This window comes from Anser brachyrhynchus (genome assembly GCF_964034855.1).
Source record: "Anser brachyrhynchus genome assembly, chromosome: 3".
NCBI classification, from domain to species: domain Eukaryota; kingdom Metazoa; phylum Chordata; class Aves; order Anseriformes; family Anatidae; genus Anser; species Anser brachyrhynchus.
In genome coordinates this window covers 125,853,227-126,067,377 of record NC_137696.1, presented here as the reverse complement: position 1 = coordinate 126,067,377, position 214,151 = coordinate 125,853,227, and the positions used below count along the sequence as shown (strand labels likewise).

The following is a 214,151-nucleotide window of genomic DNA, read 5'->3' as shown; positions in this document are numbered from 1 at the left end:
TCTGGGGGTTTCTCTGTCCGTGTGCACGCCGCGGTGGCATCCGGCGCTGCCGGGCGCTGCCTGCCAGCGTCCCCACGGGGGAGCCGTGCGCCCTGCGGGGCAGGTGCCACCCGCTGCCACCCCGTGCACGTCCCCACGGGACACAAGTGCACCCGCTGGGCTGCCAAACGCAGCAGCTTGCAGAGCACGTGCTCGGGATGGCCATTCCCCCTGGAACCGGAGTAATCCCCGAGGAAAAAGAGGGCAATGCAGAGAAGGAAGTGGTTTCAAAACCACAGGTTTTGTACGCTGCTAGGGTGAAAACAGGCATTGTGGTCAGTATTAGTGAGGAAATTAAAGCACAGGAAGGGGCAGAAATCACCTGAGAGCAAGCAGCAAATATCAGCACACCATCCCCAGGGTTCGGCTGCAGCAGGCCCCTGGCTCCCGCAGGGCTCCCTGGCCGCGCTGCATCCAGCCCTGGCTTCGCTCATGACCCTCACTACTGCGTCCAGTCAAAAAAAAATGACCATCCAGCTGTAAAAACAACCCCCAAATTTGAAAGGAAAGGATCTGGGCTGGCCGTGCAGGGCCAGCACAGGACGGAGGCAGCACGTTCAGAGGCAGCACAGCTCACCAGGCGCAGCGCTGGCACCGCCGGTGCATCGCTGGGTGCGCGGCCGCAGCTCCGCGGGGCTGTGCTGCTGCAGGTCGCAGCTCCCTTGGCTGCTCCCAAAACACCACGTCCTGAGTGCCCCGCCAGGGCCACCTCGAGCAGCCAGAGAGCAAACTTTTCCTCTGGCAAGACGAAAATGGCCTCAGCAGGGGAACGGGCACACACGGGAACTGTAACACCAGGGGATACGGCCTGGGGGAATACATTAAAGCCTGGCCTGAAATGTTCCTCCCGGGGGGTTTAAGGCGATTATTCCAAAGGCAAGCAATAGTTCACACACAGTTTTCAGAGTTAACCACAAGCAAGCCAGGGTGGTTTGGTTTCCATACACAAAACCCCAGAATGACACCAGGGGAAGCGCCTGGCGGTGGAGTGCCAAACTGCCCCAGGCGTCCTGCTGCCTCGCACGGGACCTCCCTCGCCTGGTCGTGGCCCCGCTCACAGCCACCAGCGGCGTGTCCTGGTGCTCTACGGGCTCGGACGGACCCCCCTGTGGCACTCCCCATCCCAGTGCAAGACCGGTGCCCGCTGCCAGGCTTCTCAGACAGGGTCCAAGCGGGTGCCACCGGCGGTGGCCTCCCGCAGCGTCACGCTGGTGACAGGCACCGAGCCCGCGGCACTCGTCCTCCTCAGGGTCACTGCTGGTGCTTGGCTGCACGCACCGCGGGGTGGGATGCCCGCGGCATCGTTTCCATCGCCCGCGAGCAGGCAGCGCAGCAAAGCTGTCAGCTGCAGGCTGGTGAGGACGAGTGCAATTAAGCCTCTGTGCTGTGACGCACGCAGGCAGCACTGCAATCGCTCCCGACAGCCCCGGTGCCCGTTTGCTGCTGCTGGCTGTGCTGCGACAGCGGTGTGCCTGCAGCCCGGCAGCACACGGGTCCCTTCTGCCCCGGTGGTGGCCTCCTAAAGCAGCGACGTCCTCCCTGTAACGGCAGGCATGGCCGGCGCAGGGGCTGACGGCAACTTGCACGCCCCGGCGTTGTGATTACATCGAGCATCTGCTAAAACGCTTTACTGGCTAAAATAAATGGCACTGCGGGTGAGGTAATCCAGGGCTGTGGCACACGGGGTCACGTTTAACACACACACACACACAAGCGCGCGCCCTATCCCGGCTGTGCCTGCTAACACCCGCTGGAGCTGTCAGGTTTTCCAAACAAAGACCAGGCACCGCAGTGCGCGCAGCGCTCAGCGCGCGGGCGGAAACAGCCCCGTCCTCCGGTGTCCGGCCCCTCGCTCCTGCAGGACAGCACCTCGCGGGGTGCGGGTCCCGGAGGAGATCACGCAGCCGCTGGGGCTGGGGGAGGCTGGCTGCCTGCTGCCGCTCTGATGGAGGAATTGTTCCTTTAGGAGGCAGCAAGCAACAAACCCAGCGCCAAGCGGCGTTGCGTGGGCAGAGCCGTGGGAGGGGTATCTCAGGAGGTTCCTTGGTGCTTCACGGAGGTGGAGACCTACAGGGAAGACACCGAAGCCCCTGTGCAAGTGCTGGATGTTCAAAACCCTCCTAGAAAGCCCTGGGTAGCCGGACGGGGTCTGGAGCAGACCCACAGCTGCCTCCCACCCGTGTCCCCCGTGCACCTATGACACTGTGGTGGGACTGCAGGGTGTGGGCAGGCCACCTATGGGTGCCCCAGCCAGCAGGGGTGGGTGCATTGGTGGCCAGCGTGTCCCAGGGCAGCCAGACCTCAGGCTCGGAGACGTGCCTTGATGTGGCCGTGCCCCAAAATCAGCTCGTAGCGGGGTAGCGTTAGGTGACATTAGGCGAGAGCTGCAGTAAGAGTTTGGCCTCACATTGGGTGAGTTGTGGTGACAAAAGCGAGAAGGGAAAGTCACAGGGTGAGTAATAATAGGAAAAAAAAAGCAGCAAATACGATGGTCCCCTGTGAATCTAGGTTTCACGTTTACTGTGTGTCCTTGATGGCTGCAGAAGGCGTGTGTCCAGCCCTTCCTTCCAGCTCTGAGCTGCGTGCCGGGCACCTCTAAAGGTCCGCCTGCCCTTCCCTTTGGAAGCGCAGAGGAGGCCGAGCCTCCCCTTTGCCACTGCCCTTGCTGCCTCTGGCACCAGCTCAGCCTCCAGCTCCCGGCCTCGGGGCTCAGGGGTGCTTGGCCTCGCTGGCAGAAGCGTGGCCCTGCAGGATGTAAAACCCCTGGTGGCTCCCACCAGTGGGTTGGTGGTGGCGGGACAGGGGACAGGGGACAGGGGACAGGGGACAGGGGACAGGGGACAGGGAAGGGGTCCCGCAGTGGCAGCGCGAGGAGGAGCCCGGTGCGTGCAGGTGTGATGGTGACTGCTGGAGGCATCACCACACCGTCGGGTCCCTGAGCACGGCCACGAGCAAAACCCTCGTACTTCGGGCACTCCGAAACACGCATCCCCGTGAGTCTGCCCAGCTGCAACCAAGGCGACTTGTGGCATAACGCAGCTCATTCAGCTGAGAGCACACAAAGGCGACCACGAAACCTTCCAAGTCCCCACAAGTGTACTGTGTTTGGCAGGCTAGAGCTAACACGCTGAACCAGGTTATCATCACTTTTCTTTCCTTTCTGACAGCTCGTTCACAATATTTATACTCAACTAAATCTGTGGCCACCATGTATGTTTATTTTTTCTCTCCCAAAGGGCTGTAGGTACCTAACGAGCACTTTCCGCCAAGAACCGATGCAGCGTATCGGTTCAGACAGGAAGAAAAGCTGAGGGTTGGCTTCAGGGTTTATCACTCCTTTCCATTCATCACCCTTGATAAATATTTATAGATGCATTAGGGCACTCAGCTCCTTCCACTAAAAATAACATTCCTAAGCACCAAGAAAAAAAAATAAAATCACTAGTGATTGGAACTGATTACGATGTTTTCTAAGCAGCTATAAAAGAAAAACCTAGCGAGGATCCAGACAGTGGTGAGCCTGCAGCCTCAGACTACACAACTCTGTTATTTCTCTTAATTTTAAACAAACCTGAACTCGGCTCTCAAAAATTAATGCACAGATGCTAATGTCAACCTAGCAATGCTCGTCCCTGAATTCCCTGCTTGTAAAGGGAAATTTTGTAACAGTCTAAAGAAAAGTATGGAGTCAGGAATCCCCGCGAGGCACTCATCCAGGGTTTATGGCCCATAATTACAGTTGCTCCTCCTCTTGTTACGCATTCCTCTCCCCTTGACATGCCCTGTCATTTACTCTGAGAACGACATGCAACATCAAACACTATGGCAACCAAACAGTGATAGACGGGGTGGTATTTTTAGAAGGCGGGTTTTTTTAGAGGGTCTGCACTCAGAATCCCCTTTGTATTACACGCGAGGAAACTCAAAAGGCGCAACACCCGTTTTTTCATGCATACCGAGGGTCAGAAGTCAAGAGGAAACAACCAGCGTGTGATGCGATTATGACACCGTTTGGTAGGAAATCAAAAAAGATCAGTACACTTAGCAGAGCAGGGAGTATTACCTTTCCCCCCTTTTTTTAACCTCCCATAAATTGCTGGGTTCGATGGGGCACTGTCTGATTATCGCTAGTAAAGACATTTAGGAAAATAGTACATGCAGTAACCTAAGAGGCAAATGCCCGCAGGGAAAGCCCTCCAGTTGGTTAAGGGAAAGCCGCTGCCGTCAGCAGGTGGTTGAGATCGTTCACAGTTGCACGATGGTGGATGCATCAGCTGAAACGTGCCTCTTCCGAAGGATGTGGAGACGCCTTCCGAAGAGGAGCTCACCGTGTTACCCGCTGTGCCTGTGCCATCGGAAACACAACGCCGGGTGAGAATCGCCGTCCCCGCGGGGAGCAGAGCTCCGCCAAACACGGACTTTGCAAGCCAAGGTGAGGCTGGTGCCAGGCACTTTTCCCCCCCAAAGAGCAGCCAAGATCTGCGGAAACGGAGCCCCTGGAGGTGCTGGGACATCCCAGGCCCCTCCGTCGCTGGAGGCAGCTGGAGCCAAAGGGCAGCCACAGCCACCGCAGCTCGGCCCGGCCCCGCCGCCAGCGAGGCTCGGGAGGACCCACCACAGAGCCTGGCACCACGAAGGGGAAGCCAAAGAACCTGGAGAACCAGCACGGTTTAATGGTGGCTGGAGGGGATTTTGTTCTTTCACAGACATGTTCTTTCCTGGTTCCTTCTGGAGGATAAAGAAACCCTGGAAGGAGTTTCTTATTTTTTCAGTTATCTCCGATTCAGCTCTCATCAGCCCTGGGTGGACTTGTGAGAGCAGCGAGCTTCTCGTCCCCAGGCCGGTGGCTCAGGGGTGGGCAGCGTCCAGGCCGCCCCTTTCTCCAGAGTGCTACTCAGCTGTTAGGAGTCAAAGGGACGTTACGAGAAAGCCACACACAGCCGGTATAAACAGCTCCCCATTGCTAACTTCCTCCCTGATGGCATAGTTTTGCTCCTTCTTGAGTTACCAGATTGTTTTCCAGCTGAGGCAGGACTTGAATTTCTAATGTAAAAACTAACAGAAACTCTGAGCCACGTTCAGGTTATCTCTATACGTTACTAAAATGGCAGGGAGGCAAAAAGGGCAAAAGCCCTGTTTTTCTCCTTTGCAAATTACCTTCGGTGGAGCACTGTGCTGGTTTTGTCATGTAAAATTGTGTTTCACATTGGTCACGTCTAATTCATCTGGCCCACCACCAACAGGGGCTGAATCTGAGATGGCAATTTAAAGATAAAAGTCTCTTTCTCCTGCCCAGGTTCTACAACTAACCAACCTACAGACTTGCAGTGCAATATAAAAGGACCTAGACAGAAGGGCTGCCTCTTCTCCCATTCCCAAGCCCTGGCTAATTATGTGTGTATCCACGCTACATTATTCTGGCCATAGGAACCTCCTCCTTCCCATTGGAAATGGTGAAAGATCAGCATTGTGGCTAAGGCAAATATCATGCGAGTGCAGAAACCCAACCCGGTGCCCTCCTACGAGCTTTTCACACGGGGAAAGATAGGGATCTCATTCAGGTACTTCAGAGGCATTGTCAGCGCAGGACTCAATCTTTCTCCGCTAACACTGTCTCATGCTCTCCAGCACCTGTTTGTCTATCCATCTGTTGTGCCTTATTATAACGTAAAGTGCAGGCTCTTTGAGGGTAGAGATTGTATTTTTAGTACATCTGGATAGTGTCCATCACAATAGGGTCCTATTTCCTGGCTGAGGCCTCTAAGTATAGAAGTAATACTAATAAAATAAGAGATAATACTGGTAATTTTGTTCTCACTGAAGTTAATGATGTCCTCCCACTGTCTGCAGCAGGAGCAAAATTGGGTCATAACAAGAAAAACTCAGCATCCTTTTGAAGGGTTGTGGAGCAACAGGCAGGGAACGCTCCTCATCTTACACAGAAATAGAAAATAAAGGACAATGGCAGCAGGTTACCAGGGACTCGGTCGTGTGCATTGCAACAGCGCGCGCAGAGCACTGCTACTGGAAATGGAAAAGAAAAACGATAGCCACGCTTACCTGAATTACTGTACAGTCTGTGGTCATCTATCTAACCTGCAACAGAGGGGAAAAGACACATTTATAAAGCAGGTAATTTTATTTCCTTTAAAATGAAAAATATAACCTCCCCACCTCTTATTGTTCAAATGAGTAACTCTTCTCTGGACTGCAAAGAGCTTTACAGGCATCTGGATAAATCTCCAGTCCTCTGAAACACAAGGAAGGAAGAAAAGTGCTCCTTGTCTCACAGAACTGCAGAAATCCAGAATCGTGGTGGGAAGGGGCTGCGGAAGGTCGCCACCAACCCCCCCTCAGGGCAGGCTCAGCCAGAGCAGGCTGCTCAGGGCCCGGTCCCATCAGGGTCTGTGCACGTCTAGGGAAGGGACCCCACAGCCACTCTGGGCAACCTCTTCCAGTTTGACCAGCCTCACACTTATTACGTTTAAACAAAATTTTCTGTATTTCATTGCGTGCCCATTGCCTCTTGTCCTGTTACTGGGCACCACTGAAAAGACTCCAGCTCAATTTTCTTTGCTCTTTTCCATCATTTTTTTTATACACATCAGTTTGACCCCCCCAAGCCTTCTCCAGGCTGACCAGGCCCAGCTCTCTCAGCCTCTCCTCGTGGGACGGATGCTTCAATGCCTTCATCACTGCCAAGGCCCTTCCCTGCACTCACTCCAGTCTTGTCCTGGGGCGTCCAGACCTGGTCCCAGCACTGCAGATGTGGCCTCACCGGTGCTGAGGGAGGATCCCGTCCCTTGACCTGCTGGCAACGCTTTGCCTAACGCATCCCAGCAGAGCAGCAGCCCTCTTCGTGGTGAGAGCCCTTTGCTGGCCCCTGTTCCGCTCTGCAGGAGGAACTGCAGGAGGCTCTTGCTGACCCACTTCTCTGCCTGGCCGGGTCCCTCTGGATGGCAGCATGAGCCTTGTCCTGCAGGCCTGGGGCTGGAGGCACACTCTGCCCCGACATCCAGGATCTCATTAGAGGACTTGTTCTTCGCGACAGAAGACCGCATGGACTCCGGTTTTGCTCAGTGTGGGGAGGTGTATTTTCAGCTGGATATTTTTGGCTAACAAATTTTATGAAGTTGCAAACCATGCCCTTCCTTACAGCAGTTTGACAGAGCAGATCATATCTCCTTACTCCCTTTTCTAGCATTTTGAGGCTTACACAATCCAAAAGGCCGATACATGAAGAGACCATCTCATGGTGGGTCTTATTTCAGGTGATGCTGTCACGGATTCAGCTCTTGGTCACCAACAAGTCTTGGAGTGAGGCGGTGGAGCCATGACAAACAACGACTGTGGGACAGCACCAGCCGAGTGGGTAACCGACCCGGAAACCCTCTCTGAGGAGTAATGTCTGCCGTACGTGTAAGGCACGGCAAGTGTGGCACCAGGCTTCAGGAGGGGCCAACCCAAGCAGGCAGTTGTGGCTGGCTGAGCTGCAGCAGGGCGACGCTAACGTGACCAGACAGATGGGGCTTTGCCAGCTCCCGCGGCGCTCTTCTGTGCCTGAAAAACCATGTGGACGTCTCCTCTCGAGAGGCTGCCTAATCTGTAACCATAACCATAGAAGAAGCAGCCAACTTGGAGTCTTCTCAAATGACTTCACTCTGCTAAGGCAGCACAGCGCCATCGCTGTATCAAACGGGTGAACGTACGCCTCTCCAGCGGGGAAGCGAGTTCAGGGGAAAAACCCCTGAGGTTGGCTAATTGGGACACAGAGAACTCCAAAATAACTTGGTGAAGAAACTCGTGAGGAAGCCCAAGGGCAATGCTGTCCCTAAGAAACACATCACGCCAGAGTCCTGCAAGGACTCCGCGGCTCCCTTGTTTACGCTCACACAGAGGTTTAGAAATACACAAGCTACGAGAAGCGGTGGTATGAAACCAGGCTGGGCTGTCATCCGAGCTGTAATGCCAGTCCTCAGCACAGCTCCAAGAAAACCCAGGGACGGAGTTCCCATCACCACGTGCACTTTGCTTTCTGGAGGTGCTCTCAGCATTTCCACAGCCCTCTCAAGAGTACACACTACAGGAGGATTGTAATTTATATATTGATCATTCCTTGATTTCTCTGCCAGATTTCTATCTCACTAACTCTGTGACATTAAAAAATCACTTAATCTCTGGCAGAGATAATATTTACATTCCACACGAATGCTTTGGGCCAAGTTCTGCTTTTGGTATGTCTCCGTTCCCCTGATTCCAATGCTGCTGCAATGAGTATCAGAGAGAATTTGTCTTACTACATCTCTGCTACCATACATCACATTTCAACTCCTCAAAATCCCCCTTTCCCTATTTCCCATGCAAGATACAATGCACATTTGGAAAAAAGCAGAAGGGTCATCTGCTAAGCATCTCAAATATTTAACTTAGGAGGAATGTTCTAGGGCAAAGAGAGTCCTGTGATTTAGAGCCAACACAGTTCTGCTTTGAAAACTGTCGTTTTAGCTAAAATTAAACTTCTCTTCATGCAAACTTATAATGCCTAATACTGATGGACAAGCCATCAGGAAGCAGAGCATTCCCAAACACCTGAACGCTTTGCTCACTGGACAGGAAAACCCAGGAAAACAAGCTCTTTGAGAGTGAAATATGAGCCCCTTCGCTTCATCTTAGCCAGAAGGAAAATATGCATAGAACAAAAAAGGATAAAAAGTTCAAGTTTGTCTATGCTGAAATCAGGCTTGGCTCAAGTGAGACACAAATGCCTAGGCCGATGTGTCCCTCTCCAAGGCCCTTTCTCAGAGAAGCAAGTCCTAGCAACGCGCTGCTGCTGGCTTTGGGGTCCGGAAAGCATTTTCTCCCAGATTCTTTTGGCAGAGGCTGCTGAGGGTTTTGTTCTTTTCTCTAGTTTGGTCAAGGCCTCTTCCCAAGGAGGGCTCTGGGAAGTGCTTTTGTGTTTGCTTGTGGAGTGTGACATGAGGAACAGATCTCCTCCAGACCCTTCCAACTCAAGCATACACTGCACGGTTGTTTGCAACTCACAGGGCTGTGTTCCACGCCTGCGATGATCACTTCCAGTCCTGTGAATAACTCTGCTAGCACATGGTATGTATTCATTCACACCAAAGAAAGCGTGGTCTGGGGAGGATTAGTTTCTAGACCTGAAATCCAGGGATAGCAGAGATGAAAGAGACCTCCTGTGAAACCCCATTTAGCCAGTTGCACTGCCTACACAGGATTATCATCAACAGAGTAATTCTGAATATTTGTCCAGCCAAGGTCACACGAGGCAGTGGTTCAGCAGATGACAGTCCCACAGCTTAGTAACTCCACTGGTAACCAGCCCACACGTTGTTTTATTTTTCCCTAATATATTCATCTGAACTGGATTTCTTTGCAGCACTCGAAGCAACTCCTCCTCCTCCTCTTACACGTTTCAAATATCTGTGCATGACCTTTGCTAAAGAAAAACATTCTCTAAAGCTGAATACACACTGCAGAAACGCTGGCGGTGACGTCACCTCGAGCCATGGCAGATGTGGAGGGAGCAATGGTGCAGAACGGCAGGGACGGCGCAGGAAGGCAAACCTGCTGCGTGTCTGCAGGTGGCGTAACAGCAGCGGCAGCAACGCGGCGTCATCTGCACCAAAAGTCCTCTCTTGGGACTCTACGTGGAGACAGCAAACTGGTCTCCTAGAGATGAACAAATCAGAAAGCACAGTACGGCTTGGAAACCGTAATCCATCCTCTTACCTCGATCCTTTCCATTCTGCATTTTTTCCATTTCTTCTTCATCTTCTTCCTCTGCTTCAAAAAGAATAAAAAAGCACACGTGAGACAAGTAGGCGAGAGAACTGACACTTGGGGAACCTCTCCATGGCAAGGAGGATCTGGCCCTTCCGACAGCTGGCACTGGCGGGGATAGAGGATGGGGTCTGGGCTCCCCAGGAGATCCTGGAGGGAAGCAGCAGCATCCTTTCTGCGGCACAGTGCCTGCGCACTCCTGGTGGCCAGCGAGGCCCCGCTTACCCTGATCTGATGACCAGAGGTTGTAGAGCGCTGGCTGGAGGCAGTGCCTGCATTGCCCAGAGGAGATCTACCTGACCCAGGCACTACAGGACCGAAGTCCCTTGTGCACTTTTATTTTAGCACTGTAAGAAACAAAGGACTGCACCATAAGGACACAGGGAAGGAAGTCACAATTTATAGGTTAAAGTCAAATCTAAAGAAAAAAGGAAGTCTTATGGTGATCGGAGGCGAAAACCCTGGAGGTTTCCCCCTGGAATCAGAGTTTGCCCACGCAAGGTGTTCAGCGACACCCGCGCTCACAGGAGCCCCTGGGGCAAAGCCACGTAGCCCCTCACAGGCTGTGCCCCGAGAAAGGGGCTTTCGTTTCATGTCTGAGAGCTGGCGGTTCGTTATATCGAATTCCAGTTAAGTTGAAGAGAATTTATGGCGAGGCTCATATTTATATAGCAGAGTGTGGGAGCGGAAGGTCACATTCTTCTGTAGATGGTGGCTCATATCTCTGTGTGCAACATTTCGCCGAGACCTGGGTAAACAGGTAACAGTTGTTATGAGCAGCGCTATCACTTCTGCCTGCTTCACATGCTGCTGAGAGCAAAGAAAGGGAGAAAACCCTGCAATAAAAGGCGCAATTTGAAAACATGAAGTATTTTGAATTGCTCTGATCAAAGTGGATCTTGACTAGGGAGGCATATAAACATTTGCTCTCTTTGCTGCTTTGATAACAGGACCAATGATCCCCGTGGAGTCGCACCACCTCTGCCTACTCAGGGACGGCTACCGATGAGTCCTCACTGCGAGTGCAGGAGAGATCACTGACAAAACCAAACTCATTTTTCATAACAGGAGACGTGACCTAGAGGAGCTTAGCAATCGCTTCAGTTTGGGTCCTGAACTTGCCTCCTGCTCAGCAGCTCTGCAGGGCAGGGGGGGCTGCGCCTCCTCCAGAAGCATTGCGCTCAGCCTCCGGGGATCAGAAGCGTGTGTTTTTGAGCTCACTCTGAGTAAAAATGGCATCATTGTTTCCTAGTCAGCACCTAGTCAGCAGCAGCAGTACTAGGACTATCAGCGCAGGAGAGAAAAGCTGGGGATAATCAAAGCACCTCCGAAGCCCACACAGAAACACGCACCCTGAAGCAGTGTTTCCTTTCCGAAGCACCGGTTTCAGAGTTCACACAGAGGTATGGAGAGGCAAACTGAGGTGTGGGCAGGGCCGGCGCCAGCGTCTCACAAAACGTTCGTGCACAATGCCTGCAGCGGTAGCGGCGAGCGCTGGGCTGGAGGAGGTGTCTCTTCTCACAGCTTCGCTCCTGGACAATATGTGTTAAATCCCACTGACTCCCATCAGCTGAGTATAACTCATGCTTTTCCTAATTTACACAAACGAAGTGATTCCAGCTACTTTCAGGGGAGCCTTCCTTATTATCTGCCTATCATCAAGTAAGAGACTGTAATTAATTTTATTTTCACTCCCTTGTGACCTGTAACTGCATCGCACGACAACTGACGAGACCAAAACAGTTTTTGATAGCGTAAAGCCGGTCTGCTGGCGTTTGCCCAGCTCTCGTGGATTTCAGAGGAGGGCAGGAAGGTCTAGCTGACGTTCCACCTCCGCCACAAGCACCACGGACCAGACACTGATCTCAGCCATACCCCTGTAAATGTGCGCTTCTATTAAAAGCAAAAAATAAATTACTGCAGACATCTGTTTTGGGCAGAGAGTTTGTTCACCGCATTTCAGCCTGGAGGGAACAGAGCTGTGCGTCTCGGAGCATGGTGATTTATTGAAGAAACACAAGGCCCTTTCACTGCAGTGGCACTGGTGATTCCTGCTGTAATACATGAAAGACTTTATTAACTCGCAGCTGCCTTTGCAGCCAAGACACAGGATTTAGGCTGGGTGAATTTACTGCTCAGCAGTAAAATATCAACCCGGTTTATAACTATGACTTCTCCATTAAGTGTAGTGGGAACAAAAGCTCTAACTAGCTTTAATATGGAGCTTGATAAGTTTATGGAGGGGATTATGTGATGCAACTACCGGATACGGAAAGGGGCCGGGGAGGCACCTTCCAGGTGTGTGTGGAACAGAAACCCTGACTTCGGTCTGAACGCAGATGCTTTATGTCTTTCTCACAGCACATGAACAGGCTGCTGGAATACCAAATAATCTTATACTCCATCACTGACAAAGCTCAAGAGTCACGGGATGTGTCCTTGGACCATAGCAAAAGCTACTACAGTCCAATCAGCATGTTTACTTGCACTGGCATACTGAAAAGGCACGAAGGGAATAATTATCTTTTCTCCACATTGCTATTTAATCCTTTGTTGAAATTGGACTCACATACATTTACTGTATATTTGTGATTAGAGCATCTAGTGGGGATTCATTTGAGAGCAGTCTCACCTGCTGACAGAGTAGCGCAGCCATCAAGCAATAGTTTGTGTGGACTCACGCAAATATCAGCCCTGACTGCTAGCTTGTGACAGTTTGCTGTTAAGGAGCTCTGACTTTCAGAAGTATGACTGCAGAAGTGACACTTCTGACCAGTGAGTGGTCCAAGGCATGCCTGCACGGCACTGCGGAAAGCTCCCACTGTTATACATGCACAGATCAATGTGAGCAGGAGTGCATGAGCTAAATTTTAGTCTGCTTCATGAATCATCAACAGTGCTATCAGCCAGGCTTCTATGTGCAGAATATTGCCTTAACTATCAGTGATAAAATCAATGGAAATCCTATTCGGATGGTATTTGGAGTTCTCAGTAATGTTAGCTATAAAAATGATTTTTCATTTTATCGTTGAAAAAATGAACACATAATCTTGCATTATGCCTTAAATAGAGTTTTTATAAGAAATAAATCTAAAGACAAATCTGCAACTTGTGGCGCCAAGCTCTCCTCTCCCTGCTGCAGATACACGTCGTGAGGTTAGCGCTTACCCGAGTGAAGTTCCTTCACCAGCGATGACATCGTGTTCGTAATGGAGTCGGCGGCCACCAGCAGGTCGTTGCGGAGGTTCCTCCTCGTACCTGGGAGGAGAGCGGACACGAACAGCAGGTACAGCAGCCGCCAACACACCCGCACCGTGGTGCCGGCCCCACCACCCTGCCCAGCCCCACCAGCGACCGCCTGCCTGGGGACGCGACGGCAGCAGAGCCCAGCTCCAGCACCCAGCTGTAAGGCAGGCGCCCGTAGGAGCAGCCTGGTGTAGTGAGAGGTTTGGAGCTGCTCTGGAAAGATCCCGTTCTGCTCGGCTGCCTGACTGCCTGTTTGGCTAATTAGTGCTGCTCTTCTCCTCAACAAGGACAGCGCTCCCACGTCGCTCAAGGACAGACGTTCCTCTTTTCAAGCCGGGAGCTGCTGGGCTGGGGCGCAGCTGATCCATGCTCGTCCGTTCGTTCGACATCATTATCATCGCTGGCTTCTCTGCTGCAGCGATGTCACATCGCTGAGGTTTGAGAGGAACAGCAAGTAACGGGAGTCTCCTGTGCAGAGCTCTCCTCTTGCACTGCTGGAGGAAGTACTCCTCTTCCTCGATGTGCCACTAGCCCAGCTCCAGCAGCGCTGTCCAGGCACTTGTGCTGCTGGAGGGACCTGCTCACGTACCAGCAACGTGAACATCTGGGCAAGCACGACTGGGAACCGTGAGTGGCCCAGATCTGCAAAGGAAATGTGAAACCGCCCAGAAAAGATCTAAGCAAGAGCAGCAGGCCCGGCCACATGATGGGGCCTTCTTGCCTCTTGCCAAGAAGATCTTTTACTCACCGCTTACTCCTGGCAGACCACTGCTGCGCTGGTCTCCATGTTCCAGAGGTGCTTTCTCCTGCCGGCTGCCGCCCAGTTTCCCGCACCCAGAGGCTGCAGCTGCTGCAGCCATTGACTGCCCATCCTGGCTGAGCCCCCTTCCCTCTGGCACCTTTTCACACTGTTAAGATTTTATTTGCAGGCTTTGATGGCACGGGTTCCTATTTTCTGCCCTGGCAGGTGGTCTTCAGCATCCGTTTCTCAGACTGAGGCGCTGGTGGCCCCGAGCTGGAGCTTTGCCACAAGCACATCCGTGCACTGTTTCACTGGGCTACCTCTCAGCCATTCCCATACTTTAAGTCCTTGTAGAAAATGGCTTTAGGCAGTCTGTTACCCAGCACACGCACCAGATGTCCAAGTCGGCGTAGCCTCCAGGACGGCTTTGATGCTGATATCTGACAGTGCTCTAAGATCTCAGTGGCCAGTATCCTGTCCTGTCATTTACTCCGGCAAGGGCATGGAGACAACACATGTGGAATCAGCGGAGCCATTTGATGTGACATTCTGCAGCTGTACTGAACTGCAGTAACGACAACTGTACATTACACGTTTACTTCTGTTTGAAGTTTGGTGCCTCTCTCATTCCAGACACGCTGCTTTCATCTCCCAAATGCTGTGCTGGCTTTGGCTCTCCTCAGCACAGTTTTGTTGTTAGCTGCGGTGCTCTGAGCTGCTGCGCTTTGCCTGTGGATTTTAGCACTGCCAGCGCACGCTCCAGAGCGGACGTGCTTTCCATGGGGCCACCCCTGCCCTCCAGGTTGGGGTGCCAAGGGGCCAGCATCATGCCCGAGGCAGCGAGGTACTGGGTGCGCTTGTACGTGCACAAACAGCGCTTTTTCCTGAGAAAAAGTGCAGATTTTGGGCCAGCAGTTTGGGAGCTTTGGCTTAGGGGACTGAGTCGTTACCTGACCAGAAGGAGGCTCCTTCATCCCAGTCTCCAGCTGTCCTGAGGACTGTCACTGCATGCTAAAGTGAAGCACGGCCACCGCCCTGCTTCATGTTACTCTTGGAGGGCAAGGTTGTAAAACTCCAGCCAGTGCCTCCCGTGAAACAAATGAATAAAGTTAACGAGCTTGTCTGGACATCTACATGCAGAAGCCACTGGAATCCCTCCTGGCTCATGGCATTAAATTATTTTATTATGTGAAAATATAGAAATTTTATCCTGTTTCCTGTGTTCTCTACTTGCCTTGAATTTGCTTGATTTTTCATGATTAATATGAAATAGCACTAATTGTGCAGATTGCCTTTCCGGAAGGATCATTCCTGGAAACTTATTACAAAGTCTGTTGACCATTTTTTCTTGAAAGAGTTTTTTCTAGTTGTTGAGAGGAATAAGCCATCACTGTGGTTATCACAAGAGGAATTTTCACCTCTCTGTTTGCAGGGGTGGATTGTATTTGCATCTGAGCAATTTGGAGGGACTGTTTTCTTTTCTTTCAGGATGACAAACAGCCGCATTAGTTTCCTAATTAGGTGGTGGCTTCTACTTGAATATTTCAATGGGAATACCATCAGGGCATTTTAACGTAATACCGCATTACTCTGTTTTCCCTGTGGCCAAGGGGAAGATCAAGAGATCACCTATGGAGGAAACATGTTGCATCTTAAGACCATATGATCAGGATTGCTTAGAATCAATTCTGTAAAGGTTTCCTTCTCTAGACCTGCTGATTTCCCCTCCAGCACTGACAGGGAGGCTCACAGAAGACTCATGGTCTGGAGTGAAGACAAACATAGTCTTGCAAAAGCGTGGCAGTCCAGCCCGTTTGTAGGTCACAGCCACGAGAGGTGAATAGAACTGAGATCTTCACTCCCTTTTCCTCATCTCTCCCATTTGATAAGAATCTGATAGATAGGCAAGAGTTATCAAAGGTAATTTAAATGTTTTTGTTAAAAAACATAAAATAAATGTCACTCTTCTGCAAGAATTTTGTATTGCAGGCATTGCCTGTGGGTTTTTGCTCCTGGGGAGCCATCACCACTACTGACAACAAGCTGCTGAGCCCTTAGCCCTGTCGTAAACTGTTCTACACAATACCTGTAACACACTGCAACATATATTTGAGATTCTGTCAGGTGTTAAAAACCTAGAAAAAACAAGTTTTCACTTCGGGCAATATCAACAGGTCCTGACGAAGATTATTCCCCTACGAACCAGTCACTCAGGTAAAAGGCATGAATGGTCCCTTGATTCATTACGTGAGCTTGTACTGGAGCCAGAAGTTTGAGGAAGACAGCTCTGACTGTAAACCATGCAGAGGGAAGTTTGCTTTGTCATGGCTTTTGCCTGTATCTCCCAAGAAAAAAGCAGATGGATAGAAAGCACATTTGGATGCCAAAGCAATACTGTAAAATAAAAAGAATCAAGTAGGGCAGTTAGTGTACTACTATAATCATGTGTTCATTACTCCTAGCTGCAGAAAGGAGATCATTTCATCTCTTTGTGCTTTCCTCATTAAAAAACCAAAGGGGAAAATGATGAACCAGATAGAGCAGATTTTCCCAGTTACTGGTAGGACTCATTGCACTGCTGTTCCACTTCACGCAGCCTGGAAAAAGAAAGCCAATCTGCAAAGGGGGAAGGAAAGGCAGCTGCCAAAGAAATCAGTTGAGAGCTCTCGGCTGTACCATCAAACTTGTTGTAGAGATGAAGAGGAGGCGACTGGACCACCCACAGCAACAGATGGAGTGTTGTGCCTCTGGTATTTGGCATCATGCCTCCCTGGAAATGCCTGCTTCTGCTGTCGTTTCTGGAAGTATTTAGAGAGATGAGGAGCTTGTTCCTACTGATGGGATCGGAAAAAGACACATCCTTCTCATAGATGAGTTGTAGATACTCAGTGCTTTCATACTGGACTTCCTCCACCATCTGACCTGCTCACTGGCTGAAATTTTGGAGAACAATTAACAAAGACTTTCATTTTACCAAGTATGCTGGGGGCTGCAGGCTTGCAGTCCTTGCTGCAGCACTCCAGGCATTAAGCACCAATTAAAAGTATTTGCTGCTACTTCCTGCTCCTCCTTACCTTCTTCCGGCAGCAGCTCATTTAGGCAAGGAAGAAGACTGTTATAGAAGGTTATTTCCAATAAGCAACCATAAATGCAAATTGTTCTTTACAATCTGTTTGGTTCTGAGGTATACCATCAGTTCTGGGAAGTTTATTTTCATGGGCTCTTTGTTTCAAAAAGGAGAACATCCAACAAAAGTATTTGACATTAATATTCACCACCTTCCCTATCCAGCAAGAAATATTCTCATGAATGAGAAAACACCACCTCCAGTTTGTGATAGCATATGATCCAAGTTGTCATCTTTTATGGAAATAAGCAGCTCGGCCTCTGGAAGATGTAGAGCACTCTTGATTAATGCAGAGAACCAAGACATTAGAAAGTCTACAGCACCCTGGCACTATTGGCTCTAAGATGTGAAATATCTCATGGGGTTTCTCATGGAGTACCAAGGGGTCCATGGGAAGACTTGCTGCCCTTTGGGTGTCTCTGCCCACAAACGGATGAAGTCCTTGCCAGCACATTAGAGAGATGTGCATTTTCTGTCCTTTCTTTTGTTGTCAACAAGTGAATTATAAAATAGATATGTGGGTGTCAGTCTCCAGAAACGTGGTTGGGGAAGGTCTACTTGAAAATAACTCTCGTTAGGAGTTCAGTCAATAGAGAGGCCAGGCTACAGTATGAGAAGTCCATAGAGCTAAGTGCAGAAGTTGCTAGTCATAAAGGTAAAATAAAACATATCTTCTGCATGCATCCATCTGGATATTCTTTCCCAAGACAAAACTGTACCAGAGTTTCTCAGAGCCCAGTGATTCAGAAGCAAACTCCGTGTTTGTCAAAGGTACCCGGGGAGATCAGGTCCTGGACCTCCTTCTCAGAGCTCTACGTTCCAGACTGTTTCTGGAGTATTACAGATGAAGAGTCCTGGACCAAAATGGGCAAAAGAAAGGAAGAGAGCACACGAAACCTAAGTGACACCACTCCTGAGAAATACAGAATATGGGCACCCATTCCTACTGGGAATGGCTTCTTTTGCTATGAGCAGAGTTGAAGAAGGTAGGACTGAAAAACAACTAATTTACTCCTTTGCAGAGATGGCTCCCTGAAGGTAAAAATCTCTTATTTGCCAAATTTCTTGACATCAGACTGACAGTCATGTCTTTGCTTGCCTTCTTCCAACATTCCCCGAGGATGGAGCTTCCATTCTTCCTCCTCTCCAGTAGGTGAGGAAGAGGCAGAGATCTGGATTGAGTGGAACGTTTCTGTTTCATCTAGTCGTCTTCAAATTCTGAAGCACTTCTTGAGCCGACAATGGCTTTGACATGTAAAAGTTTAACTTTTGAAATGCGTGACTGCAGAAGATTATTTTTTTTTTGTAAAAAGCAACAGCAGCTAAGTATAAACTCGCACTACCTACAGAAGTTGGGGAATAAAAATATGTATGTTAACTGCTGCCCTGGTTTTCTTCAAATCACTATAAGCTGTATTATTTGCAAATGGACATTTGATCCAACCACATTGATTTTACCGAAGAAGTGTAAGTTGTATAAGACCTTACAAGGAGGGGAATAGAGCTGAAACAGCCTGATAATCCAGCATTTCTTATATCTATTTACAGAGCAGTTGGCAACAATGAGTTTAGGCCAAAAAGTGGCAAGTTTTTTCAAATGTGTGGGGCATAACATCTAGAGAAGATGCGAAGGAACAAGGAACTCTGATCCTTGGCAAGAATTGGGGAAAGGGAGCAAGAAAAAGCACAGTCACAGAATCACAGAATCTACTAGGTTGGAAAAGACCTTCAGGATCATCAAGTCCAACCAGTATTTATACAACGTACCTGTGTCCTTCTGCTTCTTCATTATGGTCCCCCACACTTCCCTTCTCTGTTCCGTTTCCCCATACTCAGCAGTTTTTCCCTTCTTCTCCCCCCAAGGGCCGCGGCACTCCTGTGCCCATGGCAGGCAGCGTGCCGGATGGCAGATGTGCACAGCAGCCGACTGCTCTGTCAGGAACAGTCCTCACCGACTGGTGCTGCAGAACGTCAGCTTCCTTTGTGCTTCACAACGAGCAAGCAGGTGAGAAACTGAGCTGAACCCTCCGGGGAGAAGGGCTGCTTGCTTTCTCTGCTTTTAGTCATTAAACTGCCTTTTCCCTCCAACTTCTCTCTCACAAATCCTAGAACAGTTCAACCAGCGGATGCGCAAATCTGATCAGTTTTTAATGTCTAACCATTAAATTACTTGTGGGCATAACTTTCTGGGATGGAAGAGCCCTTCCCTGGAGGGCAGCTCATGCTCACAGAAATAACTTCATTAAATCGTAAAGATTAGAAACATGCCCCCGGTATATTTGGTCTGAAGCAGAGGAAAGGGGCTCGTAACTACTGTCTCAGGACCGGCAAGTTAGGTTTGCATTGCATGTGGTGACAACAGGACTGCCCCCGGTGTGGCTCTGCTCTGTGTGATGCTCACCTTGCGTGAAAGCTTCCTGCACGTCCCCCCCGACACCTGCGAGTGAGTCCTGGGGGACGTGCGTTGGGGTAGAGCCGGCGGAGGTGGATCTGACGGGCATGGGCATGGGGCGGCTCGCTCCGTGGGTGGGTGACGAGTGTGCCGAGCCTGCTGCTTGTGCCTGCATGGGAAACACCAGACACAGTTTCCAAATTTTAAACTTTTTTGGGTCAATGTCTAAAAATAATCATGTTAAAAAAAAAAAAAAAGAAAAAAAAAAGGAAAAGCATGCATCAGGGAAGACGCTTCACCAAAACACCTTCGGTTTGAGTGATGTGAGGCATGACTGTCAGGTGCTGGATTCCTCCTCATGCAGCTGGGGGACCCAAGGCAGTGGCACGATGTACCAGGCTGCCTACCCTGGGTTGTTCTGCACCTGCGCTCCTGCAGGCAACAGTGAGAACTCTCCGTGGTGGCAGCGAGGTGCTGCTGAAGGACCATCCCTGTCCTGCTGCATCCATCCCTGTCCTGCTGCAGGGCCCCGTGGCGCTGCCTGTCCTCTCTCCACCTGGCCTGCTTTACACACACCCTGATGAGAGTTGCAGAACCCATAGGCCTGCTGATTGGGTCAGGAACCAACATTTGCTATGGACAAGCCCCCAGATGTCCACTGTTAGACGAAACAAAGACAAGAAGTTGGGCAACCTATTGAAAGAATGGTGAGAGCACGGCTTTGCAAGGTGCAGATAACATTCAGAAAGCAAACAGCAAATGCGTGACGAGTGGCTGACCAAACCCACAAGTGCCATGCAAGTGATTTATTAATATTTGCACAGGAAGTTCACATATGTGCCTAAAGTCATTAAAAAAAAAATATGTCTTTTTCTGGTCAGACTTTAACAGCCAGACTGGCCAAAGCTACCTCGGGCTCTGCAGTGCTGCTGGGAGCCTTGCGAGTGGCTCTGCAACACAGAAGGCGAGTGACGGTCCCTAGGGGCTTTCCCAGCCCCGTGGGATGGCTGGGGCTGGGGGCACCCCTGGGTGCTCCGGCACCCGCCCGGCCCAGCAGTGCTGCCTGAGGGGCAGGGGGAGCCGCCGGGGCTCCAGGCTGGGCCCGGGGCCTCTGGGCCCGGCCCTGGGCACCGCCGAGCAGAGCCCGGCTCCGGCCTCTCCGCACCTCCCTGCGGGTCCTGACGGCCATGGGGGAGCTCCCCCGGAGCCTCCTCTGCTCCAGGCCGAGCAGCCCCAGCTCTCGCAGCCTCTCCTCACAGCACGGGGGCTCCGCGCCCGGCAGCACCCTGGGGGCCCCGGCCTGGGCTCTCCCCGCTGGGCCCAGCTCTCTCAGTGCTGGGGGACCCAGGACTTAATGTGCACTCACAGTACATAGAATTTCATAGCAAATGTCAAACAAATATAGTTTTTTCCCTGTGAAAAAGGTTTGAAGGCTCACTGAAAGCTGCTGTAATATTCACTTGGGCAAAACTCCCTGGCTTCAGGGATAATGCTGCCCCAGCAAAGCCTCCAGAGCAGAGCCTGGAGTCAGACACTGCGGTGACGAGCAAGGACAGGAGGGGGCTGAAGGACTCGTGAGGAGAAGGTAAATACAAGGGCACACACTTGTCGGCTCCGTGCTTACAAAACAATAACCTCCCTGATGCACTTGTCGTGCCATGACAGCGACCCAGAGGCACTCGTCAAGCGGAGCAGCAACTTGGGTGCTCCACGGCACCTCCAGAGAGCTCCTCAGTGCCACCCCTGCCGCCGGCCCAGCCAGGCCCCTCGGCCCCTGCGTCACCACCGCCCAGCAGGGCAGGACATTGCCCTTCCACAGAGCATCAGCCAGATGTGAGTGTACCAGTTAACGACCTGTTATATGCTGTACGTAACCTGTTACATGTTGTTGATAACTGAAAGAGGGCAGGTTTAGGTTAAACGTTAGGAAATCCTTCCCTCTGAGGGCGGCGAGGCCCTGAGCAGGCTGCCCCGAGGAGCTGTGGGTGCCCCATCCCTGGCAGTGCCCAAGGCCAGGCTGGATGGGGCTGGGGGCAGCCTGGGCTGGGGGCAGGGGTCGTGCCCATGGCAGGGGTGGCACTGGAGGGGCTCTGAGGGCCCTGCCAGCCCAAACCATGCTATGGTTCTATAACCTGGTCATTCTCTGCAGCGATTTCTGTCTTTCAGCAGTCCCTACTCCCTCCTGCTCTATTGCGACACTATTAGCGATCAGGTCTGCCATGCTTTGCTAGCCATGATTTACAGTCTGTGACTGTATTTATATTTAAGCTGTGCTGCCTTTGATTAGGGGAAAGCTGCCCGTAAAATACCACACGTTAAGGACACTAAAACCGTACAGCCCCCGATTAAATCCCCATTTTGTTTGTGCCGTTCTGTTTGTCTCCTTTTTCTCTGTCCCGTGCATCGTTTGCTCCCGTTGACGTGCACCAGTTACCGGGGCAACCCGGCAGCCGGTTGTGCGTGCCGGTGGCACCGCCGCACCCGTGCAGCCGCCCCGGCGCCCGGCTTCCCGCAGCAGCACCAGGACGGACGTGGCTGGGGCCTGAAGCTGGCATTCTCGTAAAACACAACACGGAAATCCACCCGTGCACGAAGCTGTAGCTTTGAAACTGCATTAATAACACGGGGAGTTAAAGAAGTGAGCAAAATATTCTTGTGATGCTGGCATCTGCAGGGGAGATGGCTGCAGGGGGGAGATTGTCTTTCTAAGATGAAATTGTTAGCAGATAAAGGAAATGCATGCGCAACACCATCAGCTTCACTCCCCTGCACCAAAAACTGAAATACAATCCTTAAAAAAAGACCTGCATGTGTACAGAAACACTGAGTTTGCACAGAATGGTGGTAGCTGCGTGCATGGCTCTGCCGGTGGCAGTGGCTGCCTGGCCCCATGGCTCCTGCCCTCGTGGCCACGCGGCACCCACCTGGGCAGCCGCTCAGATGAGGCACAAAGACCACGCACCCACTGAGAGCAACGAGCAGGATGCAGCCCAGCATCGACACAGCAGCCAATGAGCTGGAACTCACCTTTCCCTGGCAAAAGGCTGGTGGAGGAGGTAGGAGGAATTTCACTGTTTGGAAATTTGGTCCCCAGGTCCCACCTCGCCACAACGGAACCTCAGCACACATCCCTATTAATCCCCAGAGGCCAACTTAATGTTGGCAGGTGAGAGGGATTAAAAATGAAAAGCCTGCTAGAGACGTTGTTATTTGGAAAAACAAGAGTGCGATTAATAGAGTAAGGCTTTGCCACTGACCAAGCTGCCAGTGGACAAATTCCAGCCTGCATGGCCAGCTTCACACTTCTCCACACCCGGCCCAGGGCATCTGCACAGATGTGCTCTCGCCTTGGACCAAAAGGAGCCCTTGGGCCCCAGGCGCTCCCACGCTGATGGGCTGGCAGCAAAGGCCAAGGCGCAGCACCCAGGCACCTCCACGTACATCAAGCCTCTGGGGGAGTCAGGGAAATCTTTTTTCCACTGCTGCTCATCTTTGAGACACGTCACCTATATTTGTATTCTTAGAATAAGTACCCAAGCACTTGAATTTTTTTTTTCAACTGCTGGGCATGCAGATGGACCGTGCCTATTTGCATATTGCAACCACTAGAGCAGAGAGGCTGGGAACGTCCCTCATCCTTGCAATGACACAGTTCCTGGAAATCTTAGTGATTTCAAGAAAAGCTTGTGACTGCATGCACAGAAAATACAGCTGAAGGGACAGCAGCTTCGGGGCAGTGCTGTGCCTCCCTGCTGTCACTGCTTCACGCATGGCCACGCCACCATGTCCAGCAACCCCAGGCAACACACCCTACAGCACCCATTAGTTGAAAGAGGATCTGAAAGTTTTCGGTTGTGAAGACTGCAGAATCACCTTCACGAGAAGCAAAACACATGTGGGCTGTCCAGGCCTGCCCACTGGGAGTGCGACTGCAGGGCTGCAGCCCACAGATGCCAAAGCTGCCCTGGTTCTGGGAGCAGCGCAGCCTCTCTGCTGGCCCACCACCAGTTGGGAGAAACAGCAGCCCCAGTTTGAGGCTTATGGCAGAAAATTGTCAAGTCTCAAGAGTGAACTTATTAGGAAAAAAATGCAGGAATTCTTCTGGAAGACATTTCTTCACTTCTTTTGACTATCAGTATAAAAGACCTGTTTTCACTGAAAGATGGAGAGGAGAACACAGGTCTCCATCAAGGCCGGGAGCAGTCACATCCCAAGCAGACAAGTCTTGATCAACGTGAAAGAGCTGGGAGGAGAAAAACAAACTGAAAAACACATCTGCTGCGGTTGCACCTCATTAAAATAACAAATGACAGGACCCTCGTGTGTCTGGAAGATAATCCTGAGTCACAGGTAGCAAGGACTGAAACTGGACACCGTCCCCAGCAGCGCAGGCTGAAGAGCAGCTTAGCTGGCCCCCTGACGCTTGCCAAAGCGCACGAAGCACTACACCTTTTTCATTAACACAGCATCTACCAAAACACAGGTGGAAGATCAAGAGGCCTAAGCTGTACTTGCATGCACGCTGCACGTGTAGTCTTGCAGGGGCTGGCACAAAACCCTCAAAGTCTATGTCCCAATGAGGAAAGAAAGAATCAGACTTCCTTTTGGATGATTTCTTGGGAGATTGCTGAGGCCACGATGCCCATAAGGTGGCCATTTTTTTCATGAATGGAAATGAAGCCTTCACGGGTCTCAGACAGGACCTGGAGACCTGCACAAGTCTCTGGCTGCCTGGACTGAATGAAGAGCCGAGTACTTTGGGGGACGATGATTCCTTTCTGCTCAGGGCTTGACTCTTGATACAGACCGAGCATGGATGGAGCTATTCCCAGGCCAATCCAGAAACCAGGCATCAAACACATGAAGAAAAGTGGCAACTATCACTGCAGAATTTAAAACACAGAAGTAGCACTGACATTATGGACAAAATGAACAGAAGCTTTGGGAAAGAAAGGAAGGAAGTCCACTGGACGATGGACAATGCTCTCAGACACATGGTCTGATTTTTTGGGTGGTCCTATGGGGACCCAGGAGTTGGACTCGATGATCCTTGTGGGTCCCTTCCAACTTGGGATATTCTGTGATTCTGTGATTCAAGACTGAGTCCAAAGGAAATCTGTAATGATGCACTCACAGAAAGACAGGACAAGAAATATCGATTCAACCTCAGCAACAACCTCATGGTGCGCACATGGGGTGTTCACTGCTGCACGCATTTGAGAAGGCTTTACAAACATACTCTTTGGGTACTGCTGAAGCAAAAAATCCTGTTGTCTCCAGTGGCTGTACGTACTCCCACAAGAGCGTGCACACACACGAATACCTGAAGGAGAGGGACCGGGTGCTTTCCTGGCTCAGGGCTGCATGTGGTTCTCTAGCAACTGGTAATATCTAACTGCAGATTAAATAAATCTATTTTACATGTTGACCTCATTTTTCTTGTATTTTATATAGTGAATGTAGTCTCAGACATGCTTGATTGTTTTCACTCTGCACTGAATGATGAGTGCTGTGGAAAAACGATGCATGTGGAAAAATGGTATATGACCTTTTAAACAACATTTGTGACGCATATACATACAGCGATCAGAAATAAGAATGTGTGAGCTATCTGTAAGCTGCCGTTTCCTAACCATTAACATTATTTGGGTCAGCCTGGGCAATAACCCTCAGCCCACGGCTCTCAGGGAGCGTTGCCTGTGGAACCCCCAGAACAGCCACAAGAAACCCAGCAATGGAACCAGAGGATGCTGGGGACACAAGCAGAACCCAAGGATGCTCATGGTGACAACGAGCCTCGTGCACAGCCTGAGCTCTCACTGTACTGCACGAAAACAGCCCTGTCCTAGAAAGCGCATTATCTACTGAGAAAGCAAGAAAGACATCTGGTACACGCAGACAAACGCGGAAGCAGAAAGGAAGAGCAGAGGAGTCCTAGCCAAAAAGGCGGTCATAACGCGAACCACAGGTGCTACGGCGCAGCGCTGGGGCTTGGCCCCGAGAAGAGGAAGCCGTGGGAGGACACGGCAGGTTTAACTGTGCCCCTGCACACGTGGGAAGGGAATGAGGACAGCCTGGAGGGAGCACGTGACAGTTAATGGATATGCTCAGGAATTGTTCCCAAGGCTGAATGGGAAGGCATCATTGAGGGCAATTCAATAAATCACTCTCACAGCCTTCCCTCTCCAGAGGCTGAAGGCAAAGAGAGGGAAGGAAGGAATGGGGCAAGGTCATAAATACTGGAGCTGAGGCTATTCCTGTGTTTTCTAAAGCTGTTGAAGTGAGCCTGACATGGGGCTTTTGTTTCGGCGCCTCTGCTCCCCAGCACATCCAACTGCTTCTGCAGCTTTGCCTGATGGAGAGTGGTCTGCCGAGGAGCGTGCGCAGCACGGCCCCTCTGAGGACCCGGCGCAGAGCTCACAGGAAGCTCTGGCGTTTGTAAACAGAGCAGAGGCAGATTCGTGAACAGGTTCTGACTTCAGCGGGCTATGAAGAGTAGACCGTGCTCTGCAGAACGGCAGCCTTAAAAATCCTGGGAATGGGCTTCTTGCATCTTCTTCCTGGCAACTGCACCAAGGAGGATATAGAAGATGGATTTCAATTTAGAAAAACAACTAAGGAAACCTCTGACCCAGCTCCTGAAATGTTTGGGAGCTGACTTAAGATTTATTGGCTCCAGTTTATCAAGTCTTATATACAATAGCTCTGAGGTTTAACCTAAAAACCCCTCAATATTTCCTGAAAAAACATGAAGAGACAGAGCACTGGGCTGTGCATCAAAAACAGCTCAACAGAGGTACAGGAAGAAGTGACAGTAACAGCTTCTAGCATGCATACAAAATAATAGTCGCACCACCGCCTGCCTTGTTCCAGCAGTTTAACTGGAGCACCCCGCTACTCTGGTCGCCTGCCATCGGATTTTCCACAACCATTACGCCAGAGGAGAGTTTTAAAAGAGAATGGGATCACAGAATAACTGAAAAACACATGTTGGAAGGGACCTCAGGCGTCCAGCCCAACAGCCTCTACCAAGCAGGGTCAACCTCAAGGCACTGCTCGGGAGGTGCTGATCAGCCCACTTTTGGAATTCTCCCGGAAGGAAGATGCCACCTCCCTGGACAGCCTGCCCCAGATTTTAACCACTCTCATGGGAATTTCCTTCCCACATCCAGCCAGAATCCACCCAGGCAATGTGTTCGCATCGCCTCTTGCCCTGAACCTCTGAGAGATTCTGGCCCTGCTTTCTCCTCAGTCACCCATCAGAGATGGATGATCACTGCTGGATTTCCCTCGCTTCTCCCTTTCTCTAGGCTGAGCACAACCAGACCCTGAGCAGAGGTTTTGCAGAAGCTGGACGTTAGGACATTAGGAAAAACTTCATCATGGGAAGGGTGCTGGAGCACTGGGAGAGGTCACCAGAGAGGTAGGGGACCTCTGTCCTTGGGGGTTTTCAAAATTTGCCTACCTGAAGCCAGAACTGACTTGATCTTGTTCTGGCAGCAGTCCTGCTTCGAGTGGAAGCTTGGGCTAAATGCCCACAAAAGGCCTCACATTCGTACAATGTTGAGATTCTACAGATGCTTATTGAGAAATTAAGACAATTTGCTTTGCAAGAAATATACATTGATTTTAATGTACTTTATTATCTAGCCAAGTCCTACGAATAGATTAAAATAAATGGGATTGTGTATGCATATAAAAAAAGAGCTAACAGTTTTTAGATAAATGATTTAGACAAGTAAACATCTCATCATGCCCCAAATAACTAACTCCAGACAATACTGCAGAAATGGAACACAAATGAGAATATGAACACATGGCCTACAAGTCTCATTTTTTGTTCTGCGTATTTGCTGTAGGAAATTAAGGAAATCAGACAATGTCAAACAGCATCCAAGAAAAAGCGGGGATCTGCATTAGAGAGTGAAACGGGAATGGGCTTTTCATCTGCATATCGTGCACACTCAGTTCCTAATTCACATTTACCGCGCTCTCCTTTGTCTTTATTTAAGAATCACACAGTGGCTCTTGAGTCTGGCTTCCTCACGTCGAGTACCACGAGGCTCATGCTGAAGAGCTTTTATCACATCCACTGTCAGTAAACGGGGCGCCTCGGCCTGTACTGCACTTCCTTGCCACTCTCCCCATCGCCTGCTCCTGTCCCCGAGGCCCTGTCCCCCCTTTTCAAGTACCGCTGACACCACCGTGCTCAAACGCGCAGGGTGACCCCCGCGAACATCATCGCGTGTACTGTGACCACAGAACATCTTGCAGCAGGGAAGAAAAATCTTGCTTTCTGCATGTTTCACCAAAAAGCTGGCAAGTAGGAAATCAAGTTATTCTTTCCATGGATGTATAGGTCATCCGTCTAGCCTACATCATCTGTGTTTAAAATTTCACACATATACAATCCAAAAGCCGCAGCGCCCTTGCATTCCTTTGCTCATTTTGGGGCTGAGCCAACTCAATAAATAGCATCGAGGAGCCTGAAAACAACTAGCTGAGATGCTCCTTGTGCTGAGGTTAATTTTGTTTAGAAACGCCTTGAAATATTGGGGAAATTTATGAGCACTGAAGAGTACAAATATTTTACTAAGCGGAATATTATGGACTACCACAGGCAGGTTAGCCAGACAGCAGTACAGACAGCAATCCAACAAACTAGTAAAACCAAGAAGTTTTTAGCCTATGAGGAATAAACAACAGAGGTGTAGTGGGCGTCAGACAACACGGTCTTCCTGCAAAGAGACCTTGTCATGTGAGACTTTTACAGAATCACAGAATATCCCGAGTTGGAAGGGACCCACGAGGATCATTGAGTCCAACTCCTGGCTCCACACAAGTTTACCCAAAAATTCAGACCATATGATTGAGAGCACAGTCCAAACGCTGCTTAAACTCTGACAGGCTCGGTGCTGTGACTACGTCCCTGGGGAGCCTGTTCCAGTGCACGACAACCCTCTCGGTGAAGAACATCTTCCTGATATCCAGCCTGAACCTCCCCTTCCGCAGTTTGACACCACACAGACTCTGCATAAAAAAAGGGGAAAGACAACTGAGAGGCTGGCAGAAATGCACCACTGGCAGGCACTTCTCATCCTCGAGAGGCCCACCAGCACCGGGGGCTCTGAGGAGCCAAGCTGAGGTCTTCACCACCGCTGTAAACTCAGTAACGAATTTTCTGCTGGCCCAGAGGTGCCTTCAGTTTGTCCTTCACAGCGGTGCGCTGCCCGAGGCCTGCCTGATGCCCTGCAGCTGTGTGCCGGCTCCTCCACCCGACCTCTTGCTCGCACCATCTCCCCCATCTTTGTTTTGTGTTTTTTTGTTTTTTTTTTTGGTGTGCACTGCGGTGTCCTGCCTGTCCATCCCCACCGCTGGGGCAGGAGCAGCCCCTTTGTGGACATTCCTGGTCTGCGCACGCAGACACATCCAGAGTGGGCTGGAGCATCTCCTCCTGACAAAGCCCGTTGTAGCATCGGCATGCTGAAAAGCTACAGAAAACTTTGCAGCTATTACCACTGAAGAAACAAAAACAGCTTGTGTTTAGTGTAATTTCAGGTGCTTTTTCTGCAGTCAAGAATTACAAAAGCTGCTGTTTACAAAGGTGAAGGGCTGAGATAGGACGCTACTCGCTGACACAGCCTGCTCTGATTGGCCTGAAATGAACAGAAACACAGAAAAACAGAGCTGTAGGAAAACATCCAGTCCACCCCTTCCACCACAGCTGGACCCACTCTTCATAATCCCTTCCTGACAAATGTTTATCCAAAATGCTCTTACAAACCTCTTCATTCAGATTTTCCTAAAGTATAAATGAAATTCCTAAATGAAATTTTCAGCAACTGAAGCCTGCTGCACGGCCCGGCCCCGCTGGATGAGGACATCAGCACTTCCCCTCTCCTTGCAGTTGTCTTCTACATATTTGAAGACTTCTAAAACTTGCTCTCAGTCTTTCTCTTCTCTGGAGTAAACAGCATGGATCCTTTAGCCTTTGATGAATCAGAGAAGGCAAGCTTCCTCTTGATCTTCTCTGGACTTGCTGCATCTGTTTGGAAAGCTGGTGCCCAGAACTAGACCTCCTGTTTCAGGTCAGACCACAGCGAAGGTCCACGGAAGGAGAGGCTGTTCTGTGTGCCTGGAGAGCCCCAAAGGATTTTTTTTTTTTTAAAATATCATGACATTGACTTATATTCATGCTGTGACCCCCAGGTGCAGAATGGTTCTCATTCTAGTTGCTCTGTTTTTTGTACTTACTTAGCTGACTTCACTGCCCAAATAGTTTGTACACACTGAAATCCAATTTCTTTTTTTCTTTTCCCTCCAAATATTCCTGCAATTTTTCAGGATAATTTTGAATTCTTACCCCGTTCCCTAAAGCCCCTGCAATCTTCTCCTGCTAGATGCTATGAGCACACCCAAGTCCCTTGCAGGAAGACTGAATAGTAATTAATTCAGGACAGAAATAATGAACTACAGAGGAATTTCAATTTACACTTCTTTCTATTCTAACAGGAAAACCTTGACAACTGACCTTGGAGATAACTTCTCCAACCAAATTTGAAGCTGCTTTGCATTAAGCTCATCAAGCCCATGCTGCTTCAGCACTACAGAACAGAAAGAAAGCAAGAGTTTGTTTGTTCCAGAGCCACCTGTGGCATCACAGAGGAGAACTACGGCAGCTATGCTTACAGTTAGCTGCTTTTTTCTAGTACAGACACATTTGAATTGCTTTAACCTGTGATGCAAATTTGGACCCCATTAGGCCAGTTTGGCACAAGGTCTTGTCCTCACAGCTTTCACAGAGAAACCAGGCAGAGGTGAGGAGCACGGCCACAAAAGCAGGCACTGCCGCAGCTTGCTGGTACTGAATCTTGTTTCACCGAAGCAGCGCTGGCGCCATCCTGCCCTGTCCTGTTCTGCAGCCTCTGGACGCGGCAGACAGCACACCTGCAACCAAAGCGCACAGTCCTGCTCTTTGATGGCAGCGTCGGGGTTGTGCGGGCTGAAACTCCGTGCAGGACCTGCAGGGGCACTGCTCTGCTCAGCGTCATGGCCGCATTCAGGCTATGATTTCCCTTTAAGGTATTTCACCAGAATTTAGGTCTGTATTGCCATTTGTGGTTTTCCTTTTTACTAGTGCTTTAAAAATTGTTTATGTTAACCCGAAGTGGAGAAAAAAAATTCCTTTGAGTGCTACAGGTGAAGCTGCTGCTGCCTCTGCTTGAATAACTCCAACCAGGTTGAAGCATGTGCCAAAAATAATTCAACCCCCTCTCTGCAAATATACTTTCGGGAAAATATTTAAAACAGAAAATAAAGTCACTGAACTCAGATCCCCTACCAATCAGTCCTGTTAACCTTATTCGTGTAGGAAAATTAAATTTTATCTTCCTCTGTGGCACATTAGCCAGGGCTATCTGCTCACACAGGCCTTACGCTTCCTGCCTCCCTTTTACGCATTACAGTAAAATCAACGAGAACAATCACGTAAAGGCACACATAAAAAGCTTATTAGTGCGGCCGGCTAATAACCTTTCTGAAGCGTTGCTAAAATCCCCCATCTAAACCCCAGTGCAGGGCTGTTATCATGGCAACGAGCAAGCGCCGCGCCGGTGCCCGGCGCATGGCTGGCGGCCAGGGAGCAGATGGCTCGCGCGGACGATTCCTGTCCAGCTGCAGCGCCTCCAAATGCAACACGCCCCGGCCCCGCCGCTGCTGATTTTTGGAAACGCTGCTGATGTGCTGCGCCGAGAAACAGTGAGAGAGAAGTGCTGTGCGCGGAGAGGAGAGGGTACTGCACAACGGGGCTCTGGCACCCTGCAGCATCAGCGTGTGTGTGGACCTACCCGTATAAGACGCATAGACAGAGATACACACATGCAGGGAGGGCTCGCATGCAGGAATGCATTGCAAATCCTCACAGCCAGCACTGCTCTGTTTTGGATCTCCATCAGGGCCGGGCGTTTCGGCAATGCACAGCTGCCTGATCGAACGGCACGGCAGAAAGGCCAGGCAGTGCAGGGATGACTGCAGCACACCATTTGCATTTAATTGTTCGAAACCCACGTAATTAGATTAAATACACAAAACCACACAGCAATACCGTGTGGGCTGTGGGACAGGCAATCCGGCAACGAGGTCATGCAGGGAAGAGGGGCCACAACTGCACAGCGCAGCAGCCTTTGCTGCTAAATCCTAGTGTTAATTAACAACGGCTAAATTGCTCTTGAAGAAGGTAGCTCTCCCCTCCTCACTGCAGTGCCAGCCCTCGCAGAGGCTGCAGCACAGCTACAATCTCTGGTGCCAAATCCAAATGGGATTGTGGGAGCCCCCATCTCCCATCCCAGGGGCAAGGCCCCCCTCCTTGAAATGCCCCAGAGCTGGTGGGGCCGCCGTGCAGGGAGCCGCTAATCCTGCAGCAGCAAGGCACGACTCATTGCATCCTGCTGCCAAATTGGTAGATATCTAGCCTCAGCGTTATTTCCACTGCTGTTCTGGCAACGTTATTATATTACTCAGCTCTTTTTCCAATTTGCTTTTTCAGCTTTAATTCTAATGCACAGATAACCCATTGCTTCAGGACAACTGTTTTATGCATCTTCACCGCCACTGCTCCAGGACACGAATCCTTCAAGCCGACCTCTGTCTGGGGCAGGAGCGCCGTGCGCCTCCGTGCAGCCAGCCCGCACCCCTGCCTCCTCCTGGCACGCGGGCAGGGTGCACTGCTCAGCAGAGCCACGCGTGCTTCTTGCAGCGTTAGCACTGTGCCTCAGGAAGTTGAAGGGCAGCGAGGGTGATTCTCACTGAATTACGGCAGTGGAAGGCGGGGAGGAAGAAGAGGAAGCTCCACTGGACTCTTCCATTGGTCAGAGCTAGAAAAATAAACAAGCACGTCCTCCAGCAGTTACCACTAAACAACAGATGCTTATATACCAGTAAAACACAGCAGAAGGTGTGATGGCTGTCAGTGACTCCTGCCCTCCTGGTGGCAGCTTGGTGCCAAGGCTGCCTCCCTCTGCCGCTGGCCTCCCTGCTCGCCTCCAGCTGCCGCCCGGGCTCCCCGGAGCAGGTCCGCTCCCAGCCCCAGCGCGAGATAGCCGTTTGAACTCCTTCATTCATGAAACGTTGTTTGTTTTCATTCCTCTCGATCCCCCCAGCTGTGGGATATAGAGCAGGGATCAGGAAACAATAAAATCTTGGTTACCACACAGAATGCCTTCTTTTTCCTAGCTTCTTTCAAAGCCTGACATTTTTGCTTTCATCCACCATTTCCACAGTTATGGGGCATGTGCTGTCTCCCCTTCCAGCAGGGCCTCATGCAGGGATTCAGTCACTGCACTCAATATGTACCAGATTGTTCCCTTCACCAGCATCGAGTATTTCCTCCAGTCCCGCCCGGCTTGCTCTCTCACTTGCAGTGGTTCCCAGGACTCTTACAGTTTCAATTCCCATATGATTTCCCTGGTGGACTTGTATTACGAAGACTAAAAGCAAGTGTTATCTTTCAAAATTATCTGAGTTTTGTTTTCAGGCGTCTCAGCTGGCACTTTTATCCCTTTAACTCGTTGGCAATCTAACGTGGCTGGAAAGCTTTCCACCTTGGCTCCGGAGGCGATCAAAGCAGCTCTGCCCCTGCACTCTCCCGCAGGAGCCTCCTAGGGCGTCAGCCCACAGCACCGGCCGTGGCGAGGGTCTGCTGGGGGCGAGACTGTCGTGTTTTGGTTCTGGATGCACACAGAGAGCTCTGAGCAACTGATCGCTGTCTTCCGTGGCGGATCAGGAATTTCTCTGTTCTTGCCAAAACAGGAGACAGCCATTACTAGGGTACACACTGAGAGCCGCAGGTCCAGGTTCCCAACTGTTGCACAAAATGGCTAGAAACATTCACCCAAGCTGAGCAGGCAGCTCTGCACGACCAGAAGGACAAAGGCACTTTCAGTGCAACTGTGACTTTCAGCACAGTTATTCCATGGCAGCAGCACAACGAGAGCTGTACTGATTACTGCAGGTCACACACAGGCAGAAGCCGCCTAGAAAATCTCCACAAAGTATTTGGACCCAGCCCTTAGCAGGGCAGGCTGCTGTGAGTGTACCCCGTGGGGAAGGCGTCCTGGCTGCGTGGTGTCTCCAGGACCAAGGGCTTGCCTCCAAGGGTCTCCGTGATTTGAGGCCACCAACGGGCCCAGCCCAGCCTGTGGCACCACCGAGCAGCAGGAAGGAAACAAATCTAGAGACTACAGTAACCGGCACATCACAGCCCACCTAAGCACGCAATTCATCCCTGACATTTTGCTCACGGAGATCCATTTCTTTCTCCCTGAGCACGAGCAGGGTGGCTCTGCCTAAAGCTTAAGAAAAGAGAAGTGTTATTTTTGGTAGTTCTTGGACAGGATATACGGACTACGATGATGGATGCCACCCAATTAAAGAGCTTATGGGATAACTACCAGAACTAATGGGTCCCTGAGCAGATCCAGCTTTTAAAGCCATCGATTAAATTCTTGGTAATAAGAGTATAAAGTTAAGAAGACGGTATATAAAACAAGTTTGCACATGAATTTCTAAGCAGGCAAGGGCATGTGACTTGCAAAAAAGTTGGACACAAACCATAGTTCCGCCTAAATATATGACAGATATTGACAACAAAGAAGTACCTTTGTAATCCTGCATGAGCTATGTTCTCTTTTTTCAGACCAGGAAAAAAAGCTTCCAAAGCCTGCAACTTCCAGGGCCGTGTCAGACAGAAGGATACACATATTGAAGCACAAACTTCAACAACGCACCCAAAGAATAAAGTCATTTTGGTCGGCCTGATGTGATAATCATTGCATGCAGGCAAACAAGGCAAACAAGCATGCGAGAAGTTGAAAAGACGGACTGTTCATTTGTGACCATGAGACAGATGTGCCAAATCTTCAAGGCAGAGCACAGAGTCGTTACACGATGCTCAAAAAATGAACCAGCAAGGAATCTGCCTGAGGCATCATGCAATAACAGGTTACAGGAGATAAACCTGGTATTTGGTTTTGCTCTCTGAAACAGTTTGTCAACACAGGTCAACCAGCGAGGCAGAGTTGTGATGATTTGTGGTTATCTATCGCCATAAAAGAGAGAAGAAAATGGGTTCTGCTGAAAGACAACCTGCAGGCTGGAGGATACAAGTGGAATTCCTCAAGGATTCATCTATTTAATATTCTAATTATGTGCACAAAAATAACTGCACTCTAATGAAACTTCCTGATGACATAAAGGTTAGGATGAATCATTAATACAGGGGAAGATCAGAATATTACAGATGAAGAACGGGACGAACTTCAGGCTCAGAACAATAGCAACAGCACGGCGTACAGCGCATGGTGTTTGGCCATGCCCGATGGCAGCAAGCGAGGCCGGCAGACAGGAGAGCCCTGGAACACAGATGGTCCCAGGACAGGAACCAGTGACTGGCTCCCATCACACGTTACTAATTACCGGGTAAGTGCTAGTTACCAGGGCACTGTAGCCAGGCAGGCCACGCTAGGATACACTCCCAAGGTATTACCAGTAATAAGCCCTCGCCTCTATTTTAATGTACAAAATATGGGTGAGACACCCTGCAGAACACCGTGTACAGCTCTGGTTCTTCCCGTGTCACAAAGAGGAACTCAAAACGGAAAAGGAGAAAACTGGGGGAGATATGAATTTTTTCCAGCTTAGAAAGAGTAAAAAATACAATTGCTGCCTAAGAACAATGGTGTTGTGAAGACCTGGATATAAAAATATCAAAAGTTATTTGGGTATCCAAAAGTAGGAGTCCAAAGAAGAAGCAAAAGAAATAGAAACTGTGGTTAACAAGAGAGTAGAACCTGGCAGCACTGGCACTCTGACTGCGAAACATTTGTGTGCTTGGAATCTTAAAATCCAACATTTTCCCATTTAGGAAAGGTGAAGAATGTAAAGACAAAAAGATGTGCGTGGGTGGTAGCACATCTTCTTAAATGTTTTTCATTCAGTTACAGAACTCTGGGATCCTGAATGCAATGGATCAGCGAGATAACTGATACAGATGAAGAGTGCTAATGCAAAAACCAAGTATCACAGCAAATGGGAGCGGGATGAGCTCTTCTTTAGGCAACTACTTGCAAAGCACATACGTGAAGTTGCATGGTTTTGGAGGATTTAAATTTGAGATGGGTCTACAAGTGTTCCTTTAGAAACACTGGTAGTGTTTAGGAAGGTTAGAAATCACAATTTTCTTCTACAAAGTACACCATACTTCATGGTGGTGAACCAAGACAAAATGACTGATGCTGGGGAAATTGGTAGTTGTTCTGGGACCAGATTTTATGACTTGATTACTGTACAGTGTTTCAGTATTCAGCGCACTGTTCTCTGGAGATACTTATCTTTAAAGGCAGCAGGATGAATAACTTGAAACTAAGAGTCCCTGAAGAGTTGCTTGAAGAGGTTTTTGGCCTACTGATACCCATTTTAATAAATCTTGAAGTAACAGGGAAATTCCAAATGGTATATTAGCATTTACCTTGGTAATATTAAAAAGGAAAATCAGAATGATTGGGTAGCTAAGACCAGATAGCCTAACATTAAAAACAGGAAAAATAATAGAAAAGCTGACAAGAGAAAATAACAACAAAAATTAAAGGATTATAACTAATGGTCATTAGCAAGACCTTTCAGTGGGCTGCTGTGGCAAAAGAGAAGTGTAGTCAGTAAGTAATTAAGGTGCTAATGGCGATGATATTGAAGAATCTGAGGAAAATACTTCTGGATACTACATTGTAAAACAAAGAGTGAGAAGGAGAAGGTGCTGAGAAGAAAAAAAGCCAAGCAGAGGCATTATTTAAAGATTTGTAAAGATGACTGATAGTGGCGGGTTAGGATACCTCTACCTTCTTAACTTATCCAGAAAGTAATTAAGAGCTGATTTTATCTAAATAGGTAGGTATATTCACCAGATGAAAATACAGAATACCAGAGGTGTTTAATCTAGCCAGGAAAGGTAAAATCAAACCCAGCTGGAAGCTGAAGCCACATTCTGGAATGGAGACAACATGTTTTTCAACGATGCGTGATGTACCATGGGGATAACCTGCAATGCACACCAATGGATCTTTTGTATCACCGTATTTTCACACTAACATTAGAGACATTTCTGGCTAAACAAACTACTACAGAAGAGGGTTTTACTGGATTCAAAACCTGGAGTAACCAGGTGAAACGCCATATGACAAAAAGGACACCAGACTAGCTGCTCTAATGGCCTTCAGAGCCTGGGAGCCCATGGCCTGCTCAGATCGGTGTCTGAGGTGGATGTCTGGCCCTCCACGCACGAGGCCGAACAGAAACACGGGTGCCTGCGAGCCCCACGCTGGAGCTGGGTCGTGCCCATGTTACCCGGTTAGTGCCACCAGCCCTGCTCGGCCCGTCTCGCCCCAGTCCTCTGGAAGTGCACCCTCCTCCTGGCCCCGAGCTGGTGCCCTTGCACGCCTGCTGCTCCCTGGCGTGGATTCAGAAGGCGTGGAGAAAGGAGACCCTCTCCAGGTGCCAGTGCGGGTCACCCCCCTCGGTGAGCATATGCTCGGAAATGGGCGAGCTCAACGTGCTGGCCAACTCCGATCTCACACATTTTGTACGTCCCACTTCTGTCTAGGAAACAGCCTATCACCTAATCCTTAGAAACAGGTGTAGTACGTTAACGTACGAGCACCGTGAAATTTGTACGTGCAACGTTTCTTAATATTTGAGAACCTTTTGCTATGCAAATGTGAATGTCTTCTGAACATAAAAGTATCCACTGAAAAGTGAATTTCCAAGTCTTGGGGATTTTTTTAAACAAAAATAATTTTCTACATTTAGGCAACACAAACTTGGAGTGTATAAATAACAGTTGTAGGGGAACAGTAGCCTTCCCAAGGAACTAAAATGTCTCAGTCATTTAAAATGGGTTGCTTTGAGGAAAAAAACACCTGCTTCAAGGAAAAGATAAATGTCTGAAACACATTAACAGAATATTGTTACTTTCAGACGAGAAAACTGCTTCTTGCAGTACCATGCAATTACTGAAAAATCTGATTTCTCTTTGCTTGCAACACTTGTGTTATTCAATAAAGTTTGTGGGAAGCCATCCAGAGAGAAGAACTCTCAAGTCAAAAACCTTCTTTCAGACCCAACAAAAACCTAAATTTGCTTCTTGGCTTGGACCAGACTTTATCTGAGCAGTTCTGACAACAGCACGAGATACCCGACACCCAAGAGCAGTGCCCCTCTCAAGGAAGACATGCTGCTCTTGATGGCCAGGACGCTGTCCCGGCCGCATTGCACGCATTTTCAGCGATATCCGCACGGCCTTGTCTGCTCAGGGCCTTTTTTCGAAGAGTTGCAGCCCCTGGTGATGGATCTCCCCTGTGGAAGGTGTAACTGGAAATGAGCTTATGTGCCATGATGAGGAGCAAACTGGCTTTACGACATTTCTTAAAATGTTCCAGTGCTTAGAGGTAACACTTTTTATGAGAGGAAATCTGGGTTCGCAGAATGATACTTTTCTCTGTGCCTAATCCGAAACGGTGTCTGTCCGAGGCACTCAGTACTACCCAGTAATGCCACTGAGTGGATTTGATTTTCAGTACATGGAAGTTTTTCCACAGTGCCACAGCAGAAGAAGTCCAAAGCTGGGTTCCCAGCCTCCCCGGCCTGTTGCTCCTGCCCATCCTCACTGCAGCAGTTGCAAGCCGAGCCCTGCAGAAGAGAAGCCAGCAGCGTGTCTTCGCAGCAAAGGCCAACCACATCCTGGGGTGTGACAGCGAAGGGGCAGCCCGTGGCACCAGGGATGGGACATGGGACCCTTCCTCCCAGCTGGGCCCATGAGGAGCAGGAGCTTGGGCTGGGACCCCCGAGAGCCCCCCCGCCTACGGGGCCATGAGCCAGCGGCTGCGCTCAGCGCACGAATCATCCCGAGCAGATCCTTGGAGCCAATTCACGAGGAGGACGCACTGTGAGCTGTTCGCAACAGGGATCGCCGCTTGCCAGGAGGACCATGTAGCTGCTGCGAGTCATGGCGCGTAAACGCTCGTAAAGGGACCCACAGTGGCAATCGGGTGAAGGAGGAGAGCAGTAATTCTGGTTCCAAATTGAGCCCTTGGGATTTTACTGACGTATGTGGAGAAAAAAAGGTGTAGAGTAGTCCCAAGGGGAGACTGATGTCAGGGTGGTGATGGAAACAATTACTAACTGGATGTGAGAGTTAATCATTAATTAATGATACAGCTTCAGACCCTGAAAAGGGAGAAAACACCGGATGGATTTACAAGGGCGCTCATCTGTTGTTTAAATCCATGACTGTTGTGTCAGAAAGGAAGCGTAAAAAGTACTCGAGGTTTTTGCAGGACCTTAAAAATGTGACTCGAGGTTTGAATTTGTTGGCAAAAAGAGGAGGAAGCCAATGAAGACAGAATGTGGGCGAGGACAGAAAACTTGGGAAAATATTTAAATTCTTCATGGCTTCCATCATTTCCTGGAACACTCCCCCAATATTTTATACAGTCCTCAAGGACATTAGAGATTATACTTGGGAAGTTCTGTGTTGGTGATGAACATTGTCAACACAGGTGTTGCTGTAGCCTGCCCTGCTGCCAAAATAGGCCAGTCCCGTGTTGTGCCATGTAAGTGGCTGAAATAGACACAGTTAATTCAGAAAGGCATACCGCAGCCTCACATAGATGTTCCAGCGCTGGCCCTGGGACAGAGGCACTCAGGCCAGCACAGGCACGGCGCACATGAAAGCTAGCGCAATGTGCTGCTTGCAGTGCAGAAACTAGGAGCTGCCTGGAATGTGAAAAAATAATGCATTATTCACGAGAGAGATCAGCATTCAGCCTGGAACCAGCGGTGCTGACAAACTGCAGAGACTTTCCAGGAGCTGAATTAAGAAGGTTACTGCCTACTTGTGCTCCAAAAAGTCAAGACACGGAATAGCTAAATGTGAACCCTCTTTGGCTCGCTGTCAGATCTTACCTTTTCGGGCTTTGCAGGAAGCTTTTGGCAATCATAGCAGCGAGAAGTTCAGACTGGTGGAGTAGCCACAGAGCCTGCGTGCTGCTCTGCATAACTGCAGCACAGCCGTCAACGTCAGGGGCCAGGGGGACTTCCACAGAGTCCACGAATGGTGACTAAGAGAAACCGCGCGCTCCTTCATTGTTCCCGAGAACTGTGTGCAAAGGTTTGGCTTTTTCACCCACTCTGCCTTTGAAAGACTGTCATGTGCCAGAAATCAAGAGAGAGATGAAAACTACTCGTCAATGGACTAAGAATAGAAACGCTGCCGAGAGCCAGGGGAGGCAGGGCTTTTTGTCAAGTCTGGTTTCGCTGAGTGGGGCCAACCTCCTGAGGTCATGCCGAAGTCAACAGTGGGAGGGACAGCGTCCTCCAGAAAGTGATTCAGAGCAGGAGGCTAATTCAGCTGCTCCGACTTGCTCTTCGGAGGACCACTGCCTGCAGTCATGAACACCAGCTTCACCAGCTAAACTTAGCTGCTGTGGATACAGATCGTGCTCTTTGAGACGTGCTGGCATCACTACTGTGAGAAATGTGGAGATTCCCAAATCCCACAGCCTGTGACGGCTTCAGCGTTTGTGCTGGAGCTGCATGCTGAACTTCCTCGGCACCCTTTCACCTCAGCTTCTCTCAGTCCAAAGCCCAAAGTCACACTCTGGGTCCATTTTTCAGCTTGGAAAACTGGTATAGAAGGCAAAATATTATTCCCCTCTTCCAGTTAAAATTAATTAGGCACGCTCACAGGTGCTCATCCCTGGCTGATGTGAATATGGTGAGGACCAACCTGCATTTCTCCACGACGTGGACAGGAAACGGGCCGTGCTGAGACCCAACTACAAATTTTACATGAAAGAGTGAGAGGTCTAGAAATGGCCATACGCCAAGTGTCCGCCCTGAGCACAACCAGCTGGGAAGACCCGCAGCCCGTGAGGCGATGCCCCCACGGCCCAAGGAGGAAGACTGGCCCTTCTCTGTCCTGCACAGGACACTGCTAGTTCCTAACAGAGCAGCAGTTGCTGCCTCCTGAAAGCCAAGCGTCAAATGTGGACCTTAAATGTCACAGAAATATAGGGAAACCTCTCTGGCCATGAACTCTCTCAGAAAATATTACCTTTATGAAGAGAGTGACTATAAGAAAAATTGAATTTCATGTTATCCGTAGCTTCCTAGCCTGAAAAGCCTCCCTTTCTTTTCCTGGTATGAGAAACTGTCTCTTGAGAGGACAATTTGCTCTTATGCTGCTCTGCAATTTCCTCCTTACCAGAAAGCTAAAGCCCGTCAGTCTCTCAAATCCACACAAATCAAACGCAGAGCAATTGTCAGGGATGTTTGTGGAAGGGAGCACCACAACCAGCACAGCCATGCAGGTGTTGTGATGGGAGCGGCAGCGGGCCAGGACCCCGAGTGTCCGCCTTGAGCAGAGCCACGGCCGCCACCGATGGCCTTGCTCGACGAGCTTGAGTCCTTGTCCTCCTTCTTCAAAACCTTGCTAAATGGTGGTGATGTACGCATACAATTGGCACACAAAGCCAAAGCCTTAAAAAGAAAGGTGATGCATCTTTCACTGATCACAGGCCAGCATAGCAAATACTTTCTTAACAGGGGTACAAAAATGGGTATTTTATTCTCAACTTGACAAACAAATCTAACTGCTGAATAAAAGAGAATACACAGGTTGATCTCTGTATCTAAATATTTTCTCTGGATAACTGTAAAGTGACTAAAACTAGATAAAAACGGAAATGAAATGTTTAATGGGAACAATACAACACCATGAGGAATACAGCTTAAGGAAAGCATACCTCACTGGTAACACTATGAATATAAATTTCTGCAGAAGCTCATCAATATATACTTTCTAAACCCATTTCAGGAAGATTGTGAACATGAACGAATATTTATATTGGGTCTGAGAAACACTGCTGTACTATGGTGAAAGTTGGATTTCTTCGGATAAATACATCTATGCTTTATTCAGAATACGGAAGACTTACAGTGCCCTTCACTAGTCATTTCCACATTCTTTGAAGCCATGCTTTTATAAATTTTCATAGGTAAGTAGCAACTGGTTACTTAGCAACTTTCACTACGTCTCTGAAGTGTGCTACCTATAAAGTACTCAAGGATTTGTCATCCTTTTTTAACATACTTGGCTCTTAAAAAAGCAATAACAAATGCAGATGAGTTGTCTGCAAGGCTGGTAGTCCAAGGATTCTGCAAACACTTTGCAAATGAATAACCCCATCCATCTGAGTAATGACACTATCTGTGTGCGAGGTTACTCCTCGGTGCATGCCTCACGGGCGACGGCCTACACGCAGACCGGAAAGGTGCACGGAGGCGACATAAGAAAGAGCACGACAGAAAGCAGCCCCATCGCCCCGAGCCTGCGGGGTGAATCCAGCGTCCCCTCCTCCCCTCTGCCCAGCCGCGTCAGTGATGCTCCCGGGCTTGGTGAGTGCAGAGATGCTGGCTGTGTCCCAAAAGAAAGAAGAGGCGGCAGTTACTTACCTGCAGCAAGAGGCACTTTTGGCAGCTGGACCTCAGAGCAGGTGTGGGGCCCCTCTCGTGCACTGCTGGGGATCTTCTCACTGCTGCCCGGGAGCCTCGGCCACCCCGTGCTCCTCAGCACGGGCACTGCGGCACGGCCAAGCCACTGCTGCCAGCACGGGTAGGTGCCTGCGTTAGCTGTGGGCTTGGAAAATGAGCAATGGAAAGCACGTTCATGGGGTTCTCGCTGGCTCAGTAAGCCCTACTACAGCCAGGTAAGCTTTGGATCCTTTCTTTGGAGCAGGTGGCAATGTGAATCGCCTGCACTGGACTGGCAAAAAGTAAACTGGATGCACACCTTTAGTAAAAGGTGAAAGATTACTAGAGGAAGCAGGATCCACTCTAGACAGACAGGAGAAGCATCAGCTGCTACATGGATTTGAGATTGAAGGACTGCTCTCCCCACATTTGCCCGAGACCTAAGCCAAGGATCGCACGTTTAGCAAAAGGCAGTAGGTTGCCTCATCGTGCAGCCACTGCCGCGCAGCTGCTGCAGGCATGTTTTTAAAAGCAAGCTCCTTGTGTCCTGCTGAAGCGCCTTTGATCTTTGGAAGGAGTGGCTCGTGAGCTAATTAAGAACACACGGACACAGGGTATGACGCATTACGAGAGCCTCTCTGATGTGATGCTGTGGTCTTTCAATGAGCTGCGAATAGCCACAAAGAGGAAGGGAGATAATCTGAAAGACTTAGTCCTGTCACTGTCAGATCACAGAGACCGAGAAATAGCCACTGTAGCTTCTTTCCTCCCACCACAGGCCATGCCTTCTGATGCAAAACTCACAGGCTGATTATTCAGCTGACCATGGTAAGCACTATGTGCGTGCTGATGTATGACTTTGCATCCCAGGCACACAATATATACTGACCATTGGGGTCAAACTAAAGTGTGCTTCTGATGGGAAACAAAATCTGCAGGGACTTGTCTGTTCTCAGTCAGCAAGATGTTCCCTATGATGTTAATACGATCTGTTCCTTCCATTTTCCAAGAGCTTATGTAGGAAAGTAAGAATAGGGCGTTCTCTGGGGGTATCACTTCTGAGCTGGAGGACAAGAAGAAAAGCAAACCTTACCTCCCAGATCTAAGACATGCACTTTTTTTTTTTTTTTTTATCTTCTTGGGTCTAGCATTGGAAAAAAACAAACAACTTTTTTTAACGAAAAAACAACAACACTGGCAATAAAAAATGTTATCTCCTACCTACAGCAACAAGCATATGCTGTTCTGTAACAAGTTCATGCAAGAAGCGTCACTTGAGAGGAGTAAGGACCATGAGAAGCACAGGCTGGCTCACAGGTGGGTGCAGGAGGCACAGGCAATGTGCCCCTCGTATCTGATGCCACTGGCAGAGCAGTGAGGCTTCTTGAATTTCACGTTCCTTCATCCTCAGAAGGTTCACAACAGCAGTGCCAAATTTACAGACCTGTCAGCTGAGCAGCATGCACTGTTGTGGGTGACACAGCGACGCTCTCTGCTGTACGTTGTGGCTCTCCCTGTGGGCAGAACGAGCAGTGGCAGCACTGCAGCCCTGGCTGAGCTGGTGGCCAGCACAGTGGCCAGCAGGGAGCTGAGACGTCAGGCACACAACACACGACATGCAGCAGCACACGCTGCATGGGATCTGTTCAGAAGCGCAGAGAATGCAACCAGTTAACCTGATAAACACCAGCTCCGTAAAGATCTAGGCTTTTCCCTTATCCCCTTTTCTAGGGAATCCCAGCGCTTGCAGCCTTGATCTTCTCACCCTTCATTTCAGAAATGTCTCTTGCTGTCTGACCCAGCTGCCTTGACAGTTCCCACGTTCCCCATTACCACCTCAGAGCATCCACAGGAAGAAAACTGCCCTGCTCCAGACGAAATTAAAGCTGCGCTTGGCTGCGGAGGTCTGGCAGCTTGCAGACGGGGATGCAGAAGAGCCTGGGCCTCTGTATCCAGCAGCCTTCAGAGGAATCCATCAGTAAGCGGGCTTCCCTGCGGCACTGCCCCGAGCAGGTGGAAAAGAGATGGGAGTAAGCAGAACAAATCCTGGCCAAAGGGCTTCTCTCTGTTCTCCAGCCATGTGAGCGTGGGTGGCTTGAAGGCCACTGCTAGAGCAGTGTGGCTGGACTGACCGGTCTCTGATTCGGAGTCCGGTGCTGGCATTTATCAACTTATCAAATCTCCTATGAGGATTCGCTGGTGATGACCAAGGTCACTACCAACAGTCTCTAAACAGCGATCACCAGCTGGTTTTAGGTATGAAGTAGTACAGAGCTGGGAAAGACGTTCTGGACAGTCAAAACTGATCTCTTATCACAGATACCCACAGCGTGTAACTGCTATAAACCCAGTGAGCACTTTGGCAATGGCTTCCCTGGTTAGGGAGGCTGGACATGACAGTGCTCAGAGATCTTCTTGGTTTCTTCCTCGCAGCCTTTGCCGAAGGCCACTCCTCTAGTTGAAGGAGAGGAAAATACCACGAGGAACCTCCTAATGTCACAGGTGATGTGTTGTCTGCTACCATTACTGAGAACAGAAGTAAGACTTTGGATCTGAAATTGATGCCAAAGAGTTTTCCATCAGGCTGTAGGTTTGTCCTTGGTATCAGCAGCGGAAGATTTGGAGATCGGAAGTTTCAGTTCCTCTGCACCGAGGAGAAGGAATGTGTAGAGGGATGTCTAAAGATACAGGCCGGACTTGGGCGAGCCTGACTGTCAGCATCCAGCTCACAGAGGTCAAAGACAACGAGTGAGGCTGTTCATCGGTGGGTGAAAGAGACCATAAGAGTCTTTGAGAGCAATAATTGGAGCTAAGAAATTGATAACTTGATCTCACCAAGAGAGGCAGTAAGGCCCACGGCTGCCATGCCCCCCGTGACTGCGATGAGGCAGAGCGCACCTGACATCTGGATGCGCGGCACTGCTCTGCAGAGCCCTGCTTGTACAGGCACCAGTGCCAAGAGCATTCATAATGGCATAACCCAACTAACACGATTTAGATCTCCTGGAATTCTGTAGTTTATTTAATCCGATGAACTCATTAATGTTGTCAGAAACACAGAATTAAATCGTCAATGATCTGGAGAACTGCAGCCCCTAGAAGCAAACACGTAGTGTTTTCAAATAAGTACAGATGAACAGGGTTTGACTGCACCAAGGCTGCACATCTGCTTTTTTTTTCAGCCCCAGGAGGCTACTGGAATTCAGATCTTTCTTAAAACATGCACCCCCCCACTCTCACTGGTGAATTTATTTCAACAGAGAAAGGTTCAGGGAAAAGAAAATTAATTTTCACATTAGCAGACTTTTTCTTAAACTACATTAGTCAAAATACTGAGATTTTCTCTTTCTCTGCTATTTTAATTCTTTGTGGATTTAGGCACATCTGCTTTGGGCTTTCAAAATTATAGGGATATTTACAGTAGTCAAACTAAATCACAAATACAATACAAGCATTTCTCTCTAAACCGAATTTGGATTACCTGATGATTTTAATAGTTAGAACAACTTTCACTTCACTTTGATAAATAAAACCCCCAAGAGGTTTCAGTTTGAAAGCATCATGAAAGACACAATGTACAGCTGGAACAGATATTTCATACAGACTCTTAGGTAAGACTATTTTGATCTAGCACTAAGGATAAATTGATTCCAGGTATGTTTTTTTTTTTTTTATTTCTGCAGTATGGTGTAATATTTACACCGATGTTTGACTATGTAGAAGTATTTTGATTTTTTTGATAGTTACGTTGTAAATACATGTTGTTGCAGTGCAGAAGCCATCACTGTACAAGAGGAAGCTATCACTATAATGGCTAACATAACATCTGAGTAAGCAAATATTGAACCTCATCATTTCCAAGGTCTTGAATTCATAATATTTCTTTAATACTAAACAGCACTACATCTGTATTTTTGAGGTTTCTTTATCTTACTACTAGCATGCTTCGAATCAGCTATAACTACCAAAAAAAAAAAAAGAAAGGTAGAACAGAACACTCGGATCAAAGATTTTACCCTCTTGGGATGCTGCTGAGCATCACGGATAGTTCTGCCTGCCAGCTAGCTCCACGGCCAGCAGGGAAGGCTTCCAACCACCGCCCAGCCAAGCTGCAAATAAGCTCGAGCAAGCTCTGCAAAGATCTCCTCACAGCTGCTCGACCAGGGATGCTCTTCGAGGATAATTGAGTCCACACCAATGTGACAACAGTGAGGTAGACGCTGAAGGGAAATCCTTTCTCTAGATGCCTCACACTCTTCAAAACCAGGCTCACTGGCACGCAACTCGTTGGGGTACATTATTAAATTAGACTTCAGTGACAAACTTCTGGTTTGAGATAGCATTTTGTGTTGACAATTATGGGGTTGTGTCTTCTCATATCTCTTTAATTTGCTCAAAGTCAGAGTGCAAAAGTGTATTTGTGGGCTGGGGAAATAGAGAACAAATTGGAGAGAGGCCAATAACCCAGAAGAAACTACCAACTTCAAAAAGATAGAAGTTTACTACACAGTTAGTAAAGAGTGATTTATGCTCAAAGGGATTATTTTGTTGTATCAGACCATACCTAAACTCTTGTGCTGCATATAACATGCTTTAACAAGATGTTTCAGGACTCCCTTTGAAAAAGACAGCCCTTATAAAGAGAGGAGATGGAAAAAGGGATAGCTCCTTACAAAGGAAAGGGCCAAAATGAAGCAATAAAGTCTGTGTAACAGATGATGAAATGAGCCCCAAATTGCTGCCATCTGTTAGCAACCTTTGCCCAGTGAAATGAATTTCATGTGAGGTCAAGAAATCCCAAACTGCTATTTCCTCATTACTATTAATAAGGGCCAGGTGCCATATAAACCAATGCTGGATCCAGATGTCCTTCATGTGGCTTTGATTACCCTTCTGTGCTTCCATAATGATAAGAGGGAAAGTATTACAAATGCTCACACAGAAACACATTTAATATTAATTCCTCTGCAATTGAATTACTGGGGATTAACAGTGTTATACACCTTCCATTCTAACAAATGTTTAGAGTTCAGCTATGTGGATGTAAGTCCTGCAAGGTGTAGAGCAGGCTGCCCTTAAGAACCAAGTTGCAGTATGTGCTGTTGCAACGGGGGCCTCTTCCATATTTTTCATGATTGTGTATGAGAACCAGTTCTTTCTACAAGTGACAGCCAAGATACAAGCAACAGTTCTCATTTGAATTTCATCAACAGCTTGTTGGATAGTCCTGAATGTCTAAAAAAGTATCAGTTTTCCCCGTCTCTGAAATGGACACACTCAATTTGATCCAGAGAGATGTGAAGATGTACAGTTTTGTAGTTCGGTTAAGATTAAAATGCTACAGATACGCATATACACTATTTATGGCATCAGTCAGTTGTATTTGGGTGCCAATCCAGTGCTACAGCACAGCAGAAGGAATTAGTGATTGCAGAGAATTAAGCATACACTGAGGCATATCCTGAAGGAGTATGCACGCACTGTCTGCACTTAAGCTTATTTACATACTAGATCAGGTCCTTGATTATAAAGTCAAGAAAAATTTGCTTTAGAACAGTCAGCATGGGTACGAAATTCAGCTGGGAAGCATACAAGCATTTCACATTCTGGACTCTCCATGGATAATCATATAACCAGTTGCAATCTACACTCAAAGAAACTATGGCAAAATAAATTATTCCTGAATTCTGTCTTCTAACTTTCAGTCTTGCCAAACTCATCATCGGCATCACATTTCCTACGGACTAAACAAACATCAAGTGAAATTCAACCCTGCCAAACACATGCAAATCCTTGCAGTATATCTCTCCAGTCATCTTAATGATATCTCCACAACAAAAACACAAAATCTGTATGCTCATGAATATCTACCCCAAAATGTGGCAACAAATGTTTTGGTGGAAACATGCATGTGAAATGAAAAATACCACTAACACACCACAATGGATTCTCATGAAGAAGCAAAAAAGGACAGAAACACCCACTTAGCGGGAGAATATATGCCACAAAAAACCACCAGCCACATTCTGACCTTGCATATGAGATCTTCAATGGCAACCTATGAAATATTCCTACAGAATAAGCCTAAGCACTGGATTCACAATTCTAAACAATCATTGATTCTGGCGGGACACTGCTTATTGTCCTTTATAACCTCTCTGATCTGCTCTTACATGAACCATCCCCGTCTGCACTGCTGCAAAGGGGCACGCAGCTGACTGCTGGTGTGCCCTCTCTGATCCAGAGGTGCTAGCTGGCTGCTTTCTGCCACGCAGTTTAAGTAGCTGCCCTAAAAGAATCACTCTAAGGAACTGCGCCTAGCCTCTTCCAGGCTGGATTTGTACTTCTTGAAGATCTGATGCAAGGTCAATGAAGGTGTAGTTACAAGAATTTCTGGCTTCATCTTTTTCTAGGAACGCTGTCTTTAATTAGGGCAGTTCAGTGCTCTGATTTGGAGCATGGCCCCTCAGAAACTGTAAGAACATAATTGCTGGAGCACTGAATATTGGCACAGGAAAAGGAATGTTTCAAGCTGGCTTTGCTGTTGAAGTCAGCTTATTGTAAAGCTGACTTAACCCTCAGTCTGACTTAACCCTGGACTGACTTAACCCTTGGTCCAGAACTCTGCTTTATCCATCTACATCAGATAGTCCCGTAAAGCAGAACCATCTCTCCTTTTGGTTCCTCATCAAAATATAAACCTTAAAATTAAAATGTTGGTTTTATTGCAAGAAAATCTGTGTATTTGAAAAATATTTCTAAACTGCTAAAAGCAAAATTTCTCATACAGTGACTTGTAGAAAAAAAGCTGTTGTTAATACACCCCAGACTGACAGTCCATGCTCACACACCTCCCAGACACTGTTCTGACTCTGCAGCCTCTCGGGCATCGTCTGCCCTACACGTTACTCACATCAGAACCGCAGAGACGGCTCGGATCTGCTGGTGGTGATTAGCTCCAGCCCTGCTCCCGTGCACCCCTGCACCCAAGGTATGCGTAGGCCCGGGGACACGATGTTATGCATGCAGACTGCTGCTTTGGCAGGACGTGGTGGCCCCGTTACAGACGCTGCTGGGGTTGTGGGTGCCCCGACGCCGGGTGCCCCAAGGGGTGGGAGCGGTGTGCGATGGCACTGGCGGTCCTGCAGAGCAGCTGAGGTCTGAGGGGATGACTGGCCCCAGCAGGCCAGCCCCCAGCTGACCTCCAGGTCCCTTCCAGCCTCAACCACTCCGGGAGTCTGTGCTAACTCCAGGCAACGCCGTGGTTTCTGCAGCAGCTCCCCCAGTCTCCAGGTACTTCCTAGGGCATGCCGCGACGCCTGAGCAGGCTCCGTACTCCTGTGTTGGTGCCGAAGGACCCTCTGAGACCCTGGGCCTCCTGGGGAGTGCAGGAGCATCCCCTAGGCCTGCTGAAGGTCTTCTGGGCCTGCAGGGCAGGTGCTTAACCTCAGTTAGGGGGGCTGGCAAAGTGCTAAGGCATGGGACTGTCTGCACTGCCTCCCCCTTGTACCACCCGGGTTCTTCAGTGCCTGGGGCATCCCGGGGTCTGCTGCAGAAATGGTGGAGACGTGGCTGTATGTAACTGCCCGAAGGAATGTACCAGACAGGTGCCACCTCACCATCAGCTCTCACACGCTTTTGTACACACAACCTCCCTACAGAGCCCTGTCCTCACACCCCAGGGCACGGGGCTGGCCTTGGGACCGTCCGTATGGGATGACCCGCTAGCGAAGCGTTGCGCAGACCAGCCCTCAGTCAGTCCACCTGGACGAAACCCACCTCAACACCCTTCGTTCCACCGCAGCCTGCAGCCGACAAGCCAACGGCGGTGCCACGACTTCCAGCAGCGCACAGCACGCTTTCTTGAAGCAAGAAGGCTGCTCCCGCTGCCACGCTTCCAAGTTATCAACATCAAAATGGGCCAGAAGGAGGGGAAATGCCCTGAATACAGAAATAACCTCTTGGGGCTCCTGGAGCCTCTCTGACCACACGTGATGTGACCAAGCCTTGACTTTCCTTATGACCGCCCACGATACACCTATAGTACCTGCTTTGCACGAGTACTGTGCACTCCAGTGCAGACACTGTAGGACTGTTTCCTTTCTAATTCTGTTTTTGCAAATAATGTGTATTAAAACAAACAAGCAAGCAAACAATCAGAAACCTCCAGAAGATCAAAAACTGAAAATGTTCATGCTGGGCAGCCTCTTGACAGAGGATCTGTTTAGAAAATAAAAAACCCTTCAGCATTTTCTGAAGTGCATAAGAATGAATAAGCATATTTTTCCCCCAAGTCAAAAGCAAGTGTAGCCACAATGCTTTTGTACAGAGCTTTGTTAAAAATGGTAGCAGCTTAAAAGTTCAAACTTGGCATACGTGTCTTTCTCAGCGAAGGCAAGACTTGGAAAACATAAAACTGAACAAACTCCTGCCTGTTTCTGGCTGTGCAATCCAAAATGTGATTAAGTACAGTGGAATGCGATTCAGGGAAGACATGAATGGAGGGGGTACTCCGCATAAATGGTTCTACGTTATGGCTGTTACCTCCTAATGGGACAGCAGGAACATATGAAAAATCACTTTTCCGTGACAAGTTTCTCAACTGCTATTTTTGAAAATATCTCTGGTTACTACACATCAGAAATAAAAACATCTAAGTGCTCTCTACTGTTTTAGTTTGCCTTGCGTGCTTGGCAGCACTTAATCACTCATGCTGCTTGTGCACCCTCCGAACTGGGGCAGCGTGGCTGGACCCCTCCTGGGCTGTTCCCAGACAAGCGTCAGGAGAGGACCTCGCGCCCCTTCACTGCCCGCTTCAAGCAGGGCACTGCTCTCGGAAGGCTCTGGCAGACCCGTGCGTTGTCTGGCCTCCACCATCCACTACACACAGCACTAGAAAGAAAAGCAGCAACCCACTTTCATCCGCTGCCGCCTGAGCCGTGCTCAATCCTCTTAGCTCTGCCCTCCAAGCTCGACACAGATGGAGAGCGCAGCAGGGGAGGGCTGAGTGGGCCCAGGGAAACTTGTTAAAGCCTTGCTGCTCGGGGTGGGGAGCAGCATTTTCTTTCTCTTCAGACAGAAACCAGGTCTTCTGTAGACATCGGCTGCACACCTCGGTCTACATTTCAGCGCACTCACACAATTGCCATAGGAAGCGCCTTCGTGTCACTCAGAGACGTTTCTCTTACCTGACGTTCAACCACCACAGGGCAGTGTGATCCGTCTGAGCAAACAGACTTCCAGGAACGAAATCCTGATGCACAGCCATGGCTACTCACTCCTTGTAGCCAAGAACGTCATCTGCCATGGGCAGTGCTAGCAGTTAACGAGCAGGGGAAAGTCTTCTCCTCTTCAGTACCAGATGTCAGCACAGACCTAGCCCACCTTTCTAGATGTGTACTGATACATGAACCCCACGGGGACAGACACCCCACTCCTGATATGACTTCAAACACTTAACATCTAAATGACTCTTTCAGGAGCTTTTCTTAGTTCGGTATCTTTCAGGAGACCCATAAACATGGCTCCTCGTGTGGAGGCACAAACTCAAAGCTTACTCCAAAGCTGTCTGTCTATATTAGTGAACTGAACCATGCCCAGGAGTGTTTCTGGCACTGGAACAAAGTAATTTACAGTATTAAAGTGTCAGAACGCTCCCTGGCACGGTTTTAACACATCTCAGCTACCACATTCCCCAGCAATTCCCAGGCACACTGCAGGAATCATTCCCAATACTGCATGCAGCCACCAGGTCTTGGAGACTAAGAAAATCTGCTAGCAGAGGCAGGCATTTTCATGCCAGTTGGCCTCGGTGTCAGAGAACTTTTCCGTGCGTGTTCACTAGTACAGACCTAGCCTGCAAGTCTCAGGAACTGCTACCATTTTTTTCAGCTTAACCAGAGAAGGCATTTAAGGCTGCCAGCGTGGTAGGCAACTAGATTTTGTCTTTTTCCTAAGTTTATCCTGAACAGCATCATGTTACATAGAACAGGATTATTCTATGTTAAGCTACTTGAGCTATTCACTCCTAGAAGGTGATCTTCCACTTATTTCAGAGAGGCTCTTTAGTTATGAGTATGAATGATTATCTTTCAAGCAAGTTGGGTCACGTTAGCCATATAGCTGGCAGACACGATCCATCAATGCTGAGAGCTTGGAATCATCCACAGAGACCAAAGGCACACCCTGGAAACCAAGGGGGGCCACGCAGTACAAGAAGGCAGAGGACTTGCAGTGTTTAGGCATCAGGAGGAATTCTTCGTATTTTTGTTAAAATGCACCAGTGCATGGTGATGGGGGTCACCCAGCCATGCATCAGTGACCCACTCTGGAGAGGTGAATTAAGACCTCTGGATGCAGCAAAGACAGACACAAATTTGGACAGCAGTCTCATATTCAGACATCAACACGATGAGACTTCAGCCATTATACGTTCCTCAAGGTTAGGAATTCCCCTCTCCCAGGTTTCTACAGCTCTTGGGAAGAAAGACAGGTATCACCCTAGCTTGTTGTCTGGGATCAGTTTTGCTATAGCTGTTGTTTACGAAGGTTCACCACAGAAAAGGTATGTGCACTGCAAATGAGGTGAAGAGGTACTGCTGCCCCTGCACCTCTCATGCTGAGTACAAGTTATCATGTACACCTAGCGAAGGTAGGAAAACTGGGACTCCTAACAGCCCATCCACCGGGCTAAGGAGCAATCCTCCCACGATTTCCACAACTTCAAGAGGACTATTTGGTGTCAGCATGTCCACTTCTCCTGATTGGTAATATAACCTCAAAATTCATGAGCCTCATCTGCTCTGCAACACCGCATGGTTCCCACCATCTTCAGAAAGGAAAAGATTTCCATTCCAGTGTTTAAGCACTCCCATGTGAGCTCCTTTGCTGTGAAGCCATTTCTGTGCCTGTTTGGCATTAGAGAAGTTCTCTTGCGTTGGATTATGAGTGCTTGATGCTCTTCTGGGTTTGTTGTATGTATTATTGTACTACATGCCAAAGACATGATACATGTGATGTACATCTTTGTGAATTCCTTTAACGTTCTTCTGAATAGTGAACAGTACAGCTCCAATGGCTGTTCATTTGACTATAAAACAAAGGTTTTAATATTTAGCAGATTATTTAAGCCTCTCACCAGCTGTGACATGAAAATGGTCCTGTTGTAAATTAAGATCTATGCTGGAAATGATCTTTATTAGCTGGGACGCAACAATCTTAGAAGTAATAGAAAATGGTGTGATGGACTATGAATACCTTGTGGCTCAATACCCCATTACTCCAATATCTCTACACAATGCATTTTTCCTCGAGGGTGTAACCAGGACTGGCCCAAGTGATTTGAAGGAGCAGCCTTGTAAAGGGAAAGGCAGTAAAGAAACTTTTGAAATCTTGATGGAAAATCAACTCTGAACCAGGATCAGAAATAGTGGACCTCTCATGATACACATTCCCTATAGCTTGCTATGATATTCAAGCCAGACTGGCCATGACAGCCATAGCTTTTTGGCCTACTGAGGACATTTTTGTGTCTCAGATGTCACTGTGCTCACCTAGCCTTCTGCTGGAGATGAAAGTCCATTTCCACGCAGTTTTCTGTAGGTACTTGGTAGTAGCCTCAGCAGCCAAGTAAATTTTTATTGCCCTGCCACTGGCAGTGAAGATCTCTCCTCAGTGCTTACATGTGCAATCACTCTGGCTGCAAATATATGAGCAAAGCCTAGCTTGCTCCTCTCGGCTATGCGTCTTGTTGCACTAGGTGGAATGCTGGCTCATGATGACAGTCAAAATGTCCATGCTAGCCTGGGTATGTTCAGCCCTTGGAATGTGTGTAGGTTTCCTTAAATGCAGAATGAACAAGATAACTTCTTCAGGAAGTCTTTTTTGCTGGCCAAGAAACTTGCCTGAATATAGCCAAGACAACTGATCCTCTCTGCCCCATCTCTACCTGTTGCTGGCAATATGGAGAAGGCAGAATGGGACTTGCAGCTTTAGCAGCGAAGGGAAATCAGAAATTCCTGAAGTGGGTGCTGATGCTACTGCTTTTGATGTGCAGCCAGTCCTGAATCAGTGACTGTTCTGTTGATTTGTCTCTTATTTACCTTAATCCTTCATGTAAATTCAGGTTGCCACCACATACGGAAGCCAACTCATCAAGGGGTGAGAGGACCATCCCTCTAGATCACTAGGGCACTTGGGTCTTCTCTTCCACAGGACCCAGACAGCGTTCCCCACTGCCCCTCACTCATGGGCCAGCTGTTTGTGAACTAGATTGTAGGCCTTTGCAAAGTACTAATCAGACGAGGCTCTTTTTCCAAGCCTGATGTTGTGGACACAGGATGGGGCTGGCTGAGCGCACGCTGCACTGGTATCCTTCCCAAGCTACTCTAGGGTTTTATATGCTTATGTAGAGGGAAGATGCAACTCTACAACCACCAAAACTGGCAGAGGTTCTAAAGGACAGTGTAATGTTTGATAATATTCTTGAAGTTCTTCAGTTGGCTGTGTTTCTTTAAGCTGAGATCTCACACCCAGCCAGCCCTGTGTTCAAGTATGCCTGTTATTGGAGAAAACGGATGACATGAAGCCCTGAAGACATTTAGAAGCGAGAGTATGGTCCAATGAATTCTTTTGGACCTCAAACTGGAGATATGCCATTACCTCCTTTCCAAAACAGTACAGACACCAACTCACAGAGTTGTTACCAATGCACAAAGTCCAGCTGGAGGCCAGTCACCAGTGGTGTGCATCAAGATTTGATACTGGGGCCAGTACTGTTTAAGATCTTCAGTAATGACCTAGATGATAGGACAGCACACATCCTCAACAAGTTGGCAGACACTACAAAACCAGGAGGAGTGGCTGATAGACCAGATGGTTGGACTGCCATTCAGAGATCTCCGAATCCCTGTGGAGAAATGGGCAGATAGGGACCTCACCAAGTTCAACCCAGAGAGCAAAGTCCTGCTCCTGGGAAGGAATAACCCCATGCACCAGTGTGCTCTGGGGGCTAGCTGGCTGGAAACCAGCTTGGCAGAAAAACACCTGAGGTCCTGTCGACAACAAGTCGAACAGCAATGCACCATTCCAGCAAAAAATTCAACAGCATCCTGAACCGTGCTGGAAACAGTGCTGGCAGCAGGGTGAAGGAGGCAATCCTTCCCCTCTCCTCAGAAATGGTGAGGCTCCATCCAGGGTGCTGCGGCCAGTTCTGGACAACCCAGTACAAGAAAGATACAAAGCAAGACTGGAGCAAGTCTGAAGAACAGCCAAAAACTATGACGAAGAAGTAGTGCATCTGCCTTATGAAGAGAGGCTGAAAGAGCTGGGACTGTTTAATGTGAAAAACAGAATGATCAAGGGGACGTTAACAATGAGTACTAATCCCCGATGGAAGAGAGTAAGAAAACAGAGCCGGACTCTTCTTGGTGTTATCCAGTGAAAAGACCAGAGGTAACGGGACACATGGAAATACAGGAATTTCCCATTAAACATAAAGAAAAAAACTTTCTTATGGTGAGGCTGGTGAAGCACTAGTACCAGTTGCCCAGAGAGGTTGTGGAGTCTCCAGTTTCGGAGATACTCAAAACCTGATCGGAAAAGATCCTGAGCTGCCTGCTCTAGTTGACCCTGCTTTGAGCATAAGAGGTAGATTAGATGATCTCCAGAGGTCCCTTCCCACCTCAGCTATTCTGTGATTTCTACAACTGTGCGTTTCTTAGCCAAGTGGCACACTGTGCCCTGAGACTTCCATCTTTTCCAGGCTGCACCTTTACAGTTAGGAGCAGAGCAAGGCCAGGCTATTTCAGCCCATGCAAATATAAGGATGTAAAGTTTCAGTTCCTACAGATCAGTTATGTGCTCTTTGGCTGGCCAAAATCTGTTTTCTTGAGTTTCAAATCCTTTCTGGCTCATTCATCACTGATTCCAACAGAATGGGACTGGGAAGTGTAACAATGTATTGACGTTACTTTAGCAGTCAGTTTTGGCTCTCTTATCCTCTTACCAACACAGTGCTCCAGGGAGAGAAGGGAAGAAAAATTGGGCAAGTTCTTCCTTTGATCTCATATTTACCCTTTTTCTATATCCATAATCAGGATGAAAAATCACAGCAGAGGAAAAACAAGCTAATAAAATTCTGCATCTCCATGTAGATGATTATTCCTAGCAATGATGCTGGGTAAGAGAATGACATGCGATACAACATTCCACTTGCACAGTATGAAGTGGGAGGACAGGGACTGTGGTGTGTTGGTTGCTTTCCCTTCTCCAGGAAATTCCTTGAAGATCACTGCCACATGCTGCAATCTGGTCCCTTCATTAAGCCAAAGAATTTCTGCAAGGTACCTTAGCAAACCCAGGGATAAATCTTCCCTGGCAGCATCAACTAAAGATGAACTAGGCTCCAACAGAAGATGCGCACTTACCACTATCTTCTTTTTAAGTTGATGACAGTATTTTAATAAATAGCCATCCAGGAGTCACCAAAAGCCAATTTCAGCACATGTAGTATTGAAGTGTTCTCAGCAATTGAAGTTAACCAGAAATATACATTTCATTACAAAAAAAAAAAGTCACAAGAATTTCTAATTCATGTAATGTATCTGACAACATTTAACAACAACAAAATAAAGCCAATGGGAAACACAGGACTAATTTTCATTAATGCTTTGTGTACAAAGAAAAACATGCTCAAAAATGCTGAAAAAATGTTTTGTTGGAGAGAAGACACTGAACATCTGGTTATTTCTGAGAAAAGCAAAAGGGCTCCCTCTGGAGTGGATTCGGAAATTAACACAGGATTCAGATTTTAATAGGTGGGCAGAGAAAATGAACATCAGTAAAAAGTAAATGCATTCTTGTCTCTTGTTAGTTTACTCATCCTGTTTACAATGAGCATACTGGGACTAATTCAAGGAGACTATATCATGATTGAATGATATGGATCCATGCCTAGAATATTAAGTCATTAATTAGTTTTCATGCATGGACTTGCATGTGGCAAAGAGGCAAATTAAGGATACCTGAAGAGACAAGAAAGCTTTCTTAGTATGGAAAGCACTCTAAAGAATCTCTGAGAAAATAAATTTTGAAGCCAGCTGAGAATCCACATTTCAACCCTGGATGGTCATGCACAATTCTACAAAAAACTAATGAATACAGTCACCGCTTGTGTGCCCATGGCAATCAGCTCAATGTGAAAGTGATAGCGGAATAACTTTAAGGACATACACAAAAACATGCTCTACTGGATAATCATGAAGGCTGCTTTCAAATTCAGATGTGAGAAAGACCCCGCATTCCGGTGGTTTATTTACATACAAGCCAATTAACAGAAAATTGTATTTTCATGCAGTAAGAAAAAAGTTAGATCACCTACAAACTGAAGTCAACTTACTGCCTGTTTTTGCTCTTCTTCCTATAATCGTTGGCAAAAGAAAAAGGTGAAGAGAGAAACAGGGTAGATTAATTATTGTACTATAAGGAAACATACATACACAAAATCTATAACAGATCCAATGAAAGAACAGAACATGGCAAATTGTAGAAACATCTGTAGACACAAACGGAAACAAGGAAGTTAGATGTAACTGCTGTGGCGGGAAAGCAAAGATGTAATTTGTTCCATTCTCAAAAGACGACTCTTGTCTAAAATGGCCACCAGTATTTGGGAAAGTTGAAAACGTGGAATGGATGTTACTGTGATCTTTGCTTGAAGCAGAACCTGTACTGGTGTCTCTTCCTATCCTAGACTCAGAAATGACTCTAGTTGTTTTCAAGACAATCTTACTTTCAGTCTAGAAATATCAGACTACCATCCTCAAAAGTCTGGAAACACCCTTTGAAGTGTGCAATCAATGCAATGCATTTGGTTTCCTGCATGCACAAATCTGCCATCACAAAGACCAAAACTGTCATAACGTGAGAGCTAAAATATCACCTTTTTTATCACAGAGTGACCACTAGCACTGGACCTGCAGTGACCTCTGCAGATCAGATTTCAAAAGGGCAAATTAAAGAGCGGCAGGCAATCAGATCTAGAATGGGAGGAGAGAAACTGGGAGACAAACACCAAAGATATGGGGTAAGCAAAAAGAGAGAACAATTTCATTGTTGCAATGCAACTTCTATCAGTATAGATCACTGCTAATTTGAAAGACCAAAAATAGTGAAATATGGATGAATTTATCAGCTTTTGAATCAGAGAAATGTATGCTATGATCCTCCTGGGCCCGCAGAATCGCACTAACTTCAACTATACATACTTTTTTGGGTATGAGCAAAATATCATATACTGAGAGTTTCTTTTACAATTCAAATGTTTTCATAAATGTTGTCCTCACCTATACAACAATGGGAACACCATTTTGAGCTCTACAGGCTGTTCTGTCACATGGGCTTGGTTGTGTGGAGGAGCATGGCAGCTGTAGTGTGGTAGCAACAGTGTGCATTAGAAAGACAGGTTGGCAGCATGTTTTTTGAGTACTCTTGTGTTTGCAGAATTAGTAATTACAGCTTTTTCAGGGTAACAGTGTGTGCTCCCTCCAACAGTGGCTTTGCACGGAGTGGCAGTGCAGTGAGCAGCAGGACCACTCCTCAGCACATCTCCCCAGAAACTCAGTTCATGGAATTAAAATTCATGGAATAGATGTTGCTTCTGACCTTGAGATCTATGAACCCATTTATCTACCTTCCCTCATTTATTTCCTGTCTGAGTAGGACTAACCAGTCTCTGTCCCCTAATTTGGAGTAGCTTCTTTTCACTGCCCACTACACCAAAAGATAAAGATGTGCTCCTGACTGTGCACTGAGGGCACTACAGAGATACACTGGAAGTGACCGCAGAGATGTACAGTAACACATAACCTCATCACTCCACATTTCTGAGCAGATATTTCTGGTTTTTTCTCCCAAGATGTGGGGTGGTTCAGGTACATATTTAGGCACTGATGTAGCAGATGTAGGGCACGGTGTCACTGAACCATGAATCAACATCGGCTGCGGAGGCCGCGGCTGCCCTCCCCATGCTCCCACATGTTTCCAGTTGTTCCTTCTACAAGCACAGGGACTCACAGGACCAGATGGTGAGCCAGGTCAGGGAAAAGATCGTAAACGATCTCCACTCTACAAAAAAGTTGTTAGTTTGAAAAATGAGGCTTTAGCATTAACTACAGATGTGAAAAAAAATCTCAAGAGACGTGGAGCTTTGCTAGAAAGAACCGAGCAGTTATTAGATAAATCATCAAATCAGCTAGTGAGGAAATTACCATTGAGGAAATGGAAAAAAGTGATATGGGATATGTCTGCAGAATATCGTTGTAGCTTAAGGCAAAAACCCTGCAAGAAGGCAGACAATCATCACTGCCGACTACTTATTAGAAGAGTGCCAGCTAATGGCACTAGGTGATTAAAGTCTTCAGAAGAAAAGACAGAAAGGTAAGCCCGCGGCCTGGATGAGGAGAAGATAAAAAGCATTGAAGGGAGGCACTGGCGACACCACTGGCAGATAACTGGCCACCGTGCAGCTTGGGTGGACAGGAGGCCTCTCACGTGCAAGGGCCTGATCTGCTTCTGCCTAACTAGAGATGGCCGGAGCTGCCGGGGGACGTGAGAGCCGCGGGCGGCACCACAGCGGCCGCTGCAGGAGCCCTTCAGGTGCAAGGCCCTGGTCTTCGCCTCAGCTGCACGCGGGCCTGCTCTCTGGCATGACCTGCACATCCACGCTGTTATCACCTCTCATCACCCAGACTGGGACGGCCTGGGATGGCTGGTAGCACTGCTGTGACCACACGCAGCACCTCTCCCACAGCCCGTGGGTGCCGTCCGAGGAACGCTGCCCTGCACTAACAGACTGGCCCAGAGTTCAAAGGCTCAAAGGGTTTCAGAGAGCGTTGGACAGTGCAACCAAAACGCCACCGACGACACTTGGTGAAGAGCTGAAGGACCTGAACTCCTCCAGGACAAACCACCCACAGTTGCCTACACCTTGGTACCTGCGGCCTCCTGAGTGCCGCAGCACAGAGCGCAGCTCCTGGAGACCAAAAACAAAGAAAAGGTTGAGGAGCAGACACTGTGTGAAGAGCAACCCGGGTGCATGTTGCTGGAGTGTGGGCAGATGGCTGTGCGGGCTAACAAACATCAGAGCGGGACGTGAATTGCGGGGGTTCGATTGCCCCTACACACGACCAAGCCAGCTGAGGGCCTCTCTGTCCCTGAGGCCGCCATCACAGCACGGGTCAGCCCTCGCAGCTGGAGGACCTGCCCCAGCGCCACAGGGAGAGAAACTGCCTGCACCAAGCTTTAAACCGAGCAATTTTTCAGAACAGAGAGAAGTTATAAATGAAAATGAAGGAAAATGCAGAGATCAAAATATGTAACAAAGATGTAAAGGAAGTCTGTTAAAAATAGTGTTAGATAAATCACCAGAGTAGACTACAGTGATAACTCGTCTTGCATTGAACAGGGTTCATTTTACATAACGTCCCCATTGAAAACAAAGGCGTCCAATATCAATTAATCATCTGGGCTCCTTCTATATTTAACGGAAAAAATAGACAAACCTCCAGAGAACAACTGTGTCCTTCCAAATATATGCTTTCCTCTCTCTCCTGTTTACAGAGGGAGCTGAGATACCAGACTTTCAGATAACCAAAGTTAGGTAAGATGAATCCAGCTCTAAATACTGAAATGAAGGTGGCATTAAAAATGCAGAAAATATTGTATAAGAAAATGGAAAAATCATAAAAGCTTAACAGCTGATCTAAATTATAAATGAAAACTTTTAAGTGCACCAAACGAGAAGAGTAGCTAAAACTTGAACTAAAAATTCATGTCTGACAGAGCTAAAGCCGCCAGAAAGGAGTCTTTGAAATGAACACAAATATCAGAAACAAAACAAAGCCTTGAGGTGGTGTATATTGGGTCTTGATAGTGATGGTAAAATTCTTAATAGGGGAATAGGAATTAGTATTTCTTTTCTGTGTCTGAGTAATAGGAGGACGCTGTACTTTCCCCTTGTAGTTTCCATCAGCAAAGAGTGAAACACTTTCCACCAATAATGAGAAAACGTGTTAAAAGAGTATCTACTAGAAATACTATTTTTAGATCAATAGGCCTGGGCAGCTTGCAGCCAAAACTCTTACAGTAATTGCATGAGGAGTTATCTGGTCCAGTTAAAGCAATTTTTAACAGATCCTAGAAGGGTCCAAGGACTGGGTTGTGCTGGCTTGCACTGATATTCAACAAGGGAGATAAGACAACGCAATTAAGTATAAACATCTTGCCCTATCATTAATTGATTCAAAGTAACAGAAATGCTGATACAAGACTCAACTAATAAGTAATGTATGAAGCTTTATAGCTTCATGGAAAATAGGTCTTGCCAAATAAATCTGATTTTGTTATTTGAATGTATTACAAGTTTGGCTTCTACAGGAACTGCACAGATGTAATATATTTTCATAAGAGGGAATTTAATTGTGACATTCTCGTTAACCAGTTAGCACTATACAAAACAAACAAAGCACATGACATGGAGTAAGAACAGGATAACTGACAATTCAAAAAGCTGTCACTGGTGCAAAAAGGCACAAAAAGGAAAATAGCAATGAAGAATAATAAAACTACTCCTGTAACTCCCTGTATATTGTTGCTTAGATTCAGAGAAGAAATCAACGTACAGTTTGCTTTTGCCCAATTTAAAAAAATAATATTAAATATCAGCAGAAGGCAAATAAAATCATAAAAAAGACTGAAGTACAGTATTGTGAGAAATTCAGCAGAACTCTACCTGTCCAACTGCTTTAAAAAAGAAGATTGAGGAGTGCTGTCAGTGTGAGGAGTAAGTATCTGCATAGGGAAAAAACAGGGACACTAAGAACTCCTTGATTTAATGGAGGGAGAACCACACGTACCAGAGCCCATGGGTGCAAACTGAAGCTAAATACATTAAAACTCAAAATAAGGTATACATTTTTAACTGTGCAAGCAAATTTGCATTGGGAGTGGATTTTCCATTTTTGATTTCATCAGTTCAGGAACAGATGTCTTTCTGGAAGATGCTTTCATCAAAGACAAGCTGGCAGGCTCCATATAGAGCTAATAAGGGGGAAATTCAAAGAACCATATTATGCAACATGTAAAACCAAATAATTGTAACAGTAACAGGCTCATAGGATAACTCAGGCTGGAAGGGACCTCAGGAGGTCTCTAGCCCAACCTCCTACTCAGGACAGGGTCAGTTTAATCTCAGACCAAGTTGCTCTGAGCTCTGTCCCATTGGGCCTTGAAAACCTCCAAGGATGGAGATGGCACAGCCTCTCTGGGTACATGCTGCACTGCTTCATCATCCTCCTGGGGGAGAAGTTCTTCCTTATATCCACTCCTATTTGCCCTTAAAGTTTTTTAGCAATTTTGGAAACTGGGGAAGACAATACATTCATAAATGAAAAGTCTAGTAAGAGATGGCTTCTAAACTAACCTTCTGTGTAATACAGCCTAGCAATGTCATTAAATTTTCTGACAAACTCGTAATTTCTGGTAGAAGTGGATTGCATGATCCAGTTTAACAAATGGGTCCTAAAAAACACTGGTTTATCAGATGGGGGTTCTCCTCCCTCCTCCATCTCCCCACTTGCAATGCTGCCACTGGTGCCCACGTGCTCCCTTTGCAGTATCCTGCCGTAGCCTCTGCTCTCCTCACCAGTGAGTCACTGATATCAGCATCTGCTGATGCTCCACACAACGCCACGCTCCCTTGTCCAAGCGGCTGGGCAAGAGGCTGCACACACCGTTTGGGCAGTCAGGAGTTGGGAACTTGACGGCCAGGACAGCACGGCCGTCAATCCACCCATGGCTAGGGGACAGATAAAGTTTTGCAGGCTGCTTGTACAGGTTCCAAGTAGTACATCTCTCTTAGCCAGACAGTTCACCTTGCCTTCAAGGCTTTCAAGGTGGAAGAGCAGAAAGTCAGGCCAGATGACAGAACAGCCACTCAACCCAATGGAGATGACAGCATTCACACCAGGTAGTGTTGGGGAGGATTAATGTCTGAAGGCTCACGAGCGCTTTGAAAACAATAGGGGCTACAGAAAAACATGCATCAGAGCTTGTCACCATGTTAAAACAAAATATCTGTACTGATTGTGTGTGCAAGGTAACGCCTAAAATGCTAAGGCTGTGGTCATCTGAACCACAAAGAATCAAACCATTTCTGAAGCAACAACTTTTTGTACTTTCTGAAATTTGTAATTCAGTTTTGGATGCCCATCTTCAGAAACTCACACTTGAACTTACAAAGGTTTAGGGTCTGCAGAAGTCAAGTTGGATTTAGCAAATTATTATCTTCAATATTTTTAGAAGATGGATGTTAACTGTCTGAGTGGAAAAAAATTACAGTGTGCAGGACCACTGGCATAAAAAAATACCTCCCAAACATTAATTCTAGCCATGTGCTCATCTGCATGGGGAAGCTAAAAACAACAACAACAAAAAAAACCCAGCTACCTCTAAAGAGTATTTGATCATAGCCTTGTATGTACATTCCTATTCCAGAATACAAGTCTAATCTAAAGAGTGACTGAACTTCATGTTTATATACTATGTGAATTAATTATCATTTTCAAGTGCAGACAAGCTCTATGCTTTTCTAGAACTATCAAGAGGTGGCTATAGCTAAACCATAAAACCCTGTGCTTCTCCTGTCACTGTAACTACTGTGATCCCTTTCCCATTTCTTCCACTGTGTATTGTATCTTTGTTGCATCTTAGATCACAAACTCTTTGAATAAGGACAATGTTTTCTCATTCATTTTATGTAATGAGGCTCTTGTCCAATTTAAAGAATGGAAAGAATAAACACACAATGATATTTCAAACTCTGGTAATCAACTACGAGCTCAATTCTGGCAGTATGCTATGAAAAGAATAATGGACCCTCAACAGAAATCCAAACAATATCATGCAATACAGATCAGAACCAACACCATCATAATATAAAGCAAAAAGAAAAGACCCTACAAACATCAAAGGGTTACTGTGGTAGTGCTTGGTGAAACACTGCCATGCCACTGGGGAGTCCTATTCTGTACTACAGTAACTATAGTTTCCTGTTTATTTTCCAGTTAAACTCAGAAGAACTGAATTGCTACCCAGAACAGCATGTAGATTATTACCAAATCTAATTCTTCTCCAAAACCTTCCTATTCTTACATGTTCTTGATATTTTAACGAAAAGAGCAGCATACGAACCTGAAATCTCATTAACCATCTGCACCAATATGCAGAGCCAGTAAGGAAATGACTTTTTGCAAATTCCTTGTATTCCTTATGAAGTATTTATAACAGTAAGAACAGCAAAGCAGGAATCTCAGAACGGCAATAGTGAATTCCAGACCTGTGGGAGAGAAGGATGCACTGCATTTCTGACATGAAATGGCTTACTTTGAGCAGTTTCATCAGCCCTTCAAGCTGCACCATCAGTTCTCTTCTGCTTTCTTGGAGTGCAGACATCCTCTGTTCCAGTTCATCCTTTCTCTGCCTGTTCAAGTTATATGAAAGGAAAAGTCAGAAAATAAACTTTGGGTATTTCAAAACCACGTCAGGAAATTCAGATATAACTCTGCTTTTTGTCACTCCCCCCTGCTTCCAGTTTATAAAAATATTGCAAAATACTGTACAATGACCATGAAACCTATATACAAAAATCAGGCTTTTCACTTAAAATCCAGAAATCTACAGTTAACATCTTGGTAGTAGGAAGCTTTTTTCAAAAGCACTGTATTTTGAGAAAAAAAGCCAGAGTCCTTTTAAGAACACTCTTAACGTCAGAGCCAGGCATCCTGCAGAGCTTTCAGACAAGTAAGAATGAACTATGGGAGGGAAGAAAGAAAAAAAAAAAAGAAGAGGAGAAAAGGCTGCAGATGTTTGGAAAGGAAAAGCACTGGGCTATCACCTATCTGGATGGAGACTCGGCAGAGCTATTTCTGTCCAGCAGTGTGACGTACGATCTTTGACACGTTTGTTCTATTCTACCAGAACCCATGTAACAAGAACAGGAGGCAATAAGTGTCTTTCCCTCTCCTTGGCATCAAAAAACCACTGCATTTCTACAGATGCCTATCTGCGGGAGATCTAAGGAAATATGACCGTATGGTTCGTTTTTATATTAAAAAAAAAAACACAAAGAAGTAACTAATACAAAGAGAAATTCAAAGACGAACTGTCAACACATGTCAGAAGTTCAGTATCTTATATGATTTAAAGAATACTGGACCCCACAAATCACAAACTTTGGAATAATAAATACTGTAAGAAAAAGCAGATGAGAACGGCTTATCTAGTCTTTGACAGTTATTTTTGTGGACATAACAACGTCTTCCTCCAAAGTTAAAGGCACCACATATTGAAGACTGAATTTTTAAATGCCTTAGATCTTATCTATACTCTTACATGATGTACAACGGATAAATCACTCTGGGAATTTTAATAACCAACAGGTTTTAGAAGCACCAATTGGACAGCAGAATCCGGAACTGAAACAGGCCTCTTCCTCAGATGGGATATATTTGTTGAGTATGGCTTGCTTTTATTGTAGTGACTGTGAATACAGCATACAGCAAGCATTCACCCCAACCAGTTAAGACTACATTTTAGAATTAACCAGTTTCTATACTGTAAAAGAACAGAACACTATGAACACTATTCTATGATTAACTATCCTAGGTATCTTTAAACTCTTTTTGTATTTTGATGAATGTGGTTATTAAATACCCATATATATACATATGTATTTAAAACAACAAGGCAGCAAAGAGATGATTATATACGCATGGTCACCTGGAATATGTTAAAAAAGCATGATAAGCATAACTCTTTATGATTATATTGTCCCTTTTCTGTGGGTCAGTTCAAAGTCTGTAGCTTTTTATTCTATAGTTACTTAATATAACATTCTGGTAAACAATTACAAATAATGTAAAAATCAACATATTGAATATGTGCAGCTCTCCAAATGTAATTGTTAATTAAGAATCAACATCATTGTGTGTATCAGATTTTGGTTGATGTTATTCTTTTTTTCTTTTTTTTTTTTCCTTTCAGGGAAGAAAAAAGAGGAACTGTTTGTCAATGACATAAGGTGTTAAATGTTATAAAATTAAAATGACAGGTCAGTCTCTAGAGACAGAAATGGAGAGATGCAGTTTGAGGCATATGCCTGGAACAAACTGATCCATGGCACCTGTGTATAAATGAGCATCCTGAGCACATGCAAGCAGAGGAAACTAAGAACAACAGGACAGAAATCTGTAAGATGACAGATGCAGCCTTACTTCATCCACGGTTACCTTTGCCAACAATGTGCTAGAGCTGACTCATCCTTATGGGCTGTGTTGTCTGCAAATTTTTAAACCTGTGACAAGCTGATTTACCACGGATTAACTTTTTCATGCTTTCATACATGCAGTTGAGATGATTTGGTTATGTGTGCTTAAATGTTATCGAAGGCAAGGTCATCAGGCACTGCTGGCAGAGGCTTGGGGAAGGGCTCCTGGATGGCTGTGACTTGGTGAGTACGGTGCCAGCCCAGCCAACCCGCCAACTGTGAACTTCCAGTGTGATGCTATGCAGTCAAGAAAATTAATGTGTGCTTTGAATTTATTAATGAGAGTGATGTTTGGTGGTAAGAAAGCTAACATTAGTTCTATCTGTAGCACCAGTGACTACTTAGGAGACACTGCAGCCAGCCCTGCAGCCTATATATAGAAGAGATGCAGAGGACTTAGGAAGAACTTGACAGCAAGCTGGAGATCTGGCAAACCTGCTGTATGGCGAGACTGAAGAAGAAGGTCACAGAATCACAGAATCCTAGAATGAGGTTGAAAGGGACCTCTGGTTCCAAGCAGTACACCTCCTCTGAGGTCTCCCCTCAGTCTTCTCTTTTCCAGGCTGACCAGGCCCAGCTCTCTCAGCCTGTCCTTGTGTGACAGGTGCTCCAGGCCCCTCAGCATCTTCATAGCCCTCCTCCGAACTTGCTCCGGTAGTTCTATGTCCCTCTTGTACTGGGGAGCCCTGAACTGGGCACAATACTCCAGGTAAAGCCTCACCGGGGCTGAGTAGAGGGGCAGGACCACCTTCCTTGACCTGCTGGCAACACTCTTCCAAATGCACCCCAGGATCCCCTCGGCCTTCTCGGCCACCAGGGCACACTGCTGACCCACGGCCAGCCTGCTGTCCACCAGGACTGCCAGGCCCCTCTCTGCAGAGCTGCTCTCCAGCAGGTCAGCCCCCGGCCTGTACTGCTGCTTGGGGTTATTCCTCCCTAGGTGCAGGGCCCTGCACTTGCCCTTGTTGAACTTCATGAGGTTCCTCTCAGCCCATCCCTCTAGCCTGTCGAGGTCATTCAAGTCATTTATGCAGGACGAGAGGAAGAAGGGAAGGAGTCAAAATCTCTAAGTATTTGCATTCAGACAGGAATTTTGAAAAAGATCTCTTTAGCTCAGCAGACAAAAGCACAGAGAAAGACAAGGTTTGGAAAATGGCACTCGGCATACAAAGGTTAGAAATAACACGCACACTCCTAGCCCACTGAGCACAGACAAAGCACAGAAGCTAACTGACGATCACATTAACAGTATGAGGGGATGTGGCATTCTTTCCATCTCTAAAATGAAAGCTCAAATGTCTGTCTGGAATGGGTGGATACTCTTAGTCCATTGGTAAGAGAACTGCAGGGAGAAATTTCCTAGCCTGGGTGATGTAGAAGGACAGATTGGAAATCATGATAATTCTTGACTGTTTGAACATGCTTGTGGTGGTTTTACCTTGCAAGGCAGCTGGACTCCACCACAACTGCTCTCTCACTCCCCTCCAAGTACAATGCTGTAATTCGACCTTTTTTACATTAGTGAATCTCCTGCGGGAGAAACTGTGACAGGGACTCTGTGTCAGGGGTGTGATGATGGGACAAGAGGGAATGGGGTTTAGCTTTAAACAAAAAGAGGGCAGGTTTAGATTAAAGGAGGAAACTTTTTACTCTCACCACTAAGGTCGGCGAGGCCCTGGCGCAGGCTCCCCCAAGGAGCTGCTGATGCCCCATCCCTGGGGGTGCCCAAGGCCAGGCTGGATGGGGCTGGGGGCAGCCTGGGCTGGTGGGAGGTGTCCCTGCCCATGGCAGGGGGTGGAACTGGATGAGCTTTAAGGTCCCTTCCAACCCAAACCATTCTGTGATTCTATGAAAGACATCAAGAAACTGAAAGCTCTTACTGCTCTTGAGATCATTGCCTCACTTCAAAAAACACGTGCTTTATCTGTGGTCTGAATGTGCCTGGTTTCCAATTTAAGCTCTTGGTGCTTATTACATCTTTCTCTGTTGGATCAAACAGCATATCAAGTTGCCTCGCAATATCCTTTTTTCCAGCTCTTGCATAACATTTGTTGGTATCTTCTGCTTCCTCCCCAGTTTTTAAACATTCAAAAAATACATACATAGCTATGTAAAGCACATAGCTAGAAAATCTCTGCACTGTTATCATTAAAGAATGAAAATACCAGTGAGATATGAAATGTACCATAATGTAGCACATTCTGTATGAAAAAGTAATGACAGAAGTTGAAAGCTTTAAATTTTGCCGTATGGGACTAGATTATACTCTGCAGACACCACCTTCAGTTGCAGCAGCTCCATGACAAGACCACTGCACTTTACGGAAAACCTTTAAGCACTAATGGGAAGCACAACAATTTTGCCATTTCCTAAGTGGACAGAAAAAAAGTTTACCTCAGCAAATAAAATACAATGTACTTTTCAAAGAGCTGTTGGTGCCAATTGCTTAAATTTTAAAACCTACTTTAGATTACAAACACCATTTTTGAAGGTTAAGCTGTGAAATTAACTAGTAATGGAAGATGAAATAAAATATAGCCAGAGAATACACTTGTGACTATCCAAACTATGAAACACTTTATTCTATAAATACTGACAATTTCTCCATTACTTAAAAATGTAAACTTGAAGAGGCTTTGAAGATCTTTCTCCAACTGTGGCTGTGTGTCTGAATATTTGTAGGTATGAATTTTCATAGTTTCAGTCATTAATCAAATAACTGACACTTATCTTCAACTCCACCCTTTTGTACAATACATAATAAGCAGTTAAACCATTTTTCTGCTCAGTTTTTCTTCTTTGCAAACAGTTTTCTGAACTATACAAAGAGCTCGTTTTCAGAGACTTTTATTTACTTCTAAATCCACTTATAAAAGAACAAATTGTAATACGCCGTCAGCCTTCAGAATTCAGCAGTTCAAAGTAACGCTTCAGGGTTATTGAAGATACGCTGCTGTTATGCTGTCCAGGATAACATTTATCATTGTCTGTGCTAAAGAACAGACCACATGGGCTGATCAGCCACGGTATCAAATGCACACAAGCTTTTAGGTATTTCTTTTACCGTAGAAGCCTGAGTTCAGCCAGTAAAGTTGGGTTCTGCTGGGCTTTCTCGGGTGTGGGCTGCGAGGCTTGTTCATGCTCCAGTCTCAGACGCTGAATTTCTTGGAGTATCTCTCTGTATCAGTGACAGAGGGAAGATTAAAGAGGAATAGGGTCAGCCTTTGTACTGCTCTTAAAATACTGTTATAACCCTTCAAGCACTCTTTCTGTCAGTCTTCATGTATGACTGGCACAGACTCAAATCCGAGACAGGTAAGTTAGCGCAGTCCTATGAATTGCTGTAAGACACACGGGAAGTTTATTACTTAAGTAATAAGAAGCATGAAATCGCTCGCACGCCATATGCTGGCAAGGTCTCTTCAAAAACCTTTTGTGTGGAATGGGCTAAGGGAGCGCTCTGAGAGGAAGCTCCGTTTTCAGCATAGCCCGCTCTCGCACATATTCCATCAGAAGGGCTCTGAAGGAGCGGCACCGGCAGCAGGGCTGCTGCTGGTTGGCCTCCCACTCACCCTCGCGAGGCTCCTGGCAGGCAGCAGGAGTAAGCCAAGCACCAGCTCCTGGCCGTGTCAGCTCACAGTAACAAAGACGAGCTGCCCCGAGGCCTCACAAAGGGAAGGCAAGCAGCTAGCAGCCGCAGCACTGCACGTGCTCCCAGCTGCTGCTGCTATGGGTAGGAGATGCATCCCTTGCGGCTCAGGACTCATTTATTAACAGAGAAATAAAATCCTTCTGATCTGAGAATGAAGATCACAATCTCTAAATCTCTCCCCCTTGCTCTTTCTTTAAGCTGCTCTCCTTATGAGGTTTCATAACAGCACTGATTTAGATCTCCCTTATCTGTGATCTTAATGAATAATTTCAAATACCTGCAGGCTCTCTTGGTAGCGTACTAAAACTATGACACTTACATGGTGCAAGGATCAAGGTACACAAACTCTCCAGGAACTGGGACTCCTCCAAATGAACCTTACTAAATATATTTACCTGGTCTGCTGAGTCTGCCTTGGCAATTCTCAAGGCCCAAGGGGTGATGCAAGCCCATGCACCCAGAACAGGGAGACCCGGGTATAGCTGTGAGGCCAGCACAGCACCAGGACCCCAAGGCGACCTACTGGCTGGCTGGGCAATACAGCGTGTTGCTTTTGCAACTGCTCAACAGCTTGCTTTTTAGAACAGCACTCCCTTACTTTCTCTTAGGCAGAGAAATGAACTTGACATGTGGGTGGTGAAGAAGCAGGTAAGTGCAAATGCAGTATTACAACAGAAACAGTTATCTCTTCACAGCCCCTCTGGAACAAGAGAAGGAAACCAGCTCCTACAGTCCATCTCCTATTTTTTTCAGGCCTCCTAATTTCCTCAGACTTTTGTCTTCCAGCAAAAGGAAAAAATCCCTATTTTTCCCAAGTTATGTTTATCCACACCAACCTTTCAACCTGCCTGCTCTACAACGTAGCTGATTTATTTTCCTGCTGCCACCTGAATGGTTTACCCAGCTGTGATGTTTGCTGGGTTTGAGGACAGCAATACTGATACTCAGTATTGGTTAAGATGATTTTAAGAAGATCAGTTAAAAAGATCAACCTACTCCCTGAGGAATAATAGCACTGCAGCTGCATCAGCATGGTGCTAATTGGTTAATGAGGGAGCTACACCTTTCAACAAAAGATCTAGGAAAACAATCTGGTTGATATAACACAAACAGTTAAAAACAACAAAGCATAGGATTAAAGGCTTTTCTCTCCTCAAATGTTGCTCCTTAAACAATACTGATCAAAGCTTGGTTTTTACCTGTTTTTGTTTTCCAGCTCTGCTATCAGCTGTCTTTGTTGTTTATTGGCATCAAAGTTGAAACCCAGGTCTGTTGGTGGGCGAGGCTGGTGGATGGAGAACAGAGAAAAATTAAACACAGTATTCATTACCTGTTAACCACATATGACACTGTTTGGATCCAGTCCCATGTTTTCTGACTGCCACAGTACAATACTAACAGCCCAGATTGCAAAGCTATTAAAAAAGCTGTGCTGAGATGGACTACTGGGGTACATCTGATCACGGTGTCTCAGAAATACTGCTTTAGGACTCATGAAATCATAGGACTCTGGCTATGGGTACCTCTGCCTACGCTATGAATCATCTGTTAACACCATCAGTCTGAGGAATTTTATTTGTCATTTTTTAAAAGACCTTCAGAAAAAAATACAGCATACCTACCTGTTCTTAAAGCACAGACAGGCTTCCCTGGGAAGAGATGCAGTTACACCTTTTATCATAAAGTCTTTTAGTGAAACACTGACCTTCCATTATGTCAGTGAATGAAGAAAAGTTAGAATAACTTACAGCCAGGGTCATGGTACCCATACCACTGCCAAACATCAGAACACACTGCTGACGGCGTGACTAACTCCTGTTCTCCATTTTCTTCTTATAATACACTGGCACAATGTAGTGTCATTAATGCTTAGAAATATTTTGACAGAAATATCTTTACAGCAAGGTCTTCAAACAGCTTCTGCAGCAAGCTGATACCAATTTCTCGTGCTTTCTCTAGGTCCAATTTCTCCCCTTCTTCCAATTCATCAACTCAGCAGTGACGCTGGGGTTAAATGAAGTCTTTCAGTGCTGTTAGCTTTTGTGGATTCAGCGCTAACTAAATGTGAATCGAGGTTCACTGCCTCTTTGTGTTTGGCACACTTTTCACCAGCAGCCATCACCACCACTGAGAAAAGCACTGCGCAATTAAACAAGGATTTGTACTTTGTGGGAGAACCTGTTAGCAGCTGGGCTGCAGGATGAAGAAGCCGGTTAGAAGGACTAAGAATGGAAAGAGAATTATAGGGTCTTGTCCTGGTTCAGTGCATTTCGCCAGCGGAATCCTAAGATGCTGCTTAGGAGATCCCATGCAACTCAAAACCATCCTGGCCATCAGACACAAGAAGTTCTCCTTGGGAGAACTTGGAGCTGGGGAGACATCTTTCACTGGGGACACGTCTCCTTGGCTGAGGAACAAGGCGGTACATAGGGTCTGCTTTTGGCACCGGGTCATTACTGCCTCTGATTTCCTTACTCTGGCTGTCTTTGGCTCCAGCATAGATAGGGTGCACTCATTTTGGCAGTGCAGATGACTACGGCCATGGTGCCATGCTTCTTGCCACGTCTTTGGGAAATGGGGTGTCAGTATCCCCAGAAGTGTGCTAATGGAGGAGATGCTGTGAGCGCCGCCAACCACCCCGCAGTGGCTGTGCGCTGGGACCGGAGCGAGGAGAAGGACCTCGCAGTTCAACTCTGAGCTCGTCACGTTGACGACATTACCACAAGGACGCCTCGGATGTGGCAGAACAGCCCAGAAGTGGGCAAAGGGCGCCTGGTAGTCACCGCACCGCTGGTGCCAGGACGACGGCAGGTACCAAGGCACTACGCAGCAGCTGTGCCGAGCGGCACATCTCCGGGGCTTTGTCAAGAGCTCCGAGTTTCGGCGCTCTGTTTTTGCCTTTTCATTCTCATTTGATCTCAAGATTTCAGAGATTTTTACCACAACATTTTCAGAAAGACCTCAGGTTGGGTTCCTGGTTTGAGAAAACACTTTCACAACCACTTCCGGAAAGTATTTGGTGGAAATACAGCAGATGGATGAAGAGCTCGGCATCTACTGCTGCTTCCACAAGGTGGACAGTAGCAGCGCCGGGACAGAGGGGGCAGACACCGCTACGCTTTGAGCTGTTTCGCCGCGGGTACCTGGACACAACCCTGACCGCACTTCGGCTGAAGCACGGTAGCAGCTCTCCCCTTGGGCGACGCGACACTCACGTGGTGGGGAGGTCTGTATGTGGTAAGTGAGCCTTGCTCGAGTGACACGACTACAAGCTGGTCTTCTGCGCTTTCCTGAGCGATCTGATGGCTAATTCAGGAGTTTCCTAATGACGTGGAAATTGTCAGTGTGAAAGCTGCTTGGTAAGGCAGGGCCCAGGCAAGAAGAACCAAACCAGCTTGAGAGTTAAAATGAACAGTGTGAGAAAATAAAACGTAAGTACCAGAGAAACCTCAGTGCGGAAGCACCGTACTTGGTGGCAAGGTCAGAAAGGGCCCTCTCCCCCGGCAGTGGCAGGCGCAGGGTGCACGCTGCTCCCAGACCGGGCCGGGGGGCAGAGGAGCCAGAACAGGGCCGCGATGTTCAGGCGGTGCTGGGGCCTCCAGCGCAGCGTAGGCAGCAGCGCTGCCACCACGCTGTCCTTCCTGAGGTGACCTCTCTGTGAAACCTCTGTCCTGTGCTGATGACGCCTGCTGTGACCGGCTGGTTCCCCCAGAACGGTGAGTCACAGAGCTGAGGTCCCGTCGTGTCCCCGTGTCCCGCTGCCAGCAGCTAGGAGGACAAGCGCAGGCGATGTGCTTCACCTGCAGCCTCCTCTGGGGCTCCTGGGGCTCCATCTGAGGCACAGGAACCTCTGTTCTGCCACGAAGGAGGACTGTGCCTATGAAAACAGCCTTCTCTTTAATCCCTTTCTTCAGAAACCCTGTCCAAAGCCTGAAATCACCCTCACGACCTAAAGTACTCAAGCCCTCAGGAGCAAAGACAAGACTGCAGAGGAACCTGAGCCCGTATTACCACTGTCCCATTTCACCTGCGTGGTCTCTGAGAGGAGGCACATCCCACATGCTGCTCGCTCAAGTGTCACAAGCCGAGAGGTCATTTGGAAACCGTGCAGTGTGTATTTCGTATGACAATTCAGTATTTTCTTATTTGTTCTATTGCTTCCAAGAGTCCAGTTAAGTTTTAAATGTAACTCCAAGTCACTGAATTGCTGGGGTTTGAAAAGACCTTTTAAAATGTCTAATATAACACCCCTACTCAAAGCGGAGTCAAGTAGAGCGTGGTACTCAGGACATCACAGAATGACAGAATCACAGAATGGCTGGGGTTGGAAGGGACCTTAAAGATCATCCAGTTCCAACCCAAACCATTCACCTCCCCCCAGCCCAGGCTGCCCCCAGCCCCATCCAGCCTGGCCTTGGGCACCGCCAGGGATGGGGCACCCACAGCTTCTCTGGGCAATCAGTGACCGCGCCTCACCACCTTCATAGTAAATGATGTTCTTCCTTACACCTAATCTAAACCTACCCTAATTAGTTTAAAGTCATTACCCCTTGTTCCATCTCCCCACTCCCTGACAGAGTCCCTCCCCAGCTCTCCTGCAGCCCCCTTTAGGTACTGGCAGGCCGCTGTAAGGTCTCCCAGGAAGGAGCCTTCTCTTCTCCAGGCTGAACAACCCCAACTCCCTCAGCCTGCCTGTAGGAGAGGTGCTCCAGCCCCTGGATCATCTCTGTGGCCTCCTCTGGACTCGTTCTGTGTCCTTGTGCTGGGGACCCCAGAGCTGAACACAGTAAGCGTACATCGTCCAGCTGTGTTTGAATATCTCCAGGGGAGGAGACTCCACAGCCTGTAGGGGCAACCTATTGCAGTGTTTGAGCACCCTTGCCATTTGGAAGCTTTTTCTTCTGTTTAAATGGAATTGAGCTCACGTCCATTGCCCTTCAGAGGGCACCACTGAAAAAAGTCTGGCTCCGTCAGCTGAGTTGCCACCATCATGCAGAAATAGATAATAAGCCTCATATGAGTCTTCTCAAGGCTAAAGAAACCCAGAAAAAAAAAATCAGGCTGCCAATTGTTCACCAACATCTAAACCTCCCAAGCTCTCGAATGGCATCTGATGCTCAGCCTGAACATTTGCAAAGGGGTTGCCTATGCTGGTGACTTAAAAAGCACCAGGCAGAGGCACTGGAACTTGATCACCCACATCAGCAGATATTTACTATGGCCCCTGACATATTTTTAGCCCAGCCTAGCTATCTCTCTGAGAAATTCTCAGCATGGTTTGGGATTTACCTTAAGCTGAGAACCATCTGCAACAGGTGGTTTGTAGCAGCTGCACTGTTCGGGCGGGTGAGAGAGCGCAGTATTATAGATGCGGGCACTAGAAGTGTTTGATAAGTATGCTATACACAAAGCCTGAGTGTCTATTGTACGCTGAGGAGTGCTCCGGTCTTGAGAAATCGCACTTCTCTCTCACCTAATCTGTGCTACATTGTGGAGTCAGGAGAAGAAGAGTCTAAATTCTTGCATACCCAGAAAGTAAGAGTATCAGGGCGCCATGGACAGCACTGAGCCTGTTAGAAAAAACAACAGAGGCACAAGTCTAATTGCTAGCACGCCTGTCCAGAAAATGTCTGACAATTCTAAATATATCTGACCTTGACTGGGTAATAAGACACAGCCCCGGTGCCAGCCTCCTTAATGAACAGGCATCCTGGGAGGCCGCACGCTCCATCCTTCCTGCCAGCAGGAGTGCAAGGTGCAGCCTCGTGCCTGAGAGCACCCCTGGGATTTCTATTTGTGCTCTCTGGGTTAGGCTTTATATAAAACAACAATGACAACAAAAAAAAAACAACATGATGGTCTAATATTAAAAAACTTTAACTGTCCAGGACACGTAACTTACAATCTTGGAATAAAAACTCTGTTTAAAAAACTGATGGCAGACAACTTAGATATTTCAAGTAGCTGGGGTGTGAAGAAATTCATCAGGGCACTTAGTTTTCCGTACTTACATAAACCCAAAGCAACCTCAGAGCTTTCGTGTTCGCCTCCAAAAGCACTACGTTTCTTAAGGCGACGCTCCGGAGGCCAGAACAGGGTATCCATAAAGCTCACATCTGCAAACAAACTACTTGCCTTCCATAGAAAAAATATAATCCTGCGTATAGGAGAAAAACTATTAATGATACACTTTCACTTCAGCCATGCTTCTGACATCCCCTTATGGGTTTTACAGCTTTTCTCTTAGATCTGGTAACATTAAATATTTTCATTAATATCATAGAAGATGGAATAAAGTATTTGCTTCACATTTGCAGACTGTATCACACTGTGACAAGCTCATAGGACTTCAGAGGACACAATTAAAATATAAAATCACATGAGAACTTCTAGAAATGGTTTGAAGAAATAGGTTGCATTCTATCAAGACAAGCGCAAACTCTCATATTTACTTTTAACCTGTCAATTGTATAAACACCTGCATAAAGGCAGCAGTTCTGCAAAAAAGGATCTGCAAATGAGAGTGGTTTGCAAACCAAACGTGGTCAATAACATCGTGCTTTTGCAGAGTCCTGGAATGGGTTGTTCAAAACAGGGGGTGCTGTGTGCTATAATGCGTGACTTACCCGTTCTCTAACCCAGGTGAGCTACTGTTTCCAGCCTGAGTGTAATTCAAAAAAAGCTAAGAGTTAACTGGAGCAAACAGGGTGAACGAGAATGACCAGAGGTCTATAAATAATGACAATGAGGAAAGTCTGAAAGACTGAAGAGAGTAAAAGAAGGAGAGGAGACAACATAAGAAATTTTAAATATACAATGCTTATTGCAAAGAGGAAAGTGATATATTATTCTTCATGTCCCCTGAGGTAGGAGAATGCTTAGTGGGCTCAAACCAAGCAAGGAATAATTATGTTAAGATTCAGGAAAATCTTTTTATCGGTAGATGAACTTACAGATTGGAACAAATTGCCTCAATGGACTCCATCTGGAGTGGACTCCATCCACTATTTGTTTTTGTTTTTTTAAATTACTTGGCTAAGCGTCTGCCCAAGAAGGCTCATGCAAAGCTGAACTGGCCCACAGTAGGCAATGCCTGCAGCTAGCCCGCCGTCACTCAAACGCAGCAGCCACCGACCCAACGGGGCGCTCCAGCTTTTATCGATGCGAGTGCTGACTGCAGGTAAAGCATCTACATCTATAGCATCAAACTATTACTTGCATACAGATAAGGGGTACGATCGGATTTTAAAAAGCCATGTCCAGCTTTAATTTTCACACTTCAGAGCAAGGCTGTTTGTTTTGCCATTTCCACCCTCTACAGATTCCTCACAGGTCACTGTTCTCTTACAAAGGATGCAAGAGAAAAACTTCCTTTAATCGATAAACAAAGCCAGGTAGCTTTGTTCTCTCTATTTAAATCCAGTTTGGAAACGCATCAACTGCTGCTTCCATAGCTGCAACTTTTTTCTGAGTATTTTTTCCTGCCGAATTGTAAACAGGAATGTCTGAGAACATATGATAAATAATAATCCTATCTTAAAAAACTAAAGTCATCTTTCTTCTAAGATACCTTCAGAATGTCCTATACCTCATATTTCTATCAAATCTAAAGATATTAGAGTTCTCTATTTTCAACCTTGTGAATCTAGAATCATCAGCCTAGATCGCAGAATGGTTTGGGTTGGAAGGGACCTTAAAGATCATCTAATTCCAACCCCCCCTCATAGGCAGGGACACCTCCCACTAGAGCAGGTTGCTCAAAGATAGATATATTACAGTTGTTTGAATAAACAACTTCCACTCTCTTCTGTTTTGATTCAAGTCATTTTTTAACTTTCTCCTTTAAAGCCAGAAAATCTGACTCCCAGGCACCTTTCTGCTCCCACCACCTCTCCAGCCCTTTGATTAGGTTTTCTCTTTCAGTCTTCCTTTTTTCTCTGTTATAATTCTGGTTACGGGTCTCCTTTCAGACTGATTTATAAACCTCTGAAGACCTGTGAGGAAAACCACATTATTTCACAGAAACTAATAAAATATTTGACCATCACATTGGCAGTAACAAAGAACTGCTTTTAACCACAAACTTTTTTTTTTTTCAGTTCTTTCTATGATGGGAAGAAGCCTTTGTGTTTAGGTTGCAATTTTGGGTGACTTTCCTAGTAGCTCAAGAACTGCATTTATTTCATTTTTTTTCCTCTAGCTGCCTAGAGCCTGGTAGTCTTAAAGCAGACAAACTTTGCAGTACCCGTGCAATATCTGCCATTCTACCCACGAACACACCTGAGATCCAAACACAGCATGCTGGGCACGTGTATTCACCTTCTCTCACGGATGGGAAGTCATTTAAGTAACTGAGAACCTCCTGTCAGTCACTTTGCTCACAGAATCAGCAGTCTCAATCATTCCTTGAGTCACTGCTGATCAGTAATCCCCCGGATTGTTTTACACCTACCCAGGAAATGCCACTATTTTCTCTGTGACAGGCAAGTAGCTTCCTGCGGCCCATAAGGAAAAATGCAGCGTCGCAATGAAAGAATTTACCAGGGACATGGAGACCTGACAGTTTGTCGCTACTTTTCTCAAGCCTAGATGACTGCAGGTTACTTTACAGAGTGAAGGGCTTAACGAACTTTTGCAGCTATCTCTGGAAGTCACCGCTCTTCTGAAAACAGCGGATTTCATGGGTGAGGGAAGTATTTTTCAGGGTAGAATGATTCTGAAAAGTGGCTGAGGTGCTGGTGGACGCCGTGTGGGACCTGTTACTGGCCTAAGGGTTTCCAGTTAAGTTCATATATGAGCAGTGCATTACACCTCGCGCTTGCAAATATTTCAAATGCATGTTCTGAATACTAGTATTAGGAGATAACATTATGTATGATAATAGAAAGTATGAGATATCATTCAAATGTGCAAAAACCAACCCGGGTTTCATGCTGGACAGCCTGTATTTCTTCAGCGAATAAATTCCTCCAGAACACAGGGAAGGAAACCTGCCTATAGTCACTGCTCTCATTGCTGCCCAGCATTTTATTATCAACAAATTCTTACTGTCACAGCTTTCAGTAGTGTCTTGGGTACATGGTACAGGATTGCAATGGCAAATGCTATTCTTGTAAATCCAGAAAGTATTTATTAGAGCATTTGCTTGTTACTAATAACTACCTAGATGAAAGGTACCTGTCCTCTCTGTGAAATCATGTGTGGTTCTTAAATCCTCTGCACTGAAAAATATAAATAAAAAATAAAAACAAACAATCCAAAACATTCACTTACTAGTCAGCACTCTTACATTTGCACTCCATCTCGCTGGGCAGGTATGAATGACTTGTGTCTTTCAAGATTTATTGCTGCAATTCCTCTCTTTAAAAAGCCTAGCGGTTTCAGCTCCCTACCTGCCCAGCAGCACTGAGCACCAGGGACATATCCCCTTTCTACACTCAATGTCATTGCACCAGTGTGAGATGTAAGGCCTTCAAAGTTACTACAACAAACCCCCAAACCCTACTTTTAACATTTGTATAAGAAAATGAACAGTTTAGATATTTTGTCCCATGTAGCTTTCCTTCTCCGTGAGGAGTAAGCATCTCAGAAAGAGAATAATCCTGTTATGGCATAGACGCAACGTGGAGATCTTTTCTTGGCCCTCTTGGACACAGCCCACAGTTTTCTAACATGGGTTCCTGAGGCACTAATACAGCATAACCAACCCCAAAATGTTATAGATCCGTGCAGAAACAATCTACAAAGTTTATTCAGAGTAAAAGCATTCTGAAGTATGGCAGAGTGTGAAAAGAAAAAAGACTTTTTGATACAGTGAATTGTAACACAGGTCTCCAGTCCTATACCACAGAGCAGCAAGACCAAAGCCACAGCTTTTTGAGCTGGAGACTAACATCTTATAAGGAAAAAAGAAAAAAAAAAAGAAAAGGAAAAAAAAAGTTTCACAGCTAAGCAAACTCTCCAACATGACTGAAAGTGTGATCACCATCATTTTCTGCTGTCCTGGTGCTCAGCATGAATACTGAACTCTTACAAGTTCTGAGAATCATCGAAATGGCAAGCCCCATCCTCTCCCAGCAGTAAAATTCCTAAGAAGATGATCGTAAAATCTACTTAAAATCCTTAATATCACATAGGAACAGTACAACCTGCTAGCACTGTACTTCAGTTTTCCTGTGAATAGGGCATTAAACTTGAGCACCATGCTGGACTTTCCAGCTGGACTGGTATTCGCCACAAGGAGCCTTCAGACCTCAGCTACAGTACACCTTTTTGGGTGAAAGCAGAGGATTTAATGAGACTTTTTAATCAAGCCCCCAGAAGCCAGTTTGGCAACTGTACTCCTCCATCACCTGGATTTGGAAGAAACTGTCAAAAACCTCTAAAGCTTGCTTCCTGTGGGCATCGGCTTCCCAGTTCCTTGGTGCAAGGACTACACCGTGTCATGGAAAGCCTGCACCAGTATTTCACCTGCCCATCACTGTGGTGTCACAGTGTTCATTGTGATCAAGACAGAAATAGAAACAAATAACAAAAATGGTTCATATAACTACTGTATCCAGAAGAAAAGAAGATCCAGGAATGAGGCTGTGGATTTATCCTGGAAAGATGTACAACAGAAAATCTGATTTACTTGTTCTTTCTTTATTTAAAAAACATGTATGAAATATTACCTAATGCCTAAAAGAAGAAAAATTAGATGAAGAGAATATTACAATTATTATTTAGGTTGTAGGTACAGTAGATTTAATGAGATGAGATGAGATGAGATGATAGGCTTTTAGTATTGCTTCATGCTGAGGGAAGAAGAGCAATCACATACTGTTTTCAAAAAAGAGCAATATGCGCAAGAACCTAATTATCGTAACTCATCCACATAACTCAACCTAATTACCCACTCACCCATAATTGAGTATTTTCTCATATTTATTAGGTGCTCATGCTTTTCTTAGCACGGCTGCACAGGTCAGCAGAGCCCTGCCAGGAGCGCGGTGTCCCTGTGTCCCCCTGCTCCCGCCGAGTGCCACGGGGCGCCGCTGGCTGCGGCGGGGCTCTCGCCATCAGTCCGTGGGGAGCAGCAGGCACTTCGGCTCATGGCCCAGACACCGACCTCCGCTTGTAGGAATCAGCCTGCCCAGGTACAGCAGCAGAACCCCAGGAGGACCTGGGAGTGTGCTAACAGAGAAATGGGTGAACAAGAGCGGAGGCAGAGCAGGTGGCAGGAGGTGGGAGAGGAGACGAAGGAGACATTGGTTTGACGAGAGGGAGGTAGCGTAGGACACCAACGACAGAGGGCCTAGGGTTGCCATGTACAAATGGCTGTATATATGTGCACTTAGACTCACCAAATCATACAATCACAGAATATCCCGAGTTGGAAGGGACTCACAAGGACCATCGAGTCCAGCTCCTGGCTCCACACAGGTTCCCCAGAAATCAAACCAAGCACCTGAGAGCGTTGTCCAAACGCCTTGAACTCCGGCAGGCTCGGTGCTGTGACCACTGCCCCGGGCAGCCGGTTCCAGCCTGGCCACCCGCTCGGTGAAGAACCTTTCCTTAACATCCAACCTGAATCTGCCCTGACACAGCTTCGTGTTGTTCCCTCAGGTCCACTCCTCCTCCCCTAAAATATACTTAACTATCCCTTCTCTTAAAAATCACCTTACGTGCAGGTTTAACTGTATTCAAGTAATATGGCAATATCGAGGTGGGACCTGATGTGTATGTGGAAGGGATTTTGTAAGAGAGAGAAGGTGAGCGGGCTGGGGACCCCAGAGGTCATTTTCAGTCTCCTGCCTTTGTCAAAAAGATAGCGCTCAATAAGAAATACCAAATTTTTTCTTACCTCAGACTGACCACCTGAGCAGATCAGCAGAGGGAGACAAACAGTTCCGCTCTTAGAAGCAGTGATTTAAATGAAGTTTGGTATTCTTTCTCTTAATTTCTTCACTTTATTCATCTAGTCACCTTCTGCTTTTCTCTTTTGCCTTCCATCTAATCGGTCTAGCGTAGCCAGCCAACACTTATTTTAATCCACAGCACTCTGCTGTGACCAAACTAGCAAGCCAAGCATAGCCCTGAGCAACTTAAATTCAATAAAAAGGATTCTGTCCTCTGAAGACTGTTTTGAAGAAAACAGGAGTAACTCAGTCAAAGCTTCTTCTGAGTGAACGCAGACTAAACTGCTGTCTCCCAGTGTATAATTGCACTGGTTGCATGCCGTGAGCCTCTGCTGCACCACTAAGTAAATTACATGTATCGAGTGACAGATGATGCATTCTCCTTTCTTCTCCTCTCTCCCCATTCATTTTTCTTCTTTAAGAAGAAACAGGCTTGGATTTCAAGAATTAACTCTGAGATCCGGCTCAAAATTATTTTGGCCCAGTAAGACTTCAAGCAAAGGCTTTTCCCCTAAAAATGTTAATAGAATGTATTTGTATTCATATTACAAGTGACATTTATTACAGTAACAAGCCTGCAGAAGGCAGCTTTAACATTTTATCTAATTTGAGAAAATGCAGAAACTGATGGACTGAGTCAGATCCATCACCACAAAGTCCACTGTACAATTTCCAGCAGTGATCATTGTCAACCACTTCAAAGAAAAGAATAAACAACTTTGCATTAGGCTGTTGTATGAACAGCTTCTGCATCTGGAATCCTCTTAATTTCTAGCAGTTAGAGCATGTTAAAAAAAAAAAAAAGCATATTATATCAGAGAAATAGGGCTGGAGAGGACATCAAGAAATAATTTTGTTCACATCAGCATATCCCCGATATTCCCAACAGACACTGGTCTATCTTGGTTTTAAAGTCTCCAAATACTCCATGGCTCCTTTATGGCAGTTCGTTCTCAACCTCTACTTTCATTAAGGTCTAGATTCATAGAAAAATATAGGTGAGAAGGGACCTCTGGAGGTTTCCAGTCCTTGTACTGCTCAGAGTAGGGCCAATTCACAGCAGATTGCTCGAGACCTCTTCCAGCTGAGCTCTGACTATCTCCAAGGACAAAGATTCCACTTCTTCTCTGGACAACCTCTTCCAGTATTTGACCATCATCATGGTGAAATGGTTTTCCCAATATATAGTTGGAATTTCCTTCTTGTAACTACGGCCTGTTGCTTCTCTTCCTTTCACTGTGCACCTCTGCTATGTCTGGCTCACCAGCTATCAGCAACCAGCCGTAAGATCCCCCTTTGCTTCCTCTTCTCCATGCTGAACATACCCAGCCCTCTCAGCACCTCCTCCTACATCTTGTAGGACAGCCACTAAACATCCTACTGGCCTCTGGGTGCGCTCCGCTATGTCCACGTCTCAAACTGTGCAGCGCAGAACCAGACACAGTAGTTCTGATGTGGCCTCATCAGTGCTGGATGGAGGGGAGAAGTCATTCTTGGCCAGAGACCCTTACCGTCCTGGCTGCAGTCTTGCCAATAATGTCCTGCACGTGCTTGATTGCTGTGCTGCAAGGGCACACTCCTGGCTCCTTTTGCCCACCAGTGCTTCCAGGTCCTCTTCTGCAAAGCCGCTTCCAGCCCGAGGGCGCTCAGCCTGCAGCACTGCAGGGGGTTACCCTGTCCCGGGTGCAGGACTGGCACGTAGCTCTGTTGAACTGCATGAAGGCGTTCAGAAGACGTGCAGATGTGGTGCTCAGGGACGTGGTTTAGGTGAAGACTTGGCAGTGCTAGGTTAGCGGTTGGACTTGATGATGTTAGAGGTCTTTTCCAACCTAAATGATTCTATGATTTTATGGTTGCCAGCTCATTCCTCCAGACTGCCAAGGACTCTTGAGTTAGTACCAAACAATGATGTCCTGACATCTGTGTTACCTGTTCTAATAGTTGCTGTGCTAGTTCAAAGCCACCTGACTACTCTGCTGTACTTACCTGCCATAAAGAATATGTTACATGTGCTACAACATATGTTTACCTTCAGCAGTAAAGACTGGTGCAAACAACCCATTGGGCATCTTTGCTTTGGTCTTCTCTCTCCTGACTAATCTTCAGCATCTTGGTCTTCAGAGCGCCCTACTGATTCTGTACTGATTATCCTACTTCTGATGGTATTGAAAATCTTTTTACTACAGACTTCAGCATCCTTTGAGAAGTGCTCTTTTTATTCTCTCCGTCTCTGAATTTCCTGTTAACATTTAACCAGACATGTTTACGGGCTTTCTTGTGCGTTTCATTCAGGCAAGCTCTCCATTTCTTTAATGCCATCCTTTCCTTAGGACACCCTCCTTAGCTTTCTTACTGACCCATAAAAACAGTTTTTTGTATGGTTTTGTTTTCTTTTTGAATTTTGACACACAGCTTTCCTGGGCTTATAATACAGCATTCTTAACAGTCTCCAGGCAGCTTACAGTCTGTTTTTTTTTTTGAATGATCCTTTTAGGATTTTTTCTTATTGTTTCATTTTGACATAGCTCCCTTTCTTGAAACTGAATATCTGCATACTGGATTTATTTGGCAAGCTCCCTCCTGCTGTTAAATCTAAGGGTGTGATGGTTACTAGTACAGATCAGCCAACACAGCTAACCCCACGTGAACTCACACTGGTGCACCATGTAGAACTAAATTCAGGAGGGATTCTTTTTGTGGACTGTAAAACTAGTGTTCAAGGAAACATCCCTTATTGCACTCAAACGAGTTTTTGCATCCCCCTCTGAAAAGGTATTGACTTAGTCTCTATGTGGGTAGCTGAAATCTCCCACTGCTACTTACCTGTCCCAAATTTTGCAGCTTGTCTTTTCTCACTTAACATTTCGTGATCACTACCATCATCTAATCAGGGGGGCGGTATTTCTTCTCTATTATTAAAAATTTGGAATTTCAACTGACAAGGATTCTGCAGTTCTCTTTTTCTGTGATACTTTTATATCGTTACACTGTGTATGTCCTTTATGTACAATATCATTCCCTTGCCTGCATGTCCTGCTGTATCGTTCCTGTAAAGCTGGCCGCCATATACCCAATGATTATCTTTCTTTTACTGGGTCTCTGGCTGTTATATAGGGGATGTCATTTGGTCTTCCAGATTTCAATTCCATATGGGCAGAAAAAATGATTCCCTATTTTTTTTGCTTTTGAATTTCCCAGCCTCTGAATTGCTCCTCTCTTTGTTTGATATTATAAGAATAATTAAAAAAAAGGTGTGTGGCTGGCAAATCCCCGATATTCCACATCGCACAAGCAATGAACCCTCCCAAGCGAGCCCTGCAGCTGTGGCATGCAGTCCCAGGACTGCAGGTTGTTCCTCCCTGAGCTGCGATGGCCAGCTTGGACACCAGTCACACCAGGGCTGGCTAAGGAAGGGTGATCTCCTGTTGGCAAGTAATAATTAGAAGCTGCCATGAAGATGCCATGCATTTGGAAGAGTGCCTAAAACTCTGATTCCTTCAGAATATGAAAAGTATGTCTATTTTGGCTGCTATTTTTTGACTGTGAATTAACACTGGATCTAGTAAACAACCTTATGTTCTGTGCTATTGAGCTTTGGACACGACGGAAGCACACTACTGTTACTCTCAGGTCCTTCTTTCTCTACTACATTTCTGTTCCTGATGCCTCCCTATAGGGTAACTTACCTAGATGAAAAGAAAGCAGTGGTTTATCAAAGGTGTTTGAAAGTCTTAATAAACTCTAAATGCTGCTTCCTTTACATCCAAAGAAGTTGCTTCATGTTTGACCTCTTTCAGTACTACTAAGTACACACAAACAATTTGAGGTGATTTACAGCTTTTTAAACGATTAGGATCTTTCAGAACCCATATTATGACACATTAGTTTTTGTTACTGGAAAAAGTCAAGTCATGAGTAAGAATTCTTCCACCATCTGCCAGATTGAAACTGATTCAGCACTTACTATCTCAATAGTTTTACGTGAAGACTACGTAAAATCCTCTTTTTTCATCTAAAACAGAAAATTTACACTGTCTTGCTTTAATATTCAACATGAACATAGTTTTAGTGAAACGAATGACTTCAGGAATGCAAATACACTCTTTGATTGAGATACTGTGAATTGATAGCTAAAAACATTCTAAAAGTGCAATTCTTTTTTAATTAAAGAGAAATATCTGTTCCCATCTGTACCACGAAGTCAGATCACTGGCTGATCACACGCCGAAGAAAATTACAAGACGGCATGAGCTGACCTTGCTGGAAAGGACTTGAAAGTATTTATACAGCAAGATGTAATGAAAAGATGAATGAAGACGCTGATGTTAAAATACTCGTCTTGTGACACTAATGGGTGGCAGGAAACATAAATCCTGCCATAGCGGTAAGGCAGTTAAGCGAGGTCATTCCTGCTGCCAGAGGCTGTTGAAGGCGAAGCCTGTATGTGATATGCTATCCGGATAACAGCATGTTTTGCCACAGCGACTGCCTAGAGCAGCAGCGAGGGAGCCTTGGCTGCATTTTGCTCATAGCTGTTCTAGCAGGGCTGACGACACGCGCCTCCAGCAGGCAGGCAGAGCAGCCAGGTGTTGCAATACGTGTTACGCAGCACACGCTGTGGCAACGAAAAGGGCAGCTGTAATTTGAGGGATCTCCACTGCTGCTCCGTACACATGGAGGAACAACCCTGTCATCACTGCTCTGCTTTTGTGAGGATAAAGCAACACAAAGACAGATTGCCCTGCCATTTAGACTGCAACTATTCTACTGAATTTCCATAAACTCTTAATTGCCATGATGCTCTGTGGCAAGTTTCTGTTAAAGCAGTATTTATTTTTACCAATTTAAAGCTGGTTGGGTGTTTGTTCTAATTTTTTCTATAGTAAGTGACTGCAACCATAAAAATACCTCTCTCTCTTTCTGCCTTTCAGGCTCTTTCTCTCTGGAATAAATATATTCCATCACATTTGTTCCATGATTTGTTTTCCTCGGGTATCTACTTACTCATCTCTTCTCTAGACTAAGTAGGACTGATCTGCTTATTCTCTCGTCTCCCCTGACCTCGTTTCTCATCATTTGTACTGTCATTTCCTCTTCCCCAGCCGTTTGAGAAAGCAGTTTTGTGCTAGGCTAGGCGAAGAGAACGAGGCAGGCGTGCTGCTCTTGGCATCAGGTGCATGAAGAAAAGATGACAATTTCAGGGAGCCTACTAACTTTAAGCTACTAATTAAACTCTGAAAAACACCTTCCACGCATTCCATACGCAGTAAAAATAGATGAATAATAAAACCTGGAGCCGGTTCATTTACTTACTGCATTCCCAGCCTCTGCAGCCAGCCGGGCGGCGTATCTGGCAATCAGCCGGTGCTCCTCGTCCAGCCTGCCGGGGCTGTCCAGGGCGCTGCGGGGAGAAGCCACAACAGCCGTCAGCACCTGTGCCAGGGCAACAGGGGAATGGGGCATTGGTGTTGCAGGGACACAGCTACCCGAAACAGGAGTCGTACTGGAAGTAACCCGGCTCATTCCCTTTTTCATTCCCCTTCCAAAGTGGGGGCTGCTCTCGAGACCTTACATCTCGCAGCATTTCCTCCAGGACGCATACACTCTACTTTTAAATGGCTAAAATAATTAATCTTTAATAATTAACAAACTAATATAATTAGTTTTCAACAACTCATAAATACATATAATTAGGAAAAAATCAGTTTGTCTCTGAGGAGGCCCTCTGAAAACCCTTTTGGCTTACTCTGGGTGAAAAGGGTGCCTATATGAATGATGAAGGAGCAAAGCTTCATCCTCGGGGGATCTGGGGTGACAAGTGCCAAAGCAGAACAGTCACCAGGAGGAGGAATGGAGGGATGCAGCCTGGCCCGAGCAGAACATCCTCTGTCACTGAACATGAACTAAAACGCAACCGTCACTTTGGAAGTCAGCCTGACAAAACCCAACCGTGCAGAACACGGTGATTTGAGACTGGGTCCTTCACACCTCAGCTAGCAGAGGATGAAACAACCGCAGCTGCCCTGCATCGCCCCGCGCAGACAGCCTGTAGCTGTCTTGGAAATGGTGCTGAAAGGGATGCTAAAAATATTTCCCCTAATCATCAGCAACCGTGACAGCACCATCAAGTGACAGACGAAACAGACACGAATACTGAAAAAGGACAAGTGGGGTCGAGACAAGAGGTGCCCGGTCCCCGAGACCAGGAGGTGGACAGCAGCACCCAGACCTTCCTCACAGCTAACGTGAGCATCATCCCGTCTGCGTGTGCGGGCTGTGATCAGACTGGGACTCCAGTTAGTGCCGGGAGCACTGACCTAGTCGCTAGCACTCACAAATAACTGCCTTTTAACTATACACACACGGAACAAACGGTAACTTTCAAGCTGCAGTAACTGAAATCAGCCCGCGTTAAGATCCACTAGCAATGCAGTTTTGTGGCATAGTGGCTTTGCCACCACAAAACACCAGTGGAGAGCCACAGGAAAAGCAGCTTCCTAAGACAACATCAGACTGAACTATTTGATAGTTGCTTGTTGTCTTTTTTTTTTCTGTTGCACCAAAGATTTCCATCACAGTCTCCCTTTAATAGGGAGCCAGTGAATTAGTTATATAAACCAAAACATCATTAGCTGAAAATCAACATTAACGTGGAAATGAGCAATGTGTTTCATGATCACAGCCTTCCGAATGCTACCCTTGATGTTTCATGTGGGATTCATAAATACCTTGTTGGCAGCCTTAAATTACACGGTGCTGTACCTGTACGCATTTGCAATGAAATTCAGGATCAGAATCACACCGCAAAAAAACAGCGGAGAAAAAGAGATACATATCTAACACACAATAAAAGCTACTTTCAGTCCCCATTACCACTTTACAAGATAATTTACATTTCTTTAAGCCTAATTTCACAGATTTATGCTGACATTATTCGAAGAACCAAACCTATGTTGTATAAATTATGTTTATATAAAAACACAGATACATCTTCGTAAAGCCAAATTTAACAAATTGAGCTCTTTTGAGACTCAAAGTCAGTCTGTGTTTGGGATGGCACAGAAACAACGCACTGAATTTGACAGATGTACTACTACAATTTACACAGATGGGGTCCAGATTATTATAAATTACAGCACTACGCCTCCGTGTTTGGCCTGCTGGGGATTAGTGTGAAGGCACTCGGCTCTCAGCAAGCACCAAATAGTGCAAAGGAAGGAACTGGTGAAAGGTGAGATAAAACAGAGGGAAAAGAGAAGTAAAAGAACAAAAAATGGAGTCTTTACACCAGGCTTGGTGATCTCACCTCATGCTAATTTTTTATTTTTATTTTTTGAAGGCGAACTATTTTTCCCATCCCACTTGCTGCATTTGATACTGGTTTTGGTCAGATCACCTCTGTAATTTAGTCTGCTCAAGTTTTCCTGCTGTTACAGGAATACAAACCATCCCATCCCGTTCACCCCCCCATAAGCTGCTATCTTCTAATACCTCTCTCAGTTCCTGGACCTACTGCCTCCTCTTACCTGAGTGACAATATTAGACAATAGTTACTGACAATTTCTTACCTTCTCAAGGAAATGCTGTAGTTATATGTATATATATATATATATATCTTTTGCTTTTAGAAATATTTTCTGTCCAGAGAGGAAGTGGAGTTCAGGAAGACCTCCTGAACCTCCTGTGTGCTCACTGACACACAACACAGGTTTAAAGTGGGATGCGCAAGGCACCCCTGCAACGCACCTCGCTGTAGGACTAACAAGGCATTAAAAACAACCTGAAAAACATTTTGGGATTCTTTACATTGCTCTGTGAAGGAAAACTCACTTCCTTGTAGTTCTCAGGGGGACAGGAAAGGGAGAAAACAGGGAGGATAACCCTGGCTGCAGCCCAGAGCTCAGAAGGGAGGAGGGCACACGAAGGAGTTCGGAGATTTGCCAGGCGGCAGACTTTTGGAAAGGTAATGCCATAGATTTCCCTGTCCTAAAAATACTGTCTGGTCTATTTTGATAACTTTGTGCTACTTACAGAGCACTGATTAGTCAAACCGTGAGGTCTCCCGCTTCCCCCTTTGAGCCAGGCAGTACCTGCCACCGTGTGAAAGGGCCGGAGGGGCTGGGGCAGCGCGCTTCTGGCGAGCTCCAGCCTCGGAACAACCGCGGGTGGACGCGGAGCAACCGGGGCCACAGGGGGAACCCCTGGGGCAACAGGGAGAGCAAAGGGGGCTTGGCAGGACAAAGCAGCTCTTTTCTGCCAGGGTCGTCCCCTGCTCCAGCTGGGCAGGTCGATGCGTAAATGCTGGAGTTAACCCGAAGGTGAGAGCGGGGGCACCGGCAGGAGGACCGGGGCAGGGGCAGGGGCCACTCAGAAGCTTGCACTTCTGTGGGCTTAAAGCTCACGTGAAGCCATACCCAGGGGAAAAAAACATCCACTCAGGGGGCAGATGTAGTCTGCAAAGGGAAAGCCGAGATGGCAGTGCCCTGCTGTCAAACACTAACACAGAAACAAGCTCGGACAGCCCAACTACTGCCCAGGGCTGGGGGACTGGTGAAGGGTGCAGGAGATGGTCAGACACGGTGGGAGCTTTGAGATCTTCGGCTGCTTGCAAAACTGCTTCGGAGTTCACGATGCAGAGAAGGGGCAGAGGGCGGCAAGCAGAATGCTTGGTTTATTCTTCCAGCACTGAGTCGAAGGTCCAAATGTCCCAGGTGCCAACCAGGATGCGAGGAAACAGTCTCAAATTGTGCTAGGGGAGGTTTAGATGGAATATTAGGCAGAATTTCTTCATGGAGAGGGTGGTGAGGTGTTGGAACGGGCTGCCCAGAGCACCGGTGGAGTCCCCATCCCTGGAGGCATTTAAGAGATGTGTGGACATGGCTCAGTGATGGGACTTCGTAGGTAAGGCTGATGGTTGGACGTGGTGGCCCTGAAGGTCTCTTCCAGCCGAGGTGATTCTGCGATTCTAGTGGTGACCCAAGAGTAAGCATCCTGGGGATAGAATTTCTTCAAGGAAAGCGATTTTCTCTTTTCACTCTGCTTTAAAGTCAGTGGTGCTGCAGGCAACTGTGGTTTCAGAGAGTCGGGATTTTAAAGGAAACCAAATCAAAGCAGCCACGCATCTAACTAGCCATCTGTCCGTCTATAGCAACTGACCAAAAGTAAAACACAGAAACGTGGTGGCCAGCTATTCTGCAGGAAACGCAGAATACAGAATACATAAAAATAATGACACTTCCAGTAGGGCCACTTAATGTTTTTCAGGTGAAAAGCAGAGCTGGCATAGAGGCTCCACGCAGATCACGGAAAGGGGCAGGCGTGCCGAATGAAGGGGAATGTACGTTATGAATGCCCAGATTAAGAAATACGTAACAAGCAACTGTTCAAGTAATAACATAAAGCTCATCAGCTTTGTAAGCTTTCTGTGTGTAAGCTTTCTGTGTGCTGCACAACTCGCTGCACTCTGCAGCTGTCTTTGCCTGTGGCACATCCTTTAGGGTGGGGTTTTCTGTTAACTCTTTGAAAAGCACTTAGCTACCATAATAATACAGTTGCTGGAAAAAAAGAAAAATATATTATTGTAAAATAAATGAAGTCCACTGAGCTCTGTTTGCTATAAGCCTTATGTAGCTTTGATGGACTTTTTGGTTGGAGGACATCAGTGAATTAAATAATTCTTAATACAATGAAAAATCTCAGGGATGGAGCTGGCCATGGATTAAAGGCTCTCAAAGGCTGGCTGAAGGACGTGAAAAGATACTCGACGATAAAGAGCAAATGTAAGTGTACACAACATCAGTGACTGGAAGTGGAAGAAAAATAAGTACAAATTTGCAGCAGGGCTCTTTTTTAAGCATAATTAGTCACTGGGACAGATTTTCAGTGTGATGAGCAGCTTCTCCATCGCAGGGCTCTCTGAAAGCCACATCTGTGGACAGACAAGGTGTTAGGCTCTGCACCGCAGTAACTGGTGTGAAACATCCGAGGAGGTGCTCCGGTGGTCTCTTCTGGTCCCAAAGACCTGGCAGGAGAAGGCCCGTGATGAATGTAAGAAGAGCAGCGGGGCCAGAAGAGCAGCCCAGCAGCCTGCCTCCAGCAGCAGCCCAGAGCGGCTGCAAACAGGAGAGCACAGGAGAGGAGGCCACTGATGGCCGCACAGCAAGCGCTGCCTGACGTGGCACCTACTGGTGTCCCCCCGGTCAGAAACGGGCACAGTCTGCAATGGCTGGCTGGGGTGCACTGAGAATCTCCATACAGCCTGCCGAAAGCAGAAAGATAGTCTTTCTTATGAGATTTTTTTGCCTCCCCACAACCTCTAAAAAAAAAATAAATCAAAAAAAGATCAAAAGCAGTGACAAGGGAGTACAGATTTCATCGGGAATGTGGAGAGGCATTTCCTCGTACTGACTTGGAAGACACTCCCATCCACAAAGACAGCAGGATTAAAACTATTTTCTTTATGTTTGGCTCCTTCAAGGAGTATACTGTTACTCCGGTAACAAGCGAATTTTTTTAATTCAAAGACCTAAATGACTGAAAGCCTCTACTCCAGCTGGTTGCAACATGGCCACATCCAGTGTTTCACTCTGTCCTACACTCTGCACGATGCAGTAACTTCTTTGTATCTCCAGATCTGATGGTTACAGTAATTGGCTGAAGGTGAGAGTCCGAAATTCCTTGGGTTTGCTGTCTTGTGAACAATATTATGGACTTTCAGTACATAGCTGGTGACAGCAGACAGCAGTGACTCACTGTCAAGAAAAAAAACTGACTTTCTCTCTTGAAAGCCAGAAAGCACTTCATCAAAACGGCAGTAGAATACAAATTTCTACATGACGGAGTGATGAAATACGACTCTAAAAACGTTATCCAGAGGATGCCAACGTGGATAAAGCAAGGCCTTTACATATAGCCCCCGGATCACTAAACCTCCTTTTCCCCTCCAGCACAACTCTGGCTCTGTAAAGGTATAATTTAATTAGGTCCAGAAGAGGAATACGGAAAAGCCCCTGGCTATGTCCTGTGATGAAACGGGAGAGCTACATTTTGGGGCTTTAGGGTAAAAGTTCTCTACACAGATATGAAATACAAATGTGCACAAATACTAAAGCTGAGAGAAAAGAAATGAATTTTTCAAAGCATTAGCGTTCTTTGGAAAGGCACAGAAAGAGACTGCCATGTTATGCAGGCCACACTGATGGGACTGAAAGAGCTTGCCTGGTCAGCTCAGGTGAGCAAAGCCAGTGACGGGGTGGGACAGGTGCCTATGAGTGCATCTGAGGCGGAGAGGTATAACCAACGAGGAGGAGGAAGAACAGCGCGAGCTGCAGAATAACGTCGGCACAAAAACTAAGGGTTTTGAGCTGGCCGTGAAAAAACTTAAGGTGGAAATTAGATAGTTTCCTACTGGTGAAAAACGAGATTCCAGAACGGTCAGGAAAGAACATTTACCTTACCCGCCTGGGACGATGTTAACCAGTTTGTGTACGGGGCTCTTAGCACAGCGAATGCAGCGGGGTGGGACTGGGCACAGCGACCGCTTCCCAGCTGCTGTCTTCCCCTCTGCATGCTTGTGCGCGCGCGCACACGTACTTGGGTAGTTCCAGAAGATTTCAGGGAACACTGAGTGTATTTCCCTCTGTTTGCTGGCCGAGCCCAAACACCTTTGACTGGAACGTGACTCCCAGAGCAAACAGCATTATCGCACCCCCCCTGCTCCAGGAGCGCTCTCCTAACACTGACCGTGCACCGCTCTGCAGCCGGTTCACGTAGGTTGCAATCAGTGCATGCTCATCAGCTAAGCGGCTGGCAGCATCCGGGTTGCACTGTAACCTAGTAGTGATGAAGGCAAAAGAGAGCAAACAGAACATAAATACATAAATACGAAAAATTAAACATACGTAAATACAAAGCAAATAACTAATGAATGTTAACGAAACAAACGGTTAAAAATTAAAAAAAATAGATGAGTAATTAAAAGTATAAATATGTTTCAGCAAGTCACACAAACAAAACAGCTCCTGAAGCTAAAGGTTAAAACACAGATTAGGAGAACATTCGGGTACCTAAATGTGCAACGAATACATGTGGAACTTCCCTGAGCCTGCTGCAGGTTCGGGAAAGCTGCACCACCCGTACCCGTCCGACCCAAGGCACGGGGCAGTGCCTGATGGCAGCAGTGACATTTCTACCAGCACCCGTGGTCTTCAGCGAGCCGCTTCTGGAACAGATTGCTAAGCACAGCCAAGGCCACTGAGGCTGGGGTGACCTCCTGCCGCCTCCCATCCGAGCAGAACTTACCACCGCCCTTCTGCTGTCAGACAGCTCCGAATATAGGCCAAACCACGGGGGTTGCAGCTTTATTACTATGTCTAAAATTAGAACTGGAGGCACCCAGTTTCTTCTCTTCTCTCATGAAACAGGCCACCAAACAACAATACGAGGAAAGTGATACCAAACAAAATAATTAGTGGTTTGTATCAACAGAACTACCGTCTAGCAGGGATTCCTTAAATGACATAGCATTGCTGTTTGTTTGGTTTGAGCACTTATAAAAATAAAGCTGTTTCACTTTTGAATATTTTTATGAATAGAAACTGAGTGCAAGAAATATTTGTCAGACGTAACTCCACATGAATAATTCTCTGTCTGTATGGTCCAGTTAATACTTGCTGGTTTCTACCACGCTTGTAAGAGCAGCATCTCAATAACCCTGGCAGGACACAACAAAATGACTTTTTTTAAATCCCAGGCATTGCACATAAAGACAGCAACAATTTATTCACAAACCCGAAGAGTGATACACCAATTCTGCTGTGCTAGATCTCTTCCACATCCACGTCAAGTTTTGCCTACAGACCCCAGTATGATGTCCTGCCACGTGAAATGGCACATGCGAACAGAAAGCACCGCTCTGTAGCAGGAGGTGAGCAGTCCTGTGCAGATACAAGATCGGGTTGTTACCTAAAAGTCATTTGTGGATGTGCCATTATTTTAACATAATATCCATTTCTTTCTGAAATACGAGAAATTCCATTTTTCACGTCTATGTCAGGTATTCGAGCTGCTCTTTCAACTTACAAACTGCAGTTAATTCCTCCTCCACACGTGTCCAGGAACTATTTGTTTCAGAAGCTTTTACAAATACGGCCTTTATTGCTTTCAGCATCTATATGCAGATACTATGAAAGCAGAAATCACATTTTTCAGACACACAAACTCTTTTCTTCCCTGTTATGTGCAGCAACATGTCAGAGAAGTCTGCCAGAAGCAGAGTAAGACCTTATGAAAAGGAGGCAAAGCAGAATTACCCACATCAACCCCTCTGGGCAAGGAGCAACCTTTGTAATAATGGGTTTGTAATAGGAAAGAGACTTAACGTTAACCACTGCACAGAAGAATTTTAAGCAATCTACACGCTGTGAAGGCTGACTACTGGCAAGTACTGAAAAGCTTTATTTTAGATAAGCATTCTAGCTGGCACATAGCTGCAACCACGAGAATTAAGATTCTGAGACCTTCTTCATTACAACTCATCTCGCACACGCTCTTGTGAAAAGGAAAAGCCCAGCAGAAATGACCACGCTGTAAGTTCAAAACGGCTATGGTTTGATGATGGCTATTATAATGATGATTAGCATTCCTGGTTTTGAAAGGAAAAAAAAAAAAGAGTTAAATTAACATGAGTCTGAGCACTGTTCTTAGCACTTATCTGATTTTTCATTCACATTTCTGAACACAAGGAAGCTTGCTGGTGGTTCTCCATCCCCCTCCAGAACATTGCTCAGCAGCCTCCAAACGTCAGAAAATCACGGAGTGCCAAACCAAGGTACATGCTGGCAGCCTTCTCTCTGCCTCCTCCCAGGATGGCAATATCATACCAGGAACCACACACACGCATGCTGGCTGCTTCACCTTATCAAGTGCAGCTGCATGGAACGATGGAGAAGGAAAAGAGACAGACTGCGCCCCAGGAGTAAAGACACAGCTCAAACCAGAGTTTTAATTAGAGAAGATCTGGAGGAAGAGGATCCCCAGGGAGGAAGCCCCCTGCCCTGATGAATGCGACACCAGGGAAGTAGGGGCACCTGGGGAGAACTCACCGCTGTGTTCGCAGGCTGTGCCCCTATGGCCCGGGATGAGCACAGGGATGTTCGGGTGTGCAGGGGTGGGAGCAGGAAAGTCAAGGCACAGGTGGAATGAGCTTGGCAAGGGATGCAAAAAACAACAAGAAGGGATTCTCTAGGTACATCGGCCAGCAAAGAAAGGCCAAGGAGAGCGTACCCCCTGCTGATAAAGGGCAGAGGAGAGAACTGGTAACGAGAGACATGGAGAAGGCTGAGGTACTCAACAACTTCTTTGCCTCAGCCTTCACCGCCAGTCAGGCCTCACACGTCTCTGTTTCCCTGAACCCGAAGATGAGGGCTGGGGGAGCCGAGTCCCTCCCGCTGTAAGCGAAGAGCAGGTTGGAGACCACCTGATGAAGCTGAACGAGTACAAGTCTGTGGGGCCCGACGCCGTGCCTCCCAGGGTCCCCAGGGAACTGGCTGATGGAGTTGCCGAGCCTCTCTCTAGCCCATTTGAAAAGTCCTGGCAGTCAGGTGGAGTCCCTGGTGACTGGAAAAAAGGAAACATCGCTCCCACTTTTAAAAAAGGGTTGATGGAAGACCTGGGGAACTAGAGACCGGTGAGCCTCACCTCTGTGCCTGGGAAGATCATGGAACAGATCCTCCTGGAAGCAATGTTAATGCACATGCAAGACCAGGAGGTGATGTGGGACAGCCACCACGGCTTCACCGAGGGCAAATCGTGCCTGACCGATCTGGTGGCCTTCTGTGACGGAGCGACTGCATGGGAAGTCAGAGTGACCTCGTTGTGGCTTTTTCAATACTTGAAGGGGGCTTATAAAAAAGACAGAGAGAAACTTTTTTGCTCAGTGAGATGATAGGACAAGGGGGAATGGTTTTAAACTACAAGAGGGGAGATCTGGATTAGATGTTAGGAGGAAAGTCTTCACTCCGAGGGCGGTGAGGCACTGGCACAGGCTGCCCAGAGAAGCTGTGGGTGCCCCATCTCTGGAGGTGTTCAAGGCCAGGTTGGACGAGGCCCTGAGCAACCTGATCTGGGGGGTGGCACCCTGCCCGTGGCAGGGGGTTGGAACTGGGGGGGGCTGTGAGGTCCCTTCCAACCCAAACCATTCTGTGATTCTATGACTTTTTACACAGGCAGATAGTGACTGAACAAGGGGAAATGGTTTTAAATTAAAAGCAGGAAGATTTAGATCAGAAGTTAGGAGGAAATCCTTCCCTCTGAGGGCGGCGAGGCCCTGGCGCAGGCTGCCCCGAGGAGCTGTGGGTGCCCCATCCCTGGCAGTGCCCAAGGCCAGGCTGGATGGGGCTGGGGGCAGCCTGGGCTGGGGGCAGGGGTCATACCGGGGCGGCTCTGAGGGCCCTGCCAGCCCCAACCATTCTATGGCTCTATGAACAGCTAAGTGCAGTGGGCAGGAGAAAGCACAGGGCTTAGCAGCACCCTGTGAGTTGCACCAGGTATCCTAAAAATTTTCTAGGTATGCATGTTGCTTTCATAGAGCAGAAGTATTAAAATATAAATGTAGTGCAGGTAATCCTGCTCTGCAAAACTCATGAACAGACCTGTGGTTCAACAAAAAGCATTACGCCTGTATCCACTGTCCTAGCACCCCAGCGGCTGAATGTGCTGCCCTATTTGCAGAGGGCAGCCTGCACTCGCCCCCTAGGGCAGAGACATCATGGAAATGCTGGCCGATTATTTGAGGAAAGCAGAATTTAGGTTACGCTGACACGCATCTTCAGCTCTTTTTTCCAAAGGGCTTGCCTTTTACTGAATTCAGATCCTCTGGGAAAGGCTGCGATAACTACAGGCAAGCTTAATTCTTTGCAAACTTCATCAGTATATCACCTCTGGAAAGTCTGTAAAAAGTAATTAGTGCTCATTCAAAGCAGCCGCAGCACGGTGATTTACAGCTGGGCAGCGGTGCAGAGAGCAAAAAGTGGAAGTAATAAGTGTCAGAGCTATTGACAGGACACCACGGACATATCCGTTTTTAGGATATAGGCATATATGCTGTCACGCTGGCCTCAGCAGAGGTGCACAGTTATTTGGTATGCCCCTTGGCTCCTCCATCCCACCCAAGTGGGATTAAGTGTACATAATCCTCAGCCTCTACATTTCTGGTGTTCTGACGTTTAAGTCACAGAATCATAGAATCAGAGAATCATTTAGGTTGGAAAAGACCCTTAAGCTCATCAAGCCCAGCCATCAGCCTAGCACTACCAAGGCCACCAAGTCCCTTGGAAGGCGCTAGGTACCCGGATGAACTAGTGCTGTGCTACAAGCGCATGACCCAAGGCATTTCGTTGCTTTGGTTGACAAAAAGCAGCATCGTGGCTCTGCTCATCCCAGCATGGCTCTGTCCCTCCCTGCAGGCCGCCCGGCCAGGCCCCACAGCATGGCACCACCACGGTGCAGCTCCTGGTCACCAGCTGCCAGGACACCCCAGGGACGCTCCCACAGCTGCTCATTAGGGTTGTGGCAAATTCGGGGGATTAGGTCTTGTCAAGGTCTCTGGCCTTGCCAAATGCAGTTCTGCTCCTTGCTTCTCTCGTCTTTGTTTTCAATGCATCAGATGCTTTGGAGTAGCCCAAGCCAATCATGAACCTGAACAGGATTTGCTGAGTAACTTTAAGCAAAATGAGAGTAACAAAACCTTAGGAAATTAACGCTGTTTATTCTGACATTTGCATGTTTTACTACCATGCGTGAACAGTAAAAGCTACGGAAACAACGAGATAACCAGAGAACTGGCAATAGCAGTGCCCAGAACGGTACTGCATCCCTGCCCTTCCCGGGGGCAGGGCCTACGACTCGCCCACACCACGGCAGCCACCGTTTGAAGTTTCTCTTCTGCCAGCAGGGACCTGGAATCACATCTCCTATGTCCTGAGGTCTCCAGCCCTACAAGGCCAGGCTGGATGGAGCCGGGGGCAGGGGTCGTGCCCATGGCAGGGGGTGGCACTGGGGGGGACGTGCCAGCCCAAACTGCTCCGGGATCCTGGGATTCCCTTGCTAATGAACACAAGGTGGATGTTTGGTCTCCTGGTGAAGCTGTTCCACACAAAACACCGAGGCACTGCCTACACTGAAGAAAATCAGAATGGCTCTGCAGCTTGGCAATTAATTTACTAGATCTGTCAAATGGGAAGGACACCTGGAGGTGTCCAGTCCACCCCTCTCCTCAAAGGGGATATCAAAGGGATGACATAGCAGATTCCTGCCTAAACTCTTCCTAAAGGGTGCTGCTGTCCCCCATAACCTGGTTGAACCGTATCAGCAGAACTTAACGAATCTCTGGACCTGCAGCTTCCACCGCTGACCTGGAATCTCCACTGCAGAGAACCGAACCCGGTGCCCCTGCCCTCGCCATGGGGGCACAGCCCTCCCACCGGCCCCTTGCCCCCCAGGGCTGCCCCCGGCGCCCTGCCCCAGCGGACGCTTCTCCAGCCACCCCCAAAGGTCACATCATCGCTTCGGGACTTGCAGTGTGTCTGCAGCCTCCTTGGCATACGCTGTCCTAAAGCACATCGGGTGACAAGTCCCTGCTACCCAAGAGCCAACCGAGTAATTGTCTCAGGTGTGCTAGGTACGGCTCTCCTTTTACAGCAACCCCCAGTCACGCTATTTGCTCTTTTTGCGGTAATTTTGTTCATTTGCATTCAGCTTCTAATCCATTATAATTCCCCAGATACTGTTCAACAATGGGCCTGTCTAGTCTGCCATTCTCTGCTTCTTATTCATGCTTTTTATTTTATTTTCTGTCGCTTGAAGCTGTCTTTACTCATTTCATCTTATTGATTTACAGGACCGTTCTGAATTAGAAGCTTGCCCTCTGAAGAATTTCCATAGCGTTGGTACAGAATTTATGTACACGTGTTCCCTATTTCATCATGCAAGCTGTCAAGAAATAAACTGAGTAAGGCTGAACTCGGCACAGACCCCTGTGGGATCCTACCTGACACGTGCTCCCTCTTTGGTAGGAAAATATTGATATTTTCTTTCTCCGACTGTGATTTTTCAACTGCTGTTGCACCCACTTAACAGTAGTTTCAACCAGTCCACATTTAACTAGTTTATTTATGAAAATACCATATGGGAGAGTGTCAAAAGCTTTATGAGTCAATGCATTTTAAATTAATGCTTCCCCCTCCTTCCTGAGGCCACCCACCCACCCAGTACCATCCGATTTCCATTCTTTGACACGATTTGTTCTCAACATAGACGTGTCAACTATTTTTATCCCCTGTCTACGTGAGTACGGAATGATTGTTTTATAACATATTCAGGAACCTGAAGGTATTCCTTCTACATTCAGACACGTATTTCAGCAAAAATACTTATATACTTACGGAGCCCAAGCAGAGAGAAGCAGCAATGCCGCCTCTTGACACCACCATGCCACCCTCCCTCCTTTCCCCCTTTTTTTGATGAACAAAACAATCCTGGATCAGCTCCTGGACTGCACAGGGAACGTCGCGGCCAGTGGTGCTGGTACAACCACAGGCACAGCTGGCTGTCGCGGGAGCAAGCAGCTCGGGGAGAGGAGCACTTGGGGAGCTCTGCCGCCAGCACAGCCATGGCTGCGTCCCTCTCAGAGTTTCTTTAAAGCCTGAAGTCTGGGAAAGTTCTCTGTCAAAAAAACTCCTTTACAAAACAGCTTTATATTTACCCTACCCTTTGATTCATATCTACATCTTCCAAGACAATTTTTAGACATCCCCCAGCATTACACCTGGCCTTAACTTGGCCGGACAGCAGTCAGACACACCACCAAGGGCTCGTCTTGTTCCACTTTGTTTAAAAACGAATACAAGTCGGGAAGCAGAAACTCAAAATTATGCTATATACATAGAATCTTTTAGTTTTCAGAAGATGGTATTCAGGATAAAGTAACACCTATTCATCCCCAAGTTAGCCACAAGCTGTGACTGAATTCTTTAATGTAGCATGAAAATGTAATCTTGCAGCACGTTTCTCACACTTTCCATATAGCGACAGCCACCATACACAAAAACAGACGACACCATGCAAAGCAATAGTCAAAAGGCAGCAAGAAATAAAGCTAACGTGCTCCTTCTGGGGGAGAAAGGGAAGCGAGATTAAGTGGGAAGGAAGAACGAGGTCGGAGGAATGGGCACAAAGCCGCTCTGAGCTGCAGGACGATCCCTCCTGTCCCGCTGTACCTGCGGTGTTACAGGTTTGGGCTGGGTGCCTGCGGTGGCTGGGGCTGCGGCACGTACCTGCGCCTCGAGGAGCGCGGGGCTTGCAGGGCTGGCTGGCTCCTGTACAGCTGGAGAGGAGAGGAACACCGGCGGGCTGAAGACGAGAGCCAGAGAACAACCTCCGCTCTCAGGTTATTAGAAAAACGTGTGACCCTTTTTATGACTGATCGTTCCTCCAAGCCATGCAGAGTCTGATGTCTGAAGTGCTGCTTGTCAAGCTTTATGCAGTAACTCTTGGCTCTGCGGCTTTATAAGGAGCTCAATAAATTAATGAAGTATTTAAATGGTGCTTTTGGTGTCTTAAATTAATCTCTCTTCTGAAAACCTACCAGGAAAGCCAAGTAAAATAGACAATCTATTAAAAATCCTGAAATTTACAGCAAGAAATCCCTGCAAGTTTCTAATGTCATGGCTCACAACTTTGCAAATCCTTACAAAATTGCACGCTGCTGCTCTGGCCACTCAGTGAGGAAAGAGGTTTCAAGAAGAGCTGCCAGCACATAATCTAGATGGATCTCTTGTTTTCTGTCACGTTATTTTCCCCCATGATTGATTTAAATAGATGTTAAGGTCAAAAAGGATAATTACCACCACTCTCTGCATAAAACAGAAATGAAATTTAGCACAGTAATTTCTGAATCAAAACCATATTTCTGACTGACCTACAGCACGCTGTTCAGACAGTGACGTAATCTGTCTTAAAGATTTAAAGTCACTGGGAAACCACCACATTACTTGAAAACTGCAAACAGCCTTTTAATTTCTTCAGACCCCTACCCTCCAGCTATCATATGCAGGAAAGATGATGGGACCTATATCTAAGATGAAAATCACACGTTTATGCAGGGAAACATAACAGGGAACCAGTCCAACACCAGCCGCGTGCTGGATGCTCATCATTAAGGCAAGGAATACAGGGATTAAAAAAAGCATTATCTGGTAAAACTTGAATTTAAAGCAGATACAGGAAGGGAGGAATGAACAGCCAGCAAAGTGGATTCAGAAAGACAGCAGTGATAAAAGCTGTCTGAATATATATGCTGCTGCTAAGTTACTTGGGGAACAAAAATAAATCAAAATCTTAACAGGCCCAGGGAAGACAGGACTCAGCAAGACCAGTCTAAATGGTCAGTCAGTCTGAAGAGAGTTCTGAATGAGGAGGGTAAGCGTGTCTGTCATGTGTCTGTCCACACATCACCAAACACGGGCAAGTGTGAAAACCAAAGACTTGAACAAAAATGAAAGCATCAGTAACACAGAGCTGCCAGCAGGGCAGAGGAGGGGATCCTGCCCCTCTGCTCGGCGCTGGTGAGGCCGCACCTGGAGTGCTGGGACCAGTCCTGGGCCCCCCAGCACAGAGAGAGCTGGGCCCAGCGGGGAGAGCCCAGGCCGGGGCCCCCAGGGTGCTGCCGGGCCCGGAGCCCCCGTGCTGTGAGGAGAGGCTGCGAGAGCTGGGGCTGCTCGGCCTGGAGCAGAGGAGGCTCCGGGGGAGCTCCCCCATGGCCGTCAGGACCCGCGGGGAGGTGCGGAGAGGCCGGAGCCGGGCTCTGCTCGGCGGTGCCCGGGGCCGGGCCCAGAGGCCCCGGGCTCAAAATTTAAAACTCAGTCAATACAAAAGAAACGCTTTTTGTAATGTGAGGGTGGCAGACCACTGGCACAGGTTGCCTAGAGAGGCTGGAGAGTCTCCATCTGTAGTGAGCTTCAACGTGCAACTGGACATGGTGCTGGGCACCCTGCAGGCATGGGAGCAGACAGACTCAGAGGTCCCAGCCTCGGCCAGTCTGTTGTGTCTAGAAAAAAATAAGCGTAGGCAAACTGGAGTAAAAAAAAGAACTGAGGGAGAAATGAAGGATTTGAACGTGATGAGAAAGGTGACAGAGAACAAATCCAAATCCTTAGCTGGAGTGCAATACTTTGGACCTGCTCTGCCTGCTGGGTGCTGCTGATGGGGCCATTTTGTTCCCCGTTCCCCTTCCTTGCACAGCGCTTGTATCAGTGCTACTCTGTTGGACCCAACAACCCTGTGACAGCAGCTAGACGGCAATAACGTTATTGGAAAACCCATCGTGAACCGGAGGGAAGAAGAACTGGACAGAGAAATATTACTCCAGAGGCAGCACACAAGATAACCTGGAGGAGCACTGCTTGAGAAAGGAAAAAGCTACAGAGAAGATGAAAGTAGCTGAAGTGAGAAGCAGTTTAAAGGTAGACCAAACGTTTCACAGCAGAGGTAGGTTAGAAAACACCATTAAAGCAGCATCAGGATTAAACACAGCTATCTTGCCCGCAGGCCCTGTCTCCCCGTGCCTGTTCCGACACAGCAGCACCACGAGGCACTTGCTGGCTGCCAGGATGAGACTGCAGAGTGCGGTACCTGCAAACCCTTGTGTTCTGCAATAGCCCCAGACCATCTGCATGCCAACAGCAAGAGAGAAGCATCTTCCGTAGCTAGGCACCAAAACAAAGATGTCTTTTATATTTTATTCACACACTTTCCTGTTATCTGGAATTTTAAATTATACTCACTTAAGAGTAGTGAATCTATCTCCCGACTATTTCCCTTGCTGATGCCTTCAACCATTTCTTCCACCCCATCAAGCTCCCCACACTCTCACCTAATGCATCTTCCTCAAAACCCACATCCCACAGGCTCACAATTGCACCCCAAGGATTTTAAACCACAGGTTAAAAATAAATGCCTATAGGCATCTAGATATCAGTTTAAACAGTACAGAAACACATGACTTTTTGCTTGAAATTGTTAGACTAATTCATTATGCCGACTCTTGTCCTCATCATTCCTTTCTCTTTGCTGTCCCTTTCTCTTGCGAGTTGTTGTGGGGTATTGCCAAATCTTCCTTGGGCAAGGCTACGTGTGAGCTAGGACATCCCTTGTCTCTACCAAGAGATATTTTTAATCCCTTTCTAGAAAGTCTGTTTTGGTGTTATATAGGTATATATAAGGTGTGATGGGATGCGTTACGAAGCACGTTGCAAACCATGCACAACCACCTCTCTAGCAGCAATCCAGGTAGTGCCAGCTACCACAGTCTGCCTGTGCTCATGCTGCTGAACTCCCTCCGAAGCAATGCGGCTGCATGCACACTGTCTGGAAACTGGAAAAGATTTGAATGATTTCTGGCTTGTGCTAGTTTTCAAAATGCACCCAGGGATCGTTTGAGCTAGAGACTGTTAGCCAAGGTCAAAACCCCGTCAGGAGCCATGGCCGAGTTCCAGCACGCAGGCCCCTGCCCCAGACACAGCCCCAGACCCAGTGGTGCGGCTCCGGGGCCCTTAGTGGCCTGTCCCACCCCCTGCTAATGCCCCTCCTGCACCCCCGCGGCCCCTTCGGAGGAGATGGGGCATCCGTTGTGCCTCGGGTTCAATGCCACCACTAATCTGCAGCGTGGACAGGAGTGGCAGAGCACCCGCTGCTGCCCACAGGCTGCCAGCTTCCTGTGGCCTAGGCTCTACGGCTAGAACGGCGCTAGGATCTCTACATGTCACACACCTCTAGAAGCAGAAAATAAGAAAATGAATGTACTACACCTGTCAAAGACAAATGGCAGAACGGACAATAACAGTAGTTTCAGTCACTTTCAGGTGGAATTGCTGACTGGACTGCTAGAAGGAAATGTTGGAGAGATATATATGGACATGGGAACAAAGGAGAAAAAAGGTACGTTGGAAACTGTCAGAAGATAAATTAAGCTAGCCAAGCAAATAAAAATCACTCTGGGTTACAGAACTAAACAAACAAACAAAGAACAACATCAGTGACAAAGATATCAATGCAGAGCTGATTGCAGGAAGGTTTGTGGAGGTCTGATCAAAAATCTGGAAACTGCTCAGTCATGCACCCGTCTGCAAACCCACAGAAGGACAGAACTCAAGAAGCTAATCAATGGCACTGGAGACCGCAGAGGTAAATAATGGCAAGCAAAAAATAAAGATAGAAAGAGGGCGAAGGACTACGAAGAGCAGATAATCAGGGGCCTTAGGAGCAGAAGACTGAAAAAAAAAAATCCAAACTGGAGTTAGCGGAAATACAATCTCTTAGGAAGGAGGACTGGTTCTGAATATTGTATAGGCATCATATCGCTCTCCACTTTAGTTCTGAAGCTGCAAATAATTTTGTTTTTAGACTGCAAGAACATGATTCTCCTATCCAAATGTAGACATCTCTAGTCTCCAAGCTCCTTAGTTGTAGAAATAAGAAAAAACAGATACAGTATTTTGTTATTATTATAGGTAGCAAATGTAGTGACTTTAATAAGCTAGGTTGTTTAAAAGCACTTATATTTTAAAGGCCCTTCTCAGTCCAAAGGAGAAACTTTTGCCTCCCCGAACACCCGTTACGGGAGGCTGTGAGCATGAGCTAGCTGAGTGCACTCCCTTTACAGTCAACAGGAAAGAAACAGGCACCGCTGGAGTGCTCTCATCTTAACGGGGCCGTCCGCATCGGGGCTGCTCTGTCACACTCCAGAAGAGTTTATTTGTCCACATAAGCTGTGCAGGGAGCCTTCTGCAACTAGCTCAGGAGGAAACGCCTCTGCTGTAGGCAGCCAAGCAGCTGAGGTGATTGTCACTCTTACACATTTATAGGGCTTACAGGGACAACAGACACACACACAAGCCTTTTTAGGAAAAGGCAGAGAATGATCCATCCATCTTTTCACATGCTACATACATCAACAAGAGTAAAATGCGATGCATTTAAATTCTAACCCAAATCTGCAAGGTAAAAGATGCTGCGTAACCTGCAGACTGATGATGGCTGCTGAGAAAGCACCGGAGGTAGTGGGCTGTTGAAGAGGGGAATTGACCTACCTGAGGGACTGGCTGACTGGGAACAGAATTACTGAGGGAAGAACAGTGCACACTGACCACAACAGAAAGAAAAAAATCTATTCCCGAACCATATAAAATAAATTAGCTGAAACACAAAACATATTTAACAGGCTTGGCCTAGTCTTACAGAAGAGACATAATCCTCTCCTTTTATTTAGAAAGGTTCATTGGCTGTAAAATCAGAGAAATACTGTGTTTTGTTGTATCATAGGCAACAAATATAGGCAAGATTGCGTTAAAATTTTCCCTTTGTAAATGTTTCACTTGATAAATGCACCAAACATTTCCCTCCCACATTTGACACAATGCCATCAAATGTAAACATGCCATTAAATCAGTTTTTGTTTTTGTTTTTTTTTTAAATTTGGACATTTACATTCTGAAAGATGAAAAATAACAAAATTGTAGTATTACATACCTAAATGTGAAAATAATCCAAAGCCACAAGTGACCATAGCTACATATCTGCTGCCAGAACTTCCCGCTTAGCAGGAAAAACTTTCTCTGACCTCATTCTGTCTGCAGCATTTTATAGACCACAGAAAGCTCCTTGCCTCTTGCAAAATATAGCTACAGAAGTCCTGGGATCTGCAGAGTTCATTGCCCCTCTGGATATTTTCCCACTGAAAGCAGAGGATGAGGAGGCTGGGAATGAGGAAGGCTTCCCTCGGAGATGTGCACGGACTGGAGAGTAGCATTTGACGAGAGCTGCTTTGGTTTGCTTGTTTTTCAGTTTTTAGTTTATAAAAAAGCGAGCTCAGGCATTAAAATGCCTTTCTTTCAGCTCAGTCTGAGTCCCAACAAAGCAGTTGTCAAGCGTTGGTTATTTTCATGTTTTTGGCAGAAAGCGGTGAGAAACCAGCAGCGATCGCCGTGCCCTGGGGGAGCCGAGGGCTCGCGGGGCGGGCACCCTGCCCGCCACAAGTGTCACGCCAGGAGCCTGAGACGTGAACAAACACTAGTTTCACGTCACCAGCGTGATGTGGGACTGCCCACAGCCCAGAGGGCCACGTCGGTGCCCACCTCGCTTATTAACAATATTACTAGGGAGCACAGGTTCTGCATTAGTTATACCTACCAGAAGCTGTGTGAACAGCAGCGTCCTAACGGGTATCATTACGAATGTGGATGGTATTTAAAATTGCAGAAGTCTTCTTTTTCTAATAAAATCATGTATAGCTATTCAGTTATTAGTCCTTCCAACTTTCCCTTGAAATAAATTCATCCACATTTGCTCCATCTTTTGGGGAAAGAAAGCAAAGTGAACCAAAAACCCTTACTCTTGGATAAGCCTGCTGTCAGAAGCCAGAATATATTAGCTAGAAAGAAGAAAGTTTGATGAAGGTGTAAACATCGGCCAAATCTCCACAGACAGGCAAACAGCATGCTAGAAGTAACTTCTAACATTTACATCCAAAATTTACTCCAGGTGTATAAACTAATAAGACAGGATATAGGAACAAATAGGTTAATATTAGGAATAAATTTGGCTTTCCAAAAGAAGCCATCTCTCTGAAATGTGACCAGTTTGACCAGCTTCAGCACGTGAAGATGCAGCTACGAATGCCATTCGGCTCGCACAAGGAAGTCTGTGACCCTGCCGTCTTTGTTTCATGCTGCCAAGATGTGGCCGTGCCTCCAGCTAGGGAAACAAGACCCTTCCTTTTACATCAGGGATTAACCTAAGCAACAGTAACTAATAAACCTTGGGGGAAAATACTGTAACCAGGCACACGTGAACCGACAAAATAGAAATACAAGAAATTTTCAAAGGGGAAAAAATGCTTCTCCTGCCTTAACTCACTCTATTACTAAGTGCAGGCGCCTGTATATTTTCCAGGTTCAAAGGAATGGAGAATACAAAGACAACACAGACATGTGCTTGAAGTCTCTGACAAACTAGACGATAAATGAATCAGCAATGCTTCAATGTATTCAGTGCTTCAGTCAGTGCATTAAAAGTCTCAAATGCTCAGAAATACGGTACCATGCGTGGACGGGCATATGCTGAGACAAGTAGAGTCTTTTTCAAGCTGAAGCAAGTGCCAAGTATTTTAGCTGTCATGCCTACGACTAAGCCCACCAATTCTGCAGCCATATATTTAACTGGCTGCGTGCAGAGGTTATGCAGAAGTTAGTGGATCTTGAAACGCCCTTCTGTGCAAGGCTAGAAAGAAACCTGGCTACTGGACATATTTCCATGTATAAATATTTGTAACCTAGCGATCAAATCACATCTCTAACTTCCCGAATAAACTAAACAGATAATGCTCTTTTAGCATCGCATTTCCAGCTTTTAGCAATTTCTATAGCTCTCTTCTAATTCATTTTGCAGTGTTTCCATATTCTTTCCAAAATGTGTATACTTGACCTGAGCCAAAGTTTTAGCAGTACCAAGTAAAACTTGGCATGCAGCATTTCTTTAGTATGAGTGGACACAGGCCTGATTAAGATAATCTAAGGTACTTTAGAAGCGCTTTTCGGTGTAGTTCAACTCAGTAATGCTATCAGGCAAGCCTTGCAGAGATGGAAATGGTTTGGGCCATACAAATGATACAGTCTGAAATGGCTTTCACTGAGCACTCCTTGTAGATCCTCCGCTGAACAACCTGAGCAGCTCTGATGAAGACTTTTACTTCCCATTATGATGTAATTAAAAACAAATACACCCTGATTAGACTTGACAGGTGTACATAGCCACCACAGCTAGGTGTTTTGCAAAGAACAAAGGCACTAAGCAGAGTCTGAATGACAATACCTGTTGTTAGATGTGTTTGGGTCCCACTGCGAGCCTCAGGTACATCCCCATGGGCTTGTTGAGTGGTTATGGAGAAGTGTGCGTCCTGCAAGCTGAGAGCCTGAAGAGCTGGAATGATGGAGGCAAACATTACTACCTGAACCTGAGGCAGCGTTTCCTTTCCCCCCAGGTCCAGGAAAAGATAAATACCCCGATCCTTCTTTGGAATAAGCAAGCACAGAGAGTGGAAGCCTGTTCCCATGAACTCTTGCAGAATCTGCTAGATGAAGTAACCTTTCATAATTTTGGAAGAGGGATCCTTGAAGAGGGATGAGCCACGATCTTGGTAAAAGGCAGGTACTAAAATGGGTATGGAGATCACAGATGATGACATCTGCCACAGATTTGCTGCCCGTGAGTTCTCATGATGCCTGACAGAAGATGATGCTTGACAGTAAGATGATTTATGGTTTTCTAAAGATCAGTTCTAGAATACATCTCGCTCCTTTATTAAAAAAATAAAATGCTCAAAGCCAAAGTGTGTCAGAGCCCTCTGTTGCTGATTCTATCATGTCCTCGTTAGTCAAAATACTAGTCTTGGTAGCACTGTTGAAAAGCTATTTATGCTTTGCTTGGTCGCTGCAGTTTCTATAATCTGTATTTCTGGGATTTCTGGGATTCCGACCTGGACCAAATCCAGATCTATGCATATCCATGCCCACATCAGAGAAGAGGAAGATTTCATTAGTTGTGTGCCTTTGGGACAGTCTCTATTCACAAGAGCTATGCGGATCCCTGCAACTGACACAAGCAAAAGAGTATGGGACTAGGACAGCAAAGTGGGCTTGGACTTGGTTGTCAGGTGCAGTTTTGGCCATCCCACATCAAAATAAACGCTGAAAGAAGATGAGAAGGATAACAAGCACAATTCAATTTGGAAGGAAAAATTAAATTGACTTTTAACTAGGATTCTTAGACTAGAAGCAGGTGGCTTCAATAGCATGAAGAAGGTGAATTTTAAAACATAAGAGTTTTCTTAAACAGCTCATAATTGAATTGTAGAGCTCATTAGTGGATGCCAGATTTTTGAATTAGTGGTCTCTATAAATGCTGCAACTCAGGTAGTGAACCAATGAGTGCTGCAAGATGGGAGTAAGAGCAAAAACCAAGAGCAAAATTTGACTTACTAACTTGACTTAATGACTTACTGCTTATAATCTTACTTAAGCATCTGCTACCTGTCATCATGGGTGACAGGAGCATGAAATTCTTGTACCCTGAGAATACCTGACAATGCACAGGTCTTGTCATAAGCCAATTAGTATTTACATTAAACATCACTTTACCTACTAATACCTACTTACCCTGAGCTGTCAGTTTTCTTTCCCTTCATTATCCCCCACAAAAGTGATATTCCACTACTTCTGATCTCAGCAGTGTATTGTAAGGTCTATGTGGCCACGAAAACAAGTTGAAAGGCCAGGTGGTAATAGCTGGCCCTCTTCTTATTTTGGATTGAAGCCGGGTATGGTATCTTCCTAGCATTTTCTCTGGCACCTTCTTTCTCAGACTAAGGGAAGGGGTAGGCTAGGCCCTGCCCACAGGGGCAGGGAAGAGAACAGAAGCATAGCTGGCAGATGATGGTGATGTGAAAGACAAATCCTGACTGAGTTTCTGGACGTTAGGAAAAAGATGTGTTTCTTTAGGTGAAGTGTACTTTAGGATCAGTATTGGTACTTGGCAGCAAAGCTAATACTGGTTTCATCTTCTCATCTGCTTTTTTAGTAATAAAATATTTGTTCACATGTGTTTAAACTGAAGAGGCAAATGAAAAACTCATCTGTGGAGGACTGCTTCATGTCCTCCATCAGAGACCACCCTGCAGCTATTTTGCAGCAGCCTGTCTCCTGGCATTCTCAAAGAAAGAAACACAGGTACTTGCTGTGGGTCATCTTGACTCAAGTTTCACTCTGTCCTCTTCTGGATCAGACGTGATTTTTATATTTAATGCAGAGGAACTAATGGTCACTGGGACTACAGGCCTCCCTGAGACAAAAAGGCACCCACTGTTCCCACAAACCAGCACAGAAACTAATCTTGTACTGGGAAGAGTGAAACACTGGTAAGTCAAACACAGCCTACCATACAGGCGAGATAGTCTTGATGACTGTGGAATTAGAGACTTTTAAAATGTGAATTGTCCAATTTGGATTAGGAAAATGGGAAAAGTTGGTTAAACAAAGAAGTAGAAACTAAAGAACTAGGTGATCACTACCCAAACTAACTGCTGCCCCGGGTCAGAACTGGCAGAGCGCTCCACCATTTCATTCTGTAGCACCTTATACAAGAGGATGAAGAGGGTGCAGAACCTGGCAGGCACTGCTGCTCATGAAATGTTTCAAGCTTGTGTGCATGCGTGTCCTAAGGCAGGACATGCGTGCCTAAAGCAGGATCTTCTCTGATAGAGATTTGAAGACAATTGTCTGCACCCGAGCGACCAGACTCAGACCTCAGGCAGAGGCTAGAAGTAAAGACAGAATGCAAGAGACCCTGCCCACAAAGTTGCTTGCAACCCAATAAATGAGAAAACGTCATGGGTCACGTTGCTAAAGGGCTGTCTACACAAAAACTCTGTGCAGCAGACTCTGGGAATTGCCCACCCTCAGCCTCCTCACTTCTAATTCTGCAAAAAGGGAATTGAAGTCATACACTGTACTGCACACTGTATATAGTTTGTACACACTGAATTGTCTGATTTAGAAACGGATTTTAAAATTCCATCATAGCCAGTTCAAAACTGCACATACAACTCACTTTTTTGTCTTGGAAACCAGAAGGAAAATACACGGACCTTTGCTTAACCCTGTTTGAAAGACTGTTGCTGAAAATGAGGGATTTGTCTTCCTCTTTAGTATTAGCTTGTCATTAAATTTAGGAACATTTTTTCAGTTCAGTTTCTCTTTCCCTGCAGGGAACACTTATTCACAGCTTTGGACAAGTAAAGTCTTCAGTGAACCACCTTGCTATTCTCGCTAGCGTAACTTACCAAGAAAGAAAAGTGCAAATTGATTCAACAGTGTATTTATGTATTTACATACGTACATTTATACAATAATTTATGTATATAAAAATAAGTAAATGTAAACACAAATTCAACTGTAACATAAATGCCTCTACTAGACGCGGGCAACTCTAAAGAACTTCGGCAGCTAAACAGTTTGGTGTGGAGAACAAGCATTAACAAAGCCAACAAAGTAAACTCATTATGTGAAATGTCTCAAGCAGAAACAGAATTACTCTGCCTTGTAAGCACTGGAGCCTATGATACAACAAGACCAGCCTTTCTCAGAACAGCTTGGAAAGTAATGCTCTATTTAATAAGAACAACAAAAATCTCTTTATTTCTGTTTAGATATTTCTTCAGTCGCACTCATAACATCTATTGCAATGAAAGCAAATCACTATTCAGAGAGACCGCAAAAAGAGGCACTGCAAACAATTCCTGCTTTAATGGATGTTGTATACATACTTTGAACTAGCAGCGTTATTTGAAACACATTGTAAGAGTCCTAGTGATACAAAATCCATACACACACATATATATATATATATTTAACCTCTCACAGAAACAAACATCGCAAAGCACACGTACCTTTTTGTTGGTGTAGGTGCTCCAGAGGACATGTGGGTCACCATGGTATCGTTCATGTTAGTCAGAGGTCGAGGAGGACTAAAATAGAAGTATTAATTCCAGTTAGTGATTTAAAGAACAAAAAGAAAAGAAAAAAACAATAGAAGGGAAAAGGACACCACTGTTTTCTGTGACAATACTAGGTCAAAGAACAGCAGAATTGCTTTGAAGGAAGGTACTGAACTGCTCTATTCTAATTAACTTTCAAATTCACGTGTAACTTTAAAATGAAGGTAAAACTAACATTTGTGATTAAATAACTGACCTTTGGTATTGTCTAATACTTCAAGCAGACGTAGGGACCATTCAAATTAGGGGAATTATTTGAAACGTTTAAAGAGACGAGGCAATGACTCGTTACAATAAGCCATCAATTATACAACACTCACATACACCACCTGCTTGACTTTTATTTCTAATGAGATAATTTCGAGTGAGTTGGAGGAATCCAACAGAGCACCTCGTGTTCCTTACCACCCTAACCACAAAACCACGGGATGATGTTTCCACATTTGTCATTTTAAAGCCCTGGAAGTTTTCCGAAGGCCGTGCTGACGGGCAGGCAGGGTGTGGGAGGTGAGCGACGTGCCCGGGGCACCCCCAGGCAGCTCTGCTCGAGTCGGGGGGGGCAACCTGCAGGAGCTGCCACCAGAGTCAGCGTTTGCTGGCATTTAGCCTCCGAGCACACCTACCACCATCCTTTAGAACCAGACTTCCAAAGACACGCAGAGCTGCCCATGCGCAGACAGCAGCTCAATTTGCACGTTAGACAAAATGTCTCGTCCAGGTCGTAATGGAGAAAAACGCCGCACTTTTCTCCATACTTTTTTTTGAAAACGCAGCCCTAAAATCTTCAGTGTTCTATTTGCCGTCGTCTTACCATTCACTGACACTTAGATTTACTGCTGAGATTAATTCTTGCAAACTGTGTATACTATCCAGCAGCACAGGACACATTTGTCCTAACAGAGCTTTTGCAGTTTTTGGCTTCCCTGACATTCCTGGTGCCTGCTGCAGCGAGCCTGCTTCTGTTCAGGATTTCTGGATGCTAGGAATTCACTTAAGACCCATTAGCGTACTTCACACAATAGCTTTCAGAACCCACCAATCTGGAGAACCAAACACGCCTATAAGAATCACCTGCTGTCAAAGAGGTAAAATCACAAAGATCATATTCCTCGCAGGTCTTGTGTGTTCTTTCTCCACCTTGGATCAGAGCACAAAAGCACTTCAGTTCTCAATCCCCACTCCAGACAGATTAGCCCAGAAATAATTATGCTGTATGTTTCAATGTTCACGTTGTTCTAAAATACAACATTATACTGAGAAATGGTCTGGTCATAAGATATTTACTGAGTCTGCTACTTTGGAAAAGGAACTTCTTACTGTACAAAAAAGCAGAAATGCACTTATGACACACTGGAAACTTGGTAACCTGATGGACGTGACATGCTGTGGTACATCTGGAATCTATTAACGTTGTGAGCGAACATACAAATGCATCCTCTGCTAACAAGGAGGTAATTAACAGTGTCTCTCTCTTTGCCTCTTTACCTCCTTATTTACTTCTCGACTGAGCATCAGAAATGTTCTGCCCACAGCTACAGTTCAAAATTCTTCTTTTTCCCTGAGGATTCACTTACTGACTTTGCATTCTCCTGCTATGCGAATCAGAAAGCAGTATGGGCTGCTCTCAGACAAACACCTAAAACAACAAGGAGCTTTTGCGACAAAACCTGTATTTTTCAGCAACAACTATTGGCTCATGGTTTTTGTGTGCATTACCAACAAAGCAGGCTGTTTGGTTTTGCTTTGCTTGCTTTGGGAGGGAAAAACAGCTTCGCTAAACACTGCGCTATCAGACACACCATAAATGCCACCTCGGTACTGATAATAATTCTGGGGTATGTAAAATCAACCCTGGGGCATCACATTTCGGCGGAGGGGACAAGCAAGCTCACAGCAAATGTTCCCGAGATGCCCAGGACGAGAGCGCGGCGCTGCCAGCACGACACAATGTGCTCGTGACCCACGAGATGCCGCTGTGTTTTCACTTGATGCATTTTACTTTAAGTAACAAATTTTATACGGGAGCACGTCTTCCGTTATCCCACAGAAGTTCACCTATGTGGGCCTACTATTTTGAGTCTGGATAATTCTTTATTTTATTACAACATTGCTTTTAAATGGCTCTTTTAAAAGGAAAGTGGATGTAATTCACCACTCACAATCTGTTTTTGGTATCATTGTGAGACATTTCCACATGCTCGTTCCAGTTCTGCAAATACCAGTGTCCTCATTTTTCCAACTAAATCCCCACTAACAGTGATAAAGACAAAGAAAAAAAATTAAACAGTGACATCTGGTTAGAAGACACCTAACTGCACAACTCTGTCTTATTTACCACATACAATGAAGCCTGTCCCAGTCCAGACAAATTCTTGGGGCCATTTATACATTTTCAGGGAGCATCTTTTCAGAAATTAGGAACCCTCTTAAGCTGGCACTGTATTTTCTTGTATAACTGTGACAGAAAAATCATACTGGTTGTGACACCAGGAGCAGGCTGTAACCATGTACACAATACCAATGGAGTAGCAAAAGAGCTTCTTTATGAAACTGGGATTGGTTTTATTTTACCAATTTCTGGTTCAAATGGAATATAAGTGAATTCCCCCTCTGAGATGCTTATGAGAGTTAAGCCTATCGACATAAAAAAGACAAATCAGCTACTGAGGAGAGGTTTTTCTGCCTCACCAGAGACATGAGAACACCCCAAATCAGAGCTGGTACCTAAATTCAGAAGGTTACTAAATGGGAACTCTGACTTTTTACCGATGTATGTAGCTTTTACAAAGATCTCTAAACAAACTGAGCACTGACTCTCATCAGAAGGCACAGTAACCACTTGATAAGTAACAAGATTTTGAAAATGGATTAAATACGTTCACACCTTTCATACACTCAATATATACATGTAACCTATACGTTTATATTTATATACCAAAATACGACCAAATCAAAATTTTCTTCGTAAATTAGAAAAGCTGCAAAAGAGCTAACTGTTCTCACGGCATGGGTTGGATGCTGCAGGGCAACACGTCTCAGAGGCAACCTGAAATGTACCCGCAGCTCTGTTTATTCTCTTAACTCGTGGAACTGTTTCAGACTTCGCAAATCACTTTTTTCTTTACTTTTGCCTTACCAGTTGTCTGGCATCACGGGTGGTTTGTTTTGGTTTGGTTTTGTTTGAATGAGCACAGCAATCTTTAAAACTGATATCCTGGTAAACACCAAGTGGGCTCTTACATGTAAGATCCTTTTCTAAGACGTAGAAGGTATTTTACAAAAAATACCTCCTTGTGTAAGAAGAAAAACCTTCTGGTATCAGCTGGATGCTTCTTGGTATGGAACAGTACTCTGGGGAAACCCCTGCAAACATCGTGATGTCCCAGAAAGTTTGCAACCGTAACACAATTCATTATGAGGGGTGGATCTTCTGAAGAGAAGTGAAAATTAGCTCCATGTGGTGAGCACTGTCTAACATTAATGCTGCTTTCTGACGAGTTAACAGAAATAAAGATGTAGGTAGAGTACTACAGGTGAAGGAGATGGAGGAGATTCCACCTCGAGGAAGGGGGAACGCGTGAATCGAGGCAGCCGCAGCGCAAGGTGCCCAACTCAGGGAGTAAAGTAACTCCCACCCACCCACAATTTAGGGGAAACATTAAAACAGGTTAAAGGACTTTGAAGTTTATTAAGAACAGCTTAGAACTTTATTTTAAAACTTCTGTTTTGTTAGGCTAAATTTTTCATTTTTGAAGTGCCTGGCACTGGGGGTGTATTCGGTCAGCCTAGGGTGCTGCTGGGGAAAAACAAAGCACCTACCTACAAACGAAGCACCTACCTACAAACGAAGCACCTACCAGCGGCGCCTGCAGAGGAGCCTTTTGGATACCTGGCAGCTGGCTCTTGTGGTCACCCCAGAAGCCAAGGATCGGACTGATCTTACCAATAGTGCCAGCTTCATTTCACTTAGTGATATTTCTTCTAACACGCAGGCTCTCCAAAAACCATCTCAGAGCTACACTGTTCCTTCCTTTAAACCTCTCCTCCAGTTCTCTTTGTTCACGATGCTCACACGAAGTGACATTATCGAAGCAGCTGGGAGGGCAAGGTCAGCCTGTGTCGGAGAGCATAAATCAAGGCATCACTGATCCTTCCGCTCATTCCACGTGTGAGGTCCAAGGTGCCTGCCATATAAACTTTTAACGGCTTGAAACACATTACACTGTCCTCTGTGAGACTAAGAATACTCATTTTGCTTCGTCCATTGCCGGTTAGCACTGACACAGGAGCCAGCTCGGTCGGCTATCCACCACGTCTGAACTGCCGGCCTCTACCCAAGCCGACAAAGAACCGAGCGAGGACACAGCGGTGTGCCGGTTCAGAGGACGAGGACTGGTCTTCGCGGCAGCCCTGGGGACAAGTGGCCAGTGACGGGCTGCTCCTTTGGCCGGGCGTACATAGAAGAGCTCGCTGTTCTGCGTTCTTCTGCTGTCACTGCCGCCGAGTTTAGTTCACTCGGACTCTCGCCTGCGACCTGCACCTTATGCAGCGGTGGAGGCTATCAGAGCATGCATAAATAGTTGAGATCTGTGATGGGCTCGAGAACAGGAATCACAAGAGTCCTCTGCACCCGGCACGTATCTGGGAAAGGAGGAATGAAGTCCTCACAACAATACAGGTGTCACCACTTAGAAGCCCTGTTAATTTACTCATCCACCATATTTTTTTTCTACACAAATGTCAGTGTTAATTCTGAAGCTAAAACACCTTCAATCATCTTCAAGAAGGTAACAGAAGTTCGAGTTTTCCATCCCTAGCAGTTTTTTTGTCTTATTTTTTTTCCAAAACACATTTAAGTATGAACATTACCTGTCTCTTCTGCTGTGACCAGCTCCCTCTCCAAGCATCTGGCTACTACTGGACACAAGATACTGGACTAAACTCTTTGGTGTAATCCAGGATGAATGATATCCTGTTCTTAGATCTTCCCATCATTTTCCTAAACATGTCAACAAACTCTTATGAGTTATTGCCAGAACTCTAATTAAATCAAAGATCTTGACTTCCATCATTAATATTTACCCTTTAATTACCTGCTCCTACCTATAAAAACCTGAGATCCAGATGTAACTGAAGTTGCTGTCACATCTGTTCTCAGTAATCTTGTCTAAAAATGAGAAATAAGAAATAAATGTTGTGTCAACAGTTTTATTAAGTAGGAAAATCACTACACATTCTGAAGAAAAGCCCAGTTAAGCCTAGGTCTAATTCTTCGTTCAGACTTGGCTGGTGAAGGTCCAGAACAAAACCAGGACAGCTCTCAGGCCCCAGAAGTCTAAAAGCTCAGTAAATAGAAGCAACCAAGTCCTGAGACTTTTTGCTGTGCCGGACAATCACCTTGCAAAGGGACCTCTAAAAAAAAGCAGCAATAAACAAAATTTACCAAACCCTAAACACTTCTATCTGAGCTTGCTGATGCAATCAGCACAGTGACATATTTGATTCCACCAGCGTACAGAGACTTGGAAAATGCAAAGCTCAGGAAAAGCAATCTATTCTCGAGGGTTAAGGGCTGCCACCGCATCCAATTAAAAAAAAAAAAAAAGCTCTGTCTGTCAGACCTGGAACCGATGAGTCTGAAGTCAGTGAGGGACACCTAGAATTCTGGAAGTAGACACAGTTCATTGTCCCTCAGAAAGGACAATTAAATAGGGTCTGAACGGCCCCAATGATGTCAAGCAGCAGAAGTTCAAAGCGTTATCAGCTAAGCTTCTGGCATGGATATGCATTTCCTCCCTGTACTCAATGTTTTGTGTGCCAGAACCAGACAGTATATTGCATATAACAACAAAAAAAAGAGTCACTTTCAGGTGCACTGATTAGCAGTGTAGTAAACAGTAGCATTTGCTTAATTATCTACTAATGCCTGGAATTGAGTTATTCTTTAAATAGGGATGAAAATAGGGATAACTGCATGATATCTGCCAGTCTTTTCTGCTACTTCTTTTAAATTGCACTTACTGTATTTACATACATATGAACTGAACAGACATGAAGTCTTGAATATATTTGCTAACTTTACAGGTGAGTTTTGCTCTATAACCCCAGAAGTCCTACGCTATAAAGATAGGAACAGATATTATGAGCCTTTTTGGTACTGCTCAAGAGCCCCACTCGCAGTCCATCCAGGTTGCGTTTCTTTGTGCAAAGAGAACTACAAAGAATTACAACACAGACCTGACCACCACCTGAAGGCAGGCACAAGTCAAAGGTGTAAGATGTATAAAAATGAAAAATCGTACTTATACTAAATCCCACTACAGAGAGTGGCTGAGCATACCCTCTGCCTGTTATTATTCCATTTACAGCCATGCTGACAGAAATTTAAGGAGAGATCTAAAAGAAAACTGCCAGTTTTGTGGATATTTACCTACATATATTTATGTAGGCAAAGGTATGGAGGCATTAAGCGCTTCTAGGTGCAAGGCAGGCTGGCACCACAGCTAGCAGACACTAGTCAAGATCTTCATATTAAAGATTTGCATTAACTTAAAGTTTGTAACAAAGGAAGAGTACTCAAATCCATATGGAATCCTAGTTCGGTTTATTAATTGGAAAAAAAACAAAACAAAACACCATAAATAGGAGTTGATGAAATACAATTGCATGAAACTGTAATCATAACGTCCCAACTGGCGTGATAGTCCTTTCGCTTCCCTCTGGTAAGGTGTCAACCGGAAAAAGCAACAAAGTGAGGTTGATTATTTTCCTGGGCACTTCATTATTTCTCATACTGCAGGTTAGGAAAGAAGAACTCGTTAAAACTCATTAGAATTGTTTGTTTCTAACACCACATGCAGTATTAACTTTTTTTTCCTTAATGTTTCCTACTTCATACTTTCAGGTAAGAAAGACACAGACTGTGAAGTGCAATCCGATTCAATGTAAATCTCGGTCTCTACTGCATGGCATTTCCACGGGAGTAAAGAAATGGCATTTCTTTGCTTAACAACCGTGAGAAGCCCTCTGGGAGATTTCCGCAAACAGCCCTGTGAAAACTAATCTCTTTCTACTGTAACCTATCAGGAAGGATTCAAAGCAGCATAAACATGACCTGCTTTTCTCACACCTTATTATTCCTGGAAGGACTATGTCAACACATTTTGCTAATAGCGCAATAACGCACCTCCTCTGTCTTACCTTTGTTCCTCAGGAGAGACCAAAGGGAATTTCCCCAAAGAACAGTCGTGACCGAGGTTACCTGAGGTAAAGCACAGTCCCCGTCTGCAAGCAGTGCTACCTGCTTTCTCCCATAAAAACAAATGCTGCGATGGTTTAAATCAAGGTTATGCCCCCAGGTACACGTTCCTTCTTTCCTGTAACAGCAGCCTTTGCTTTCCTTACATACTTCAGCAATCTGTGCATCACTGCAGTCCAACCGCTTGTCCTGACGTTTGCTCCAGGGCTGCTGTTGGGGTTTGCATGGGAGCACACGCCAAACCCTCCAGATCTGAGGCCACGTTGCTGAGGATGCCGTGCCAGCTCATCATGCTAACAAGAGGGCAGGCGCAATTTCAATAATTTCAAGTTTCATTACCTACTACTACCACCATCTCCTTCCCTCACAACAACCTAAAAGCTATGGGGTGAGCACAGTGCAGTATACTCCCTCCAGGATTGTGTGCACGTGAAATCATTATTTTCCCATTAAAAACACTCGGTGACGCAACGATCAGCACTGCAGCAGCAATAGTTGGTCACGGGTAGGCTGAGATGGCTCCCAAACTGGGGTTCAGAGGGTAGAGACACACATCTGCAGTTATGTCAGGTTTGTGCAGGAGGACCATCAGTTCTGGTACAGGACAGCTAACCAGGAGAGTAACGTGGAGGAACTCCACCATCACATCAACCTGGCAGAGGCAGTGGTGATTCTGGTACCTCCACAAGAGGAGAGAGAGTTTTACAGAGGTGTCTGAATAGCTTACCTTGCCAGTGCGGTGTCTGGACGCAAATAAGGAGGAGGTAATGCTGCTCCTGAAGCAAACCGATCTTACCACCCAGAGCAGGTGACATTTTGCTAGTGCATTCTGGCACAGCAGTGTGGTGGTTGTGTGTCAGCTGATGCTGGGGTAGTACTGATTTATGAGAACCAACTTTTTTTTTTTTTTTTTTAAGCAAAACTGATAAATGTGTTTTTGACACTCAGAAACTTGCTGGTTTACTTGCCAAAAGGAGCATGCGAAGACTTCATTGAGAAAGGCTGTCATTCTGCATGCAGCAATAGGTTCACAAACACCAGCAGTGAGCGAACCAGAAAGGTAAGACTATGCTTGATGCTAGGTTGATGTGTCATTTATTTTGCTGGGACAACGTGGACATCATTCACACCAAACACGACTATTAGTGGATTGCCTCCTGTTATTCTAGCAGCTCTTGTTTATCCTTACAATGAGGACACACAGGACCTATCGCTGCTGTTTTTAAGCTTCCTCTCCAGACAATAATAATCCAAAAGCCAAAGGAGGACACATTCTTCCAGGCTACTGTATAAAGGAGGTTGATGGTTGGTTTTGCTAGTTGACTATAGCCCCTACCAAACAGTGTGAAGGGAAGTAAGATACAGCCTGTAAAAACACCTGAACTGCTCTTTGTGAATCTTCCATCTACATGGACCTTCTGTCCAAAAGGTTCCTGTCTCAAGACGAGACCAGGTGTACTTCCAATGCAGTACAAGGGCACTGGGTCGCTAGAAGGAGAACAGGACCTCTCCCCAGCAGGCACGATGCCAGTCCCTGCAACAGGACACAAAGGCACTGCTGTAACTAGGAAAGGAAAGCGCATCTGGGCCCAGCAGCCTGCTGCAGCGACACCAGTCGACTGCCTCCTGCACAGGGATCCTTGGATCTCAGGGACTAAAAGGAAGAGTGGAGACGGGGGGGAGCAGGTTAGGGGGAAGCAAGAGAACGGTTATCTTCCTGCCTCACTGGAAGAGGATAAAGCCATTTTACTCTATGCAAAATGCTCCATAAGGATGACATCAGTAATACAATTGAAATCTTCCCCCGCACATTACAAATTCTCCAAAAATTGTAATAAAAATTTGAGATGTCATTTACTGACTTGAGGATGAAGAGCTCCAGCACATCTCATTTTCAAAGTGTTCCTACTGTTTATATCCGACAAGTCTTCAGAGTGCAGTTTGATGGCCTGATCCGGAGCCAGTTTGGCCCCACTTCTATTTAGTAAGTGAAACCGTGCCAGGGAGTCTTCCAAAAATCCAGGAACGTGATCTTCTACACGTGTAAATTGTTAGCAAACCCTCGCACAGTTCTGGCCTGAGTCAAACAGCAATTCCCAATAATTCCTGGGAGAAGAACGAGCCAGGAACTATTCCCAGGAAGCCGTTCAGATGTAGCCTGGCTCTTGTGGAAGGTAAGAAAGATTAATAGCACGGACGGGGCCGTTCTGAGCCAGCTGGCTTCGCTGGCAAAAAACGGTCCCAAGTACAATTAACAGTACATGCAGGACTATGACTTGATCTTGAGCTTATTCCTTTGACTTTGCACCTTTGTTTTTTTCTCTGATGTAACAGCCACCAGCATTTCATCAGCAATCTGCCAGAGGACGGCGCTTGGCCAGCAACAAGGACCCAGGCAAAGCCCGGGTGTCAGTGGGAGCAGATGGGAAGGGGCAGGCTCCGTCCTGGCAGACCGCCTCCAGCTAACGGAGGGTTTGTGGCACTGCCAACAGCCTGCTCGGTCACCCCCGACATCCCGAAGGTGCTTCCTGCAGCTGGCTGGTCCAGGTCACAGACCCGCTGAGGCTGGAGGGGACCTCTCGACACCACCCAGTCCCAGCTCCCTGCCCAAACTGGACCAGCCACAGCAGGCTGCCCGGTCACGTTTTTAATAGCTCCAAGGGCACAGACTCCACAGCCTCTCCGAGCAACCCATGCCCATGTTCACACTTTGTCCCAAATTTGGTCTGCCTTTTGGTCTTACACCGCATGCTCTGCTCACCCTGATCGGGGCTGATCTGCAGACGGGAGCAGCCTGCACAAGTGCTCCGCGAGCAGCAAGTCACTACAAACCCACGCGTGCTCAGGAGCCAAGCGGTGAGCAAGCAGCTGGGAAGAGCAGAACACTCAGGGTTTGTGTACTTCGCTTCGTGATGGCTTTCAGGCTGCCTTTGCACAAGCACTGGCTATTCTCTTCCCTCAGTGTATACGTAAAGACTGTCTAAAAGCGAGACGCAAGCTTTAACCCGTAACTCACACGCTAGGCAAGAGAATGTCATTTCTAGGAACACACCGGCAGGTATTTTGGAGCTTCATGTGCAAATGGCAAGGACTCTGCAGAGGACAACGGACGTAATGTGTGCTAAGTGTGCGATGCAGGCACATGTTAAATTAAAAGAGGAGGGCTGGTGTCAGCAGGCAGGGATATTGTGGAATGCTGCAGATACTGAAGCTTCAGATAGCTGCAGCAGAAGCAGTCTGCAGAGCTACTTTTACATAAGATTAAGTGAAAATGGTTTCAGACTTCTTCCTTAAACATTGCCTTTACTATTCCACTCTGTGCCTGAAGAATTCAACAATTGCTCAGAATCATAGAATCAGATTCATTATGGTTTGAGAAACCCTCCAAGACCACCTGGTCCAACCATCCCCCTACCACCACCGATGTCACCCACTAAACCATGTCCCCAAGCACCACGTCCAACCTCTCCTTGAACACCCCCAGGGACGGTGACGCCACCACCTCCCTGGGCAACCCGTCCCAACGCCTGACTGCTCTTTCTGAGTACTTGAGACACTTCTGGAAACTGTGTCAGATATATACGTGTTTTGAAATTCATCAGCCAGGACTTTAGTAGGTCACACCATACATTTCCTAACAGTGAGTACAAGATGGGTGCATTTTCTCTCCGGAGTTCTCTCTACTGAGCAAATTTGTTCTACTACTTAAGGGGACAACTCCTTTACTATTATTTGCTGTATAAACTCTTATCCTCTAATTGCTCAGTATCTATCACCAAGTAGGAGGAAATGAATTACTTCTTTTGTATTATGCATTATATATAACTAAGGGCATAAAAAGCCCCATTATTTATTATTCAAATCTAAATAATGATCTCCTGCTGCCTTCTCCCTCTGACTACATGCTTGAGTAAGTAGAATATAAGATCAATACGTCTGTTCAATAGGAGGCACTGAAGACAGGCCAATGAAGAAAAGGAAAACCTACTTAAAAATGCAATAGCTCATAATGACAACTTAAACTTCACAACAGAAAGCAAAGGGGTGTTAGAATTACCCTTTTCACAGAATTAACAGATTGGGGATGCAAACAGACTTCATCTTGGGAAAATAACAGTAAAGAGCGTGAGGGTTCATGGCAGTCAGCTAAACAAGCATCCCCGGTGTGACGCTGGAGCAGAACAGCCAGATGCAGTAACCACGTGCAGAAGTAGGAGAGCAATTTCTGGGAACTGAGAGGGGTTCTGCTGCATTTGGCACTGTAAGAACACGAACGGAATTGCATTCAATTTTTGGAACTGCAATTCAGGAGGGAGGTTGAAAATCAGGGATGGTTCACTGAAGAAACACAGGAACAACTAAAAGCTGGAAAACATGCTTTTCACAGAGATAATCCTAACTCCAAACCTCCTACTTAGCAGACAAAATAAGTGGTGATTTGATGGCAACCTACACGCACATTTAGCTTATTTGTAATAAAACCAAACAGCAGTACACAGCACGGATATAACAAAATCCAAGGAACAGAAACCAAAATGAACAAGTTCTACTTAGAAATATCCTTGCAGATTTTGAATAACGAGGACAATAAAGCACATGGACTATTTTCATGACTGTGGCAAATTCCGTCTGTTATAAATGTTAATGATTTTTATAAAATACCTGATTTTTTAAAATATATTTTCTGCTTTGCACAGGGAATAATTCGAAGAAATCCCCTGATCTCTGTTGCATTTGCGGTTCTAGTTAAATGACTGTGATGACTCATTTAGGCATCATGAACTCTGGTTAAGGAAATAACTGTAGCAGCATCTGTGTATATGTTTTGAGCTCTTTTGCTCAAAAATGTAAGGGAAAAACTTCACAGCAGGACAAGTTTTGGAAACTTCTGTCTGTCATATATAAACACAATGATTGAAGGTAAATCTGTGACACAAAAACCATCAGACTCAGAAGCTGGAATTACCAGCCAAATTCAAGAGGTGAAAGATGCGAATTCAGAGCTACACTTTGGCAGGCACCCAAGGCCAACGTTCTCCAACAGCTAACAACCAACCTAAGAAGCTGCAAGGTAGCGGCTTCTGTCAGAATGACTTATCAATGCAACACGCATTTCCTGCTTTTCCTGCTGCACTTATTTTGAAAAACTATCCTATAAAAGTAGGAATATACTATACTATACCAGGAATACATTATATCTTACCATAAAGGGTGATTTCTTCTTTTGCTTGTTTTTCTAATCCTGGGTAGGAACTGGGATTAAGAAACAAGAAACTAACCCCCTCTCCATAATAAAAAGTTTTAAAGTGTCACTCTGCTTTAAATCAGGAAACCACAATATTTAAAATATGCTGTTACAATGAGAAAATTTTAAAAAGAGTTGAATTGTTGAAATTCTATTTCTATTCTGCAACTATTTAGATTTCTTCAGTTTCAAATAAAAAGGGCTTTCTGTCACGCAGGCAGACATTGCTTGGATGAATAACTCAATTTTGTCTGATTTGTGCTTTTGCACAAAGTCACTGAAGACCAATTCTACTTTCAGTGCAGCGTGACCTTTGTGCAAATGCGAAAAGCAAAAAGTGGGAAAACATTACCTGTTACTTCTATTGTTAAATAGAAAAGGAAGTTTGTTTATTGTAAAAATGCACATTACCTTCAGTAAAGGAGACAGATCTAAGTTTCTGCTACTTGTGCAATTTGTTTTCTTTGTTTTCTGCACATGCAACAAAAGAATACAGATGAAACCTGTACCTGTGGGACAAACCCGTTCAATGCACAGCTGAAACAAACCTGAGAATGGAAACGTATTTACGGTTATCTCTAAGTGGCAAAGAACCAGACAAAATTCTCTGTAATCCTTTACTTACCAATCCCCTAAAATATCCAGATCACAGTATTGTTTAAATATGTCTGAAGAATTACGGTATCTTAATTCAAATAATGGATATGACTGCAGTTGCAGGAAGGCACTGAACACTGACTTTGCAGACTTCTGTAAAATTCCAAGTGCCAGATGACTGTCAGCAGTTCCTCACTGTAATGTACTACTTTCTGACACTGTATTTGTAAGAAAAAAATTAGGAATTGTTTAAAAATAGCTGCTAACACTCCTCCAATGAGAGCACCAAGGGCAAATACATCCACGGATATGCTGAGCCAACATTTTCCTCCTATAGAAAGGGAACATAACTGTAGTAGTAAATTGGATCTCACCACTCCATTCCGGTACAAATCACGTGAGCAACTTTCCAACAAAGATTACATGTATATATTACAGATTGATTACTGTTTTGTTCTCTTTGTTATTTTAATCAGCAGAAAATGGCCAATTTCTGTTCTTATACTACTCAAAAGTGTTGGTTTTATGTTTGTGATTAGGAGTGAGAAATGTGGTCTTGGCTTCCCTGGAATATTTTGAGTCAAGTTTTCTACAAGCCCTTACGGAGCTTTTACATCTGTTTAACCATGACTGATTTTCCTACTAGCACCGAGTAGTAATCCAGCCAAAAGCTATCTTGATGCAAAGGAAGGCATAAAACATAAGCCAACTAAGTATAATCTGACAACAATTTAAATCAAAAATCTATCATCCAAAAATAGCAGGTTAAATATTTGCCAAAAGGAAACATTTTAAGCACGTTTGGATACAATAATGGCTCAGAACTGACTGGTTACCAAAGACGAGATTAGCTGCTCCTGTCAGCCAGCCTGGCTTTGACTGGGCAAGGGGACTAAAGGCTTCACCTTTTTGCTCCATCCTCTGGAGATTTACATTATTTGAGCTGCCGAAACGATGCACAGACTATTTTAATTTTTGATGTAACTTACAAAACAGTTTACAGTGTATGCTTCTGTTAAGATGATCAGGATTAAATGAAACAGACACAATAAAAAGTTAAGAACTAACCACAAATCTGAGAACATACACAAACACCCGAGATTTGACAAAAAGATGTGTACCGCAGGGAACAAATCCCCGAGCTCTGTGACAAGAGCCGATGACAGCAGGGGCAGCGTGCTGTTCGCAGCCACTAACGCCCAGCCACGGCCGGGTTTCTGCTGGGGCTGGTTCGGCTGTGTCTCACATCTCAGGTGGCTGCCCAGCGCGGGCACCCAGCTCCACCATCACACACCTCCACTCCCAGTGCCTGGGAACACGCCAGTCACTCACCAGGACGAAACGTCACGGTAAGTTCTGCTGCATCTTTACGAAAGGCCCATTAATACCAGCTTGTGTTGTGAACACAGCGTTATCACTGCTGTTAGGTTTAGGTTGGGTATTAGGAAGAACTTCTTTACCGAAAGGGTTGTTAGGCATTGGAATGGGCTGCCCAGGGAAGTGGCTGAGTCACCACCCCTGGAGGTCTTTGAAAGACGTTTAGATGTAGAGCTTAGTGATATGGTTTAGTGTAGGACTTGTTAGTGTTAGGTCAGAGGTTGGACTCGGTGATCTTGGAGGTCTCTTCCAACCTAAGTGATTCTGTATCACAGCCTGGTGGGGCCCGCACCCACCCGGCTCCGTGCCCACACAGCTGTGCCCCGGCACCACAGAGCGCCCGGGGGGGCACCTGAGGAACGGCACCGAGCCGTGGGCACAGGCAGTGCAGGGAGCATGTGGGTTTGGTTTTAAAAAATACTAACGAAACCAACAACAACCAAACATCCAGCCTTACATTTCACTCCTTCCCCCCTTGGATTAAAGGGCAAAGCACAGCGCTCACTCGGGGAAGTCGGGGCTCGGCAGCAGGGCCGCCCCAGGCCCCGCAGATCCCGTGCCTGCCCACCCGCAGGGAGGCCCTGGGGGACCTCCGAGCCCCGCTGGGCCCGGCCCGGCCCTCTCCTGTCACGGCAGGGTGCTGAGCTCCAGCAAGGGCAGCAGACATGCGACTGGTGTGCCACACCAGAAAGCTTCTCCTGCTGACCAGAAGGGAGAAGGGGACCCGCCGGCAGCCCCCCTCGCAGCCGCGTGAGGGAAGGGAGCAAGAAAATTGCATGCAGGAGACCAGAAAGAAAGGCAGCGGCTGAAATACCAGCATAGGCACGCAATTCACACAAGTAAAATGCAACCCCCTGTACATTTTGAACTAAAAGAGAACATTAATATACAACTCATAAATTTTAAGTATCAGAGGTGGATGACTGCATCACAGAGCCTGACCCGTATACAGAAATCTTACGTTCCACCCACTTACTCCAGCACTGAGACAAGGGATTTAGGTTTGCCTAAAGCAGAACTCCAGCAGGTCTGGATGTAGGGCACCAACGAGAAAAGGCCACCGCTGCTTCCCTTGGCTGTTACGTTACTACCTTGGCCATAACGCGCTAACCTGACAATACCGCAGTGCTGAGCCACAGGCAAAAGCAAACACTTTTGTACTAACGCTGTGCAGCAAGCGCTGTAAGATCGATATGCTGTATGAATAAACAAGACGTAAATACATACATACATACATATATATATATATATGCAGAATTATAATTAAACTACTTGGAGGTTCTTACTCCTTTTGCTGGATTAACAACCTTCTTAACAATCCTTAGCAACCTTCTACCAGCCTGAAACTAAGCAGAGATTTATCTCAACTAGTAACAAATGTGTGTACTTACAGAATGGCACATAAAAATTAAATTAAAAATAAACTTAAGCTCATAAACACATAAAATTTAACATAAACTATGACTCTTCATAAAAACCTTTCTAGATCAGGAATAATGAAATACATCAGCACACGGGCTGTGGGGCAATGGATCACTAATATCAGCCGCATAACCATGGAAGGATACCTGAAGCCTCCAGCAGCACTCATAAGCTGCTCTATGAGGCTCTTCCTTCCCCATGCAGTGGAAGAAAGCATTTTGGGTAGTTAAACATGTTAACATTTAAAGGACAAACTAAAGCTAGTGTAAGGTGCAAATTTTTGCCATTGCTTGTAAAGAATGTTCAGCATTTCAATAAAATGCAGTTCATCACCAAACAAACTTAAGGATGCAAAGACGTTTTGTGCAACTGTGCTAAAGAATTGCCAGCTCTGCATCACACGGGAGGCAGTCATGACTTCGGATGTATTACACTTCTGACAAACACAAAGTAAAATTTACTTGCTGAAAGTTAACTGAAATTCATTAACACAATAACAACCTGAGTTAATAATAATAATAACCTGAGTTAATAATAATAATAACAACTGAGTGATAGGACTCAGATCTGGACCATATTAATGAAAACAGAGGGTAGCTGTGTGAAATGCCTACTGGGAGAGGATTTTTAAAAAGTTTCCTCATGTCCACAGTGACATTTGACAATACTGAAATCCAGAGAAGCAGCCACAGCACAGCTTCTAGGGCGAATATTAGCCCACTGCATTACTCAGGTGAGCAGCTGGGGCAGGACCCAAGCACCACCACATTTCTCCACCCGCTGAAAAAAACGCCTCGAACTGCTTTTGACACTGGCTAATACTCTGAGAGCCTCTTCTGAAAATCACCGAAGCTCCCGCTTGCTGTGGACTTAGGAGACAAGGTGCACCTCTGGAGAGCCTCCCCACTCCCTCTAAGAGCCCACAGCAACAAGTTACAAGGTAAGGATATCTAATTAGACAGCCTCAGTTAATGACCTGCTCTCTGCGTAACTGAAATCAGTTGTGTTCCAGGATGCACACCCTCGGGTGCCACCCCTGATGTGCACGGCTTTTTGCCAGTCAGCACCACTGCAGCCAGGCGCCCTAAGACCACCTCATCTTCCAGGAGCGGGGTCACTGTGATAGCTCGGTGACCTTCACGGACACGGAGGGCTTCAGGTCCCTAAGAAAACCGAGGCAGGACCCAAGACAAAGATAGATTAAAACCCACTTTTCCTTTCTAGAACTATCTACTATTAAAATAACATAGTTTTTCACGTCAGACTTAGCTTTCAAAAAAAAAAAAAAGAAATCCTCTGTGTAAGATAACTCCCCTGAGAAGCTGAAAGAGGGAAGGAAGAGAACATAAAACCTGACGGAGCGGCAGCAGCTGGAGGCTCCTCTGCCAGCTCAGGGAGGCCAAGTCCTGCACCTCGGACGAGACAACCCCGTGCAACCGCACAGGGTGAGCATCTGCTGGCTAGAAAACAGATTTGCACAGGAGGACCCGGGGGTCCTGAGGAGCACAAACTCACGAGCTACAGCAGCGAGGCTGACCATGTGCTGGGCTTTGCCAGCAGGAGCAAAACCAGCAGGTGACGGGAAGCGATTCTTCCTCTCTGGCCCTGTGAGACAGGGCCTGGAGCGCCGTGTCCTCCTCTAGGCTCCTCAGGACATGGAAGAGCGAGTGCAGCAGAGGCCACCAAGATGGTCAAGGTCTGAAGCGAGCGGTGTACGAGGAGAGGCTGACGGAGCCGCTTTGTTCGGTGAGCAGCAGGTTCAGGGGGGCCTCGCGGCCGCCTGTGACCACCCGCCCTCCGTGCTTGAAGGGAAGCTACGCTCCGCTGGAAGTGACCCTGAGCAACGTAATCGAACCTCAGAGGTGGGCTGAACTTCTGAGCTGGACCAGAAGACCTCCAGCAAGCTCTCCCAACTAAGTTATTCCAGAATTTTTGAATATCAGCTTGGCAGAGCAGGTATCATAGGCAATTTATACAATGTAAATAACAGCCTACTGTGGAAACAAACAGAAAAGAGTTCATAATACAGAAGAACTTTGCTCTGTCATGGAGAATAAGGACAGCCATAATCAAGACATGCATAGCATCCAAACCTTTCTACTCTGAACGCCTTAATTATAAGTGTGGCCAAAAGGCTTCAGGACAAAAAAAATAAAATCCCATTTACAGGCCCATTAGGCTGAGACAGATGCCAGCCCCACAGATTAAAGGCTATTACAAAATCTGGTGAAGAGCTGCTATGCGTTAATCCAGATAAACACTTCGCCTGGGCAAAGCAGCAAAATGACACAGAATCAAACATTAGGAAACCGTCCCATCGTCCAAGAACAGCTCAAGAAAGGCAGGTATATCTAGTAAGAAGCATTCTCCCCGTGTGGGATGGAGATCTCTCACACGTTAGTTCCTCAGTAGTCTGGAGCCCTATCTGCTACACACACAGGGAATGAATTTCAGTCTAAGGCAATTAAGGAAATGAGCACGGGGTATCCACCAAATGAAACCACTACTGTGGAGATATCTAAAAACATTTCTGTTCTGAATAAACGGCGATCACAACCACCGTAGGAAATACAGAAACATGCCTCCTTCACTGGGAATTGAAGGAAAATTCCGTGTACCAGGTGTTGTATTCAAAGAATATGAAAATCTGGGAAAATCTCTTTCTTAAACATGTTCGGCTTCATAACCTTTTTATACAATGCAATGTCATCTGTCTTCTGTTAAAAATCTTTATATTTTTTAAATGCATATTTATGCAATTTTGGTTAAAAATGCCTATACCATTCCTCAGCAGTGACAGAATGAGCATGAAAGTTAAAAATAAGCGATCATATTCTCGAAAAATAAATTCATACCAAATGCTTATGCATCTTAGGAAAACACAGCAAGTTTCAAAGACCACAAGAAGATAAAAATGACAGGTCGCCAACATTTCACGACTGTGTGCAAGCACCTAGCCAACAACGGTAATTAAGACATGCTCATCAGTGTTTCACATCACCTTCTGCAACTTCAACCGCCTTCAAATCAGCTCGGCACCTGCGCACGTACGCAGAGGCACGCGCCGAGCCAAGCGCACACAAACCAAGCGGTGCTGTGCCTGCGCCCGTGCCGCTGGCTTCGGGAGGGCGCTTGCCCACGGCAGGGGAACGCTGAGCTCTGCAGCCCGACGGGCAAAAACTTTCAACATTGTGCTTTGTGGGAGACGGGCTGACCGGCGCTATTAATTATGCATGCCAATAAAAACCACGGCCATGAAGGACGGGAACTTCAATATCCATGGGAATTGCTTCCAGTACAGAAGTTCAGAGAAACAGGTGCTTGTAAATCTTTAAACACGCCCCACAGACTCACCTGTGCATGTGTGCGGGCCCCCATGGACACAGGGGTGCGAGGAGAAGCCTCAGAGCTCCCAATGCAGAAAGGAAGTTTCTCTTGGCTGCTTTTGGCAGCGACCTGTACCAGCGGAGGAGGAAGCACTCACACAGAGAGGTCGTGTGCTCTCCTTACCCACCACTCCCAACTCAGATAAGAGCAATTCTCTCCATCATCTGCTGTATCTTTTCCTCCCCCTTAAGCCTGGAAGGACACCGGGCTGTTCTCCCTCCTGTTCCCGGCAGGCAAAGGGAGGCACCAGGCAGTGATGCAAGGAATGCATGCTGAGGGCACCGGCTCTCTGCTGCCCAGGATGGAGCCCGAGCCCGAGCCCTCCCGCCTCGCTGCTGGCCCCGTCCCTGGTGGGCTCCCGTGGGAGCCCCCCGGCTGCACCGGCACAGCACGGACCCACCTGTGCCTCCTGCGGCTGGCGTGGAGCAGCGTCACCGCGACCTCACCGGGGCTCCGGCATTACAGGGAACGCACGCACGGTTTTGGCTTCCTTTCCTATGGAAAAATGTCCTGAACTCGGAAAACGCGCTGACGGATCATCCTATAGCAGCGGCAGTTCCCACGGCAGCAGCGAACGCAGGCGCGGGCTGGCAGAAGGCAGCAGGGACGCGAGGCGCGCAGAGGCGGCTCTCCGGCGGCTGCTGTAAATCAGAGCAAGCCCCAGCGGCTTCGCTCAGCGCTGCAGGCTTCGGCAGCTCCTCCAGGCAACTTCAGCATTCGGATGCTACAACAATGGCTTAAGCTACTCGGCTCCTACCCTGCGCCTCCTGCTCCTTATTCCTGTTCCGTCCCCGCTCCGCTGCCCGTCCGAGGTGCCGCACAGCACGCGGCGGAGCTGGGCACCGCTGCACACGGATGCAGGAATTTGACAAAGTTTGTGGCTTGCTGCTAACAAAAGGGTCTGATTGTACATGAGCTATACAATATAAACAAGGTCTTTCTGAATGCAATGAGGTCTGCTAGATGTCAAAACCGTCAGTTCTTTATCTTTGAAATCAAATCACCTTAGGGGATTTTTACAGCTGCTGCACAAGATTTGAGACTTTTAACTATGGAAGTACACAGAAAATTAGCCCTGATAAACTTTGCAGATGAGACAGGCTCATAAAGTAGTAAATAATGATGAAATGGCAATCACTAAGACTAATCCAGACCACTTGCTAAGCTATGCTTGTTAAAACAAACTATTTCAATAAGGCCAAATATTACGTTATACATCTGTGACACAAACACGCAGACTTCGATTCAGAGAACAGAGCTGCATCTCTGAAAGCAGTGACTACAAAAAGCATCACGGACCAGAGCTGACAGGTAAGGCAACCTGCTGGCAGCAGAGCTGATCTGCTCCTGGAGCACACATCCAGAGACGTACGACTGTGTAGATCAGCAGAGGAAGAAAAACAGAACAAGGGCTGGGAGTGGAACATAGTTTAAGTGAAAATTTTGAAATATTTAATGTTAAAGTAGTTTAACAGGAAGGATGACTACTCAATCAAACAAACTGCTATTCAAGAAATGTTGCCTTTATAACCTCTCAAAATTGAGTTCTTTTACGTTAGATTGCCTTTCCCAAATACAAATTGCCTGGCTCAGTACAGAAGGAAGGTGGTGACATTTAATGATCAATGAGATGTAGGCAGTAAGAGTGGCTGATTTAATGTTATCTGACCTTAACTTCTATAAAAAGTCATCTTTGATGTATGTTTGCAATAAATACCGGCAACCTAAGCATATTTCTTGTTCCTCTGTGTTCACTGAAATTTTATTTAATATATTTAAGAAGATGATTTGGATCAGCAACCCCCGGTTCTAGGAGAAAGGACCTTTATTTTCGTGGAGTTTTTGGAGGCCACAAAGCTCTTTTTCCAGAAAGCTTCCCTAACTGTGAGGAAACCTGGGATTTGTCTGCAGTTTTCACTGCCATCCAGCAGCCTGACAGATCAAGGATGAAGGAGCATAGAGATGCTGCTAATCAGATCTGCTGCTGCTCCCATCCAGAGCATGGCAGGTTCAGCAGCAAAGTGCTCTGTAATACCTTACAAAAATGTTCTCTCGAGAACGTCACTGCCGCTGTGCCGACAGTAGAGGGGCCATCCCTGCCTAGTCCCGTGAAGGTCTGCTTATGGACCCCACCACTGACTCTACTCCACCCTAAAAACCATCCACTAACCCCCACCTTTTGCTTCCCTAACCTTCAACACTTTTCAGTACATCAGAAGACCTGTATTTCAATCGCACAGTAATTTCAGTAAATTCAGTAAATTCACAGTAAATAATAACTAGTTTCTTTAATAGGCTCTGACAAATTATCCTTCAAAAAGCTTTTTGAAAATCCAAATACCCGAAATCCACTGGATTCCCTTTATCCACAGCCCTCCAGAGAGGACTGGCCCCTGAGCAAGGCTGGATGGGCTTCTCTGAGAGGGGCTGGAAACCCTAAGCAGCCCTGACTCCTGTATATCAAGTCTGTTGTAAACTCGGATGGATTTGGGCTCCGGAGGGTTTCCATGTAGACAACAGCGAAGCATTTTGCTTCTGCTCAGCACCACATCGCGCGCGTTCCCTCCGCCTGCTGACACGAGGGGAGTGCGTTCTTCCTTCTCTAACCCCCAGAGCTTTCTGGCAACTGCAAGATAAAGAAAAGATTTCCACCTAAAGCAGACTCAGTAAATTAGCTGAGGATGTTTTAGCCCCACTGTTTGCACTGCAGAGGCAGTCAGGGCCAACAAACCGTTTTGTAAGCATATCAGTTTTTGGCTTCCACCTATTTTTCAAGTTTTTCAGTAGAGCTGTTCACAGCAGTAGCAACAAGTAAAGGAAAATGGTTTTGAGAGATCATTGCTCCCCCCAGGGTTTTGGGTTGAAGCAATGAAAGAGCCCCACAGGTCGTTGCTGCCTGAGGAGGTGGTCCTGGGGAAAACAAGGGAACGGCCAATAAATAGTTTTTGAATTGTCACACAGGGTAAAGCTCCTGGCAACACACATCTGATGGTCTAAAGCATCTGCAACCCACAAACTGTTATTCTTACCGTAACTCTTCACCAAGATCTTACAAAGGTTATTTTAATGTCCAAAGGTAAGCTCTTCACACGTTATTGTTGCAAAACTTCTGGGAGGAGATATATCCAGTGTCAAACCTATGTCAGTTCTACCACTACTGAAAGAACCACAGGGTCGCCCTGATTTCTTACAGTAAGCAGGCTCTGCAGAACCACGCTGTGTTCTAAATTCATTGATCTCTTCCTTTTTCAAAGAGTTAAACCAATGCTCTTGGTCTTATTTTGAACTCAGGTTATTTTGCTAGAAACAGAATCCAATTAAAATTCGAACTTAATATGACACGTAAATAAAGTAACGTAACAGGAAGAATTAGAAGTTAGTCCGTAGGCAGCTTTCCCACTTTAGATGGCACTTCTGCGCCGCTCTTCCGCTGCAAGGAGAAGTGAGAAGGGGCATTTCCTTAACAGCCAGGGCTATGCCGCATGGTGCACACCTGTCCTGGGGGGCACGCGTCAGCCACAGCATCTTCCACACAGCAGAACATTCCCTTCCCGCCTCACTGTATCGAAGGTAAATATTAGCAATACGAGTAAATATTACCAATACAATCACCTGTTCCCCTCTTCCAGGCAGCCTCTGAAAGGCTGAGTCCACCTGACTGCAGTGTCCAGGCCAGGAGGAGCCCCAGCGTCCCGAGGAGAGCGGCGCCCTGCCCTGACAGCCGCGGGTCCGTGAGGACCGGTTAACGTCGGTGCATCGGCTGCGGGTGCCGAAGGCTTACACAGAGGAAGGGGCGAGCTGTGGACCGACAGCCTCAGCCCGAGGTTTGCAGCAGGTCGCGGTGGACGCGGCTTTCCAGCTGAGCCGGGGCTATCGGCAGAACTCAGTGCCCCCAGCCCAGGTACCCCCAAGCTCTCTGCCCCCGCACGCTGCTGGCCCTGGTGACCATGGCACAGACACCAACACGCACACGACAGGCCCCTGGCTATCTAATTTTGGTAGACCTGACAGTGGTAGCACATATTCTCCTTGAACACTTTGTGGACCCCCACAAATGCTTTCTCATCACATTTTTCCTTAGCTGCTGAAAGCTTAAAGCAGCACCCCCACTCTTTCACCATAAGAAATGTGAGGTAATCCTTCGTCCTTTACCTCTCCGTGGCTTTACACACTCGTCACCTGGCGGGACCCATGGGAGACAGCCATCAGGGTGGGACATGCATTTCCTCTCCAGCTGTCACAGACCGTGGCATCATGCCTTAGCACAGAGCCACCGTCACCAGCGGCCGAGGAGGTGACACACGCCACCTCTCTGGTGAAAACGCTGAGTTTTGGAAGAAAGGGAAGAGGAGCAGCTCAGGGCAGCAGCCGCAGCTGCCTCTGACACAGCCCATCTGTCACAACAGCGGCATCCAAGCTACAGAGCATCGCCGCATTCAGCATCGGCACCAGGACACCTCTGCTCTGTTGGACGGAGTTGTGTCACAGAACGGCCGGGACCTCTGGAGATCATCTGGTCCAACCCCCTGCCAAGCAGGGTCACCCTGAGCACGTTGCACACGTCGTGCCACCCAAGGGATCCACCTCGGACAACCTTCTGAAACACAGGCTTTAACAGAGAGGTTTTACACGTTGATGGGCCCGGAGCCAGGGGAAACGCTCCAGCTATAATCTGAAATAACACCATGGTGAAGGAAAACTTTAAACGGATTTCTCCCACGAAAACTGCTTCATGCCACATACAATCTCTGCTTTATCAAATACAAGCTGACCAGGGGTTTTTCGATGCCTATTAATTTTTTCTGTCATTTAGATGGGGGAGAGACTTTGGAGCCTGTGCATTCCAGCAACCGTACTCAGGAAACCGAGTATGCCAAAAGCCAAAAAAGAACATGATTCAAGCAGAATCACTCTACAGCAGCCTGAAATCTCACACCTAGGCACAGCTCACAACCTGGGGGAGGAGGCAGGGAGAGAGAGAGGGGCGCAGATCGCACTGACCTAGCAGGAGGAACGAATTTCCATTTTAACAGTGCTGACCCAGCACAGCTGCAGGAATTCAGGTAGAGAGAGCTAGAGGTACGTTCAGAAACATTCACTTATTTTGGGAAATATATGTAAAGCAAATCCGTGATTGCCTGATGGAGCATACGTATGATGCTCTTTCAGAGGATTCTGTAAAGTTCCTGACTGGCTACATTAAAATTTTTGCATACATTTTTCAGAGATCATAAAATGATAGGGAAATACTGGAGTAAGAGGGTGTCTGTCAAACACAGAACGTAAAAGAGACTGGTATTCTTATAGAACTAAAAAATGCTCTCCTTTGGGTTTTTTAATTTTCAGTGGCAGGTAATTCTGCCAGTTTTGACTTTGCTAACCTATTCTAACGATTACTTACTTACATTCACTATTAAAAACACATTTCTTATTTTTATTCTGAATTTGCCCAGCTTCAGCTTCTGGTCAGTGTCTTTTGGATAAGCTTATCTGCTAGAGCTCCCTGGGATTACATTCCGTTTCCCTAGGATAGATATTTTTAGAAATATCAAATCATTCCTCAGTGTGTCACACTACCATTACTTGAGCTACTTGAGTGTTTGAACGTAAGGCTACGCATCTTCCAATATCTACTCCCAGGCCTTTTAGCATTTTAATTGACCTTTTCCAACCGCTCGGTCTCCCAGCGCCCACCCTGACTGTGGGTACTGTCACTGCCAAGTTTTCTGACACGGATCATGCCGCCACCGAACAGCAAGGGTGAAGTCTCTTCCCTGTACCCACATGACAGTAGCCTCCTTGCCTATAAAATTGCCCAGAACATGCATATTTAGGCAATTATATGCCACGACCTCCAACATTTTTGGAGTCATTCTTCCCTGCATACTGTCCTTTTAATCTTCATCCAAGGGTTTTTTGCCTACCTAGCCTACCAGTAGTGATTTTGCATTTTTCCTCCTGGCCATTCAAACAACTGTTACGAGCACAGAAGCCAGGTCTCTGCACAACTCCACTTGGAAACGCGCCCTGTGCAGCAGTTTCTTTTCCAGTTATATTGAGGACACCTAGCTAAACGCTGCTTTCAACCTGCTGTATACCTGCTATATTGAGGGTTGCTTTCTAAATTACGCAGTGCTCATAATAAATGCATTATTTCAACAGTATCACTTCATTAATCAAAATTAATCTAATCGAAAAGATAGAAACTGAGCCTGACTACACCAAATTGACAAAAGCCTGTGTGTGCTGCCTGGCACGAGTTACCTTCTTATTTACTGATCAACAAAATAGCTTATCTACTGCTCAATTATTTTATTCACCATCAAAGTCAGGTGGGTAAACTGAACGTGTCAGAGATTGCCCTGCTTGACTTCATTCAAGAAATGAGATAAGGTGCGTTTTCCTCCAGCGCTCTGGGAACTTTCCAACTGCTCCAAGACACGGCAACAATCAGCAGCAAGCAGTCAAATTAAGAAATTTTGCACCTCTTTCAGAATGCAGTTTGGACTGAAAATGTAGAGGGTGCAATTCCACATCCTTTTGAATTACCTCTGAGAGATATCAGAGACCATCAGCACATTGCACAATTGCTGCCTTCTCACCAGCCAAACCACAGTCTGAAAACTATTTTCCAGTAACTTCAACCATTACGACTGAACAATTTACCATTTATTATTTTATTGCAACAACAGGCCAATATCATTCTTACCGGTTTTTATTATTTATACTAATAATATATGGCCATTTCTCTTTCCCTTTTGTAATCCTTTTTTTCAAATCCACCTTCTACACAGCGTACCTCCCAGTTTCCATTCTTTACTAGCAATCTTTGCCTTTTCTCATCCCCTTGAGCAGTATAGCTGTTTATTGCTCCCCTTCCAAGTCTTTTTTTGCCTGGGGTCACTTGGCCAAGTATTCTTAAACAGTTCCTAGTTATTAATATTTTTATGTTCACATTATATACTCAGCTGACGTTGATTTCAGCTTCGCAAGACAGACTCTTCTAAAGCACTGCTAGATGCTGATGTGTACCTCATTTACATGCAACAAATGTAATCAGGTCACGATCACTTACACCTAAATAATGACTCATTGTAGCCCTGAGCAATTCCTCTTCTGAAGTTGAATTCTCTAGGACAGAATCTCCAACAGGTATGTCCTTTTTCATGCTTAAAAACTGTTACATCTACTTTTAAGAATTGCCAGTGGTTATCGCTTATATAGAAAACCTCAAAGGTGGTACTTTAAAAAAAAAAACATTATTTTATTTTTACATTCATTTTAATTAGCGAACCATTTTGTTTTCCTGTGCTTTAGCGGTTGACACAAATACCACATGCCGCCTACTTGCCCTGCTCTTGCATCAGACCATTACTGTGCTCTCCCTGTGCCTGCATCAGGCAGTGGTCCCCAGCGCTCGGTCCTTCGGGCGCCCCTCCTGCGTTAAAGCTGGCAGCGGGCAGCAGACGTCCCCGAGCTGGGACACGGCCCCAACCCCTGCAGAAGGTGTCACGTGCTGTGCCCACCCAGCTCCAAGCCCCAAGCACCCTCCAAGCCCCTGCCGCAGCCCCCAGCAGCTTTCTCCATCACCTTTATATATATTAAAAAATTGTAAAAGTATTGCATTGTACACTCCTAATTATCTCTTGTGAATGCTAGTCACCGTCAGCTTGGAAGCAGCACAGAAAACCTACACAGAAAAACGTGAATGGATTCATGATGATTCCTGATTTGAGAAAATTTTAAGCACAAGATGATTTTCCTATGAGGCTGAGCAGCAGCTCACTACAGAAAATCCAGATTTAAAGCTCAGTGACTCAAACTCCACAACAGCTCCCAACCAAGGCACGGAGCTCGCTCTGGTACAGCCTTGTCCCCAGGGATCCACTAAGCCCTGCATTTAGGAGGACACAGCACTGCAGCTCTGAAATGAACAGCTGCAAAATGGACCTTCTTTTTTTTTTTTTAATATATGGTTGCAAGTTCACGGAGAAAATCAGAACAGCTATATTCTGTTACGTCAAATCCAGCTCCCCTCACTGCACAGGACTAAAAGTATAAAAGTTGGGAAGTATTCAGTGATGCAAGAACGGGAGAAAGCAATCACACAGCTAACCAGAAACTGGTAAATGCTGTTTTTTAAGGAGTTTAGCATTGTAACAACTTGTTCATATCAAGTTATGGGTCTTCTACACTTGTTACAAAAGAAAGTCACACGAGAGTTTTACCACACTACGATAAGCTTTACTACTCTCCCCTTTCCTGTATTTTTGGCAAGCTAGCCTCCATTTTTTCCTTGCTGACTGTCTCAACTGTTGAAAGGAATGTATGAAACAGCCAAAAACATAAGGCATTAAGAAAGGTTGAAGTAGCACATCCTAATATTGAACTTTCAGTGGTTATAAGACATTCAGATTTGAGTACTTTGGTTTTCCATTCAGATATTGTGACAACAGAGAAACCACTCAAGAAGAATCTAATATTTATGAGAACTAGAAGAGCATTGACTCCACTTACTCTCAGAATTGCAAATTACTGAACAGTCATGAAAATGTGAGTCCTCCATTTTACATAAATTATATCCCGAGCTGCACCAACAGCAGGGCGAGGGCGGGGATTGTCCCCCTCTGCTCTGCTCTCGTGAGACCCCACCTGGAGCCCTGCGCTCAGCTCTGGGGCCCCCAGCACCAGAAGGACAAGGAAGTATTAGAACAAGTCCAGAGGAGGCCACAGAGATGATCCAGGGGCTGGAGCACCTCTCCTGAGGGAGACCAGGGCTCCAACTGAGGGAGCTGGGGTTGTTCAGCCTGGAGAAGAGAAGGCTCTGGGGAGATCTTACAGCGGCCTGCCGGTACCTAAAGGGGGCTGCAGGAGAGCTGGGGAGGGACTCTGCCAGGGAGTGGGGAGATGGGACAAAGGGGGAATGGTTTTACACTAATTAGGGTAGGCTTAGATTAGGTATAAGGAAGAAATTCTTTATTATGAGTGTAGTGAGGCACTGAGCAGGCTGCCCCGAGGAGCTGCGGATGCCCTATCCTTGGCAGTGCCCAAGGCCAGGCTGGATGGGGCTGGGGGCAGGGGTCATGCCCATGGCAGGGGATTGGAACTAGGTGGGTTTTAAGGTGCCTTCCAACCCAAATCATTCTATCCCTTCCCTTTGCTTCTCTTTCCCCACTCTTCTCTGCAGCATGTGCTTAAATTTAGCTAGATGTGAAGACAGACTTTTTGTCAAGACCGTAGGACATTAAAATAGATCTATTTGGATGCTTACTTTACTAAAATTAGAAGTGCCAGAATTTGAGTATTTTCTCCAGGTTTTTTTTTCAGGAGAAAACTGGCAAATGAGGGAAGCAGACTCATTTCAAGTTGGTTCAAACCAACACCAGTACAATGGTATTTTGTTAGGATCATTCCATCTGTTTGGCAATGAGGTTAGAATGAAAGGCTAGCAACAATACCAGTGAGCAGAAAAACACAGCAAGCCTCTCGGTGAGATAAATAAAGTCAATGGTCCCACAGCAACAAGTGAAAACCCCCTAATATTAGCCACAAGTAAATATGGCCTTTATTTAACATTGTTTTGTTTACATCATTTTAACCTACAACAAACGGATCAGACTACTTTATCAATGGGGAGATGTGTAAAAGGTAAGATCGCTTAGTACTTTGAAAATACTAATAAATGTGAGTAGAATATATACAATATACAGTCAGACTTCAGTCTAAGTATACATAAACTTATTCTGTATCAATTTTAGTTAACGAGATACTCTTAACAAAACAGTATGTTTGAAATATTTTTTTCAGAGAAACATGTAAACATTCATAGCATTGCAACTGAATAATACTAACCTGAGGGCTTTCCTGCTAGCCAATTAAAAAGTCAACCACAACCACAAAGACCTTGTTTCATAACACTGATTAACTGAAAGACAGATTAAAGCAGATACTCACACTATATGTGCAAGATCAAGTGGCTTTTCTGGCTGCTCGGGAAATATAGGACGAGGTGGTTCTCTGCTTGGTACACAACCAAGTGATTTACTAATTGCATGGCTCAGCTTCTTTGCAGGCGATTTCTGTTTTGGAAAGAATGACAAAAGTGAGTTGACTATTACGAAGAGCAGTGAAATATGTGCAATCAGATGACAAAGAAATGTTAAAAACAAAGCATAGAGTTCGAAACATTCGTTTACATTATGCCATACTAAGAAATCAGTAAAGAAACTACACAGATTAGCAAGTTGGTTTTCTTAGCTGGTGGTGTTTTTTTTTTTTTGGTGTTATAATACTGGAAAATGAAAATAGTTTAACAAAAGTATGTAACTTTAAGAAATAAACCGATTGTCTGGTGTTTCTGTCAGGAACTGACATCCAGTGAAGCAATTTCTTACGCTCTCTGATAAGGTTTTCTGAACATAGGTGTTGTATTTTGAGGGGAGGGCAAGGGAAGAAAAAAGGTGGTGCAGAAGCAGGTAAATAACCTGCACGCACAGCCTTACCAATTGTCAGCACTGCGTTCATTTCCAATCTACTAGAATCAATTGAAATTTGGAGCTATGCCTCCTCCTTCCTGTCCTTTGCTAAGGTAATTGTTTTTGAAAGACAACTTCCAATTTCTTGTTCGTTATAGGCACAGCCAAGGTGAAACACAGAGAGATGAACAATCAGTTTATTTTCTTTTACAATTCACTTGATGTGTTAACTCATGTCACAAGAGGAGCAACTATTCTGGGACCAGCTGAGGAAGGCAAAGACCAGAAGCAAGTATCGCCAAACACACAGAAAAATGGTCATGCACTTAAAATGGTAAGTCCAGTGTGGATTTAAAAAAATAAGTCTTAGAACGTTATTACTTCCGCCACGCTCACCCTGATGTGGGAGGCCAGCAAATGCTTTTATCAGAGCTCAGAAGTAACCTGGCAGCACCGTGTTTCTGATCAGGCTCAATAACAGTCCGCGTGCATGCAACATGGTGGCTGACTGCTCCTCCCTGTCACTGCCTGCTGTCCCTATAACATGTTCTGAAGTGGAATTTGGACCAATTCTGAATGCACATTTAAATTACAATTCAATTTAACACTAATTTAAACAGGAGGCAAGGCTACCAGAACAAGAGTAACACATTCTCTTGCAGTTATCATAAAAGAGTAACTAACAATTACTAGCAATTACTAACAACAAATTAAACGATTAGTAATTACCAACCAGTGAGCCTCTTCAGCCCTGGGCTCCTGGCTTTAGCAAAATCAAACAGGCAATAAAGGCTTTTTTGAGTAGAGAACCTATGCATGCGGAAGTTGTTCCCTCTCTGAATTTACACTTTGTAGTAGATTGGGATGTGTTTTAAGTAAAATAGTAATATCAATCAGAAACCAATAAAAAAAGATAAAAATCCTCCTTTCAAATTAGAAGACAAGAGCTGGATGCCTCTGAGAATACAATAGGATAGCTAGTTGTTTATTGAAGGTTAATTACCTCCATCAATTATTTTACAACTCTCAGTCAATGCTAACTGAGAACTCTAACTCCAAGCTGCCTCTTGGAATTCATGATGAATGCTTTCTTGGGAAAAAAAATCACTCATGATAGTATTGTTCCTTGAAGTACGTGTCGGTGAAGACTCGATGGGTAGCTGCAGTGGGCTTCTAGTCACGTGCATCTATCGGCACCTCACACCGCTTCACAACACATACTCTGGCCTGCTTCTCATACTAAGAGCGTACTGTTTCAAAAATTAACCCAATTATTCAATCTATTGCAGGCTAATTCCTTTCAGGTTCTGGAATTTGTATTCACCAGCCCACAGACCCAACCTGTGAAGGAGCAGGATGCACGTTGAAGGCCACGGAGTGCAAGCCACCCAACAGCCTTCAGACACCAGGGGACAGGGGTGATTCAATGGTCCCGATACGTCTCTCTGCCTCTTGCTGGCAAAGCCTCTCCCTGTCCAAGTAGTGCTGCACACATCTCCTGATGTGCACACAAATTCTTATCGCCTCTCATCAGGAAGGGCTTCAGTAAGAAGGGTGCCGAGATAATTAACTGCTTCAGGTGAAAGTCTCCTATAGGGAGCTCTGTAAAACTGTTCAGAAGCACTTCAGCTTGCTAATTCACCAAATAGACAGTGCTAAAAAAGACTTGCTAATAGGGTTTCATGTGTTGAGAAAACCTGGTAGATAGCAATCAACAGATTGCAAATACAGTTGAAGTGCATGGTGCTCTCACCACGGAAGGTACAGATGATCATCAGCCCTTAATTATTTTGAAAGCTGACAAAAAATCACAGTCCAATCTTTATATTATTTCCTACTAAGCCCACAGCAAAATTCAAATTACGCACTATTAATTTTGTTATCAAATAAATGTGATGAAACCAAAAGTAAAATTCTGTTTTTCCTAAATTTCAACATTCTTCATGTTAAAATTTTCCACATACGTTTATCTCCAAATTTGTTCTCCACTTCTCGTGTATTTCCTCTGCACAGACCATCCATCATCACAGTGTCTTTTCTGTGACCTCTTCTTCGCAGTATTTTAGGCTATTTTAAAAGCGTTTTTCCATTGTGGTAACAAACACCATATCCTATTGTGCTAGCCCATCATTTATATTGTCAAACAAACACAATGCTGTCTAGAATGCAGAAATACCGAGCCACTGCTGCAGCCTCGCCTTCTGAAAATTACAGAGGGAAGATAATTTCTATTGATCCCAACTTTTGGATAATGCCTCTCAGTGCAGCTGAGAGCGAAAAGAGCACGGCATGCTGAGTGAGCACGCTGCTTCCTGGGCAAGTATGCCTCTCATGGATACTTGGCTGCCCTGAAAAATCACACACACACGCCTCAACTAGCTGAGCTCTACTTTAGAAATATCTAATAAAAACTGCCTCTCTCATCATTGCCACCAACCTTCACCTTCTGTCTGATGTCTTCCACAGGCACCCTGCACCCTGCAGGGGGGATGCCCTACCCTCCAAACAACAGCCCCGCAGTAACAGAATCCTCTCAGCCACCACTAACGCCACCACTGCAAACTTCCCCAAATAACACCAGCCACCTGCCCACCCCTAGGACCACCTTTTTATTTATTTATTTTTACCAACTTCTTCCTCAGTTGTTTACCTTGTTTCTTCTTGGCTTTAATCTCTATTTGTAAACAGCTGAGGGCAAACTATGTTTTATGAATTATCTGTAACTTCCCATCATATCAGCATCGCAGTCAGCCGGGAACTTGGACATGCTACTACAAAACCACCGGTAATATCGAGGTTTCACACATTCTAGAATCCAATTTGCCGTCTTAATTTATCTTCGGATTTAGATGGAAGAACAGTCTGGTGTGCCTTTAGTTTCTAATGCTTTCAACCACTTAACATTTCCTTCTAGTACAGAAGCGTATCTGCAGTCAGCAGCCAACGTCCTGCTCCATGTTCAGCTCCATCCACAGCTCTCCTGGGAGCTGCCAGCACCGCAATCCATTTTGTTTTACTTTCTAAATGGGCACGGTGCATGACTCACCAGGATTTGCACTGCTGTGGACATTGTCTGTCTGATGGTAAGTGCAGCTGATGATCCAGAAAAAGACAGGCACGTAAATGAAATAAGTGCTCTTCATCTGGACAGAACATCTCAGTAGATGAGTCACCTCAGCAACCTTCCTGGCCCCCAGTACTCATGGTTTTGGTTTTCTTCCAAGCTGTTAAGTCATGTAGCAACTTTCCTTCCCTTCTCACTGATCATCTAATTGCTGAGGCATCCAAGACATGTTTCTTCTCTGCATTATTCCACAAGGTTTATGAGAGAAGCTATCAGTTCGATCCCACCAATATGCCAGAAGTGCTTTGCTGTTTTGAGTGCATCTGCAAAGAGTAACTGAGACACTTCCTTGTGCAGAATTCCTGCTTTCCTGCACAACAAATCTTTAATTTTATTTTTTTCGAAATTTCTTCTTTAGTAAACCCTCAGCCTTTTACATCTGTAGACTTATCAGTGGAGGACACTTACCTTGTTCCCCAAGTCTACCAGTAAATATTTTAAACAGTTTTTGCTGCTTCGTCATGCACAGAATAATTAGATTTGTTTAAAAAAAATAACTGCCACCAGTTATCGTAAATATTTAAGGAATCTATGAAGCTTTTAAAGAGTTATAATTCAGTGTCTGGTTACATGACATCCCAGTGGATCCCCTTCTTTTTGAAACGGTTAAGATTTACATTTTTCTGTTTCCTGTCCTCTGAACACCTATAAAATCCGCTGTCAGAGGTGGACTACTGAACTACATACAAATCATTATCAGTTCCAGAATTGTTTCTGTAACTCTCACCACAACTTTCTAGATAATAGATGTTAATAAATTTGCAACTCAAAAAGAAAGCAAGAGCTGGATAAATCAGGTGAATATTATGGAAGTCTTCTTTCTCTACGTACAGCACTAGCTGGTACGCATGTTTTCTGCAGCTACTGCAGTGGTAAATCCAAAACTGCACTCCTCAGTGGTGCTAAGTTTGTAATTAGCTGTCATTAAAACAGTTTGCATGACCAAAATAGCATTTACCTACCAGCAAGCACACCTGGATTCTCCAGCTTCCAGAGAAAGCTCAAAAAAATTAAAAAACAAAACAAAACTTCTATTTTCTCAGAGGCTGGAATGCTTGCTCTCTTTTTGTAACATACAAGGTTGAAGGAGACCCTGCTCTGTGCTGTACACTCTTTAAAACATTTAAAAAGTTAAAATACTTTTCCTCTTACCCACCGAACCACTCTCCCCACAACACTCACCCTCAGTTAGAACCAAATGCACACCAAACACCCGAGGTTTGGCTATTTGTATCTGATACATCAGTTGAGGACTGTCCTGGATCCTACATTTTTATTTAGTAAGCAGTCATGTTCCCATCCAATTGAGTTATAAATAAAAAAATGTATGAACAAAACCTAACATACGCAGCAATGCCCACGTAAGTAGGCACAAGCCTGTCAGTACAAGCCGTTCTCAGCACTAGAACTCAGCTACCTGTTCCCTGGGATCCAGAAGGCAGTGTGTGCATGGCGCTGCTCTGCGCAGGCTCGGGCACAGCTCTGCAGCTGCTCGCTGCTGCTGGGGATTCAGCTCCGTGCCCCGGGAGGCTGCGGAAATGCTGGGAAGGGACATCCCGCAAAAGCACGGCAAGTGCTGAGCATCCCTGTTCTTACCCAAGCTTAGCCACAACTGGCCCGCGTCCTCTGGGCCACCTCGAACAAGGCAAGCAGGTTTGAGGCACGCACATCAAATGCAAATGGACTGGCCACTTTCTGCTGGGAAACTGTTAGTGATGATAACACTGAAAAAAAGTGTCAAACGTGCCAAAGATGGCAAAGTTACCGGTAGATGCAACTGCACGTTTTAAATGTTTAAACCCATTGCATCTCTACTGTGCATTGCCAGATCCTTTTCATTCCACAATGGGCTGCAGATCCTGTCTTTGTCCACCTGCCTACTAAAGACCATACCCATTAAAAAATAAGACTTCCATCATGAAATCAAAAAGCTGGGAAGTAAAAAACACACCACCAAAAGTTGTCTTTCTACCATGTTCTCACTACCTACATGCCATTTCTTTATAAATCATATCCACCTCTAACACAAGGGTCTAGTAAAGGACCGTTACAAAGGGCTCAGGAATTTGTAGGCAATTAACACTGAATTTGAAACTTGATGAGCAAGAACTCTTGCTTGAAGACAAGGATTCCAAAGGAATGCTTTTGGGTTTTTTCTCTCTTCTCTTCCCCCCAGCACAGGCTGGGCAACCCAAGCCCCCCCGACCCTGCGAGTCTCAGCACCGTGTCCCTGCTTGGCTTGTGTCTAGGGGAATGAAAAAACGTGCTTGAGATGTTTTATGACTTTAAGATAGTCTAAGTGGGAAATTAAATGAATCGGAAATGTAAGAGAGCAATTTTGAGAGCAAAATCTTATTAACAGCTACTTACAGTATTGCTTGACTGTAGCTTGGTAGATAAAAGGGCCTGTCTTTTGTTTTACATTTGATTAGTGCCCACTGTAATGCCTTCCCAACGGAAGTCAGAGATGTTATCACTATAGAAACATCTGAACCTTTGTTTGCTTTATTGATAGCTCTTCCAAAACCATTCAGTGAAGGGTGTTTGTAACTAAGAAATACACCATTATTTATAGGAAGAAGACCGCTTTACTTCAACTATCGTTGAAACTACAGCCACCAAACCTTACACCCTGCTGTAACGTGGCCATTTCAACGTTTACCGGAAATTTATGGATGACAGAGACTACTTATATTTAGCAGCCTAAACAAGATGCAAGCAAACAGAATGAACAATGGCCAACCGAACAACTTGATTTCCAGATCTGCTGCACGTAACTTTAAATGATCAGTGTTTTGGAAAGCGTTGGAAGTATTTTTCCTCCCCAAAACAGGCCCCAACTAGCAGTGTGTTCATTCAGCAAAACCCCTCTGTTAAACAAATAGTTTCTACTGGAATTTCTGTTTATATACTACGTAGTTTAGCATATCCAAAAATTAAAGTCATTTTAGAGTTTCAGGAAAAAGAACCTCATGAAAATACTTGTTATTAATGCTTTTTCTGGGTTTCAGGGCTCCAAAGCTCTGAAAATGTATCACACAAGTCTGAACTAGATCTTGCTGGGTTGAGAACCTACAGAAAAAAATATGTAAATATGTATGTATGTACTTATATGTATTATTGTATCAGCGAACCAGGTAATTCCTTCTGATCTGGTCAGCAGGCAACTCAAAATATTGTTGTTGAGCAAATGCATATATAGATATGTATTAAAAAAGCACTGGATTTATATACTTCAGGCAATGACAGTCTACTAGCAGTTCAGATAAGATGTTCCAGAAGATATAAAGTTCTGGAACCTATACCATTTTTAAAAAGGACAATATTTAAGTATGAATTTTCCTATCTTCTCCTTCCAACTACTGACCAGCACTTAGCCCCCTTTTCTAAATTAAACAGTCACATTATAATGATTCTTGCTCATGGAGATAATTACTAATTATAATCCAAATATCATTTGAACTTCTCTTTGAATAAGTAAAAAAAACCCTGGATTTTTGCAATGAGATGTTGGTTTTTTTTTTTTTAAATCTAGAATTGTCATTTATTTCTTAGTGATATGGTTTAGTGGAGGACTTGCTAGTGTTAGGTCAGAGGTTGGACTGGGTGATCCTGGAGGTCTCTTCCAACGTAGATGATTCTGTGATTCTGTAAGAAATAGTCCTCTATCTAAATGTTATTTCTCAAATGTTTTTCTTAAGATTTTTTAGTTAAGAGTTTTTAATGCATATATTCACAATTATCAGGACAACGACAATAACAGACATCTCTTTTAAAGAAATACTGTGTTTAAAGATGACACTTGGGTAAAGGTCCTTCCTAAGCACAAGATTCGTGCTAATTATTTAGCCTTTCCGGGGAGGAAAGGTATTGCAACCTTTAGGCATTTTTAAGCTAGAAGAGAGGAAAATTTAATGAAAGTAGGACTGTGATGAAGAGGGGAAGAAAACAATGTGTTAGGACCTTGAAGAGGACTTATCTTGTATGCTTTAAACACCGCTGAATACAATGACCACCATCTATAGATGAGTAACATTATTTATAACAAAAATAGTGCAATTTACTTATCTATACCCTTTGACTATTTGAAAACCTCTAGAAGTCTAGAAGTTTAGAACTGCACAGCTGTGCAGTTCTATTACAAAATCAACTTTAACTTCCAGAATATATTAGTACAGCAGTGGTTATGTCAGCATGACAAATAAATGTCAATTACCCAAGAGGAATGCTCCTTCATCTGATGCTGGTTGCTGTGAGGACCATTGGCATGGCCACGCCAAAAACAGTTTTGACAGAGCTGGTAGTTGTGGCACTGCTGGCATCGGTACCGGAAACCCATCATGCTCTCGCACCGGCAATATGAACATTCCACAGGATGGAAGACTTGGTGGAGACGAGGAAGGAAGGAAAAAAAAAAAAAAGAAGTAAACCTTAAGAAAGCCTCAACCATCAGATTTCACTGGAAATCAAAAAAAAAAGAGCACCCAGGTTCTTAATCACTAAAACAATTTCTTATGCTGATCAGGTCATGGATTCTGAGTCCAGAGAAGGTTATTTTGGCACAATTAACGATAAATCTAAGTTAGTGATAATGTATCGGTACCATCTGATAAATTCAGTATTTCTTCTCCAGCTTTCTCCCTTTTTGGATATACTTAGACCCGGAAAACTCCATGCAAGTTCAACAACATAAAAGAACGCGAGTAGAAAGGGAAAGCAAAAAAGTCATATTCACAAAGGTTCGTTTCTGTCTAAGGGATCACTTTGCCCTCAAGTCAGCTGAGCGTGTTTTCCACACAAAAGGCAAATTCAGACCACCACAAGCTTCTGCTCTGAATCCCTTCTCACTGAGGAAATTCCCTCGCTCTTCACTGACTGTGAGCTCCATCTCCTGTACCACCATAGCCTAAACTGAAGAAATCCCCAACAAACCTCTAAATCGTAACATCTCAAGAAGGTAAAAGTTAAACTAGGTATGATATACAGAGTCACCAACACAGACAACAAAAAAAAGAGAAGAGATGGCTTCTTCCTCCCCCTTTTTTTAACCCACAAACAAATGATCACAGACTTCCTCCATTTACTAGAGAAGTCTTGGGTCAGAATAAACAAAAGAGGAATATGAGAATGAAGTAAGGGAGGTATCTTACTATGTCAAACACAACTTACAGTTGAGGCACAGAAAACAGAATGGAAGAATGAAGGTGAACCACAGAAGCAAGAAGTTCAGCATCACCATGGGGCAAGAGCATAAGTAGTTACAGATGGGTATAAATAACGGCTATGGAGAAGATGACAGGAAAAAAGAGCAGCCTACTAGCCAGTCAGCTGAAATTCTTGGATATGTCTCTTGAAAACTACTTCATGATGTACGAGGAATAACTGAGAGGAGTCTGAAGGTTTGATCTATGATAAAAGTTACGACTAGCTGTTCCAACTGAGACGTGGTGCAATACTGCACAGGGCAATCAAGTTAATGCAGAGAGGTACAGCTTCTACAGAAATCACAGAATCGGAGAATGGTTTGGGTTGGAAGGGAGCTTTAAAGATCATCCGCTTCCAATCCCCTGCCATGAGCAGGGACTGCTTCCGCTACATCAGGAAAGTCTGGGCAGTTGAACATTGCAGAAGTGCCTGCTACATCAAGAGTGGATGTGTATGCCCTAATTGCTGAAAACCCTTGGGTAACAATTAAAGGAAAGACAACTTGAGCATTAACCTGGTCAGCAATGGCACAAGCCAAGACGATCAGGTGGATGATGCTTTATTGCAGCACATAGAAACACTGTAAAAAGAAAATGACGGGATCATGATAGGCGATTTCAATGATACAAATGTCCCTTGGGAATGGAAGTTCAGGTAGAAGAACTGATGACCATGTTTTTAATCAAAAGGTAGAGAAACCAATGAAAAGGAAGAGTTGTAGATTTATTTCAAACAGTAGAAACAGGGCAATTTCCTGGATTTTAGGAAGTGGAGAAGAGAGAACATGACTTCAGTGCAGTAGTTTTCAGTAAATTCATATGAGAATTAGTAGATGAAGCAATTGAATGGGAAAAGTGAGTTAGACTTGTCAGTTCCTTAAAGAAATGATGCTAAAGAAACAAGCGTAAATTATCTGTGGGCAGAGGAAAGAGTAGACTGTAGTAAAAGAACAACTTCACTAAAATATGATCTCCTCAATAACCTGAAATTCAAAAGGAAGCCTACAGAAGTGATAACCGGGACAAATTATTAACAAGTGTTAAAAGAATAATACAAATATTCAGAGACAAAACCAGGAAAAAAAGAATGAGGAAAAAGCTAACAAGGGATTTTAAAGGGACATAACAAGAATTGCAATTATCATCCTTAAGAGGAGCTGAAATTATACATATGTAACCACTGACCTCCCATGTTATCTTAACTTGTAAAATACATATTGGAACAAATACTAAAGCAAATTACTGTAAGCACCTGAAGAACAACAGAGAAATGAGCCATGGACAACATTTGCCACATCAACTTAGTGTCTTTCTGTGACAGAGCAATTGACCTTGAAAATATGAAACAAGCACCAAACGTCACCAATTTCTCATTTTATTTCAGTAATTTACTTACAACATTGGTCTCCCTATTTGCATAACAGAAGGAAATAGATGAAAGGACTTTAACTGGGATGTGAATTTCACTGGAAAAGACCAGAGAGCAGTTAATTGCCAAAATGGTAAGATCTAATGAGCAGGATTCTAAAGGGCTTTATTCCAGGTCAAGTACTGGTCAATGTTCATACTGAATTCATACTGAATGATTGTCAAAAGTGCTCAATTTGGGGCATCAATGAAGATGTGGGTTAACTAGATGTATGAGAGAAAGCAATAAAATGGCTTGAACAAGATCTAGGAGACAGCTCAGCTAGGAGTAGGCTGTGAGAAGGCATCAAACATGCAAGAGGTACTTACAAAATAGCAATACATTCTCCAGAGCCAGTGGCCAAAACCCAGGTAGTTAAGGGTTTAAACTGCAATTAGAAAAAAATCATGCTAGAATATTAGGAAAAACTTTCTCACCCTAAGAATATTTTAACCCTGATCTCAAACCAGCTTCTGGTCCACACAGGTGGTGACACTTTGAAGATTTTAAGGAGCAAAAAGGCAAATCTTTCAAGAATGTTTGCATACATTTGAGTTTGCCTTTGGAAAGGGAGATGGATAAAGTCACCGGTTCCCAAAGCTTTTTTTGTACCCACTCTGTGCTCATGCCCCAAAACCCCTCTGCCTGTGGCAGGGTTTCTGTCTCCGGTGAGGCTAGAGCACTGGCTCACTGCCTTAGCGAAGGCCAATACACTGGCTCCAGCCGATTGCAGCAAGTTCTGTCCACCTCTCTGTTCCACTTCATCTTATCTCATCTTCCTATTCAGAAAGGGCTGTCTTACCTTCTCTGACACGATGCACGTAAAAGAAATTACTATTGATGGAGAAGGGACAGAAGTACTACAGAGTCCCGAACCAAAGAATCAAAAACTTGAAACTGATACGCTTAAGGAAAGCAGTAACAGCATTCTGATGAAATAAACATGAGGCAAAGTAACAGCGGTGACAGCAATTATGTGTACTGCAAGAAGCAAGCCCCCAAAAACCATGAGTAAAGAGAAAATTGGAACAGTCGGTATCAGAGATTATTAGATCATGGACAAGGTGCCTGGCCACTGGGATAGAAAGTAAAGAAGTGCACTTTCTGTGTTTGTTTTTTTTCTTCCTGAAAGTGGCATGCTGTAGCCATGGATAGGAACTAAATAAATGAAGTGGGACTGCATGCTTCTTCCCAGCTGTCTTCCTGCTGTCCTCCCTTCCTAGGTTACTGCCAGGTGGTATGTCATGATCAGATGAGGACGCTACTCTCCTTTTCTATCTTTTGTTCATTTCTGAATGCCAATAAAATATGATGTTGCAAACATTATTTCTCTTCTCTCCTGTTCAGATCGCTTCCCATACTTCCATCCACATAAATCCATCTGCACTGAAGTTGCCATGAAGAGTTCCACTGACAGTGCTTTTCACACCACTGACCTGCCTAACTCCAGGTCGTACTTGAACCACCGGGACCCCCCTGCCTATGGACTGCAAGACCTCATGTCCAAACCCATTTGTCCTCTCTCCTTCCTGCCTCTGAACTGCTTGCTCTTATCATAAACTGCTGGTACTTTTATTTTCTCTGTCTCGGTGATCTGAACATTTTTTGCTGTTGACACCTTTTCTTATGAAGGTGTGCCTCTGCTCGAAGCTCCCTGCCACATATGGGAGTGGGAGTTGTAAGCTTCTTTCCACTCTTCACTGCTTCCAAGACTTCAGCCGTTCCCTCTCCTGGTTGCCAGTACTCCAGACTCCAACTTCCTACTGGGCCTTCCTTGACAGACAACCTGCTCCCTCCTCCTCCTCCAGCAGACCAGTTCCCCATGGAAAGGGCAGGAAGGCCAGGGGAGGCCAGCAGCTAGAGAGGCAGGACCATGAATCCAGTTCTCCTGTGTGCCTTTTCCTCCCTCTCCTGAGGACTGATCATGTTTGTATTCAGCAAGTTGTTGATTTCCCTCGTTTTTCTTCAGCCGGTACAGTCGGTGACTGCCCTCTGCCTGCGGGACACGTCCCGGGACACGTCCTGGTACCTCCTGCGCCCCCTGACCCACCCCAGCACCACCGGCTCTGCTCAGGCTCCTACATGGCCGAGTGCCCCTGAAAGAAATCTCGTCACCAAACTCACCCACCACAGCTGGGCCCTCTTCTCCTGCCAACTCTGCCAGCCTCCAAAATTCTTCTCCTGTAAGCAATCTCTGACTCTCAGCTGCAGCCTATTTTTGCCATCAATATTCAATCCTGCAATCATCAATCCTCAAGTCGGTATTCAAATCTCTTTTCATTCCCATTTCTTCTCTGATCAGGACACGTTAAATTCTTCCACATTGAAAACTGGAAGAACCTGATGTGACCTTTCTTCTCCTCCTCTCCTTCCCTCCTTTATCTCAGATATTTCCCATTTGCTCTCTTCTACGAATCTCTAATTTATTTAAAGTTCTTGTGCCATCTTGTGAGTTACCTGACACTCCTCAGAGACGTGCTTTTTTTTTTCCCTCCCTTCTCTTTCTGTGATCTGTTCCCCTTACACTCCAACATCTAAATATATGCAATATTTAGGTTTTCAGATTCTAAGGACACAAAAATTTGTCTGCAGTTTCTTCTCTACCTCCAAGTTCCTTTCATCACTAAGCTTCCTGCAGCATGCATACTCACTGTCTGATGTCCTCCCTCTGCCTCTCTCATTTCCACAGAAGCCACTCCAGTCGAAATCCCTCTTACTGCTTCCCACCCAAATGGGAACTGGTACTCCACCAATTTTGAGCTGCAAACCCCAAATCCTTGTCTTGAAATCTGTGTATTCATCTTTCTTCTTAGATTTTCATTGCTTACCCCAAAACCAGTCTTTGCTCTTTCTGAACAATGCCTTTCCCACAGGGACATACAATAGGGCTTCCAAAATACAACAGTAATGTACACATCAGACTACTAAAATGAAATAACGAAGAAGTTTCAGAGAAAAAAAAGGGGATCCATAGTTTGGATATACTATTTTAAATTACCATAATTTTAAAGGCACACGAGACAAGTACGATAGATGCAGGACTGACTGAAGACTGGTCTGGAACTGGGAAGCACAGCAAAGTTGTCTACATACGTGAGAGTATTTCCACAGCAAGAAGGGTATCAAGAACAAAATGTAGATAGAAATAAGGAGGAGAAAAGAACAGAGCCTTTATTAAATTGCGTAGGAGTAATTTCCAGAGACTAGCAGTTAAAGGAAAATGAAAATACGACAATTGTAAAATACAAGAAAAAATCAAAGAGGAGATAATAAAAGTAGAAAGCTAAAGCAGGATGCAGATGAAATAATTCAATATTTTTGTATTAAAATGTTTCAGAGAAGACCTGGAAAAATGCGTTGTTCAAAAACTCTGGCTAAGACAGAATTAATGTTGAAGGAGAAATGCTTTGAAGAACTTGCCATGACTATAAATACAAACTTTTATTTAAACATCTGTCTTTATACTACTCTTTTTCATGTGGTACTAATAGCTACATCTGTAAACAAGACATACTGCTACAAGATTTTGCTTTGTCCTGGTGGACACAGGCCAGGAATATTGACGTGTGCATCCAGAACTTCTAATAGCTATTGCTCCCATGTAAAACACTTACCAATAATACTGTTAGCCACGTGATAAAAACATAATCATCTACTCAATTGAGCCATATATACCCCCAAAAGCCTATTACTCCAAACTCTGCACTCCTTACAGAGCTGCATGTAGTATCAGCACAAAAATCATGTCTAATATATAATGTAAAAGCCAAGCTCCAAGTTCCAACTCTGAGTTTTATATTTTTCCAAAGAAACGATTAAGATGAGCGGGAAGAGAAGTCTTCCAGCAGATAACATCCTTGTCTAACTCCATGGAGAGAGGCCAGCTTAGGGGGCAGGTTAGAGCAGGAATCTTTACCTTGCTACTGACTGAACAAGGAACCTGACCCCCTTGGTCTAAATTAACAATTGTGAATGCACCCAAATTCTTTGGCCCTGCACTCTGCTGCTGTGACTCAGTTTTCCTGTGCAACGACGTGTGACCCATGACACAGTAGGTGCATAAACAACATCAAAATCAAATGCAAAGCATCTTCCAGGACACTTTCTGCCAAGTAACCCAGTACGCACAAATGTATCCTCCACAGAACGGATGCAAGAGGGGGAAAGGCATGTAAAGAGAGGACAAGGCACTGTAAGGTTTTGGGAGGATGGGGAGGCTGTTTGGTTGTGTGGGTTTTTTTTTGGTTTGTTTGTTCTCCTCCCCTCTTGAGCCTTATAAAACTTTAGCAAAATTAGCTGGGAAATTCTAGTCTGAATGTGAGTTATAAGAGGAATGATAAAAAAAAATCTCAAGCTTTGCCAAGACTTTAAATAAAACCTAAACTCTGGGACTAAACACATCCTGCTCCACTCACTGCTGCAGAACCCTGCTTTTCAACGTGGGTCCTACGGACCCTGCGGATCGGAGAGGCTCCTTGCCTGCGCTCAGCAGCTCACGATGAACAGCAGCAGTTTAGCATGTGCCATGCAGCAGCCCAGGTCGGAGAACATTTTGAAGCAATCTACATTCCACAGGAAAGACTAGGGACCAGCAAAAGAGAAAGAGACTGAAAAGCATCAAGGAATTTTTATCCAGAAAAGAAATGATGGGCTTTCAAAGTCCCAGACTGCTCCCAGCGGGACACGCTCCAGGTGCACGGTCAGAGGACAGCCGGGCAAAGCCGTACGAAGGCTGCTGAGCAGCAGCTGAGCACCTTCCTGCACTCTGCAGAAATGCTGCACAGAATGGTTGACTTACGCTACCGAAGCTACCACAGGCATGGGTTAACATAGCAGGGCAGCACGGATTGAGGTATCCTTGCAGGAGCTCCTTTTGGAAGCGTGTTCCCCACGTTCCTCACTAGTACAGCGGCGCTGCGCCTCACGAAGGAGGATCGGTCTTAAAAATAACGAAGCCAATGGCAGCTTGTAGCTTCCTTTTCCTTTCTTTGAGGCAACCATCTGGAGAACTGAAATAGTTCACAACTGGTCTCTAAGGAACAGGGTTCACAATGGGAATAGTTCCTAAACGACAGCTTACAGCTGGGGCAGCGCAGGAAATCACCTGTCCCTGCTATGGGAGACAGCAGTGCTGCGGGGCCTTCCTAGGCCTTTCATTCACCTGCTGACAAACACAAGGCGATGCAGGCCTCCACAAAAACCTCCAGATCCTCTAAAGCAAAAACTGAAAAAAATTTTGGCTCCCAAGTAATCAGAAAAACATTGTCGCGTAATCACAATAAGGAAATAAGGGAGGCGAGGTTCCCTGCGGATGACAAGACGACAGAGCAGCAAATGAGACTGAAACGAAAGCACGAAATTCTCATTGGAACTCCTCTACTACTACCAGGATGTTTCTGAGGGGTTGGCTGGGACATCTGTAAACTTATATTACGTTTCTTAAATTCACAGCAGGCTGGGGAAGCATAGAAAGAAGGTGCAAAGGGTGCAAAAGACTGAGGCAGTTCTGCTGCAGGAAAGGAGTCACAGAATCATGGAAGTTTTTGCCGTGCTTGACCAAAGGTAGAGAAATGGAAAGGCAGCCCACCGAGACACTGACAATACTCGCGAGCCGCTGGCCTCCTCCCATCTGGAAGTGCGGAGGGAAAGAAAGGGAAAGGGGCCACGTATCAGACACCAACACCAGGAGGTGCCAGAGCTCTGCAGGAACCAAGCGGGACCTCGGTCACCCTGCACTCACCCTCCTTAAGGAAAATAATACTGTTACAGGGGAGTTTGAAGATGATTCATATACTTCAATATCCCTGTCAAAACATGAGTGTATCTGGCATATTTTCTTTGCTCCCTTCAAAAGATGTGGAAAATAAAAGGAAAAAAATGTCATAATCACTGCAATTTTTATTGATTTTCTAGCTTTATTTGTTCATTTGTTTCTCTTCCTAAAAGGAAGCTGAAAATTGACTCCACTGCCAGATTCTATCTTCCCTTGTGAAAAGTAAGACTAAATGATCTACCCTCGGTAATGCTGCTTAGCAATTGCTAAACACAAACTGTGTCAAGCACAAGGAAGGGCAGCAATTCTCAATCCCATTCAGAAATTATTTTGAGTTTCTAGGAAGGCTAACGTTTTATCTGTCAGAGAAGGCAGCCAAAACTTGAGTTATAATACCTGACCGAAGAACAACCTGATGAAGTTAAAATAAAATAAACAAATGTTACGGAACATTCTCTAATTTGGAACTCCTAAACAGGAACTGTGTTCTCTGCACGCACACATACATTCGTTTTTCTGAACTGCTGTACTTCAGGTAAGATACAATCCTCACCCTACAGAGCCTACGAGATAGCAAAGTATTTCTACAAACGTTAATATAAGCTTAAGATACCACAAATGGCAAATTTAGAAGCTGAATATTCTTTTCAGTATTTTCCTCTTTAGGCATGGAAGAGGAAAAAGAACATAGCCTGAAGACTTCTTCCACTTGCATTTACAAAGGATCCTTTTTCTACAAGAGCAAAACTAAACAGATTAGAAGGCCTGCACAGAAGCACGCTGTTATTATGATGCATTCGCATGCAAATTGAGATGATGGCTCTCCAAAATAATGCGCTGGCCTATTTATTTAGAACAAAGCAATCAAAGGAATTTGTCTGATGCATCGACAAAGAAGATTTTTTCCCCTTACCTGTAAGATGTTATTTCTCCAGTAAAACAAGCTCACCTCACAGCTTAATTGCCTTTTACTTATAGCAGAGCTGAAAAGACAACCGAGGAAATTGCAGGATATTTTCTTAAGGCTGTCAGCTGAGGCGTTCAGGTGCTTCTGAAGTAACTCGGCAGTGATTGCCAGGGCAATTAATGAGAATGTTTACAAACTGTGAAGGAGACAGACATCTGGCTAGGAAGCAGCAGCACTGACAAGGTGCAATCGTGAGAAAACTAACGTGTAGTGGAAATCAACAACGATTCTAGAACAAGACTACTGATCAGGTCGTATGAGGAAACACGTTCGAGACCGTAGTAGTAAAGAGACAAACTTAAAGGATGGATGCTTAAGCACTGAGTCCATTTTAACAGAGACACATAATTAAAGGACTGGAGGCGGAAGACAAGAAGGCTATCACCTAAATGAAGGACTTCAGGGAACTATGTAACAGGATTTTCTTTGTAATCATATCTAGAAACACAAAATTATTGAATAGCTGGGGCCAGCAGGCACCTGTGGAAATCTGCTCAAAGCAGGGTCAGCTGGAGCAGGCTTCTCAGGCCCCTGTCCACAGGTCTCCATGGATGGAGTCTCCACAGCCTGGGCAACCTGATGCAGTATTATAACACACATGTCAAAATTTTACTTTATTTCATTTTAAAGTATAAACAGAATTTCCTGTATTTCAGTTTGTGCTCATTGCCTCTTGTCCTGCCACTGGCTACCACTGAGAAGAGCACAGCTCTCTTCTTTACTGTTTCTCACCAGTTCTTTACACGTGCTGGTAAGATCCCCCTGAGCCTTCTCAAGGCTGACCAGTCCCACCTCTCTCTGCCTCTCCTCACACGAAGTCTGCTGCAGTCCCGTCATCCCCTTTGGGGCCCTCTGCCGGACTCAATGAGCCCACATCTCCCTGGCACTGGAGAGCCCATCGCTGGACACGATATTCCAGATTTGGCCTCCCCAGCACCGCAGCGAGGGCGATGATCACCTCCTGCAACCCGGTGGCAGCGCTCTTCCCAGCGCAGCCCAGCACGGTACTGACTGTCCTGCGGCACGCCGTATTGCTGCCCCTCGTCTGAGCCGATGCCCACCAGGAGCGCTTCTGTGACGTCTCCCAGTGAAGGCGGCTGGATCGTGAGCTGCATACTGGAGAGCAGCCACAACGACAGGAACGGGAGGTGTCGGAGAACAGAGGAATACAGACACTAATCTCTAAGGATGACACTGTTCTACCTAGTTATTCCTTCCAGGTACTTGCAAGAAAAAAAGATCAGACTTCTGGATTATCTCCAGATCTTTCCACCACCTCACCTGTGTCCCGACATCGCAGTTGGACCAGATGATCTCTGAGGGTCCCTTCCAACTGAACTGTTCCATTATTTTTAAACATTTTATCCTTTCCTAAGCTCTGTGCAATTCTACCCCGAGCTGTTTTTATATCAACTTGTCTAATGCCTGTTTCCTTACCATATTTATTCCACTCTTCGTGCTTCACTTGAAGCACGAGTTTGTAAGGATAAGAGGATAATGGAAAAAAAGCAAACAGTGGCTGCTGCTCTTTTATTAATGCAGGACCACAGACTACCTAAAATTGTATCGAAATAAACCATCTCAACTCTTTCAGAAGTTTTCTCATAAGATCTATTTCCATGAAATTACTCCCCTCAAAATGTTTTAAAGACCGCCTTTTTTTTTTTTTAATTAGACCCACAATTGTCAGAAAATGTTTGTAAACATACAGAGCAATTGGGAAAATCAACTTCTCTTCTGATATAATAAAAAATAAAAAGCCCTTTGAGCATTGCAGCTCTGTTCTTATTCAGTGCTGTACAAATGCAGATTAAAATCACAACCAGATATGCTTTGCAAGGGGATCAAGAAAAGACAAGAAAACAAACGCCAAAAGAGAGCATATCAAAATCACAGCAATACTGAACGACATCACAGAAATAAATGTCAAGAAACAGAGAACTGAATATGAATCCTGAAAACTTGGCCAGAGAAAGACTACCGAAGTATTAAAGCTGTGCCTGTTAACAGCTGGGCAAAACCAAGAGTGAGTTTGTCTACCTGTGTCTTAAAAGGAAGAAATCTATACACCTTGAGATGCCTATGAAAGAATAACGCTGAAGAAGAGGTAACAACTAGTAGGGCAGAGCTGTGAAAGGACGACAACATGATTTTGCTGTGGGGAAGGAAACAAAAGATGAAGTTTAGTTTATGGGTGAAAAAAAATATGTTTTCCTAGAACTCACATATAAAACACCGTACAAACATACAATAAATGCAGTGTATCACCTTTCTGGGCACTAAGAAAAAAAAAAAGGATTTGACAGCCTGCACAGGAGAACAAACTTTGGCAGGGAGCTTTTTAGCTTCCATGAGCTCCAAAAAGCCCCCCTAAACCACCACTATTTCTCACTGTTGATTGCAGTTTTCCATACCTTATCGCGTTCCTTAAATACATTCCATAGGCAATAAAACCAGGATTTTTTAGCTAAGAAAAGGTCTGGAATTGAGCAGAACTCAACATTCACCTCCCATAGTAAAAAAAACACTGAAGTGACTCATGTCCTCAAATGCTACTCAAGACAGACATTTGAATAGGTACCAAAATCTTTGGAAGTCAGCACTTGAAAGCATCTGTTAAAGCATAGTCCAAGTGAAAGTTTTTTGTTTTGTTTTTTAAGTTTCAGAATAGATGTGAGCATTGAGAGAATATTGTTTTTCTGCTTATTTTTTCATCTTTCACTACTAATGATGCTAGAACCCTAACTTAAAAGATAAATACCAATAACCGATCTTGTTCTGCATTGATTTCACAAATAATCAGTCTTCCTCCTGGAAGTGTAAAACTCTTGTCACTCCAACAAAAGTCTGAGCCTAAGTGCTCTGGGACTAGGACAGTTACAGCGGGAACGATGAAAGCTTTAGGTGCTTTGTCACTGCGGAAGGACAGCATATTTACATACTTTGAACAGAACCTCTGCTCTGACCAGACGTTTTGAACAAAACGTTCTATTTACCATTTTCAACATGGGCAAGTCTGTGCATGAGAGGCAGCCACACAAGGCACTGAGGAGGTGGATCAGCCATCAATGTGTCTAAAAACATGTTTAGCATGATCTTTTTCTGCAAAGAAAAAAAGAAACACAACTTAAGAAAAAATTCAATTTCAATTAAAAATTTCAATATCAAAAACTTTCAGCCTTAAAATCTCTCTACTATTCAGCTTCTGTATCCCAGTAATCTATCCTACACTATAAAGATAAAAATCACAACTTTTTTCTCAGTGAGTTTCAATCTACAGTAGGTAAACAATAACACCACAAAGAAAGTATCGGTACAGACACAATATAATCATACAAAAATAAAAGATAAGCAGATGAACAGAAAATTCCAAGAAATGGAGGACCAGTCAGTCAGGATTAGCTCCAGACGTGCAGTTAAAGAATCCTCTTTTGAAGAGAGATACAGCAAATGTGAGAGGAGGTTATTTAACAATGTAGAAAATGGTATTTCAAACACAGAGGCAGCACTGAAAAAAGCAGACACTTAAAAAAAGCAACTACAACTAATATTCACACATTATCCACATAGTAAATGACTTTTTTTTAAAGACAAAATATGAAAAAAGAGGCAAGTGGAGAACTGGGCTAAGATTTAAAAAATATAACTGAAAATAAAATTAAATCATATGGAGAGGAAAATCACGTGTTTTAAGAATAGTATTTTCTAAACTCAAGTGAGCAAGAGCAAATGTCTGCTGCAAATATAAACAGATGGAGATAACTTGTAAAAAAAAAAAACCAGCTAGGAATATTATGGATACAAAGAAAGAATACATTGGCTTTCGCAAGCAGGAAGCCAGAGGATTAAGAATTTCTCATAGGCAGCAGACCAGCTGGTCAGATCACGCTTTCTTCTCACCTTAGCATATGGCAGTGCTACTTCAAAAAGCATCCGTAACAGGGAGGGTAAAGCAGAGCTGGAGGAAAAGCCAGGTCGGTTTTCCAGGAGCTCTGAAACTAACTGCAGCTATCACTTGCAGCTCTCGTGCCAAAAATTACAGGGGTAAAGAGAAAATTCATATTTAAAGAGCAAAGCTATATTTGATATATATATTTATATATACTTTATTTTGGTGAAGATAAATTTTATATTTAAAGCATCAATATTTTGTGATTAGTGGCAAATACATAGATCTTCTGCCCCTGAAGCTACCTAGCCTGGCGACAGAATACAGAATTATAATCACCTATCCCAGTAACCATTAAGGAAAACTCCAAGAAATATTTCATCTTATTTCTTCCGTCTTTTATGAAGTGTCCTTGTTCCAGTCTCTCTGCTTCCTACATTGAAAGCCCTTCCTGAACAGCTGCCTGCCGCTACAGGAGGGTCCGAGCCCTCCCTGTGCCCGACACCACGTCCTGCCCGCGTCCCAGCCGCCTCCCTGCTCCCGGCACGCTGCGCAGCCTGCCTGCTCCCTCTCCTTTGGGAGGAGAAGAAACCCAGCCTCCTCCAACAAATGCACATCTCAGCAAGACCAGGACGCGCTCTCCATGTGCTGGAAGAAGCCTCCTGGCAGGAGAACCACCGCGTTTAACCGGGAACTAACCGCGGTACGCAGTGTCGGAGACCACGAAGTCCTGCTCACGCAACAAGGAGCCACTGCTGACGACGTTACGCGGCGTCACGGTCTGTGACCGATGCGAGATGGCTCGTTCCCAATCCTAACACACTCACCTGGTTGCTTATTTACACAGGCGTTGTACAACACTGCAATACTCCTCCGAGGCTCCCGATTTTGACTAGCTTTCACCCCTCACGTTTCACGTACGACAGCACACGAAACATTTCCTGGCTGTAACCTTTCGCCAGAGCTCACAAAGGGAATGCTGCAGCACCTGGCCGTACCGACACGGGCTGTAATGCCTTTGGGTTTGATGTGCTGCTTACTGCAAGTATGGAAAATGCACCCAGAAGTTCTGGATCATCACATCCAAACCCAAGCGAAGTTGAAAGACAAGTCTGGGATTTACCGCACAGGCAGGAGAATGGAAGAGGTTTCAGTTGCAAAGGACCCACAAAGACCAAGTCCAGCTGTGAGGGTAATTCGGGGCCGACCCACAGGTAAAACATTCCATTTAGAGTGTTTTCCAAATGCCCCTTGCACACAGACAGGCAGGGGCATCAGCCGCCTCTCTAGGAAGCCTGTTCCAGGGTCTGACTGCCCTCTCAAAGAGGAGAGGGTCCCGATGTCTTTCCTAACATCTAGTCTGAGCCTCCCCGGGCACCGCTTTGAGCCATTCCCACGTGTACTGTCACTAAACGCCACAGAGAAAACAGGTTATTTACCAGAAATCACAGCTCTTCAAGCTACACAGCATGCATCCGTCCATTCACACCACGTGTGTACACATGCTGCTAGCACTTCTGTCCTGAGGGGACTTTGCTTTAACGCGACCTGCAGGGACGACACGGCTACGTGGCGTTTGAAGGCTATGTAAATGCCATGGTCGCCCCCTTGTCAACAGGAGAATTCATCGTGGCTACAGGGGTTATGAGGAGGAGGAAAGACCAGACAGAATGCGAACGCTCACACATAATATACTATAATCCCCAAAGAATGCTACTTTTTGGTTAAAGTAAAAAAAAAAAAAATCGCATCTCAGAGTAGCAGCAGGTTCTTCTCCCTGCTGTGGGTCACTCCAAGTAACCCACATTTTTCTGGAGGCAAGACTCAGGATCCCTGGGGCAGAGACACAGGATATGCACAGCCACGTTAGAACCCGAAGCCAGCAGGAGAGCTTCTTTGTGCCGTAAAGGGCTCCTCAGGGCAATGACAGCCGTGAAACCCTGCGGGTTGTTAGCCTGTGCAAGGAGCGATGCGGCTGCCACGTAGTTCACAAGAGGGCAGCAGGGACACAGGCTCTGGGTTTTGCACACCGGTAACAGGACGCGTTGCAACCAGCTGACCAAAAAGAATCACGCAGCCTTACCACCACTGCATTACCCTGCCTGTCTGGGTGGAGGCATTCTTGGTAAGGACAAGGCTGACAGCAAAGCAAGCAGCACTCTCCTCCTCCTGAAAATTAGGAATGCAGAGAAGGAGCCTAAATAACAGCTTTTCTCGGAGCTAGTCTAACATTTCCTGCTGGGTTCAGAACCTAACCACAGTGCACACACAAAAACATCACTCAGACACCATTTGTGATTCAAAAACAATCAAATAATCTGCCAACAGGTTCCAAGCTCCAAGAACATAAACTGAAAATTAGCAAATGTGAAGGCAGTCATGAGGGTCAAATGCCTCCCAGCAGAACAAACACATTTCCACACTGGTATTTTCTGTAATCACCTGCTGACACTCCGAACTATTGTAATAATTCTTTTTTTTTTTTAAATCACTTGCTGTTAGCACACCTACTTCTCTTAACAGCTCTGCTGTCTCTAATCTCCTTGCAGATGGGAGCAGTGACAAGTTATGCCAATGCTACTCCTGTATTTAGAAGAATACCACAGGCTTGCTTTAGTGGCAAAAGCTCAGGCAGTTTTATTGTTACAATGCCAACGTGCTTGTTCAAATAAGAAGTTAATGCAAGCATTTCCCCATACGATATTGACACAAAACTACATCCCCTGAGCAACACAAAGATATGTGATTTTTTTTTTTTTTAACTCTGTAGTGAACAAAACAAGTTCATAGAATCACAGAATGGTTTGGGTTGGAAGGGACCTCAAAGCCCCCCCAGTTCCAACCCCCTGCCATAGGCAGGGATGCCACCCCCCAGATCAGGTTGCTCAGGGCCTCGTCCAACCTGGCCTTGAACACCTCCAGGGACGGGGCACCCACAGCTTCTCTGGGAGACCTGTGAAGTCCCACCAATGTGAGCAAGCAGCTTTGTGTTAGACCCCACCTGTAACTTTGACCTTCCTGCATCTTGTGCTCCATCTGCAACTCCATCAGGCTGTGCTTATACCACCCTTATACACAAGGCCATCCTGTGTTTAATGGCTATAAACAGATATATCCTGCAGTCTGGTTAAAGTGAGTAATAAGATCTTGGCCACCCTTTTGACACCGCCAAGCAGCCAGTTCGGCCATCAGCCACACCAGCCATGCTGCCCAAGTCAGTCAGTGCTTTAGCGCAGCCCTTACGTGAGCAAGGTATGTACAGACGAGTGCCTGCTCATCTGGCCTCCTTGTTTGCTTTGTGCTGCTGAGTTTCAACAGAATAATGTGCAACTTGACCTCTACAGAAGCCAAGCTCCTGGCTCCCAAGTCTCTGAAGGGAACTCGACAGCTCCCTATAAACGCTGCAATTAAACTGCTTTGTAAATGAGATATAAAGTAGATACCTCCGCAATAGTGGGATAGGCTGTGCCATAAATACAGACAGATTCTGACTAAGCCAGGGAATGTCATGGTGATACAGCATCTCTGTGACAAATAGATGGACTGTAGCCAGGTGAACAGAAGTTTTAAGAAAAGTATGACATGATCTCATATCTGTGGAAGCACCCATTTGACCTTGAATAGTAAATTATGACTGGAAGCCCTATATACATCTGGAAACCATCATAAAGAATGCAGCTCTTGCCAAAAGCATCCCAATAAACTCCATTTTGCATGGGCAACAAGTCTGAATTATTCCATCTGTGGCCCAAGAAATGAAATAGAGTTGTGCAGTGTATACAATCACTGACACTTCTTTGCTTGTCTGCCCTTTCACCACTCAGACAGCAGTAAATCATTAGCATTTTGCACCTCAAAGAAGCATCTCCTGAAGGAACCATCGCTGGTCAGGAAGTATTTGTCTCTCAGTAGTTTAAGCAACACCAGGGAATGTTCCTAGTCCTAAAACTCAATTATGCATGGTTTTATACTAGTGTAACTGTGCCTGATTTAACCACTCAGTCTCCCAAATCATTCCAGCATCCCAATCTGGTGTTAATATCAGCTAGGAATCATTTTCAATAAAGTTTCCATGTAACCACCTTTCTTGAGGGAATAAAAGAGATTATTAGCATGGATGCGGTCAGACCATTCCAGTTGATCTTTGGACCATGGAACAGCTCCTGCCACTGTTTAGTTAACTAGTACAGATGTAGCTTACATGTCCATCATGTAAATGCCAAAGTCTGAAACCCAACGGCTTTATCAATGCCATCTGGAAATAATTCAAGCAAATGACATGCTGTAACAGAACAGCATCAGAGAAGCACCTCTGGGAAGCTTATTTTCAAACCTGGGAGGCATGAGAAAATGGATTCAAATCTGAGACAGATTATCCACGTGCTTCCCAGGACCACTTCATTTCACTGCTTTCAAAGAAACGAGAGAGAGGTGTTTTGGGGCACACTCTATAGCAGGACTAACAACAAAAATCACCACTCTTTACCAACCTTGCCTTACGGTAGAGATTTTGTTTTGCTGAATAAAATTAGAACAAAAGAATTCCTGAAAGTGACTCAATTTGAAGAATTGGCTTTCTTGTTCATGGAAGTCAGTGTGCTGTGACATGCTGCAGGCAAGCAGCACAAACGTGCAAATGGGCAGTTACTGCACCTCCCCGGAACACGATGAGCTTGCCATCGGTCAGACAAATCTCAGGCAGCTCTCAAAGCCTGGCTGGCTAAACTAGCTTCTCTATGGCTAACAGAGAAATGGTAACCTCCAGAGGGCGAGCAGGCACCTCATCCAAGAGTAGTCTTCAGAACAAATTAGGAAAAAACACTCCCATTTAGCTTCCCTTTGCAGACAACAGGCAGAGCACATATAGCTTAGAATCTGCTGTTTGACCTCAACAGCTCTAAAGCGAGGCCACAGTTTGATATTCAACAGTGGTGTCCCTTAAATGAAATTTGATTTGATCAGCTTGATACCCCTACATGCAGAAATGGCTCGCACTGACTTGACAGAAAGGGTGGCAGGTTGGTGGGAACAAGTGATGGCCCACAAATGCCTCAGTCAGTACTGAAACAGAAAAAAAATCATTTCTGAATTACACCATCAGTAAGAAAATACTCTGTCCTCAGTAACTTACAGATGTGCTGGAGCCCTCATCACTTCCTACATCAAAGGCTCTTTCCTAGTGTGTTGTACTTCAAATATATTAATTGCTAGTTAACTTAAATTTAACAAAAGTGACTATAAATTCTAAGGCTAAATTCTTCAAGCAATGCTTCCAAGAATATAGTCATAACCAGAGTCTAAACATTAAAGTTTAGGCCTAAAATTATCTAGGCTTGTGTTTACAGTAGATTTAAGGTTTAATTATATTATTTTTATATATCAAATTAGAAACAAATCCATGGAACAAGCAAATTACAACAAAAATGTATATAGAGATAAAAGCCTCTTTTAAGATTAGTACTGCAACACGTACGCCAAAAATTACATAAAATGGAACTATTTTGGAAACAACAACTATACCAATAAGGACAACAGTTAAACCGATTTAAAAAACAGGCTACGTGTACAAATGTATTTATTTTGTGCAGACTAAACCAACTAACAATTGATTTGTTGAAATTTGTTAATACTCTCAACACACTGATAAGATTAAAAAATTCAAGGGAAAGGTTATCCTTGCTGTTTTTCCGATGGGTACAAAAGCGTTCACAAAAAGGGAACAAACTAAAACTGTGTGAAATCCTTTAATTGCCTAACACCTAGACGGATTATTTTGATTTATTCAGACTTTCTTAAAATTGCTTAGATAACATGCTGCATATTACCAATCCCCCTCCCTCCAAACCCCATACAAGTTATACCCAAAGAAGACAGTGGACTTTAGAAGAAAGCACTGTATTAACAAGCAATATAAAAATCCTGTTTCATTAACTCTTACTTGTTGTGGGAAACACGTCCGTACGGAATGCTCTGTGTATCCAAAAGAAGGCCCTTCAAACACAGCTGTTGGAAGTTTTAGAACTTCTTTCAAAAACTGATCAAACTTTGTAAATATCATTAGTCCATTTGAATCTGATATTTGAGAGAAAATATCTGTAAGAAAATATAATAAAACCCTAGAGTAAATACATGCTTGCTACAGAAAAGAAAAAAAAATAATTTCAACTCATTTATTCCCCAAGACATTTCTACTTGTTTTTTTTTGTTAAAAAAAGTCTGAACACTATTTCTTATTACTTGCTGTCAAGGTAAAATTTACAAATGAACATGTTTGAACATGTTACGATGATATAAATCTTCTGTTTCCTCCATCCCATCTCAACCAGAGAGAAGACTCTTGCAGTTCACTAACTGTAACTGCAAGAAAGCAGAAGCCAGGATGCCTTGTAAAAGACTGTCGTTACAGGACACTGCGCCTGCATGCTTATGCCTTCAAAATAAAACTACATAGAATCCTTTCAGAAACCTCCTAAAATTGGAAAAAAAAAAAAAAAAAAAAAGTTGTTGTAGGATCACAAAGTCAACACTGTTAGAACTCCTGGTAACTCTAGTGCACTTCAGCAGCGTGTTGGATTTAAGTCGCCCAGCGCTGGAAAAGAGCATCAGAAGCAGGCAGAGTGGCCGAACTGGGGAGCAATGACTGCTGCTGCCAAGGCTAAAACCTGCAAGTCATGGGCTGGGTGAGCGGGGAAGACGAAATCTGATCTCATTTTGTTTCTGTACGCCCTGAAAAACTGAAATAAGAACTTCTATTAGACACCAGAAAAAAGTTTTGTTTTTTAATGAGAAAAGGGATGCTTTTTAAATTAGCTATGTGGGACTAAATGCATTTCTGAATCCAAAAACAGGATTGAGCGAGATGTTCAGCAGTCTTGTGTGTGCATGGAAAGAGAAAGGGAGGGAGGGTCCCAGCCAGTGGCAGGGAGGGGGGCAGTTCTGCAGGCATTTCCAGCCCCACGCCACGCTCCTAGCTGCAGGCACGCCATGGGAAGACGTGTCCTGAGCCTGCTGCTCTGGCGTCCCTCTACCCCCTTACTCCACAAGGCTCAAACCCTCCAACCGTTCCCTGCTACTACCCGAAGGCTCCCAACTCTTACATCTCAGGAAAAGTTAAAATATAGGAAGAGATGGATAGATAGCAATGGAGGAAAACGATGTCATATAAAGTAGTAGGGCTGCTACATACCGATAAGCCAGAACTGTCATGGGATCAAAAATCTCTTTGGAAAATACAAATCTCTCGAACAGTAAAGCTTGGCTTCTGATCTAACTGCAGAGTCAGGTTAGTCTATGAAGGAAGATTTCTCTAATAAAAGCAGTAATATTAGGAAGACCTAAAATTTTCCAAGATGTGACAGATACCAGAGTTCTTCACTACACAGCCCCTGAATCATCTATGAGGTTATTTAAGACACCATAAGAAATTAATCATCAAAAAGGATGTGTTGACAGAAAATAAGCTTAATTTAAGTGATCAAAGCCAGGTCTGTAAAAAAGACTATTTCAGAAAGGCATTTTTCCACTAAACTGGAGAAATGACTTCAGACTCCTGAATGAATGAGCCCTTGAAGAAGTGTACAGGTGATACAACTACCTGGAGTTTTTATCACAGGCTAAATGGACAAGCTTGAAGTGAAGGTCTGAAGTCCTTGCTAAATAATCTTATGAAGCATATTAGGAATAGGACAAAAAAATGGGGGAGAAGGGGAATTTGAGGACAGGGGGAAGGCAGATTATTAAAGAATACTATATTTTAAAGAATTAAGCCAAGCAGAAAAGTTAAGTTTCACCTGAAAATTGAATGATGAAAAAAATCAGGGTGAATAATGTACACAAATGGAAACTATGGAAATAACTGAAACTAATTAACTTATTAGAGCAAACCCTCCAGAATCCTAAGCCATTCAAGATCAGACTCACTCCAGACTGGCACATTCCCAAAAACTGAAGGTCTAATAATAAATCTATTAAGGTGGGACTGGCAGAACATGACTGCAACATGACGGTACTTTTATTTAAAAAGTACAAAAATCATCTGGGTAAATGCAGTCTATTAATCTAATTTCAACAGCATGCAAGATTTAAGTGATTCTAAGGAGAAAGTAATTAAAGCTATGGAAAGAAGTGAAAAATGAGATAAAATAGAACAGGCTACATCAAGGGTAAATTAGAAGAAACCCACTAACCTATATCTTGCTGTCACGAAAACGTGGTTTTATAGTCAAAGTGAAGTCTACAAGGGGAAACTTGCACATGGGAAATTACTGGTTGAAATTGGAAAAGACAAAGATTAGTTGGATATAATTAAATAGTCATCTCCCCTTTTGAAGGGCAGTAAATTACCTTAACAAGAGAAAGCCTCGGGCTAAACAGGGGCTAACAGTGGAATTTTTCAAGATCCCACCTTAATGTTACAACAGGTATGTTAATAATGTTTCCCAATGACAAGGTATTATGCTTTAATTCTCATATAAAGTTTCAATTCAAAGCTACTATGAACTTTTCTTTCTTTTTTTTTTTTAAACTAGAAAGAATACAAAAAGTTAGAACTGCACCAAAAGGCTGCTCGGTTCCAAAAATACCAACATAAAAGTGCCCGTTCCACTCAAGATTTCCTTTTTCAAATATTTGTAAAACTTTACGAACATTATGAACAGATCTCGTATCATCTGATAAACCTGTCCAGTATTTCCCTTGAGAGTCTCTACAGTTGCTTATAATTTTGCCAAAATTGGCTGTTTTCTCCGTTAGGCATTTGCCTGAAGTTCAAAATAAAGAAAAACAAAAACCAAAACCAAAAAAAACACAGCAGCCTTGTTTTCTAGTGTCTTGACTCTGAGTCTATCCTGTCTCTCAGTTCCTACAAAGTTGCCAAATTTTACTGTACAACTTTAAGAAACATTTGTTAAATACTATGTTTAAGAGCAGTAAGAGATACAAAAATCAATTTAATGTAAATGAATTAAGTTGTGCTTTTTAAAGGGTTGCAGTTTTTCCTCGTCTTAATCCAACACATATACCAAGGTCAGAAGGACAATGCAAGGAAATACAGGCCAGTCAGCCCCACTTTGGCTCCTGGGAAAATCACGAAGCAAATCCTCTGATTTCTGTCATTCTCTCTTGGAGCACATTGCTGGGCACACGAAAGAAAAGGTGACCGGGAGCAGCTGGTATGGACCTACCACGGCTAAATCCCACCCGGGCAGCTGGCCGCCTATGAGAAGGCAATGCCTTCACCAAGCTGAGCAAGGCTTTTTACTTGTGTTTCCCTCAGTACTCTGCTCTGCCAGCGGGGATGTCGCAGCCTGGGTGGGTGAAGCACCAGAAGGACAAGTGGCTGGTTGGATGATCAGGCTTGGAGGGTAGGGGATAACGGGGCCATATCCTGCGTGGAGGCCAGTGCCAAGTGGACTAATGCTGGATCTGTCCTGTTTAACATGGCTACTGGTGATCTGCGAGAGGTGCCAGTGTGCACTCTTGTCAGGATTGCAGACACAAAACTAGGGACCAGTTAATTAGGGAGAAATCCTTCCCTGTGAGGGCGGCGAGGCCCTGAGCAGGCTGCCCCGAGGAGCTGTGGGTGCCCCAACCCTGGCAGTGCCCAAGGCCAGGCTGGATGGGGCTGGGGGCAGCCTGGGCTGGGGGCCGGGGCCATACCGGGGGAGCTCTGAGGGCCCTGTCAGCCCAAACCGCTGTATGGTTCTATTAGGCCCTTAAGAGTAAGGGCTGCCGTCCAGCAGGACCCAGACAGGCCGGAGGAACGGGCCAGCAGAAATTGTATGAAACTGAAAGGACAAACGCGAAGGCCTGCCCTTGAGCAGAAAGAGAGCCTGGCAGCGATACAGGCTGGGGGCTGGCTGGCTGGGGAGCAGCTCTGCTGGAAAGTCCTCGGGGGCTCTGGGTCACAAACCGAAGATAAGCCAGCAGCACACCACGGCAGCAAAGAAGGCCAGCAGCATCCTGAGCTGCTCGAGCAGGAACTCAGCCAGCAGATCAAGGCAAGCGGTTATCCTCCTCCACTCTGCATTTGTTAGACCCCCTCCTCTAGATACTGTGCCCAGTCTGGGGACCACCAGAATCACTGAATGGTTGAGAACCACAGAATACGAAGACATTCTGATGTGAGCTCTGAGGATACAGTCTACAAGGTCCAATCTACAAGGACTGTCAGCAGGCTAGAGTGCTTAGCCTATGACAGGCTGAGGAAACGGCACTTGTTCAGCCTGGAAAAGGTTAAGACACTGGGAAGACCTAATAACAGCACCCCAGCACCTACAAAGGTGTTATGAAGGACACAGAAAAAGATGTTTATGGAGGAAGATTTAGTGATGAGGGTTAGAGAGCTTGGTATTGGAGAGGCCTGAAGTCCAGTGGAGAGACGAGAGGACCCAAGGACAGCCACTAGATAGACTGAGCGTCTATGGTCATTCACTGGAGGCATCTATATGGTACAGGCATGTGTGTATACACGTGTATTTTTGCCACTAACAGGCTTTCATCCTGGTCACACAGAGACTGAACAGATTTGGCAACTCCAACATTTAACATAAACTAATGAGATATAAGAAGGCCTGTACAAAGTCATACACTGAGCTCGTGCTGTTTGAAAAGATGTGATATCACAAGAAACCACATATTACTACCACTACTGCTACTTTGGTCCACTGATTAGGATCAAAAAAACTTCTCCAAAAAAACAAAATGCCCCCTCCCCCAAATCAGAAGCCCACCATCAGGCTAATTCCCCTCCAGCAGATTAACTTTGGGGGCTGTCATTATGTGAAACCTAGTATTTTGCATACATTGTTGTATGAATTTTTAGGGTGAACTTCAGCAAGCACTAAAGGCTTATCAGCCAGATGGTGGGAGGAAAGAAGGAGCTACTGAGGCAATGAAGCCAAGGAGCACCATACGGGTGGAAATAGTGATTAGAGAAGCTGGACAGCCCTTAAGATGAGCAGGGTGGAGTCTTAAATTACTCAAAGTCAAGTTTTGTTCGCAATTCCCTTGCAGAAAGGACATGGAAGGAAACACTAATTACTTCACTATGCTTGAATGCCAAAATGCAGTCACCCAAATCCACAAACTTCAACATTTTAATATGGTACTGCTTTGGTTTAAAAAAAAAAAAAAGCTAAAAAATAAACTCCATAGCAATAGGCTGTTTATTACTCCTTCCTTGCACACCATGTAAAGCAACTCCTTCACAAGGAGCATCATGTCACAGGAAATAATCTTTTCCAGCGAGAGCAAAGTGGTATCATGGAACAACTCCATTTTATATGTACTGTCAGACACTGTATGGTCTGAAAACACACACCATTTGTCCACATTTTCAGAATTTAGAAAGAAAGCCTGTACATATGCAAGTACAGAAACCAAATTACTATCACTCATATAAATTATGAGATGAGAAAAAAATATTTACAACTTCCTGGTTTCCAGAAAGCCTCATGATCCAGCTGAGCCTGAGCTGACAGCCTGCTTAGGAAAGGGAGTGGAGGCGGTGGTGTCGGGGGAACGAGTAAACTGGAAACAGAAGTCGTCCAGTGATGAAATGGGTCAGCAATCAGAGAGACAGGTGGGAAAGACAGGAAAGGGAAAAAACAAGGCAGCATATTCATAACGAACAGAAGAAATAAAGAATATAAGAACAGCTGAGGCAGATCAGAGCAAAAGTCTGTTTGTCCCAACAGCAGATGGCTAAGGCAAGCACATTCCCTGGAATATTCTTCCACTCACTCTTAGTATTTTTGCACTCAGCAACCTTTGATGTATTTGCCGTCAGTGAAATTGGTTCAAGGAGCGATCAGGTGATGCGAGTCTGATACAGACAACATCCTTTGGCAAAGTTTAAAGAAACATTCTTTTTTGTTGTTTTAACCTGTCACTGCTAATTTCACTTAATGCCTTTCAGTTCTTGTACTGAGGGGGAAAGGAGCAGCTGTTTTCTATTCACCACTAACATGTTGCCTTGATTTTATAGAACTCTATCCTTTCACCACCATTTTTCTTTCCAGGTTGAAGAATCCTGCTCTACAGCCAGTTGTTCCTTATACAGAAAGCTTGCCCTACCTTTGGTGACCTTGCTGTTCTTCTCAGAAAAGATAAAGCAGATCTGGAAAAGGTAGAGTGACAGGTACAAGAGCAGTACTCATTCAAAATATAAACGCACTACGGATTTATACAGAGCCTTAACCTTTCTATTTTGTTATGTCCTTTTTCCTTATTCATAACATTTTATTTTTTAACCACTACTAAACAGTGTCAACCTTTTCTTAGAAGTATAACTCCAAGATCTCCCAGCTGAGCAATAACAACTTCCTTAGCTCACCTTTCTGTGCATGACATTAGGATTGCACTTCACTCCTCCGGCACGCGCCACTTTACATAAATTAACATTGAAATTCAGCTACCATTTTATTTCAGTTACTCAGCTTTCTCAGATGATATTACAACTCTTCACAGCCTATTTTAGCTTTACTACACTCATTTGCTTTGTACCAAACTGTGACCTTTCACTGTGTTTTTCCAGATTTATGACATGTTTAAAACAGAGTCCAGCACTATCCAACAATCTCAATATACAAAAGGATCTTCACTGCTCTTTTTTAGGTTCCTTTTAGCTCATCTTTTACACATGCAAAGATGTCACCCTTCATCCCTTTAAAACTTTAATGTCTTGGAGTGTTTGATAAGTGACATTCCTGAACACCTTTCAGAAACTCAAGAAACCTGTATCAGCCAGAACCATCTTTTCTTGCCCATCTTTTCTTTTTTTTCCCTTTACTTTAAAAAACTCCTATAGTTTTATAAGACAGTCCTTCCCAAAAGCCATTCCTTCCCCACCCCCATGAGGATTTATTTATCCCTGAGTCAACTAATTCTATTCTTTATTACCAACTGCTTGCCCAGAAGTGTGGCAGGTATACAGACCTACAGTTCCCCACATAACTCTTTCCAAATTTGACGTTACTTTTCTTTTTCCTATCTCTTGGTCTTTAGAGTTTTTTCAGAAAGACAGGTGAAAAACAGTTAATAGTTCAGCTGTTTTATTACTCTTCTTGACTTCTAGTGATACTCAAGAACTTTTTCTGCTAACAATAAGACACTTCTCTGCCCTCAGAAGATTTACAAGCGCCTACTATCCTGTATTACACTTTTAATTTTCTCTCATCTTCCACAAAAAATTGTCCTATTGTCTTGCCTGAAAAGCCAACAGCGTGATTCTAGGGAACAGCCTGGTTTAGAGAAAGCTATTCCCTCCTGCATAGGTTTTTCTGCTCCTATATCTCAACTCCTAATTAGTCGAAATCTCCTTTTCCTGGATCACTTTGTCAGTCACGCATTCACAGAACCATTAAGGTTGGATAAGACCTCAAAGCTCATCTGGTCCAACCATCCCCTACCACCAATGTCACCCACTGAACCAGGTCCCTAAGCACCAAGCATCGATACTCCCTCCACCTCTGTGTCTAACCGTGCCATGGCACCGTGAACTTTTCAGAGATTAACAGTGTGGAGCTTCCAGTCCTTAGGTTTCTCTTCAACTAAGCAGAGACAACAACGGGGGCATGAGGGGACCTGGGACTGTCCAGAAGTGACACAGGAATGGCCACAGCCAAAGGTGCACGTGAAGGAACTGCCATGACTTTATAAAGCAGTGGCAAGCCAGCATTATGGTTACAGGCATGAACTAAGAAATTTATTTTTGACAGTTGATTCGTAAAATATTATACCTGACAGAACAACAAAACAGATTGCAAAGAGGTGTGGTCAGCAGGTAGGGTTCTGTCATAAAACAGACAGCATCAACTGGTGAAGTCAATGCGAGTGACGTACTGAAAACACTAAGGAGAGGAACTGAGCTTCAGCACTGGTTTCAAAAAAGACAGAAGTGCTGGTTCCCAAACAAGATGTCAAATTCAGGAGACACGCGCTCTTTTGAAAACAACACTCCACATCCAGATAAAAGTGCGTTAGGAAAATAGGGAGAGCAGATACTGGAGGACAGATCCCAGCAGTACAATGCAAATTAAAGGTCAGCTGATAAGATATGACCGGAATATAACAAAGCTACAGGAAATAACAGTATTCAGAAAGGCTTTTATTCAAAAGCCTTTCCTTCGATTCGTATGAATTTCAGTTAAGAATTTTTACAAAGAAGGTTACTGTAGCAAAGGAAACAGGATTCAACATAATTAACAAAAAGAAAGAGAGCTTCAAATGGTATGAAGAAAAGCAGGAAGGGGGGGGAGGGACAGAATGGTACGTCAAAACGTTAAGTTTTAAGACTAGACACATCTGTGAAATGAGACTATTAAATCAGATGTCCTTCAGGTGAAAGCATCTCACCTAGCCACCTTTTCAATCAGTAACTTGTAGCTTAGCATAACCTCCACAATGGTATCTGGGCTTTGTTTGAAAACATCAAAAGTTTATTGATTCTTGTAACATTTAATTCCAGTGGTTAATTGGCTTTTCCATTAAAAGATCACTTATTACCATTTGCTTGATGTTTCAGTATTGTCCTGCTTACACATAAAAATAATGCTCCTTTAATGACCCGAGCTTATGGTGAACCGTTTATCTACTGTAACCTCCTCAAACCTTAACCTAATGGGATCCAAAAATGGAACCTTTTACTCAAGAAATAGTCTCTATATGTTTTTCCCAGTGTTTAATCTTGCATACTTTATCTATTTTACATTTGTTAAAAATGCTTAAAGAAGCCTTAAATTTCCTCTGTAATGTACACCCATCCTCTCCTCTTTATTTAACTTTAGTCACCTACAGCTTCGTTTTTAAAGAGTTTTATATTTACTACCAGGTGTAAAAATAGCACCTGCTGATACTGAAACACGTGCAACTCTACTATTAACATGTCCATGTGATGGCTTCTCACTATTTATTTTTCAGATTTTGTCAAGTAGTTTATTACACGAGTATTTTGTATAATTAATTTTAAAGAAAATATAATAAGGAAGTTTAATGCTGTAAAAAAGTCTAAAGAATTATTTAGAGTGAATAACAATGATGGAGATCAGAAGGAATGATTTATTATAAAATAACTTCCATAAAGGAAATTTAGGGTGAGATGAAAAATGATAAACATTTGAACAGTAAAAACTGGCACTGACAATAAGACTAGCTTCCCATCTTTTCAGGACAGAAAAGAAAAAGAATCCAATAAACAACAGTATGCCTTGCCACTGAGAAGGACAGAAGCTGAGAATTACTATTACAAGACAAAACCAATGTTTCTCGATAGCAATGATTCTCTATAGATAAGAGCAGGGGGCTCACAGAAACAAGATAAAAGAAGTTAAGACTGATGAAAAGAGAATGAAAAGGAGTTAAAAAAAACAAGAACAAAGAAGCTGGAATTGACATAACGAGACAATGCTGAGAGTGTCTCAGCTGAAGCAGAGGATGTACAGAACCCCCCCAGATGACCCCAAAACAGAGGAAATGGCAACAAGTTTTGACATTACTATCATAAAAGTCAGGCCTGAAGTTTTACATGTAAAGTGTCAAAGCGTTTTAAAATAATTAAGTGCACTTGTAAAGCCTACTCAGTAACAAACTCAGTATATTGTCTGGCCAGCAGATGGCATGTGCTACAAAAAAAATAAACAGCGATTTTCACTTCAGGATAAAGAATGCTGAATATGCAAAAAAAAAGTTAGCTTTCATCATATTTGACCAATAACAGAAAAAAATATTTAATAAAACAGTTTGATTTTGCTTGCAAATACTTACATCTTAGTTTGTCCAGTATTTTGCCACCACACATTGTTGCTAACATAGATTTCACCGAAAATACCGTCAACTTCCCATGGCCCTCGCTGTGAAAAAAAATACACGGTAAGTAATTACTATATAGAGTGAGAAGTAACAAAAATACTAAAAGACCTAGGAAGGCAATGCATAACCATTAATTACTAAGGTCTACCAATACTATTTAACATTAAAACAGTGCTTTTAACATAAGCGTTTTTAATAAATCAGAATTGTTAACAGGTGTCTTATTAGAAATTAAGTTTTCTTGCAGAATTATGAAAAGTGCACAAATAAAGAGACTAGAATTTGTCTTGTTCATCCCATGTGTCCTGAAAAAAAGTGTTAATCTCTTCCATTAAAACACATTTGTTCACTGTAATACATCTCTTTTCCTCTGCTATGCTTTGTTAGTTGCTTTAAATTTTTACTCCTCAATTTGAACTCTGATGTTGAAATAAACATTTTATACTAAACACTGTACAGTAACTGACAGCATACTAAAAAGGTATGATATCCTGAATATACCACATAGAACAGGAATAATGCGAACAATGTTTTATTCTAATTTCAGCTAACAAAGCTGCTGCGCTATCAGAACAGATGGCGTATTTGGGGCATCATTTTATAATATCAGCAAGAGAAAATGAATTTGTCTCTACGGAAGGCAAGAAAAAGCCCATTCAGCACCGTACGGCATGCAGAAACGGCTACGCGTGTTATTCCTGTTACCAAAGAGCAAGAGAAGGATGAAGTTAGGAGGGAAGCAAGTCACAGCCCCGAGGCTGGCCGGGGTAAGGCTCGCACAGCTAACACCAGCTGCAGCCCCTGCCAGCTCGCTGCTGGCCCAGGGACGCACGTGCGGCCTCCCCGCATCCCGCATTTCATAGCGATAAAGGCAGGAGGTAGAGCACCTCCAGTAAATGATATTAAATGGCCACAGCGTGGCGATCTTGGTGTAAATCCACCGTAACTGAAGTCGGCAGAAAGCTAGCTTAGTGGTTCAGAGGGGAAAGGAAGGTGTGTGAAGGGGGTAACGGCTGCCTGAATTCTGAGCAACGTGTTCCCAAGCAGAAATCCAAGTCTTTATCCCTGACTATAAACAGCAACAGTAGAACAGAGTGAAAAACTACTAAGAAAGCTAAAACTTCATGTAAAGGGAGAAAAAGAATATTTAAAAAGTTCAATTAACTGCAATTGAATGTATAGGACTGATCATCTGTACAGCTATGGGAAATACAACGAAGGGGAAAACACATTATTAGAGTTAGAGGAGATCTAAGAAAACCCTCTAGAATACTTCTTGGTGTAAATGAGATGCTTCTTTAACACTCACACTTGGAAGACTAGCACTTGGAAAGTGTGAGGAGTAAAATCACTGGAAGTAAATATTGCCTCGTGGCACTGAAGTGGTGACGCGGCCTAATGCCACCGACAGACACGCAACCAGATGGAGACACCACGAGGTAAACAAGTGACTTCTCTTCCCCCTTCACCCCCTGAGTTAATATGCAAACGGTGCCGCTGCACACTCCATGTGAGGTTAAAGGCTCTCAACCTTTCTGAGGCTGACAAGAATCAGAAATACAGTATGCTATTTCCCTAGCGCGGACTCAGAATACGCTTTAAATACTGCCTCTACAGAAGAGAAGCAATCTCTCCAGAACTACACTTGCAGGAAGATCTGTGAAGAAGAATGGTGATTCCTGTACCCTTTTAACTTCTGTTTAAAGAAACTAAACAAAGGGAGAAAAAACACATTCTGTTGTTATTTTGAGCTATATAAAAGTTATAAAGTTAGTGACAACGTAAAGGCCTCAGCTATCCTACTTCATTTCTGTCTTTTCTCTTAGGTAGTTTCCTCAAAGGAGGAAGTTGGCACTATGCCAAAAAAAAAAGAAAACAAGACTTTACTACATCTGATATCAGAAGTCTGAAAAGATCCATTATTTCATTATTTTCAAGCCTTGACCACCACTCTTGTCCAAGCAAATCTTGGTACCTAACTCAAATTTCGTTCAAGTCCCAACTCCTCCCTCCCTTTTCTTTTCAATAGACATTCCTCTTCTCTCACAACACAGTTCAGCTTTGAATTAATTTTCAGGAAAAACAACTGACTAAAGCCATCCATATCTGCTCACAGGACGCAATCTTATCCTTGAAAAATATCTCATGGTGCCTTCAATGAGATATTTTAGATATCTCACTGCTTCTGCTGACATTCTGTTTATTAACTGAGAACAAAACAAAATTCCTCCCCCTGTAATGTGGTAGAGAGGTGTAGTTATTAACTCCTTGCCAATGCCTAACTGGATTTTTGGACCAATGCTACTCAATCTGCTGAATTCCCTATCAAAAGGAAAAAGGGCAGAACTTCCAGCGTAATTTTGGAACTCCTGCAACAACCAGGATTTCTAAGGATAGGAAACAGGACTGGGGGGACTTGTTCAAAAAAGACTGGGCCTGTGTAGGAGGCCTCTTCCAGCCACCTGAAGAAAGCCTCCCACCCCACTCCTTCCTAACTCTGGAGGGGGTGCCCTCGGAGCGGCGATGCCCTCCATGCTGGCCTGCCCCAGCTGGCTCCCGGCCCGCCGCCGGCAGGGCTCCGCACATACGGGGGGTATCTCCTGGTGGGCCTGTGCCACCCACCGCAGTGCTCCACTCACGTTGGCTCTCCCACTGCGTCCTCTGGAGAGGACTCGGACCTGCAACCCCTCCCCTCCGCTCCCCACGCCACGTGCCGTAGCGCGCAGCCACTTCAGAGGCACCCGGAGGTGCCGATTTCCCAGCAGAGGCGTCGGAGCTGTGCTCACAGTGCTGATCTGCAGGCGCTTCCCGATGCACGCGAGGGAGCCCCCCCAGCTCTGCTGTGCTACGAAGTCCCTCCTGATCACATCGCTCCGCACGCTCTGCTTGCCAGCTCACCTCCTCACTTGACTGTTGGTCAGCCTCTCCCTCCCCCTTACAGCACACTGCTTTATTACCCGCAGACGGTGTTGTTTGTTACCTACAGTATAAAAAGGAAAACAGAAGTTGGAGTGACTAAGCCTGCTGTTAAATCAAATGAGATTTCTAGGACTGGTGACATGAGAAAGACTCCGACACCATCAGATAGAGTCAGGGAATGAGCCACTACTCTGGGGTGGGGGACTTTGGAAAGCTGCAGAAGGCTATCGAGAAAAACAAGCCTCTGGAATAAGCTACCGGCACCATCAAACACCCGTATGGAAAGCTCTGTGGGAGAAAGCAGCAAAGAACATCATAGCAAAGCTATTCCTCCTCCCAACTCACCATCGCAGGCAGTATGAGCCATCAGTTCTGCACCATGATCACTGTTGTTCTATGGGTCAGTGAGTGAACAGTTCATTATAGCCCATTATACAGATTTTTCATACTTACCTAACATCAGCTCTAACTTAAATAGCTCCATGGGAAAGACAGGCATCACATCTTTGATTTACATCCCTGTTTGGTGGAGTCCTAATGTTACCTTGTGATGTTACCACTGTGTTGTAAGAAACTACCAGGCTATGTGGATTCAATCTTCCACGCAGCTACCCCAACGATGCAATTCCAGTGCAGACATGTACATTTTAATGAAATAAGTGTCTGCCATGATGGCTGCTGCAGAGGGGCCTCAGCCTGCCTCTCCTCTTATTCTTGTCTCTCTCATGTCACAACGCAGTGCAGCATCACAGCTTCTCTCAGCCCCACATGCGAGACACAGGAAGCTCAACAGAAGCTGCTGTAGTGTGCTGGGAACAAGGGCGCTGCTTGGGCTGCAGACGAGGTCAAACTTGCAAGGTTAGGGGCAGGGGTGAGACAAACATAGCTTTCACTAAAGCCTCGATCTTTTGAGCGAGTCCCCCAAAACATAACCATTTCTATTTTAAATTCTACATTTCCACTGTCATCTGTCCCAGAATCACAACTCAGTTATAACACCTCTCACAATTAATACGAAATCAGATGAGAGAAAAACACACAGGTTTGATTCTGCTGTCACAGCAGTACTCCTGCTCTGAGCTCTGTGTTGTTTTTAACTGTCCTTAGTGAGATAGCAATTGTTCTGAAGTCTCGGACTTTTTTTGTGGTGGAAACCTACCTTCTCTTCAGTGACCTTAAGAAGAGGTCATATCAATGGATCAATGCCTGGACATTACAAACAGAACAACTATTTGGCATATTCAGTGGCCCAGGTTGTTTTGGGTAGAACTCCTTAGTCTCTATATCAACTTCCTAGCCACAAGTACTTCTCTATTGCTTGGAGGGAGTGCAAAAGCAAAAGAAAGACGAGACAGAAATATTAGCTGACTGTGAGAAAGATCAGAAAATAAGCATAGGAAGTGCTAAACAACAGTGAAAGGTTGCAGTTGCTATTCAAAGTACCCACAGAAATAACTTCTATTCAAGAAGATTAGCAAACCAACCCCTGAAGAAAAGAGGCTGCAGAAGAAACTCATACAATTGGACACAAGGAAGTGCCTAGGCAGCACTCTGAACAGGAAACCAAGCTTCTTCCAGCCAACAAATGAGAATTAGTCCGTATGGGGTCACATAATTTATAATAGGATCCAAGCTGACTGTCAAAACAAAGTAGCGTTATTAAATGGCCTTGTTGATCAAGGTTCTACAAAGCAAGTTCACTTTTTAAAACATTGCTACACCACCACGAAGTTAACATTATGTTCATCACAGTCCACAGAACACAGTTGCATTTCAGTTCAGATACCTGGCTCACAGCACCCTGCAAGTTCCAGAAGGCACTAACTCATTTTTATCAAGAAAGCAAATTTTAAGACAAAGCATTGCTGTTGTGGCAATGTAAACCTCTGCAAGCACTACTATGATATCAAGTGTGTGCGCGCAACACACATTTTCATGAAATTGAGAAACAGCATGCAGACAGTTTATCAGAGACTCATGCAGTTGCTGGCTGCATTCACCTAACTAAAAGAGAAAATTAGTTTAAGAGTACAACTAGAGGAGTTACTAGCCTGTCATATGCTGCTATCATGAAGTTGAGGAGAAGGCTGATGGATTGCTCTACACTGATTTGGTGAGTAGAAGGAAGGCGTTTGTTTAGCTGGTAGTAGATGGATGAAATGATTGTTTCTAGTCGAGACACGTTGATCTCTGTGTTATGATCCAAAGTGTTAAGGCCATTATCTCGGAAGGCTTCAATCATATTCCAGATATCAACAAGATGAACTAAAAATAAAGGAAAAAAAATTAACTTCTATTCTGTAATGCATACAAGCTTACTTTCACGGTACTGTTTCTGAATACTGTGTTAGCTTCTATTTTGGAATTAACCATTACGTGTTTATATTCAAAGTGAGAGACAGAGTCTCAATACTCATAGTTTGCGACAGCTAGTGTAAAGCAACAGAGCAGTGCCCAGAGTCCTCGCGGCCTTTTATTCTGCCCTCCAACAACTGGGTGCTCTGACGGCAAAACTACATAAAGGAGAAATGTGATCTTCCACCATCATGTAGTGTTTAAGACAGGCATTTTCATTTCAGAAAGTCATCAGCCATATTCAAAATCCACTATAAATTGGTTCCAGTAATTTTGAACATCCCCATGCTAACTAGCAGTTCAGTGCTGAAGGAGGAACTTGATGTTCCAGTTCAACTACAACTGTTCCCAGATTATCTGGTTGCCAAGTCTAGAGCGTAACACTTTGTAAACATACATCTGGAACTCCAAAGTGTGTCCCTAAATTATCCCGCTGTATCTTAGCGCATCTAAATGTTAACTTTGTAGTCAAATAGTTTTACAAAACCACACTAAGTGATCTGCAGAACCACATTAAAATGTTTTAAAATAGTTCACAGCTTAAAAGGTATGCATGATAGTGGGAGAAGATGTCTAAGGATCAACAGTAATCCATCAGTCCAAACTGAACATGATCCAACAGTTACAAAGGACAGACCTATCTGCTAACTTCGTATTTTCTTCGTTACCTTCCTTAACGTGTAGAAAGGGTTTAAAGTAAGTCTCATCTATAACATTTCTTAGGTAAAAACACTCTTTATATTTCTCACATAAAAAATCCACAACAATAAAAACCAAACTACGTATTCGCACCAAACATATGCCCGTGGATCACTGCACGGTCCAGACACGTATCATAAATGCCCAGTCTCGTCTGTACATACGTGTGGATTGAAGGTTACTCAAGGCATATGTGTGGCATCAGTGAATTGGGCACTAAGCGTGTAATGCACTATAATTAGCTTATCTTGATACCTTGCTACCAATTAAGAGATATTTTGAATTCAAAAGCATTAATTATAGACAACAACTAACACTTTTCCAAAGGAATGAAAAAGTTGCAACCCATCAAACTAAAGGCACTGCAGTTATTGCCACAACAGCCCTAACAGAGACATATCCCTGGGTCAGCTGCGCTACGAAGGATCTTCAGTCTGCAGTTGCACACATCCTCCACAGGACTCCTCAGCCGTTCTCCTGCCCTCTGCCACACCAATTCCACGCGGTGGCCGTGGGGAGGAGGGAGCTACTCCTGCATACATTAGTCTGTCAAGCTTTTTGCTTGGTCCGGTTCAACAAAGGAATAGAATGCAAAGTAGCGTCACCTACTGACCCTTGGATTAATCTTTACTTTGGTGACCTATTTAAGGTGGAAGGACTACAGAAGAGAATAAGAAAACATACAGTGACCAGCGTGGTGTGAACTTAATTCTTTAAGGCTGCTACACTACCTGCCACCATGGTCAAATCTCGGACACTTTCATGTTAGCGATCATCTTATGCATCACCAAACTCATACCTGCGTCTAGCTGTCTGCTGGCTTGTGCTACACCACGGTGGAACAGGAGCTAAAACAGCTTGAGACTGTCTGCAGACAACACTTAGGGCAACTGAAATACGTCAATCTGGCCCATAATTTCAGTTTTTGTTTTTTAAGCATTAGAGACTAAAACTGAAGAAACCAGAGAATCAGTCAAAAATCACTGCCTCTTTTTAATTATATACTTAATCTCTATTTATTTTTAAGTTAACAACTACCATTGATGATTATTCTTGCTATACTTAAAATTCACATGGGTAGATATATTCGAAACCATCATGCATGAAAAATTTATGAAGATAAAGAGTAATTATAACTTACGATTACATCTTTTTTGTACAAACCGCAGTTTACAGGCTGTTCGATACGTTGAAAGTCTGATGACATCAAAATTCTGTGCCCCTACGGATAAAAAAAAGTTTGTGTTTTTCTTTCCTCTATGACATTCAGCTTATTTGATTACTTCAAAAGTGGCATGACTGTTTCTTCACATACATCACCTTTGTCATGTACCAATGACAAAGATTTTCACGAGGTATTTCAGGAAGAAGTCATTTTCAACAGTGTATTATAAACTGAGGTAAGTGTGAGACTGACACGAGAACTCTGAAGTCCCTAAATGGAAGCAATAAATCGATCAAGTTGCAAGCGTGTAAGAAGAGGACTGCACTTATGCTGGAAGACATGTATACAAAAGATAGAAGAGAAAGAAAAGGGGGGTGGATACTCCTACCACCATCTGCGTTGCAGCCCCACCAGGAGAATGCTTTTCTTCTCTCAAATAGATCCAAATAAGGTAAGAAGCAGAAGAAAAAGCATAGAAGAGAGGATCCTTTCCTCACCACCAACCTCCCACTTCGAGACATTTAAAAGTACTATTATACCTTCACACAATACCACATCATGAAAGATTTGAATGCTATAAACTATCACTAGCCTGTACCACATCTACCAGTTCCTGCAAGCACTGCAAATTACTTTGAACATCACAAACTTGAGCAATTCCAGAAGGTTTTACTAACCCTCTGCCAAAGACCAAGCAGATCTGCTCATCTCCTGTCCTCATCAGAGGAGCTGTGGGTGCCCCATCCCTGGCAGTGCCCAAGGCCAGGCTGGATGGGGCTGGGGGCAGCCTGGGCTGGGGGCGGGGGTCCCTGCCCACGGGAGGGGGATTGGAAGTTGATGGTCTTTAAGGTCCCTTCCAACCCAAACCATTCTAGGGCTCTATGATCAAATAAGACAATAAATGATGCAGGGATGATAAATGATACTGGTCTAAAGTCTGGTATTGATCATTTCTAATTTGGAAGCAGCCAACAGTCCAAGGCTTGAAAATCCCATTAATCATAAACAGAAATGCTTTTAAATGGGCTCACATTTCAACAGCATTTGTGGCTATGTCCTACAATCAATGGAGTCCTAAGGTGAAGTGTGAAACAATCCAGTTGCACGTGGGCAGGGGTATGGATGCACGCTGATCCTGCACCTCTTGTTTTGTCACGGGAGTGCAGGAAAGCAAGATCTGCTGTAGTCTTTCAAGCTTCTCTCAAAAGTCACAACCTAGATGAGTACAGAACCGAGAAATGGAGAAAACTGTGACTCATAGAATCTAGACTTCTAAAAGACACTTAAAAACAACAGCAACAACAAACCCACATCCTGCTGAAGAAGGTATCTGACTGCTATATCAGGGGCGGTGCTCAAAGGTGATAACTTATTCACTCCTACAGCGTTCTGAATTCAGAAACCAACTTGCAAATACCTCATTTGAATTACCTTTGTGTTTGCACCCACTGACTCACGGTTGCAAATTTCAAAAATAAAGTCTTCTTGCCTTTCCGGTATTTCATTACAAATTTGCAAATACAGTGTCAAAGCATCTGCTTGGCCTTGCACAGACCTGTCCTCTGTCTTGAAACTGCCATAAAAGAATTATTTCTCTCCATCACAAAAGATGGAGGTGAGAAGACCTGTAAAATCAGTGAGGACAATGACCGATTTCCCACTCCAAGGCTCCCCATGGCAGCTTACCTAAGAGTGGCACTGGACCAGCCAACACCCGAGGAGCATCTGCATGATGGTACGGTGCAACACACAGTCCTGGATTATTTCACTGTACCATCTACAGAATCTAGCATCTGATACATTTCAGGAAAGTATCTGGCCAAATAACATAAAGTGAAGTATTCTTATTCAAGACTAGAACAAAGTAACTGATTTTGTGCTTCTTATGCAATATCCTTTCAAAACTCTCAGTTAGGGTGCCTAAGTCTACCTTTCAACGGACAGAAAGCACTGGAACAGACTACGAGCCTTCAAAACATGCTTAGTCTAGCAGAAACATTTATGGTGTCCAGTCCTTGGCTAGCCATGCACCCCATATCACAAGTACACGTGCAGTAAAACTTGATCAGCTTTCACCCTCACTTCCAGCCCTTATAGCTTTGATGGCTGTTGGGACTTGGAGGCTCACCACTCTCTCTCAAGACAAATGCATATATAAAAAGGTTATTTAACAGCTACATGCGAAAAAAAAAAGAAAAAAGTCCATTCTTCTAAAGGAAGAAGGTCATTCTTCTAAACAACCTGAAGATAAAGTAGGATGTGTTTTCAAGACAACCTATATAGCTCAGAATCACAGAATAGTTGCGGTTGGAAGGGACCACTGGAGACCATTTGGTCCAACCTTCCCCCTCAAGCAGGGTCAGCTACAGAAATATGCCCCAGACACCACTCAGCTGCGTTCTGGCCATCTGCAGGGTGGGTACTGCACACCTTCCCTGGGCAGCCTCTGCCAGGGCTCAACCACACCCAGGGTAAAACTGTTTTTCTCCTCGGATTCAGAAGGAACCTGCTGTTTTTCAGTTTGTGCCCACTGCCTCGTATCCTGCCGCTGGACTGACAGGTCTGGCTCCATCTTCTTCACACCCTCCCATAAGAAACTCCGTGTGTATTCTGCAGGTGAGAAAAATGAGAATAGCTTGCACAGAGTTCTGGCCCGTTACACGGCTCCGCAAGTACTACAAAACAAACGCATCCTGGGGTAGCGTGTCCAATGTGGGTGAATGCCATCAAATCTCCTTTTGCCTCACATCAGCAACCACCTAAACACTTGCGTGTTGACCAACAACAAATGATCACTGAAAGCATCGATTTTGCACGTCACGATATGAGAAGCCCATCTAGAAAGGAAAACATTTATCCATTCACCTTCACAGAGAAATATTCCACCATAGGACAGATGAAACTCGAAGACCTTAGATTTCTCATCTGACACACTACAGAGCCTTACAGAGAAAGGCTGTTCTAAGTGTCCATACACCAGCACTTTCACTGATAAAAGCCAGCAAGAACCAGAGCTGCAAAAACCAAAAAACACCTTATATAAATAATCAGAAGAATTAGCTGTTCTATCTCGTACATAATCAGAAGAATTCTGAATATTTTTGTTAACAATTTAGCCAAAGCTAAGAACTAGCGGGTCAGTTTCTGTTTGCCCTTCCCTGAATGACAGCCTCAAGTAAGGCTGCCAGGAGAACTCTTTGGAGACAGCACTCTAGTCAAACATTACGGGTGCTTCAGAAGAAATCTTTTGCTAAAGTAGCTACAAAGGTCTCATCAATTTGCAAGGTAATTAGAGTAGCAAAGTAAGAATCAGATGACTGAGGACTGGATTAACAGGCTCTTCATCAAATTAGTATCGAAGAGAAAACCGTATGGGCATAGGCGGTTACTAACAAGACGCCATTATCTGTAGAAACACACCTAGCTGTTACTAAGCGATGACAAGCCGACTACAACACTCTGAAGATAAAAGATAAATGTAATCCTCCAGTATATCAGCCAAAGCTCTTCTAGAGAAGTACTATTATCATTCTACAAGATCCTAATGAGATCTCACCTGGGATATCGCGTACAATTGCAGTCATCTTTGCTAAAGTAAAACTGTGCAGAGGCAGAGAAGGAGATGAGGTGTAGAGCAGGGAGACTGCAGGTGCCAGCTCGTGCCATGTGCTGAACAAACCACAGAGGGATGACTACAAACTCAAACCGAGCTGGGAAGGTGGGGAGAAATACTGTCCAAGACAGCTCTCACAGGAAAGGAAGCAGATATAAATTAGCCAAGAATTAAATTGTTCTTGAAATTATAAGACACTTATAACCACAGTAAGAACGATGCTCTGGAAATCCTCCAAAAAATAGTAGCACTAACATACTACTTGTTTAAGACAGACACTCATCAGCCTATATTTGGGATTACAGGATGCGCTTGCCTAACCTCGGAGTTTCATTCAGTCCCGTGTTTCAATAGGAAAGTAAAATAATATGACAAACATATAATCTTTTACTTCTAACTGCTCATACCGTATTAGAAAGCTACATCTCATTCCTTTAATCCAGATCATCTCTAGGCAGGCACTTGATTTGTAGCAACAATTGCAGCCTCTCTTTCAGAGAATGGTCCCACACAAAAAACAACCCCCCGAAACCCTCAAACTGTTTCACTTCCAAGTCACACTAACGTTGTGGCGCAATTTAAGGTAAAAGATGACCTTTTTGTCATTATTTATTTTAGTAGCTGTCCACAAACCAGATTCAGAAATCACCATATACAGGAAACATGAATGTTCCTTAAAAAAGAGCTTTACATAACCTAGGAACGTATGACTCTTTAGACAGCTGTGACCCACCTCTTGTACTCTCCTCTTCACCAGCACCCAGGATGACTTTCACTGGATGAGGCAGTGGTCTTGTGGAAACAAGATGTAAATGATCTGGTAAAATTCTAAAAATGAAGCTCTCAGTAAAGAATAAATGACATTATCTTCAAATTTCTTACTTACTCATTTCCATGAACAGCTGTCTCTTCTCCGCCATTGTCCTCCTCCTCTTCCCACTCTCCTCAATCATTCTGAAGACAAAAATCGCAAACACTGTTTGTGCTAGAATCTGTTACAAGAGCAACTTACTGCAAACAATATTATTTCATTCCTCAACTGAAATAGTTTGGTTATATTTGGTAAGTGAGACCAGTAGAAAGAAATAGTCATCTCTCCGTAACTATAGAGAGAACTACTGTGGGCTTTTTAACACCTTGCATACAAATATGTAGCGATATTATGCAAAGTCCTAGAAAGTCCAGAGATTTTGTCTGCAAAATCCAAAGCAAGACAGACCTCTCCATGAGCGGCTGAGCCAACGACGTGCAGAGCCCTACAGATCTGCAGCTTAGGCTCTGGTGTTCAACAGGAGAAGGCACGCTGCATTCCTCTCCCTTTAACTTGTAAGGATTCATTTAACTTCCACACCTCCAGCCCAAAACACAGGCCTCGCTGTCTTTGGAAAACAGGTTAGAGATACGACATCAAAATAGTGCAACTTACACCACAAGGTAAGGAAGCATAGGACGATTTAGTACCTCCTACAGCTTACTTCATTGTATAGCCCTAAAAGACAAATACTGAACTTCAATCAACTGCGGCACAAAAATAAGTGACTAAATTCAGCATCGGTGAAAATTTTCACTTAAAATTACTACATTATATTACTCTTTTGTTACCAGATTCACCAACTAATTAAATGTTTTTAAAATGAATATATATATGTATGTATATGTATAAGTAAAAGAAAACACCAATCATCCTACAATCACACCAGAATCCAACTCTTAGGGAGACAGCCAGCTCATCCTCGTGCAGCATGGCAGGACAGATTTCATTAGGCTTAAATGTCAACCGAGGAACAGAAAGTCGCATCTTGGCACTTAATACACACTCTCTGATTAACAGCTTCCCTCAGTAGTCCTCCAATGTCTGTTAATTACTTTCCAGTAAAGATCTCAGCATATATTCGTCTTGGAAGCCACCAAAACCTTTACCCTTACCAGTTCATAAAATGAAAATAACTGCTTGGTTGTGTAATGTAATCTGCAATACACATTACTTTGTTATGCTTCCTACTTCAGAGAATCACAGACTCAGAACCTATGTGCTTCTGGCTTTTTGTTTGCTTTCAAGGAAAAAAAACAATGGCCTTTTTTCATACGCATAAGTTCCATTTTTCAAACTCCTTTTAATAAATTCATTTTATTAAGTTAAATGGGCGTCTGCAAAATCAGCATCTTATCTTCTCAACCAAAGCTCTCCACAACGCGTTACCTCAAGCTGTGCACCAAAGCACGAGTTCCAAAAGCCAAACTCCAGGAAATTGTGCCTATGGGATTCACTTTGCTCACCCAGATATTCCTGCTACCCTCACACACTGCCCCAAGCCTAAGAGCAGTTTTTCAGAACTAATATTCCCTTTACTTCCTCGTCCCATGAAATATGCATGTCGTCTTGAAGAATGCCACTGACTGCACCAGTAAGCAGCTTTCTCTCAAGTGCTAGCACCTCTCTAAATTCCACAACAGATGGACTCCGAGGGGAGGATTAATTACTTGGTCTTTTAAACTGTTTTTAGTAAGGACTATTTTATCAAGACATAAGGCACAATACCACTTGAATCTTCTGCAAGAGCAAAAAAACCATCACGATAATGTTACATCTGCCAGTCCTTGGGCTAAAAGTCTGTACATTGCATTAAGTGCTGCAATTAATTTTGGTGCTGTTTGGTAGCAAGTACATGTGAAGTCACGACATTACTGTTGTATCAACCTCTTTCCCTACAGACACTGCGTCGCTTTGCAGTTATAAGGATTTGACTTTTTTTTTTTATTTTTTTTAAGAGGTCATTCAAGCTGCATGGACCACAGCTACGGAACAGTGCCATACGTAATTCGCAGGCAGATTGGTGAGGCTGACCGGGACTTACGCTTTGAAGGAGCTAGCACTACCTTTCGTTCTCTCTGCAAAGCAGAAGAGTGACTCATCTGCCCAGTGATGCCCTTGAAATGGGATGTGAACAAGCAAACCGGCCTCCCCCCGCTCAGAATGTGCTGCAGATAAACGTTAGCACAGCCCGATTAACCACAACTCAGGAACTAATCATGTGCAGATTTTTCAGGTGTGGTCTAAACATTTGGTCAATGGAAGTTGACCACGTAATTCGCTAATAATTCTAAACATCTGGTCAGTGGAATGGTTCTCATTCTGCCACAGAACTTCAGCTTTTGACCTGAAGCTTTCCGTAACAGTAACCCTGATCAATTTGTTGGACGTCAGTAATAGAAAATCCAGATAAAACGATTAAAAGGGGTTTGGATGAAGAAACATACTTGGTCACGCTTAAAAGCATTAATCATTTTATTACAGCGTTCTAATGAGAAAATAACAGCTTCTAACAGGGCCAAAGCCAGCTTGCCAAAGCAGTGTCGTGTCTCCAAAAGGAGCCCAAAGCAGATGCCCAGGGAAGAACACGAGAAGAACCAGGGGTGCTTCCAACTCCAACTGTTCTGTGATGGAACTGGAAAAGCCTGGGACAGAAACCACAGACTGAACAAAAAGGAAAGACAAAAAGCTGGGGATCACAGCTTTGCACAGGACTAGCTGGAACGGCCAGGAGCAGCAAGGCGTTACACAGACAGTAGTGTTTGATGTGAACCAATGAAAGATGAGAGGTAAGGATCACAACTGCTACAGGCAGCAGAAAAAAAGCTTTTCCAAAATACAGTTAACTCAGAATTTAAGTTTTACTGTAACAATGGAATATAACAAAATGCATTTGACCTGTTGCTGTTCACACATCTGCTGGTGCTTCCTGAAGGTGCGAACTGCTACAAAAGTTGGAACTTCCAGATGAAAACCCGTGCAGGAATCAACACTGATTCAGAAAATTAAATCAGGAAGGGATTTTATATTAAAACTACCCTGCACATTAATCAGACCTTTATAAGAACAATGGTGAATACTATCATAGCCCATGTGTTAAAGGAGAAAGACATAGCTATCTGCATAATTTTACATGCCTCTATACTGGACAATAGAATAACAAACGAAATTCAATTACTAGCAGTCCTTCTAAACTCCCTAATAATCAGCCTGCACCCTTTACGATTTCCTTCAGCAGACACCTCGCTTCACCCTCTGGTCATTACCATTTGTGATGTTTAGGACAGTGACAGAACAGAGTTAACCTGGGAACGGTGAGACCCCAAGGACCGGTCTCTGACTCTTCAGCTGCATTTCTCTTCCGGGCAAGACCGTAACCTTGCTCTTACAGAAGGGAGAGGTTCTTCTTACCTGCACTCTATCCTGACGCATTCTTAGCGGTAAGACAATGCATCAGTCTGGTTTTGTTTTGCTCCCCCTTTCCTCACCCCAGTGTTTTCCAAATTAAACATCTGTATTCTGTGAGATGAAACCAACCTGCGGTTCTTTTCCTTTCCTGCTTGCTGCTAACGAGACGCAGAAGTCATGGTCATCGTAAATATCACAGCCACGACTGAATCAACAGAAAATGAGAGGCCTAAACTGCTTCAAGTGCTAAGTGAAACTGCCACCAATCTTTTCAACTTCAGGAAAAACCTAAAACATGATAAAGGTGTGAATTTCACACACAGACGTATTTCATGGTGAGCATCCATTTTTGCTATCCTCGCAAAATGCCCGTTTGTCCTTGAACTAAAAAGCAGTACGGGCAGATAACCAACTGCTTCTGGTCACGGTGATGTGACAGCGAGTCTCCACGGTCTGTCCTGGATAATTTCTGTAGGTATTTCTTCCTCAAAAAGAGCTGCTCTGTAACCTTTAGCAATCTGGAGAGGACACTTGCACTATGACAGCTCTTGCTTCACTTCAGGACTAAGAGGATGTTCAACCACTGCATTTCTTCCTTAGCGGCTGTTAAGACCAACTTCAGTTGACCCTGCATGCCCGAGCCAGTCCTTCTGGCTGGATGTGTCCCAAAGTTTCAAGGATTCTGATAAGCACGGAGAGCTGGAAGTAAACGCATGTTCCACAGGTTCTGGTCTTCACATCAGTCCTTGCTCTGATAGCACGGGCTAAATTTACACTCTCTGTCTACCAAAGGTGGAAGACTTGAAAGGCAGAACTTGGAAGAGAGCGCACAGATGCTCTGTTCAAGCCTGACTCAGAATTTTCTGCCTGCAGTAGTAGTACAGTGCTTGAATTTAAAGTGAGCGTGGTGCCGCTTCCACAGCACACAGCTCTGCTTTACGTCAAGAGGCAGAAACCTTGTTAAGGGAAGCAAACACGAAATCAGTAAGATGAACCCATTACTGGCAAAGAGCTTATCTTTTATCTGTCAGATAAGTTGGTAGAGGTGCTAATACTGACTGAGGTCTACAAATCTTAACAGGCATGTATGCTGGAGTTGAAATCTGAAAGGAAGGTGTTGAAGTTCCTGCTGAAGCCAGCACCTGACGCTGTGGATTCCATTTACTGATTTAACTTCAGAGATAGCGAGAGCAAACCGCAGCCTGCTCCGGTTTCAGCTCGTGCTGTCACCAGGCATGTGCTCAGCTGACTTCTCCAAGCACTCAGGTTAGAGGCAGAGGCTGTCAAAAATTACTGAGATGTAGTATTATAATTTTTTTTTTTACTACAACAGAAAGAGTTGTAGTAAATCCTATGGGAGGATTAGTTCAAGTTGCCTATTATTTACATTTATAATGTTGAGGATTAGCAGGAAGTATGTGCACTGAAGTACAATATTCACTAATGAAACCACTTACTAGATTTATACATGATTCTTATTGAATATTATAAAAAACATTCAATGTGATGTTATTTGTATACACTTGCTACAAAACCAAGCAAGAACAAAATAAGTACCTTACTAAAGTATCGTTTAGGAAGTTTTATGCAGACCTTCAAGAAGAGCTTGCTGTTTTCATTTATCCATTCATCTTTTCCCTCTTTCAATAACACTGATTGCTTCACGAATTACCTCTATGACAAAGTTAGTATGGAAGATAATTTATAAATTCCATACTGATAAAGGTGGGAACTGCTACTGTTACTGTCACTATCCGATCAGTCTTCAATAGAAACATAAACCCAAACATTTGTTACTTTTTTCCCCCTTTTCTTGTTTATATTCCATTCTTCTATTCCGCAGTTCTCCCTTTTCTTTACCTTTGAAAACTCTCTCTCACACCTACAATGCATGCATGCATTATATATTTCTACCTGGCTGGATAAAAACTAATGATATAAATAAAAAAGTAAAACTTAACGACTGTTTTTACCCTCTATTTGCTTTATCAGGTTCAGCCTCTGATGACACTAGTGTGCATTTCTGTGGTTCTGGATCACGCCCGCAGCTTCAGCACAAGAACAAATGCGAGCGAGCCCCGTCGGGAGGGCATTAGGCCAATACTACAGGACCTATTTTAAGAGGTTTCGCTCTTCTTGGAGCTCATCAGCTGTAGGTAACGGCCTAAACAACATTTTTTTCTTTTCAAATCAGTGGGAGGAAGACTACGCAGTTGATTCAGCTGAGGCAGCAGCCCTGGCTCTTGCGCTAGCTACAGCCACGCATTGCTCCCCCCAGCCCCTCACACATCCTCCACCCCGCCATGACTACGCACCGCAACACGGGCACCCCGGTTCCACATCCCCACCTTAGGTGTCTCCTTGCTGCTTCTTGATTACTCTCACTTACTGACTGAATCAATCAGTGTCTTAGCTGGAGAGGTCTGATGGTTATTTTCTTGTTGTTTGTTGTTGTTTTTTGTTTGTTTTTTGTTGGGGGGGGGAGGCTTCAAATACTTGAATTTTCTTTATATTGTATTTCCACCTGTAAGACAACCTAAGGAAAACTTTATGATTTGGTAACTGTTTTTTTCCAGGCATTGTTTATAATGAAATGCAGCCTCATCAGCTGAACAGAAGAACAGAGAAATAAAAGTTTATTTATGAAATATTAAATTTGAGTTTTTCAGATTCTTGCTGTTGCCTTTTACTAGCAGAAATAATATTTGATATCACTGCTAGGAAGACTGCAGTTGCTATGTGAGGATAAAATCATATTTATCCCTATTTATGTTCAGTAATAATTTTTAATTTAAAAAAATCAGAATACCGCACTGGACTGTATGTTGATCTAAACGTACCAGATACACACTAAAGGAAGTTTAATAATTTTCTGTCAATTTTCTAATTAGAATGAATCCACCTTCACAGGTGTTTTAAAGAAGAGTTTACATCCCCTGTCAGTTCCTTTAGTTTTGAAGATTTTAACAAACCTGTCACTGAGCCGAAGATATTGAATAAAAAACTAGGGCATATCTGTGCTTGCAGAAAGAAGTTATTGAAGTCCTAAAGCAGATGTGACAGCAATCATTTGTTTTGGGCTTCTCAATTTCTATGGCTTCAATCTTCATTTCATTTGAATAATTTTAAATAATTTGTTAAAGTCTAAAAATGAATTTATGTATAGTACTGAGAAGCCTGTATTTATTTACCCTAGGCTGACCTCAGTAAAACAATACTGAAGTATTTTTTCCTCTTTTTTTTTTCTAAGAATTTGAACCAGAAACCAAAGACTGATTTCATTCCTTCACCTCTCTGTCCATCTGAACACCTGCTGTTGACCTACTTTTTTCCCCTTTTCTTCATTTTTCATTCTCACTGGGTTCATAGTCTGACCTCACTTTAATCAGCAAACATGAATATATGTAATGATTAGAAGTATTCCTTCATTCCACTATGCCTGTTACAAGGAAAATGGAAGAGATGTAGAAGTTATTTCAAGGGTATATATTTAACGCATTTGGATCAAAACCCAGGGAGAAAAAAAAAAAGACAAATGGCTTATGCTAACAGACTAAAACCATCAGCTTTTAAAGTGTATTTTAAAGCTCTCTGATAATTATTCTGCTTTAACTAAGATTTCAAACACTGCTCCCATCACTGAATGGAGTTCATTAAAACCATAAATAATTGTGCACAAAAGTATTTTGTGCACAAAAAAAAGTAACTTTAAAATGTTACTTCAATTTCTGCAGCAACATGAGTATCAGAACATCTTTGAAAAACGGTACATAACTTCTAGTCCATAGTTTCCTAACAGAAAGCTCAAATGCTTGCCGAAGATCTTCACAAGTCAGAGCTGGCTTCAGCCTAGAAGGGTGTAAGTAAAAAACAAACGAACAAAAAAACCCACTGGACTGAGACCAAACTCATATTGCATTTCATTGCAAACAAACTTACAAATCAATGGGGTTGTTTTTGTTGGTTTTATTTATTTATTTTTAAACAAATGCAGTGGATCAAAACCCCATGCACATATCATACAGTGCATTTCCTTTAAATTAATGGGCAATCGAGTTTGGAAAAAAAAAAAGTGCTAAGAAATAAACACCTCCCTACTCCATGCCTTGCCACTTCTGTTTAAGCTGTTAAAATTTTTGAGGCATAAAATGCCATCTGCTTTGTTTGTACAGCACATAGCGTGCAGCAACACGCTCAGCTGCTCCTCAGTGCTTTAGTTCACGACCATAGCACCGGTCTAAGTCCCGGCCTGAGACCAGCAAGCTTATCTTCCCAATTAGGAAGAAACTCATAAACAGAGATTCTACTAGATACAAGTTAAAGATGGAACAAGAGAATGTGTAATCATGGGTTTCTTTCCAAAGTTTTCAACGCTATTTTAAAAAGCAGCTCTGGATTACCTCAAGACAAAATACAAAAAATTCCTATCTGGGTAGAGTCCCAGTCCACCTGAATCACCGTAGCATTTAAGTAGTAAAACACTTCAGTTCAAGTGTGTAACTTCTGTTCCAGGCACTGCACGAAATGAGCAATCCCTGCCCCAAAGACCTCACAGGGCCAGCGCAAGACCCTGATGAGACTGGCTGATGAGGCGAGCAGTAAGCATGGAACATTAGTTGTCTACATACTGCACAGTTTTTGAGTTAATGTTTTTGAAGCTGCAAAAGCAAAGCAAGCTTTAAGAGACTACCACGAGGCAGACTGTAGGCATGTATCCATATACATGCAGTTCCAGTAAAGAGGGCATCGTTAAGCCCGAGGAACAGGAAAACCACAAGCTGTTAAGGACAACACTGCATGTTTAAGCACGTATTGTACAGTCAAATCAGTTTTCCAGCAAGTTAAAGTGTACATGGATGTTGGGCTCAAGGTGCCTAAAAGACAAAAATGCTTTTCTTTAACCACCAGAGAGATCACACATTTTTCTTTATTGCCAGAAAGCCTGAGGAACAAAAATGATTTCTACAACCCGCCCTGTTATTTTGAGGATCAAGTTAAAAGTGACACCTATATAGACTTACCATGAGCCTGCAAACAACAATAAATTGAGCAGCTAAAATGGGGTCCTCAGAATAAAGCACTGCTAATGTTAGCTAAGATAAATGAAATATTACCCTGTGATTTTCAAGCAGTAAGAAGTTAGAAAGACCCTAATCAGTAGTTCAACTCTCCCTCTCAGGAAGGGAAGACGCCTTCTTTGTAGCGCTGGAGGGGACTTGTGCAGCCTGTGCTTCCTGGCTTTCCCAGCCTGACCCCTACAAACCCCTGCTAACCCACACAGCTTCCCAGGACTGATTACTAGAGCATGAGAGAACTCTGAAATTGCCTCTTTGTGAAAATGAAATATCTATTAGGAAATGTTTTCAGTTACATTTTGCCCTTTTCTCCCCACCTAGAGAAGTGGAATGAGCATGAGGAGTAACGACCGCAGCACCAGCCCAATAGCGCACACAGGTGGGCACCGACCGAAGGCAAACTCATCCTGTTCTCTAGCTGGCTGGGCGAGACCACGAACACTGCTCTCCTCCTGCTCACCACATCAGAAGGTAACACCACTTCCAGCACGTCACCACCTCCACTTTCCTATCGCCTGCTACCATCTTCACCAGTCAGTGCAGTAATTCGTGAGACTTTCCTGCCCCATGCTTCAGCTGCGGTCAGCTTAGATTAAAAGTTTCAGCCCATAAGGAGAAGGTTGCTGCTCCTTTGGTGCACCTGTAGAGACGGTAAGTTCCTGTCAAGGGCAGTGACAAACACCTGGAAACACAGACTATTTTTGGTACCACAACTGAATTATAGAAAAAAAAGCTTATCCAAGGTTTCATTGTTTACATAATGATCATTTTATCTCCTGCATTAATTTAACAGGCAAAAATATCCTCATTAACTTCATGAATCTACAAAGTTGTCCTTTTTATCTTTTAAACAGGTGTTACAGGTTATTAAAAAAGTATCAGAGATGAATGTAAATTTCTGGTATCACACTAACTATAAAAGAGTATCTGCCATTTGTCACGGTCAACAGGAAAGTGAACATATTTATAGTACCACGTGTAAAAAAACCTTACTTTTTTTCTGAAGTGTCAGAAGAGCATGGCACCTACTTTGGTCTAAAAATATTGGCTGTCCCCAAACTAGTTGTCAAAACCATCAGTGCCTCCCTACTGTCTCATTATCTCCTTTGATGTGATCATTCTACTGAAAAAAACAGTAATTAAAAGACAAGACTCTATAAGCACTGCAAAGCGTTATATAAACAAACACACTCAAGGAATACTGTTGTGCTTTCTACGTGGCATTCTGCCTGCCCCACAAATACCCATCTCCTGTAGGCAACCCTACCACAACCTGCACACCCAGGCAGCTCCGTTCAGCACTCCTCGTTAGGCCTCTCGACACTTGCAGGCTTGCTCAAATTCCACATTATTTTAAAAATAAATATTTTTTTTAGTTGCATACACTAGGTAACCTGGGCAAGAAACACTGTAATGTGCATACTGCACAGCACATCTGCTTCCAAATACTTTGCTGTCTGCTCTGCTACACACCTGCAGGTTCCCAACGTATTACAGCATGTTAACTGATGTTACTGCCCAGCCAAGTTTCAACATTTACTGCTGCCCGAGGTTTCTGCTCATAGTCTATTCAGGTGTTACAAAAAGTCGACCTACATGCATTAAGCCAGAATACACTGGAGTAGAACTGGAGGCTTCCCTTGCTTCCCTGCCTCCATCCAACTTGTCTTTGTATATACTCAAGAATTCCCTTCTAGAATTTACGGTCCTTAATATTCAGCACTGTGTGTTCTTCTATTTCTGTTCTGACGTACGTGTCTGTAACATGCAAAAGAACTGTTAGATCCTGTTTTAATCACCTATGATTCAACATCCCCAGTATCTGACCAACTTTGAACATAAATGAAGATTCTTCTTTAAGAAAGGAGTGAAATAAGCCAAGTAAAACTCTACGTAACCGACCTTTCTTGCCATTCACTTCTGCAAAACTAAGAGCTTTTATCCCTCAACTATGTCACTGTTTCTGTTTTGGAAAACGTAAGTTAGGGACTAAGCTTCCCCACTGTTTGCTTTATGACAAACCACCTTCATCCCTCCACCTCATAACTGAAATAAAAAGCAGCACTTGAAAGCAGCAAGACAGATAAAGACTAAAAAAATGTTGCATTTACAGTCAACGCTTACAGTAGAGCTATTATAACTTGAAGTGTTTCATAACTACAGTACACACTGCATATGTATATCTCAATTTCAAAAAGTTTGAGTATCTGCTATCATAATTCCACTCATTTTCAAACAGATAAAATTGGCCAAATAAAATTCCACAATGGATACCGTATTCTAAGGTCTCTTGCTATGCCTTCCATATTTAGGTTGCCTAAAATCTTCCTTGGTGTATTTTTATTATTTTTTTTATTTATTTATTTTTTTTATAAATTTGTATTACTTACGCACAGCTGAGAAGTTAAAATACTTTCATTCTTTCTGGTAAGCCTTGAAAGTCCACAGGACTGGAAAATATCCATGAAACTATATAAGTTTAGCCACAGTTTATCAGTAGAAACCTGTTTAAACACTAAATCAAACACACACTATACAATCATAGTTTCTTTTCCTTAGCACTCAGGGGAAGAAAAATGAAGTATTAACTTAACACAAATGTTACAAACTTAAATCCTTATCACCAAATAGCATAATCCTGAAACCACAGAGCTGATAAAAAAAAATTAACAATAATAGCAAGAGAACCAGGCTGTGCTCTGAGTGGAATTCTGAGAACCAGCCCTCCATGCCCACAGAGAAGTAGCCTTCGTTTCTAATCAGTGATCACGACGGTGTCAATGGCACAGACACGGCAGTCTGTAGCAGGAGAACTATAGAATCACAGAACCATTCAGGATGGAAAAGATCATTTAGTCCAACCTGTAACCTAGTACTCGAGTCCACTCTACTTCGTTCTACATCTACACGTTTCTTGAAGAGCTCCAGGGACGGTGACTCAACCACTTCCCTGGGCGACTTGTCCCAGTGCTGCACAACCTCTGCAGCAAAGAAACTTCTCCTAATATCCAACCTAAAATAGTTACCTTTCCTTTTAAAAGTTATAGGGAATTATGTGCAAGGAGCTTTATTAGAAAAGCATCATTTAGGTCCCCAAAAGCTTGTAAGTGACCAGCCGCATGAAGCCAGACTCTCTGAGGTACGCAGACTGAGAACGTACTGTGCCCATACGTACCATGAACCCTGCGTAATGATGCCAACTGATCCTCAAGCCACTGGTTTACACTTCAAGACTCGATATTCTCTCCCTTTTCAAAAGCTGTCAGTATACTTCCACAACATGCAGCAGATAACACAAGATCACATAGTTAGCAGGAATTTTAAGTTAGTACTCTTAATGCCACCCTGAGGTACTGAGTGTGTAATATAATTGAAAAGCATAATTTTTAAATGTTTATCAACTCTATAATACTGCAAAAGCCCTTCTTTTTGCATCACGGCTTCTTCATAAGTTTTCTATACCATTCATCACTTAACTTTAATTGATATCATTATTGAAATGTCTACACTCTGTGAAAAGCGAGAAGCCTGAACGTATTGGCTGCAACGCAGACAACATACAAAGGAGTTCACCATTCTGAACAACCTACAGCCTACGACAGAAGGCAGTCTGCTGCAAACAAACCGTTTGAGACGATGCTGACCTGCCCACAGCAGCCCAAATGCTATTGTGGCTTCTGTACTCCCAGCAAAGAACTTCAATGGACATTGGTAAATGGGGGGTCATCCAGCTCTTACACAGAGACCTGCTGGGTACATCCTCCGAACTGTGAGATCACAGAACAAGCACACAACAAAACCTGGCAAAAAAAATCCCAAACACCTGAAAAGGAAGCCCCCTTCCTGGTAATGGACAGCTCAGCTGCAGACTGGGAACATATCATCAAGCAGCTACAGAACGAAGACAGGAGTCCCGTGTATGACAAGAAGCAGAAACCCAAGGAAGATTTAAACAGGACAACAGCCAAGGCAACAACCTGGGGAAGCTGGCTCTGCAGCAGCACCCTGGAAAGGTGGAAGTACGGCAAGACTTCAAGGGTCAAAGAAACAATTTTGCTGGAAGCATGACATGAACCGAGTAGTCTGGAAAATAACTTTGGGAAGACTGCAGCACAGACCATAGAGAGCCGCTGCAAAATACACGTTCTGATGAGAGGCCACTGCTTGAACGGCGCTACCCTGCCTATAGTGATTAGTTCTCCTCTTTCCAGCTTCCCTAAAAAGTCTTGTCAGTAACATTTTGCCCTTTTATCCAAATTCTCTGCTCATCTAAAATATTCTTTAGAAAAGAGGAAACGGAAAACAATGGCCTTAAACTGCTGCTTTTACGTTACCTCCATTTCTTCAAGTGGACTTTATAGCATCATCTAGCAGTACAGGACCATATACACTTCCCAAGGAAAGAAAGAAAAGAGTAAAATAAAACACAATTATTCAGGCCAATTTCTCAAATTTTACAACCTGCATTGAGGATTTTATCTTTCTGAAACAGGCACATAGAATGTTTTGCCTGAGCAGCCACAACAGACAGAGCATCAGAATGTGGAAGCTCACACACTACAGAGTCAATTTCAGGAACCCGAGTAAGAAAAGAAAACTGAAAGTTCAAAACACTTTTAAAGGGCAGTAATGCACAGCTATTGAGCAAACTCTAACTTTAACGACTCAGATGCTATCAGACGTACCTTCTCCAGCAGCACAGACACAACTCACAAAGTACACTTGTGCCACCCAGACCGTTCTGGGCAGCTCACCAGTCCCCTCTGAAAGGCGAAGGCACTGCTACACCGGTGCTCTCCATACTATGAAGGTTCTCCTAGGTCTTCACAAAACATTTATCAGCTTTCACCTTCCCCAGCTAAGAGATCTGTTGCACAAGCAATGTAATTGACTTTTTTTTTTTCAGCTACAGAACAGCATCTCACATAGGAATACTTGTACATGTCAATACCTCTAGTAGAGCACAGAAATCACACCAGAAGCCTGCTGTAAGTGAAAAACTGTGACAGAACTTTTGAGTGTGGATGAGCAGGTAACTGCAACCAGCTACCTAACATAAGGCTCTATGTTCAATGCCATAGGTCAGTCACAGCACGTCACATACCTGAATTACGTAGAGAAGTCTCTCGGGGCAACTCTCACTTTCCTAGCCTCAGCTCCTTCTTTGAACATTTACAGACAACCTAAAAAAAGGAGGAAAAAAAAAAAAGAAGGTTCTGTGAAAAAGTAAGGCTGCTTTTCCACTCCTTTCAGGTTAAAACTCGACTTCTTTATAAATCCAAGAACCACGGACCCAACTGTTGACGTCCGGACCCCCTTAAGGGAGCGGCTACTGGCCTTTGTAACCGCAACACACGCACGGCCGCCCTCAGGAAGCACCACACGCAGCCCCGCAGCGACAAACCTGACCAAGGGAAGCCGACCTCCCCGCCCGCCGCCGTTACCCCCCAGCACCGCCGGGCCTGAGGCGAGGGCTCCGGGCGGCTGCGGGGGGCTGCGGCCGGCACCGGGCGGGCCCGGGCAGGGCTCGGACCGCACTCCCCGCCCCCCCCCCGCCCCGGGCCCCTCACGCACCTCCCGGGGCCGCCCGCCCGCCCGCCTCAGCCTCCCCGCTCCAGCGCTCCCCGGCCGCCGCGCGGCGCCCAGCCAATCGCGGCACGCCTCCACAGGGCCGCGCGCGCCGCCGCCAATCACAGCCCGCGACCGCCCCCCCTCCCGCCAATCGGCGAGCCGGCCCGCAAGCCCCGCCCCGCCTTCTTCGCGAAACGCCGGCCGGGAGCCAATCAGGAGGCAGGACGCTGCGCCGGCGGCGGACGTGCGTGCGCTCGCCCCGCGCTTTCCCCACCTGCCCCTCAGCCAATCAGCCGCCGAGGCTGCGCGCGCCCGCCGCGGGCTCGCGGAGCGGCTGCTTTGAGCGGCCCCTCGGGGCGCAGCGGCCCCGCGCATGCGCACGGGGGGGGGGCGGGCGGTGGCAGGGCGGGGGTGGCCCCGGCCGCTCTTGTGACAGAACCACGGAGCGCCAGGGCTGGTGGGGGGCTCTGGGGGTCCCTGGTCCCACCCCTGCCCAGCAGGGTCCCTCCGAGCACCCCGGGGGTTTGGGTCTCCCCAGAGGACAGCGCCCAGCCCCCGGGCAGCCTGTCCCGGTGCTGCCCCCTCACAGCCCTCAGGAACGTCCCGGGCTCCGTCTGGTGCCCGCTGCCTCTCGTCCTGCCGCTGGGCAGCGCCGGGCAGAGCCTGGTGCCGTGCTCCCGGCAGCCTCCCCTCGCGGGGCTGTGCCCACCTGAGGCTGACCGGGCCCGGCTCTCTCAGCCCGGCCTCGTGCTGCGGCTGCTCCGGGCCCCTCAGCACCTCCGCAGCCCTCCTGGGTGTGCTCCAGCAGCTCCGTGTCCCTCTGGGGCTGGGGAGCCCACAGCCGGGCACAGTACTCCAGTACAGCCCAGTTTAGCCCAGTGCTGCCCATTTGAGCCCAGTGGAGCCCAGTTAAGCACGTTAGCCCAGTACAGCCCACTGCAGCCCAATTCAGGCCTGTGCAGCCCAGGCCAGTATAAAAGGTCCAATTCAGCCCAGTACAGCCCATTTTAGACCAGTGGAGACCAGTTTAGCCCAGTGCAGCCCAGTTTAACCCAGTTTAGCCTAGTTTAGCCTAGTGGAACCCAGTTTAGCCCAGTGCAGCCCAGCACAGCGCCAATTAGCCCAGTTTAGCCCAGTGCTGCCCATTTGAGCCAGCAGAGCCCATTTTAGCACATTTTAGCCCACTAAAGCCCACTGCAGCCCAACTTAGGCCTGTGCAGCCCAGTGCAGTATAACAGGTCCAGTTTAGCTGAGTGCAGCCCAATTTAGCCCCATGCAGCTCAGTTTAGCCCAGTGAAGTGTATTTTCACAGACTCACAGAGTCATCTATGTTGGAAGAGACCTCCAGGATCACCTAGTCCAACCTCTGACCTAACGCTACCAAGTCCTCCACTGAACCATTTCACTAAGCTCTATTGCCAGGGTTGGCAGGGAGCTCTGGAGAATCCTGGTCCAACCCCAGCCCAGCAGGGTCACCCCGAGATCCCAGGGGTTTGGGTATTTCCAGAGAAGGAGACTGCACAGCCCCTGGGCAGCCTGTCCCAGCTCTGTCACCTCACAGCACACAGCTGCCCCCTCACATTCAAGGCAGCGCACGCAGCCTCCCTCCCGCTGCTCAGCCTCCCGGCGTGGAAATGCCACGGCACCTTCTGCAAAATGTTTTCTGTGCCTGTGGGAAAGGAAGAGGATTCTTGGTGCGCGGAGAGGAGGGACTGTTAACATTGCACGCGTGGGAGGGAAATACTCTGTCACAACGGGAGAGAAAGATGAGAGAAAACAGCACTGCATAGACATTCTAGCTGGTACTGTGTTAATGTTTATTGTGAGCTATATACGTGCGTGATAGTACATGTTTTTGTGTGTGTGTTTTTTTTTTCCCGAATCCTGGAGTTAGGCCTGCTGGCAGCAGTGGAACTAAGATCAGGCAGAGGAGATATAAAGGGTTGTTTCTGCTGGCTGCATCTACGCTGGTAAATTAGGTGGCAGTAGGATATAGGCAGTGGCACTGGAATTTGATTGTACTGTTAACTGTTGAAACAGTTAAGGGACCGATATATTTTGGTGTATATCTAAGCTCCAGACCAATCAGTACTGTCCCAAACAACTTCCAGGCAATTCTGGCAATCCTGCATGCGGTAGGGGCCGTTCCAGGTAGGCATTTGGGACAGAATCACCTTTGTGCAGCCTGCAGGCTTCCAATAGCATGGCCACAGCCCATTCTGTGCCACGTGCTCTCGTACCAGGGAACAACCTTTGGGTACTGGTCTAGAAGCAGCTGCTGAATTCATTTGATACAGAAAGGCTTACCTGAGGCCTTTTGCAGGGTGTGCAGTGCAGCGATCGTAATCTTTCCTTGCATGGCAGGTGTTCCAGTGCCTTCATTTATTTTTGTGGCTTTTCACTGGACTGACTCCAGTAAGTCTCTCTTGTACTGGGGAACCCAGAGCTGAACACAGTATGCCAGCAGTGATCTCACTGGTGCTGACAAGAGGGGAAGGATTGCCTCCCCGAGGCTGCTGGTGACACTGCTTAATGAATCCCAGGATGCTGCTGACCTTTGCCTCGAGAGCACATTGCTGGCCACCGGTCCTTTGCCAGATTGTTTTCCAGCCAGTTGTCCACCAGCCTGTACTGGTACGTGGAGTTGTTCCTCCACAGTGCAGGACTTGGCATTTCCCTTTAGCTTGATGAGGTTCTGCCCTGCCCATCTCCAGCCTTTTGAGGCCCCTCTAAACAGCATCACAATCATCTGAGGCTCAACCGCTCCTTCCAGCTTTGTATCCACTGCAAACTTGCTGAGGGAGTACACCGTCCTGTCATCTAGATCATTAATGAAGGTGTTAAACATCTGGACCCTGTCTGAGCCCCAGGGAACACCCCTAGGGACTGGTCTCCAGCAGGGCTTGGGGCACTCATCGTGACCCGTTGAGCCAGCACTCAGTCCACCTCACTGTCTGTGTACACAGTTTGTACTTGGAGTATGTTATGGGAGACACTTTGAAGAGCTGTGCTAAAGTCAAAGCAAACATCCGCTGGTCTTTCCTTATCTCAGATGGCTATCAGCTCGGTCGTTTTACCGTAGAAGGCTGTAAGGTTGGTCATGCTTGATTTTGTCTTCACTGACTGCTCCTAATCACCTTTTTGCCTTTCCTGTGTTTAATAATGGTTTCCAGATACCACTTTCCCAGGGACTGAGGTGAAGCTGCATCTGTCTTGCCCTTCTTGATGATAGAAGTGAGGTTTGCTTTTGCCCAGCCCTCAGGAACATCCCCTGGTCACCATGACATAGCTGGGATGGGCTCGTACTGACATCAGCAGGCTCCCTCAGGCCTCCTGAGCGGGCAGCAGCTCCTGGCGGCGGCGTGAGGCACCGTTCTCTTCCCTCCTGAAGCATTGCTCAGCGTAAACAGGGCAATACAGTCATACTAGTGTGTACTTGGTCCCTTGGCCTAAAACCTCTCCTCGACAGAGGGGAAACCAAGCCTGGGCTGTGGCCCAAACCAACGTCGCTGCCTGGGAGGGAAGATTAATGGCTGGGCTTTGCATAAGACTCTTCCCATTCCCTGGTGGTCTCGCAGTATGATTTTCTCCAAGATGCCGACATCCATCTGCCAGTGTTGCTCCGTTGTAGGCCGCGGCCCCTCCAAGCCGTTCCAGGAAAAAGAAAAGAAGGATGAGCCACAGCAGTGGTACACAGGATACTTGAGCAGCTCAAGAAAAACAGCAGCTGAAGGGGTGCAGAGACGGTATTTCCCAGTGATGTGCACACTGATGTGGGCTCGAGAAAATGAGCTGAGAGCATTAATGGTGTACGCAAGAGAGGCTTATGTTATGGAGGTACAAAGGCTAAAGCAACAGCTGCCGTGCTCCCAGCTGACTTGCTGATTGTGTAGGATCCTAGACTTAGGAAACTATGGACACAAAGCATTTTCCCCTGCTTGGCCTGGGGCCCAGGAGCCACTTTCTAACTTGGATTAGAAAGGCAAGAGAATTACTCCATTATATAAGATAGAAATGTAACCACCTGCAGGGTTAGATAGGGGTTTTATGATTGTTAACAGTGTCCCCATGTTGGACTTTTGTGACTAAAGAGAGATTTAAACAGCTGTATCTCTGTGAATGTAGCCCCTGAGCAGAGTTTTGTCATCTAATTTGAGAAATCTAAAAGTGAGGTAAGTGAGCCTGATCTGGACACCCTGAGATCATTGTACCTATTTACTAATTAACTTTCAGATGGCAGTTATGTGACCTGCTGTAAGCACCTGTCTTATGGTGGCAGGAATTGCCCTCTGAATTCTCTTTGTCTGCATTGCCTGTAAGGGAAATCATAACTTGCTCAGATCTAGACATCTAATTTTGAAATGGCAACAGTGAGATAAAGTAATCTTATCTTGTGTTTCTGGCATACAATCAGCAGCTAGTGCACTCCACAGCCTCACCTGTACAGGTAACGATTTCTAAAGGAGTGCAGCAGGTATAGTGAAGGCTTCTTGAGTTAAGGTAACCCAAACCAGTAGATCTATTTTATTTATTATTTTTATTTTCTGTGTTGAATTTCAACACCATCTGTCTGCAATTGATTGGAGTGTTCTGTAAAACTTTGCATTGTGCAGTGCTACATTCAGTCCCATGAAGCAATAGCATTTGAGAAGAAATACTGGGCACCACCAGGGTCCTGACACGAGGGGACCAGAGCTACGCTGAAAGTTAGGGTACCAGTACCCAGAGAAAACAGTACAATAGCTGAGCTCGGTGCTTCAGCTTGAGGTTTGTTTGTTGCTTCCACAGCACTGTCTATTATGTAGAATTTAGACTTTGTCATCCAGGAAACACTCTGTGTGGCTATAAAAGAAACCACTGAATGAGAACAGGCCATAAAGAAATGCAAAAGTAATACAGGATGGTTATCAGGTTCTTTCAATTGCATAAAATATTAACAAATTACATTTATAACATTTTGATCATCAGCAATCTAAAATCTAGATTTTACAGTAAATTGCTTTATTCTCTTGCTGCTGCTTTGTTGTTAAGGGATAACGAGTATTTGGAGAGCCTGTTCATCTCACCTCTGCGTACTAACTTCCTCGTCAGAATTTGTGAGAGACAGCGAATGCCACGCTCAAGAGATAAACATGAAGAAACCCCACACTGTCATTTTCTGCTGCTTCCCACTGTTACAGCTTTAAAATGCCTGCGTATAGAGGAATGGATTCTCCCTTCAGTTTGCATACACACAAATTCTCTCTGTATTTATGGGCAATAGATGTGTGCATCAAGAGACTAAAATTTTACAAATACTTCTTATTTCAAAATATCATTTTCTTTAAATGATGAATAAGTGGATTGGAGCTGGTAATATCAAACAGCTTTTACAAGCCCACAGTGTTCCTCTTTTGGATGCAGAAACGGCTCCACAAAAAAGCAGAAGAGACATTCTTCTGTAGGCGTATGCTTTGATGACACAATTCTGACAGAAGTTTCTGTCAGAAGAATGTACTTAGCATTCCAGAGCAGTGGTACCAGTTTAAAAATAACAGGAAATTTGGCATAGGAAATACTTTCCTTCTTGTTGAGATCCTCAGCTTCAGTGTCATCATGTGTCATTTCATCCAGTTGTGAACAAAACACGAAAATAAAAGGAAACCTCAGATGATGTCACCTCAGATATGAGCACAAGAGTGAATTTGCACTTTGGGGCTGGCGCAAAGATGTTAAGAGGAACAAAAGCAAACCCCAAATGAGATGATTGTAGATGTAGAAGGTTTGTAATTTTCTTTGTTATTGTTTTTTTTAGGAAAACATCATGCTTGTTTGGAATGTAGTGTTCTTGGTGCACTGAAAGTAAGTCTGGAATGGGCCTCTTTCCTAACACATGCTTGTTTAACCTGGCTGCAAAAACTTCTGGTGATGGAAAATTCACAATCTTCCTAGGTAATCTGTTTCAGTATGAAGTTATCCTTACCACTAGCGAGTTATATCTCTGCTATTCTTTGTCCTTCCTCCACAGGGTATTGAGCAACAACTCCCTTCCTCTTTACAGTTATTTCTGGATTGCTGTGATGTTCCTTAGGCTTTCTCTTCTTGCAGTCAAACAGCAGCCCTCCTGGCAGGGCATGTTTTCTGTGCAGAAGCATTCAGCTGCTCTTCTCTGGACTCTTGCCCAGTTGGCCCACTCATCCTTGAGCTTCAGTTCCCAAAACAAGATGCAATACTCCAAGGCAGTGCCATCCTGATACTGTATGCAGTAAATAACACCTTCATGTGACTTACAAATAGTACTTCTCTTTATGCATCCCGGTATTATATTTTCCTTTTTCTCAAGTGTGATGTTTGTCTGAAATAACTCCTCCATCATCTTACACAGCACTACCGCCTGCGTGTCCCCCTGCAGTATTTGTGCAGTTCAGTGTACGTACATGTGCTGCCTCTACTGACTGCTGCTACCACGGTTTTCCCAGTATTTGTGTAAAAACTGCTCGGCACAGCTCTGAAGGGGAATCGGAATATCACGTATGGCAGCACCGCATTGCTTGCATTCAGCGCCCGGCACGGTGTGGAACATTACCATAACATCAGTTTACAAGTCTCTACATTCCGGACCTTCGGCAGAAATTCGGCCATTTGGTTTAGTTTTCATCACTAACCAAGCAGAACGGAATAGAATTCAAAAAACAAAATACCTGCTAGGCCTATTCCACTCAGTTTGTACAACTGTAAAAAGCTGTGCTTTGGACCAACTTCAGGCAAGATAGCAAAAGATTTTCAGTAAGTGTGATGGGAAAAGGCTAAAACAAATTTAGTAGCGGTGAAGAAGAAATGAAAGCAGAAAAAAAAACCATTGGAGTTGGTTAAGCTTTGTATGGAGAAGTGAAGGATTTGCAACATCGGTAATGAAAGTTGCACAGCAATGTAAATGGCATGTTTTCCATTATTCTAAAGTAAAAAGAAATATTTTCAACAGTCTGTATTTGTCTTCTTTGTGGTTTTTCTCAGCAATGCAAGAGTATTAAGGATTCTGTCTAAAAGAACCACAGAGAAACAAGAAAAGGGGGGGGCGGCACAGAGCCTGGCCTGCCCGCTCCAGCACTGAGTCATCAGCAGTGAAATCTCCCCCAGCGCTGAGGCAGCAAACTCAAACCAGAGTCATCTCAAGGGCAAATGTTTTCTCAAAGATAAATTGTGCAAAATATGGCAAAAATTGGCGTGGGGGTGGGGAAAGGCATGATCATTTATATTCTTTGCCTTTTACAACTGTTGCTTTCCTAGCAAAGTGGCAAAATTCATAGAATTCAGAGTCCAGAGCAGTTCAGCACCACTCAGCCGCGTGCTCACCCTCCCCATCCTAGATGGAATGGGGAACAGAATGGGAAAGGTAAAGGGGCGAGAACTCGTGGGCTGAGATAAGGACAGCTCACCAGGCCGACAGCAGCCACACGTGCAAGAAGAGCAACGCAAGGAGCTCCTTCCCTGCTCCCCGTCGGCAGGCAGGAGTGAAGGCAGGGCTCGGCACGCGTAGCGGCTGCTTGGGAAAACGCCGTCGTCCCTACATCCCGTCCTTCCTCCTCCTTTCCCCCAGCTTCTATTGCTGAGCAGGACGCCCTCTGGGATGGGACATCCCTTTGGTCCCTGGGGGTCGGCTGTCCTGGTTCTGTTCCCTCCCGGCTCCTTGTGCACCCCGGGCGCCTCGCTTGGCTCCCTGCAAGCACGGCTCTGCAGCAAACAATCCATCCATCCGTTATCACCATTATTTTCATCAAAAATCCAAAGCGCAGCTTTGTATGAGCCCCTATGAAGAAAGTTCACTCCATCCCAGCCAAAACCAGGACAGTGGCAAAAATTGCTTAAAATTCATATGCAGCTTTTCATGTCTTAAAACAGAGATGAGATGTTTCAGAAGCTAATCAGTGAGTTTAAGATTTTCTCCAGTAGATACTTGGTTTTGTTTCAGTCAGTGACTGAAAGTTGTCTTTCTTTTCATGGTAGAGACAATGGTGAAATCATGAGAAAAAAAATCTCAGTTCAGGGCTCACAAGGAGAGACTTTCATTTTTCAGAAACTGCCGCTACAATTGAAGCTCTTGGTGGCATATCAAAGAGAAGAAGCATTAAATTAATCTCGGACATTGCTTGCCTCAGTTCCCTGCTTGTTTCCTCTGGGTACGAAAGATGTTGGTATGGGGTGATTCAACAGCGGCACATTGCATCACTGAGTGAGCTGGGCCCTCCTTCATATGATATCACCAAATCTGACATACTGCACAGCTTTCATGTAGACATTAGAAATGGCAAACTGGAAAGAATCTCTTGGATCAGCACGAACAGCTCCCTCATATCACTGACACCACGTCTGTAATCCACTTTGTAAATTTTTAAGGTTTAAAAACTGTTAAATTTTGCACCTGCCCATTTATTAGATGTTTCAAAAATCCTATTTTTGTGTAGTTGAAAATCATTTCCTGGCTTTCATTCTAATTCCCTTTTCAGACCACACCGATCCTATGCTAGTATTGTTCTTTAGTTCCAGTGGTAATTTTCTGCTTGTTTGCTTTGTTTTAATGTGTTTATGAAGAGCAAGAGGACCTGCCTCCATTTTGTGTAATTTCTCTCAGTGGCAGATTCTTTGTCCCCGTGGTCAGACTGAAAAGCTTTCCTGGACCCTGTGCCAGTATGAATGCCCTGTGTGGTTGTGGCTGATCAGGGCTGTGCACTGTGTTCTGCACAGGAATGCTTAAATGTACTAGTACTAGCTAACATTTATTTACAGTATTTATACAAAAAAATCTAAAATTTAAAATTGTGAAAGCGTAATTTTTAGCCCATGCTGTAGGTTTTTACAGTCTCTGCAGTTACTGAGCTCTAAATATTTTTTTCAGTCATCCAGAGAGTTGACCGTGCAGAGTTTTGTCTTCTTCCAGATGGCTCACACCAACCTGTTCTGTTTTTTTTTTTTTGCTTTGTTCTCTACCAAAAAATAGAAACACAGAGCGCTATCAGCAGGCATTGCCAGTTCGCTGTGTGTGCCAGGCAGCGGCTCTGTGGCTGAACACGGTGACTGCCAGGTCGCAGCGCTCGGACACCAGCCCGGAGCTCGGGGCAGAACGTGGGGCCTGGTGCGCGGCCGGTACCGCCACGGCCTCCTCCGGGCCCAGCGGTGCCTGCTGATGGGCTGGGGCCTCCATTTTCTAGGCACCAAGCAGCCCCGCTTTGAAATGTTTTCCTCAACCTGGACTCAATTTGATGTTCTTCCCGACTGTTTGTCTCGAGCAGTGTTAGCCTTCTGAAGTCCTTTCGTAATTTTTACTTCATTTCTCCAGATGAAACCTGAAGTACCTCTTTGAAGACAGGCTCACTTTTAACGTCGGACCCCACTGTCATTAGACTTTATTGTCTATGATCAGGTCTAAGTAAAGAAAAGGGAACTTTCCGTACATATTTTTAATTTAAAATTTTCTTGACACTGTTATTGTAGGTGCCAGCCCACCCCGTAGTCTGCAGTCCTTTGTTGGATTCCTGAATAACATGAAAGGTAGAGACAAGACCATTTGGCCTGGTGCTCCTAGGTATGTTGTTTGAAACACAAAGCAGAACCCGTCAGTTCCTCGCTGCCTGCAGGACTCCAGGCCTTCTGCCCTCCATTTTCCTCCTCTTCGTGCCTCTGCGTTCCTGTGAGAGTTAGGAGTTAATTCTTTTCTAACACTGAAGGATGCATTTGCACTGTTCATGGCTTTCCAACATATGTTTTACTGATATCTAGATTTTAATTAATTTCTTCTATAGCATGCTTTTTTGCTCTTTCACCATTATAGATTTACACATTTGTAGATTTACACATTTATAGAGTTAAATATTTATACATCAGAATTCACCCAACCTCAGTGTCCTATTTGTCTTTGCACTTTTGTGATATTTTATCAGCAAGGGGTGGATAGCTCTTGTTACTTCTACATGGCTGTAACGTCTCGTGTGAGACTGGTCTACACTTTGTAATGCTACCATCATGTTCACATCTTTTATTTTCCCTCTCTTTTTGTATCAGTATTAATACTAGCCTGTTCTGTGATATCTTTCATAACCAGACTG

At 45.1% G+C, this 214,151-nt stretch overlaps 1 protein-coding gene across 22 annotated transcripts; it reads right to left on the bottom strand.

The window, feature by feature from the left end:
* Nucleotides 1–4,028: 4,028 nt before the first annotated feature.
* On the bottom strand, nucleotides 4,029–204,213 carry DTNB (dystrobrevin beta). 22 transcript variants are annotated; one of them, XM_080584224.1, is made up of 23 exons: nucleotides 204,076–204,209; nucleotides 203,606–203,684; nucleotides 190,094–190,161; nucleotides 186,626–186,809; nucleotides 185,571–185,651; nucleotides 183,427–183,640; nucleotides 178,412–178,497; nucleotides 168,588–168,742; nucleotides 161,757–161,862; nucleotides 149,625–149,791; nucleotides 141,764–141,888; nucleotides 112,416–112,493; nucleotides 93,605–93,694; nucleotides 87,176–87,263; nucleotides 71,162–71,247; nucleotides 69,375–69,488; nucleotides 64,369–64,465; nucleotides 57,326–57,346; nucleotides 19,360–19,519; nucleotides 13,012–13,101; nucleotides 9,793–9,846; nucleotides 6,100–6,135; nucleotides 4,029–4,384 (listed from the first exon to the last, which is right to left on the bottom strand). In XM_080584224.1, the coding sequence occupies exons 4-22, from the start codon at nucleotides 186,636–186,638 to the stop codon at nucleotides 6,131–6,133; spliced, it is 1,830 nt and encodes a 609-aa protein (XP_080440350.1). In that variant the 5' UTR covers nucleotides 186,639–186,809; nucleotides 190,094–190,161; nucleotides 203,606–203,684; nucleotides 204,076–204,209; the 3' UTR covers nucleotides 4,029–4,384; nucleotides 6,100–6,130. The 22 variants fall into 22 exon arrangements, 18 of the variants coding, with proteins under 18 accessions (XP_080440350.1, XP_080440335.1, XP_080440348.1 ...); XM_080584209.1 differs by lacking the exon at nucleotides 186,626–186,809; XM_080584222.1 differs by lacking the exon at nucleotides 186,626–186,809 and having other exon boundaries at nucleotides 9,793–9,843.
* Between the last annotated feature and the right edge of the window lie 9,938 nt (nucleotides 204,214–214,151).

Coding starts and splice junctions, on each gene's coding strand:
- DTNB (XM_080584209.1), bottom strand. CDS start 190,160: ATGATTGAGGAGAGTGGGAAGAGGAGGAGGACAATGGCGGAGAAGAGA. Junction 141,889..149,624: donor TGAAGGAGCATTCCTCTTGG/GTAATTGACATT, acceptor TTTCCAAAACAG/AAATCGCCTGCAAAGAAGCT. Junction 93,695..112,415: donor GCACCTACACCAACAAAAAG/GTACGTGTGCTT, acceptor CATCACTACTAG/GTTACAGTGCAACCCGGATG.